Source organism: Hydra viridissima, unplaced genomic scaffold, assembly GCF_058129835.1.
Source record: "Hydra viridissima isolate aposymbiotic clone 2 unplaced genomic scaffold, HvirCarnegie_v1 scaffold_6, whole genome shotgun sequence".
Taxonomy (NCBI): Eukaryota; Metazoa; Cnidaria; class Hydrozoa; order Anthoathecata; family Hydridae; genus Hydra; species Hydra viridissima.
This window is the reverse complement of record NW_028324305.1, coordinates 6,908,120-7,196,477: the sequence shown is the minus strand read 5'-3', so window position 1 is coordinate 7,196,477 and position 288,358 is coordinate 6,908,120. Positions and strand designations below refer to the sequence as shown.

Sequence of the window (288,358 nt, the reverse complement as noted above, 5' to 3'; positions counted from 1 at the left end):
TTACATCGATGATGTTATTTATTTATTTGAAAATTTCATTGAAGATCCAAATTGTCGTGAGTTAGTGATAATCTTTGAATTGCTAGGAAGAAAAAAAGCCTACAAGATTTACAACTCCATTGTGGAGACAGTTTTTTCGAGTCATAGAGAACTTGCCTCGTAGTAATAGCGTAACTAAAGGATTGCACAACACATTCAATAATTTTATTGATTTTGCACGTTCAAACGAAAGTTACAGCGGGAACAACACAACTATATACTTCTTTAACATCAAGTGAAACTGGAACAACTTCATAACTCTTTTGAAAAATCTTCAACAATATAAAACTGCAATCTGAAAGTTCAAATAAAAGTTGTAATGAAAACCTAATGAGAAATACGTAAACGACGACATGGGGGGATATTAGCCCCATTGAGGTATTAGCCTCCAAGGACTTCATTTCTTAAAGATTGCACTTTTAAATTATAAACTAGATATCCAACAATTATGCAATCATAAACTATAAATATAAAAATACCTATTATTTTTTATTAACTAAGTAGTAGCATTTGTTTTTTTTTATTAACCCATTTTATTTCTGCGCTATTCTTATCTAGGATTAACAGTTATATAGATATCTGAAATTACCTATGGAAGGCTTCTAAATGATTTAATGACCAATAAGGCAAAGGCATAGGTGATTCCACAACTTCACGAAGATTCGAGTAGATAATAATTCGACTATTTATAACTTTTAATTCGATTTTTCTTATATAGGTTAAACACAATGAAACTCAGCGCCCTTTAATAGTTAATTACATAAAACTACTAAACAAATTTTTCTAATTTTTTTGCAGAAGGAAGTTAATGTTGTGGCTAATGTGTTGCTGTTTGATTGTATTGGTGTTATGTATTGGTTATCATTGTTATCGGGTAAAAATAAGTAAACAAATAAATACAAGTATATTCAAACAGAAAATTTTTCTCTTAAGTTCCTTGTATAACAAGCAATCTACCCTTGCGGTTTGAAAAGTGCAAAATACATTATTCGTAAGACTTTGAGAACAGATTTGTATATGGATAAATTGCTGAAGAAAATCCGCTTGCCATTCGTCAAAAAGCATGATATGCCCGCAATAATTTGGCCTGATATGGCTATAATCCACTATTCCAATAAGTCGCTAGAATCGTATGAACAAAATGGCATCGAATTAGTACCTAAGTACTATAATTGTACCTAATTGCTATAAATCGGACAAGTATTCTCGAGAAGTATGCCAAACAATAAATAGTTATCTGCTTGCAATAATAGTATCTGGGTGTAAAAATAACTTCCTGTATGTAAGAAAGAGAAGACTGCAAAGCTGCTTTCCATCTCCGCAGCATCAACAGCAAATGGGTGTTAACGTTATAGCGTATAATTAGCTTGAATAAAAAATGCCAAATCAACAGATTTTCTTGCCTAAGCTTGTTGATCCATCCTAAAATGTGCTGGCGTTGATTGAACCAATTAAACATTTTTACCTAAAATTTATGCTTAACGTCATTCTTAACCTCTTTTTCTTTCTTAGTGTATCTTATAATTTTTTATTTGTATATGTTCATGTAAATATGAAAATGCATTACATTTTTTATTTCACCTATATTTTATCTCTTTTAAAAGTATGATATATGGTTGTTACTATACAAACCTTGTGAAACTCTACATTCATTACATGAGTAACTTTTTTCTAATGTTATTTTTGTATTTTTTATTTTTTTTAAAGGTAATAGCGTTTTACTAGCTTTGCAATGATTTCAATTTTGCAACAATGTTGTTAACACGAAGTATATTAATATTGATTGATTGAAAAATAACATTAAAGTAAATATTTCTGTCGATATTTTTGATATAATTTAGCATTAATTAACTTTTTAGTGTCAAAAAGTTTAGTTGATCAAAAATGAACAAGAGTACTGACCCTCGTTCCCCAGCTCCGAGGGCGCTATCTTACCTAGTTATTTTTCTTAAAATAACCTATCCAATTGATTATAATCATTCTTAAACTAAAAAAATTGATAGAATTATTAAACAAATGTCCGAAATTATTTTTTCTATCTTATTCATTTTTAACCACCATCTCAAACAGCTTGTACTTTATTGAATATGGCACGGTACAATATTTATGAAAATGTCCATTGAAAAATTAAAAAGTATAAGTAAGAAAATGAAAAAGCAAGGAAAATAATAGAAGTTTGATTTGCAATCCTGTAAAGTAACGAACTTGCAAAGTTTAAATCATATCTTCAAATCTTGGCTTCCTTTTAAACATTTTCAGAGGTATAGAGAAAATTAATTAAAATAAAACTTCTACGACGAAGAGTGTGTCTTATGGACTGAAAACATTATAGACTAAAAGCTATCTCCGCATACCGTCTCCTGTTTTGGGCCTTATACTTATGGGTCAAAACGATGTTTACAGTTCAATTGTACATATTCAATGTGGTTTTTGATGGGTCCCTAAATAAAAAAACTGCTTTTGTAAAAAAAAAAAAAAAAAAAAAAAAAATAGGTTCAACAGACAAATGACGTGAAACTGTGGTATATAGTTTAATTGAAACCTGTAGAATAAAAAATTTTCCTCTTGCTTTTTCTACTACTGTTATTACACTATCTTCTTCCTCTACAGCATCCTGTTAATTTAATCTTTACTTCTCTTAGCCCGTTTGATAAATATGTCATCTTGTTTCAAACCACCAAAAGATTTGGTCAGTCCGAGTTCTGCAGCAAGTTGTAATGAGAACAAATTCTATACAGGTTTAAATTGTGTGTATTTTTGTAATTTTGTAGTATCTTAGGATGATCCTCAATATATATGTCAAAATAAAGGTAACAAATTTGGAGATTATACCCATCTCATGATTTAACAGAAATTATTGTTTGTGTTTCAGTTGTAGATTGTACAATGATTTGATAAGAAAAAGTTTGCTTATAGTTTATTCAAATTACTATTAAATGAGAATTGTTTATTTAAAAAAAAATTGTTCATCAGATAAATCCTCTAACAAAGTATTATGATAAAACTAAAGTTATTATAATTTTATTACAAGTTTTCTCGGGCAAAATATAGAAATAAATTATAAAACACAATATTTTCTTGGTTAACAAGACACAGCCCAACAAGAAATATTTTATACAAAATTGATCCAACTACAGAAAGCATCCAAATTTTCAGAACTTTTGACAATGATTTTGCCAGTGGCGTATCTAGGGTAGGGCAGGCAGGGCACGTGCCATGGGCGCCAGCCTAAAAGGGGCGCAAAAGAGGCTTGGTTACGATACAATAAGCGAGAATTATATAAAATAAATTAAGAAATAATATATCATATAAAATAAATATATAATATAAATTAAAGTTTGTGTCATCATTTATTAAAAAATTGTAATTAAGCACTTTATGTGGGGGAAGAGGGGCGCGAGATCGGTGTTTGCCCCAGGCTCTATTTACCCTAGGTACACCACTGGACTTTGCACAAATATTTATAAACATCTTAATCTAGCATTAAGAATGTAAATACTAATCTACACTTTTTAAACCTTTTTTATACAAAGACAAATTGTTTATTTTTTAGTAATGCAAATATTTAAATATTGACCTTAGTAGAAAGCCCAAAAACATTTAAACATTAAACATTCCTGAAGAAACAATAAATGCTACTTTAAATGAAGATCATCATCTCAATCAAAAGGTGATAAAAAAGATTCAAATTACTATTATGATACCAATGCCCCCATTTTGTCTGGAAAATTAGTGTAGTTTAAAAGATAGTTTAAGTATCATTTTTTTTACATGTCTTTAGATTGGTTTGAACATTAGCCAAGCAATTAAATTAGCAAAATTTTAAACATTGATTTTGACACAAATTACTCAAATTTTCAAGTTTTCATTATTATCATGTAAAAGTAAGTATTCTAAAACATAAGGGAGACAAACTGATTGTCAACTTTTACTATAAATGAGGCTTCCTTGTTTTTTTGTGTTTCTGATGTTCATTTGACAGATTTTTCTTTCTTCACCTAAACTGTGCAATTTTAAAAGAATTAGAAAAAAAATCTTTTGCTTCAATTTCAAGAAACATCCATGAAAAATGCAAAGGAAAAACAGGGAATGTCAGTTTTGGATATCTGTATCTAAAAATGACATTCTCTTGTTTTTAATCACTCATTTCAATTGACCCTCTTTGTTTCTATGCTTTATTTTAAATACAGAAGTTAGTATATAGTTGTATTTTATGTCAACAACAATATCGAAAAATCTTTAAAAAATGATATTTCCTCACACAAGAAATACTTTATCCCTTGCATGCATGCATATATACTTTATTTTCCAAACCATACATACATACATACATTTGTACATACATACATACATACATACATACATACATACATACATACATACATACATACATACATACATACATACATACATACATCCATCCATCCATCCATACATACATACATACATACATACATACATACATACATACATACATACATACATACATACATACATACATACATACATACATACATACATACATATTTTTTTAAGCACAATTTTTATGCTTTGATTTTATGTCTAGACTTACTTCCAAATATTGATGACAGTCAAATTACAGAATCTTATATTAATGAATTTGTATCAAAGCTTGTTTCATTCTTGACTATTTCCAACAGCCGTGATCAAAAAGTTATTAATTTTATCTCTCCAACAGATTTAATAAAGGTTATTGATTTTAATTTGCCTCATGAAAGGTCATCCTTGGGTGATGTTCTTCGAACAGCTGATGCAATTCTGAAGTTTGTTGTTAAGACAGGTTTGGAAAATAAAATATTTAAATATGTTCTTACATTTTATAACAAAAAATAATATTAAACTATAATCTTTTCACTTTGCTCCCCCTAAATTGTGATTTGTATTTTGTTAAGTTGTTAAGTATGTGAGTTTTAAGGCTAACTGCCTTTAAATGATAAATTTGTTGAGCTATTAATTAATTTTTAAGTTAATTCATTACTAAAAATGTTTTATCCAAACTGAATTTTATCTTAAATCTTATAAAGTATTAATATCGCACCATATTTAAAATGTAAAATTTAGCTCACCCTCGGTTTTTCAACCAACTTTGGGCTGGTGTTGATGTGAACTGTTTGATGGGAGAATGGATGGCATCAGTTACAAATACAACAATGTAAGAAATTAATAAAGACAAAAGTAATGAGGTTGATAAAAATTGATCTTTTTTTGTTAACGTTGTTTTTATACATAAATTATAATTTGTTGATACTTAATAATGTCTATAGACTTAGAAGATTAATGCATTCTTTTTTCAAGCAATTATCTTAAAATACATTACACAGCACCATAGCTTATCAGATTTTAACTTAATTTTATTGTTAATTTTCTAGGTACACATATGAAATGGCACCAGTGTATGTTCTTATGGAAAAGTTTATAATAGAAAAACTTTTGAGTATTGTAGGTTATGATAATGGTGAAGGCTACTTCTTTCCAGGTACTTAAATTGTACTATGATATTGTATATAAAGCTGGTGGTTCTTACCTAGTGATGGTAGCAGTAGTTATAACTATTTTAGTGTCCATAGTTGCAGTGAAGATCACTGCTGTGTCACTAAAGTAGTGACCATAATCATGAAGGAGATTATAGTTGTGGCTGCTGTAATTGTTCTGCAAGTTCATATTGATCATCTTTATAATTGGTGCTGTGTTTATAATGATAAGAATCTTTTGCTACTCTATTGTCACTGACCATAGCAGCATATTTGCTATTGTCATTATATTATCTGCTGTTGAAAAAAGTAATTGCAGTTATTATTGCAACTTAAAAAGTTACAGCAAATATTTTTTTCAAAAAGTATTGAATTTAGTTTAAATTATAACAATGTATATTTATTACAGGGGGCTCTCTTTGCAATATGGAAGCAATTGTCCTTGCTCGACACAGGTATGTTTTGTTTACTTTTAGAATTTTATAAAACTTTATCACAAACTCTCAACATTTTTTAGAGTTGACATCAGAGATGTTTTTTTTTTTATCTCTATTATCCCCAAAAATTTCTGTTTACACAATATTTTTTCTAACTGTTTACACAAGAGAGATTTGAATTTAAAAACTCTCAACTTCTTGCATTTATATCAGGCTTGTGATCAGTAAAAATGTACTGACCCTGACACCAGGTTTTAGTCATGCTTAGTGTTCATATTAATATTTGATTGCAGCAAGTTTCAGTCAAAATGAACAAATATTTTACAGTTTATCCAATCAGCTTGACAGCTACTAGCCAGCTATAGTAATAGTGTTACTGTATTATTACTGTAGTAGTATGATGATTTCATGGTTATTCAAGGCTTGTATTTTTAATAAAAGAAAAATAATAACTTTTTGATCTCAAGAATTGAGATAAATGATAATTATATGAAAATACTTTATATACTTATTCTATGAGTGTAATTTAAATTTTCTATATTACTAAAAAATATTAATGTTGCAAGAGTTATTCAATGTTATAGGTAGCTAGTAGCTGCTATTAATAGGCTGTATATAATATAGCTACAGCCTGCAGCTTAGTGTACTATTTGAAAATTTTAAGTTCTATATCCCATAAATTCTTATATAAAGAGAAGTCAGAGTCAGATGTGCAGAAAAGGGTAGAGTCAGAGTCAGAACTTTTGCTAGCCAACTCCACAGCCCTGGTTATGTAAATGAAAAAAAAGTTTTAGAGCTTGAAACTAATGAGAAAGGAATTGTAAGATTTTAATAATGTTTTACAGCATATTAAACTCTTGCAAATCAGTGTCAAATTTCTAGGGAGTTGGGTTTTTCATTTAGTAGGAAGAAATTCAAAGTTATTTTCCGAAATTAATATTTTCTCATATTTCTAGTGGAAATAATCTTTCGAATAATTAAATTAAAAAAAGTAGTTGTTAAAGTATTTTCTGAATATTCATTATCATCAATGTTTTTATTTTTGAATCTACTTTTATGTCATTAGATGTTGTCCTAATTTCAAACATACAGGGTGGAATGAAAAAAGACTGGTTATGTATGCATCAGAAGAGGTGAAGTAATAAGTAGTTTTTTTTTAATTTTTAAATTGGTTGACTTATCTCAGAACACTAACAGTAAAAAAAAAATGTTCTTTTTCATCACTGATTAAAACTTTCTCAGAATCTAAAAAACAAAAAAAAAAAAACCTTTTGAACTCTCATCACAAATTTATTCAATCATAAATTTTAAAAGTTGAGTTATTCTGCTTTTTATAAATATATAAATACTGCCGAATTTTGAGTTATTTGCTGTTTTCATTATTTTCAATAAAAAATTCAAATCCAAATCCTTATTACCTCATTGGTCTTTAACTTTATTTTTCTGTTTTTTATCTATGAAGCTACAACAAATATATACCACTATAAAACCAATTATAAAATACATTAATTACTGAAAGTTGAATAATTACTATATTACTAAATAATTAGCTTTAAAAAATGATACTCAGAACATTAATATATTGTCTGACTTTATATCAGAAAATCTTTTAACTCCCATAGCATATTTTTAAAGAGACAAAAATCTTATGCCCAAAATCATATCAAAGCAGTGTTGAGAGTTTTTCCTTTTTTGACTAAAAAAATATTTTCTTTTTATGAAAGTGCTGTATGCAAACATTCGAAACAACATATAGTTAATTGCATTTTAAATCAGTCAGCTTGTTAGATTTGAAAGGATTCAAAAAATCTCTTTTTATACCTTTTGAAGTGGTTAAGTAACCATGTATGAGTAAACGTTTTTTTCTGGTATGTAGTACGATCTAATAAATACTATATATATTACAAATACTATGTATATTACATATATTACAATTATTTGCTATGAAATGTTTTTACAATTAAAAAAAAAATATCTTTACTGTTATTGTTTGTTGTAATTTGTTAATAGAATGTCTTAAGTTTATACTCTATAAATACTTCTACATATTTTCAATCAAGTACATTACTTACAAATATTTCTAAACATTTTTTATTAGGCACATTACTCTATTATAAAGTCAGTTGCAATGATTGGTATTGGAATGGATAACATTAAGATAATTAAAACTGATCAACGGTAACTAAAAATCAAAAACAATTAAAAAATAAACCTTTATCTTAGTGTTACATAGAATGACACATGTTTAAATGTTGATGCAAATAAAGTTTGATATTTTTGAACAAAAAATAAAGTTTGATTTTTGTTTGAACAAAAAATAGTATAGACTTTTGGTTTGTTAAAAAGATATTTTATCAAACTGCACACAATTTTCCAAGGAATTATTGATTTTAAGTACTAATATGTAACTTTTTATTAATTTATGACTCATTTAAGTTTATTTTATAGGGGAAAGATGGTTGCATCAGATTTGGAAGAAGAAGTTCTAAAAACAATAAAAGAAGTATGATTTATTGCACAAACAATGTTTGGTCATCTTTATATTATGTTTTGTTTTTGAATGTCAATCAAGAATTTTTTTATTTAGGTTTAATTTTGAGCTATTTTTAGTGCATTATAATTCTCTATTTTTTATCTTTTAAATCTGATTCATATAAACAGTTGCTGTAGTTTTTAAATTTTACGTTTAAATTTCATACTTAGTCAAAATGTTCTTTGTTAATTCTTCTAATTTAAAGAATCTATTATTAAAATATTCTTTATGAGACTTTTAATTTAAGGGTGCTGAACCTTTTTTCGTGTGTGCAACAGCTGGTACAACTGTAGTTGGAGCATTTGATCCTCTTGATGAAATTGCAAACATTTGTGAAAAGTACAACATGTGGATGCATGTTGATGTATTTCTACTTATTGATCTTTGTTTCCATATTAAAGCTAATTTCAAAAACCATATCAAGTAGTTAACAGTATTTTATCTGTAATATGGTATTAAAAAATTAATTTTTAGGCTTGCTGGGGAGGGTCTTCTCTAATGTCAAGCAAGTACAAGCATCTCATGAATGGAGCACATAGGTTTGTTACTTTTTTTTTCATAGTTTTTTAACACTAGAAAACCCTTTTTTTGTAATTAGATTCTGCTAGGTGATTACCAATCAATCCTTTAAATAAAAACTTTTCGATGACAGTTAAACACTATTTGATGACAGTTGGTTCTAGTGAATGTTTTAATTTTTACTTTGGATTAAAACTGAGATATTAATACAAAATAAGGGCTTCACACATTGTACTCATAGTATTGTAAGATATTTGGCTATATCAATGGAAGGAAGATAATTTTGTTAACTTTTTATTAAGTATTCTAACATTCTTGCTGCCTGTAAAGTTTATGGCTTTATTTGTTGCTTAATGAAATTAACAGTGTTGCTTTTTACTTTAATTTTTTTTTACGCAATATTCTCAATTCATTTTTAGGTTTCTTTGATTCTTTTATTAATCTTATTTAACAACTGTTACCCTACAAGAAAACTTAAATTTATAAAATATAAAATAACAAAAATTTATAAAATGTAAAATAATAAAAATTTATAAAACATAAAAGAATAAAAATTTATAAATTGTAAAATGATAAAAATTTATAAAATAAAAATTATATTAAAAATTGCAAATTTATAAAAGTAACAATTTTATTTGAAATGTTTTATTAAGAGCTGATTCTGTATCCTGGAATCCTCATAAAATGATGAATGTGTTAATGCAATCTTCTGTCCTGTTGTTAAAAAAAAAAGTAAGCTCTAAATTTATCTGTATGTAACTTTTTTTTGTAAAAAAAAAAAGAGAGAGCACACCAAAAGCAATTGTTTACCCATTTATTTACATTAGAGAGTTTAAAAAGTATTAGATCTGAGTTACCTGATCCTATTTCATTTTAACTAAATTCAGGGTTTACTCAAAGAACAGAATAGTTTAAATGCTTCCTATCTCTTTCAAAAAGATAAGTTACTCTATGATGTATCCTGGGACTTAGGAGATTCTACATTTCAATGTGGAAGACATAATGACATCCTTAAGTTATGGCTCATGTGGAAAGCAAAGGTAAGATTTGATGTAAAGTAATTCTTTGCTAATTACAACAATGAAGAGTTTAGAATATTAGCAGGTAATTTTTAAATTGACTTTTAATTACTGTTTATCATAGGATCTTTTTTTTTCAGGGTACATCTGGAATTGAAGCACAGATAAATCATGCTTTTTCAAATGCTGAGTAAAATTTTTAAAAGTTTTGGTCAATTATTTATTTTGAAATTTATTAGAAAGAAACAGATTTTTTCTACATTGTTTATTTTTAAAAACAACTTAAAAACATGCAATGACATTATTGTTATTCATGCTATGTTTAGGTACTTAGCTAATGCAATTAAAGAGAGAGAAAATTTTGAGTTACTTTTTGAAGTAAGTTGTTTTAAAAAAATAATTAGTTAAATATATATCTTTTATTGTTTGATGCATTTGGTTGCATTAGTTTTTTTTTATTTAACATTTATTGTATTTTCATCTTTTTAATTCAAAAACAGCCTGAGAGTTGCAATGTTTGCTTTCGTTATATTCCACCCAGTCTTTCATCAATCTCAGATCTGGAAGAAAGAACTTCAAGGCTTTCTGAGGTTTGACATAAAAAAGAAAAGTTATTAGAAAGTTATAAAACAAAAAGATTGCAATTTTATCACAGTTTTGTATTACGAATTGATTCTTAAAAGTGATTCTTTAAAGCAAATTTCTTTTTCTTCTAAAAAAGTTTTCTGTGAAACCAAGTAAATAAGCATTTGTTATGCTAAAAAAGTTTTCTGTGAAACCAAGTAAATAAGCATTAGTTATGCTAAAAAAGTTTTCTGTGAAACCAAGTAAATAAGCTAAACTTAATTTGTTATGCTAAACATTTAATAGTAAACAATTTTTAATTATACTGAAGTTCAATTTTTTTTTATTGAAAAATATTGTGCTTTAGGTTTGTCCCATTATTAAAAAGCGCATGACACTTGCAGGTACTCTAATGGTCGGCTATCAACCTTTAAAAGAGCACTGCAACTTTTTTCGGATGATAACTGTTAATTATGCTGCCACTCGATCTGATATGGATTTTGTTCTTGATGAAATTGAAAGGCTTGGGAAGGACTTGTAATTTGTGCTTTTTTAAAATACTCACAGGATGTTATTTTTTATCATTATTATTATTATTATTATTTTTGCATAAGTTTCTTTTTTATGCATGTGTGTTCAGTATTTATATTTGGGTCAGTTTTAAACAACTCTGATTTTTTTATTTTTATTTGAAAATTGTGGTTGCTTTATTATAGTGCTTTGTGGTTGGTTGATCATTTGAATGTTTAAAGTTGCCTTTCATAGAGCTTTTTGATAAAATTGCAAAAGAGATTTATTAACTTATTACTCAATGTAAATTGTTTTTGATAGTTGCTGGCAAATGAGATTCATTAATTTATAACTGAATGTAAATTGTTTTTTATTGCTACTAGCATTTATAGTGCTTTTTTAATGCTCTAACTATTTTTAATCTGTGTGTGAGTGTTTATATATCTGATACATAGCAATATGTTTGTATTAACCTGTATTTAGGGGTTTTAAAGAAAAAATTTAAAGCTTAAAAGAAGTTTATTTTTCTTTTTGTTTAAAAATTTTGTTATGTAAATTTTTACCTAAAGCATATTGCAGCTTCACATAAGAGCCTCTCAGGTGTTCACAGATTTTCAAAGTTGTTGAAAATAATTTACTTCTATTTACCATACTAATTTACACTTCCAGCCAAATGTTTAGAATTCTAATTATGTTTTAGCTGCCTACATCACTGGATTTGAACCCCATTGAGTTAGTAAGTATGATTCTTTGTAAGATGTAAGAAGATCAAAAGATCATTGTAGTCGCAAACCATTGAAACTTTGTAATTAAAAAATAAATAAATTTTAGTTTTGATAAACTACAGTAGCTTATAAAAATTATTTAAAATTTGTTTACACTTTATCATTTATTTATTTATTTACAATATATAAAAGTATGAATAATTTATTTTCCAATATTGATTCATGAAGCAGTTGCAGGGTTAACGGTGCAATCATTTTTTTGAAAGTGGCTGTTTTAAATAAAGTTTACTTAGGTTATGATATTGTGTTTAATTTAGATTGTCATATTTTTAAATTAAAAATCTTTTTTTTTTTTTTTTTGTAATTATATTTAAATGATAATACATTTTTGATATACTTACATTATAAATACATAAAAAATACTCATATTTTTCTTAAGTATTTGTAATTTTTCTGTTTATTTTTATGCTTTTTTTAAAGTTAATCAACCCAAAGTCACACTGATTACTTAGAAATTATCAAAACTCAGCTCAATTAGAAATTTAGTGTTTAAAAACAGATTTAGATTTATTGATGCTTATATTATTAATATTTAGCTTTGTTATCAATCTTATTTATCAATATTTTTAGATTTGAATTTTTAGATTTAATTTTAGAATTTGATTAGTTTCTAAAATGATAAAAAATTATATACTATATAAATATTACATACTATAAAAAAATTACAATACAGTATATAATTAAGTGCAAATTATGGCAGCTAGCAATGGCTTAGTGCCAAATGAGGATGGGAAGAAAATAAACTGCAGCTTTTGTAACTGCTGGTTACCTTCTGTATCATGTACTAATTTTTTCAGTTTAATTATAGTTAATATTTAAAAATTATTTTGTCATAAGGATTAATTTAAAATTAATTTTTATTTTGTTTAATTAACTGTTTGTTTGATTTTGTTTTAGCAAAGTTTGTTGATGCACATATCAATGGAAGAAAGCACATCTATAATGTTCAAAATCAGCAAAAAAAAGATCTTAAATTCAAAAGAAGTGTCTATGTAAAAGGCTTTGATCCGCTCCTACCTCAATTAGAAGAAGAACTTAAAAACTATTTTCAAACACTAGAATGTCAAGTGAATGATATCTATGTTGATAAGAATGTGGTAATTTTTTTAAAAAAGTTTCATTCTGTCTTGACAGAAAAATAAAATTTCTGCTCCAGATAATTTGGTTTAACCATTTTTTAAAACATTTATGTTTTTCATTTTCATTTTTACAAAGAGATGAAGTCTAAATGAATCAACAACTAATTCTTCTAAAGTAAAAGTTAACTTCTACTTACATTTTTTTGTTACTACTGTTAAAAAAAAAATTATAAGTAATAATAAACACATTGTAGAAAATGGCACTGAACATTCACTAGAGTGTTAAAAATATTTTTATCAATGATTTTTAGTTTAAAATTTTTTTTTGAAGGATAAAAAAAAATTACAGTTTTATGAAATTAGAAAGGTGTAGTTTTTAAAATTAAGTCAGATGTGCAATAATCAGTTATAAAGTTTGCATTTCTAGCATTTTGCATATCTACCATTTTGGATATCTACCATATTTTGTTTTAACTTAAGGAATATTTAAACAGCAGAATTTGCAGAAAATAAAAAGAAGTAAGATATAAATGAAGTGGCATTTGATGCTATTTTCTTGCATAAAATGAAAAAAATGAGAAAATTATTAAGAATAGTAATAATCTTGAGGATAGTCTCTCAAATTATTATCATATCCTCAAGATTATTATTATTCTTAATAATTTTAACATATCAACATAAATATGCTGTTAAGAGAAACTTTTTTATACTTAACAAAATTTTTAAAAATATAATGAATAACAAAAAATACAAAATAATTGAAAAAATATTTTGTGAAAAAATATTCATTTGGTCATTTGCTAATTTAATTCTTATAATTTGTAAGTGCATAGATAAGTTATCAAACAAGTTATCCTATGACTGTTTTTCATTGAGACTGTTTCATTTGACTGTTTTTCATTGTGTGGAGCTTTTCAAAATTGTCACACAGGTGTTATTTTCAAGCTTTATAAACTAAAATATGTTATGTAGGTTTGTAAAGGGTTTGTAGAGGGTTTGTAGAGGTTCTGTAGAGACTTTGTAGAAGCTTTGTAGAGGTTTTGGAAAATCTGGAAAATTACAGATTATTAGATTTTAAACTATCAAAAATAAAATCAAGAATCTTCGATAGCAGTATTTTTTTTTAGATACTCTTTTTACAAACTTAAAATATTCAATTCAAGCCCTGTTGCATATTATTTTTACATATGGTGCTGATGCAATGTTTAATTTCAGGCAGCATACTCAATCATTGAGTTTCATGCAGAAGAATCTGTTGAAAAAGTTATGCAACTTAATGAGCATCTGTTCTATGGTAAACAGTTGATAGTTCGTAGGAGAGAAAAGATGCACTCTACAAACAAGCCATCTACAAAATGTGTTTCATCTTTGTGTTCAGAAGAATTTCTTGCGGATTTAGAGAAATGCAACAGTGTAAGAGTTTGTTTTTTAATTAAAAAAAAACTAAAAAAAAAAAAAAAAAAAAGCCTAAAATACAGTTGATATTTTATTAAGCAGTAGTTCATGTATTTATACAGAAGTTAGACTGCTGGTACAATACTTTTGATAAGATATCTAAAATTTTGAAAAGATTTTCTAGGTCATGTTTGTAGCTATAGAATTAAAATAAAATTTTAAAAGATCACCACACATACAAAAAGGGTGTATTTAATTATATAATTTTTTTTGTTCAGATTGATTCTCAAATGGAATTGCTTCAAACTCATTTTCAGTTGACCAAGAATGATCTTGCTCTGCGACAACTAGTTTGTGAACTTTTGCAAAGTGTTTTCGAAGAGGTTTTTCCAAAATGTAAAGTTGTTCAATTCGGTTCAAGTGCAAGTGGCCTTGGAATGAAAGGATGTGATATTGATTTGACTCTTCTAACAGATTCTGATGACAAAGACCAAAAGGATACTATGCATGAAGTCAGAGATGTGATACAGCGATTTGCACCAGGATGTAAAAGTGTCTCACTTGTCCAATCTGCAAAAAACTGTACTATTGTGAAGTTTTTCCATACGGATTCTTTACTGAGTGTTGATTTAAGTCTTAACAACAGGTAATGGGCTTATCATTGTTTTTATTGATTTATAAAAATGTGTTTTTTGTTTATTTGTTTCTTCATAAACAATATTAAATTTATTTAAAGTAAATTATTTTTTTATAAAAGTATTTTTTAAATAGTTTTAAAATTTAAGACTTGTTTATTATCATTAATTTGTTATATTTGATTGGTTGCAATTTCACTAATCATAATGAATATATAAATGTATCTTAATTCTTAGGTTAGCTGTAGCAAATACAGAACTTTTAACTGCATACATCAATGCTGACAAAAGAGTCTCATTGTTATTGTTCACAATTAGAGCTTGGGCTCGCTTCAACAACCTTACAGGTCGCAGTGGATTACAGCTATCAAACTACGCTCTCACTTTAATGGTGGTGCATTTCTTGCAACATACTTATCCTCCAGTATTGCTTTGCTTACAGGATTGTTGCACAATGCAAGAGAAAATGATAGATTGTTGGAATTGTTCGTTTTGCAAAGTATGCAGTACAATAACCAATGAAAACAAAAGAACCTCTGGTATAACTTTCAACTTTTACTTTACATTACATTTTATAACACTTATGTCTTTCCGAAATTTTATTAACATCTAGAAGAATATTAATGCCAAAGATTGCTTTAGCGTTTTAAAGTGTTTCCAATTTATATAAAGATACATTTTATAATAAACATATCATTCATATTAATCAAGGTGATAATTGATTATAGGTGAGTTATAGCTCACTTCATCTTCATTCATCACTTTCTTAGTCAAAACCAGTTTATTGGATTTGTTTTCCTCTTATGAGCTTGAAGATTGTTTAATATTTTTATACTTCAGTTTAGCAAACTTTCATAATTTTTATAGAACTGGTTGATCTTCTCTCTTTTAGTTTGATTTTTTTAGTGTCAATTTTAATATATTTTTTTTAGGGGAGCTATTGAAGGAGTTTTTTGAATACTACAGTATGTTTGATTTTGCTAAATACGCGGTTGTTGTTCATTTATCGAGCTTAATTTTAAAGAAAGAACTTCAGATACCTCACTGTTCTACCAGTAAGCTTGAAATAAATTCCCCAATACTTGTCCAAGATCCATTTAAAAGATCGCATAATGTTGCTCAAAATGTTTCCCTAGCAGGAAGAGAGTTGTTTTTGCGCATGTGTAAACTCGCTGTTACCAGTTTACCTTATTCTTTTAAAAAGTTGTTTCATGCTAATGAGTTCAAACATAAAAAGCGCAAGCAGGCTAAAATTCATCAATATACAATTTCCTTACCTAATTGTAAACATACAACAGAAGCAAGTTTGCTGTGCTGTGAAGATTTTGTGTTAAATTTGTTAAAAGAAGATTTTAAAATGCTCATTGAACCTAATAAAACTATCAAGACTCTAAAAAGTGACATTTCTGAAACGAGTGACAGTTGTGTTAGAAATGATATAAATCAAGATGAGTTAAAGAATAAAATGGTAAAACGAAAATTTTCCGCAGAATTTTCCACAGAACTTAACTGTAAAAAACGCGTTGTTCATGAAAATTACTTTACTATAATTGCTCAAAGTGATACATGGACAAACCGAAGGAAGAACCAAAGAATTCTGAAATACAAATCACCAAATGAATCAACAGTCAAGCCGCAAGATGGTGAGTCTCTGGGACAGTCTTCGGAAGTGTTTTCTTGCCTACTTCATATTGATAAAGGAGAACACCCCCTTGCCGTTTGCAAAGTTAACTTTGAACCCAGCGTTAGTGAAAGCAACTTATTGCAATTTCAGACGTTTTTTGCGCTCTTTAAAAAGTCACTTTTAACAGTATTTCATTAATATTGTGTTAAACACCAATATCACCTTGCTTATTGCAGCATAAAAACGCTGTTATGCCCTCCTTATGTATTTTAAAGTAAAAAGTAAACAAATTAATAACTTTCAGTTTCATTTCTTTAAATATATTCTTTTCTTTTTTCTCAACAGGACGAAAGAGTTTTACTTTTTCGGCTAATGTAAATGTTTAAGTAAATTAAGTCGGGGTAGCCATTTTAACTTTTTCATCCATTTTAACCAATTCTATGATAAACCCCCTAAAACAATAAACCTGTGCAGTGCTTCACTGTGGACTGTTTGTATTTACGGTGCAGATGTCACTTTGGTTTGTATTTAACAGGCGTTTCATTTTTTCACAACTAATTTTCTTCGAAATTCTCAGCACAAAGCGTTTTTGATGTTTTTCTCAGTAAGTCTTTTAGTCTTTAAGCAGCTTTTCAGTTGTCTTTTCACAATTAAGTGGACCCAAATTTAATTTCTTTGATGACTTGAGTACTAGCACTTTGCAAGTTAGATGACTCCTATACTGCTGACATTTGGATGACCTGATGACTCGTGTACTGGCTCTTGGATTGGCACAAACGAGGCAGGAATTTTATACTACTGTATCAGATTAAAACTTTTGTTGATACAATCCTGAATTTTTTGTTGACGTGTAATTGTTACTTTTCAGCATGATACTTTGTTGAACATCAACGTTTTAACTTGATCCAGATTTTTACGTTTATATACGTTAAAAAATTTAACAGCATTATCAATTAGGTATATTATGTTTTTTATTTTGGCAAAAAAAAAAAAAAAATTACTAAAAGAAATAAGTAAAATGAATTAACATTATTGTAAAAGTGATTTTGTAAAAACTATTTTCTTTTAAAATCATTTGTTTATTATTTTTTAATAGCTATAAATAGTTTTTAAAAAAGAATATAACTAGTTTTTATAAAAGAATATAAATAGTTTTTAAAAGAAGCTATAAATACTTTTTACGTCACTGAATTTTTTAACTAAAGCATGCTTTTAGATTTTACAATTATGTTTTTCCAGAAATAAATGTAATTATTGTTGCTTAAATATAAAACAAAGACATGAGCAACTCCATTGGGAAAAAACATTTTAAAAAAGGCTATGAAGATAACTTAAATACTTGAATTCAACTAAGTCTGTTTTTCATTGTAACCAACTATGTAATAAGTGTATTATTTATCTAACATTAAAGGAATGATTTGGAAGCTATTGAGTTTCTTTTCTTTTTTACTATCCGTTCATGGATTTTGGTGGCCTTTCTCTTCATTTACTGATTCGTCTGAATCTACCCTGGATCAAAATAAAAGTGAAAAATCTATAACAACTGCGGCAGCAATTTTTGCTCCATTTGAAATATCTTCTAATGAACAGAAATTTTTGAGCGAAGCTCAACATTATTTAGAAAATCTTTCAGCGTTAGATCAGTGCAATCTGCTGGCGAGTATATGTTCGTTGCTTTTTAGTCAATGAGTTCTGATAAAAGATATTTTTTTCTTTATCATACAGTTTTTCGTTTTTAACAGATAGTCAATCGATTGAAAAGCTCTTGTAACAAATTAAGCGAAGAAGATCTATCCAAACTTGGGGTAAACCTACTCAATTGTCAAAGTGCAGTTGAAGGAAGAAAAGTATTCATTTGCAACGACCATATGGTAGCTCTCACATAAATTCTCTTTCCATTAAGTGTTGAGTTGTCTTGATGTTGTTGAAGGTAAAAAAATTTTTAGAAACTTATTGAGTGCACAAAGGATATGGATGCTGATATGTGGAACTCGTATCATATCATAAGTAATCGTGCTCGTGCTATTTGTCACAGTATGCGTCAAGCAGAGTTTCGTATGAAGGCTGAGCAGACAGTAAACAATATGGCAGCTGCTGCATTAGAAAATGTCAATATGCTTCAAAACCTTGCCGTGAGTTTTTAGGTTTTACATACTGTATGTATGTATGTATGTATGTATGTATGTATGTATGTATGTATGTATGTATGTATGTATGTATGTATGTATGTATGTATGTATGTATGTATGTATGTATGTATGTATGTATGTATGTATGTATGTATGTATGTATGTATGTATGTATGTATGTATGTATGTATGTATGTATGTATGTATGTATGTATGTATGTATGTATGTATGTATGTATGTATGTATGTATTATGTTTTCTAGAATGGTCAGAAGAAGCTACAAATTACAACAGAGGAAGCAGTCAATCATATTTCAAAAAAGCATGATTTTCTTGTGCTTCAGCAAAATGAATTCAAGGATAAGCAAGATCAACTTGGGCATGAAATCAACTCGAACATTCTTGCACTAACTAAGGAAAAACAAATTATTGTGCATAGACATAAACAAATAGAAGAATATACAGAAAGAATCAATAAGCAACTTAGTAATCTTTAGATGAATCTTATTTAGTAAAATTAGATAACAACATTTACCTAAGTGGCTTATTTTGATTTTTTAGATGCACTTGTTGAAGAAATTAAGTCTCAGGACCTCGCTAAAAAAGAAAACGAGAAAGAAATTCTTAAGGATTTAGACTCTGTAAAGTCAAAAGCTGATGAGGTGCTTAAAAAACTAGGTGGAGCTATGAAGATCATTTTTAGCGTTTCAGTCATAAACACGATAAATTTTTTTTTTTTTTATGACAACTTGTTGCTCTTCCAATGATGTTCTTCGACACGAACGTTGATTGAATTTTTTTTTTTTGTTTCCAGAGAGTTTGTTTATAGACGTTGATCATTATCAAGAAAACATCGAAGCTAAACAAAATAAAACATTGGAGAATTTAGAAGAGATTCAAGCTGCTATCGGCTTTATTAATGATGTGACTACTCTTTTGTTCTCTGTTGATGCTTTTATATTCTGCCGTTGTTAAAATTTAAATATGGAGCATAGAATTTTTTACAGGTGTTAAACAAACTATCAACATCTTTCAACAATCAGATTCCCTGGCTGCACGCATTATTTGGTGATACTATTGACAAACTAAACGTGGTCACAGTTTTGCTTTCTCATTTTACGTTTTTTGTTGTTGCCTTGCTTGCTGCGTTGTTTATAGGAGTTCCTATGATCACAAAAACAGCATTGCTATTTATCATTCCACTCAACTGTGTTGTTGCCGCCCAGGAAAAGCGTCATCTTTCTTTCCTCCAAATGTCGTCGGTTTTGTTGTTTACTTTGCCATGTGAGTATGTTTTCCATAAACTCATAAAAATCGCCAAAAACAGATTATTATTATTATTTTTTTTTTTCTACAGAGTTTTGCTTAATTTAGTTAGTTATGTCATCAAGAAAATAAACTCCGGTTTTCATTCAAAATGCCTAGTAAATAAACGAGAAGAAAACGAACGTTTATTGAACGCACGTAAGTTTTAAATCTTCAGTCTGTTTTTTGTTATAAACTTTATTTTATAAAAGCACTTAATTTTTTAATAAACCATTTCATGAATTTTTCAAAAGCTGTTGCACGTATATTTGTAACTTAAAAGCTCCAATAATTTTTCAAACGTTTGAAGCGGTTTTAAAAGTTCGTCTCAAACAGCTCTTAAGGTTTAAGCGATTTTGAAATTTCAACTATACATTTTTTAGGCGTATTCGATAAATCGAAATACATAGATCAAACGAATGATAATTTTTGTGTTCCCACTTTCACTCCTGCCAAAGAGATTGTTAACGATTCGGTAAAAAACACTTTATGTCGTAAAGGTTCGAAAAAATCACTTGAAGACCCATTCGATTGTTCAAAAAATACATACTGTGAAGCTTTGATAAAACCACTTGACAGTACGTTGGAACTCTCAAAGAATGATTTATTCCGTGAAGCTTTAAGAAAACCATTGGATGATTCGTTCGATCTTTCCCCCTCGAGTACGTCCTCGCCACTGCGAATGAGAAATGCAGTTGAAAAAAATAATTCTTCATTGTTTTTAAATACCACTGCGGGAGGCTCACCTCGGTGCTGTGGTCTCACTAAATCTGGATTAAGATGTAAAAATCCTGCTGTTTTGAATGGAGCGAATTGCAGGTTCCATTCCAAATAAAGGAAAAACGTTTTTTCCCCTTAAGTTTGGTTTTATTTAAAGTCAGAAAAACATTTTTTAAATATTTTTGTAAATTAATAATGTGTAGTGTTTGTCAATATATTTTGTTAAAAACATAAAATATTTATTGTACAAAAAATTTACACCATGATTTTTATTATCGATTTTGCGTAAAATTAGGATAAAATTTTTAAATTCAGTTAATTTTTTTTTTTTTAAATTATTTTTATAGATTTTTTTATTTTTATTGTTGTTAACATGATACGGTCTATTTATCGTTCTTATATCGTCCTTACAGAGGTTTCTTAAGTTGCTCTTTAAAACTTGTGCTTCCTTTTTTTTAAAGTTATTTATTATTATTATTACTATTATTATCATTAATATTATTATTATTATTATTATTATTATTATTATCATTATTATTATTATTATTATTATTATTATTATTATTATTATTATTATTGTTATTATTAATCATTATTTTTATTATTACTATTATTATTTTACTTTTTCTTTATTTTAACGTTCATTCATTTTTTATGAAGTGATATGTAGTCAAATAATGCGTATTCACATAAGAATGGACTTCCATGAATGGTCTTACATGAACCCATTACTTGCTTAGTAGTTTTGTAACGAACCTCCAACCTCCCTCCCTCCCTCCAGCCTTTTCTGCTGTGCTACTATATAATTTCAAATGGGCGTTCAACAAAGTTAAATGCTTTCTTAAATTTGTAGATGGACGTTCCATCGAAACAATTATTTTGTTAAGAATTAAATTTGTACATAGAATTCGGAGCGTGAAATGGGTAGGCATGGGTGGCTGCATATTAGGGCGAAGAGGGAAACAATATTTAAAGACTAATTTTACTTTTTTACTTCAGGGTACTTATTCACCCATCAATCTTCTACGACTCGTTTTACTTTATTCTTGAATCAAAACATGTGATCAGTTTTATTCACGAATTAAAACATGTGATCAGTTTTATTCATGGATCAAAACATATGATCAGTTTTATGTGTAAATTTTGGGAAACAGAGGTAGGAAAATTTGCTTGAATTAAATGATGTTTAAAACTTTAATACAACATTTGTTAACAGACAATTTTATTTCTTTATATTAGTTAGAACTAAATAGTTCAACAGGTGTAAATGTTGGCACTTGAACGCACAATCTAAATGCAACAATTAAGAAAGAAAATTAAGCAGTTATAAATTGTGTACATATCAGTGTTTCCCAACGTTATTGTCAAATTTTTTAATAATTTTATGCTCTCGTTTTAGCATATAATTTTTTAGTATTCAGAAATCGAATTGTTCACTAGAGAAACTAAGTCACCATGAGATTAACTCAAACTCCCCTCCTCCCCCACCCTCACACACACTGTAGGACGTAGGTCCCACGTTAGGAAACACTGGTCTGCATTACCATCCGTAAATTCTATTACCATACTTACGTCATTTAGCACTTGCTTTATGCTACAATATAACCTTAATTAAAAATTCAAAAATAGTTCTTTAGAATAATGTGGAAAAATAATATTTTTTTGTTCTATTGCTCTGTATTTTGTTATTAAAACAGCCTAATAGTTGTTCTTTCAATTACAAATAACCACTCTCCAAATTTCAGAAAATATTGCCACTGAAAGAAAATAAAGAGAAAGTTGCTGTCTTTAAAGAAGGAAAAGTTAATAAAAAAAAGTTTCTTGAAAATATAAATTTAAGGAACAGTAAAAAACTTAAACTGTTGTCAAAAAAGGTTTGAAGCTTTAATAAGGTTTTTTTTAAGCACAAATAAGAATTTTTATTAATGAATTTTTAGCTGGCATCTTAAGTGCATTCAACATTAACTAACGTATGGGTGAAAGTGTTGCAACTATGATTTACTTAAATCAGAATCAAGCAAAATAGCCATAAACTAGTCATTAAAAAGCTAAATTTTTAATGACTAATTTATGGCATTTTCAAATATATAAAGAAAAGTTCATGACAAGAAATCTTACCTCATTTTGGTGGCATCAAATGTTTGATTTTCCTTTATTTTTACAGATGGCGATGATATTGCTTCCTAAAGAGAAATGCAAAACCAAAAAAACAAATATACTGCTATAGAAATAATCCCACAAATTTTATTTGGTATACTTCTTACTCAAGAAGAAAAGATAATAAGTTTCTACTTACAATTGACTGTCTGGCTTTTACCATTGCATTCTTGAGCATATCATACTCTCTATAATTAAAAAAATAAATAAATAAATAAAAAAAAAAAGAATAACGCAAACTGCTGGATCTAAATAATTTTCTCAAAAACTGGGTCGATAAGTTTGTCATAAAAAATAAAGTTTTTCTAAAAGAATAGTAAACTTTCTCGGTATTTTCTTCAACGAAATGCAAAGCCGTTTTATAATTGGTGTCAAAACGCATTACATCAGCATTGTTTAACAATAAGATCTTTATCAAGTCTTTTCTTTTTGTTTTTGCTGCAAGCATTAGAGGAGTTCTGCAAAAAAATATTCATACTTATGTAATGTGCTGTTAACGAGGATGATAAAGAATCTCAGTTTTCTACAAAATACTTTTGTAACTTAAGCTAGGCTATTTTTAGATCTGACATTTTTTAGATCTGAAAAATTAAGCTACCTGCCGAGTCCTTCGATTGCATTTACATCTTCTATATCCAGGAGCATTTCTACTACTTTATTCAGGGAGATATTTCTTTTAGCCAAACATAACTTATGCAAGTAAGATATAGTCCTTTCCTGGCAAATACTTTGCTTAACACCTTCGAACATGCTTTTTATCATATCTATCTCGTCGTCTCCATACTCTTGAAGAGAGAAATCAAACGGTGTTCGATCATCGTGCGCTTTGATATTAATGTCAGAACCATTCTCCATCAAAACTTTTACACATTGTTTTGATCGAATCTCAACAGCCTGAAGCAGATTTGTAAAATTTTAGTTAAGGAATTAGTATACACTTATTGTGCAGTTAAAATGTAGTTAACTACTAATTAACAGAGAGTTAAAAACTGCTATAAAAAATAGACGATTTAAATTTTCCACCTTATGTAAAGGAGTCTTGCCTTGACTGTCACGCATGTTGACTTTTGCTCCATTTTCTAACAGACACTGCATAACTTTCAAACAATCCCATGATGCAGCAAAATGCAATGGCGATCTGTCAAAATTTTAAAATGGTTACATAGTATACACTACCTATACAAGCGAACAGCAAAAGCTTAAACCTTAGTTTTTGACTTAAAATTTCTAACATTTTAAGAATAATTCAGGTTTTTTTTTAACCCTAAGTTAAAGTTGAATTAAATCTATAAAACGTAAAACGAAAAACGAATATGAAAAAAAGAGTACGATAAAAACGATTTGTGGCACACAATATTCTGTTCCAGAATCAAGCAATTAAAACTCTGAAGAATTTAAAAAAAAATTGTTTTACACGACAATTGATTTAACAAACCAAAGTACAAAAAAAAAGCATTCATTTTTGAGTTATTTCCGACACTTGTAAATCCTGTTTTATATAACGGATTTCCAGATGTCAACTGATGAAAATAGTTTACCTTCCTAAACTATCAACAGCGTTGATTTTTGCACGGTTGGTGGGGTTTGCTAAATACATTTTTACTTTCTTCAGTTTTCCTTTCCACACATATCTAAGGGAAAAAAAAAAAAAAAGGTTTAACAACTTAATGCTGGATATCAAATGGATATTTACTTACACGGTTTTAAAAGTTAAGTATTTAAGAACTATTAAGTTAATTACCTCAATAACTTAGGTAACTTTTTTTCGTTCACTGAACCGTTAGGATAGCTTCCTGATTCAATTTTTCTGCGCGTTCTTTTTTCATAACCGTTGTCAACTGGCATTTCTTGGTCTACATCTTCTTGATTGATTCTCAAAATCTTTTTCACAAACTCTTCTATTGTTTCCTTTTTTAAATGATTGCATTGATTTTTGAGTATTACTTCGGTTTGCGTACATTTATGGTTTTTCAAAATATCTGTTTGTTCGCTTTCTGAAAAACCATATTTAAAATCATGTAAATTGGTATTGGTTTGACAGCTCTTTTTCTCTGAAGTCATTTTTAAATGTGCTTCAGTTGCTTTTAAATTTGACATGACAAAATCATCCCTGGACTATGAATAGATTTTCGTTACCGGTTTTAAGTAAAATTTAGCAAAATACTTTTTTGATGTTTTTTGACGTATAATATTAATTTGACGTCAAATAAAGTAAAAAAAACTTTTCATAGAACTTCGTCTTTTGAAGTTCATGTCAGTAATTTTGAACTTGATTAGGATTTTGAACATTTAAAGTATTAACAAGCTTAACATCCTTTCTCTTCCTTCATCTTTTTCCTCTAACTTTTTCTTAAGGTACCATTATCAGAGGGTTTTTTAAAGTTTTTCTATTGAATTTAGAAAATCCAGCTGAGATGATAGTGGACAAAATGTAGAATATAAATAAATAATCAATAATGGTAATAATATTAACTAAACATTTTCTGAAATTAGACGAAAATCTTAGCAAAATTTATTACTAAGTTTTGATTTTTAAGTTATCCACATTTTCGCGTTTATGTTAAAAAAAACAACACATTAAGTTGCTTTTCAGTAATAAATATACACGAGCTTTTGTAAACACCAAACAAGTTATAAAATAATTAAAAAAAACTCAGCTAAAAGGAATGAAAAACATCGACACTTCGATAAATGTTAGCTGATCTAATTTTTAGACATTCAGTAAATAATAACTTTTTGTTTTCTACTTATAGACTTTATCAATCAAAGCATCCACCGACGAATAAAAACCTATCCCACCAATCAAAATGCCTAATATAACTGTAACGTAGCAGATAAATAATTTGATTTTCGAAAAAGAATGAGTTTTTAAATTAATATAAAACAATGGCGGCAACACAAGTGAAATCAGACTTCCACGAATACTCCCGATTATGCTGACTGCAATCCCAAAGTGAGGTATAAGCAGTGCAACTAGTAGAGAAGCCGTCATAACTATTAATCGTGATAACAGCGTCCACAATTGATCTTTTCCCGAAAAAATGGGGAAATGATATCTAAAATTAGAATCTATAAGTTCAAACACAACGTGGCTTTGTAAAGGAATAGTGAAATAGGTGAACAAGATCAGAGATCCTTTTATGCAATACTGAATAAGATTTGTTTCTTTTTGCGTTTGAGTTAAGTTATTTGCAATCTCGTCGGAGGTATTTTCTCCAAAAGCAAGAAAACCGAATAGACCAAACGCCATTTTAATAATAACGTTCATACTAAAACTTAAACTTGTTACACATACGTACGAAGAGGGTTTTTTCATACTTCCTTCCATGGAAGGTAGATTCATGTGAACAGCGTAAGAGTTAATTATTATTCCACTTGCAACACCAACTCTTTTAATATCCCAGTGTAAAAAATTGGGTTGAAAAATCCATTTACGAAAGGTTGACATGAATATTCCAAACATTGCCGCAACAGATAAAAGATATAGAATCATCCCGATAAACGTAAACCAAGCTAATTTTGAAACTTTTGAAATAAACAAAAGGGGGAGGACAGCCACAGTCCATAAAACAGGAAGCACTCTTTTATCGTATTGCGTTTTTTCTCCGATCAATTCTTCTGTTAGATCGGCAAGCAAAATTATAATAATGACGTTTCGAGCCAAGCTGAGATAAACAAGTGCTTCCATTACATATTTACCTCTGGTATGAAAACAAGCCGCGCACATGTCAACAAAAGTGGAATGAATGCGTTTTTTAGCAGATCTTCTCCTACTAATTTGATATTGACAATCTGAAAGAATATTTGCAGTAATCGTTGAAAAGACACCAATGACAAAAATCAAAATTAGCCCCCAAACTCCTGCAAGTTTTATAGAGTAAGGAATGCTTAGAAGACTAGTCCCAAGAATCATACTTTGTATACTTGTTCCTATAAGCACGTTGCTAGAAAGCCGATCATCAGAAGGAATATCTGGCAACGATTCAGTCGTTGTTTGAAGTTCAGATCGAATACCATATTCGGTGTGTGCCCAACCTTCTATAAACGAGCGACCTCTATTATCATAGGTTGCTGTCAAATAAATTTCTTCATTTTCTACCGGTTCCATGTAGATTAAACATGTATTTTTAGTCTTTGCTATAAAACAGAGTAAAAGTTTTAGTAAAATTTGTATTTTATAAACAACACAAAAACACTTTTCAACCAGTATTCAGAAATCTTTGTGCAATAAAGTTAAAATTCTTAAACCTTTGTTATAAACCATCTATATATAAAGCTTCAGGTAGATTTAAATATTAAAATTGTCCGCCATTTTAAGGGTTGAAACAAAGCTTTTAAATTCAAATTTATGGGAATGTTTATACGTTGGTGTTTACATTCTTTAAATAAAATGATGGCGTAGAACGCGTGTTTTAGTATAAAACATTAAGGAGGTAAATATTGTAAAGTTATATAAGAATTTTTCACTGAAGAGACTAAGTTATATAAATATCGTTTGTTTTCTTATAAAAACTCATAAAAACTTATTTAATAAAAACTCAATGATTATTGACCGGTTTGAAATGATTTTCTATATTCTACTTAAATAAAAATGGTTCCGTGAAATTTTTATTCATTATTTGGTTCTGCGAAATTACTTTTGTTTTGAAACTGTTGCTATATAACAACTAACAAAAGCAACTGATAAAAACTAAGACTAAGAAATAAGAAACTAACACTAAGAAAGAACAACAAGCAACTGATAGCTGACTGATAGAAAAATGATATCTCCACTCGGTTTATTAAGCATGTTGTGTAGTTATATCAACCCGACGCCTAAACCTCAAGTTAAAATAAAATTATGAAACTTTTCAATATAAGATTATTTTAAACTGCAATATTAGCAAACTTCTCAAAGCTGTTTGAGGCAAATGAAAGTATATAGACAAATGAAATATTTACAAATCTATGGAATTGATTACGATTACAATCCCATTCAAATATTGTTACATCAATTAAGATTCACAATTCTTGCCTGTTTAAAAAGCAAAAGCATCGTTTCATTGTCGCATCATCAACAATTGCATTTACGTTCCTACTGAATTAAAAAAAAAATTTAAAAACTGTTTTCCTATAGAAAAACATGTAAGCAACAGACTTGAATCAAATTACCAAATAAACAAGTAACAAACCAACAAAAATCAATTGATTGTTTTACTGAGTGCTTAACACAACTTGCATACTGAGAATAAATGGCGTAAGATTTGATATATTACCAAGATAAAAGCAAGTCAATCATAATAAACTTTTTGTTATGTTGTTCAAATTTTGTATCTTTTTAAAAAATTCTTTTCTTGATAGTTTCAACAACCCACGCATTTATTTATATATTTGGTAATGACTAGGAAGCACGAACTTTGGATTGGCGAGCTAACATCACGGTGAAGACTGGGGAATTCTAAACTTAGGAATCATAATTTTCTGGTTACTAAACCCCGACTTAGTGAATTATGACTCTTATTCATTTTCATTAAGCTGATTTGGAACTAGAGCAACCCTCCTACTCCGTAACCAGGGGACTTCACTAGCCAAGCGGGCTCCAAAATATTTTATTATATACATTTTTTGACAATCAAACAACGTAATTTACGTAACTACGCAACCTTGTATGCGCGTGACAAAACGATTTGGTTTTTTAAATCAATCAGCTAAGCAAGTTTTTACAAAGAAAACGGGTTATACTAACTGTCAATCTATTTTGTTCAAAGTGAAAAAAGATTTATGCAAAAAAATAGATAGCTTGATTCTGATGGTCGAAATTACAACTTAAGAATTTGCTGAGTCAAATATAATTGATCAGATAGTTTCAAATACCAGAACAAGAAGGTCTAGTAAATAGCATGATTACTTAGTTATTGATAAATCTGATCACCTTATGCCATAGCTATTAATGAATTTGACTATCTCAAACAAATAAAAGTTAACAAACTTATTTTGATTTTTTTACAATTTATTGAAGTTGATATTAGGCTAAAAAATTTTGGCTTCAAATCTCTTACAGCTTATTGCATCGTCAATAAACTACAAGAAATTTGAAGCAAACTCAAATGTTCATGTGATAGAAGCAACTCAATTGTTCATGCGTGTGCGGTTTCTTAATATTTTTAAAGACCATATATCATTAGAGAGTCACATGATGATCATTAGAGAGTCACATGATGATCATTAGAGAGTCACATGATGAGCAATCTCTTCTTAAATTACATCTTTGTGTTGCACCAAGAAAACAAAGTTTCAACACTTTGAAACTTTAAACAGTAGTTCAATAATGACAGATTATACCTTATCAACAATAACTGATGATAGTTTATTAAGTTTAGCTATGCTATCAATCGAGTCGGAAGTATGCTATCCATCGAGTCGGAGGTGGTAAGAGTTGACTCTAGAAAATCTCATCAGTTTGTTACCAATAAACGAAAAAATTTTCTAACGCACTATTAACAAAACTGTTCTTTAATTTCTAATTAATAATTACATTTGAAATTAAATTGTTAACTAAATTAGAAATTGAGTTAATAATCAAATTAGTATAGCTTATTATAGCTTAGAGCATAAAACTGAAAATTTAAAATAATACGTATTGCATAGAAGCATTAGGACCTATTTCCTGTTATTTGTTTTTTTGCCTCATATTTGTTTTGAGAGACGGGTGGGGGGAGAGGTTACAAAAAGTCTAGCTGGTTCTACTTGGACAGTCCGTTTTTTCAGCTTCTCTTTGCTTATAAGTTAGTTATAGCTATAAAAGTCTACTCACCGGGCATAGACACAGGAAACATCTTGCAGACTTTTTTACTTGAAACGTAAGTCCTGCTGAAAAAGGTTGAACTTACTTACCAAACTTACCAAAGAAATGTCTTCTTAATACTTTTTAACAACACAAAAACGAAAAACTTTTTCTGAATAGTAGATTTGAAAAAAGAAAAATTTATACGAGGAGATTTATTTCAAAGCTATAAATTTATTTCAAACAGTTTGATTTTAAAAGTTCCATATCTAATCTAAAAACACTTTACTAAATTATTTAACACTTTATTAAATTATACATAAGAACTGACTTTCACTGAAGATCTTCGTTCTTCTCTCAGAACCATTTTGTAAAGAAAGTTAAAATTTTTATATTTAGAATTTTCAATCCATTTTTGCATGCGTGTAACATATTGTCTCGTTTATCTTAAGGAAAATGATTGAAAGTAGCTTGCAAAACTTCGTTTCACTGAGCCGAACATTTCTAATATAGTAATGTTTGGTACAACTGAACTTATTTGTCTCGATTATCAGCTAATGTGTAAAGAGACGAGTAAATGCCGATTAAACCAACCAACAAACCAAAGCCGGCAGTAAAGTAGCAAAAATATAATTTGATCTTCGTTGTTGAGTGAGTTTTTAAACGAATGTAATACAGAGGAGGCAGCACAAGTGCAATTAGACTTCCACGAACACTCCCTATTAAACTGACTGTAATTCCAAAGTGTGGTATTAGCAGTGCGGCTAATAGAGATGCCGTTAATACTAACAAACGAGACAAAAGTGTCCACCATTGATCTTTTCCAGAAAAAAATGGAAAATGATGTCGAAGCTTTAAATCTATTAACTCAAAAACAACATGACTTTGTAGAGGTATTGTAAAATAAGCAAATACAATCTGAGATCCTTTTATTGCGTATGACAATCCAAATCCTTTAGTGTCAATGTTGCGTGTGATTTCGTCGCACGTAATATCATTGTAGGAGAAAAATCCGAAAATTCCAAAAGCCAACTTGATGAAAATATTTATTACAAAACTGACATTTGAAACGGACGTATACGAAGAGGGTTTTTTCATACTACCCTCTAGTGATGGTAGATTAATGTGAACAGCATAAGAGTTGATTATTATTCCGCTGGAAATACCTACACCTTTTAAATCCCAGTGCGTAGGTATAGAGCGATAACGCCATGAATGAGCTGTTGTCATAAATATCCCAATCATAGCTATAATTGATAAAAGATAAAAAATCGTTCCAATGAACGTAAACCAGGCCAATTTAGAAACCTTTGAAATGAATAAAAGGGGAAGAACAGCAACACTCCACAAAACGGGAAGAATGCTTTTATCATAGCTTAAGAAGGGAAATGTTCCAAGTAACTCTTCAGTAAGATCTGCTAATAAAATTATAACTACAACATTTCGGGCCAAACTTAAATAAACAACAATTTCCATCACATATTTTCCTTTTGTACTAAAACACGCCGCACACATGTCAACAAATGTTGAATGAATGCGCTTTTTTTTAAATCTTCTGCAGCTTACTTGATATTGACATTCTACAAGAATACTGGCAGTAATAGTTGTTAAAAGCCCGATGAAAAAAATTAAGATAAGTCCCCAGATTCCTGCCAATTTTACACAGTATGGTATGCTCAGAAGACTAGTACCTAGAATCATGCTCTGCAAACTTGTTCCAATTAGTGTATTGCTAGAAAGTCGATCGTCTGACGGAATATCTGGAAATGATTGAGTTGTAGTATACAGCTCTGATTGAATGCCGTATTCATTGTTTAACCAACCATCAATAAAGGAATATTTTCTGTCTTCGATGAATACAATTGAAAACTCGTTTTCAGTTTCATCATCAACCATTTTAGGTTTTTGCATTGTAGTCGAATGTTTTTATATTTTAGTTTAACCAAAATAACACTGAAAATTAATAATATATTTAAGGGTTTTATAGTTTTTTCTTTTTGCAAGTTTTATTTTACTTTCGTGTTCTCCAAGCTTACATGGTACCTAAAAGCCACTGGTGTTAATATCGAGAGTTTTCACGTTGAAAGTAAAACGTTGTTTTGTAACAACATCCTGCTTCAGCTCCCACAACAATATGCGTACTAATTTTACTGACGTAGTAGTGCATCATAAACAAAAATACTTTTTGTCTGCACTTCTAAAAATTTTTTTAAAAGTCCTTTTACTTAAATATTTAAGTAATCAACTTCTGACATAAGTATTTTCAGACATAAGACATTGAGGCAATTCAATCATACTGAATGTAACTCATTTTAAACAAAATTCTTAACAAAAGCATGAATTTAAAGAACGTAACGGTTAAAGATGTGGTTGGAAATAAGCTTAACGTTGGCTTTTATTGACATGTTGTCAACTATTCTAAATTCTTACGCTCAGTCAGAAAAACTCTTCGAATAAAAACTTCAGATACAAAAAGTTAAAACATTTTGACATTTTTGTGAATTCATCCTTTTTACTTTAGTATTTGTCTAAGTTTTTTACTTTAGTATTTGTCTAAGTTTTTTACTTTAGTATTTGTCTAAGTTTTTTACTTTAGTATTTGTCTAAGTTTTAAGGGCTTCAGGTCACAAGAACGTAACTACAAATTTCATATTTTTTCAATGCAACTTAGTTTAATGCTGATTGAAATTGTGTGTTGTTAAACATTTTTTTACAGTTTTACTGTCTTTTTTTTATAAATTTTATTTGGAGTGAACATATATATAACATATATACAATACGTTTTTTTGACACCAAGTTAGACTTCACCCAAAATACTGATACGTCAAATAACAACTTAAACAAAAAATGATAAGACAATAAAAATTCCTAATTTATGTAAATTTATGTAAAAAATTATTACATTAAAAAAAACATTTAGAAACTGTATGCTTTTTGAAACACATTTTTATCAAATTAGTTTGGAATTTACAATTTGAAACTAAATTATTGAGTATACAAATTTATTGGATAAATATATATAGTTCATGTAAACATCATTATAAAATATTTATATTCAATCTAATCAAGAGGTGTTAAGAAACAATTACGGTTTTTGCGGTAAAAACACAAATATTGCTAGTGATGAATTGAAGTCATTTTTTTCTTTTCTCTAACCACTAAAACGTCGTAGTTAATTTTTTTTTCATAGACGAGTTTGTTATCTCTGGAAGTTCAAGATCATTTAACGTGATTCTTATTAATAATAGAAATTATAAATAGGGAGCTGTAAGTAAGGTTCTTAAAATCTCTCTTAAAACAAGATGATACCAGTATAAAGCCCATAAAAATTAGGAAAAAAGTTATAAAAATTTAGGTTTTATACCATTCCAAATACCAATAAGATAAGGGAAATTCAAGAAAGAACGTAAAGATCTGAAAATTCAATAGTAAAAAGAATTTGACCACTAAATTTAATATTGTGTCCATAATCCTAAACTCATTATCTTAAAGTTTTACTTAGTGTTACCAGGTATCTGACATTGTTCAGTAAAAAGTATGATTGATTGTTTAAGTGAATGAAAAAGTAAGACTCGCTTTCGGTTTTGTTTATGAGATAAAAATGAGGATTAAATTTTAACTTTTTAACGAAAATACTTGGTCTTCCACAAATTTTCAATAGCGATGATTTTACTAATCGGTCCAGCACTGTGTTAGTTGTTATCTTATATATGATTATCAAAAAATACGGGAATTACCACTGCTAGATACATTTTTTGAAAGTGCTTTGGTGTGGAGCTGGCACTAAAAACTCTATCATTTTTATAAGAATCAACCAGAAAGTCCGAGTGCAATTTTTGTATGAAACCATTTTATTGTAAAAATCTTTTCATTTATCCCCGGATTGGCCAATTTCAAAAAATCAGATTTTTTTAATCTGTTAATAGAGATATAACCAATTTTACTCCTAGGCACAATTTTCTATTTAACAGAGCATCAACCAACTGGAACAATCTTCCTAGTGACAGTTAATTCAGTTAATCTAAATGGATTCAAAAAAAAAATTGTCTTCTGGCTAGAGAAGAATTAAACGTAGAATAGGCTGTTATAGCGTGGAAACATACTCGCTGCCTTTGCCTGTTACAGCTTCTGACATTACTGCAAACTAAACTAAAATGCCGCAAACTAAAATATAAATATATTAGGATATATAATAGCATGAAATAAATTTTACTTAAAAAAAAAAGGGGGAAAAAACTTTAAATTTTCCTTTTTTATGCTTTGATTTTAGAGAGAGGGAAGGTGGTATGTATAATTGTTAACAGTTTCTTAATGAAAGTTCATTTACCTTTGAATAGATAAAAACATGCCTTTAATATAATGATAATATTATTAGGAGCAGTATTTAAAAAATTTTGTTTGGGAAAGACGCAATAATCGGAAACGAAAATTCTTAGATCGGCTTTAAGCGCTTCATTCGGTTAATACAGAGTTAGCGATGATACCTTTTTGCAAAGAAGCGCTGTTTACACCTACAGTTTTCATAAAAGTTAAAAATCTTTAATCAGCTCATCTTTCACTTGTTCTTTAAAATTATCAGAGCAGAAAATTGGATATTTGTATTTTTCTTCCTATTATAAGCATTTTTTAATTTCTTCATTTTCATAAGGAACGAGAACTCGCTTTTCATAAGACAACCTCCTTCGAAAAAAACGCAACTTTTTTAGAAGCCTTAATGCTGAACGTTTATTTTCCTAATAATCGACAAAATGATTTTACATGCAGCAGCGTTCAAAAGTTTGGGAACAACTTTATTTAATCAATTTTTCTTTATATTAACTTTTTTTTGTGTTTACCCGACTGAACAAAAATTTTTACAGAGGTAGAACAAAACCAAAATTTTGCGTAGAGCTTTCAAATTGTTATTTATTTTAAAAACAACTTTGCATAAAATTGTAAATATTACCGTGGAAAAGTTTGGGAACGACTTGTAACCATAACACACGCCTGGTTTTTATGTAAACTTTACAAAAAAAGCCTCAATATAATGAACATATTACTTGGTAGGAGATCCTTTAGAATAAACGACATCAATGTGTTATGAAATCCACATGTTTGATTAGTGTCAGTGCTTCAATATTTTCTTAAGCTTCTGTAACTGTTGTAAAAAAATCTCATTAATTTATTAATTTTTAACCAGTTAACTGACGATCCAAATTTTTTCTTAGCAATTAATACTTTGGATCAATTCTTTGGCTTAGGGGACGACGAATATACTTTGTTTAGTCAGACCCTAATACCATAAATTTCGATTCATCGCACCTGAGAATTTTTACCCATTCTTCAGGTGTACAATTAAAACATGAGTTTCTTCTGTTAACAGCTTAAGTAAAAAATATGTAAGAAATGTTTCTTTATTGTTTCCCATTAAAATAATTTGAAAATTAATTCGCCCTCTCAAAGCAAAACTAACCTAACTGTTAAACATAAAATTGTTCAGGAGAGGGATTTTTGAGTTTAAATTTTTAATGTTCGACCTTACAACTTAGGTTAAAACGGCTTCAATAACACGTTGTCTTTTAAATATATCAGGTTTTAAATATATCAGGTTTTAAATATATCTTTGTTCTGACGGAGATAATTGAAAATTTAAAATTTTGTTGTACTTAAGCCATTTTGATAAAAAAAAAAAAAAAAAAAAAAAAAAAAAAGGATAGTAAAAGAAAATGCAAGCAAAAATTAACGGGAAATGGTTACTAATAAATAAAAAAAAATTTAGTGTACTCAAAGTCTTATCGAGCTTTTGCTCAACAATATTTAAAACTATTTTTGTAATAGATAAATAAATGAATGCTTTTCTGAAAGCAAAATATGGTTACAGTTCAATCGGACCAACAGAAAAAATGTTGTAAAAACTCAAAAAAAAATTTTTTTCCCAAGCTATTAGTAGACGCTTCTGTCTATTTGCATATAAAGAGGTACTGTGTTTTTGAGCTATAGTACACATAACATTTTCTATTATGTGTACTATAGCTCTCACCATATATTTTTGGAGTGAGTTAAAATTTGAAAATGAAGTCGTTTAAGTCTTTAAAGGGACTTTCGGTGAAATTTCATTTCGGTAACCTTTAAACCTCTGTCAGTTCTCCGTAAAGATCTGATTTTGAACATTCTTAAGGCCGTTTTTCTTTAGCTGAGAAAAGAAATAACAATTAATTCTTTAACACCATGCAGTTCCTTTTACAAATACATCTCACAGTTTAGAGGTTTTTGTGTAAATTTTTGAGAATTTAAAATAAAGCCATATGAAACAATATAATGATCAAAAATCAATGTAAATGATGAAAAATTATCAATTTAAAGTTATCTAATGTAATTTATTTTCTTTATAATAATTTATATTGTTAACGTCAGGCAATTGTAAATCGCTGTACATAAATGTGTTGATTAAAATCTTTCATTTTTGTTGAATTAAATTTTTTTATTTCAATTCCATACTGATAGAAAAAAAAAAAAAAATTAATCTGAAAGTTTTTAGAAAATGGATTACTTTTGTATCTTTATTTGTACTTTAGTTATATCAAGTTATAAAAGTAAATATATATTACAACTTTATATTTTGTTTAACTATATAAGTATATTTATATATATACATGTTTATATATATGTATGTATATATATGTATGTATATATATATATATATATATATATATATATATATATATATATATACATATACACTTATATATATATATATATATATATATATATATATATATATATATATATATATATATATAAGTGTATATGTATGTATGTATGTATGTATGTATGTATGTATGTATGTATGTATGTATGTATGTATGTATGTATGTATGTATGTATGTATGTATGTATGTATGTATGTATGTATGTATGTATTTATGTATGTATGTATGTATGTATGTATGTATGTATGTATGTATGTATGTATGTATGTATGTATGTATGCATGTGTATGTATTTATGTATTATGTATGTATAAAGGGCATATATATGTATAAAATACATATATCATATATGGGTCATGTAAAATATAATTGTTACAAGTTACATAAAAGTATACATATAAATTTCATAACTTGAATGCATCATTTATAATTTATAGTTTCTAATAAAAAATGTATATAATATTGCATATATACTATTCTACATATATATACATGTAAATATATATCAAGTGTGTGTAGTTATAAATCTTATAAATTTTATTTTATTTTTCAAAGAAGAAAAAAATCTTTTTGTATCTATTGGATGTTATTAACAGCATGTGGTGTGATGAGGATGACAGCATGTAATGTAAATAATTAATTTTTTTTTATTGATATTTAATGGTCAATGTGCTTAATTAATTTATAGTTTCTTCTTCTTTCTTGAATATGCATCATAAAACAATTTTATAATGGCTTCCAGGAAAATGCCTTACTTTTAAAATCAAATATATATATATATATATATATATATATATATATATATATATATATATATATATATATATATATATATATATATATATATATATATATATTGATCTTTAGCTTTCTTTGACATCTTAACCTAAATATATAATATGCCTGCCACAAGCTCACAATGCAGGAATGCTGATTATGCACTGAAGGAAGAATCACGTTTTAGCTCTTTTTACAAAAACTTGATATCTGTTCAAGAACTTTTGGATAATATTGAAAATATTTCATTGAGAACTCAGTTTCGAAATATCATAGCTGGCATTGAAGGTATTGTTTTTGATTAAACATAGGTATACTTATATCTTTTCAATATCTTGAATGTTAAAATCAAGATAAAAATAAGTGATGAACTTTTTGATATAAAAACTGTTGAAGTTCAGTAATGAAAAAAAAAAAAAATTATTTTTACAAGATAATATTAATACACCCTTTATTGTTAAACTGTTTTTTAGTTCTTTTAATAGTTATTTTTTTGGTATATTGCCTATTTGTTGTTGTTAAATGTTAAAAATATGGTATTAGTATAAAAACAGTTTTTTTTTTATAAAACAGTTAGGATTAATCATCAATGTTTGGTTTTTCTGTTAATAACAAACAATAACAAACAAAATGTAAATTTCTATATTATTCTTTTAAGATAAATTGATATAGGAGATTTATTTGTTGTTGTTCATTATTGATACTTAGTTAGGATAATGGATTTGGTTAATTAGCTTTTTCTCTATAGATGACTTTACACAAGATTCAGACTTTACAGTTCCAAAATCTTCTCTTTATAATACCATGAGACTTGTAAGTTTTATTAAGTTAATTTTTTCTTCACTTGATTCACTTAAAACTTAATTTAGTTATTTGTATTTTTTTCTACTTCTAAAATAATAGTTATCTTTTGCTTTTATTATAATAAAAGTTATTAGTTATTCTTTACATTGTTTTTATTTACAAATATTTATGGAGACTATTACTGTTCCTAAACTGTTATTAACAATTCTGTATTGTACCCTTGTTTATAATTTTAACTCTGATATTTTGTTCAGTCAACCTTAGGCTTTAAATTTTTTTTTTTTTTTTTTTAAATAATAAGAAAAGGGCTTATTTAAATTTAAAAAAATTATTATTAGTAATAGGAAAAAAAAAAAAAAGAGAGAGAGAGAGAGAGAGAATTAGTAAAAGTATATGCAAATCTAGTTTCTCAAATGAAACTAATATATATATATACACACTTGTAATAAATATTATTTTTTAAATAATTGTTGCTGATGCATGAGATATGGTTATTATTCTTATTCAATATATGAGGGTATTGTTGGTGGTGCACAATCACGAAAATCGTTTTTAGTACAGAGTTTCATGGCTGGTACTTATTCTAAAGAAGAATGTTATGCAACACGGTTTAAAAAAGCTATATTTCTGAATGATGTTTCATATCTTTTGCTATTACGAGATGAAACAGGTCCGCCTGATCTCAAGGTAATTTGAAAAAAATTATTATTATGGTGTCTTTTTGTTTTTTAGTTAAGTAAATGAACAACAAAGTTGGAGACTAATATCAAGGGATAAACACCAAATAGACTGATATCATGACCTTAAAAAATAATTTGGCAAAAAGATTTTATATTTTACAAATTAGCTTTATTAAAATTTTTTTTTTTTGTTTTAGAAATTTATTGCAAAAGTTTTAAAGCCTCTCTAAAACTGAATTGTGAATATCTTATTTTGGAGAGCGAGCTTTTTTTCTCTCTTTTTCTGATTAAAATGATGGATTTGAAATGATAAAAAATCTTTTAGATTCTTTATGAATTTTGAGTTTTTTCATACATTTTTTCTTTTTGTTATTTAGTTCAAAAATTTACTTTTCTCAGTTTTCAGAATGGTGTGATGGAGTTGTGCTTGTCTTCAGCCTTGATGATGAATTAAGTTTCAATGTTCTCTCAGGGTATTATGCAAAGATGTTACAACAAAGACTTGATCGATATTTGCCATGTTTGCTTGTGGCCATACAACCTGGTTAGTTTTGTACATCATTGGTGCTTTAAAATCCTTAGAAAATTATTATTTTTAATTTTTCTGAGCCTTTAAGAATTCCAAAACTTACTAAAAAAGTTCAGTGTCTTTTAATGAATAAAAATTTAAAAAGCATGTTAAGGTAAAGGAATGTTTTTTAAAAGTTTAAACATTTTAAACAATTGATTTAATTCAATCTCACATACACAATTTTGTATACATTTAAAATCCATCACAGTTATGATAAGATTGAATTGAGCTATGAACAATTTCTAAGTTATAAGCTATAAACTTTGTTAGAAAATAACTCTACAATTATGCTTTAAAATCAGAAATTAATTTTGTTTAATACTATGTTTAACTATTGTTTCTTTATCTCAGACTTGTGTGATAAAGAAAAAATGGTTAAAACTGGTATTAGATAAAAAATTATGTTCTTTTGAAAATAGATAAATAGGTGATAATTATAAATAAATGATAAAACTAATAATATAAATAATTTATTATTATCATGTTTGTATAATAATGTGATAAGAAATACAAATAAATAAATATGATAAATCTATCTAAATAATTTTACTCTAGAATTATTAGTTTATAGAAATCTAGGCATATTTATCTAATACAACTCTTTAGAGGAAGAAGATTTAGAAAATTGGTATGTGCCAGAAACTAGAATTAAAAAATTTCTATCTGATCATACAAAGTGTGAATTTTTTACGGTGTCTATGTCAACTGGCGAGAATATCTCAGCTGCTTTTGAAGCTGGTAATTCTTTTTACAATTTATTGTAACGAAGTTTCTTAATTTTCAAAACAAATTTATTCATAAGCAATAAACCTTTCTTGGTTTATTTTAAATTGTTTTAAACTTCTCCATGATTTTTTAGCTGTTCTCAAGATGGCAGCTGTTGACAGTCCTTCATCTACTGTAACCAGTACATATATTTCCACTTTTAATACATCAGTTGACGGTGTTAGATTTGGGTCAAATGCTTCAATTAAAAAAAAAAATCGGCGAAACATGTTTTCTCTGGTGAGTCTGATTCAATAAGTTATCACTTTTAGACTGTCAAAATTAAAGGTTTTAATGTTTCCATTCGCAAAAGAATTCTGTTGGATTCTATTTTTATAATTATTTTACACTCATATTTATAGAAGGCAGACAAGAAAGATGATGTTGTTTTGGATGATGTTGGAAGTGGAAGACATATTCCTATTAAACAAGTACCTTGTACTTGCAAGTTTTCTTTTTTTTTTTTTATGAAAATCTTTCTCTTTTTATCAAATAAAAAAATTGTAAATGTAATGAATATTAACTGGATTACTGTTGCAGGGTTACATATATAAAAAGAGCCAAGGGGGACTGAAAGGGAGTATTAAAGAATGGAAGAAGAAGTATGTGGTTATCACAACTGAGCAGATATTTTCATATTACCCGTCTATGAAGGTTCTTTTAGTTTTCATATTAACCATCTATGAGGGTTCTTTTTTATTTTTATAAGTGTTTAGCATAGATGCACTAAAGAAAAATCTTCTCTTTTTTTTTTAGTTATGCCTGACTCAATTAATTGACAGTAAATCTGAAAAAAGTCTTTTTAACTTTTAAAATGATCTAAAAATTGTTATTACTTGTTAGGCTAGTTGTTTGAAAATTGATCCTGTGATGATAAAATAATTGATTTTTGAATTTTTTTAGTTGTTTAAAAAAACTTATTTTAAGTGGTTAAAGTTTCATTCAAAACAGAATCAACAAAAAAAAAAAAAAAAAAAAAAAAAATACAAACACACTCTCTTTTGAAATGAAGAAAATATTGGGTAATTTAAAAAAAAGTTTAAGTTTTTTCGGAAATTTATCCTAAGCTGAGTTTTATAGTTGCAACAACTTTTCATAACATGCTGTTTTTTCTCTAACATTCAAACATTGATAAACACAAATAAAATTGTATAGAAATAAACTCTTTTTTTGTCCAATAATTTTATGTTTGGTTTGTAAATTAGTTTCTTTTCTTTATACTTTTGTTTGTTAAAGCAATAACTGCTGTTTTTCTCTTCTTTTTTTAATAATAGATTTTCAGCTCTATCATAATTTTAGAAAGTCTCATGTTACCTTACTTTTTAATCTCTAGGACTATATAGATGATAATGGAGCTAAATCCATTCACCTTATTCACTCATCTGTTAAAACACATGGCAAAAGAAATATTAGAGTTACAACTGGTTAGTATTTAGGTTACTTTTCTAACCCCTCTTAACCTGTTATTATAAAATTTATATTGAATCAAAATAGGTTAAGATTGAACTCATATCAGTTCCTTTTTTTCCATTTCTTGTAATTTAGAGGGTTTTAAAATATTTTTACATAAAAATTAAAAAATAATATTAAATATAGCCTGCTTTAATATCTCTAATTTTACTCTGCTCTAGCAATACATACAACTGGCCTACCCACCCTGTATCCATAATATTTTGAGGGTACAAATTAAAAATTGACTTTAGAATTACTTTAAACTTAATTTACTTAACATCTACATCAGTCTCTTTAGATAATGAAACTAAAAGCTTCTGCTTTTCTGAATCTCCTGAACATGTGTGAGATTACGACTATATTTTCAAAGTAGGAATATGCTCAATGTCTGTATTGCTAGTTCTTCTTCCTTTGTTGATTTTATACTGACAAGTATAGAAAAACATTAGGAAAATTAGAATATTCTATTTTTTTTCATGATCCAAAGCAATAATTGAAGTTAGACCATTAACTATAACTTTTTGTAGGTTAAAAAATTGTGTTTAAAATGTGAAGCAAAAAGATATTTTTCTTTTTTCTCTAGGTAACTTAAAGGCACCAGCTCCCTCCATACCTTATCATGCTGGAAATACTAGTCCAACAAAATCATCGCTGCCTATTGATTGTTTTTCTCTTGACAATAAAGATTCTGCAGAACCTGATGAGCATGAAATTGATGGATCACCTACCATCCATACATCAGTTCTTGTAGAAAGATCAAAAAGTGATGGCAGAGATTATACATCTGCGAGTATGCGAAGTGCTCAGAATTTTGATGTATTCCCAACTAAGCGAAAGAATCGTAAACCAGCAAACAGACACAAATCTTGTGAAATTGACTATAAAAGTGAACTGAATGAATCAGATGTTAATTTAGTTTCACCACGCAAACTTTCTAGTCATAAAAAAAAAAATCAGGTCGGAGTATTCAAAGAACATGCTGATGGAAAAGTTGGAATCGATGCAGGTTTAATTTCTTTAAAGATTCTCTTAAAATTAATCTTTATTTAAAAGTTTTAAAACTTAATCAGCCATAAAACAACTATTTTCGTGTTTAAAAATTTTCTGCTCTGTCAATTATTTAGAGGGAGAAGATAATGGATTCTCATTAATCAACTTTGATGGGAAAATATGGGAGTTTGAATGCAGCTCAACTGAGGTAACTATTCTTACTTTTGTAATGTATGAGTAGTTTAAATTTTGATTTACATAATTAGATTGCATCAAGTAAAATTTAAAAAAAAAACAACAAAAAAAACATTAAAGAGAAAACAAATTAATGTAATTTGTAAAATTTCATGAGAAATTTCACAAAATCAAGAAGATTAAAAAATGAATTGATATTAATAGTTTCCTATTAAATGACTTATTTATGTGTTTATGATTGTTTTTCAGTTCTTGTTTATTGCTTAATTTTTGTGTCCATATAGAGGGCAAAATTCTGTTTTTTCATTTAAGGATAGAGAACAGGAAAAATGATCCAAATAAGAAAAATAGCAATCTTAAGAACATTTTGGAAGTTTTTGATAAATCAAAAAGGATTTTAGAAAGTAATCCACAAGTAAGTTAGTGCAAGGGTTTTGCCATTGGGAATGAGATTAAAAATCTGAAAGGTCTCCATTATTTGAATGCTGCTATAAATACCTTAATTATTTCAATGGCTTAGTTTCCACAATTAATATTATTGTCTTTTTCAATGCTGCAAAGTTTATTTAAGACTTTGCATGGTTTATAATTTTTGACAAGAAATAAATGCTGTTGAAGCTACTAAAGCAATTTGTTCTGTTTATGGAATTAATGTTCAAGAAGTAAGAACTTGTCAAAGATGGTTTGCTAGGTTTAGTAGAAGATGCTATGACTTAGAAAACCAGCAGTGCTCTGGAAAACCACAAGAAGCTAAAATTGAAAATTTATCAGAGTTGCTTGATGAAAGCCCATGTCAATTGACAATAGGATTAGCTCAAAAGCTTTCAGTTCATCAATCAGCCATTTTTAGATGTTAGCATGAATTTAGAAAATTTCAAAAAAGTGTAAAATGGGTTCAGTATGAGTTTAGCAAAATAAACAATGATTCAATGATTGAACAATTGCATTTCTCATCTAGTAACTTTAAGAAACAGATTTTTTCTGAAAAATAGTTATTGGAGATGAGAAATTGATCTATTTTGAGAACCCTAAGAATAAAAAAGTAGTGGTTAAGTCATGTTCAAACAACAGCTTGGTGGGATATGAAAGTAAAATTGTATTTTGAGTTATTAGAACTTAAGTAAACTGTTAATGCTGTTAATTTCAACAATGAAGACATTTGAATGAAGTTATCTCAGCAAAAAGAATTGGACCATGGAAACTGTCATATTGCTATATGACAATATGTGTCCATGCGTTACTATAGCACCACAAAATACAATATTTGAACTAAGATCATTATAAAAGGATGCTATGTGAGTCTTACCTACAAGATCGCAAAAGTTAATTGATAATAATTGAAATTCTTTTAATTACAACTAATAAATTTTTTTAATTTTGAATAATTTATTATTATTAAATTTTTTTAACTATGACTAATATGTTAATAAACTTGCTTTTTGAAATAAAATTAAAACAAAAAAAACAACAAAACTTTTTCATACTCTTCAAACATTTATTGTAGGAGCGAGACAGTTGGGTTCACCATATTGAGAATGAAATTCTGAATGCTTTTCAAGAGAGAACATTTCAGAGTGAAAGATCGCAAAGTGTAAGTAGATATACACTTAACATTTAACTTTGACAGCAATGAATTTTGTTTGATAAGCATGGAATGATTATTCTCATGGTGCATAATATCCTTTAGAGTATTGATGAGGTTGATGTTATGCAAAAACGCCTTACATCTGTTATTGGAAACAATATCTGTGCTGACTGCGGTGCTCCAGGTTATTAACATGTATCTGTTTGTTGAGTCATTCCTTATTTTTAGCTAATTTTATTTTTTGCTCCTTATTGTTACTTATTGATATTTTCTTTTCCAGATCCTGTATGGGCATCAATGAATCTTGGAATTTTGATTTGCATAGAATGTTCAGGTGTTCATAGGAATCTAGGGTCTCACTTATCTCGCGTTAGATCTCTTCATTTAGATGAATGGCAGTAAGTGACTAAAGATTTTTAAATTCAGGACAAAAAATAATTTTGTACCCTTAAAAGGTTTTGTGAAATGATAAATTTCAGTTATGATTTGTTCTCTAAATACTAACAGGAACGAAACACTTTCAATCATATTAATGCTGGGTAACACCTACGCCAATAGCATATGGCAAGGACGGTTAAAAGGAAAACCGATTACTCCTCAAACAACTCGGTAGGGCTCTAACATTATCCTTAATAAACAATGCAGTTTTAAAAATAGAAGTTTTTGTAATAGTAGTATTTATAAAATATTGATGAAATCAAAGCAAAATGAAACTAATGAAATACCTTTTTTTATACAGAAATCGTTTCCTTTCCATTTAGCGATGAAAGAGAGAAATGGATAAGCGGAAAATACGAAAGAAAAGAACTTATAAAACCATTGTCGGTTGATGAAAATAAAATAGCCGAGGTCGAGTGGTGATTGATTTGTGTGCGCGTATTTGTGTGCGTGTATTTGTGTGCGTGTTTATTTATCTGTAAATGAAAGTTTATGTCAATTTTAACTTTTTCAGGTGATGATTGACTTTGTGCATAAAAGAATGCTTCGTGATTGCTACTTTATGCTGGTTCATAGTAATAGCAATCACGTAAACAAGCTTTGCAAAGTTGAAGGATATTCGCATAAAGTAGCAGCATTGCATCTATCTTGTGCTAACTCGGACGTAGCACTTACACAGCTACTTTTATGGGTAAGCTTTCTTTGGCTTTAATTGTTACTCTAAATAAATATTGCTCTCTTTAATTATTTCTGGCATTATTACTCTCTTTAATTATTACTCTTTCATTATTTCTGGCTTTATTACTTTAATTATTACTCTTTATTTCTGGCGTTAATTATCACTCTTTAATTATTACTCTATTTCTAGCGTTATTATTCTCTATTTATTAATAATTCTTTTGTAGCATTATGGCGTATACAATTATTTTTTAACTTATGCTTTTGATATTTAATATTAACTATTTAATATTAATACTAAGCTATTTATATTAGTATGGTGCTAATCCAAGAGTGTTAGATGAGGTTGGCTATAATCCTATATTTTATGCGCACAAATCAAATAGCAAATTATGTGCCGATCTGCTGTTTCAATACGGATGCCCTGAAGATACACCGTGCTAGAAGAGTAGAAATTGTTGGACGTTTTTTTAACTCGATGTTCAAATAAAGAGTATTGAACACAACATGAACCTCTAAGTTCGTGAAGTGTGATTTTCAAATTGAATTTGAAAAAAACCGTGCTTGAGAAGGCTGAGGCAAATTTTATTTTGCAATATCACTAGAAATCTCCTATCACATGATTAACATAGTGGAGTAGTGTGACGCAATAATCGTTTTGAAAACTGTTTATGAAGTTTATCAATCTACATGTTTTATGAATTCTGTTATTTATCTATCATAGAGAAGCGTCTTATATTTTATTGAAATATAAGAATTTTAACAAAATTTTATTTGTACAAAGGAATGCTTTACTCTGTTTTATATTTATACATATATATGACTTTTTGGCAAAAACATTATTTCGTTATATATGACTTTTAAGCAATAACATTACTTCGTTATGTATGGCATTTTGCAGAGAATATCACTAGAGTTTCGATGTGAATTAAGTTAGTGCAAAAAGATAAAACTCGGTCATTATAAATTATTTTCGTTGATAGGATAGGAAATCACAAAGGAAATTTTTTTTGTAAACTTTTTGTGCAGGTCATTGTACTTAGCCAATGAAATGAAAGAGAAAAAAAATGCGCACTAACAATACCGTAGTAATTGTCCCAGCAAATAAAGTTTGGTTTATCTGAAAGCTTGATAAGATAAACAAGTTTTGCGCAATCAAAGTATGAGCCCAACGTAATTGTAATTGAATTACTTGAAATTATAATAGTAATCAAATTATAATTACTTGTACTTGTAATTGAGTTACAAGTAATTATATTACATTTATAAAACACCTTATAAAATACAATACCAATTACAATTCATGAAAATGTATTTAATTACAATTAAATTACAATTACATTTGCAATTGACCCAAGTCTGATATATTTAAGTGTTAATAAATCATTAATTACTTAATAATTATTAATGGGTTTTATACTTTTCTAAAAAATGAGACAAACCTAGAATATTTGCAAAAAAAAAAAAAAGGACAATAAATACAAAAAAACAGGAATGCCCTGGCGAAAACGAGACATGGTTAGCCTATCTCTATGCTAATAGTATAGTGAGTTATAGCAGTGTTCTGTAAATCAATTAATGTTTTTGAAACAACTGTTTTTCCTGACATAGTAAATATTTTTATGTTGAAGAGAAAAACTTTGATGTTAAAATGTTTCATTAATTTTATTTGATTTAAATTTCTGTATTCAATCTTTTTTTTTTTTTTTTTGCAAATATTCTAGGTTTGTCTCATTTTTTAGAAAAGTATAAAACCCATTAATAATTATCAAGTAATTAATGATTTATTAATATTTAAATATATCAGACTTGGATCAATTACAATACAGCTAGATATTATAGCAAGTTGAAATAGAAAAATATTTGACATTTACGTCAAATCGGTTATCCAGTGCTATGAGCCACAGTGGTATATCAAGAGAAACAGCCAGCTTACCACAGGCAACATTGTCAGCCTGTTCACCATGCTATCACCCTTGAAAAAGATGAGAAGACTGCCGGGGGAATTTTAAATTGATGGTGAGGAATTTATTGGGGAACCACAGAGCTCATAATTACCAGGAAATTGAGAGCCTGTTGGACTCATATTAGACATTGGGCTTCAATATGTCATTGAAGCTACACTTTCTACACAGTCATCTGGACTTCTTCCCTTCCAACTATGCGGACGTGAGCGACGAACATGGTGAAGGTTTTCATCAGGTAACGGCTGAGATGGAAAAGCGGTACCAGGGTCGATGGAGCACCTTAATGATGGCAGATTACTGTTAGACAGTAGCAAGAGAATTTAAGATCTAATGTACACTCACAGATTCGGGGTGTTTTTAAACTGAGTGTCCACCATTAGCTCGCGTATTTGTGGATCTATAAATACACCTGCCTTGGTTTTCTCCAGTCTTAACTTAGGGAACTTGGAAATCAAATACTTAAATGCTGCATCATCTCGATTGAGGGCCTTTACACAATTTTTCATCAGGCCGAGTTTTACATGTAGAGGTGGCAGGAGAAAAATACGGTTCAAACTGATTGTGTCTGCTGCAAAATATACTTATTCTAAAATCATCTTGAAGTAGATTCCTTGTGGCAATATGGATCCCAAAAGCTCAGCCTTGCTCTTAGATAGTCCTAAATCTCGAACCAGATCATTAAGTTTATTTTGGGAGATTTGATGAGGATCATCGTCAACTGCAGTAGGTAGAAATTTTACATCTTCCAAAGTTAATGGCTCTGATGCTTCTACGTTATCATTGGCATCATCACCATCATCATCATCATCATCATCATCATCATCATCATCATCATCATCATCATCATCATCATCATCATCATCATCATCATCATCATCATCATCATCATCATCATCATCATCATCATCATCATCATCACTAAGTTCAGTCGGTATGTTCGTAGGTGAGTCTGGCACAGGAAGACCTTCATCGTGGGGCACTGGTCTCAAGGCACTAGGAATATTTGGATATTTTATTGATTGTGTCTTCTTCTTTGTGATGCCATGATCTATGGAGGGTACTATGCAAAAATAACAATTGGTAACATGATCAGTTGGTTCCCTCTAAATCATGGGTACAGCAAATGGCATGGTTGGTCTTTTGCCATGTAACCAGTTAGAAAGCCCTGCACTACAAGAAGTACAACAAATTTGAGGAACCCAGGGTTGTTCTTGATCTCCCAACTTACAACCAAAGTACTAATGGTAAGCTTTCTTGATCACTGGTGTAATAGTACGTTTCTGTGAAACCAATTTCACTTTGCCACAGATATAACAGAACTAATCCGGATTATTGACACACTTTCCTGGCATGTTTGATTAAAATTAATTAAATGATATCACTATATTTTGTAATAAAATCTGAAATAAACAGATGAACAATTAAATTGCTTGAGAAACATGAAACAAAGAACACGATTAAAGAAGTCAACACATTCAATGAAAAACCATGAAGTCAATAAACAAGAACTGTAGCGATAACTTTGAAACTAGAGCTAAACAAAATTTTTCAATATCATATTAGTATTCAGCACCCTTGAATTAGTATATTTCAGCTATTTTTGTTTTCGTTATAATTTCTCTATTGACCAATGTTATCGGACCGGAAAATTAAAAAAACTACCGGACTATTGATTTCGGATTAGGAACTTGAGCTACCGGGCTATCGCAAATCAGACCAAAAAAAAAAGTAGCAGTTGCGCAACTCTGATCTTACTATATAATTCATGAGACGGTTTGTTACTATCAAATGTAAATTATCTTTTTTTTAAACTAGGTCAAATGGTATCTTTATTTAACTGGAATTGTTCTTATTTCAATGATTCTGATAAAAACTGGCATTATGGAAAGCTCTTTCTATACCCAGAAGGTTTGATTTTCATTGAACCAAAATCAAATCATAGTATGCAATTACCATTTAACTTAATTCGTGGTATCAAGAAAGGAATGTCAAGCTATATATACAGCTGTTTATTGATTGAGTTAAAGCTCAGTTGTCTATACTTTTCATCATTCAATAACAGGGATAATGTTTTCAACATAATTATGCATTTTTGGAATTATCTTCTCGAAACTGATGACTCAAAGTTGCAGCATATTTTGTAAGAACATTAGTTATTTAAAATGTTGATATTTTACTTGAGATGTTGATATATATATATATATATATATATATATATATATATATATATATATATATATATATATATATATATATATATATATATATATATATATATATATATATATATATATATATATATATGTATATATATGGATTATTCCATATGAAATCACCTAGTTTTTCAAAAGTGCCCCAGGGTACCACCTCCAATTTACTTCAAATTTTGACCACCCACAGCTTTTGTGGAAAAAACATGATCATGAAAATTTCAGCTTGATTCACCTGACCTTTCAAAAGTTATAATTGAATCAATATAGATCGAAACCGGCAAAATTTAAGTATCTGGAGCTTACCGTAGATTTTTTTGATTTTTGACAGATTATAACTTTTTAAATAAAACAGATGATTACTTGAAAGTTTCTATGGTAATAGTTTATTACCCAAATTATCTATTTTTGCAGGTGTTTTGGACTGGTTTTAAACAATTTTTGAGTTCTTGTACCTCAAAGTTGCTAATTAACTCAATATTAGACAAAGTTTTGGAAACTTTAATGCGCTACAGTTCAATACCAACAGACAAGCTGTGCCAATTTTTAGTCACTTTTGTGTACTTAGAGTAACCACTTGCAGAAAAATTTAAAATTATTTAGCACTTGCAGCAGCCTGTTAAAATATCACTTTTTTCAAAAAATACAATAAATTACATTCACTTCGTAGGCATAGAAAGTAGTGTAGACAGTTAAAATAAGTTATGAAACTTTTTAATGGCAAGGTTCCATATATAGACAATCACCAAAAAAAATTTAAAGACCTATACTCTATCTTATGACATAATTTTAGCATGCTTTTTTAGTTTAAAAGGATACCCAATAGCACAAGTTATATTATGTTTCAAAAAAAAAAAAAATCAAAATCAAAAATGCTGAAAGTAGAAGTGTATATACACATGAAACACAAGTACACTAATTTCTTTATCTCTGATTTATAATACTCATGATACTGTCATAATCATTATTAGCAAGTTTTTAGTTATGAGCACTTCTACCCTTAATGGCTGGAGCAATTATTTGACATATTACTTTGTTAAATGGAACCCAACACTGACTTGATCGTGCATCATTAGTCCATTTTAAATTTAATTTGTTTATATGCATAAATTTTACATTAATATCTTGGTTTTCATTACAAATCTCAAGCACAAGCCCTATGTATCATTCATCATCGTAAAAACATGCAATGTATTTACCAGGTTGAAAGTTTGAAGGTTTTTTTTTTGCAAAGTTAATATTCAGCAAATGTGTATCAAAAAAAGTATTGGTAGAGATTCTCCGTAAAAATAATTTGTCTCCACCTGGAACAAAACTGTGATAGCTTCTTGTGCCTGGGATTGTGCTCATCTCTTCATATCGTTTCTTTAGGTTAAAATAAGTTTCATGGTTATTGATATCATCACTTGAAATGTAAAATATGTTAACACCTTTAATGTTTTTTTCAGCCCATATAAACAGTTCATTTGGTGTAAGAATCTGGTTTGCATTTGGTGCTTAGACTTGCTTTTGCTGCTTCTCTTATTATAGTTCCTCCTATTCCATCACATGGACTTTTGCCATGGGATGTAGCAAAGAAGTGATGCTCAGCATTTATATTGTGATCTTCAAGATGGTACATTAAGTTTAACAGACATTTGTAATTTTTATACTGTGATACAGCACCATCACTGAAGTATTTTACTTTATTGATTGTGGGTAGTTTGATTTTGATCATTGGTAGTAACTTTGTGAGAAAACAATGAACTGTTGTTTGGTCATGGCGAAGATGGTCAGATATTGTACAATAGCATTTGCATTTGATTTGATTTTTTTCATCTTTGTAATAAACAGCAAATGGATGTAAGGTAGCTTAATCGGCTTGCCAGTAAAACCCTTGTACAACATCTTTCACAAGAAAACTATAGTTCTCTGCAAAATCCATAAGAATAAGACAAGTGTGTTGATCTAATGTTTTTTTTGCCTCTGATAAGTAGGCGGATTGTGCTTCTTTGATAAAGTGGTGATGAGAAAGGTCATACAAAGTTTCACTTAGAGTTTCAATAAACTCAATAATGCTTGTTTGGACTGTGACAAATGCAGTTTAATCAGTTGACACCCATTGTTTGTATGTGATCTGATTGTCAAAATCAAAATCATTATTTTCAAACACATTTTCCAAGTAAGTCTTCAAATTTACTTTAACGGGGCAGTTAGAACATAGATGAAACATGCAGCTTCGACTATCTATATTACAAACACATACTTTCATCAAATCTTTGTAATATGTTAAATGGCCCTTAGGTAAAGCAGCTCACATCAATTTAACATTTTGATGATAAGAACATACGCAAACTGAGTAACTTCCTCTACTATCAACTGTGATGCACCACTTCGGCCTTAGTTCGCAGAACTTGCTGAATCCAACTTTGTGTGTAGGGTATAGCTTTTTAAACTCAAGATAAAGTTCTTTTAATCGAACTAATATTAAGCGTTTTTGTTTATGATTTTTGCATTATTTATACGCACTGAAACAAAGTCTTTTTTTCCTGGACATTGTCTTGTAAACTCTTCAGATTCATAAATTTCAATAACTTTTTGTTTAACAATATCTTCCAATGGCTGTCCTATTTTAGCCTCAGGTTTAGCAAGTATTCCTTTTTCATTTTTCAACTTTCGAGCTTTCTTAGCAAGATGTTCTGAAACTGAAAATGTTTTGCAAGTTTTTTCAATTGACCAACTATCAGGAGTTAGTGTTAGTAGTTGAACCTTTTCTTCCTTCAAATTTATTTTCATTTTGTTTTTATTGCATCTAACAGTTTGTCTAAATCATTACATTTTATACATTTTAGCTCTTTTTCCGATTCTATATCTTTTGGGTCTATATTAAATGCTGACGCTACTAGGTTTGTCATACTTGTTGCAATTTTTTTAACCTTTTGTCTTCCATATCCTAATTTGTCGCGCCTACTTACATTTTTGAGTGGAGATGTTTCCAATAAAGACACACTTATTAAGAACTGTCTTATCAAGGTCTGAACAACTAAAATCTTCTTCAGCAGCTTTATCTTGACTAACTTCTGTAAATTTTTCAAGTTTGAATTCATTCAAACAGTTAGTACAAACTTTTTGACCAGGTTTGATCCTAAGCTGATTTGCTATTGATATGTTGACTTGACACAATCCCTTGATAATTTTTTTCTTGTGGACTTTAAATGGATCACAACAGTATTTTTAAAGTGCTTCATATCTAGAAATATAGGCTTTTTCATGATGAAAACATATCTCCTCATTTGGTTCAAAAGTGTATCCTATCCTTTGAATTAAAACTTCAATATCAGTATCTTTTAGTACTATTCTTCCTACTATTCTACAATATGACATTTTATCACAATCTTCATTTAAAACTCTTCCCACACAACATTTCTCTGACATTTTTAACTAATCTAAAAGTATTAAAATTGAGGGTTAATAATAACCTTGTTATATTTTTCCAGTAATAAAATCAGTAAAAATGAACTCTCAAGTACAAATGTGATTAAAACTGTCTAAAATGCAACCAATAAACTATTTATGCATATAACTATTTCTGCGTACACAAAACTTTTTAGTTTTTGGTTCTTGCAGTAATAAAAACTAAAATAATAAAATCCAAAAAATACTGTGCAGATTTAGATTTTACTACAAACTCTTGAAGTAAATTATATCATTATAATTATATTACATGTATAAAATTAAACAAATATATATCAAAAAATCATATCAAATAATTTAAGACACTGATAACGTTATTTTACAGAAAACTGATTGTATTTATTCAGGGAAAAATCAAAATTATACACCTAAGTCATAGGGCTACAATCATGTCATAAGATAGAGTATAGGTCTTTAAATTTTTTTTGGTGACTGTCTATATACGGAACCTTGCCATTAAAAAGTTTCATAATTTGTTTTAACTGTCCACACTACTTTCTATGCCTACGAAGTGAATGTAATTTATTGTATTTTTTGAAAAAAGTGATATTTTAACAGGCTGCTGCAAGTGCTAAAACAAATTTCAATACATAATTTTAAATTTTTCTGCAAGTGGTTACTCTAAGTACACAAAAGTGACTAAAAATTGGCACAGCTTGTCTGTTGGTATTGAACTGTAGCGCATTAAAGTTTTCAAAACTTTGTCTAATATTGAGTTAATTAGCAACTTTGAGGTACAAGAACTCAAAAATTGTTTAAAACCAGTCCAAAACACCTGGAAAATAGATAATTTGGGTGATAAACTATTACCATAGAAACTTTCAAGTGATCATCTGTTTTATTTAAAAAGTTATAATCTGTCAAAAATCAAAAAAATCTACGGTAAGCTCCAGATACTTAAATTTTGCCGGTTTCGGTCTATATTGATTCAATTATAACTTTTGAACGGTGAATCAAGCTGAAATTTTGAGGTTTGTATTTTTTTCATAAATACTGTGGGTTTTCAAAATTTGAAGCAAATTTGAGGTGGTACCTGGGGACCATTAGGTGATTTGATATGGAATGACCCATATATATATATATATATATATATATATATATATATATATATATATATATATATATATATATATATATATATATATATATAAACACACACATAATATTTAGGGGTGGCCCTTTGGTATTGCACAATATTATTGTTTTTGGTTTGATTGTGTGCTCATATGTAAAAGTTAGCATTTAATTTATTTATACCTAAGCATTGTATTACAATATATGTTTATTGAAATACTAATGCAATCAAAGTAGTTGGCAGTGGTTTTGCAGCAGATAACAATCAACAGATAACAAAGCACTTACGATGATACCAAATAACAAAGCACTCAAAATGATACCAGATGACAAAGCACTCTCAATTATATCAGATGATAGAACATTTCTTCTCTCTCAGAGGCAGAAATGTTAATCAGGTTCTATTGAGGTATTGGACAAGGTGGAAAAAAAAAAAAAGCAGCAGTAGGAAGCAAAAGTAAGAATAAATTGCATGAAGATTTAGAAACCTGTTTGAGCCAACTTATTCCTCATCTGTTTTTTCATCAAGTGATGCAAAAGAAACAGATGATATAGATGAAGAGAAGAAAATTTCCAGCAAAAAGTAGCTGCACCAAAAAAGACCCAAGTTAATGTACTTTCTCCCAGACTAACATCTGCTTAAAGCAGGATAATGACCTTAAGAAATGTAACTTATGTTCTTAATAAGGTGATATCCAGCCTAGGATATAATGAGAGTACATTGAATATCAATCAGAACTCACCATAGCCACCAGGTTTGGTAATCTATGATAAGAATTAGTTAACAACTGTGTCATTAGCTGTCCATAAGGATGGTAAACTGATGAAATGTTTAACAACTCATGAAGACTGTTTCCCAGTCTTTACATAAGGTTTGGAGTCTGGCAGTTGTTGGGTGTTTCAAAATTTTGATCAGAACCAGCACCAGGTGAAGCATAACTATCTGTTTTGATACAAAAGCTTCTAATACTGGTCATTGCTCTGGTACATGTTCATTGATTGAACTAAAACTGAATAAAAAACTTCTTTATCTGGTATGTTGCCACAGACTATGGAACTAGTCATTGGGGCTGCATTTAAAAAGCTTGAGTTTAATTTAAAGGTAAACAGCTAAGAGCAGTGAGTATTTTGAGCTTTCAGTTGTTTCTTGAAGATGTTCCTACTTCTGGAATTAGTCTTTAAGCCTTCATTGCCATACATCAGACACAAAGTTAGTTATGCAATTGAGATATGGCACATAATCTGTATTCAGTTCAAGATAACTGCTTTGGAAGAAAAAGATGTTTGTGATCTTGCCACTTTTTTTGTTATCATACATCTAAGTACTTTGATTACTGCATCACTTGCTTTTAAGGTCCTGATATATCCACATAAAGTGATTTTAGCTACTTCAAGCAATAAGCTTGAGCTTCACTTATATATTAGAGGAACTAGCTTTGTTAACCCTGTTTGGTACTAGATTCCACATGATTCCAAAAGACTTCCTAAAGCTTAACTTATGGGCCTTGTAGTTGTGAAAAATGGCACTGCTGAGTCTCAAGGTAAAGCAATCAAGGAAACTTTACAAGAGTTGGAGCTTTTTAATTGCTGATAACCTGGCTTTTGGAACCACAGTCACATGTACTGATTGGCTAAAAGGAGTTTGTATCTTAATTGAATGCTGGGTTTTGATCTGGATGACTTGTTGTTATCATATCTATGAATTACATAAAAGATAATACTAAAAAAATTAAAACGCGGTAGAGACAAAATATAGGTAAATATAAATAAATTTTGTAAACTGGTTTTGTACTTATCATATTTTTGAAAAGTTTTTTGAAATGTATTTCAATCAATTAAAGATCCACCACAATGAAAATTAATGTGAATAAGGAAACTTTTTTACACTTTTAAGCATTTTTTAAATATTCTTACTAGTGCTACAAAAGAATTAAATTACTACAAGAGAATTAAATGAAGAATTACAAAAGATACAAAGATTAAATGGTGAATTATTGCAATTGGAAACATATTCTTTAAAGGATGTTGTGTTATAATAACCTGAAAAGATTTGACTAGGAAAGAAGCAATTCTTTCCTGGAAAAGTAGGTAAATTTTGGTTAGTTTGATTAAACTAGTAAATGTATATAATTCTAATTTCTAATGATAAACTTTTTGATAAAAATTTAGGCTTCTGAATTATTAACATTCCTACAAGTATTTCACACAGTCAGCAATATTATGGTTGGATGGTGAAATAAAAGACTTTTGGTTTAGAGTTCTCATGACTTCAAATCAAATCAGATTTATGGCACAGAAACATACTATTAACATACAAATTTCTTAATCCATAATTCAGTAGTATATGTCCTAATATCATATCATTGTGCGAGGGAAAACTGATTTATGAAATAGTTTCATTTACTTTGTGGTTTATTAAAGCTTCTAGCCTTGTAATAGCACCTTAGTAATCTGAATTTTTTCTAAAACCTGCAAGGTTGTGCTAAAATCACTTAGAAAACACATATAATATTTAAATGAAAGATTTGTTGTTATGTGGTTTGCTGGTAACTGTCTACCTGTAGATGAATTACATCAATTAGTTCTTAAATTGGCTCAAACACTGATGCCAAACAGTTATAAAATAGAAAAAGTAAATTCTGGAATTGTTATCGCACTAAAATAAAATAAAGAAATCTCATTTTGCTTATATTTTTGGACTGCTGGGACCAATCATTGGATTTTTTTTGTTTGCTTTTTGTAATTGTTATATAATATGATTAAGTTATTTTTTTTTAGTATATATCAAGTAAAATAAGTTAAATATGAAAAAATTGTTATTTTAACTAAAAGTCTTTCTTTACTTTTGTTGCACAGGTTATACAGGGCAACCTTCTAAAAAACCCCTTCATTTTCGCTTCGATTTCCCTTCCTTTTCCCTTCCTCTTCCCTTCCTCTTCCCTTTCTCTTCCCTTTCTCTTCCCTTCCTCTTCCCTTCCTCTTCCCTTCCTCTTCCCTTCCTCTTCCCTTCCTCTTCCCTTCCTCTTCCCTTCCTCTTCCCTTCCTCTTCCCTTCCTCTTCCCTTCCTCTTCCCTTCCTCTTCCCTTCCTTTTCCCTTCCTCTTCCCTTTTTCTTCTCTTCCTCTTCCCTTCCTGTTCCCTTCCTTTTTCTTTCCCTATTCTCTTTGTAGGTGTTTCTGAATAGGAATTAGTCTTGTCTCTTCTCCATCTCGTAGGCTTAGTATGTATTTAAAAACCGCAATATTTATACCTCCATTTTAGGCAAAAGCCTGGTGATGAGTTATTGAAAATTGCACTTAACATGCAGTCTACTCTTAGCAATGCTGCTGTTTCTCTTCACAATCAAGGGAAACAACTAAATCAAACAACTGAACGACTAAATCATATGCATAATGATCTTGCAGTATCAACGCGTGTAACTAATGATCTTGAATCTTGGTTTGGTGCTTTGAGATTTAAAGAAAGCTTTGTTGAAAAAAAAATTATTTCTCCAAGAAACGATGGTTTAGTGTGTTATGCTGAGAAACATGTATTCAAAGTTCTTATAGGCAAGAATCCTCAAGAAAGTCACTTTCCTGGGTGTCTGGTGTTTGTTGATAAAAATCTTGAGGTCAAAAACGAAAAATCTGATATATTATTTTCCAGCTCAGTTAGTTCTATATCTCAAATAAATATTCACTCTCCGTATGACGCCACATTTGTTAAGCATTTGCTTGGTAAACCTGACCAAAAAGTTCATTTAGTTTCATCGTCATTTCCGGGCATTATTTGTATGCTAGAAAAAAGTTATCTTTATCCTACAAAATATGATGACCCTAAACCTGCTGATTCTTCTGGTCCTAATGAAGAAGATATCAGGGAACTGTTATTGCAGTTTTCTAGTTTAAAGAGTGAGTAACTTTTTTTTTTTTCTGGTACTGGGAGTAATTTTTGAAGTGTTTGTTAAAGTGATGTTAAGGTGTTGCATGCTAGTTTTACGCATTGTTTATATAATTGGAATGTTAAATGATAAAGTATGAAATAATGTCGTAAATCACCATCTCTGACCAGTTTGATGATTATGTATATGGTCATCAATTGATCGGTACTGAAAAATCATATTGTCCTTGGAGAAAAACGTGGAAGAATTACTTTTGTTCAAAGTTGTTTTTTGAAAAGCATTTTAGTTTTATTAAATTATTTCACTGTAGTGTTATGTCACATTAAAAAATAACATTTTTTTTGCATAAAAATTATATTGCTTTTCATTTTTTCTTTAGAGGATCAATACAAAGTTGAACGTGAAAATATAGATGATACTGGCCTGCAACTATCTTCTATTTTAACCAGTGTTAAATCAATGGCAGTGGAAATTTCATTAGAACAGGATGCTCAACTAAAACAAGTTGATGCAATTGCAGCGTCTGTTGATAAAGCTAGTTGCATTGTTAAAAATAATGAGTGGAAAGTTAAAAAAATGACTTAGAGCTTCTGAAAAAGTTCTAAGACCTTCTTAAAAACAATTTTTATAGCAAATTGTACAAGAGTTTAAAATAATTGTTTAAAAGTAATTTTTAAGAAATTAAATCTGTAATATAAACATTTTTTTCTAAATCATGACAGAAATTATGATGCATAGTTTGTTTGCTATGACGGAATAAATACTTTTTTTTAATCAGGTTTTTGTTTTTAATTCACGCTAACAAAAAAACGAGCATTACATAAAAGTCTCGTCATTGGGTTGGTAAAAAAGTATCAATAAATTAGTTTTGCTTTGTCATTAGGTGCAAAAGTTGCTACTGATAGAGTTGAATAAGTGGCTAAAATTTCATTTATATAAAATTATGTTTATGGGTCCCAATTTTGGTTTTAGAAATAGTGTATTTTGAAACAAATTAGGCAAAAGTTTCTGATCGTTATGCGTCATATAACGCTATGTTGCCGAAAATTTACGAAATCCTGTCAAAAAAAGTTATCAACTTTTGTCCTCTTTGTTCATCTCTGTTCAGCAGTCACTGCCTCCTTTTAACCTAATGCTGTTGTGCAATTTTTAGTACCAAGTTTAGGTCTCTTCATCCGTGATACTGTAGTTGATACAAGCATTCGGTGGTGAAAACCTTTGCTGAAATCTTAGTTACATCCTTGATAGCTAGTTCGACCGCTTGAGTATGACACGGTAAAGTTGGCACGTTTACAGGTCCAAGTTCAACGGTTTCTGTTAGTGTATTGTTTGACATGAAAAAAAGAGTTAGGGGAGTTTTTATTTAACAACGTGTCCAGTCAATGAGAAACCAACCTTAATATAGGTACCAGCTGTAAAATTCAGTTTAATGCTTGCTTTTTTTGTGGAGAGCAAGCTTTTGCAGTTCAGATGATGTCTGTTGTGTTCTCATGCCAAGTCGCAGTATGCAATTTGTACGTGTCAGCCACCTTGTATTACAAAGAGTTCCTGGGCAAGCAGTCTGTAGAAATTCCATGTTTGAGTTTGCTGATGTTTGACCGGTCTGTACAGCAAGAAAAGCTTTCAGTAGGTATTTCTGATCTTAGCTCAAATCGTTCTTAATCTTATCATCAATATTCCTGACACTACGCGAAATGCTCTTGAATAAAAACTATTGGTAACGTGCACGGATCAAAATCAAGCTGCCTTCCAACAAGTTCCTTTAATGCTCGGGACTAATAAATCTTTTTGGAAATTCTAGGAATCAAATTTCGAATTTTTGAAGAACACATCTCTCAAAAGATTATTTAGAAACAGGCAGCAAAAACGTTTAAATGTAAATTAATTTATGCAGATTGTATCCTTCTATTTTAAATTAATAATTTATGCAGATTGTATCTGTCTATTTTAAATTTTGGTCACTTGTTGCTTATAGCAAAGCCATTTAAAACCATTCTAAACTTTCTTACACTTATCAAGAAATGTTAAAAGAGGTTGAAATTACTTAAATATCATCATGTGTTAAAATTCCTTTTTGGTAAATTTGGCTTTCCATATTTTGCACTAGTTTTAATGTAAAAAAAAAATGTTTCTATAATGATTTCATGTTTTAAATTAAGCTTTGATTTATTCAAGTAACATCCTTCATACTGGTCATTGTCCATGGTTGTGTGGCTGCAAAATAATTCAATTTACTAATATCATATAATCATTTAGATAATATGATAAAATTAGAAGAGAGGTCGATGCCAACTTCTAAAAGTTTAAAACAACATTTGAGCATCAATATGTCACTTTCTTAATGTTTCACGATCTTAATTTTCAATCATCTTAATTCCCTTTCTTAATGCTTCACTTGTAACAATGATAATATTGGATCATAGAATCGACTAATCCCTGCACATATTTGAAATGGAATTAACAATACAACAAAATGTTTAATTAGTTCAAACACACCTGACTTGGCATTTTCTAACGGGTGATGCGGAAGTTATCGGACAAAATTAAAACGTCAACAACTTATTTATAAATAAAAAAACAAACTACTATTATTTTTTTTTAAATAAAGCATTTATCTTTTAATAAAAATATTTTATTTTTTATATGAAAAAACACCACCATCTGCAATTTTTCTCTCAATTTTGCTCTGACGTCTTTCATATACGACTGTAAAAAGTTTAAATCAATTTCTTGTAGTTTTAGTTTAATGCGATCAATCAAAACTTGCTCTGTTGAAGCTTGCCAATCTCCCTCGTAAACCTTCTGTGCCAAATGTCCCCAAAAATTTTCAATTGGTCGTGCTTGAGGCACATTTGGAGGATTGGATTCTTTATCAACGTGATAGACATATTGGTCCATCCAATTTAGAGAATCTTTAGAATAATGAGAACTTGCTAAATCTGGCCAAAATAAATAGTTAAAGTCTCCATGATACTTGTGAATAAATGGAAGAAGTCGTTTTTCTAAACATTCATTAATATAGATTGATGAATTGATCGCTACAGCCTTGGAAGTGCGAAACAATGGCTTGGACATACCACGGTCAGATTTGGCTATCCACATTAAAAATTTTTTTGGAAATTTCTCTTTTCCTATAAAACGAACTTTTTCTGGGCATGTCTTTTTGTTATTTGTGTAGTATCCAGAATTTCCAGGCATGTTGTCCCCTGCAAAACAAAAGTATTTTTCGTCATCGATGACTAGAAGCGATTTTGTGTTATAGAGTTGGTTAACTAGTTTCCTGCTTCTTTTCTTTGCCTTTATTTGTTGTTCTATAGTGTATTTTGGAGTCTTTTCACGTTTTCTATATTTAATATTCATTTTTTTAAACTGACGACCAATAGTTGATTGATTTACACCAAATTTAATACCTATTTTTCTCTGACTGACCCCTTTTCGATTGTTGACAAGTCTCGTTAATTCGGCTTTCTTTTCTCTACTCCAGGATGTCGGACGACCAGGGTGCTTTCTATCAGAAAATGATTGAACAGTTTCAAGTCTTTTTAGGTTATCATATATTGTACTTCGAGCAAATCCTTCCTTTTCAAAATGATTTACGATTATTTTTTTTTTATATTAGGTTTATTTACAAAAAACATTTTTAGTCGCTTTCGAAAAGATTCTCGTTCAGCTGCATTTAACCTCATTTTAAATAATTTTGTTTCAAATAATAAAGTTTATATTTTATAGAACGTTTATGCCTACGCATAATTATTATGCTCAAATAATGAAATTAGGATTTGTCCGATAACTTCCGCATCACCCGTTACATATTGAATTTCATAAGCTTGAATGTTTAAAACAAGGAAAAAAATTTATTTTTTTTAGAAATTTTTTTCAGAAAAGTAATTCAATTGAACAAAAGTTACAGTTTTTATTATAGATAGAAGATTAATTTAAAAGCACATTGATTCCCGAGGGATAGGAGGAATTATTTTTGTATTCAGTATTTTTCTAGAAACAACCTAAAAACAATAAAGTTTATTTCGATTCCTAGAATAAACAAAATATTTTCTTTTAAAAATGATTTGATTGGATGATATTTAAAGCCACCCCAGACGTAGCGATTAATAAGGGTTAAGTCTGAGGGTGCTAGTCTTTTGGGGCGTTTGGAGAGCAGGGCCGGGTTATCCGACAGAAATAGAAAGCACTGTGCCTAAGCCAGCTAACAATTAAGGGCCAACAAAAATATTAAACTAGATTTTTGATGAAATTGTTTTTCTTAGGTTATACATATTAAACAGACTTATAGACCAAATTACATAAATTTTTCACCATTTGCATGAGCAAAATCTCAAATGGCAAGTTTAAACCTTTCCCATTCAATCGTTTAAAAGAAGTGTAAGAGAAGACAATCGCTCGTATCTCATCGTCGACCGCAGATCATTTTTGATAAATTTTAATTTTGAGAAAGATCTTGTCTTCACAATTTATTCCAAAAATTGAATGATAAATTTGAAAAGCAGTATTTACACTAGGAAAAACTGTCACAAGCTTGTCCTCTATTTTGACCATTTCAACAGCAGATTTTTTTATAGCGAATATTCCGGAAAAATTAGAAGAAGCACATCAGCATTGCAATTCGATGAATATATCTTAATTAATTCGTTTGCTTTAGAAATTTTTTCAGCGCTAGACAATGTCAAGAAGAAAGCTGAACTTGTAATGTAACGCTGTTCGCTGTTTTTTTATACGTAATTTAATTCAATAGTTACAAACATTCTTTAAGACATTTCCTTAAAATACTTATTAACACTAGGCAATCATAAGAAGAGCTTGAAAAAATTATCTTTTGAACCTATGAACAACTTAAATTGTCCCTGCGTGAGAAAATAGTCCGAACTTTTTTTGCAAATTGTACGAAACACTCTTGGAAAACGAAGAAGAATATTATAGTTCAAAAATTTATTAATAACATTTTTATTACTTAAATCAAAAACATTTCAAAGGTGTAAAATAGCTAATTGAAAATAAAAATGTTATGATTCTTTAGACAAATCTTTCAGGAGGCAATTAAAGTAACACAGTATAAAAAAAAACAGAAATAACAATGGGTTCTGAAAGATTGAAACGCGCGCTTCAGCTTTTTATTGACTTTCGCGTTTACTTTCAGATTTTTATTTGTATTAGATGTCATTTTTTTTTTTTTTCTTAAAGTACTATAAATTGTGCGTTGTCATTATTTTCTTCAGTCGATCTATATCTTGAAAAAACACTACTTGGGTAGAATATACTTTGTTTGTTAAAATGACAAGACTTTTTTTAACATTTTTGGTGCTAAATGTAGGAAGTGTAGTTAGCAGGTCTCAGTGGAACCCTTCTCAAGTGGATTCTTTTCGACCAAATGAAAATATCAAAATATCAAAGTCTTACACATTTCAAGATCGGTCAACTCTTGGTGGTTCTGTTGGTTACGATAGAAGAGATGGCTTAGGTGCAGGCGTGTTTGGAACAAAAAACATGGCAGACACATCGCTAAGCGCATCGTTTTATAAAACCCAAAGGGCAGGAACAAACATTGGTTTAGGTGTTAGCCAAAAAATTGGAGAGAGGGCTTCAGTGTTCGGTAATCATGAAAGAAATGATAAGTTTGGATATAGATCCAACACAATTGGAGCATCTTACCAATTTAAAAATGGATTGGAAATATTTGGTTCTAAACAAACAGATAACTTCGGTGGTCGAACAAATAGTTTTGGATTGGCGAAACAAATTGGAAATAACGGTGCACTTAGCATTAATGGCGGCCAACAAAATGGAAAGTCTTTCGGTAGTATTGGATATAAACATACTTTTGGAAAGAAATAGTGTCTTTGTAATTCCACTTTTTAAATTATTTTATTTATAACGAGTATTTTATTTGTTATGAAAAAATGAATTAACAAAAGTTTAATTCAGTTTTTTTCAAAATTGTTTCAAAATTTTTTTACAGTTATCACCAAGATTACCATTTAGCAAAAATGTTGTTTCAGTAAACAAGAAATTTTATTTACTTTAGATGATAGTGATGGTTATTATCTTCAAACATAATTTCGATAAACTAACTTATGGCTCTCGCGCAACTTCTAAACAATATTTTTCTAAACAATATTTTTCTATAAAGCTTTGCCAATCGTTGTTTTACATCAAATAGAAACATTTTTGAAGGTCAGACTTATAAAAAAAAAATACTTTAAATTCTCCATATAGATAAGAACCACCTTATTATACAAAAAAATTAGAAAATCTGAACAAAAACAAAGGTGATATGTCATCTTTGTTTTTGTTCAGATTTTTTAATTTTTGTATGAATGTTTTAGTTATATTATGAAGAGGCTTGCGATAAAAGCTATTAGCCCACGGGCTTTTAGTAACTTAGGAAAGGCTTGATGATATTAGCCGTTATAAATTTTATGCAAAAATATGTTTGCCAATTTATTTTATGGGCATTCAGAACGGGGCCATTCAAACACTTCGTGCGCTCAGTCAATCTTTCCCCTCCTCCTCTCCTCCCCCACCTTCCCTTTTTTTCACTCTTGTTCGTTTTTACAATTGCACTTAAATAAAATTGCTAGTGAAAAATTTAAAAATTTCCAGAAAAAAAATAAAAAGCTTTTGTACTGCAAAATAAAAACAATTGGTCTTTCGGTTGTAAAATCTCGAGGATTGAAAATAACCTACTTTTTTTGGAGAGACTCTACATTTAACCGATTCAAAATAGGAAGAGAGAGCACGCTGTTCTACAAACAAAATATATAATAAAAAAGAAGTCTGTGGAGAGCAACTCACCAATAAACTAAATCATTAGCAATAATTAAAATATAAGTGTCACTTTTAACATCAGTAATTAACGAATTAAATAATGAATAATATCCAACTTCTATATCTTTAATACAACTTCTATATCTATAATTTTCTGAACTTTTTTAAAATAGAACTGTTTATGTGTTTAAAACAGCAATGTTTTGAGTGTTGAATACAAAACTTTGTCATTTAAAATCTATTATAAAAATAAGTTTAACAATTTCAATCGAATAACAATTCCGCGCATGCGTCTTGAAGAAATAAAGAAAATATGATATGGTGAAATATTGTAATTTTTTTTTCTACTTTATATGTCTTTACATATGTAATTCAAAAACTGTTTTTGAATTCGATTTTTTTTCAAATGATTGATATGGAACTTTGTAGTTTGTTCTTTACTATTCGTTAAAAACCGAAAAACCAAAGCTTAATAAAAACGCACAAATATGACTTTAATGATATTTAATCAAAAAAGATTTTACAAAAAAAAAAAACTAATATAGAATAAAAGAAAATTTTTTTTTTTAATGAACAATATTTCTTTGTTGAATCTGCCATAAAAATGTTTATATAGTGTTACGGATAGGTAAGTTAGCTCTAACAATGAAATCAACTTAAAACATTGACAATGGCGGCCTGAAACGCGCGCTTCAGCTTTTTATTGACTTTCGCGTTTACTTTCAGATTTTTATTTGTTTTCGATGTCATTTTTTTTTTTTTCTTAAAGTACTATAAATTGTGCGTTGTCATTATTTTCTTCAGTCGATCTATATCTTGAAAAAACACTACTTGGGTAGAATATACTTTGTTTGTTAAAATGACAAGACTTTTTTTAACATTTTTGGTACTAAATGTAGGAAGTGTAGTTAGCAGGTCTCAGTGGAACCCTTCTCAAGTGGATTCTTTTCGACCAAATGAAAATATCAAAAAAAGCTCGACTTATGGTTCTGTTGGTTACGATCGAAGAAATGGTATTGATGTTTTTGTTACGAAAAACATGGCAGACACTACACCGAGCGGACCGCTTTTTAAATTCCGAATAGCAGAAACAAATGTTGGTTTGGTAAATACCCAAAATGTTAGCGAGAAAACTTCAGTGTTTGGTACTCACGAAAAAAATGAAAAGCATGGATACAGGTCCCAAACGTTTGGAGCACCTCACATAATCTACGGAGCTTCTCACAAAGATAAAGGTTCACATAGCAACAGTGATGGCCGACAAAAAAATTTTGAAAAGTTTTTTGAAAATCTTGCAATCAGAAGTTTTTTTGGGAAGAAATAGTGTTTCTGCAACTTCTTTTTAAAACTTATTTTTAATAATTTTTGTTGTTGTTAATGAGCTTTGTTTATGAACAAATTAAAAGTTAAAAGTTTATTTCTATTTTTTTCTAAATTGATTGAAAAACTTCTGAAAGCCATTTCTGTTTTTTAACTGTTGTTTTTGTTAACGAATCAGCTAATTAATCAGCAGTTTAAATTCCTCCAAATACTTAAGCAGTTTTTTAAAATCATGTTAAATACTCATACGTGAAAAGTATTTTTATACAATATAAAAATGTCATTTAAATCTAAAGATCCAGAATCAGCTGTCAAAATTTGCATAGAAAGTTAAAAAATAAAAAAGCTGAAATAGTTGTAAAGAACGAAGGAGAAAATTGAAGGATAACTTCTCTAAAGGAAACTCTAAAATGGCTTGTGAATAACTTTAAATCTAAATGACATCCTATACCAGATACTTAGAAATTCGACAATTATTAACGCCAATATTTAAAAATTACAAGAAATATTTGATGCCAAACGCAGTGCTACCCAAAAATATGAAGATTAATGAAGCGTCTCAAGTTTTTTTACTTCAAATCTTGTTAGATCACATTCTCTCAAAAATTGCAATCCTTTCAGAATGCAAAGAAATCCTAAATGAGATACTGCAGGATAGTTTTCAAACAAGCTCCCAACCAATGTCTGTATAATCAAAAAAAAAATAAATGAGGGTTTAGAGACATCGTCGTTGTTGTCATCGTTGTCATCATAATCATCATCATCATCATCATCATCATCATCATCATCATCATCATCATCATCATCATCATCATCATCATCATCATCATCATCATCATCATCATCATCATCATCATCATCATCATCATCATCATCACCATCATCATCATCATCATCATCATCATCATCATCATCATCATCATCATCATCATCATCATCACCATCATCATCATCATCATCATCGTTTCTTTATATTATAAAGGCGCCGGAAATTTTATTCCGCTAAAATCAACTCTAATAGTATCTGAGAAAATTGAGAAATAAGCAGTATTAATGCAAAACTTTTTAACAACAATAAATATACGTATAGAAAAATAAACATACCGGATCACGTTGTTCCATGCTTTACATAACCTCACTCGTAGCGGCATCTTTTGACTTTCAAAAGCTCCACAAAATTTTTCTGAAAAAACAAAACAAGAAAAAATACAACAAACAATTTAAAAGCTTGATAAATGAAAATCTGATCCTAAGATTTTATAAATTGACCATTTATAACAAAAAATGATTAGCGAATTAATATTTAAATGTAATATTTTCATACATCATAATCAAACAATCTTCTTAATCTTCTGAATCTCCTTTTTATATCTTTGTAGGTTTTAAAGAGTGATTTTTTATTCTTTCCTTTGAGAAACAAGGTTTGTCAGTATTAATCAAGCAGCTGTTATTTTGTATACAATCTAACCTCGTTTCCGTATGAATAAGTATTGGAAAGGAATTTAAGGAAAAACTTTATTAAATTTTCTCTTTTTATAATTTTGGAAAATATTTTCAATTTATATTTAAACCAATTCCGTGAGTAAAATTTGCATACATACATACATTACATACATACATACATACATACATACATACATACATACATACATACATACATACATACATACATACATACATACATACATACATACATACATACATACATACATACATACATACATACATACATACATACATACATACATACATACATACATACATACATACATACATACATACATACATACATACATACATACATACATACATACATACATACATGCGTACATATATTAAAACTTGTGTTAGTATGCTTGTTCGTGTGCGAGCGTACGTGCGGCGTGTATATGATAAATATTTGTGTAGTTTATGCCAGCCAAACAAAGAATTGCGTTCGATTTATTTATTATGTAGCAATTCTGAACCACTATGTAAAGGTGGAAAAAAATACCTTAACACTGGCACTAAATTATACCTAACAATTGGAAATATCCTTAACAAATATAGCTAACAATGGGGAAATTTTTACCTCAGTGGTAGGGTATTTGATATTCTCTTTAAGCTGAGAAATTTTAATATTTTTGATTAGTTTGCACAACTGTCATGTCTTATTATCTCAGACGTCTTTTTTTTTTATTTGTAGAAAAATCAAAGAAAGCAAAGAAAAGATTCAAAAACAAAACTTAAAACAAACAAAATCAGTAGACCAAAACTAAATACACCACAAATTTGATTAAAAATTTCAACAAATTAGACTTATATCAAAACGAAACTAAAGCAATAAGTTTTAAATTATCCTACACTGCAATATCAACCGGTGATACAGAGGATGAGAAACAAAATATAACAAAAAAAAAGTCTGAAACTTGTTACTTTACATTTATGACGGAAACTAGATGGGGTAACTGAGTCTTAAATTGTGTTATCTATGATGTTCAAATATTTGAAGGCTTTTTTTTAAGCTTTAGTGATATCGAGTATAACTGTAAACCTACTACAGTGGTGTGACCTAATAAAATCCTATGCTTTAAGAAAGTCTAGTTAAAATATTTAAAACAAATATTTTAACATCTAGTTAAAATAACTAAGTTATTTTCCTCAAAATATTTATTTTATATATACGAAATTTGTCATTTCTTAAATTAGGACTTTCTTAAAGCATACGACTTTGTTAAGTCACACCACGGTTGTAGGTTTATAGTTATACTCGATATCACTAAAGCTTAAAAAAAAAGCCTTCAAATATTTGAACATCATAGATATCACTAAAGCTTAAAAAAAAGCCTTCAAATATTTGAACATCATAGATATTCAAAATTAGTTTGAAGGATAAGAGTAAATTATTTCGAATACCAGTGGAAAATTTCTTCAATCAGCAAAAAACCAAACTTTTATGTTAGTTGCTAAATTTTATCAAAGTTCTCTTTTCAAAGAGAGTTTTGAATTTAAAAAAAAATATAAAGTTTTTTCTCATTCCTTGTAATAAATTAGAAAAAAAGGGTCAAACTACTTTGTAGAAACCTCAGACAGATTATATACAAAACACATCCCAGCAAGCACACAACGTTGAAACAACGTTGAAATAACGTTGATCGACGTTGATCAACGTTATTTCAACGTTGTTTCAACGTTGTGTGCTTGCTGGGATGATATTTAAAAAATATTTAATAACTTTTTAATTAACTTTTTAGCGATTCACTTTTTACTTTTTTAAACGTTTGAAAATCTTAGATTATTTTTTTAATTTATAACGTCCACTAGTTATACTTGAGACAGCTGGGGTAACTAAGTCTTAAATTGTATTATCTATGATGACAACTACAAACTCGCCAACTTCAATCAAAGGGCTGACAAGCTTGCTAAAATTAAATGATCGTCTTTGTCTCAAGTTTTCCCTGCTATCCTAAGCCGACGATTTGTCAAATTAAAAACCAAAAACTTTACCTATAATCAGATTAAGCCTAAATTTAAAAAATGGATTAAAATATAGTACTGAAGAAAAGATTGGCCAAACATAAGGAACTTTTTCTGCTGTGTTCTACATGCAAATATAGGAATAGATGTCTGATGACTTTTCTCATTTCAAGAAATGAAACACTTGATATAGATAACACTAGTTTCTATTTTTCTTCTGCATTTCATCAAATTTTAAGAAACTTCTATTTAACGATGATACGCAATAAAGGAGTAAGAGATTGAAGGCACTACTAGGAAAAAGTAAAAATAAAATAAAAAACAAGATATCTCAAAACAAGTTTCAAATTTCAACAACGTGGGACAAAAAACAAGCGTGACGTCAAACTTTTTCCTCCCAAAACTGTGTTCCAAAATGTTTTCAGTGCATAAGAAGTAATCTTAATAATAAGAAAAATAACCACATTCTTTGTCTCCTAAAAAATAGAATTAATTTTCTCCTTATAGCTTGGTAACAGTTAAGGAAATTGGTCGAGTTTTAGAGGTTTTGCGCGTTTTATGGAACGGCAAATTTCCGGATTAAATTAATAGATATGTCAGTTAGCACCACGATTTGTCCGAATAAAGTTGACAAAAGATCAGCCGCTTTCTACGAACAAAATATTTTTTTTATGTAAACAGACTAGCAAATTTTTTTTTTCACCACTTCATTGTGAGTTTGAAGCTATTTGTTAAAAAAATGTGTCATAAGTTTAATTTAGGCTATTAAAATGAGTTGAAAAACGCTTTTTGACGTAATTTACTTCACAACTTTCTTTCATAATCGTCACATCACAATTGCCATCATATTTTGAGAAAATTTAATGACATCAAGTATTACTTCTATTACGTCACTTTTGTAACTTTTATCATAAAAAAAAAACTGTTTTCAAATTGGCTTATAATGGTGTTTGTTCCATGAAACCGAAGAATGTGTAAACTATGCATTTAAATTATTGCTAATTCAAAGAAACCCTTATTCAACTTGGGTAATAAATCAACTTTTTTAGAAAAGCATTTATGCACTTTACTAAAGAGAAAACAGCAAAGGGTTAACTTTTTTTTTTAGCTAAGGAGAGCCTCATTATGCATAACTTATGACCTAAGTACCAATGATAAACTCCTTTAGATTTTTAGTCCTTATCAAACGTTTTTATTATTATACTAAAAAGGAAGATAAATTCAACTCACCATAAAATATAGGGGATGGCGGAGGGGGATACAATTCATTAGAGTGAGCGTAAAATGTTTAAAGAGAAAACTAGGCATCCCAAAGAGATACTACTATCACAGCAAAATTTTATACAAATGCTACTTTCCAACTTATTGTTCCAACTTAGTTTTTTATTTTGATGATTATTTGTTTTGATTATAGGTTATAAACTTGTTCCACTCTAGAAACAATTAGTTTTATAGAATTTATTTAGTATGAGAAGTAAAAAAAAAAAAAAAAAAGCAATAAAGCTATCAAACAAGGGTTATAATCAAGATATTATTCAGGTTATACTTATTTCCTGAGATAACAGATTTATGATATAACTATAATTTAAGAGACAACCGTTGTTCAATTTGGTGCAACTTTTTAAATGCATGCTCGACCGGCGAATTCGCTTTGAAACAATATCTTAAGTAGTCTGAAGTGGAGATCAATACTTGCAATACCTAACTAATTTAGCATACAATACCAAAGTAGTTGATGGCTCGGACTGGTTTTGGATTGGAAGTACAATTACTATTGTAACGGTACGCTTAATTGGAATGTGTAACTATGTATGTAGTTCTTTCGTATGCTTTATTTATCAATGAAATACAAAGTGAAGTGTTATCTATCAAAGAAAAAAATCAAATAAAAAAAAAAAAAAAAAAAATACTGAGCTTACAACTAAAATAAATATCTACATGTATTTATCCTATCTTATTGCAAATAAAACAATCAAATGTCAATAAAAGTATAATTCAAATCAGTTAGATATTTTATAATTGCATAACAGAAAGAGAAAGTCAATTTAAAAACATTTAAATGTTGAAGTTTTGTAATTTTCAAAAAGACCAAAAAATATTATCTGGCAGCATTAATTTTTAAGATATATTTTTTTCTTTTAGTGTATTAAAAAAAAAAAGAAAAGAAAAGAAAAAAAAAAACTGAAAAATAATACTTTGGTGTTAATCTAAAGTTTGAACATTAAAAAATTAAAAAATAACTTATATAAATTAGATAATGTATATTTAGCTAATATGTAACCATACTTGAATTCTAATTGTTAATATGATAAATTTATTAGTTGGTATTTTATTAAAATTTAACTTTCTACATTAAATCAGCTAACTTTTGTATCAGTTTTAGCCAGAGATGACATCAAAGGAGAATAATACAAAAGAAAACTATAATTTTGATTATGAAGAAAAAAAAGAAGAAGAGGAAGAAGAAGAGCTTGACCCAAGAATAAAGGTTTATTAGTTTAAAAGTATTTGTATATTATAATTCTATATTTTTTTAAAAAAATATTATTTTGTAAACTTTGCAATAAACAAAAAGGGAACTCTTTTCAGTGTGAACTTGAAAAATTAAATGCTGCTACTGATGGAATAAATCATGTAGAAACAGAATTTGGAGTAAGTTTGTTTATTCAATTTGTAGTAGTAAACGTTATCTTTTAAACTAAGAATATGTATTCTACATTACTTTAAATTTAAAAAAGTTTAAAAAGTAACAGCAATTAAAAAAAATAAATAAATTTATATTTGAGAAAATTAAATAATAATGCTTTAAATAATTTATAAATAAAATATCATTATAATCAATATATTAAGTTTTGTACTAATTTGAAAATTTAACTTATTAGTTGTATCCTGATGCTATCAATCTTAATGCTATCGATCTTAATGCTATTCTCCATAAGATTTAAAAATTCCTTACTTCTAAAGTGTGACTCTGAAGATTGCTAAAATTGTTTAAAGAAAACCTTTTAGGGCTCATTCACAATTTCCGTGAGTACATCTGTACTCAAGTACAAATGCACACAATATTTAAACAGCATTCTAAAATATTGAACTATTCTTTGTGATTAAGTCAAAGTTTTAACTTTTTTATTTCTCTCCCTATTTACAGTGTTAAGTATATGCAACAATTGTGATTTTTCTTAAAGCATATGGTTAATCCAGGGCTGAAAATATGCATCAGTCATCAATCAAAATCTGACTGAAAGAGAAAAATGGATGTTTAAAGAAGCTCTTTTTAAAATAATTAGCTTTTTGCAAATATGAAAGGCAAATGTAAAAGCTGCTTTTGCATAATCAAGTATAATTATTTACAATGCTTAAAAATTTACTCTTAGCTCTTCTGAAACGAACTCTTAGCAACTAAAAAGCAGCTGCCATCTAAACTGGTTAGAATACAAGAAAGCTGGAAAGTATGCTATTAAATTTGAGTACTCAATCTTTGTGTTAACTTTGTAAATAAATGGGTTGAAGGCTACACTAATAATTATTCATTGAATGCCATTGATATAGCTTGAGTAAATAGCACAAAACTTGTATATGAAAGAGGAAATGTTTAAGCTTAGCAGAACAGAAGTATTGGGAAAAAAAAATATGGGAAAGGCCAAAATTTTATTGTAAATAGTCAATTAAAGGACTATCAACTATTACAATAGAGCGTTGGGCTTTTCCTAACCTTTAATGTGAAGTGTTGTCATTTGATGGTATAATAAATGTCAATAAAAGAAAAAGAGATATATTTGGCTGCTTATAATTTAGATATAATTTAATCAGCAGCACATGTCTTTCATTTTCTACCAATACTACCTAATTACAGGTTTTACATTTTTCTGTGAAAAATCTGGTATATTTTGCTTTAATTTCTCTCAGGAAGCTCAAGCACTATTTCAACAAACAATGCAAGATGCTTCTTCTCAATTAAAAGCTATGCACCAGAAACTTGGAAAGTCTGTTGACAAGTCAAGACCCTACTATGAAGCATTAAAATGTGCACAATTTGTAAGTAATGTGAAAGCTCTAGAGAGTTCAAAATTTTTCTGAATTTTGGAGTTTTTATATTTTAAAAAATGAATAATAAACCTAAATAAAAGTTTAACATCAACAGTTAAACTTAAAAAAATAGTATTATCTAAATAGATTGTATTATTAGCTAGGTTTAACTGTTTATAAAATTTTAAAGAAATAACTTTTGCAAATAAAATTAGATTTTAAATTTTACTAGAAAAAATGTTAACATTTCTAGTTTTGATTTTTAACCAAGAGTCATAGTGAACTTCATGAAGCTGCTTTAAAATTTGAGCAAGCACAGACACGCCATTTTAATGCCAAGAAACTTGTTTCAGACACAGAAAAAATTGTATTTTCTTCCACAGATCGAAAATTAGATCCTGCTCTTCAAGAAATGCTCAATCAAGCAACAGTGGAGGTGAGAATTTTCTACATTTAAAAAGTTAAATTTTTTTTGACATGATTTCGTTAAAAAAATCATTAAAATCAATATGCATTGTACTTAGGTCATTAGGAAAGTTTGTAGAACTCCCCTATAAAGAAAAAAAAAGAAGAATTTTTTAAAATTTTATTTTATTAAATGTTCAAAATAATGTCCATCATTATCTATACAAAGTTGCATCCTTTCAAGCCATTTGTCAAACGTTTTTTTATACTCTTCTTTGGGTATACTTTGAAGTAGCTTTGTTATGCTAGTTTTTTGACTTTCGACATAAGTATCGTCATCAAGATTTTTTTTATCAAGTTGAATAGCCAATAATCAGATTGAGCTAAGTCTGGTGAGTATGGTGGGTGGCGAATTATTGTAATTCCAGCTTGGTTTAGACAATTTGTGACGGTTTGAGTCACATGGGGTCAAGCGTTATCATAGAGAAATTTGAAATATCGAGTGCCTGTTTTAGGTCTTTGCTTATTTATTTTGCATATAAAAGGTTTCAAACAATTTCTTATATAATATTTGCTAGTAATGGTGTCTCTCTTTTCAGCATAACCCAAATGAACAACACTTGTTGTTTTGAAGAAGATGTAGAACATGTTTTTTGGCTGGAACCTGCGGCATCTTACTATAGTTCTTGGACTTTCACCTTCATCGACCCAACTAGCGTTAGCCAACTTGTACCCAACTTGTCTCAAATAAAACCATGACTCATCCCCTGTAATAATATTACAGTCTCCATGGGCTGTTTCTGAAAAGGGCTAAATTTTCCTTACATGCCTCAACTCTATTCTTGCGATTTTGATCGGTTAACTCGATTTGTATCCAAAGTGATGTTAATTTTCTTTTTTTTTAAGTGCGTTGTGAATGATTTTGTTGATTGTAAAACGATAAATCTATGTTAACACTTCAATTATATCATGTGTTGCATGCGGATTTTCTTCAATAATAGCTCGCATACGTTCATTATTCTAAGCTGTATAGGTAGTTTGAGGCTGCCCTGAGCGAGGATCATCTTTGAGACTCTCTCGACCATCTTTAAATAAAGTAGCCCACTTGGCAACTGTACTATATTTCGGAGCTTGGTCACCATGAACTAAAACCAATTCATCAGTTATGGCTTGTGCCGAAACTCCAAGTAGAGCACAGGTTTTATTATATGCTCAATATTCAAATTTTTCCATTTTTAAATTTTTTCTTTTAAACGTATATAATAAAATTCAAATAACTTTTTAAATAAACATCTAAAATATTTCAACAAGTACTTAAAATGTTCATAATTAAACACATTTTAAAATGATATAAAAATATTTAATTATTTCCTGTCTCATTGTATCCTTATAGATGAAGTTCTATGAACTTCTCTAATGACCTAAGTATTAGAAATTCAGAAATATATTTTTTCCATTTTGTTATATTTTTGTTAGGGCTTAATTCAGAAATATTTCCCATTATGTTAGTTTAAAAGGTGATTTCAAATGGTCAATTTTTTTCACATACATTGAAGTTTTCATTTATATAAAACAACCATTTTTAGAATGTAACAGGTATATTAAAATTCCCCCCCCCCCCCCACCCCATTTTTTGTGTTAATTGTAAAGACTCAAAACTAAAAAAAGATACTTTAAAAGTTTTTAAAATATCTTTTATAAAGCTTCTTTCAGTGTTAATGAGGTAATTTTTGTAGTTCATGTAAACTGTTTAATTCATATTTTTTTATTTAACAAATGAGTTCTGTAAAATGTTTGCTGACATTTTAGGTAATGGAGGCTGCTACTCAAGCTCAAAAAGCTTGGGAGATCCATCGCAATGCAAGTGTTGAGTTTGAGAAAAAGAACAAGGTGGCTCTTGATCTTTATTCTTCTTTAAAGAAGCACATTGTTAAATCTGGGTTGGTTTTTTTAATTTTTTTTTTTTTTCTTTAATAACAAAAAAAAAATATTGTAAAACAATAATTATTGAGTAATTATTTTCAAAATTTTATTTATGATTTTTGATTTTATTTATGATTTAGACCTTATTTTGAATTAAAAAGAAATTTTAATCAACAGTTAGAGGTATGTTTGTAGTTTAAGTTAGTTATCTTTGATTTTGAATCATTTATGAAAAATTATGAATCATTTGGTATTTTGGAAATCAGTTTTAAGAAAAAAATTAAAATAGATATTATTCTATTTACTCAATTAATTTAGCTTCAGAAATCTCGTCTTGAAAAAGTAAAAGAGGGTATTCAGCACTCCAAAAATGAGTATGCAAAAATTCTTCACAATCTTGAACTTATTAGTGATAATATTCATCATTCTCGAGAAATGAGACAAAAAAATTTTTCAGAAACACGTGGAGAAGGTGTTGGATCTGAATCAAAAGTTGAGAAAAATTCTACTGATCTTGTTAATGAAAGTGTTAAACCTGAATATGGGGGGAAATCCAGTTCTGAAACTAGTTCAGTTTGTAATGGCAGCTGTGACTTTTCTGTAAATAATGACAAATCAATTGATGATGCTTCTCTTATTAACAGCCCCAATGAATTGTTAAAAGTTAGGATGCAAGTCAAGTCTTTGTTGGAAACCTCAGCTGAACAAAAATCTAAAAATCGTCTATCTCAAATAGAGCTTCGAATCGATGTTAACAAAACTATAAGCGAGAATTGTTTTGATAAATCTTATGATGTAATTACTTCTCATAGCATTCCATTTGCTCCTCCACATAATGAATATGTAGACAGTTCATTGCAAGAATCTCATAATATTTCAGACCATTCAAAAAGTTCTATTGGTTACTCTGAGCATGAAACTGTTTCACGGCGTCACACATTTTCTGGGGAGATAATAGATTCTTTTTCTATCGTGAATGGTATAAAGAAGCTCCATTATAAATCACAATCATCTTTGCTATGAAAACTATTTTTTAAAGTATATCGAATAGTTATTTTTATTTTTGGCACCTATCCAAATTTTAAAACATATTTTTAAAGTTTATTTTAGAAATTAAAGAGTTTTATTATTGTCACACCATCATATATATTAAACTTGTATAAAATTAGATTTATTATTTATTTATTTTTGCTTATTTCAGTTTTCAGATTATATTCCGACTTTGCAAACATTTTTAAATGGATTTCTAAAAAAAAAAGGCTTTTTTTATGACTTGATATATAAATGGTTTCAGTTAATCTGAATTTGAGTCTCACATTTTTCTATTAATACAATGAAGAATACAATTTATATTTTCATATACAGTTCACATATGCAAGATTCAAAGCATTTTCAAGATTAAAGTTAAAAATTGTTTTTGAGATGAAATCTTGTTTTTAATTTAGAATTTTTTTTGATTACACAGCAAGTAAAAGTCTTATCCTTAAACTGGGAGAAAAATTTTAGAAGAAAAATTTTTCATGAAATTTTCATGTTTTTTTTCTTCTTTTAACTTTTTCTAATTGCAATAGTTTTTTTTAAATTGAAGATTGCATTTTAGAAATACCCTTAATGTTTTATATAACCTGCATCCTTATTATTTCTTGATTTAAAGAGACTTATTTATTTTGCTGTTTATCAAATTCTAGATGATTATTTTTGAAAAATTACTTGAGCATTATATTATAATAATATTATCTTATTCATAAAATGCTTTGTGCGTTTTATGTGCATTATTTTTGTGTTATTATTTGAAAAATAGAAAATATTTTCATAAATTTTTGTGTTTTATTTTAAACATTTTGTTAGAATGTTTTTAAGTTTGGATGCATGAAGTTAAAATAGGCAAATTCATCTTTGAGTTTTTTTTCCAAGATTGAAAACTTTATTAATTTTTGGAATTAAGTTGTTTAAAGATCTGTTAATTGGAATTTGTGGAACAAGTATTTCAGTGTAATCATAGCCAATAAACCTGTTTATCACCAATTAACATAATTTAACGTAATTATTTATCATGTTCAAGAGTTTTAAAAAGATAACAAGCATAAAAAAAAGCAAAGTAACAAATATAAAACAAATGATAAAAAAGCAAAATGTAATAAAAATTTTAGAGAGATTTTAAAAACTTAATTTTTTTCTGGTGGCATTTTAGTTAATAGTATTCTCTTTATCTCATAGTTTATCATAAACCTTGAGATGAAGAGTTGCACATTTATAAACTTTTGTTCAATCAGTTTTAAACGTTTGTATTTTCTAAAGCTGCGTTTCATATTGAAATAAAAGTCTTTCACTGTTAAATAGTTTTTAAAACCTTTGGATAGAAAAAGGAGAAAGTTTTTTAAAAGCATGCCAAAATATCTTGCAAAGGATTACTTAAATGAGGTAGTGTACATGCATTCTTCTTTTTAAAAACAATCTTTGCAGTTTAACTTTTTTTACAAGCCAATGCTGGCTAAAAAAAGTGAATATTATTTTTTGCTTATAATAAGTTTGAACACTTTGTTGTTATATTTTTTCTCCAATCTTTTCTTTATAAATATCAAACTATAGCTTAAGATATTTTTCATTCCAGCATGTGCAACAAGCTGCTGAGGTTTTGAGGTGTATGCTAATGACCGTTCCAAAAGAACTCACTTTGAACTATTTTGACAATTGTTTTTATCTTGATGCTTGTCATCATATAAAAAGTCCATTAATAGGTATAAAAAGTTAAACTAAATGTCCTAAATTATTTTTTATAAATTAACTTTCATTTAGATTTCTTTCAGGTTCCTTCAAGAATGTTAACAATTAACAAATATCCACCTTTAATTTTTGTCTGTTTCTTGATGTTTTTCAGATTTTTTTGTTTCTTGTAGATTTTGCTATAGATCAAGATGAGTTAAAAAAGAAGTTAAATGGCGCTAACAACAAACAGTGCATAGAATTTTGTGTAGAAAATTATGTTGAACATTTTGAAAAAGTTCATGAAAATATTATTCAGATTGATTCAGATTTGGATTGTGGAATTAGCAGTAGTTTTGGAAGTTCTCTCAGTGAAGGCAGTAGCAGTACCAAAAATGAAATTGTTAAATGTGTTTTTGTACCATCTCTATGTTCAAGAGAATTACCGGAAATATCAAGTAATGTTTTAAAGAAAAAAGTCTTCATAGACTTTTTTTTAGTTTCTCAAAATAAATTCATTTAACCATGTTATTAGATAGTAAATGATTTGGGGAAAAATTAAGTCAAACCATAGGAAAAATAATGTTGTTGACAGCAAAAGATGTCCCACAAACTTATGACTAAGCTTGATTGTAATGAAACTCATGTCAACAAAATCTGTTAAATACAATCTCATGAGAATATCTAGATGATAGGCTGACCAAAAAAAAACAAGATAAAACAAGTATATCTAGGTAATTTGTCTTAGATTTGTCACATGAAAATTTAATAAATTTACGTCTTTTGTAAATTTTGTGAATCCCTATTTTCCCTGATCAAACATGCCTATTTTCCCTGATCAAACATGCCTATTTTCCCTGATCAAACATGCCTATTTTCCCTGATCAAACATGCCTATTTTCCCTGATCAAACATCCTATTTCCCCTGATCAAACATCCTATTTCCCCTGATCATGGCATTTTAAAATTGTTGGTTGTTAAAAATTAATACTTCTTGCATTTTATTTGGATTTTTAAATTTAGAACTCCTTCTTGAAGAGATTGAAGATGATTTTGAAATTCCATCATCATCTCTGTCATCTCTGGTAACATGTCTGCGACCTGTTAAAGTATCTGATCCATTTGCTATGCAATATTTTATTGGGTATGTGTTGGAATATGTTTTAAAAGTTCAATATATTTTTTGGAAGGAAACATGCATCACAGGAGAAGAAAATTTAATTTCTTTAGGGTTCAGGATTTTAAGATTTTTTTCTATTTCCTTAAACACTCAGATCAATCTCATCAACAAATATTAATAACAGTTATTAGTAATTTTTTTTATTTCTAAAAGAATAGCTTTCAGTATTTATTTCTAGATTATCTAAGTTAGTATTAGAATTTGTTCCCAAGCCAGAAAAGCTTGATAGGATTTCAGAAGTCTTGGAGTTTGAAAAAGAGGTTCAATCAGAGGTACAATTCATTCCACTTTACTAGTTTTAGAGGTATTGTCAAGTTAGTATTGTGGAATGTAGCTTTGTTACTGTGAAGATTTTATTAGCAGTTTTGAATGTCTTTTTTGTAGATAAGATTTAAAAAAAACAACATAACTACACACTCTAACATTTAAGACATATTACAGACATAAAAAATAGGTTAGAGTTGTCTAATCAAAAATTGTTAGAATAATGTAGAATAAAATTTCAGACATACAGATTAACACCTTCAAGACATAGTACACTCATTCAGCACTCAGGGTCTTAACACATTAACACTTTTAAGGTCTAAAACAAACTAACTTAGCCACAGTTAGATTTAGATTTTGTTTCAGTATAGCAATGGTATTTCATAGTGATTATTACAATTGAATGTTATCTAGTGATTGTTTGAATGACATGCTGTGTAGTGGTTGTTCCAATGACATTCTGTGTAGTGATTGCTACAATGAAACTTTATTTAGTTGCTGCATTTTAATTAATTTTATTTAATTTTTAATTAATTACTTTAAGTTTTATAGTGACATGTTATTAAAGTAAAAAAGTGTTAGTTTGTACTTTTGAATTTTTAGAATGAGTTGTTTATTGAAAATTGCATTAATGGAAACACGAATGAAAATTCTTTAATGGATGTAAAAAGTACCTTAAACCAGTTTCCTAAAATTACAGAAACAGTTTCCGGTATTAAAAGTTTCAGATGATATAAATTATATTTCAAATACTTGGTTTAAGTGAAAACCTCTTTCCATCATCTTTTTTAATTGCTCTATATTTCTTCCATGGAAGTAAGAATTTTTTAATTGTTTTAGATGCTAAGATTTCTTCTTATTAAACATTTTTTAAAATGTTGCTTGAACTCAATATTAAAATAGTGTTTAATTAGCATTTTTTAGAAATTTTTATTCAATAACAAAAACGTTATGGATGTTTTAAATAATGCTAGTTAATTATTTATGTTTTAGAACTTAACTTAAAATGGTTTACATGTGGTTCATCCACATACCCAGTTGAATTTTTTATTGGTGAAAATCAACTTGTTTCAGGTATAATTTCTTATTTTTTTTTTAAATAGATCATTTTTATAAAAAAGTACATTTTATAAAAAAAATGATTTTAATGTTTTTTAGGGTGTTGCTCTCCCTCCCCCCCCCCTACCTGAAAAGAAAAAAAAACTTTACCTTTCAAATCTTATAATTTGATACCTGATGAAAAAATACCTTAATGTTATTGTCTTTACTGGGTACTAGTGTTGAGACTTCTTCACAACTTGAAATTTCCACACACGTGAATAATTCCAGTAAATTCATTACATAACATTTTGAGCAAAGCCTACCGTTTGGTTCTTGATACTGAATTATATGTAATTATGTCAATATCTTTGATATAGAAGTTCTTCTAATTATTTGATAGTATAAAATGTATTCTTTTGTTTCTTCATATATCTTTTAATGTATTTTTATCAATACCAGTCTAAGTGTAATAAGTTAATGAATTGATTTTGAACTTATACTAAATGTAAAAAATAAAAACCTTTCTGATAAGAAGTTTATTTTAGTTGTATTTTGTTTCATTCTTTATTTGATGTTTTTAACTATAATCATAACTAAACCAATTAAAAATTCATTTGCTTCAGTTACTTCAGTTATTTAATGATGCTTTGCTGACTTTTTACCAAATGATTTTTGAGGCTTATATCATCTATATTGCTTACATTTCTGTTTTTTATGCAATTTACACAAAACAATGTGTACAAAAAATCAGAACTTGAATTTTCAATAGATTTTTTCATTTTTGATTTGTTTACTTAACATAAAAATCTTATTACTCAAAATGTAGAATTTAAATCTTTTATGAAAGTTTTGAGAATAATTGTGAGATTGTTTTTTAATATTTTTTTCTGTTATCAACTGACACAAAAAAGTTATTTGTAACAGCCTCAGTACAGAACAAAGAGTCTTCTACTAGACTATGGAACCAACCAAAGTACTGAAAATAATTCATATGCTTTTAGAATTTCCTGTACCTGAAGAATTTTAAAAAGGGTATCCTTTATGTAATATACATGTTATATGGTTTCAAGTTTTTTTCTTTCTTAAAAATCAATCTACTACAAATGAATACATTGAATCAATTTTATAACTTAATAAATATATAATAATAAGTTGATAAATAGATAATAAAAGCTGATAAATTTATACAAATCTGTCACCAAAAAAACAAAAATGCTAAAACATTAAATTTTACGCTACTCAGAGTTACAGTACACAAAATGATTTATTTAAGAAATGAGATCAAGTAGAAAATGGTTGGAAAATAGAACCTTGATTTGATGATTTTTTGGGACACCCTAATGTGTATCCTTACACCAATAAAAAAAGGAAAAATCAAATTCATTGTATTTAAAATTTTTCAAATGTTTAAATTATTTTGATGTTTGAGTTTTTTTGTATATAAATAGATAATGTGGAACCAATGGAAGTTGATACTCCAAACAACAAAAGGCTGGAATCTCCCATTTCAGATGTCGACAGCATGTTCTGTAGTTTTCTGGAACTTCCTGACATGTGTCTACAATTAGAAGAATTGACTAACGATAATTTGTATGTTTCTTTTTTTTTTATCAATATTGAATAAATTTTATGTCCATCATAATTTAAAATTGTAAGTGTAACTCTCTTTTTTAGAAATATTTTTTTATTTTTAATTTTTTCAGAAAAAGTGTGAGTTTAGTATTAATCAATTTTTGTGCATAATGATTTTATTCTAGTAATCAAAGTATGCAAACATAGTTTATCTGCTGATTCAAAATTGCAGAGGAAGTTAATTTTAAAGAATTTATTGTTAAACAAAGATTTTGCTTAAAAATGTTTTAGAACCATTCTAACACCCAGCTTAAGAATGAAAGTTGAGCAGAGTTTAAGGGAGGCTGATAAAAGATATGATGAAATATTATTACTATTACTTCCTGGTATATTTGTCTATTTTTTAAAAAGATAATATTTCCTTACCTAAATTCTTAATTTCCCTCAGTATAAATGTATAAATAATGTAACCTATTAAAATCCAATTATTTTATAGTAAAAAGTACTTTCTACTAAAATCTTAAATTAGTATTGATAAATGAAATGATAAATCATTGTGTTTTAGTAATTGATGAGCCTGTTGTAATTTGTGACAACTTTCCATTGTTTCCAAACATACTTAAAGAAAGGTACCTAAACTTAAGTGAGAATGAGTTTACTCTTGATTGGGATCCAATGTCTTCTTTTAATAAAGAGATGAAACTAGCAGAGGAATCAGTTATCACTGTTGCACACAGGGAAGATGCATCCTTTTCTTTCCATTTCACTTTTAACAAAGACATTTTTTCTAAAGAAGGTATGTTTACCTATTTTAAGATCTTTTATGAATATCTTTTAAAAAAGTGGTTTAGTTAATCCTTTATAAATATCCTGGTATTTTTTAAAATAAAGACTTTGTATTAAAAACTAATGAGTAAAACAAATTTAATAATTTTCAAAATTTTTCTTTCAAAAGTGATCTTCAAATAAACAGTCTACTATAGTTGAGAAACCTGTACAGTTTTTATAAAAAATCAAGGAATTTAAACATAAAGTTCCTTAGGATTTGGGCTTTTTTTTTTTTGAAAATGATTAGCTCATCTAAAAGTTGACTCCTTTATAAATCTCTTTTATAAATCAGATAAAACTCAAATCTTGTTAGAAGAAATCAAAAAGTTTCTGAGTAAATCCTTTTAGTAATAGAGTTTTCTTACTTTTTAAAAGCATTGCTTTTTTTAGCAATGGTGAAGTACAATGTTAAAGCTGTTCTTTAGGTGATGACAAAGTGATGAACTGGAAATTTAAAGGAAAAATATTTCCATCCTTACAATATTTAACATCGTACAAAAATGAAGATGCAAAATCCACTAATAACCAGCCATTTATTTCAAATAAAGATAAAGCACCCATTGATTTGAACCATCTAAAAAAGCAAATAGAAACAACTTTCTCAAAAGATTCTGTTAAAATGATGTGCAGTACTCCTAAGGTCTACCAGTCCCCTTTAGATTCATTTATGATGTTACGAACAGGGCGTTTTGACCCTTTACCTTCAACTAAGAAAGTAAAAGCATTTGTAAAACCGGGTAAACTTTTTTGCTTTTTTTTAAAAAAAGAATAGGAAACTTTAATCTCTCCATTCATATTTCTCACTGATTGTTTTACTATTTGATTGTTTTTATATGGTATTTTTATGGATATATAATATTAACCTATTTGAATTTTTTTTAGTTATTACTACAGTTAGTGCAGCAAAAGTTCAACCTATGTGCAGGGGAAATGAAAAAAATGATTTGTTGCAAACAAATAAATCATCTCACAATTCAACCAATTACCAAGAAATGAAAAAAAATCATAATTTTGAGCAAACTAAAAACTCCTCCTTCAATATTTCTAAATCAGTTGACTTGGAGAAAGCTTATTTTGTAAAACACCAGATAAAAAACAAAAGTGGTTCAAGTGATTTTTGTCTAAAAGATTCATTTTGTGAACAAACTACTATGATTGAGTCTAAATGCAAAACAAGAGTTTTAGATGTTCACTTGTCAGCAGAATATATTTTAATTCTAAATGCTTTAGAGCATGACTCATGGTCAGTTTTACAAGTTTTAAAGAACTTTCATCTTATTGACAAATCCATTTACTTTTTCAATATTACACCTGACTTTTCTCGGTTTCTTTTAAAACAGGAAGAACAAAATGTTGAAAAAGGTTAATAATTCAATTATAATGTAGATCATCAATATTCATTTTAATAGTATGCAAATGACAATAGTATGCAAGAGTAGTTACTTAGTTGATTTTTTAAAAATTGTCGTAATGGTATTATGTCTTCTTGAAAAAAAGAGTTGTACTGTAGTTTAAGTTTGTACATTTAGATGCAGATATCTTTTGTAGCATTTGTATTTTGCATGGATTAGTTCAAGCTGCAAATCTGGTTGCTAATTGCAGTATTGAAGTTGCCTGTAGTAGGTTTTTAAATATAAATTAACTAAGCTTTAAATGTATATGCATTGTTATTGTTTCAGTCAATTTTAGTTTTCTATCAAATTAAGTTTGAGGACTACAATTGTGGAAAAGTCTGCACATGTTTCATTTTTGCTTTCTATTCTAGACTGCTCAGGAAATTTTTTAAAAATTAGGCAGATCATTTTTGTTCTTTTTTACAAGTTTATGGTATATTTTAGATTAATACAAAAACTTTTTTCTATTATCACTTTTAGGTGTTCTGAAAGGTTTTGGAGTGGAAAAGAAAACCATCCTAGGGAACATTTTAGTACCAATACAGCAAAAGCTGGCTAAATTTCACTGCCAATATGAAGAAGCTAATATTTTCCATCCTAAGTTTATTGCTATTTATAAACTTGTTATCAATTGGTTGAAGTGTGATTTCCGTAGCAAAATTCTTATTCTTGTTCATCGTTGTTATGGTAACCTTTCTCATAGACTGAAGGCTTTCCTTGATACTGACAAATCTCTAAGTGTTGACTTTTACCCACAAAAAAATGTATGTGAGGTAGAATACATGAGTAGATTCACAGATGCAAATATTATTTTAGCTGCTGAGAATGAGGAAATGCTGTCATGTCCTTGGGAATATTTCCAGTATGTCATACAATTTGAGCATCGATTAGAATCTCATTGGCATGAAATAATCATTGAAAGTAATCCAGAACTTCGACAATTTGTTTCATTGAATGTCTTAGTTAGTTCTTCACAAGAAAATGTTGTGAATGCTGAAATATTTCCTTTTAGCAATGATGCAATTCATGTCAACAAAAGTAAAGATAAAAGTGTTGTCAATAAATTAGGTTTGATAATCTGTTTAATAATCATTCTGTTCGCTTTTTTTAAGTTACTTTTTACTTTTTATTTTTATAATAATTGGGTCTTTTTTTAAATTCATAGTTAGTTTAAAATAATTCTATTGCTTTTGAAATGGCAAGTACAAATTTGAAAGTTACATTTATATTGAATTTGTTAAAAATGACAATGAAAATTGAGTGTTTGTTAAATATAAATTTAAAATGACAATAAGAAATTTAGTATGGTATGGACATTTTTGTAACCTATGTCCCATATTATTTTCTAATGAAACTTAATAATTACTTAAAAGCTCATCTGCTTTAATATTTCAAAATAGTCACCCATCAAAACAAAATATAAAAAATTCACAAAAACAATCCAAGTATTTGTATTTGGAGTTCTAAATTTATTTGCAGTTTATTTACATTTTAGTGTTAGACAAAGTAAAGTTGAATTCAAATTTCTCAATGTTTATACATATAAAGTTTGAGAAATTTGAATATATACATCTAGATATGTATATACATCTAGACAAATCTTGAGAACTTTTTACTGCTCTTTCAGCACATATTTCTGTACTGGATGTTATTTATAAGTGATGATTCTTTAGCCAAATCTGCATCTTCAAATCTGCATCTTAAGCAAGTAAAAGCTTTCTTAAAACTACCAACTTTTTGATGTCTTTTTCCTCTAAAATCATTCTCATTGTAAATACCCATCCAACAATAAAAAGTGTCATAAAAATTACAAGTCAACACTCTCGTGTATCAGAAATATAAGCTAAAGATAATAATGAGAAATGAGTGTTTATTAATTATATATTAAATGTACTAATAATAATAAGAAGAAAAGAGTTTTTATTAAAGATAAATTTAAAATTACAATAAAAATGAGCAATAAGTTTGTTAAATATATATTGAAAGAAGTAATGAGAAGTGATATAATTTATTAAATATAATTTAAGTATAATAGTTATAATAAGAAATGAGTGCATAATAAATATAAATTTAAGATATTTAAAGTATGAGAAAATAGCCTTCAATGAGTTTAATTTTTAAAATTTACTCATTTTTTTAAAAATGGTTACTAATGACAAAGGATCTTTTATGTGTTAATATATCTTTATTTCTGTAATTTTTTTTATTTTGAAAGCTTGCTAATTTTTGTTTAGTTATTTAAAGAATCAGTGTTTTAAAATATCTGAAATATCTTTTAAATATTGTCCATATAATTTGTAGACGTTCCTGTTCCTACAAATCCAATCTCAATATATACACAACACTATGTGCTGTGTTGTAAAGATGCAGTGAAAGACAAAGATCTTCTCATAACATTAGAGAGCAAGGAAAATGTTATTGTTGTCACAAAAGACTATGCCAAACTAAAGAATTTCACAGATTTTTACTTTCATCCTGACATTTTATTAGATGAACGAACTGGGGTTCTTATTTTGGATGCTAATAATTCAGTATGTGTTATGGAACTTGAAGTGAAAGTGCTATCATTAGTACTAAAGTGTTCATCTTCTCATATTATTCTAACTAACTATTCAAAGTAAGTATTTTAACAAGTCAATTTAACTAGAAATAGTTTTCTTGCATAATTTTACTTAAGCAAGTCAAATTAGTGTTAAAACAAATAAATGTTAAAGCTAATCATGTTAAAAACAAAAATATCTTTATTTTTGCTGTAAAAAATTCAATGTGCTAAAACTTTTGGGGAAACCTAGACTTGTTTTTTTTAAAAAAAGGGGAAACCTAGACTTGTTCTTCTAAGTCAACCTGCTTGCAGAATTCTGCAGATCAAGTAGAAAACATCTAAAATCTAAAAACATTTTAAAGTGAGTCACATAAATCAAAGGAACTTTTTAAACTTACTATGTTTGTGTAACCCGGGGTTTTCCTATAGGCAGAAGAAAATTGAGCAAATAAAACTTCTAACAAAAAATTATAAAGTTCAATTTGTTTTTGTTTTAATAACTTTTTTGATGGAAATTCTTCTAAAACTTTTATTACAGTGGATTGGGTTCTACCATCATTTTCTCACAGACTATCTCGATAATTACAAGAATTACACAGATGTTCAAGGTTTCAGTAAAGCTTCATCATGTATTTTCTGTCCAGCAATTAGCCTCACTTATACGTCTTTTATGTGATAGCGCAAAACAAGCATCTACAGTTTGGGATAATGACCAATGGATATCAAGGCAATGGATAAAAGAAGATTTTTCTAAGGTTTATAAATTTTAGATGTTATTAGATTTAAAAAAATTTTAAAAAGAGGGGTTTTTTAAAAATACTTTTTCTTATGTTTTAGGAAGAAGAATTCTTACTTTCTTATCCATTCATAAATTCATTTTGGTAAAAATTGTTGTCTGAGTAAAGTATAAAATTCTTATTGAAAATTTAAGGGTTTTTTTTTTTTAAATTATTTTCATACTTGCAATGAGTGTTTAAAGTAAATACTGAAAAGAAACTAAATATTCAAAAATTAGAGATATGTATTCTTTAATTTCATATTTTGTGCTCTCCATAAAAATTAGTGATATGTATTCTTTAATTTCATATTTTGTGCTCTCCATAAAAATTAGAGATATGTATTCTTTAATTTCATATTTTGTGCTCTCCATAAAAAATAGCAAAACCCCCCTTTTTTTACATTCTATTGTATCAACATTTACTAGACATTCAAATCCACTTTTTGCTACTCTCTTGTTTAGTGCACAACTAATACTAAAAGTTGTTGATTCGCTTTCAACTTTACTTCAATATTCTCTTCTTGACTTAAAAGAGTTGCTAAAGTGGATTCCACAACATATAATAGTGGTGAACTTTTACTAGCTTAGTTATAGTTTGAAGTCTATTATTTTTTTTATTTTAATGTTTATATTTAAACTATGCTAAATATATTTTATAACATTTTATTTTTAATTTCTGTTGTCAGGCATTTTACAATGCAAGTCACAATGCTGAGACATTCAATCATCAAACAAGATCTGATTACAAGTTGGATGGTATTCAAAAACATGACATAACACTTGATTATCCAATAGATAATGGTCCAATAATTAATACAATATCTAATAACCTGTTAGATAATGTTCCAATAAATGATCTAAGGTCTAAATACTACTTACCAGGTAGCAGTTCAAATCCTGGTTATTCTTTACTAAATGATACTCCAATAAAAAATAAAATGAGCAGAAATTATGATCAAGCTTTACCTATAATGCCACAGCATAAAAATGTGAAGTTAAAAACAAATTTTTCAGAAAAGATTCTTGAACCATGTTGTCTTTTAAATCTTAATTCTGATTATCATTCAAATGCAACAACTCCAATCACATTTAGAACCAACCAAACTTCAAAGAAAATACATGAATCAGCCACAAAAACAAGTTTTCCCAACTTTGATGATAGTCATTTAAATGACTCTAAAAGGTTTTGTTCTAACACACAAAAGTGGACTGCTGGTCAGATTGATGTTGATAAATTACAAACATTTCCATTAAAATGTTTTACAGAGAAAGAGTTTGATAGTAATCAAAAAATGCATGAGAATTTCAACACTGATCAGGAAGAATATTTTTCAAACAGCACTATGAAACACAGTTCAAAGCTTTTCAACCAATCTATTGATTTATGTTCAAATTCTGACAGTAACTATTTAAATGAGGACATACAAATACACTCACCAAATTTTCCCTTTATTAATTCAACTTCAAATAAATATCAATCATATTGCTATCAAGGTGGGAGTTTTAATAGAAATACAAAAGATAGTTTTTTAGTTAAAAACTGTAATATCAAGTTCAATAAACCATTATGGAGTCAGCCAAGCAATATTAGTAAACTCCCCAGGTATTAAATAAACATTTAAATTTTAGTGACTCTAGTGGTTATGTGCAGTGATTTTAGTGAATTTATGTTGCATGAATAAATATAAAGTTTCTTTAGGATAAACATGATCATGTAATATCCTTTTTTTTCTAATTTCTATATATTCTGTCTCAGTTGTAACATTTTTCATCTCTGTGAGTTATATCTACCCATTCTGTCTCTTAAAGTTTCTTTTTGTTTTGGTCTAATATTTTAGAGCATATTATTTAACTTTAAGTTTTTATTTCGTTAAAACTAGTTATAAATTTTAATAGCTTCTTTTTTTCATCTTATTTTGTTCATCATTTTATTATTGTTATTTTTTTTTTTTTTTTGTAACTCTTTCCTTTAACTCTTTAAGCCTTATCTTTGATATTTTATCTTTCTTTTTCAATTTTCTTAATTTCTAGACAAGCAGTAAAGGCAATCCAAGTTCAAGATAAGAAAAACAACAATGACCCACAGGAAATATCTTTACATCTACCTCCTACTTCAAAAGAGCTTTTAAAAAACAAACAAACTGAATTTCAGTCATTTAAAAAGGTAATCAGAGTTACACTCAGAGTATAGTAACAGTACAACATTTAAAAGTTCAATCCAATACATTTTTACATTAGTTTTACTTGATTTTAAATCAAAGGAATTTGGTGAATAGATGATGTGAATATTTTTGTTGTATTTGTTTGTAACATTATGATTTAAATAAAATATGTAATGTACATAAAACTTGTATAGAAAATATTATCAATCATAATTACTTTAGTAAGACACATAAAATATATTTTTAAATTTATGTGTCATAAATCATTACAAAAAAAATTAATTTTACATTCTACAGCTTTAAAATATGCTTTCAAACATGCTTTCAAACTTTTTATTATTCCAGTGTTGAAATATTCAGTATAAAAACAAGAATGTCTATCAAAAGTAAGTTTTTCACATTTTATTTGTTTTGATTCAATACTTAGGTGTCAAAAGAAAATTCATCCAATTTTCACTTTCTTCACAACGGTAAAATTGTTTGTTGATTTAATCTGTCTGTATTTTATAAATCTTTCTTGTAAGAAAATATTTCTTTATTATTCAATATTTTTCTTAAAAGAAATTTCTTTAAGGTTCTTTCTTTTTTTTGTTTAGAAGAATTTCCAAGTTCTCAGGTTAAAAAGAAGAAATGCAAGTTATCATATGAAAGAGTTCCTGGTGCAAAAAATGGTCAAACTAGACTTAAATTTCTATAAGCATGATTCTCTCAACTTTTAAAGATGTTCAGATAAATTCTTACTATATAAGCTATGATTCTCTCAACTTGTAAAGATGTTCAGACAATAATTCTGGCTATGTTTAAGAGAAGGATTTGTTTTAATTTTTTTTCACTTTTTTAAGAAAGAAAAAAAAAAGGCGATTCAAAAAAAACATGATGTAATGTTTAAAAATGTTTAAACATGATGTAATGTTACTGAAACAAATATTGTGTTAAATGTTTTTTGATGTTTTAGTTTAAAAAAATATTTGTTGGAAATTTTGTTATAAAATTAAAGTTATAAATTTCCTTTTGTCTTCCTATTTGGGGGATTATTACCATTTCATATGCATAGACATTTCTCAGTATTTTATATGCATAGACATCTCTTAGTATTACACCTAAGACACCTTTTTTCTTAAAGGCTTACAATTCCTCATGTTTGACAGGAACAAATCATAATTTTATTTTCTCCATTTTCTTTTCCAATATAAATTGCAAGGTTCATTTTTTAAGACTTATTTTTAAGTAAATTTTTAGTTATTAAAAATAAGAGTAAAAGCTGTAAGATTATTTTAGGTATTTTTATGTTTTCCATAGTTGCCAAGATCACAAGAAGTTAATGCAGTAGTTTTTACATTTAAGGTGAGAACATTTTTAAAAAATGAACGGCTCAAGTGTTCTTGCAAAATCTTTACATATGCAAGGAGTTGAGTATATGTTTGGAATTGTTGGCATACCTGTAATAGAGGTTGCTGTTGCTGCTCAACAGGAAGGTATTAAATACATTGGGATGCGGAATGAACAGGCTGTATGATGTTTTTTTTTTCTGTTTATATCATGGTAGTAAATATAAATAAAAGTAATGCAGTATAAATAAGAATAGCAGTATAAATAAGAATAGCAGTTTTAGTGCAATTTAAAAAATAAATGTTATGTAATTTTAGTGCTCATGGAAAAATTTTTATTTTTTATCTTTATGTTTTAAGGCAAGCTATGCTGCCTCAGTTGTTGGATATCTTACTCAGAGGTAAGTTATAAGTTTTATTGGTTATTCTCAAAAAGTTTAGCTTCTATTTAGTTATAGTTATGATTATATATTATTTAAATAGTTTATTTAACTATATATGTTATAATAGTTATATAACTAAATAGAAATTAAACTTTTTAACTGTGTGTACATATATATATATATATATATATATATATATATATATATATATATATATATATATATATATATATATATATATATATATATATGTATATATATATATATAATAAACACATAGTTAAATATTTCATTTTCTTTAAAATTAATTATGTTTAAAATTTTTTTTAGACCAGCAGTTTGCTTGGTTGTTTCAGGTCCTGGTTTGATTCATGCACTTGCAGGGATGTCTAATTCTAAAGAAAATTGTTGGTATGCTCATTTCATTTTTTGTTTGATGTAAAAGAAGAGTTATCTAATGCAAAAAATCCATTTAATATTTGTGTTATAGTTGCATTAGCATGTTTCTGCCCCAAAAAACTAAATAAAATACAAATATATCTGTTTAAAAATATGCAATCATGCATATACATAAAATCATGCATTTACATACAATCATGCATGTATATACAATCATGCATATACATAAAATTATGCATGTACATGCAGTTTTATCATACTTTTATAGCATTTTTTTTTAAATTTAAAAATGTTAATGATAATCAGAAAATCTTACAATGGTTAGAAATTCTGTTAAAACTAAAAGGTGTCAGCAATATCTATTGATTGACAAACTATGTGCAAATTTCTTTTACCACAATAGAAAAACTCTAGTTCACACTAACTGAAAAAAATTTTTTTAGATTTAAATTCTTTTGCTGCCCTTTTTTTTTTCCTTTGTATATGGAATAAATTTCCATCAGCAAAAACTACCTTAAACAAGAAATGCTAGAAATAACTACACAAACACAACCTTTTTTGGCACCCTTCAGTTATAATGCAACCTTCAGCATTCTAACCTTCTACAAAAATTTGTGGATAGTACTTTTTCATTTATTTTAAAATTTTATTTGGAACTTTTCAATGGCAGCCTTCAACATTCTTTTCTGACAATGTTAGTTTTTGTCTTAGTGTCAATTCTTTATGTCTTTGGAAGCCTGAGACAATGGATGATCATGGTGACCAAAGAAATTAAATTTGTTGTGTTACAATACATTTCTGTCCATAGGCTGTTATTTTTTTAAACTTTGTAACAAGGTTTGTTCTACAAAACTAATTTATTTACTTGTAGAGCAAACTTTTTTTTACAAGTGAATTACTTTTTTTTAAATATAGTTACTTGCAAATACTATACTTTTTATCCAGCATCTCACTTTTTTACACTCTTTAAAACAACATGCATTTTGTAAAATATTTTAATCATTATCATAATGTTAATGCTGCAGTTTTAAATATACCAGTAGTGGCAGCACAGTTGAAGTTTATACCAATTCATGTAGAATAAATCTAATTACAACTTTGTTGACAATGTGGTGTATGTTGTAATCAGGTTTTCACTTTTTCTCTACATTTACATTAAGGAGCTTATAGTTAAATAAAATTTTGTTTTTTGCTGGTAAATCCAATTATAATATATAATTTGGTTGTAGGCCTTTGATAGTGATAGGAGGTTCAGTGGATTCTAATCAAGAGCAAAAAGGAGGATTCCAAGAGCTTCCCCAGGTTTTAAAAACAAAATGGTTTATAATTTTCATTTTATTATTGGAGCTACATTTAGTTTTCTGTGTGATATCTTCCCCTTGTTGAAATGGGTGACTAAAATAGCACTATATTTTTAACAGATGAGTATTATTGTAGAACCTAAAAATTGAAAAATGTTAGCAAAAAATGAAGCAATTCATTTAACATCATTTATTATTTTCATTTTCAACATTTTTTGTTTCATTTTTCTACTTAATTGAGTTTTTTATTTTTTTTAATTATCATACTGTGTTTAATCAAAAACCAAAAGTGAATTATAAAATCAATTTTTCTATCTGGTAGTTCAAATAATGTATTGTGTTTAAAATATATTAATGTATTGTTTATTTTTCATTTGTTTAGCTTGAATTTAGATAATAAAAAATTATTTAACTAAAAAAAAAATTCTACTTATCTTTTTGAATTTTGTTCCATTTAAGGGTTATAAAACTTAAAAGTTTATTTGTCAAAAGTTCCCAATATCCCTTGATTTATAGGCAACTCTGTATAGTTAATCATATTGCCCTATGTTTTTTAACTTGCTTTTTAGGTTGAATTAGCTCGACCATATTGCAAGTTCAGTGCACGCCCAAATTCTGTTGAAGATATTCCTTTTTTTGTTGAAAAGTTACTAATAAAATTATTTCAAAATTTTACTTTTCTTTTTTAGCCTTTTTATTTTCTTATTTAAAAGATTATGTTTTCATACCATTTTAACTTTTTTTTTCATTTGCATTTAATCTTTTTTCTGCGTTAAATTGTTTTTTTTTTTTTGTATGTGTTTTAATATATTTTTCTGAATATTTTTTAAAATTATTTAGGCTGTTCGAACTTGTTTACAAGGAAGACCTGGTGTTTCTTATATTGATATGCCTGGAAATATGATTAGCAAAAATGTTTTAGATGATGAGATTTTGTAAGAGTTCTGAAAGATCTTCAGATAATTAAAGTACTTTTAAATTCAAACCTCTTATTTCTTTTATTTATTTAGATGGTGCAAAAGATCTCCTTTGAGATTTATTAGCTGTTCTCCCCAAGTTAAAATTCAAAGTGCATTGAGTTTATTGTTAACAGCACAGCGTCCTTTGATCATTATAGGGAAAGGTGAAGATGTTATGTTACTGTGTTATTATATTTCTAAATATTTTTATTTATTCTTTAAATTTGATCTTTGGTTTTTGAAATAGGAAAATGGTTCCTTGACAAAAAAACACCAAAATAAATCAATTTTTTTAAATAAAAAATATAGGTGCTGCATATGCAGATGCAAGCAGCAAGCTGACAGAATTTGTCAACAAAACTTCCTTACCATTTCTTCCAACGCCTATGGGAAAAGGAGTAGTATCTGATCTTCACCCTCAGTGTGTAAGTGCAGCAAGATCAAGGTCTGAACATTTTACAGAAACAACTTTTTTTTTTACTAAAATATTTACCTTGTTATAGTTCAAAAAAAAAATCCTGTTTGCATCTAAAGTTGAAATCCAATTTTTTTAATATTTAGAGCTTTACAGAGAGCTGATGTAGTTTTTCTGGTTTGTGCTCGACTTAATTGGATGTTGCATTTTGGCTATCCACCTCGGTTTAATAAAGATGTTCAAATCATTCAAGTATTTAACATAAATCATATTTAATAATTTTGTAAACCTTTTATTTGCCATAAATACCACCTGTTTTAAAACTTTTAATATTTTATTTTGCAAAATTAAAATGTTTTGTATTTTTTTTTTTTTTTTTAATTTTGATTTTCTGCATTTTACAACTAGTTAGATATTGCTCCTGAAGAAATAGGTAATAATGTTCAAGCAAGCGTTGCTCTCTATGGTGATGTTGTTACAATAACACAACAGGTATTGTTATTTACATTATTTCATTTCAATTTAATCAGGCCCCTCATTTGAGGAAGAATATTTTTGATATATTTATCAATAAAATTTTTTACCAAATGCATATGTAATTTCATAATACATATTAAAAACCGTTTAATGTTTTTAGTATTTAGTATTAGGCATCAGATATTTTGTCAGTATAAATTTGTCAGTATGAGGAAGTATAAGGTTTCACAAGTTTCTATTAGTTTACTTGTTTACTTAATTAGTTTACTACACTTAAGTTAATTTTAATTTGCTTTGGTTTTTTACCAGCAATATTTAAAATTAAAATATAAATTGCTGTTTGCTTGAAAATTTTAAAAAGTTTTTTTTATGCAATTTTTTGTTACCTTAATCTTCTATGGGGTTTTTTCCCAATTTAAATCTTTTTACTCAACTAAAAAAATGTAACAAATAGAAGATATAAAAATTTTGTTTAAAAAAGTCGTTATTACTATTTTGATAAGTAAGTATATAATATTTAGTTAATAGATGAATTTGATAAGTCAGCTATCAAAAGTTTTGGGTTAAAGAACATGTGGTGGGATGAACTTAACGATAAGATAGAAGAAAATTTTCTTAAAACAAAGGCAAGTGATGTTTTATATTTTACATGTTCATCTTTTTACATGTTCTCTTTTAAAATTTAGGTTTGTAAAGATTTTTTCTGAAAGGATGTTTAAACAAAAAATCTCTTTTTTTTCATTTTTTTTTATTTACAATTTTTTATATTTATATTTCTTTATATTTGTATTTGTTTATAATTATTTATAGCTGTTTTTCTCTTTTTTTTATTACTGTATTTTTTAATTTGGTTTTATTGTGACTGTTTTATCAATATATAATTGTATGCAAATAAGTGATGATGAAATTCCTTTTTTTATTTCTATAAGTAGGTTTCTGTTTCCCATTATATTTTTTCAAAATTTTTTTTTGTTGTTCTTTATTTAAATGTTGTATTTGTTTAATTCTTACGCTATAATTCTTTATTATTAATTCTTTATTGCATTGTGTAAGAAAATCACAAACTGTTAAAAAAATAACAACATTTGTTATTGATTTTAAACAGAAGATTAAAAAATTTGAATTAATCAAATAATAATCAGCAAACAATTAAAATGGCACCTTTGAAAATGTAAGTAGAGTTATTTTTTTTTTCTTTTATTGTAAAAGCCTCATTTTAATATCCTTAAGTGTATAGTGAATGTTATGCAAGTGATAAATTATGGTAAAAATTTGTAAGTATTTCATTAAATACCTGTATAAATGAAGATTTGTTAATAAAAATATCTTGAATAGATATATCAGCTTATTACCTAAGCTGCAAATATGCAACTCAATAATACAATATCTTAAAAGTGAGTGTGATATTAGTTTTCAAACATCTCAGAAGTGTGTGACCTTAAATTTCAAACAATATTTCAGGAGTGTATGGCCTTAGTTTTCATTTGAATTTTCTTTTTACTGCTATTTGTGTTTTTTTATTTATGCTTTTTAAAGTTTTTTTTTTTATTTATTGTTATTGATTTATTTATTAGATTAGTTTGTGGAAGTGTTAATGGCAACTTTTCAAAGTTTTTTAAACGTATAGGGAGTGTTAACAAAAAAAATGGTCCATTTGAGGTATGCTGCTATTTTCCCTTTCATTTTTATAACAACTATTTATGTATTTTTATCATTAATTACCATCAAGCTTGCTAAGTTCTAAAGTCCATTAAAATTTTTATAATTTTTTGCCGAAAGTGTAATAAAGTTATAAATAGTAATCTTATGTGAATGAAGAACTAATGGTTTTTTCTTAGTAGCATAGTAGTGATGGTAATACAAAAGAAGCAATCATAAAACAATTGACACAATCACAACAGTAGAAACATTTTTAAGGAGTTTTAGAAAACTTAGAGTTTCTATTCAAAAAGCACATTTTTTTTTTATTACTTTAGATGGTTTTATGCACTGGAAATTTTTTCTCTGCCAATCCTCAATCCATAGAAAATTGGAAACAGTTTCTTTTAAGCAAATCAAAAGGTGAAGAATACCATTAAAAAATTGCTTTTACATTTAAGAAATTAGAGTGATAAACTTTATATGTATATATATATATATATATATATATATATATATATATATATATATATATATATATATATATATATATATATATATATAATTTGTTGTAGTTGAAGTTCCAGTATATATACTGGGACCAACATCAAAGCAGCTTGAAGTTTTCTATTCCAAGGAGAAGTTAAAAGATGGGGAGGAGCTTTATGAAAATGTCTTATATCTTGGTAAAGTTACATCTGTTTCTAATTTCAGGAAATTTTTTGCAGTATTTTGTTGAAAATAATAGCAATATTATATGTTAATGCTGTCATTATCACTTTTAACATTGTAACTTTAAAACAGATTTTTTGGAATTTTTTGGACTCTCAGCCTTTGTTTAATTTTGTTTTATTACAAATTTTTAGGTAAAAAAGGAGTTTTCACAACAGCTGCTGGTCTAATGGTTGCTTATTTGAGTGGCCTTGAAGAATCTAATGTGAGCTCAGTTAGTTATTTTACTTTTCTAGTACCTAATGTTACTCCTACTCAATTTTTTTGTTACAGGCTTTTGATAGTAAAACAAAAAAAATCTAATTTTTAATAATTATCTTATAAGATTTTTATCATGCAAGTTCATCATATATGTTTAGGTGAAAACATATTATTGAAATAGTAAGTTTAAAGATTAAATAGGATTGGAAAAAAATAGCATATATCAGTGGGCCCTCTTCACTTGTGTGTACCATGGAATTTTTATGTAAAAATATTGGCAACTTTTTTTTTACTGTTAAGGATCTAGTGACACAAGTACACAATATTTTAGTAGTTCTGGATTTTATTTTATTCATGTTATTTATACTACTTATTTATATTATCGTCTTTTAAAATAAATAAAAAATAGGTTTCAAAGTAAAAAACTTTTACAAACTTTTACAAACTCTCATATTTTAACAAACTTTTACAGAATCAAAAAGCATTTGAAATTTCCACTTTGCATATGAATTTATGTTTTTTTTTTCTACATGAAGAATTCTTTGCATGCAGATGTTTCTGCTTTAAATGAGCAACTTCTTAGAGATGATAAATTTATCGGAGTTGACATTCTGTTAACATCAGCTTGGCCAAAAGATGTTAATAAATACACAAAATCAACGGTAAGGTTTGTTTTTCTTTTACCTTTTTGTTATCATATCACAATAGTTTTAAAAAAGTTATAATTTTTAATTTTACTTGCAGCTATCATCAGGGAATGAATCTCCTTCTGTATCGTTTCTGGCTGCATCACTGAAACCAAGATATCACTTCAGTTCTCATAACGAAAAATTTTATGAAAGGCAACCATATAGGTATGCAGCTCTAAATTAGTATTTTGCATTTGAGCTTCTTTTTTTTAAACTGAGTTTAAGTTGCAACTGTTTTTTAAAGATTATTATGAGGTTTACTTCAGGTAATATATTGTGGTTTCTTTGTTATTTAGAAATCACAAGGTCTTGAGAGGTAGTTTACAACATGTTTCACGTTTCATTGCTCTTGCTCCATCATTTAACGAAACCAATGAAAAGGTTTCAATAATTTAGATTATGTGTTAATGTTGCTATTGAGTGAAAGTTTTTCAAGTATTGTAAAGATGACTTTTTGCCTTCAGTCAATATATGCTTTTTCGATTGAGCCATTGTGCTACATGGTACGTGATGATCTTATCAAACAACCTCCTGATACAACTGAGTTCCCATACGATGATGTTAAATTGAATCCCATAGAAATTCAGGTAAGTTTACTTCTAGATGAAATAATATAAGTTTACTTCTAGGTGAAATGTTAATCTTCTAATTTTTTTTTTTTTTTTTTTTTTTTTTTTACCCTTAAATTGGCTCAGTTAACCAAGAAAAGAGTATATACCAAAAACCATCAATTTATAATATAAAAAGAGAGAAAAAAATTACCTTATTTTTTACCTGGTTATTCATAGAAAACAGAGCAGTTTTTCTTCAGAGAAGATCTTAAGAGAAAAGGAGGTTTGAGTGTGTTAAAGTTCTTTGTTTTTTTTTGTAATCCTTTTTTTTTTTTTTTTTTTTTCTTTAACATTATAAGCATAAATATTGTAAATAGCTGTTTTTAGTTTTTAAAAAATTCATTTTTAGATGCCGGGGGGCAGAAGCAACATAAAGTCCCTAAAGGACCACGTAAGACCTGATAAATTACTTTTCATTTCATCTTTAACCAAAATGATAGGTTTTAAAATATGAAATGATGCTAATTGTGAAAATACAAAAATATTATCTGAAAAAATATATATAACAAAAAAATATGCAAAACATTTTTTTCTTTTTTGTCATTAACAAGTGTTCATTAAGTTTTGAGACTAAACTTAAAAAGCATTACTTCTTTATTTTTATTGAAAAATTTGTAAACACCTGTTATTAGATTTTCTTTTCTTTTTTTATCTTAAGTCTATAAAATCTTTTATTTGTATAAAATTTATTTTATATTTAAAAAGCAACCCTAACAAGTGATTGTTGGTTTTGTTTGGGCAGCAAAGACGTTGAGAAGCATTTGGTTGTGAGTGTTGGAGAAACAGTCAGTTTGTTTTCTATAATTTCCAACTTTCGATTCTAAGTTAGTAAAAATTATTAAGTTGCATTTCAATGTGATTACAAAATTTCTTTTACCTAGACTTACTTAGCAGTAGCGAAAGGCGCTATTAACAACGATCATCTCCTTGTATTACCGATATCTCATCATAACTCTACTGTAGTTCTCCCTGATGTACGTATAAAATTTTTGCGTCTTTATTTTTGTTTACAAATATAAGTTACGCGTTTGCATTTAAATTGTATTAATTTGTTTCTCATTTTAAGGATGTTCGATTGGAGTTGGAGAAGTATCTTTTTTTTTTCTTAAATGTAGATTAATACTTTCGAAATTTAATATATAGCAACGTGCGTACTTATGGTTGCTATATGATGATGATGATAGACATAAATTCATAGTTTTTTTTGTTTAACAAAAAAAAAAAAACGGTATAAAGAGGGGCTACGTAAAATGTTTAACAGTGAACAGAAATCTATAATCTCCTTTGAACGGAATTTCTATACTCAACATTTACAATTGCAGGTAACAATTAGCATTCGTGCTATTACATAACACACACATTAGTTGTTTAAATCAAAGTCTTTTTTTTTTTTCAAGATCTCTTTAATTTATTTTAATTTAATTTATTAGGTTGTTTCAAGATCTCTTTAATTTATTTTAATTTAATTTATTAGGTTGTTGGAATACCTTTTGATCTTTGTGGGGAAATAAAAGATACATTTTTAGATCTTGGTCAATCAAGTGGGATGGATTTTATTGAGATTCCGACAGAAAAAGATCTTCGTGAGGTTTTTAACATACACATCATGCTTTGTTTCTTTTGAACACTATTAAAAATTGTTTAAGTGTTGTTTTTTTTTGCTTATAGATGGTGGCGGTGACAACTCCGTATTTCTTAGTCGAACTGCCCTCTGGGGAACGGCTGCTGCATAAAGTAAAAGGAAGAATGCCACTTCATTTCGGAAGGTAAGTTACTCCTTCCTGTTGAATTGGTTTTCTTCTTTTTCTTTACAATTTACTTTAAATTTTAATTTTTATAAATATAGAGAGGCGTTGACCAGTCCTTCGCTGTTAAATCTTCCGGATCGTGTTGACTGGAAAGAATGTAAACTTTCTAAGGAAGAAGAGTCTACGTGCGCGAACAATCTGCGAAAAAGATTTCAACTTTACGACTTCAATTTTGAATAGCGATATTTTTATATTTAGTATAATATCAAGTTATTTATTTTTTAGATGTTATTATTTCATCGAAATAAACATTTAGCCAATAATATTGTGCTTATTTTTTATCTTTTTTATTTTTTGAAAAGTAAAAAAAAAAAACTTCATTAACTTTTGTTTTGTTATTGTTTGTTATGCCTGATGTTATTGTTGTTGATGTTATTGTTGATGTTGTTGTTGTTAATATTGATGAACTTAACGTCTAATAAATTGTCTATATTTTGTAACGCATTTTTAGATATTAAAATCTTCTTTAAGTTTTTAAAAGCTGTTTGTTTCTCCATTTTTTATATAACTCTTTTTGCATCTAGATGATGGTTGATGCAAGTGGAATTCCGATGAATTTCTATAAAATGTATGACGAGGTATGAAGCTCCTGTTGGTATCCCAGTTAAATTTTGTTGTTTTTAATTTTGCAGAAAGAATTTTTTAAAGAAAATATTAAAAAAGAAATTAGCTTTAAGAAATCTTTAGTTCTTAGGCTTTTATATATTTATGACAAATATTGGTTTTAAGAAAAGTTTTTAAAAATGGGTCTAATGTTGTTTCAGATCAAAAAAGTTCTACCGGATAACTGCATTATTGTGAATGAGGGTGCAAACACAATGGATATAGGTCGAACTATGTTGCAAAATCAAAAACCACGACTCAGGTATATTTTATTCGCTAATTCATATTTTTGCTGTATTTTCATAAAGAACTTAAAGAACTCATTTTTAAATTAAAACTTCTCGTCTTAGTAATAAATTTCTTACAGATATTTCCACATTTAGACTGGATGCAGGTTCTTTTGGAACAATGGGAGTTGGCGCTGGATTTGCTGTTGCTGCTGCTCTTGTTGAGCAAACTCAAGCCGTTTGCGAAGGTCGTCAACCCAAGAAAGTTATTTGTATACAAGGTGATAGTGCATTTGGATTTGGAGCAATGGAAATAGAAACTGCTGCAAGGTATCGCTTACCTATTATTTTTGTTGTTGCTAACAACAACGGTATTTATAATGGTATGGATTTATCAACTTGGAATGAAATGTTAAACGAAGCTACTCAAGAGACTTTGCCTTTGGTAATTCCTCCCGTCTTACTTGACCCAGCCAATCGCTACGAAAGGATCATGCATGCATTTAACTGTGAAGGCTACGATGTTGTTACAACTGATGATTTAATTCATAGTTTTGAGAAGAGTTTAAAGGAAACAAAAAAACCATCATTGATACATATTCATATAGAGGCTTCTTCACAACGCAAAACGCAGGTATAAAAAGATTAAAAAATTTTTTTAGAAAGTAATATTTAACTCCCAATTTAAAAATGATCGCAGGGGAAAAAGGGTTTTAAAATAGTCACAAGCTCAAAAGGGCAACAAAATCTTAAAAAACTGGTTATTGTTATCAATCTCTAGCATACCTCTTTAGTTCTATAAGAAGTTTTTTTCCGTGATTTCATTTTTTTTCTTTAATTTTTAGGAGTTTGAATGGCTCACCACGTCTAAACTGTAATTGCGCTGACAAGATTCTATTTTGTGTTTTTGTTTGGTGTCCATATCTATTATTAATGTTTGGTGTTCATATCTAAATTACTCTCTTCTTGTTAATTGTGATGTTTTTTGCGTGATTTTTTTTTTTTTTAAGTCTGTTAAAGAATTTTTTCGAAATTTCACAAATTTTGCTAAAGAGTGTGTTTCACAAAACGCCTAATGATAAGAATATTTAACTACATCCGTTGTTAATTCATTTCTGCTTCTTTGAGGTTTTACTGTCAAATCGGAATAATTATACAAGTTTATTGGATGATGGTGTGTGTGGCTGTTAAACTTGTCGGATTCTTTTTTGCGCTGTTCATTAAAAGTTAAGTTTTCTGTTTTTTAACAGCATGTTTTGTAATAATAATGCATTCATGTTTTTTTCGCAGAAAAAAAACGTTTTTCTATGTTGTTTTGAGACTCTTTTTTACATTTTTGCTTATTAGTTTCTTCCTCGTTGAGGGGAGTGGTAATTGAAAATTGTAAACAGTTCAATTTTGTTTATAAAAAAAAAGTTTCTTTTTTAAAATTTCTTGCTATCTTAATTGAAGCTAAATAAAATTTAAAAAGTGGTTCAATAAGATATCGTTTAAGTTGAATTAAAAACTAACCGTCCACAAGAACTACAGATTTTATCATTCATCTATAAATTTATTTGCATTATGATGTATAAACAATAACATTTCTCCGAGTTAAGGTAGCCTTGGTCGCTTTTTCTCATAAATATTTCCATATTCAGAAAACAATCTCTCTGAAAATATAGGAGATCCTGGTGGTGTTAATAATTTAAGGGCTGAATCTTTTAGCAGTGGAAACTTTTCTTTATGTTTCTAATAATTTAAAGCATTTTTAATTATCATAAAGTGATTAAATAAAACATCAAATTCGTGAGCAACTTGTACAAGGGAGACTTGATCTGAATTTATGTGACCATCATTTTCTGAAAAATGATAGCAAACGAAGTTACAAAATACGAATTTTATTAATATTCTACTAAATGTTATAAAATAAAATTCGCAAAACAATTTTCATAAACTATTTACAAAAGTTTTACAAGAATTAAACAGATATAACACTTAAATCAGTTATCTATAATATACAGTAATGTCATAGTAAAATAATAATTGAATGAATTTTGACTATGATAAAAATTGATAATCTTATTTAGTTTTGAAAAAGTACTATTTAAAGACAGGTTTGCTGTAAATTTTCTTATAAACAGATTCTTATCTCCGTCTCCTTCATATTCTTACCTCCTTCATATTCTCCGTAGGTTCTAAAAAGCAAGAATTAAAGTCATTCTCTATCAAATCAACTTTCTTTTTTTTGGTTTTTAGTATTAAATGATTGGAACTAGCACAATATTAATAGCCTCTGGTGAAAGTTCATTTTTATTTCTTTGATTTTTCACTATAGCCTCTAATGGAATTGGTCTTGCTTGCTCTCTTTTATCAGTAAGAAGAAATATGCTTGTAACGAGAATCAGTAATGGTGGATAAAAATCTCTCATCACTTGTAATATCTAGATTATCTTTAGAAAAGAATCTCTTATTTAAAGATTCAAAAAGCTGTTTTGTTATTTAAACTGTGTCATTTTTTTTTTTATCAACTTCTTATCATATATTTGGAACATCTGTTGACAAACTACAAACCTCAAAACTCATAAACTTAGCATGTTCATAAAATGGTTTCAAAATATGCAATAGATTTTCAATGAATTTCCAATCATTTGATGTGAATGTTGGCAGCTCATTATGATTAGCTCAATATTTTGATTTGCTCTTTTAAGCTTCAAAAGTTGTTCTAACATTTTTTTTATGTTCCAACGAGTTTAATCTTGCATTAAAAAAAAGAGGTGTTTCATTTTGTTGTTGTTGCAATAACTTAAGTTCTGTACATGCCTTCGATGAATGATTAAAATGGCCTGCTATCCTTTGTGCTTTAGCTAATAAATCTATCACTAAACTTTGGGATAAAACTGCATCCTTAATTACAAGCTGCAATAAATGAATTGTGCACTGGACTGATATTATTTGAGAAAATTTTCTTCCTAGAAACATATAGCTGTACCATCTTTAACTAAAATATATCTTCTTTTTGAATTAATTTCCCAGCTTTCTAACGTATTGACTTCCCAGCTATATTTGTTCCTGTGTGAGATTCTGGAAAATGTGAAGCATATAGTACAGCATATTTGCGTTCAAAAGTTTTTTTTTATCTAATGTCCTGATAAAGAAATAAATGTTTCATTAGATGAGGGACAAGTCAAAATATCTATCTGAAGTGAAACTTATAGACTGTGATTTTTTAATTTCATTAAATTTTTTTTCTTTATATCGTCATACAATACAGGAAGCGCTTTCTCTGAAAAAAAAAAGTCTGCTTGGGATTAGATACCTAGGCTGTAAATGAGCCATTAAACCCATCATCTTCAGTAATACTAAATGGTTGGTTATCTAAAGTGATCATCATAGTTATTTTTTTATGTGTTTGCTTTGACTTTTCATCATTAATATCTCATTTCTTTTTTGGTGAAATACTATCTTCAATAGACATTTGTTTTTTCAAATTAGCTTGCTACCTTTTGAACTTTCTTGTGGAGTTGAAGATGTTGAAGGTTCAATATTATTTTCTCTTTCCTCTTCATACAGTTTTAAATGAAACTTTTTGGCGTGATTGTGCAGTGGAGTTGTTGAAAACGATTTTTGACCAGAATTATTAGATCCCCTTCTTATCTGCTTTCCACATGGAATGCAAGTTGCCATCGATTTAGAAGGATTTAATTTATAATAGGACCGTTAGAAGACTCTACGTTGGTTTAGTTTTGGCTTTTTTTTTCTTGTGTTCAAATATTTACAAGTTATATTAGACTATAGTAACTACACCAGCTAAGACATGAAATATTTTCTGTGGCTGTGGTCTACATTTTTCTGTACGCGTTTTTACAATTCACTTGTTAAAAACTTTAATAATAAAAATTTGCGAACTTTAAATTTGTGCAGAATTTACACATTACAATTTATTGGAATCAATATTATTAATCAACATTATTAGATCAATAATAATATTCTCGTTGCAAGGAGCCCATTTTCAATCAAATAAGACGAAAAGGTTTATCTTTGAAACCCATCATAACCTTACGATCAACATTTCAAACTGTCCTGAAATCAGAAACTTTAATCAAATAACATAAAAGAGTTGCCGAAACCCGGGATTGAACCAGGGACCTTCAGATCTTCAGTCTGACGCTCTCCCAACTGAGCTATTTCGGCATACCACTAAGAATAATAGTTATTAAGTATAATAAACCTATGGTCTTTTTTTTTTTTTTTCAATTTTCTTCAACAGTCAAAGTGTAGCCTTCTAGAGATAATCAGGTTATCTCTAGTAAGTTGTATCTAGTAGGTTAAAAATTCAATATCACCCAAAATGTTACATACTAAAGTATGACTTGCAATGAATTACATTCTTTACTCAGTTTTTTGGGAAAGTCTTTAGTTTAGCTCCAAAGTAGAAAAATAGAAAATTGATTCAAAGTTCATTGCAATTCAAATACAGTAACAAAGTTTTTTGATAAACTTGCTTCCGATGAATGATGATGATACAATTTGACTATATTATTCTGATTCTCTGAATAATACAGAGTCAAATTGTACCATAACGATGAAAGTAAAGACCTGATATCAGAAGTAAGATCGTTACGTCGTGAATTTATAAATGAACTTCAGTTGCAGATGTATTGAAACTTGCTGCTAGTGCAAAAATGCGATCATCATTTCTAGAATTGGAAACTATTTGTGTACATTTTAGAACTTTACCTGTAACCGTGGCTAGTGTAGAACGCTCATTTTCGAATTTAAAAATAATTAAACTTTACCACTGGTCAAAAATCTCTCAGGACAGATAGGATGGATTGGCATTATTGTCTACTGAAAGTGGTTAAAGTCAAAAAAATGGCCTCCAAAAACCCCATAACTAATATTGCCAATGCTATGCTTGCAGTGTTGTAAAGTATAGAATATCAGTTTTGTTTTATTTAATTATGTGGCATTAGTTCCATAGGAAAGAGCATTTGAAATTATTACAAATAATTAAGTAATTATTTAGTTGAGAATAAATTAACAAAATTATTACTTGAAATTATAACTAAATTATTCAATTTAGCTGTTTTTGTAAATTGATGAAAAAAAGATTTCAAGCAAAAATTTGTAAGTCTTTTGTTAATAAGTTTTTAAATAAAAATAGAGTATTGAAACATTGAATTATAACTTAACAAGTAATAAAAACTTATTATAATATTTTATGCTCGATAACGTAAGTATGATTTTCAGACAAGAGTTTCAAAAGGGTCAGGTGAGGATTTTTAAATAAAATTCAAAATGCATGCTACTATTATTTGAAAACTATTAAAGAATATATTTGTATTAAACATTTGGAATATTCATTGAGAATTTTGAAAGAGGAGGAAAACCAGCATTAAGTATACATTTTGTATATCGACTGTATAGAGCACAAACGTAGTATGTCCACATTTTTATGAAAGCAATGTTTTACTATATTGTTTTTGGCAGTAACATAAGCTTGTAGAGGACATTTGTAATATGTCCACAAGTGATATCCATCATTAGATATAAAACAAAACACAAGTGTAATATCTTGATTTTAGCAAAATCAACAGAGCACAAATGTAGTATTGGACATACAACATTTGTTCCCTGGCAACTATTTGGTTTGTTTCGTTTTTGCCGGACATATTACAAAACAAGATGGCCACCAAAAAAAACATTAAACTTTTTCGCAATGCTCAAGAAATATTAAAGCTCCTTGATGAAGAGGATGATTTTGAAGAAGGTATGTTGAAAAATATTATTATATTAACTTGATTAATAATTATCACAATATTAAATTATATGCCCTACAACATAATCTAGTCGTTCTAGTTCCCTAGACCTAGTCTAGTGAGGAGGCTAGATAGTACTTTAGTAGAGTCAGAGTAGACTAGAGGAGTAGAGTCTAGTTCTATTATTACAATTATAACTGTTCACTAACAGTTGTAGTTCACGTACTAGATCTAGTAGACTTAGTAGTAAGTAGACTACTACTTATTAATAGTATACTGGCACATCATTACTAGACTAGTAGTACCAAACTGCAATAATCATACTCATACTTGACTCATAGGCGTCATACTCATAGCCTCTATATGATTGATTATTATCAGGCCATGATTGAAATTAAAAGTATTAAAAGGCAGGTGCTGAATTAGACCCTTAGTCTAAAGTTTATATAGCATGTACTTTAGCCACTTTGGACTTGGAGGCATTATTTAACTAAATCTAGAATGTCTATATAATAATAATAATAATAATAATAATAATAATAATAATAATAATAATAATAATAATAATAATAATAATAATAATAATAATAATAATAATAATAATAATAATAATAATAATAATAATAATAATAATAATAATAATAATAATAATAATAATAATAATAATAATAATAATAATAATAATAATAATAATAATAATAATAATAATAATAATAATAATAATAATAAATCTAGATGTTAAACTGTGAAATATAAATTACATCTTTAGAAAGTAAAACCAACTAACCATTTTTATAGATAACTATATTATTATTCCTTTTTGACAACTTTATATTATGATTTTATTATTTAAATATTTAAGCCAAAATTATTAACTGTCACATTATTGTTTGTGTTTTAGGTAGCTCTGATCAACTCATCCAAACAGTTAGTCCACATCAATTCAATGAAACATTTACTTTGGATCAACTCATTGATAGGTATTCTCTTCACCAATCTTGGACCAACATGTGCATATTCCTGATCTTGAAAAAGACAAACAAGGGAGAAAAAGAAAAAGAGAACCTGAAAAATGGATACGGAGTATTAGGCAAAAGGCACGCAATAATGGTTTGTTGTATGTCACCAGAAAAGGCAAAACAGTTCCTGCTAAAAATCCCAAACCAGTTGATTGTAACAAATGCAGATTTACATGCAACTCTGTAATATCGGAGGAAGATCGAGTCAACAATTGCCAGGAATATTATAGTCTTCAAGATTATAATGTTAAAAAACAGTTTTTGTGCAGCCTTGTTAATGAAGAGCTTATCAATCGACAGCGTTCCAGGTGTGCAGCGTCAGATCCTAAGAAAAAGAAAACAAAAAGTCGTGCATATTATTTATTCTCATATGATGGTTTAAAGAAAAGAGTTTGTCAGGATTTTTTCTGCAAAACCTTTTCATTTTCTTTCAGATTTGTTGATTTGGCATTAGCGGGAAAAGGTGATTCTGGGGCATTTTTAGGATCTGATAAAAGAAAAGGAGGAGCAGCACACAACAAAATTTCGCAGGACATTGTTAAACACGTCCACAATCATATACACACTTTTCCAAAAGTTCTCCCACATTATTGTAGAAAAAATTCTAACAAACAGTACTTGTCACCTGACCTGAACATAAAACAAATGTACAGACTTTACAGAGATGACTACTGCGTGCGCCTGAACTTACCACCGGTAAAAGAACACAAATATAGACAGATCTTTACCAATGTTTTCAATCTCAGATGTTTCAAGCCAAAAAAAGATCAGTGCTCTGTTTGCAATGCTTACAGTGATGCAGATGAAGCAAGGATGTTGACATTGAAAGTTGCATGGGATCATCATAAACAAAGAGAAAAGGAATCAATGGAAGAAAAATACATTGATAAACAACGTGCTCATGATGACAAATCTTTTCTTGCAGTTACCTTTGACCTGGAAGCTGTTTTGGTGACACCGCATGCGGGGGATGCTCAGATATACTACAAAAGAAAGCTGGCTGTGTACAATTTTACATTGTTTGAGACAGCATCACACCAAGGGTACTGCTACTTGTGGGATGAAACCGAAGGTGAAAGAGGCGCCAATGAAATAGGATCTGCTCTTCTAGATTATTTAGGGAATCTTACTTCTACTGTGAAACACGTTACTACATTTTCAGATACCTGTAGCGGTCAAAACAGGAATCTCTGTGTTGCATCAGCAATGCTGTATGCTGTCCAGAACTTAAAAAATATTGAAGTTTATGGAATCAGGTCATAGTTATCTGGAGGCAGACTCCATGAAGTTTATGGAATCAGGTCATAGTTATCTGGAGGCATGCGACTATTGAGAAAGCATTCCGGCACAAAAAAGTCTACACAACCCGAGAGTGAGAGCTCATAATTGGTTTTGCTAGAAAGCAGAATCCACTCTTTATTGTCAAAAGAAGGTACCATAATGATGTACATGATCTGAAAGCCTTATCAAGATTCGTCAAAAATTGATCAAAAATTGCTCTTAATGAAGCAGTGCAGTGGATGAAAATAAAATGGATGCGATTTGAAAAGAGTTCCCCATACATTATTCAATACAAATACTCCATAAAAAGTGACTCATTTATGGAACTTTGCTTGCAAATCTGTCATTGGCGCCTGCCTACAATCGCCGCCTGTCAATCTCGGTGCCAAAAAAGAATGATCTGATGTCACTTATAGAATCAGGCATCATCCCTCAGGAACATGCACCCTTCTACCATGATCTGCCAAGCAATGCAAAATGCAGAGACCGCCTTCCACAACCAGATGCCACTGAAGAGACTGATGATGACGTTTAAAAGTTAAAATTAAATTATTTTGTTTAATTAGGGTTAGGGTTACAGTAATCATGAAGTATTGTGCTAAAGTATTCATACATTTTAATGTTATATGTTCTATGATTATTTCATGATAAATTCAAGATTATCAATTTTATTTCATTTAATTCAATTATATTTTTTTAAATTATTTATAATCAGTATTCATAATTTTCCCTGTTCCATGATTATTAAATTTATTACTATGATAATTTAAGGATTATCAGATGTATTTTTATTAAGGATTAAATTACATTGATCAACAATTGTGTTCGAATTATTTATATTGCACAAATGTAATAAGACTTTTCTTTACTTTTTTATAGAGCACAAATGTTGCATGTCCATTTTTGTTCATCCTCTTAACAAATTTCAACATTTAAAGTCATTTGGAATCAACAACACCACTTAAGATGTTCACTATCCTACATTAGATACATGGTAGTATGTAATCATTGATAAAATGCCCCCACATAATACTTTGCTATATTTTACAAATGGTTTTGAAAATTGAAATCCGTTTTTCTCCATATTTTGTTTTTTGGACATACTACGTTTTTGCTCTATAAAGTCGATATATTTAGAGCCATCTTGTTACTATTGCACTGAAATCTTTTTTTTAAGACACATCAAAGCGATCCACAGAAACAATCAAATAAATACTCTTGTTAAACAAACGTTCATTTAAAGTAGATTTATTTAATAATTATTCTTCTGCATTAAACAAATCACTGATTTGTTTGATGCAGAAATCTGTTTTGAATTGTTGTAAATAATCGAGCAGAAGTCGAAGAAAAATTATTAAATAAATCTAAATCTGTTTCTCGAACATGTTATTCAGTTTAAAAAATAAAATCGTAAAAAAAGCAACAACATGTCTCATTCTCGATAGTTCATTTAGGACTCGGTTATAATGACTTTTTTTTGTGCTAATAATTCGCATGATTTTCAAAAGTTGTGAATGCAAACCTTGTTTACATTCCCAGTTTTTTTTAAGAGAAATTAAATCTTTACAACACTCTTTAACAAAATGTTATTTAGATTGGTCAAATCTGCCAAAACATAAATCCTTGCTCTGCTTCATTGTTGCTTCTAATCAGTGTGTCAAATTTTTAACAAAAAACTTAACATCGAAATGTAGGAATCGAACAGCAACAGCCTTTATTCACTTTTTTCTTGCAATTTATTTAAGTTTTTAGGTTTCTTAACTTTTTTTTATTCTTTTTAACGTCGCTCCAAATATTTTTAATACGATTGATATTGAAAAATGCAGCAAGCTTCAATTTAAAATATGCTTCTGGTTGTTAATTTGCATAAACGTCCGCTTTGGCAGTGTATTTTCATTTTCAAAATATTTAATAAAAGAGGTGAAAAGATGCTCTTCTATAAGCTCTTTGTTTTGAAATGTTTGCATTATTTGATCACTTTATACACCAAGCAATAGACACTTGTTTTCATCGTCATACACTCTAGTCTTTAACCATACCAAATCAACCTTGGCAGCAATCAAAGCGGTTGTAAACAATAACGCTTTTTGCCCTATATACATAGCTTAAGTCAGTTTTTGAAGCCAAAGTCAAATTTTAGCCAGTTTTTGAAGCCAATATTCGTGTGCATAAAGTTGTTATTATTTCCATCAATTGCATTTTGAACATTTTGAACATTAAAAATGTAAGTAACTCACCATCAAGAACAAATCTAATCTATCTCAAAAAATCTGTGAAGTTAAAGAGGATTTTAATTTTTACATAGTGAATAATATGTTTGAGACAACACTGGTTTGAATAATGCAAAATCTAAATCTGCGTTGACTCGCTGTAAATGATCGAGTAGAATCCTCAGGATAACGATATAATAATAGTTTGTTTGACAAGAGTATTTATTTGACTGTTTCTGTGGATCAGTTTGGTGTGTCAGTCATTAACTATGTCTTCGTGGATGGTTTGTTTATTGGTTAAAAAAAAATAAAGTAACAAATAGTTACAATATGACTCTAAATGTATGCAAAATTATACTTACTGCTGGTTTTTCTATTCCTTCAAAATGCTTAATAAATGTTTCAATTGTTTCATACAAATATATTCATTAATACTTTACAAATAACACTAGTACGTAGTTTGAAACTCTTGCCTTAATGGATTTCAAAACGAAATTTTAATCTTACATAAAAGTTATACATCTACTGCAGTTGTTTATTGTTACAAAAATCATCGAATCTACTTTTATCGGCATTTTGTTGACCTCAATGATGTGAAATGTTTGTATTGTTTACAAATAACTAAACACCTTATAGAACAATAAACGATCTTTTTAATCACCTAATCATTCATGAGTTTTCCTCTCAACTTTAAATGGCAACTGATGATTTTCTAGTGACAACAGAACTTTAACTAACAACAAGTTCTTTCAACGAGGATCTCACAAAACTAAAAACTTTTAAACAGACGACAAAAATTAAATTATTTACAGAGCTGCCTAAATTATTAAATTTCTTTAAAAAAGTAATTGAGGCTGTCAAATTTCTATTTTTTTATTCAAAATCATATTTTTCTTTGTCCACATTAATTATAAAAAAATGAGTATTTACTTTCTTTTTTTAGTTGTCTTTCTGTTTCATAATTGCTACCAAACTGTGTATTGAAATTTCAACTAAAGTTTAGAGCAGAAATAAAGGAATTGAGTATCAGCCTTACGCCACAATTTTCTACAATTCATTCTAAATTTTGGTTTAGATGCTTTTCAACGTTCCAAATGTTTTTGACAGGACTGGTATTGAAACGCTAAACAAGCAAAACTTCAAAAAAAACTAAAACTGAAAATATGCTTCGGGTTGCTATCGTGTATAAACGTCCATTTTAATAGCACATTTTCGTCTTCAAAAGATTTCATGAAGCTTTTAAAGATATCCTGTAAGATATGGTGATTTGTTCACTTTTCGATATTTGTAATTGGTTAAACACCAGACCAGGATATTGTCCTAACCCCCCCCCCCCCTCTTCTCTCTCTCCCCGAAACCATAATGGTTTCACCTTTATGCTTTACACTAAATAAGTTATGTTAATATTAATTTATATGTTAATAATAATGTTCGTATTAATAATGTTAATTTAATATATCGATCGAGTTAATTTAATTAAATAAATGAACAGACGACAGAATCCAAACCTAATATAGTACTCAATGAACTCGATTTAATAGATTTTAAAAAGCGACTAAACATTCCATTTGCGCATTTAAGCTGTGTTCAGAGCTCTCTCAAATCTATATATTCAATACATTTTGATAAGTAATAATCATCCTTCAGCGATGAAAAGTCTAGAGCTTTTTTTTTACTTAAAGCCGTTAGAAGAGCAGCACTAAAGGTGCCATTTACCACCGCTGGTAACCAAATACACCTAAGTTTACTGTATGTTTTTAGTATGTCAAAATGTCCAGATATTAAATTAAATTTTTTTTTTCTCATATTCACATATGAAAAAAATGGAGAAAATTGGTCATTTGACTTTTTTATTATTGTTTTCGAAATCGGCGCATCCAAAAACATAAGAATCTGGGGAAATCTTTAAAGTAGGTTTTTGTAAGGCCTGTGTAATCTAACATCTTGTTTTACCAGTTTATCACCCCAACTCACTTAATTTAATAGTAAAAAGACTTTCATGTTCCGTTTCAAACACATGCGTGTTTCAAACACACATATGTGTGTTTTAAGAATGCAAAATTAATGGGTAAAAAGAAAAGCAACGTGGGTGAAAATAAAATAGAACAAACTATTTTAAGAAAATAAGAAAAAACTTTTTTCCCATCAAAATTTTTGAAAGAAATTTCTACAAAAATAAAATTAAGTATATTTAAAACAAATTCCATCAACACAGCCGATTATTTGATATGTTCACTCAATTTCTATAAATATACTATTTATCACTTTAGAGTGGATGTAACACTATTAAGGTGCTTGACATACTCAACTTCAATACTTTGCAAGTATTTTAGATCAACTCAATACTTTGCAAGTATTTTAGTATAAGATTTTCTTTAGTTTTCTTGTATGCATTTAGATTAGTATAATTGATTTCCACAATTTTTTGGCTTTATGCTACAAAATTGGTTCGATAAACTAAAGTGGCTCGATAAACTAAAGTGGCTCAATAAACTCTCTGCTTTTTGCAGGAAATTCAATCCTAAAATGAAATTATACATAAACTTCCAGTTCGAAAAATTTGAAGTTCAGGATTTCTTGGAGTTTTTGAGATAAATAACGAACCTGATGATGAAGATGAACCTGATGATGAAGATGAACCTGATGATGAAGATGAACCTGATGATGAAGATGAACCTGATGATGAAGATGAACCTGATGATGAAGATGAACCTAACGAACTCTGCGTTTTGAAAAGTTTGCAACAATTGATCGCTTAATATGCCAAGTAATTGACACTTGTTCTGGGCAGCAACTAACTCGATTATAAATAGTAGCATTTTTTGCTTGTGGTTCAAAATGCAATTTCCATCAACTGCATTTTGAACCACAAAAGAACCGTAAGTTGACGATGTTGTGACATTTCCTTTTCGTGCAGCATTATTTGTCCCTTAAAAATAGAAGTAACTCACCTTCAAGAACAAATCTAAGTACATATAGCTTGATTAAGAAATTTTCTACCATTGCCGTTGCAACATGCTTCAGTTATTCAGAAAAATGTCTTGAATTATGTAGCGACAAATACATTAATTTAAACTGAGCAATTTACATGCTTTAACATTAAGATTCTAAACCTCATAAAAGTTTTAAACTGCATAAATTTGAAGTGACTGCATAAATTTCACTGTAAGCTTATTAACAATTGAGCCCATGAGATGCATAGTGGTATAAGTCACTTTTTTCAATATTTTGAGTTATTGCCACCAATGGTTAGTATTTTGTTTATTCTATTACATGGCAGAGTGGTATAAGTCTAATGATATCGATAATGATGCTGGAACAATTAGCCAGAGAAACTTCCTCTAAAACAGTTTGATGATTTATGATATGTCTACTAAATGCCTCTGTATCTCAAAACTAGATATGAGTGACTTATACCACTATGCATCTCAAGGGCTCAATTATAATGGAATGAAAAATATTACCGAAGCAAACGTATGTATGGATATTGTTATCTTCACAAACATCTCTGTAGTACACCGTTATAGAAAAACTTCCTAACCAAATAATTGAATTACAATGAGAAAATAGATTTAAAGTTTTTTGAAAATGATGTGGTGGCCTAAATAAAGTATGAGCTCAAATCAAAATGTAAAAAGTTGACAACCGCAACTACTTTTTGTTTGTAAAGGGATTTCTATGTAGTATTTAAATTCACAACGGAAAATTCACACACAGAAGAGTTATGCAACAACGGTAAAAATTTTATAAAAATATCATTAAATCAATTACTTAAGTGTGCTAATTCCTTGACCACCACAGCATGTAGAAGTTAGTTCCACTTGTTCACAGTATTCAATTCTCTTAAAAAAGATGAAAAAATAGACATATTTATAGATCTTAGCGTCTTTTCAAAAAAGTAATTTTATAAAGGTGTAAAGAATCGGCTATTCTTGACTCTATTTGTATTCTTTAAAATATCAATATTGTCAAGAGATGTAGAAGCAACATTTAGCCTACACTACTATAGTTGAATCTACTGAGTCTTATGATCTTACACCATACATCCTCCCAATTTAGTTTTAACAATCTGATCAGCATGTTTTCAGGTCAAATAGGTTTATCTGTAAAAATATTAGAACGGAATGGATGATGTACCCTTCCCGCACTCGTCGACTGTAGATCAATATGTGTAGAGAGCAACCTTTAAACGTTGATATCTTTGTACAGGTTTCTCGAAGGTGACCTGTATTTATGTAAGTAGTATCAAAGAAACCTTGCTGTTGTCTGAGACAAAAAAGTTAAATGCATTTTTAATTCCTCAAATCGTACTTTACCAGCTCTTCACTGAGTCTTATTTAATCACCAATTTTAAATCCGTAAAAGTAAACAATTATATGCTTATATGTCGCCGCTACCATTTACCTGTCGTCGTTATCTTAGTAGAAACATTTGCTCTGATACTTACAGCAGTCGTTTAATGTTTTCAGCAATTCAGCGAACAGAGATTTTAAATGGTATTATTATACCATTATTACATTAAGCCAGAAATTGAATTAACAGATCATTAGTTCTTTTACAATTCTAAATATTAAAACGCTTAGTATTTAAAAATGAACAAATTGCGAATATTGAACTGCGGATAAAATACAGAACCAAAAATATCTTGTAATACAAACGAAAATACCAACTACTAGAAATTAAGAAATGTTAATCAACACCAGTTTTTTAAAGTTAAGATAACTTTTTGTTGTTCGTCAGTTTAAAAGAAACTTTGTTTAAAAAAAAAAAAGGAATCAATTAACTAATAAAAGCTAAGCCTAATCAACCAATAACTAAAGAAATAAAAAATTTATTGTGACCGTTTTACAGAGTCTTAGATTAACATGGATCAACCTTAATTTTATTGATTCTATGACAAATGGTAGGTATATGTAAAAAAGTTATCGAAAAAGAATCAGCTCGTTATGTTGGATTGGAAGCTCAGGTTGGATAGGAAGTGTTTTTAAAAACTGTTTTTACGGAAAACTTGCCTAAGGTCTTTCACCATATCGTTTCTAGCAGGTAGATACTTCCCAGTGAGAAAGGTAGTAAAGGTCCGTTTGCGGCGCGCCGACGTAGGTTAAATATAGATGGGCCAATAGCGGGCCTTGCACGGCGCATGGCGACGTTGTTGCACCATGCAAAGCCCGCCATTGGCTCATCTATATTTAACCTGCGTCAGCGCGCCGCTAACGGACCTTTACTACTTTTCTCACTGGGTTACTAAACTAGTGTTTTTCTTTTTGCCTTCCACAAACGTGAAAATCTGTCTTAAAGAAACATTTTAACATGTGTAAAAATCAAAATAATCAAAATTCAGTTTTCTTTTCTCCCCACGAAGATGTAACAAAAGATGTAGCAAAATTGTTAGGGTTAAATGCCGATTGTTTGCTTAAATGAATAATTTTATTAAGATAAATGAATCAGTTTGAATAATTAAAATTATTCCGCAGCTTCGTAAATAATTTAACGTCTTTTTCATCTTCTAATTAAAAGTTACACTCTGGTCAATAAGATCCTCAAATAAATTTTTTTTTGTTGTTTTCTAAAGTCTATTTGTTGTTATTTGAAGTTCAGATTAAATGGAGGAAAACCCATGCATGATTAGGTGATTAAAATGATCATTTATTGTTGTGTTTGGTGTTTAGTTATAAATAATACAAGTATTTCACTTCATCATCACTTCATAGTCGACAAAATACCGTTAAAAGTAGATTTGATGAAATTTGTAATAGAAAACAACTGCAGCAGATTCATAACTTTTAGATTAGACTAAAACTTCGTTTTGAAAGCCATAAATAAGATTTTCATTTGTGAATTAAAATGAAAAATTTTTGTTCAAATGTTTGGTTTTAGTCTTCTTTTTTTTATTTTCTTTGCTCTGCACGTAAAAAATTACCAAACAGTTATGGGTCAATTATATATTTATGTAATTATGTTACAAATATTTTTTACTGTTTATGAACATTAAAAAAATTAACTACATTTATCTTTTTAATCAATGTTAATATAGGAAGTTACATTGGTTTTTCATACTTACTGTTACCATAAATGGCTTTATCATTCGTCTACCATGCAATATGTACGCCAAATTCAATATCATGTCGGCTTATTACATTAATGGAAATGTAAACATGTCATTATCAATGTTAGCTCGAAAAGATTGCATCGTTTCCTGCATTACCAACCCTTCGTGCATTCTTACCAACTACAAGAAAGATGGAACCGTTTGCGAGTTAATATCTTCCGTTGGATTAAGAAAGGTAAATAATGAATGGGACACGTATAGCACTGATACCACGAGTGATCAAAGAGTAAGATTTTTCTTTTTTCACAAAACATATATAAAAAAGAAATAAATTCTTCTTTTGTCATAAATTATATATATATATATATATATATATATATATATATATATATATATATATATATATATATATATATATATATATATATAAAATTCATAGGGTAAATGTGTTTATTTTGGTAGATTTTAATCTCTAAAAGGCCCATGACATGTTAAATATCTAGAACTTTTTTTACACTTTATTATACTATTAGTATGTTATCATATTAAGGTTGGTCAAATCTGCGAAAATGTAAACCCTTGCAATAATACAGAATACTGCAGAGATGTTTGCGGAGATGACAATAACCATACGTACGTTTGCTTAGGTAATAGATTTCATTTGATTTAAATATATTGTTAAATTAAAGTTGTTTTATTTTTCGCTGTATAATGCAGTTCACTTTTTTATTGCGAAAAAGTATATTTGATTAATTGGCCAATAAAAATCTGCTTTAATTTTATTTAAAATGCAGAATGAAATGTAAAAATGCAGAATAAAATGTTAGAATGAGTTAAAAATGTTTAACAAGATCACTTGTAAAATTAGATGCTATAAAAAATTCTGGAAGATATCTTAAATAAATGTACTCTTTATAGTTCTTTATGTTACTTCCATTTTTAAGAGACAAGGAATGCTGCAAGAAGTGGAAAAGTCACTTTATCGTCAATTCTTAATACTTTTGTGGGCCAAAATGCAATTGATGGAAATTATAACAACTTTATGCACACAAACTATGGCGACAAAAACTGGCTTAAATTGGACTTAAACTATGTGTATAGAGCAAAAAGTGTTATTGTTTATAACCGAGTTGGTTGCTGTCAGGAGCGACTGAATGGATATGCGTTAAAAGCTGGAGTATATGATGACGAAGACAAGTGTCAACTACTTGGCATATTAACCAATAAAACGGTGCAAACTTTTCAATACGCAGAGCTCGTCAAATATGTATTTATCTCAAAAACTCCAGGAAATCCGCAACTTCATATTGCCGAGCTAGAAGTTCAGGTATAATCTCATTTTTAATGAAGTTTTACATCACAAGCCGAGAGCTTATCGTGTTTTACATCACAAGCCGAGAGCTTATCGTGTTTTACACCACAAGCCGAGAGCTTTTCGAAAAACGATTAATTTACAGTTGTTAATCCTCTAATCTGAACAGAAAAATTAAAAAGAAAATATCTTGCGCTAAAACAACTACATAACATTGAGTTAATCTGAAGTTAAATAGTGCATTATTGAACATAAGACTAACTCAATATTTTTGATCGTTTGGCATTTTGATACTGAAATAACATAGATGTTTTATGTTCATTTTGGCGTTTGTTTAGCTCCCTCAACTTTTACAAATTTTGCATAATGTTTTTATTGGATTTAAATCTGGAGACCGATCGATGGATGATCGATCGACCGATGGATGGCCGATCCGATTGTCTTATATCAACGTCTCTTTGATTTTGTAAGCGTATGCTTAGGACAGTTATCCTGTTGAATTGTCATAAACAGCGGCATGTTAACCTTATATATAAGGTCAAAATAAATATCAAATGCCCGATGGCCGATGTTTGTGAATAGGACCAACACTAGATGATAAGAAATAACCCCACATCACAAGGCCTAAATGAATTATTTTATTGAGATAAATGAATCAGTTTAAATAATTAAAATTATTCCGCAACTTCGTTAATAATTTAACTTCTTTTACATTGTCTAATTAAAGTTTACTCTCTGATCAATAAGATCCTCAAATAAAAAACTTTGTTGTTTTCTAAAGTCTATCTGTTGTTTTTTGAAGTTCAGATTAAATGGAGGAAAACCCATGCATGATTAGGTGATTAAAATGATCATTTATTGTTGTGTTTAGTGTTTAGTTATAAATAATACAAGAGCTTCACTTCATCATCACTTCATGGTCGACAAAATGCCGTTAAAAGTAGATTTGACAATCTGATTTACTTGTAGTATTCTGAATGTGGAGGGCAGCTAGCTACTTAATAGCTCCTATTATTAACAGCTTTTATTCTTATTATTTTTATTATTCTATTCTTCCGAGTAGTTTTAAGAATCTTGAAAAGATGATTGATAACTCCTAAGAGGAGGATACAATTCGATTGGTGGGATGATTTCCAAAATCAGAATATTGTCAGGCCCACTGATGATTGGCCTTCAAATGACATTGCCGAACAACTTTGCATTTGCAAAAACTCCGGCTGACTACTGAAAAGACTCGAGTCTGAATTTGATTGAGCCCACTGTTTGTAAGTTTCCAGATTTGGCAAAACACTTTGATTTGACGTCACCTCATATGCAAAGGTGCATACTTGAATGGGTTTGAAGATCATAAATTATATTTGCAACTTTCACAAGTCAAAGTTAGTTTAAGTCCATTTGCATTAATTAGTGACCAGATTTGTTCAATATTGGAGTGAGTTTTTGGCGAATCTTCTGATACCGCAACAAGAGTTTTTCTCTTGACAGTGTTTTTGCCAGTCTTTTGAGTAAAAGGCTATTTTTTTGGCGGTAAGCTGGTTTCATCCCTTAGCGCATTATCGAGAATGCTTAGACAAAAATTGAGAAAACCTTTGCCATCATCAATTCCGAGCTAAATAAATAGCCACCAGAAACTTTGCAAGATTGAATAACATAATTCACTAGACTTGACAAATCATTGCAGTGAGCAACAACCCGAACTGTACCAGAATCTCCTTTTCCGTCTGTGATTTTTTAGTCACTGCAGGTGAAGAAATTACAAGTGTTGACCTGTTCTTAGGAAATTCATGTAAAATTTTGGCTACCATTATGCTGATGGATGTTTGGTTTATACTTTTGACCAGTTCTTTTAATCCGTTGTTTGACAGGCTCGTATTTTTTTGTACATTTACAAGAGCTGGAGGGGTCAATTTTGAAGCGCTTGATGGTGACAAGGCACTATCTTAATATGAAACCAAAACATGTATATGGATGCCGGATGCGTTTGTAAGTCGAATAATTCCTTCCAGGGATGGTTCTCTATTGGAAATAACTCAAGATGCAATTTCTTTGGCTGCTTTGCTATCTTTTGCTAATAAAGATTGGAGGTTTTCCCTGTACTTTATTTGAGAGCAGTTGTGTGACAAACTTTTTCCTACAGGGCCAAGGCATTATCTGCAACGCACACTTGGTTCTTTCTCAATGGTGGTTTGGTCTTCAAGAGGATGTTTTCCTTGCATTAACTAATTGAACAACTAATTTGGCAGATTAAGCAATGGCTCATCCTGCCTCTTTTTTCAAGTCTCACTTGTATTGACTTGAAATCAAACAAAGGGGGAAGTGCAACTTCTTTCCCTCATGTTTCCTGCGCAAAGTAATTCTGCCTTTTAGAAAACGTAACCTAAATTTATATTGGATAACAATCCACTCAACATACTTACAATTTACAACATACTTATAACTATTTAAATTAATGATACTTGTTAAAGATTAAAATTTTGAACATACTTATAATTACTTAATTAAATGATACTTGTCACACTTAATGACAATTTAGAAGATACTTATTTGAAGAGACGATCTTTACCGCTCTTCAAAGGACTTTTCTGCCCTCCATAACATTTCTCTTTTCAAAAATTATTACTTTTTTAGAAAACTTTTAAAAGAGATTTTCTCTTTTTGTGCCTCTGGAATTATTTTTATAAAATATTTACAAATTTTGTATCAAAACAAACCTTTTCTGTTAAAATTGATTTTCCTCAGACTGGCCCTCCGATCTTTTTAGTGGTCAGTTATCTTAGTTAACTTATCTAAAGTCAATTATCTTACTCAATATAACATATATTTTGTTTTCTCACAGTTTTTCTGTTTTAATAGAAATAAATATTTTTTATTTTCCATGTAGGTCTCTTTAGAAAAGCTTTTCAATCATTTTTTAGCATTTTTTATGCATTTTGGAAGTAGTTTATACCTTAGGTAATGCTGAAATTTTCAGGCTAAATAGCAAATCAATATTTTGGTCTATAAAATGAAAACGGTTCATGTAGCAATTAAACAATTATAATAAAAATTGTTGGTATTACATAGTAGAACACTTATATAACGATTATTTTGAAAAAAGTGACCGAATATCAAAGTAATCGGTAACGTTTTGAGGTATATGTAGCAAAAAACTAACAAAGTTTAAAACAAAACTGCCATAAATCTTTAACCGACTGAAACTTTATCCAGAGTTTGGCATGGCGACAGGCTACTTTTGTACCAATTTTTATAAAGTTATATAAAGTGGTTCTCATTCTACAGGTGTTTTTATTGGCGCACTGTGAAGTCAAAATTTCACTCAATTTGGATATTCAAATAAAATTACTTTCCGCGGAGAAAATAAAAAGATTTCAAAATTTGCATCATAGAATACCTTGACGTGTTCGCTATCACCCCATCCAAGTGGCATTCTTCGGTCAGCTAGGTCGGCATTACCTTGATCCGTGATAACCGCAGCAGTTTTGAGTTGATTTATACTCCTCGGTAATATACATCTAAGTAATTGCAAACCCGGCTTCAAAACTTCTCTTTGTATCGGAGAAAACGTATTTTTTTTAAGCAACTCCTCTTCAAAATTGTTAAACCATTTTTTGCATAGTTGACTAAATACACTGAATTAGAAAACAGGCTTCTAGTGGAATAAAGCTACGCTAAGATAATATTTTTTGACCCCTATGCACGCTTTTCCCATAAATTGGGTATGCTTTGGCCAATAACCATTCTGACGCAGTCAGATTATTGAGTCTGTCTCCTTAACTAAAACCAGTTTAAAAACGCTAACAAGTTTTCTGTTAAGATTAAACTAATGAAGTATGTTATATACTTATTTATATGTGGTTTATTATAAAGATGAAGACACCTAACTAAACTATCGATCAAAACACTTGAACACATTTTTCTTGCATTTTTACACCAGGAAAAGTTTGTAAAAGAACAAAAATTAAATATAATAAAGTTAGAGACATTTACCTAAAGAAAAAATGCCTAAAGGTGCCTGCAGGTGACCAAAAGTTTTAAAACACCCAATCCTTTCATCTTTTTTTTTTTCACCTTTAAAATGAGATTTTAATGGTGAGTTAGAGTGAAAGTAGCGTTAAGACTAGGATTGGAGAGCAGGTGAGATTTAGATTCATCTTATTTAGAATAAACAAGATTCTCAATTTATTTAGTTTGTTTATTGATAGTAAGTTGTTTAAGTGTGTCAATGATGAATACACTAAAGGTAATAATTTTAGATTAGATTTAGCTCAGTTGGTATTTCAAAGGCAGTAACACCACAAGTATTTATCAAATTATTAGTGAACCCTCGTCTAGTTGTTTCGAATCAGAATAGACAAAGACATGGTGCGCAACTGTTAATGTATGCCTAGTATAGCAATTGATAATGTATGCCAAACTGTTAATGAGCAATTCCACGACCGTCTCACAAAAAATGATAAAATCAAACCAACCCAATATAGATAATACTATATATCAGTAGAACGCTCTACTTCTCCTCTTTCAGAAAATATATAGCATACTATAGTATGCCGCTATTATAAAAAATAATATGGCCTGAAACAGAAGGTAAAAGTAGGCGTTTTTGCAATAATTTAATTCATTTTTAATCGTTAAAATTCAATTGAATCTATAAAAAATTTAAAAAACTGTCTTGCTCATTGCAATTAGGTTCTTAGCTGCACTAATCATTCCTACTTATGATAAAAACATAATTATTGCCAGACGAATTCAGAATACCATTTGTTTTAATCAAATGCTATTACCACTATTGTCACGCTGTGACAATTAGAGTACCAATCGTTTGTTTCAAAAATCCAGCGCAATGAGAACTCAATCTAGTACATCTAAAAAAATACTGTGTTAAAAAAAATAATTAGCTCAAGTTATTTTTAGAATCTTTTTATGTCACGTCGTGATGTCACGGCATGACAATTTTTTAACAACATTTAAAACAAAATTTAAAACTGCTAAACTGAAACCACAATTGAGTTTTCATCAACTTTAAGGACCCAGATTATTGAGCGGCCAACTTTCTTTTACATTTTCTACAAAAACTACAAATTATAGGTATGTTTTGTATAGGCAATATTTGGAGGATGAATACTCAGCTATCCTTGAGGCTCTCTTTTGAAATACATAGAGCCTCTCTGTGGGATAACTGTAACTCCATTGAGCCTTAGATGTAATACGTGCATCTCTATAACTAATGTGTTGCCTTGTTTTTTTAATCTTTCAAGGTTTAACATGCCTCTTACTCATGCTAAGCGTCAAAAGAAATATCGTGAAAAGCAGTAAGAAAAATTTGGCCTAAAAGTAGTTAAAGAAAAAGAATCAAAAAAAAGAAAAGAAAGAAGACTCGCTAATTTGGAGGCTGAACGAGAAAAAGAAAGGCAGCGAAAGAGAAAGAGCAGACAAAAAATAGCAGAATCGCGTAGCTGTTACATCACCCCCTTACAAATCTGCAAGCACTCTTAGAAAAGCTATTAATAGAGCCGAGTCAGCACTACCAAAAACACCCAGAAATAGGGCTAAAGTTGTACAAAAACTTTTAACAAAAATGAATGAAATCCCAAGCCCAGAAAAAATACTTAGTAAAAATGCATTAGATGCTTTAACTGTAAAATTGGTTCTTGATTTTTACCAGCGTGATAATATATCCCGTCAAGCACCCGGTAAAAGAGACAACATTGTGGTGAGATTAAAGAACAAGAAAGAAACTGTGCAAAAGCGTCATTTGTATGTTGAATGCTGTTGAAGCTTATGCTGTTTTTAAAAGTGATTATCCTGGAGAATCAGTCGGAAAATCAAAGTTTGCTAGTTAACGCCCACCACATGTGCTTTTGTCTAGTTCAATGTCAAGAAACGTTTGTTGTTGTCAACAGCATCAAAATATAATTCTTATCCTTGAAGCCTCGCACAAGTTTGATTCAAATTTTTCATTGTATTCACATAAGTTTCCTCTTAGCATTGTATGTGATAGTGAAAAAGACATTTGTTATAATAATATGTGTACAACATGTAAAGATGCTGCAAAGCTTCATAATGTATTTGTTTTGAATGAAATTGACAAGAATAAATGCATTACATGGTACCAATGGGAAAAAGTTGCAGAAGGTAATGGAAAGGAATATATTAAAAAAATTGAAAAAAAGGGAAGAATTGATGATCTTTACAGCACCTTTTCAAAATCTTTACCTTCATTTCTTTGGCATTATTTTATTAAACAGAAACAATCAATTACATATCTTGATCATAAGATCCAACTTCAAAGTAATCCAGACACAGCCGTTCTTCAATTGGATTTTGCTGAAATTTTTTTAACTTTGTGGCAAGATGAAGTGCAGTCAGCACATTGGCACAAGAAGCAAGTTACTGTTTTTACTGCTGCATTTTGGTACCAAAATTTATGCTCATCAGCTGTCATAGTTTCAGATGATTTAAGCCATTCAAAAGAATCTATTCTTGTATTTGTTCATAATTTGTTATCTAAGCATATTGAATCAAGTGTTAAAATACTGAAGGTTTGGACAGACGGGCCAAGTAATCAATTTAAAAATTGTTTTATTGCATCAGCAATATCCTGGTTGGAAGAACAGCATGATTTAAAGTTATTATGGAACTTTTTTGCTGCTTCACATGGGAAAGGACCAGTAGATGCTATTGGTGGGACTGTTAAAAGAATAGCAACACAAAAAAAATTCCAGAAATAATTTATAATAACTGATGCCATAACTTTTCATGAATTTCTATGGAAGATATTACAAATACAGTAAAAAAATTTAAAATTGATGAGTTATTTACAAAAGCACCAGCAAAACCAGGAATATTAAAGCTCATCATTTTTACAGGATAAAAATCCTCATATTATAAAGCGAAGCTTATTCTTTATCTAAAAAAGGTAAAAGAATACGCTTCTAATTTTCTTGACAATACAAATTTCTTTTTTCGTTTCATTTAAAAAAAGAATCTAAAAAAAGTTACAAATTTATTTTAACATGCTGTTCTTCCAAGCAACAGCTTTCAAACTTAAAACAATTGAATCGAATTGAATATTCGTAAGTTATTGATAGCCTAGCCGCTCAAGTGAAAAATTCAGCGAAGATTCATGGGATAATCGCAGAACATTCGGAAGTCAAATGTTTTGAGAGCATACTTAAAAAATGCTTTAAGAAGCTGTTCTTACAAAAATATCCCGACCAAAAATCCTTGTGAGGATTGTTAAGGACATGTTTGAGTGATACATAATTATATAAAAAAGTATGTTGAGCTCCATATTATCAACTTGGAGGGTTAACTACTCCTAGCAGGTTGGAAATAGGGTTGGGAATCCAGGGATTCCGCGGTTTTTAACAATCCCGAAATCCCAGAACAAAGCATTTAATCCCGGGTTTTTTTTAAAAATCGTTTTCGGTTGAGCATTTTTAAATTAAAATTTCTTCGCTTAAGATTTGACTATCTTCGTATTGAAAATTCCTGAATTATTTTTTTCGTTCGATTGCAATCAAATTCGAACTTTAGAAATTCGAAATTCTTGCAATTATGTTTTTGAATAATTGGATTAATTTTATTATATTAATTGAAATTGGATTGCAGTTACATTCTTAAAAATTTTTGGTGCTTAGTCGCATTTATTCAAGTTTCTTACAACTTTTATCTCGAATAGACACTATCTGTTTGTAACTATTTTATAGTACAAGTTTTAATAAAAAATAAAATTGCTGGTTATTTGAACAGTAAATTTTCTAAAATTGTAATGGTTGTGGATTACAGCAAAAAAATAAGGAGTTTTTTAATTACTGAAATAACTAGCAAAAAGAAACCTAAATTCGGTGTAGGAGAAAGATTTTCTTTATCTTTTGATGAATGGACATCACTGCATAACTGTTGCTACATGAATATTAATTTACATGGACGAAATTGTCAGTTCTGGAGCTTAGGCTGAATTCGTATAGCGGGATCAATATCTGCAGATAAGTGTATTGAGCTATCAGAACAAAAGCTTGCATAAATAAATTCTATAAATTGGTTGATCTCGATGCTAGTCATAATTGGCATCGAGGAAATGCCGTCGGGATGCTAATTTGTTTACAGCCGATGTTGCCATAACTTTTATGTTAAAAAAACTTAAAGATGCTAACAACGTTTTAAGTTAAAAGTTGCATTCATCTCTCGTTCTTCAAATGCAACAAAGGTGTACCAATGTAAGTGAGATCCTTCAGTATCTACACAATGGTAGAAACAACATTCAGTCCGAATCTGAAATAGAGCTAGTAACAGTTCCGAATTCAATAAAATATCGCAAATTAGTAGTTGAGTTACTTGAAAGACTAGACGCTACAAATCCCGCTACATCATTAACAGCTTATGAGTCTCTTAAAAAGAGCAAAAGAATAACAGACAAACTTAATAAAGCTATAAAAAAAGCACATTTGCCCAACATGCCAACTCGTTGTGAGACTTTATCGATGAAAATTAAAAAGGAAATGATGTTGTTTGAAAATAGAGGATAAGTGGTGATTTTTTGCAAAGAGCGTATATTTTTTTAATGACTATTAAGCCTACCAGTGTGAAATCAGAACGTGCTTTTTCTGCGGTCTGACTTTTTGCAACAAAAATAAGAAATCTTCTGGGCGATGAAAATTTGGATAAGCTTTGCTTCCTTAAAACGTATTTTAAAAATAATCAAAAATAATTGCATGTGTATATTATATCTACAAAAACAGCTAACTCTTTATAATTTAATAATTAAGTATCTATAATATTAAAAAACTAAAGAATTTCCTTGTAATTTGATAAACAGTTTTTTCTAAACATACTTTAAATGTGTTATTAATTTCTCTAAAATTTTTCTAAAACTATATGTTAAAATCTTTTAAGAACAGGTATTTCAAAATCCCGAGATTAATCCTGGGATTCCGGGAATAGGTAAATGTAACCCCGAAATCCTGGGATTTTAAATATAGCACAGGATTACAAACCCTAGTAGGAAACGTCGGCACATAGATCGTGGTAGACATCAGAGATAATGTGTAAAAACCTCATAAAAAGTAATTAAGTGAAAAATTAAAAATCATTTGTTAATTAGAAAAAAAAAGCATAAAGATTCAATCATGTCAAATCGTTGCCCAAGTTCGTCAGTGTAGCGCATCAATAAAAGTTGTTAAAATAATGATACCTTATTTTCTGTGGCTTTTAAGATGTTGTAGAAATAATATTTTTCTCCTTTAAAGTTGGTCGTTGCTAAAACATTTTGTTTTTAAATTTTTAAAAGATACGTCATTAACAGGAAGTAAAAAGATTTCCTTAAAAATATCATCTAAAAAATTAAAGTTCAACAATCAAAATTAGTGATAAAAAAAAATATTGCAGATTAAGAAATAAAGATAATAATGATGATAATAACGAACAATTATAAATGTATTAGGTGACTACAAACATTACACTTTATCTACAAAATGTTGATAGGAAAAGAAACAAAGATCTTTGTAGCTGGAAAGTAGTTTTTAGTTTTTGTAGCTTTTTTTGTAGTTTTTTTTGTAGCTGCATACCTTTTGAGTTTTTAATTTTTATTTTTTTAGAATTAAGGATTTAAGATTCTTTTTTGAAAACCGCAGGTGATACTTTCATTTGTAATTAAAATGATAAAGTTTCGTTAAAATATATATTTTAATTTTTCCACCATTTTCCTTTTTCTTCAAATCTGTTGTGAATGCCAATCGCAGAGCGTTTCTTTTTTTTTTTTTTTTTTTAGCGATAACATAACTATCAAGGAAACTAAAATTATCCTAAAGAGTTTATTTTTGATCTATCAAAACCACTTGCTTATATAAATAAATAATATTATTAAGATAAACGAATGAGTTAGAATAACTAAGATTATGAATATTGCAGCTCCATAAAATATTTAATCATCATTTTTTTTAAAAAAAAAATCCATAAGTTGTCATATAACTTGTGATCACTAAAATTCCGCACAAAATTTAATTTAATTGTGCATCGTTTCAAAATAACTAATCGTAACGTTCTATAAAATATATTTAATCGTGCCTCGTTTCAAAATGACTCTACGTAACTTTTCAGCGTTCTATTTATTTTATGTTTGACCAAAGTCGACCCGAATGTCATCGGTAGGACGCACTATAAGTTAAAACGGTAGGACGCACTATAAGCTTAATTGGAGTGATAAAGTTGAATTGAATATTGCATTAAACAAAATAAACAATTCTCTATGAAATAGTTTTTTTTCTTTTAAAAAATGTAAAAAAATAAGTTATGATCCTTTAATTTTTGTGCGGACTTTTAGTGATCACCAATCAAGTCTTTATTTGCTGTTATTTATAGTTCATCTGCTCTTATTCGAAGTAGAGAATAAATTTAGGAAAACTCATTTTTAAATGGAGGAAAACCCATAATTAATTGTTGTAATAGGTGTTTATTTCTGGTTTGAAAGTGCAGCTCTGTTGTGTTTCATAGTCATGAGATCATTGTCGTTACTTTACATTTTTGCAAATTTTTTCGCCAACCTTTTGATTTTGTAAAAATAGTATGTTTTCAGTTGAGTTGAACAATACTCCTCACTGACATGTATCTGGCAGACGCAAATTCGGCTAAGTGGTTTCTCTTTTTTTTTAGCGATTCCTACCCAAAATTGCAAAAACATTTGTTGTACAGTCAACTAAATACACCAAGGTAGAAATAGGCTTCTAGTGGAACAAAGTCAACCTAAGATATTTTTTGATTCATGTGCATGCTTTTCCCATTAATCCTGTGCATATTTTGGTCAATAGCAACTCTGATATAGTCAGATAATTGAGTCTGTTACTATAACTAAAGCCAACATAATCTGACTTAACAGATAGATATCTTTGTTTGACTTAGTTTAGCATACGTACCTCAAAATTGTTTAAATAAAAAGTTGAATAAAAAAAAAAACTACTAATAAAGAGAATAAAATGAAAAAAAAGAAAACATATTTCTTTACATGCTTATGACATAGAGTCATGAGCTTTGTAAGTCTTTATAAAGTTCATGACTCAAAGTCTCTTCGATCTCCTAACAAATTTAGACCTTCTTTTTTGAAAAGAGATTGAAAAAAAAAAAGAAATTCAAAAGCAAAAAAAATCTTTCTCTGTTGCTTTTATTTTGGATTCAAACGTCTCTTTAAACTACTTATAAGACACTACGAAGACATCAACTTTTAGCTGATTAAAGCAATAAGATAAAAGGTAGATCTAAAGCTTCTGTATTGAGAAACTTTTTCAGCATCAAATCTCACTTTCCATCCTTTTATATTGGTCAAAGTTGTCGGCAAAAAAATCTCTGTGATAGCCATGAATTCTGCAGAGAAAACTTATGAAGGCTAAACAGCACGAATGCGCACACTTGTTTAAGTAATGCTGAATACAAATTACAGAATTGTTTTCAGCGAATAAATTAATAAAACTGAACACATAGGCTGCATTATTTTACAAGGTTCTCATAAAGCAATTTAATAATTGCCCGAGTTCAACAGTGTAACGCATCAATAACAGTTTTTTTGAAGCATGCTTTTGAGGAAAAAAACCAAGTTCAACAGTGTGATGTATTGAAAAACGTTTAAACGTATTTTTTGGGTTTTTTAACTTCAAAGTCATTTTTTCTCAAAACGTTTGATTTTTAGATGCTGCACTGTTGAACTGGGGCTGCAATATTATCTGCTACGGCCATGTTTGTTTTGTAAAAAAATTACAATTTTTGCACTGAAGGAGTTCAAATTTCAGCATTAGAAAAATTAGAAGTAGCTTAGCCTTTTTAAAACTGAAATTTCATCGAGTAATTTACTGTTTTTTTTCATGAACACCAGCTGCTCAATATATATATATATATATATATATATATATATATATATATATATATATATATATATATATATATATATATATATATATATATTCAAGCTCTTTGAATTAAAAATGTACTCTTTAGCTCATTTTTGTGCCATACTAGTATTTTTGTCTCCATCACCTTTCTTTATCTATACCAAAGTAAATTATGTTGAATATTTTAAAATTTTTTCGGTTTGACAGATTCTTGTGAATACAATGTTGAATCAATAAAAGATCTAGAAAAATGTTTTTGCAAAATGCTCCTGCTCGCAATCAGAAAAAAAAAGACTTTACAGGTAAATTGGTGATACATAATTGTTAAAATCAATAAAATTATATTTTCAAATTAACTATTATTATTATTATATATTACATCTTCTTCAGATAATTGAAGATGAAGAGGTTAATAAATAGAAAAAAACAGCTTAATAAGGTTACTTTGTACCAGAAAGACGTGTTATATCTCATATCTTTGATGTTTTTATGAAATTTGGCAACAAGTTGAGTGAAAGTTTATATATGCTTCATGTAAACAGATTTTTTTAATCATTCTACATGTCTTTTAAAGCATTAGTGCATTTATTTACATGCTATTATATTATATTTTAGATACCGATGCCGAGGAACAGCGAGTTGGCGGACTCAGAAAAGAATTATAGTTTTCTTATTCTAAACATTTGTTTTATAATCTTGGTAAATAAATTTCAACAACTTGAACCTAATTGTTTCTTTACTTGTGTAATTTTTTAAAGACTTTTTAATCTTAACTCAGTCGGCAAAAGATATCTAAACTGCATCTAATATGCATCTGAAAACTAGTCTAAAAGATGTCTGAAATCACTTCGTGAATGAACGCTAAACAGATGTCTATCTTATAGATGTCTTTTAGATGCATTTTATTTGATAAAAGTGCATCTTTTAGATGCATAAAAGATGTGCAATATACGTCTACTTGATTAATTTTTTTATCGAATAAAATGCATCTAAAAGATGTCTATAAGATAGACGTCTATTTAGCGTTCATTCACGACGTGATTTCAAGACATCTTTTAGACCAGTTCTCAGATGCATATTAGATGCATTTTAGACATCTTTTTGCCTGCTGGGTATGATCCGAAAGCATGATGATCTTCCGGTCTTCTAGCCTGATCTTGCATCTTACTATTACTCAAGAAGTGTAATCGATTGGTATCGACAAAATGGCGTCGATATTGTCCAAAAAAGCATAAATCCAGCCCAACTTGCCACAACTTCGTTTAATTGGAAAACTGCATAAAATTTGATTTGTGTAACATAGGCAAATGTGTGGTAAACATTATTTTTGCTGAATTTTAGTGGTGTATCACAAATCTGAAATCACTAAATTGAAAAGGTATTGTGATCAGCTCGATCAACAGTATTTGGAGATAAAAATTTCTTTAAAAATATTGGAACTATATTTTTGTTAAATAAAAGTCATCATTTTTTTGTTAAATAAAAGTCATCTAAGTTTAAATTACCACAAAACTATATATAGGTTACCATCAGTTGTTATGTTTAAAAAAACTACAAAATTAAAACTTAAAATCTTTTTTTAAACTATCAAAACAACTCGTTAACATAAATGAATAATTTTGTTAACATAAATGAATTTGAATAATTAAGAATATGAAAATCGTAGCTCCATAAATTTTTAAAACATTTTTTTTTATATAAAATATTTACATAAAATGTTGTTAAAAGTCATAATTTAATGTTGTTTAAAGTTCATCTTCTGTTGCTTGAAGTTAAGAAAAAATGGAAGAAAATCCTTGTATGATTAGGTGATTGAAATGCCTTTTTTTTTGTTGTATTAGATATTTGATAGTTGTATTATATTAGGCGTCATTTTGTAGCTATAATCGCTGCAGCAGATTTGTAAGAATTTCAATTAGAAGATTTAAGATTTCGTTCTGAAAACCTTCAAGATATTTTTGCTTGTGCATTAAAATTATTCAATTCAGCACATTGTACCACTCAAGCCGCTTTAACATAGTAAACCACAAAAAATATTTATCAATATTTTTGTAGGATTTCATATTGGTTCATCATGCTTACAGTTTCCATAAATGGTTTTATTATTCGTCTACCTTGTAATATGCACGCTAAATTCAATATCATGCCTGGTCATTACATGAATGGAAATGTAAACTTGTTATTACCAATGTTATCTCGAAAAGATTGCCTGCTTTATTGCATAACCAATCCTTCTTGTATTCTTACTAACTACAAGAAAGATGGAACCGTTTGCGAGTTAATATCTTCCGTTGAATTGGGAGAGGTTAACAATGAGTGGGACACTTATAGCACCGACACTACCAGTAATCAAAGAGTAAGATACTTTATTTTGTCACAAAGTAAAATCTTTTAGGTTTAGCACATAAAAATCTGCTATCTTCATCACATGCTAAGAAGACCTCAAAACTAAAACATAAAGGCTTCATTACGTAGCCCACTCTTTGACTTATTTAACAGGAAAAATCTACTTAATGAAAGTTAGAAACGATTGAATCGACATTCTTTCGGTATTCTTCGACATTCTTTCGACAAAACACTTTTTGTAATTTTTATTAATGAGTTGAGACCAGAATCAAAAATTTAAATAAATATAATTGATAAAACCTGTACCATGGCGCAAAGTTTGAAGTTAAAACCTTTAACCAATATGCACAATAAAAATTATTGAGTTTTTTAAAGGACGAGAAAAACTAGCATTAAGTATAATTTTGTATATACTTCGAGTGATATTGTTATTTGCGTTGAAAATGTTTATTAAGCTATTAAACGAACCATCCACGAAGACATAGTTTATGATTGACGCACCAAATTAATCCACAGAAACAATTAAATAAATACTCTTGTCAAATAAACGCTCATTAAAAGTAAATTTATTAAATAATTGTCCTTAGGTTCTACTCGATCATTTACAATAAGTCAAGACAGATTAAGATTCTGCATTATTCAAATCAGTGTTGATTCAAACAAGTATTCAGTATAAAAATTAAACCTTATTTGCATTCATAGTTCATTCATGATCAATTAAATCACCTTTTAACACGTTGTTTCTCAGATTGGTCAAATCTGCCAAAGCATAAATCCTTGCTCTGGAATCGAATATTGCAGAGATGTTTGCGGAGATAACAATATCCATACGTACGTTTGCTTAGGTAATATTTTTCATTTCATTGCAATTGTAGATTAGCTCACAGAGGCTTTCCACAGTGGCTACTCACAGTAGCTGTCTAAATATATGAAGTTAAAACAAATAATGTTCAATTTAAGTTGTTGTGTTTGTTGCTATATAATACAACTTTTCTCTCGTAAAAGTATATTTAGTTAATTAGCCATGAAAAATCTAAAGCTTAGATGTTACAGTGAAACGGTAGAAAATATCATATTCAAAGTAAATGTACTTAGCTTTATTCTTGACAGTAAGGCACTTATTTTTTTAAGAGACAAGTAATGCTGCACGAAGTGGAAAAGTAACTCAATCGACATATACCTCGTTTGACCCACACAATGCAATCGACGGATATTATAACAACTTTATGCACACGCTTATTGACGTCAAAAACTGGCTTAAATTGGACTTAAGCTATGTGTATAGAGCAAAAAGTGTTATTGTTTATAATCGAGATAGTTGTTGTCAAGGGCGACTGATTGGGTATGCGTTAAAAGCTGGAGTGTATGACAACGAAGACAAGTGTCAACTACTTGGCATATTAAGCAGTGATATGAAGCAAACTTTTCAAAACGCAGAATTTGTCAGATATGTATTTATCTCAAAAACTCCAGGAAATCCTGAACTTCATATTGCCGAACTGGAAGTTTGGGTATAATCTCATTTTAGTTGATACTTTTTGGTTGAAGTTTATGTATAATTTTAGGATTGAGTTTCCTGTAACAAACAAAGAATTTATTAAATATTACTGAACCAATTTTGTTGTGTAAACTAGATGTTACATTTTTTAATTATACTTATCTGAGCGCATTGAAAAACCTCATAAAGTTTTTATACTAAAGTAATTACACAAATATTTAAGTTGAGTCAAGACTAAAAAAAGCACTATAAAAGTTTAACATCCTCTCTAAAGTGATAAATATTTACAGCATTTGAGTTAATCTAAAATCATTTAATCGGCTGTGTTGATGGAATATGTTTTAAATGTATTTAGTTCTATCTCATATGAAACGTGAGAAGGGGGTGCTGGTGGGGGAATTGCATACTTCCGGAAGTTTTAGTGATCTTTTTTTTTTATTCCAAGAGGTAACTCTTTCATTTCGTCCACCAATTAACCCAGCCATGGTACAACAGTGCACTTAGTCAATGTAGGGAAATTTCTTTTAAAAAACTTGTTGGGAAAATGGTTTTTTGAAGCTTTTTTACCGAATGTTCTTCCTTTTTATTTTCACCCGTGTATTTTTGTATTCACCCGTGTATTTTGCATTCTAAACACAGATAAATGTTTGTAACGGAATATGTAAGTCATTTTCATAATACTTTAATGGTGAGAAACATGTAAAATATTTAGCGCACGTGTTAGCGAACATGTTTGATAACACAGATCCGCCATAAAATTTTTGTTGACTTTTTGCCCAAATTTTTATTTTTGCGCGCCCCGAATTCGAAGAGAGTAGCAAAAGAAAGTGGTAGATGGCACCTTCTTCTTACACTTCTCTTCTTACGTGAAAAAAACTTATTTCTAGACTTAACTTCTAAATGTTAAAGGGGAATTATCATTTATCAAAATGTATTTAATATAAAGATTAGAGAGAGTTCTAAATGCAGATAAATGCGCGATTTCACTGAATACTAAGCACATTCTAAAACCAAGTTTACTAAGTACTATATTTGGTTTTGATTCCATGATCCGCTCATTTATTTAAAATAAATTTAACTAAATCAATTGATTAAAATAATTTTATTGTCACAATTAATTTAACTGATTTTGTTAAAATAGTTTACTTAATTTGAAGCATGTAGGTGAAAGCATCATGCTTTCAGATGGTAGGGGGCGTTAGGGGTGCTATTTCTTTATATTGTGTTTGACCAAATACAAATATCGAAAAGTGAATACTTCTAACAGGATATTTTTAAAAGTCTCTTGGAAATATAAAGGACGTTTATGCACGTTAACAATCCGAAGCATATTTTAAATTGAGTAAAAAAAGTAACTTGAAAGTTGTTTCTTTGAAGCTGATTGGTTAATGTTTCCATATGAGTTCTATGAATAATATTTGAAATGACGTTGAAAAGAATCTTTAAGAAGTAAGAAACTAAAAAACGTCGATGAGTTGTGGGAAGTTGTGAAGTCTGCATTCGATTGCAATATTTCTGTGCTAACCTTTAGCTGAAAATTCAACAAACCGTTCAGAAACATATAAATCAGAAAAACTACACAACCAAATATTTAGATAAAAAAAAGAAAATAGAAACTCTGTAGTGTGAAAATAATGTGGTGGCTAAAGTAAAATATGTAGAAAGTTTGCAACCACAACTCTCAAAGTCTATCTTATCATCCGCACTTTCAAAGTCTTTCTTGTCATCTGTATCGAGTTTAATTCCTCTTTGTTTAATTTTACGTATAGTTTTAATATCTTGCTCTAACATTTTCACAAACTTTTGTGCAACATCTTCATCGTCAGTTGTTGCAGTGTAAGTGCAACATCTTCATCGTCAGTTGTTGCAGTGTAATCATATTACACCAATCATATTTGCACAGAAAGATTGGAACTCAAGAAAGATGGCTATCGTCTAATTGATATGAGCAAGTTATCATCGCAAAAAAGAATTGTTAACAGTTTTTCTATCTCAGATGTTTAAATCCATTTCATCCACGAGAATAATTGAATAGACATAAAGAGTATTATAGCACTAATGAAGCTGTTAGAATAGAAATGCCTAAATAAAGGAACAATGTTATACTTTGTATAACATTGTTCCTTTTTTTACTCCATTGTTATAAATTTTAAAAAGATGGCTAGAGTACCTTTAATTTAATATGGCGACTTTTAATCCATCATTGCGTTGCTGATTTGGACAATTATTTCATAATTTTTCTATTTCATGTATGAAAAATGACGATAGTCAAAAAAATCCACCTTAGATAAAAACTTTGCGGATACGTTACTGGTCAAATAATGGGCTGACATTTATTATTGCTGCAGGTTAGCATAATAATTGTGCAAAAGTGGATAAAAGCATAAAACTTTTTTTAGATGTATAAAATAAGTATACAATGCATTTAAGACATGGTGGAACATCCAGTTTTACCAAAAAGGTATGGTAAATGAGCTGGAGAAAGATAAAGAATAATTACGTCACTTTTCACGGAATATTTTTTTTAGTAACAAAATTTTTAATAAATTATCGCATAATTACCGCATAGTCTAAATTTATCCAATCATATTACACCTTTAAAAAAACGATTAAAAAAAAGGTCGTTGCTACTTGAAGCGCAATGCGCTCTATGCAACTATATGCTACTCGCAAACTATACGCATGCGCTAAATTTTCTTTCTTTTTTTTTTTTTTTTTTTTTAAAAATCTTTTTGATGTTAACCCTATCGCTATCCCTATCCCTATCCCTATCCCTATCCCTGTCCCTGTCCCTGTCCCTGTCCCTGTCCCTGTCCCTGTCCCTGTCCCTGTCCCTGTCCCTGTCCCTGTCCCTGTCCCTGTCCCTGTCCCTGTCCCTGTCCCTGTCCCTGTCCCTGTCCCTGTCCCTGTTTCTATCCCTATCCCTATCCTTATCCCTATCCCTATCCCTATCCCTATCCCTATCCCTATCCCTATCCCTATCCCTATCCCTATCCCTATCCCTATCTCTATCCCTAACCCTAACCCTAACCCTAACCCTAACCCTAACCCTAACCCTTATCCTAACCGCATATCTAACCAGCTTTATTGTGAAATATAAATCGCACTGTTATAATAAAATAATTGCGCATGCGTGTACAATATTGCGCTCTGAGCAGCTTATGGCTATGTAGAACATATTGCGCTCTACGAAGACAGTTCGTAAAAAAAAACGATTAAAAAACAAATCACATCACAAATAAAATACAATTGTTTTGAAAAATAGGTAAACAATATTTATCAATTAAAAGTAAGTTTATAGTTATTTTTTAAAATGTGTTGATATTTATATATATATATATATATATATATCAACACATTTTAAAAAATAACTATAAACTTAGCCAAGCGATATATTGTTGCACATCCTATTTCTACGGAGAATGAGGTTTTCGACAGCCCTAATTCGATTGACTGGGCAAAGTGCATTTTCTGCCAAAGTACCTCTGCAAACAAGTTGACATGCCTCGCTAATTCTAAGCGTTCTGATTGTTTGACAAGTTACAAATCACTTACCGAAATCTTACCACAATTTGTGCAGGCAGATTTGCTACCGCCTGGATTTTGTATTCAGCGATTAGATGATAGCAGTGGCTTTGAAAGTACTTTGATTGCGAACAAAGCTAAGTGGCATAAACCCTGCAGAATGTTTTACTATTCCACTGAACTTAATCGAGCAGCTAAACGTCTTCGTTACGCATCCCTAGCTGCAGAGTGTGAATCCTTATTAAACGAAGCCCAGGCACTTAATGTTGAGCACAGTTCATTCAGGCGATCAATCTCAAGTGGTATGAGAAAATCAAATTTGATTTACGCACAAACGGTTTGTTTTATTTGTGGTACCAGTGAGTCAAAAGACTTATTGCACAGCATCTGTACCACGGATCTGGATATTAAAGCCCGCGTGTGTGCTATTACCTTGGGTGATTCTACATTATTGACCAAGTTGAGCGACACATATTTAATTGCTCAAGAGGCTAGTATCACACTAAGTGTATTAATGACCTGTACAACATAAAACGTGCTTTTGATAGACGCATGCGTGCTGAAATGCAGCAAGTAGAAGATGAAGTTGACTGTGTACATGGTATTGTTTTTGCTCAGTTGATCGCTAGCATTGAAGAAACAAGGTCAGAGAATTGTATCACACCCATTTTAAAACTAGGTGATCTAGCTAGACAGTATGTTAATCGCTTGTCCCAACTAACTGAAAATAGGCTACATACACCAACTCAGCGTATGCATAGCACACGTTTGAAAAAAAAGACTACAAGCCCATTTTCCTGACATGCATGCACAACAGGAAGGTCGAGATGTTTTATTTGTTTTTAATTGTGACATTGGTCCAGCACTTCTTAAAGTCTGTCAATAAGACTGTGATCTTGATGCAGTGCTGCGCAGACTATACGCCAAACTATATTTGACATTGCTGAACCTTTTACAGGTGCATTTTAGCCAGAGTGTCAGGAAAGGTCAGTATCAAAAAACCTCCTTGCACTCGTTAACATGATGTGGAGAACTATTTAGACTTTCCCTGAGACACTAAAGAGTCACTTTTTGAACTTGATAATACTTTTTACATCTGACTGCGAATTAATCCATTTTACAAAATACACTCTCTTTTTATACATTTTTACAATCGCATTTAATGCAATAACAATTACATACATTAACACCTACATACATTAGCACCTACATACATTAGCACCTACATACATTAGCACCTATAAACATTAACATCTACGTACACGCTAATTACATCCTGAAGACTTTATTCACGACACCCTCCCCCGATTAAAGCTGAGACTTCGGCTTTAATCTTCCATCTCGTCTTCCATGATGTAGTTGATCTTTTGTCTTGCATCCAGGTTTTCCATTCTTCTGAAATTTTAATTGGAATTTGTTGATCCCATCCGAGTTTTAACAAGCATAGTCGACTGTATAGTATTTATCCAGTGATTAAAACAGGTGCACTAAATCCCAATACGTGAAAAACACTGTTGATAGCGGATAGCATTTTCCTTTTTGTTATCACTTCTTTATTTCCGATAGTGATGCAAGCAGTAAAGTCAATCGATAGTTGATCCGTTTCTTTGTTCCAAGGAATCCTAAGTATTTTTGTTAATTTAGCCTCAGCGTCGCTTGCCAATTTGTTTACGTTGCTATGCCATTTGTGTAGCTGGAAACCAGCTTCCATTAAGATTTGCGTTGATTCATTTTTAAACCTGATAAGTTCTTCTTCCGTTTCACCACCTGATTGTATATCATCGACATAAGTATCTTCTTCCAAAGCAAGCACAGTTTTTGGATAAATGTCCTTGTATTTTGATATATGCTTTTTAATCGTGGCGCCGAGAATCTGAGGACTTGAACTTCAACCAAAAATCACCCTTGTAAATCGTAACTCCGTTAATTCCATTTTCTTTAAGTCCTTATACCAAATTAAGCGTTGTACGTCTCTATCCATTTCGTGTATTCTAATTTGTAGAAACTCCTTCTTTACATCAGCTAAAACGCAGAGTTTATTCATCCGATTTCGTATGAGTATGTCAAATATCAAAGGTTGCAGCGATGGTCCCACTTCTAGACAGTCGCTAAATGAAGGTGATTGAGCGTCTTTTCTAGCTGAACAATCATAAACAATTCTCATTTTCGTTGACTCAGCATTTTCTTTAATTACCGCTTGATGAGGAACGTAGTTAATAATTTCTCCAGTGGTACATAAATGAGGGTTCTAACGCTTAGGGGTTTTTCCATACTTAAGGGTGATGACTTTGATGCGTTTTTTTGTTGACTTACCTTTTTTTTTTCAAAAAAAATCTGCGCTGAAGTAATAAAATGTTTCTTGTTATAATATTTGTTTTCTTCCCGTGATGAAGTAATAAAATGTTTCTTGTTGTAATATTTTCTTTTCTTGTTATTTGTTTTCTTTCCGCTATATTTCTTGTCGTAATAAAAATTTCTTACCGCAATATTTCTTACGACAATGATCTTCTTAAATTTCTTCAGGACCGAAAAACTTATCATAATCGATCAAGTTAAAACAAGGTTTATCGATCGGTCTGTTTTTGTAATGACCTATTGCCAACGTGCTAATACCGTCATCCAAAATGATTCTTTTAGCATCGTTGGCGCTGAGTGCAACTTTGTTAATTTCTTCCGTGTAAATTTCGCGAAGATTAAGATCGTATGACGTTCATGGTTGCAAGCTTTTCTTTTTTATCTATTAAGCATTTTTTGTAATGTTTATGTTTGATTTTTTTATCAACGACAATTTTCTTGACACCTTTGCATTTTTTGTGTTCATCTTTTTCTTTGTAGATCTTGTAGGAGTAGAGTTTCGGTCGAAGCCCGACAAATTCTTCAATCTGTTTTCGATTGCTTTCGTCTTTGAACATTCCGATGACTTTTTTGTTTGCACCAATATTGAACTCAACGTTTTTAATGGCAGGATGTTCTTTGTCAAATTCGCTCGTGTCGTATCTGCTTTCAACGTCACCAGCAATGTCTTTGTAAAAATCTTCAGTTTCGATTTCGTAAATGAGCGAGTCTGTATCAGTCATTAACAATTTTGCACGGTCGTTGTATTTTGGTTTGATGTAGTCGTAATGTTGTTCAAACATTAAAATTTTGCTTATGCCCAGGATGCACATTCCTACATAAATGGGTTTGTCGTAAACCAACTTTGTTTTCTTCATGTGCATAGCGATTAAGTTTTCATCGAAAATAGTGCGACTTTCGAAATAGGATCTTTTAGATAATTTTAAGGCTTCTTTTTCTGTAGTGACCAGTCTGACGTCTATATAATTTTCAAAGTTTTCCATGGTTTTTCCAAAGACGAAGTTGTTCATGAGTTTGAAGAATTCTTTTTCAAAAGGGTTTTCAGCTTTTGCTCTTAAATTGGTGTTGAAGTCGATGTATGGTTTCATCCAAGGTTTTTCTTTAAATGTGAAGCCTCGATGAATTTTTGTAATGGTCAATCCCATTCGTTCATACAGTTTTAGGTTTTCATGATAGAAAACGTATTCCTTTTTAGGGTTTAAATTCGGAACGAGTTTTTCTACTTTCCCAATGAGCATTCTTTCAGGAGACAAAGGATAATCGTTGTGATCGTCGTGAAGGTGATCAGGGTAATCCAAATCGACTTCAAGAATGCATGGCATGGATTACCAATGGGAGAGTTAGTCTTCAGTCATCCATCTAAATCCTCCAACGGGAAGATTTTTGCTCATCGCCCATCCGTACAAGTTGTTGGCGTCCAAGTACTGAATGAATTTAGATGGTTTGGTGGAATCATAAGAATCACCCATCTATTTGTTGTTTGAGGCTCCATGTCGGTTTGAAATCATGCTGATTCCACGGCGTACTCTCTTTTGAATCATGCGAAGCATATCAGGATTGATTAGAGCGTCTAATTCAACTCCAGTCATTTTTAACATCACATCCAAAGTCAATCCTGGAGAGGTGTAATACCAAGGAGGGTCAAGACCGTAGTATTCACGGCACACGCTTCTGAAATTTTTAAAGACATCTGCAAGCATCAGCACATCAGAGACGTTGTATAGCTCGTGGTAGTCTTTAAACGTTATGCATCCAAATTCGTTATAAACGTTTTGATCATGTGCATATCCTTCAACTTCTATTTTAGCGTCGTTAAGTTTGGAGGAAAACGCTTCGATGGGAGGCAATTTTGTTTCTGAGAATTTTTCAATCGAGTCCACCCATGCGTAAAGGTAAACTCCTTTTTTTCTTAATAAATGAGACTGCTTTCCAGAGAAATATTCAGCGACGTTTTTGCATTGGTCATTGGTTAGGTTTTTAGCCAAACTGTCTAAACTGCCAGACATGAATTTGAAGCTGTCAGTCACGCAAACAGAATTCCCAAACGCAAGAGCCTCGAGCTGCCTTTTCTTGTTGACGTCAGATTCTTTTTTACTGCACTCCAGAAAAAACGGATGAAACGACATTTTTATTTCAGAATTTCTATTTTAAATCCATTTTCGTCCACTTTGCCGTTTCGTTTCTCCAAATAATTGTTGCCATGCCCGTCTCTTTCATCGCTTTGTAAAGAGACAACGTGTTTCTTAACATATGTGTTTCTGTAAATGATCATTTTTTAATAAGCAAAAATTTTTTTCATCCATCGATGGTTTTCATCATCGATTTATACTGCTCTTTCTTAATCACTTTTTGTCTCAACAGTTCATCGCAAATGCTCACGGCCTCATTTCTCGACCCTGTATTTCCCGCACGACAAGCAGCCACGCTCAATTCAAGCTTTTGCACGAGCGTATTCGGATCGCTGGGAAGAATGTTGACTCATGAACCTTTTTTACCTTTAAGATCGTTTTCAATAGGTAAGATGAATTGTTTGTATTTTTCAATCTCTGCAGCTTTGGGTTTGTTTGATCTTCCATCTGCTTTTACGGCTCCACTCTCTGATAAAATTTTTGAGTAATTAGCTACATCCTCTTCCGTCACGTCAAAATTGTTTGAAATGTTCGGATTGGTCATGAGCTCCCAAAGACCTTTTGTTCCTTCATACTTTTCACCTCCGACAATCATGTCATTTCCATCAAACAAAACACCCATTTTTCCAATGGAATATCGCCCGTCGTTTTTACTCAATTCAAACTTGTTTTTATAATTTCTTTTTCCATTATTTTTTGCACTTTGCTTGTTTAAAAAGTAAAGCGACATTTCACTCATAGGCATAAACGATTCATCCATCGGTTCTTCCATTTTCGTTGACTCTAAACTTTTAGCTTCGCTTTTCACTTCATCTATTCTTTTTATCAGCTTTTCATTGCTTTCGATGAGCGGCTTGTACAGCTTGCTCAAATCAGTCTGAGAATTGACATCCGAAATGTTGTCATTGATGCTGTTCTTATAAATTCTCTTTCTTCTATCATTAATTTCTTTCACAATTTCATCCCTTTTATTGTATTTTAAAAAAAGACATGGTTTTTAAAATTGGCAAGAAATTCATTTTTTAGATCGCTTGCGAATCCCTGAAAAAATCTTTAATTTTTTTAAAACAAATAGTTAAACGCTTGAATGGCGTCTTCTCGACCTTTTTGAATCAGCGACTCTTTAGCCAATTCGTCTATTCCGCTTTTAGTTTTTGTTCTCATCTCCTCCGTCAAGGCTTAAAATTTTTGAAGCTCACCAAGAATCAATTGAAACTCTGAATCGCTTATTTTACCGTCCATCAACGCTTTGGAATTGTGCTCGCTGATGGTGTTCAATTTCGACTCTGCTAACACTTTTATCTTTTCATGCTTTTCCGCTTTCAATGCCATCTTTTTGTTCACTTGACCTCCGACAATGGATAAAAAACCCATTCCAATAGCCACGCCTTCACACGCAATCGCTGCTGGACTGGCAATAATGGTTGATAAAAGACCAATTCCAGTCGCACCCAGAACAACGCACAACGCCTGCATCGTATTATCCACATTGGATATGATTCTAAAAACACGATGATCCTTTTTGCCAAGATGAACTCTCTTTTTCCTCTCGTTATCCATCTCTTTTTGGATTTCGCTTATTTTTTGAAGACGATAAACGTGCCCATCATCTGCTGGAGCTGTTGGAAGAGTCGGATATATTTCTTTACAACTATTATACTCCATTTTGTTAATGAAAAAATAAAAAAAATTTTTCATGGTGATTTAAAAGAAATTTACGAGGCATAGACTTTCTCCTTTTTTAATCAAGACGTCCTTGTCTCTTTTGTTATAAATATCCATAAAGATTTGGACTACAGACTCTGAAAAAAGCAGGCTGTGATTGAAATAATTCAGCTTTAAATTAAGACCATGTCTCAAATTCACCAACACCATTCCATCATCAAGCTTAATTCCAAACATAAAAAAAATCGTTTGTTTAGAAAGTCGATTTAGTTTAATATCGCTTTGAGCAAATATTTAACATTTAGAACGCACCAATCTAGGAGGATGATTTAAATTTTCGACAAAATACTCTGTCGCTTTTAACTCTTTTTATCATAATAAACTATTCTTCTCATCTTTTTAACAAGAAAGGAAACTTTTTTTCCAATCTTTCTCTTCTCTCTTCGTATTCTTTTCTCTTTTCTCCGGCTTCTTTTTTCTTTTCAAGAAACCAGCTATACATCATTCTTTCTCTAGGTCTCAGTCGTTGTAAAAAAATCTCAGGAGATTTTTCACAGATTCTTAAAGAATCTAAAGTTTTGCTTTCTTTTCTAGGGTCTTCAATGCACATTTTTCATTTGAGTTGAAATTAACTGGCATTTAAAATAAATGACATTTTTCATTATACTTTTCATGCTTCAGCTAAACCACTTTTCACAGAGAGTATAATTTTTATGCTTAATAATACGCTTGTCCGAGAAGAAGGTAATAGCTTCCGGATTGACCTGTTTGCGCGTCGCCAGAGTTGAGCGTGACGACGAGCCTTTTGCCAGCTGCGACGCTAGACATGGAATCTGTCACTGCAAAATTTCTGTAAAAGGAAATGGTGGTGGTGGATGTGATGGAGGCGGTGGATTGGTACAGCAGGCCCGTCGATTTGTTGTTGAACGAGGGTTAAGTTTGATCCATTCCACGAAGAAAAGTAAAAATCTTCCAGTCCAGATGAGGAAAAGAAGCATTGGCTGTCAGCGTCATACGTCATAAAGCGTCATAAAGAGCAAGTCGCAAGCAAGGCCAGTGTTGTCCACTCCTATTCCTTCCGTGGTTACTGCATAATTCCCCACTCTAATTACTCCGTCTGCCAATATCCGAATAAACACATTTCCAGGAACGCTTAATCCTCCTGTGACAGTTCATAAAAAGCAAGCCATAACCTTCTCAGAACTCCAGAACCGTCTACGTAGCTAAAGACTGGTGCAGTGGTTAATCCTGCTACAGTTTGTTGTTTTAACCCCAAGGATGAAAAGTTTGAATTGGGAACAAGTCCTAAAAAGTTGGATTTCTGTGACAAAACGTCTGCGTAACTTTTTGTGACTGCGTCTTGCGCGTTTGACGGATCAAGCACATTGATAATAAATTTTATTTTTTAATTAAAAATGGAAGTCATTGATTTGTCATGGAATATCGGCAAAACCAAAAGAAACAACAACGCGCTTTTGCCAAGAAGTATATGAGGAATCATTGTTGGAAAGTCTGGATGCGGAAAAACAACGTTGCTGCTCAATTTGCAGCTTAGAACTGGATGGCTGGATTATAACCGCTTGCAAGCCTTTGGAAAATCTCTTTTTCAACCTGAATACAAAATACTCAAAAGCACCTTTGAAAAGAAACTGCCGAAAGAAATTATTCTAGAATTGATCAACATTCAAAACAAAATCGAACAAAAAAACGCCAATCCTGAAGCCGTCATTGAAGAAATTTCAAAAAAATGGAACGGAGAAACAGACATGGAGTGTCAACTTTTCGAAACTGCTAAGGACGTGCCAGAGCCCGAATCCTTAGACTCGTCCAAAAACAGTTTAATGATCTATGACGATTTGCAACTGACCAAACAAAACAAATGCGAAAAATATTACATCCGAGGAAGACACTCCAACGTCGACTGCTTTTATCTCGCTCAAAATTATTTCATGCTCCCCAGACAAACTATCAGAGAAAATGTCAACTTTATTTGCCTCTTTCCACAAGACCAAAAAAACGTTGATCACATTTATCAAGATCACGTTTCAAGCGGCATGAATAAAGAAGAATTTAAAAAGTTTTGCAGATATTGCTGGTCTCAGCCTCACTAATTAGCCGTCATTGATTTATCCTCTAAAAAGGACCATGAAAAATACAGAAGCGGATTTGACGATTTTTATTTTCCAAGTTTATAAAAAACGTGTCGGGATTCTATTTAATTGCAAAATCGAAAAACGGTACACCCACAGTTTGAGACAGCTGCATTAAAACATACTTTGAAAGACCTATCGAGCTGGATTTAAACAAACAGTACGAAATGGCGCTTGTGGGGCTCGAGACGTATCGCAGTTACCCAAACATCACCTCTAAATATAACGTTTTCAGATACAGTCCAAACGCTGGAACAAACAGCTACACCATTTACATTAAAGAAGGAGGTTATGATATCAATCAGATCAACGAGTACCTTCAAACTGAAATGCAAAAACAAACAAAAAGTTTATACAGAGTCGACGGAGTCACTCTAACAGCAAACGAGGCTATATTGAAATCCGTATTGACATTTGGAAAGCCAGGAGCAACGACAAAATATTGGGTAGATTTTAACGTGAATAACAGCATAGGACCGCTCCTTGGATTCGACAAAAATGAATACACCTACGTAGAGAAAAGAGAAGACCCCACAGATCTTAATAAAGTGACGAGTGTGATCGACACATAAGAGTCTGAAAATATTGTGAAAATTGAAGAAACATCTGTCATACGTTTAACCAACGACATTATCGGCTCGTCTTATTTAGACGGAAAAACCATAAACGACATTTACTCTTTTTATCAACAGGTTGAACCTGGCTACAAAATTGTTGAAAAACTTTTTCACTTGGTATACCTCCAATTCGTTGTAAGCAAAATTTCAAGAATGGAAACGCAAATTGTGGATCAAAATGGAAATTTGATCAATTTTAGAGGAGAAGACATCATCGTCAGATATCACATCAGAGAAAGAATATACTCAGTTCTAACCGAACCTTACTCAAGCATCGTGAACCTTACATTTCGATCGGTGAAAATTTTTTTTCCTTTGCTAAAAAAATGAGCAGTTATCAAAAGATTAGATTAAACATTTCGCAAGGACAAGCTGACAAAATTAAAAAAGCCATTCAAGATAAAACCGACGTCAGCATAAAACTCACTCATCAAGTTTTACAAGGAAACCACATTCTAGCAGTCACAAACTCGCAATTGAACAAAATTAGAAAAGCCTACAGCAATGGAACCGGTGTCACACTTAAACTTAGCAAAAAGCAACTCATGCACAACTCTAAAATTGAAGGAGGATTTATCGGTGCACAACTCCCTTTGCTCGGTATGCCGGAAGCACTCTAGCCACAAGATGTCCCTGCTCTTGCCACTCGACTCCTTGCCGGTGTTGGCTCTTCTGCCGGTTCTACCATGGTCGATAATATCGCTGGACGTGGTGTGGTTTACATGAACAAAAATGGAAAAGGAATAAAATTAACCGCAGCTAGCTCTGGCTTATACTTAAGACCTTGGTCTAAAAGTGTCAACGGAGACGGATTCTTCTTAAAAACGGGTAAAGGATGCGAATCTGTTGGATCTAGTTTATTGCTCGGACCCAATTCACCCTTTTCATGCATACCCTTTTTAGGCGCCATTCTATAAACTTCAATAAAGCGTTTTTAATGTTTTCAAAGAAAATACACTTTTACCGTTCCAATCTCTCCTATGGATGAAATCATCAACGGTTTGCCCTCTCCTACAAACACATCCAACACGCTTGAAAAATAAACTATTTTTGAAACTCGATACAGCTGCTCAGACCGATGCACTGAATAAACCTTCATTTCTTCCTCAGTTTCTTCTCCAAATTTAAAGCTTTCTGAAAAAATACCGCTTGTCTCGATTGAAAATATCAACACTCCTTTCTCTAAAGCCACTCTAAATTCCGATGTTGGCTTTATCATCTTACACATATCGCTAAACCTCGAAACCGAAATTCTTCTCTTTGACTGAAAAGAATAGCGCTCACTCGAATTCACGTTTTGAACGCTTTCCGTCGCCACCTTAATATTATACGCAAACTGGTCTAAAGATCTCACGGCGATTTCCAAACTTCCCGCATTCAAAATCGACTAAGTCAACTCGCTATTACTTTTCATTGTTTTAAAAACCTTGCTAATATAACTCTCAACACCCACATGTAATGGCTCTTCAAAATCAAACACATACTCATCAAACTGATATGCAAAAAGATCCACTTCAAACATTAAATTTATCGTTGTTTTTGTTTTCACATGAATTCCTTCTTTACTAATGTTCAAACACACCATCTTCATATTATTGAACAAAAGATCAAACAACGCTTTCATTTCACCTGCATGCTTTGTTCTCGCTAGAAACATTTTTTTAAGAAGAAAATAAATTTATATCATTGCGGTAAGAAATTTTTATTATGACAAGAAATATAGCGGAAAGAAAACAAATAACAAGAAAAGAAAATATTACAACAAGAAACATTTTATTACTTCATCACGGAAGAAAACAAATATTATAACAAGAAACATTTTATTACTTCAGCGCAGATTTTTTTTGAAAAAAAAAGGTAAGTCAACAAAAAAACGCATCAAAGTCATCACCCTTAAGTATGGAAAAACCCCTAAGCGTTAGAACCCTCATTTATGTACTACTTTCTCCAATAGGTTTTTCTGGTGCCATTTCTAATATTCCCTCAATGATCTGTTCCATTATTATATAATTATACTGATCTAGTTTTTTAAGTTTTTTCAATTGAGTTGTTACACTTCCCAATCTTTTAAGAGCCAGATTTCTGTTGTTTGGTAGTTGAACAACACCCTTTTACCACGGCATTCTAGTTTCATAGTAACCTTCGTCGGTTTGATGCAGTTTTTCGCTGAAGTCTTGGTGGAACATTGGCTCGCTGTTTGTGTCTGATAATCCAAATACTTCTAAACCACACATTTGCTCGAACTCATCACGACCAGTTTTCAATAAGAAACTTTTCTCAATACTAGAACTCAATTGTGTTTGTCTCCCAGAAAGAGTCCATCCCAACATAGTTAATTCGGCTCCTGGATCTTTATCCGGATTTTTTCCGAGATCTACCGGCTCCGTGGTTTTTATACGTTGATAATCAGCAGCACCGAGTATAATGTGAACAGGTTGAAGTTCGTCACTCCCTTCATCATCGCTAAATTTCAGTCTCCTCAGTTTTGCAAAATGCTTCTTAACATCCTTGATCATCGGATTGGGTAAAAAGGTAGTGTATCTTTTTCCGCGTTGGTGCATTCGACTTTATTTCGAAATTCCGGTATCGTTGTTGATTCTATCGTAACGTTATATATTTCCACACACTTGTCCACCGTTCCATGGAGCTGTTTAATGCTTTTATATTCCTTTCGTGTAGGTTTCAGCTTTAGTTTTGTTATCAAGTTCGTACATATATAGGAACTTCCAGCACCCGTATCCAACATTATCCTTGCTTTTTCACCATTTACTTTTGCAATCACTGTTGGGTGAATAATAAGTGAATAAAAAAGAAGCCATGGGAGCCGTGCTTAATGCAAGTACAACACTTGCATTAAGCACGGCTCCCATGGCTTCCTTTTTATTTTCCATTTTACCATCTATTGTTGCGTTCCCATCTTCACAAATGGACGTGTGATGTTTTTTGTTGCACTTTCTGCATCCTCTTGATTTACAATTTGCCGCCGAGTGTCCGTAACCAATGCAGTTGTAACATAATCTTTTGCTTGTTAAAATCTCCCTGCGTCTTGCTACAGTTAGCACTTTTGTACAATCCTCGCTTTTGTGATTTTATAACCCACAGTAGATACATCCATGCTTGCCACTACTTACCATGATTTCTTTGTCATAAAGTCCACCATTGTATTGTTTAAATGTAGTGCTTCGATGCTCATAGGACCTTGACTGCACGTTTGCGTTCTTTTTATCGCCCTTTGTTTGTTCGTCGCTTGAGTTAAAAGTTGAGTTTAACGGATTCCTTTTAATGTACTTTTTAACTTTTCGACAAGTTGCTCCAGTCCCCATTCTTCCCATCCATCATCATTTTGTGTGAGTATTTCACGAACTGGTCCAAGTTTATCCATCAATAAATACACGAATGATTGAGCCGTTTGTAGTTTCTGCAGAGTTTTCAATGTTCGTACAGTTCTCGCATGCTTGTTGTGTGCGGGCTGTGTATAGCCGTTAATCCTTCAAAATCTTTAATCAATGCTTGGTGAACCCAAATAACTTTTCCGTAAGTTTCTTGTAGTATGCGTTTAGCTTCATCGTATCCCTCCAACGAATGTGGTAAACCAAGTATGTCCTCTCTGGGCTTTCCTTCGACGAGTGTCTGTAAGTAGTTGAATTTGCTAATAATTGATATGTTTGAGTTGTTAACTTCTACAGTGAATTGATTCCAAAATCGTAACCAGTCTTTATAATCCCCATTAAATTTTGTGATTGTGTACTTTTGAAGCTTGAAGGATTGCTGAGTAGCTTCGTTTTCGTTTCCAAGTGATTTACGTAATGTTTCTTTCATTTTTAGTTTCTTTAGATACCATTCTTCTTCGCTTTGAAGTTTTCTCAATGAGGCTTGTTCTGCTTCTGTTTGAATCGTTAACTGTTGTTCCATGATTTGTTTTTCATACTCGAATTTTCTGATGCATTCGTTTTTGTTTATCGAACCCAACTTTTCCACCATTTTGTTTTTGATTTCAATTGCTGCTTCTACTTCCGTTACCGGTTTCGAAAGCCATTTTTCTACCGAATTGATGTTTTCGCCGTCGTCAAGCATTTTTCTGGTCAGCTCATCCTTTGCCATTTCAAATCTTCCAATAAGTTTGTTATTTTTTCCAGCGCCGAGATTATGCTTGATTTGTCGCCATTAATTGTGCTGCGTTCTATGCTTTTAATGTTTATTCTTATCATGTTGATTTCTCTCTGGTAAGTTCGTTCTCGGTCCATTCTTCGCTAACTCGTAGGTTTCGTTGGTCCTGGCAGTAGTCGCCACCAAATAGTGTGGGGAATTATTAAGACTTGGTTGATCTGGCTGCGAATCAATCCATTTTACAAAATATACTCTCTTTTTATACATTTTTACAATCGCGTCATTTTCACACATTCAATACAATAGTTACATACATTAACACCTACATACATTAGCACCAATAAACATTAACACCTTTGTACACGCTAATTACATCCTGAAGACTTTATTCACGACAATGATACTAGAAGGTCCATTGACATACAAACCAAGCCAGTTATTGCTCCTGCTGCACTTATTATAAGCCAGCTACTTACTTTTAATAGTGTAAAGTATAAGCGATAAGAGAAATCTAATTCTTCTGCTGTTAAAAGTAGACGAATTCAATCACAAGAAATTCCATTAACACGGTATATTAGTTTGCTTGTGCATGAAACTTCAAGAAAACGATCACTTATTGATGAGTTATTTCATCTTTGTTTAAGTGTATCATACGAATGAGTACTTGCACAGACAACTGAACTAGGAAATGAAGTGTGTGATCAGTATAACAGTGATTAAGTTGTGTGTCGTCTGAAACTGAGAAAACAACTGTTTACTGTTGCAGCTGTTGATAATATTGACCACAACCCCACAGCAGCAACAGCTCGCGGAGCATTCCATGGCATAGCTAATTCATTAGCTCAGCAACCTGATAATTACAGTACTGGAGTTCCACGCAATGTTATGTTACTTCTTAACTCGCGTGGTAGTAAGAAAATAAAAGCTCTATCATACTCAGATGTTGCCCCAGTTAAGCTTAAAAATGATCAACCTGCTATACCCATCTGCAGTGGTCCATTTACAGGTGGTGGTGCTCTGTGGGAACAACTATTCAATAAAGAAGATTTGTGGCTTGAAACTGTTAGACAAGTTCATGATGCCGATGGATCAAATGACACAATGCAATCAGTTGAATGGCTTTCATAAGCGGCATACCATGCCAATAACATTATCAATCCAGATATAAATTTATCAATAGTTTCATTGTTACCACTATTTCAAGATTCTTCCGATAGTGTTACCATGATCCGACACACAATGGATGTAATAAAAAATTCTATCCAACATCTTCATTCTGAACAGATCCCTGTTATTAGGTTTGATCAACCGCTGTATGCTATTGCTAAAACTATTCAATGGAATTGGCCTGATTTGTACGGAAAAGATAAATTTGTAGTTACGATGGGTGGCCTGCACATAGAAATGACTTGTCTTAAAGCGCTTGGTAGCTTATTAAAGGGAAGCGGCTGGGTCGAGGCTCTTACTGCAGCAGGAATTGTAACATCAGGCACCGCTTAAGCTCTTTTGTCTGCATCCCATGTAAAACGTTGTCGGTATGTACATGAAATTTCTATTTCTGCAATTCATATACTACAGTATCAAGCATACGAGTCCTATTGTAGTTTGCTTGACAATGGCGTTCAACCGTTGCCTTTTACTAGCTGGAGCGTAAAGCAAATAGTTCACCCAAAGTTTGCTTATTGGAGTACAGTCAAAGAAATCCAGCTTTTTTTGTTTACGTTTATTAGGTCTCTGCGTACTTCAAATTTTGATCTATACTTAGCTTAACAAAACCGGTACCATGGTTTTAACGTTAACAACTTGTCCTCATTCACAACTCGGCAATCAGCAATCGTATCTAATATGAGCAAACGGTTAAAATCCACGCAAAGTGACTGTGACTTATTTTATAGATTATACATTGGCTGCCAAACTAGAGACAGCAGTTTGGAAACATTTTTTGAGCATGAAAATTAGTCATATCCCCCTTCAATCTCTGAGCTTGGCACTCTACAATTTGGAGCCAAGTCTGATTTGGTTCCATGCTTAGAAAAAATCACCCAAATCATTGACATTGATCCTTCCACGCCTTCATTTGATATGATGGCTCTTGACGGGGCTGTTATTGTTCAGTTATTGAAGCCTGGAAGGCTAAGACGTTTGCATCTTATGCATCAGACGTATTCCTTCCTTACCTCCGTTTACAAATTGCTATAACGCAACGGCTAGATGTTGTCTGGGACACTTATAAAGCTAAAGCTTAAAATCTCCTACACGTGCAACGCGAGGAACTGGAGCTAGAGTACGTATTGGACCTCAAGTACCTGTCCCACATAAATGGCAGGAATTCCTAAGAGATGACAACAACAAAAATAGAGTTTTTTCAATTTTTATCTGAAAAAGCAGTTTCAATTCAATTACCCGAGTCAAAAGTTATAATAGCCACCGCCGGGCAACATGTTCTGTCTTCAAGCTCTTGTACCTTTGATAATCTTGAACTATGCTCTCATGAAGAGGCTGATACTCGCCTCATTTTACATATATATCATGCAGCAAGGGCTGATTACAAGAACATTGCAATACGCACAGTAGATACAGATGTTCTTATCATAGCAATATCCTTTTGGCACAAAGTTTTATGCAATCAGCTGTGGATTGCATTTGGAAAGCATTTCCGTTACATCGCAGTACATGAAATAGCTAACAGTTCTAGATCATTAAAATCGAAAGCTTTGCCGACTTTCCATGCTTTTACTGGTAGCGATACAACCTCAGCTTTTTGTGGCAAAGGTAAAAAAACACCATGGTTTACTTGGTCTTCTTTTAATGATGTAACTGATGCATTTTTGGCACTTTCTGCAGCTCACGATCCAATGGCCGATGAAACTTTGTTGTTATTTGAATGATTTGTCATTTTATTGTATGACCGAACTACTGAGCAAAAAAATGAAAATTCTGCAAGGCAGTATTTCTTTACTCAAAAGCACTGGCAGATTGACAACATTCTACTAAAGCGTGACGCAATAATGCAGTATGTGATAGTATCGCCAACTTTACATAGCCCAAGTGAATGGGGTTGGAAGCTAGAAGGAAGTGATTGGCATCCAATATGGGTGACGCTTCCTGTTGCTCTTCTTTAGAATATAAATATTGCAGAGCTAGCTTTTATCCTTGACTGCTAAAGTTGAATCTGGTGAGCCTTATCATTTTACACTGTATATTCTCTCAATTTACTTTTAGCAATCTGATCAGAATGTTTCCAGGTCAAACAGCTTTATCTGCAACGATGTAATAACAGAGATGAATGATTTGCCTTTTCCGCACATGTTAACTGTAGATGTGCATAGAGTGACCTTTAAACTTTGACATTTTTTATACAGGTCTTTCTAAGATAACCTGTATCAATTAAAGTGGTACCAAAGAACCCAAGCTGCTTTAATGTCTGAGACAAAAAAGTTAAAAATATCTCACCAGTCCTTCACTGAGTCTAATTTAATCACCTATTTTTAAACCGTAAAAAAAACAATTACATGTTTATCTCCCACCGTTATCCGTTTATCTGTCGCCGTTATCTGAGTAGAAACATTTGCTCTGATAATTACAGCAGTCGTCTAATGTTATCAGCAATTCAGCGAACAGAGATTTTGAATAATGTTATATCTAATACATCACGTGATAAGTTTATGCAACAGATTGAAGAAATAGGATTACTATTCGCTCTTTAATAACTTTAAAATTCAAATGTCTTCTAAAAATTGAACAGGTTTACAGAAATATCCTTTAAAGATTAAAACGCATAGTACTTACTCAATTAACTAATAAAAGTGAAGCTTAATCAACCAAAATCTAAAGAAATAACAAATAACAAATTTAATATTAACATTTTACAAAGTTTTAGATCAACTAGGATTAATCTTAATTTATTGAATCTTACAACTGATAGGTATATTTAATCAAGTTCTCAAAAAAGAATCAGCTGGAGTTGGATTGTTTATAAAAAATATTTTTACGGAAAACAATTCCCAACATACCTTCACCAGATCGTGTATTGCAGGTCAACTCATGTTTAAATCTTAAAGACACATTTAAACGTGTGTAACAATCGAGTTAATGAAAATTCGAAGTGTGAAAACAATCGAGTTAATAAAAATTTAGTTTTCTTTCCTCTCCATAGTGGGTGAAAGTGTAGCAAAATTGTTAGGGTTAAATACCGATTGTTTGCATAAATGAATCATTTTAATTAAGAAAAATGAATGAGTTGGAATAATTATGATTGAGGAAATCGCAGCTCCGTAAATAATTTAATTTCTTTTTCATCGTTCAATTAAAAGTTACAATCTGGTCAATGAGATCCTCAAACAAAAATTTTGTTGTTTCTTAAAGTTCTTCTGTTGTCATTTGAAAGTCATCTGTTGTTATTTGAAGTTAAGATTAAATGGAGGACACGCCATGTATGATTAGGTGATTAAAAAGATCTTTTGTTGTTGTATTAGATGTTTAGTTGTAAAAAATGCAAACATTTCACTTCATTTATTTCACATCGTTAAAAAAATGTTGAAAATTTAGATTTCAACAAAATTTCTATAAAAAAAGGTTCGATGAACGATATTTTCATTTGAGAATTAAAACAATTAAGTTTTGTTCAAGCATTTGTTTTGGGTCCTTCTATTTCCACCATTTTCCGTTTTCTCACGTTAAAATTTATCAAACCGTTATGCGTCAATATACATAACTATGTTACAAATATTTTTTACTGTTTGTGAACATTAAAAAAGTTAAGTATATTTTTTTTTTAATCAATATTTTTACAGGACTTTTCATTGGTTCTTCATACTTACTGTCACCATAAATGGCTTTATCATTCGTCTGCCTTGCAATATGCATGCCAAATTTAATATCATGCAACTTGTTACATGAATGGAAATTTAAACTTGTCAATACCAATGTCAGCTCAAAAAGATTGTATTGTTTCCGGCATTACCAGCTCTTCGTGCATTCTTAAAAAGTACAAGAAAGATGGAACCGTATGCAAGTTAATATCTTCCGTTGGAAGATATTAAAGATCATGAGGTCATGAGAGAGGTTATCAATGAGTTAGACATTTATAGCACTGATTACAAGCGTGATCAAAGAAAAAGAAGCTTTTTTTTATTACAAGATCTTTTAAGTATAGCACATAGAAATGAAAATAAAATCAAAATGCCTCGCGCAAAAAGAAATCAAAATAAATTCATAAAGCCTCGCGCAAAAAGAGTTCATTTTTGTAGATTTTCACTTCAAACTGAATAGAAAAAGGTTTCATTACGTAACCATACTTTCACTTATATGCGAGTGCTCGACTTCCAAATTAGTGCAGGCTACTAAAAAATTAGTTCCAACTTGATTAAAGCTAATAAGTCTAGTTTGATATACCAACTTTAAACTCTAAAGTTGTTCAAGCCACTTGTTAATTTGTAAAAATTCGGAAAACCTTTAAGGTTTTAGAAAATGAGAAATTTAAGAATATGAACCTTTGATTATTTTTTGATAATAAATATTTTACATTACAACTTTTTTACATTCGTAGCTTTTTGCAGATGAGTTAAATATTTATATTTTTTTGCACCTTATTATATTTAGGTTGGTCAAATCTGTGAAAATGTAAACCCTTGCACTGAAACTGAATATTGTAGAGATGTTTACGGAGATGACAATAACAATACGTACGTTTGCGTAGGTAATAGATTTCATTTGGTTAAAGATATATTGGTAAGTTAAATTTGTTTTATTTTTCGCTGTACTTCACTTTTTTATTGCGAAAAAGTATATTTAAATAACTAGCCAATAAAAAGCCGCTTTATTTTTTAATAAAAACGCAGAAAGTATCACAGTTTCTTGAGATGGTTTGAAGAATGAGATCACTTGTGGATATTTGATGTTACAGAAAATTAGAGAAGAGACTGACGATTTCGATTAACCGAAGTAGAGTCAGTGTAATCGCGAACGAGGAAAATAATGATCTTCCGAAAATCAATTAAATTAGTTGTATTTTCGTAATAAACGTAATTATTTGATGAGTAACTTGCGTTCAAACGGAATTAATTGAAATTCAATCGTAATAATATGAATCTTTACGTCACACAGTATTTCACTTGCAAAAGTTGAACAAAATTATGTTTATGTTTCGATGTGATGTGTAGTAAAAAGAAGTTTAGGGTCATTATATTGTATTAACCAAAGTTACCCAAATTATCATCTTGCCCCGTATGCGGGGCAAGATGGCGATTTTATAAAAAGTAAATTCCATTATACCATTACCTTCTCAAATAACACAATATCATAAATTCTAGTTAATAAGATCTGTAATACAAACGGTTATGTAATTTTTTAAACAATTAAACTATATATTTATATAGAGCTATGCAAAAAAAAGTCTACTAATCAGTTCATAGCAAATTCCAACACAACAAAATAAAGCAAATGTCAAACAAAACATTTTAATGCATATTAAAGCAATGTAATAATGACTCAGCTACACAAAATTTATTACTGTACAGGTTTATGGTAAAACATGTATTTAGGCGAAACGACAAACGAGTCATCTTGCCCCGTTCATCTTGCCCCTGGGCTACTTAATCTTCAAAATGACTCAGAACTCTACATAAATAGGTTATCATAGCTTAATACTACTTTTATGGCTTCCAAATTGAACAAACTGAATGAGAAAATCTTGCTTACCTTTGGTTGGTGATGTAATGATTAAATAAATCAAATACAAGAGGATAAATTTTTTTTTTTCCTTAATATAGGAAAAACCTTTTTACTATTTATCTTTTATTCCGAAAATAATATTTATAAAGAAAGTATAAATAAATCTAGTAGATGTAATCTACTTCCCTCTCAGCTACAGTCAGATTTTATATTTAGTTGAGTTTTGAAGATAACAATATGTTTTCATCTTGTCCCATTCGTCATCTTACCCCATGTTCCCCTACTTTACAAATATCTACAACTTTACAACTATTTAACATAATGAAAAATAACTAAATTTATAATACTAAAAAGGATAATCATACTTGAAAGATGCATCTAAACCTATACTGGGTTTCTTAATCAATGAACTTAATCCTTAGGTTATATATGTTGTCATGAATTATTTTTCGTTAAAGGATTAAATCCTATGGTTAATCCGCTACAAGGGGCTAATGAGTTGACAACCAAACAATTTGAAATTAACAATTTAAATTTATTATTATAGCCCTATATTTAATCCAAAATAAAATATTTATGTCAATGCAATCATTTTCAATCAGAATCAATATCTGATATGTCTTCAATCGTCATCGCTTGTGAGTCTTCTAATGTTTCCGGCATCAAATGTCCTATCGTCTCACTGGAGAACGGTTTTCTTTTTTTCTGGGGTCTTTTTCTCATACTGCTTAGCAAAGGATCCGAATTAGCAAAAGTCTGTTTAAAATATCTCTATTACAGTTTTCTCGCGAAGACTTTCTCGCATAATTCTGCCGATAAAGACGGAAATGTTTGTTTCTGGCTACGGCTGCTTCTTCGGATAGCTGGCCAATAGGCAGTATAGCCTTTTCAATTTTTGTGGTGCAATGTCTTAAAACTTCATGCATAGTCAGTGTCATTGGGTGCCATCCATATAAATCAGCATTAATTTTGGCCGTCTCATTTGTAAAATTTTAAAATTTTTTTACATTAATTTGATGCCCACTCGAAATCGCTTCCAAAATGACATTACATTTTTTTATAAGAGTTATATCAACCCCTGTGATGCGGGAAGCGGCTAGGGGATTGGCGAAAAATTTCCTTGATGTATTCCCATCATTACTGTTCCCAAATCCAGCCTTAGGAATATCAACCAACAGCCCTAATTCATCTTTAAAGGCATTTTGAATTTTTTTTTTGTTTCCGCAACTACTTTTTTTATCTTCTTCTGTTCTTGCTTGCCATTTTTTTATTGGTAATTTATACAATAAATGCAGCAAGGATTCAAAAAATCTGCTTCTTACGTTCAGTATTGATAGCCCAAATTTCAGAGTTTCACGGCTTTCTGTCGTTTTTTTATTCAAGTCATTAAATTCTTTTGAAGTTTGCCCACATATATAACATCTCATTGTTAATGTCGTATTTGTAGCAGAATTGCAAATTTTCTATGAATCATAGTTAAAAGAAATACATGCTTTATTTGGAAATTACCACCAAAAGCGTTTATTATTTCAATTTTTCTTAAGCCTTTTATTTGGTTCTCTACGCATTCGATTTCATCATTCGTTACGTCTTTGCTCTCCCGAATAAAACGTATTCTTATTGGTTGACAATGCCTTGTAGATAATGGTGCTGGGCTTTGCCAAAGCACCTCCTTTTGGTTACCAATATAGCATATGAGCCGTAGGGGCGCAAAAGAACTTTGAAATATGTAAGCATCGCTATCGTCGCTGTTTTGAAATTTTTGTTTAAACGTTTGTTGCTGAGAGCCATCACAACCCCATTTCGAAATCAATTCTAAATTATTTCTTTCTTTTTTATTTAAAGTTTCAATAGCTTCGTTCAAATAACAACATAATAGCCTAGAAGTGTGATCCAGAAGATCTTGTAATTTAATTTCTGAACAAGATTCTGAACTGTTATCGATTCTTCTGGTGGATAACATTCCACTTTGGCTTTTTTTTTATAAGTGAATAACATGGATAGATATTCTTGTTGGCTGCATGAATAATTTCATATTGTTTTTTAGTCATATCAGCTTCCACAAATATAGACCACGATTCTGATGGTGTGTGCTTTTTAATGATATCTTCAGCAGATGTATCACTTTTTCTATATTGTTTGGCTTTCGTGGGTGTAAATAAAATTTCCTTTATAACGTTAGACGCGTTACTGTTCCCTGCAGCACTTTGACTCATTTGAGCAGCATACATCAACTGCTCACAAGGTATATGTTCCCTTAAAACCCTTGTTTTTCGCCTTCTCGTTGGTGAACTCGATTCACAAAATTCTTTTGACGGTCGGCCGGGTTTTGCTACCGTCCAAGTTGGTAGAGCTGTGGTGGTATTGAGCAATTTTCATTATTTTTTAAAAAACGCTCTCTTTTACGGCCAGCGTCTTCCCATTTTTGTTTAAATTGAAATTTAAAAGGTGAAAAAATGGTTTTTAGAGCACTATCTTCATTTACAGGGCATTTGGTTATGTTTTTAAGGTGTTCTAATAAAAACACGAATTTGTCGTCAATGTTTTTGTTGGAACTTTGCTCCATGACTTTATAAAGTGATCGTCTAGTCACCTCTAGCTTGAGATTCTACAATAAAAGTATGAATAAAATAAAAGTTTTAATCACAAAAAAAATGTTTTTGCCATATTGACTAAAAAAATTTAAAAAATCTTAGGGCGCGTATATGCGCAATTTTTTTTTTTTTAAAATGGTAAAGAGAATATCTAAGCTTTACGTGAAGCACAAGCTCGTAGCTTAATAAGGCTTAATTGTTATTCAAAAACACTTTTTAATAAAGTGTGTATAAAAAAAAAAGTTAAACTTTTTGCATCAAATATAATTGATGAGAAATGTGACAGTAACATATAAAATAGAGAAAATAAGTGTACCAAAAGTATGAGCTAACCTTCTTTTTCAATATCCATTATGATTTTTAAAATTTGTCACTAACCACAAACTCAAAAAAACGATTTGTAATAATGCTCGTCAACAGGAACGTTGAAAAACAATTGAATTCATTACCACAATTATTCGATTTTTAAAGCTGCCCCAATAAGGTGGGGGCAAGATGGGTAACCGAAATGACCATTTAGGGATGTTACCTTTATTAAGCTTTAACAATGCACCAATAAAAACAGATTTTAACAAAATTTTGAAAATCGACTTTTGATAAACTTTTTCGTATAAATACTCCCACTGTGCGTCAGTTACGAAATTTCCATTAATAATTTGCGTTAATGTTCGTAAACTACGATATGGGTTTTTTTTATAAATGGTGTTATTTATATCATTTTATTTGTTTACAAAATAGTGCTCCACATACCAAATGAGTTCTCATTTTAAAGAAAGAGTTTATAAAGTCTTATTTTTACAAGTATTTTTATTAGTATTTTTGAGTTTACTGAATTTATTGAGAATTGATAATGAGATTTATCTTTTGTTATTTGTGATCAGAAGAAATTTACGTCAAAATTATTTTGTTGTTATTTTGCATATGAAGGGACATGCCGATCCTATATTTATGCGTGGTTGTGGTGTCTGGGTGTTTTACGTGCCAAATTACCATAAGTGAGCCATATATAGCACATTTAAGGCGACTATTAAAAACTAATTTATCTATTTTTAACGGCTTTAACTTGTATAAATAGAGCAAATATTTTATTAGTAACATGTTGATTTAAAAGTAATAAATGTAAACGGTGTTGATCTTCAAATTATAATTTATAATACACAATTGCTATTAGGCCGGGTGAATAAAAATGAGCAATTGCTTTTACTCAGTAAATGGTCAGCTTTGCGTAAATAAAAACTTCAACAACTTTTCTTAAGTTTTTATTCACGTAAAATTGAGCAATTACTGAGTAAATTGCTTACCTTTACGTGAATAAAAATATGAGGAAAACTGCTGAAGTTTTTATTCACGTAAAGCTGACCAATTACTGAGTAAAAGCAATTGCTCGTTTTTATTCACCCGGCCCATCATTCGTGATCACCTTCAGTTCAATTTGTATTTTAATCGATATTTACGATTCGTAAACGTAAATATTCGTCAGTAACGAAATTTAACTGCATTTTTTTTTTCAACTAAATTTCTAAAGTCCAAGTGTCATCAGCATGTCAAGATCACCCATATGGCCATGGTTTTGTAAAGTAAACGAGAGTGATCAGGTCAAGCCCAAGTGCAAGGCATGTGAGTCTGAGGGCATGCAAACCACCCTTGGAATGGCAAAGGTCACCACTTCAAGCATCAGATATCATTTTCAGTACAAGCACCCGGAAGAATGGAAGCAATTCCAGAGAGAAGAAAGAGCAGAAAAAGCAAAGAAAGTCTTACGAAATTCCAACAACAAAGTCAAAGATACTGACCGTTGTGAGAAGAGGAAGCATGCTGGAGCTACAAACAAGTGGCTTCCTTTTTCAGATAATCAGCTTACAAGAGATATGGCAATCATGGAATGGTTGGCAAGTGATAACCTGCCCTTTAACCTTGTCAACACACCTGCTTTTTCCAAGATGATGGGCATCATGTGCAAGAAGTACAACGTGAAACACTCTTCTACCTTTGCAAAGTAGTATTAACAATCGTCATTGAAATATGATTTGAAACCATTTAACTCAATTACTGACGATAAATAATAATAATTTCTATCACTGACGGAAAAATAACGGTCAGGATTCGTCATTTGACACTGATGATCAATGTTTTTAGTTTTAAGTTAACCTAAACGATTTTTTTATTCTATTTTAGGTACAAACTACCATTGCTGTACCAAGCCATGAAAGTTCGCCTTGGTGAAATCTTGGATTAAGAACTACCCAACTGCAAGCAGGTGGCCCTAACGTTGGATCAATAGAGCCAATTGAACACGATTCTCTGCAACTCCATTGAAAGGGCTGATGTCTTGAAGTCTGCTATTGATGCTGGGACGAAAGTGACAACCAGGATGCATCACTCTACTCTTCCACAACTGCAGCTTCTTGCAGAGTGTCAAGCTATCCGTTGTGAGTTAGTTAAGGCTTAGAAAATTATTTAAAGTTGTTACGAAACAAATTGAAATAGTTTACTTATTTTAACAAAAAAATAACAATACGAAATTGATTGAAATAAGTACTTTTCTTTAAGGCAAATACATGGTTATCCCTGCCCCAATTGCTACCCGTTGGAACAGTCATCAGATGATGATCTCTGGACTTACACAGCTGCAGGAACCACTGGAGCAGTTGAAACAAAACAGTCCTGGATAGGAGAATCTACCAACTGCTGATGAATTCAACCTTCTGAAAAAAGTACTCATGGTCCTGTCATGTTTAAGGGAGACGTCAGAGAGTCTTTCAATGAACAAAAAAGTTTGCATTCACAAAATGCTACTCTACATCAGCTTCCATAGGCAAAAGATTGAACAGGCAAAGATTGGTGAGGATCCTGACGGTCCGGTGGTGCAATAGTGCAGTGCTCTCAAAGAGGAACTTGACAAGAGATTCCCTGAGGGAGGCATCAAAACAGAAGCGTACACCATGGGAAACTTGTTTGACCCCCTGTTTAAAGGTTCATTTTTAAAAAAGGCAAACTTCCAGAAACGATATGAGGACGGAGATTTGATCATCAGCAATGAAAGGGATGCACTGGTGAAAAAGATTATTGAAGAACACACTTCAACAAAAGCTTACCATGATTGCCTTGACAACTAGAACAACGATGTTAATGCTGAGCTACAAAGCCAAGAAAAGGACATTGATGAAATCTTAAGAATGCGTTTGGATGAAATGGCTTTCCCAATTGGACCTGGAAATGAGGATCAGAAATTTTTCCTCTGGACTGGTGGAGATCAAATGATAAGCATCCACCGTTGCTTCCTAGTCTGGCACGTGCATTCTTGTGTACTCCGCCCATATCATCAAGCTCAGAGAGGGCTTTTTCACAAGCTGGAATGATAATCACCCGTAACAATTAATCGATGGTTTTCGTAATTTTTAACAGAAATTTCGAGCAAATAAATTGATTTAAGTAAGTTTTGACGAACTTTCGAGCAAATTACTTGAAGTTGCGAATTAATTGAATCAGTTACTCGTCGGAATTTCAAAATTATAACTTAGTTGATACCGTTAATCGTTGCGTTTGGTTAATATTACGAACGTACGTAACTTTATTCTTTAATCGTTACGCTCGGAAAAACTTCGTAAGTCTTTCCTCTAAAAAAAATGGAAATGAAGATGGAACAAATAGATTATATCTACTTGTAACTGTTTACTGTTTTTAATGGTAAGCTACATCCATTTTTAAGAAACAAAGAATGCTGCACGAAGTGGAGAAGTCACTTTATTTTCAACTTACGGTTCTTTTTTGGGTAAAAACGCAATTTACGGAAATTATAGCAACTTCATGCACACGAATACTGGCGACAAAAGCTAGCTGTATCCTCAGCATATAAAACCATTATTTTTTAAGGTTTGTTGATATAAATGCCAGTTGTCAAGATGTCTTTTGTAATGTGAATAGAAAAACAACTCTTCACCACAATGCTTGCTACTTCATAATACTAATTGTACGTGGTGCTACTTTGGTTTTGAATGGCTTTTAATGATGCTGCTGGAGGTAAACTGATTTACTTTAGTTTAACGAATAATACAGATATCTTCTCAAGAAGTCATTCTCTTTTCCTGCACTTTCTATTATAGGAAGGAGAGCCCCTTTAGAAGTCTCTTAATTACGATTTAAATAACAAAATTATTGTAAAGTATACTTTCTGGAGTTATGGCTGCACTCGCAATGTGCCTAAATTACAAATGCCAAAAGATTCTGTGAGTTTAAAGACATATAATATACATAAACTTACGTTTAGATACAAAGTTGGAAACAATAACTAATGGTAATCTGTTTCTTTTTTTCCCTGCAAAACAGTGATACATAGATGCATAAACTACAAAGAGCAATCAACAGTAAATAAGTTTTAACTTTAAAATTGTAATGTTCTATGTTAGGTATAAAAAAACATTCGTTTAAAAAAAATTAGTTAATGGTTCTACATTTAAAACATAAAAAGTTTGTTTTCAAAAGTGAATTACAAACATGATCTATGACTTCAAAAGTGAATTACAAACATGATCTATGACTTCAAAAGTGAATTACAAACATGATCTATGACTTCAAAAGTGAATTACAAACATGATCTATGACTTCAAAAGTGAATTACAAACATGATCTATGACTTCAAAAGTGAATTACAAACATGATCTATGACTTCAAAAGTGAATTACAAACATGATCTATGACTTCAAAAGTGAATTACAAACATGATCTATGACTTCAAAAGTGAATTACAAACATGATCTATGACTTCTATATTGCAATGAGAGTAATGATAGCTGCACAATGCTGCATAAATTCAAAAGTGAATTACAAACATGATCTATGACTTCTATAGTTGCAATGAGAGTAATGATAGCTGCACAATGCTGCATAAATTCGGGTTTTCACTTATCAATCAGTTTGTTTTTTTATTTATGTTTCAAATTACTATTTATAGGAACCTATTTTGCATACTGATCTGGATTCTGGAATTATTTGACAATATGCAGAGGCCCCTAAATCATTCCCTAATGCTGCAAATTGTTCAAGGAAGATAAAGAGAGATGGGCGCGGTGGGAATTTAATAAAGAAAGACACTTTAAGCTAAAATATGTTTTAAATAGAAAGAAGTGGATAATAAAAGATATTTCAAAAGAAAATGTTATTACTAAGCGATAAAGGTTGTCACCAGATCAACTTTGACATTTTTATACAGGTTTCTCGAAGGTAATCTGTATTTATAGAAGTATTGTAAAGGAATTTATGCCGCCATAATGTCTGAGAAATATCTTTCATTCCTTTTTTAAAAATATCTTTCATTACTCAAATTGTTCCTCACCAGTCCTTTACTGCGTCTAACTTAATCAACAATAGTTTAACCTTACAGTAAACAACTATGTGTTTATCTGTCAACGTTACTTCAGTAGAAACATTTGCTCTGTCAGTATTTTGGTATGCATTATAATATACCTTAATAATATAGATTGGTACGTATTATAATATATAAAAAGATATCATAATGCATACCAAAATATCAACAACTTGAAATTAAGGAATGTTAACCCACACCAGTTTTTTTAACTTCGTTGTTTCTCAGTTTAAAAGCTTTTAAAAAAAAAAGAATTAACAAATAAACGCCTAATCAACCAATAACTGAAGTAATAACATATTTATTATGAACATTTTACAGAGTCTTAGATCAACTAGGATCAACCTTAATTTTATTAATCCTTTCAAATGGTTGGCATATGTAGTGAAGTTCTGAAAAAAGAATCAACTGGTCGTGTTGTTGTTGTGTTGGATTAGAAGTTTTTTTAAAGAATGTTTTTACAGAAATAATAGCCAACATACATCACTTTGACATCTACTTGCAAGTAGATACCAAAGTGATGCTTTTGTTCATCAAATCATGTTTAAATCTATCTTTTGTTCATCAAATCATGTTTAAATCTATCTTTTGTTCATCAAATCATGTTTAAATCTATCTTTTGTTTATCAAATCATGTTTAAATCTTAAAGGCACATTTAAACGTGTGTAACGATCGAGAAGACAGAAAACTAAATTTTTAACGAAAATTTAGTTTTCTGTCTTCTTCACAGTGAGCAAAGGTGTGGCAAAATTGTAAGTGTTAAATACCAAATATTTGCATAATTGAATCATATTACCATGATAAATGAATGAGTTTGAATAATTAAAATTAATCCGCTGCTCCGTAAATAATTTATTTTCATTTTCATCGTCTGATTAAAGATTTTTACAAAGTTTATGAGATCCTCGTTGAAAGAACTTTTTGTTACTAAAAGCTCTTCTGTTGTCACTAGAAAATCTTCTGATGCTATTTAAAGTTAAAAAGAAATGGAGGAAAACCCATGTATGATTAGGTGATTAAAATGATCGCTTATTATTGCATTAAATGTTTAGTTACTTGTAAACAATACAAGCATTTTACTTCATTGAGAAAATGTTAAAAATTTATATTTCTACAAAATTTTGATAAAAGTAGATTTGATGAATTTTGTAATGATAAACAACTGCAGCAGATTCATAACTTTTAGATAAGGTTAAAACTTTGTTTTGAAAGCCATAAATGAGATTTTCATTTGTGAATTAAAATGAACAGTTTTTGTTCAAATGTTTGGTTTGAGTCTTCTATTTTTTATTTTCCTTGCTCTACACGTAAAAAAATTATCAAACAATTATGGGTCAATTTATATAATTATGCTACAAATATTTTTTACTGTTTATGAACATTAAAAAAATTAACTATATTTATCTTTTTAATCAATGTTAATATAGGAAGTTATATTGGTTTTTCATACTAACTGCTACCATAAATGGCTTTATCATTCGTCTACCATGCAATATGTACGCCAAATTCAATATCATGTCGGCTTATTACATTAATGGAAATGTAAACATGTCATTACCAATGTTAGCTCGAAAAGATTGCATCGTTTCCTGCATTACCAACCCTTCGTGCATTCTTACCAACTACAAGAAAGATGGAACCGTTTGCGAGTTAATATCTTCTGTTGGATTGGGAGAGGTTAATATAGAGTGGGACACTTATAGTACTAATACCACGAGTGATCAAAGAGTAAGATGCTTTCTTTTATCACAAAATTATTATTAGTTTTATTTTTACTATCATTAAAACTATTCTTACTATTCTTTTTCTTATTATTATTATTATAATTATTGTTATAATTATTATTATAATTATTGTTATTGTTATTATTATTATTATTATTACTATTATTATTATTATTATTATTATTATTATTAGTATTATTATTATTAGTAGTATTATTATTATTATTATTATTATTATTATTATTATTATTATTATTATTATTATTATTATTATTATTATTATTATTATTATTATTATTATTATTATTATTATTATTATTATTATTATTATTATTATTATTATTATTAGTAGTAGTAGTATTATTATTATTATTATTATTATTATTATTATTATTATTATTATTATTATTATTATTATTATTATTATTATTATTATTATTATTATTATTATTATTATTATTATTACTATTATTATTACTACTACTATTATTATTATTTTATTTAGGTTGGTCAAATCTGCGAAAATGTAAACCCTTGCACTGAAACTGAATACTGCAGAGATGTTTGCGGTGATGACAATAACCATACGTACGTTTGCTTAGGTAATAGATTTCATTTGGTTTAAGAGATATTGTTAAATTAAAGTTGTTTTGTTTTTCACTGTATAATGCACTTCACTTTTTTATAGCGTTTAAGTAACTAGCCAATAAAAAGCCGCATTATTTTTAATAAAAACGCAGAAAAATGTTTAAGGAGATCACTCGTAGTTATATTTTTTTAAAAAAAGCCAATTCTTGAAGATCTTTTAAATAAATTATATATAGGGGAGAGGGGGAGAATTGGTGTGTTTCGACAAGAAATTAAAAAACAAAAAGAATTTCATAAAAAATCAGAAGTAATTTTTGCTATTTTTCAAATGTATTAGCAACATTTTAAAATAATTTAGGTTTAGAAATATTAATGGTTAAGTATAATCCTTTTGAATTTTCTAAACATAGTTTTTTGTACCAATGCTCCCTTACATGGGGAGCATTGGTACACAACGTGTTTACATTATTATAATAAGAAATTTCATCAAAAAAAAAAGTTCAATTTGAATGAAAAATAAAGCAGATTTTAAAACAAACTAAATATTTTATAACAAATAGATAATTTATTTAAATAACTAGTATTTAAACAATTACATTAAAATTGCATAGGTGCATAGTACATAATGTATGGAAGCATTAGCAAAGCGTTTGAGAATAAAAACCACATTGTAAAAAGTTTATTTTACCACAATGTACTAAATATATATGTAATCAATAAAACAAATGTTAAAAATTCTGTACCAATTCTTCCCAACTTCAATGTACCAATCCTCACCCTTTACGAGTGAGTGGTTCAAAGTGAAATATTTTTTTCTGTACTGAAAAATTTTTAATTTTTGAATTTTTCTTTTTTTTGAGTTTTAGGTTCAAACTTAAGTTTGAACAAATAAAAAACACTCTAAAAAGTATCGTATTCACCATACACAGTTAAACGTGAAAAAAATCAACATGGCGGCAAAATAAACAAAAGGTAAATATACAGGTAACAAATGCTTAAAACCGAACTATATTTTCTGTGGAAGAAGTGATTATAAACAACATTTGGTATCTGCGTTCAAAGGCTGAAATTGAATTTAAACGGCTGAATATTTGCCTGTGTACCAATGCTCCCCTATCTCCCCTACCAATAACTGTTATTAATGTTACTTCCATTTTTAAGAGACAAGGAATGCTGCACGAAGTGGAAATGTCACTTTATCGTCAACCTACTCATCTTATGTGGCTAAATATGCAGTTGACGGAAATTATAACAACTTTATGCACACGAACTATGGCGACAAAAACTGGCTCAAAGTGGACATACGCTATGTTTATAGTGCAAAAAGTGTTATTGTTTATAACCGCGTTAGTTGCTGTCAAGAGCGACTGATAGGTTATGCGTTAAAAGCTGGAGTATATGACAACGAAGACAAGTGTCAATTACTTGGCATATTAAGCAATAGAACGGTGCAAACTTTTCAATACGCAGAGCTCGTCAGATATGTATTTATCTCAAAAACTCCAGGAAATCCGTACCTTCATATTGCCGAGCTAGAAGTTCGGGTATAATCTCATCTTTGATGGAGTTTTACATCACAAACCGAGAGCTTATCGTGTTTTACATCACAAACCGAGAGCTCATCGAGAAACGATTATAAATTTACAGTTGCAGATGTTAATCTTCTAAACTGAACACAAAAAATGTCTTGCGCTAAAAGAACTTTTTTGCTCATTTTGGCATTTATTTAGCTCCCTCAACATTTACAATTTTACATAATGTTTTTATTGGATTTAAATCTGGAGACCGATTGATGGATGATCGATCGACTGATGGATGGCCGATCCGATTGTCTTACATCATTGTATTGGAAACATCTCTTTGATTTTGAAAGCGTATGCTTTGAACCGTTATTCCATAGTGCCATAATGCTTGTTGCTTGTAATACTAATTTTACGTGATGTTACTTTTAACTTTGAATTGTTTTTAATGATGCTACTGGAGATAAACAGATTTGTTTTAGTTTCACAAATAAAAAAACCTCTGTCATCTCGATGAGTCGTTTTTCTACCCTTGGCTTTAACACTTTTTGTAACTAGAATGACGAAATGAAAATCTTTTTATGACAAACATAAGCTGGTGGCATTATTAAAAAATCTTTTTGTTTATGGAATTCAAATGTACTATAAAAACTGATGCAACAAGAAAAAATGGTTGCTTAAACTTCGTATTTATGAAAGGTTGATTGCAAAACAGAAAAACAGCCAGCTTTTTTCAATCATGTTAAAATTAACTGAAGCTTTAGAAAACCTTAGAGACTGTCAGTTTAAATTTATTAGAGAACTGAAAAATCCGAGATTCAGGTAAAAAAATATCTTTTTTAATTAAATTTAATACTGATTAACAGGAAAATGAGCAGTTTTAATAAAAACATTATTTATTTTCAAAATACGCTTTGTAAATAGAAACGAACAGTAAACTAATGCACAAGGGCTTTTAGATTTCTTTTAGGCTTGAATAATTTGATCTATTGATCAAAATCGCAATGATTTAGTGCATTTTGATTTACTTGTTGCAGCTGTGTTGCATTTCATAATCATGAGATGCCGTTACTTTATACTTTTTGCACATTTTTTTGCCCACCTTTTGAATTTGTACAAACAGCATGTTTTGAGTTAAGCTGATTAATACTCTTCTCCAAAATTACTAAACCATTTGTTGTATAGTTAAATACACCAAGGTAGAAATAGGCTTCTAGTAGAACAAATACACCAAGGTAGAAATAGGCTTCTAGTAGAACAAATACACCAAGGTAGAAATAGGCTTCTAGTAGAACAAATACACCAAGGTAGAAATAGGCTTCTAGTAGAACAAATACACCAAGGTAGAAATAGGCTTCTAGTAGAACAAATACACCAAGGTAGAAATAGGCTTCTAGTAGAACAAATACACCAAGGTAGAAATAGGCTTCTAGTAGAACAAATACACCAAGGTAGAAATAGGCTTCTAGTAGAACAAATACACCAAGGTAGAAATAGGCTTCTAGTAGAACAAATACACCAAGGTAGAAATAGGCTTCTAGTAGAACAAACCTAAGATATTTTTTGATCCATGTGCATGTTTTTCCTCATTAATCCTGTGCTTCGACTAATAACCATTCTCACATAACTATACAGCCCTTCCCTCAATATTTTATCGCAGACCCTTAGCCTCAACCCCAACGTCCATATTGTTCCCATCTCTCAAAGCCATACCTCCTTAATCCTCTATTACTCTCAATCATACAACACCCATTCACATAATATCTGACAAATTTAACATTCTCATAATGATGATATAACATATATATATAAAAATAATGTTAGTACGCATCGTACCAGATTTCAAATAGTTGATCAGCCGTAATATTCGATGTATGGTTTTATGATGAATTTGACTATCATCACCTTATCAAAACATCTCAAATCCCAATAATCTTCCGATATTTGGCTTTCACAAAACAACATTAAAAAGAAATCTTTTTAAAGGGCTATAGTCAGATAATTAAGTCTGTCTCCATAACTAAAGTCAGCAGCTTATTTAACAGATTTAACAGATAATCTTATTTAACAGATTTAACAGATAATTTTATTTGTTTAACTTAGTTAAGCATACTCAAAATAAAAAGTTGAATAAAAAAAAAACTACTAATAAAAGTAACAAAAATGAACACAAAGAAAACAGTACAGCTCATGACTCGAAGTATCTTCGATCTCTTAATACTTTTAGTTCTTCTCTTTTTGAAAAGAGATCGAAAGAAAAAAAGGGAAATTCAAATGCAAACAAATTCTTTCTCTGTTGTTTTTATTTCGGATTCAAACGTCTCTTTAAACTACTTATAAGACAATACGAAGAAATGAACCTTTAGCTGATTAAAGCAATAAGATAAAAGGTAGATAAGGTAGCTTCTGTATTGAGAAACTTTTTCAGCATCAAATCTCACTTTCCGTCCTTTTAGATTGGTCAAAGTTGTTAGCGAAAATGTCTTTACAATAGCCATGAACTCTGCAGAGATGTATGCGGGCTAAACAGCACGAATGCGCACACTTGTTTAAGTAATGCTGAATACAAATTACAGAATTGTTTTCAGCAAATAAATTAATAAAACTGAACACATTGGTTGCATTATTTAACAAGGTTTTCATAAAGCAATTTGTTAATTGCTCGAGTTCTACAGTGTAAAGCATCAATGACAGTTTTTTTGAAGCATGCTTTTGAGGAAAGAAGCCAAGTTCAACCAGGTGATGTATTGAAAAACGTTTAAACGTATTTTTTGGGTTTTTTAACTTCAAAGTCATTTTTTCTCAAAACGTTTGATTTTTAGATGCTGCACTGTTGAACTGGGGCTGCGATATAATCTGCTATGGCTATGTTTTGCATTGTAAAAAACGTTTTTTATAATCTGATAGCACAGGCCTACAATGGTTTTCCCACTCAATTTGATGACTGACTTTGATAGATTTTACGATTATTAAAAAAAAATTTGAAAAATTTAAGCACGCCCAGATTTATTGCTATTAAGTATTAAAACTTTAGGCAATAGTCGGCTTACGCAAGAAAAACTATTATGGCGTAGGCCGACTATTGCCAAACCAAAAACAGATAATTCATTATATACTACTTTCTAACCGAAAAAAGTCATTATATTATTGTAATTAGCTTCTGTGAACAACTTATTATAAATGGTTTGCTAGAATTTCTCTCAAATTAACTGATATACTTTTATTGTGTATATTTTATTACAATGATTTAAAATGGCCAGGCTACTTCTAATTTTGCTAATGCTGAAATTTAAACTCCTTCAGTGCAAATATTCATATTTCATATAATTTCAAATGACAAAAAAAATTGAAATATGAATATTTGCACTGAAGGAGGGCAAATTTCAGCATTCGCAAAATTTGAAGTACCCTGGCCATTTTAAAGCCGGAATTTCATCCAGTAATTTACTATGGTCTTTATACATATACATATATACACACACACACACACACACACACACACACACACACACACATACACACACACACACACACACACACACACACACACATACACACTCACACACACACTATATATATATATATATATATACATTATATATATATATATATATATATATATATATATATATATATATATATATATATATATATATATATATATATATATATACATTATATATATACACAATTATACATTATATTTACATATAAATTATATATATTTATTAAGGTAAAAAAAACTGATGCGAATTGAGCATTAGTTCCACCTACTCCATATAAGTATTGATTTTTAACTAGTTAAAAATTAATATCAAATTAAAAATTTATTTTATGCCTTAAAATAGGGATAAAATAAATAGAAATATTGAAATGAAATTTATATACATACATACCTACATATATACCTACTTACATTCAAGACCTTAAAAAAGTCATAAAAAAATTAAAGATTGAAAATAAAACTATTTTACATATTTTAAAGAAATATTATGGAAAGTGCACTAGATACCCGATTTTATATCCCGACTAGCGAGTAGTTCCGAAATACGGGTAGTTCCAACGATCGGTTCCGAAATACGGGTAGTTCCAACGATCGATTCCGAAATACGGGTAGTTCCAACGTAACCAAAGCGGATTAAATAAAAAAATTGATTAATTAAAAAAAATTTTTTTTACTTACTTTTATATTTAAGAGGCGATGGCTCAAAAAAAAAAAAGACTGATGCGAATTGAGTATTAATTCCACCTACTCCATGTGTAAGTATTAACTTTTAACTAATTAATACTTATATACGGAGCAGGTCGAATTATACTTACATGAAGTATTAGTTCCACCTAATCCATGTAAGTAATAATTTTTAATTAATTAAAAATTAATACAAACATGGAGTTGGTGGAACTATTAAATAGAAATAAAAGTGATATTAAAAGAATTGAAATAAAATTAAGTTTAAAAAAATGAAATAAAAAAAAAGATTAACGAAAATACCTGATCGCACGAAGTTTTGGTCCAATAATCGGGTAATTTTATTACCCGACTTTCGTGTAAATAAATTGAGTAATTTTATTACCGGATTTTCGGGTACTTCTACGGGTAATACTTCGGGTAGTTTATATCGGGTAATACCCGACCCGAAGGCTAGGCCATCGAGTACCTAAACTTTTCGAAATTGTCAGTCCAAGGGTACTCTCGGGTATTTGAGTCGAGTTTTCGCTCCCTACTTCAAAGATGTTATCGCGCAAACGTTTCACTTCAAAGATGTTATCGCGCAAACGTTAAAACTTACAGAACACTTTTTGCGGTGTAAAGCGAGCTGTATATTGCGCTTTTAAAAACTGGTCTAGTTATCAACCGATCAAGGTGGAGCACAGATGTAAAACAATAGCAATAAAGCGAGCCTGTTTTTCAACAGTTTAATGTCTCAGCAGAAGTAATGAACACTCCTTGTATCATTAAATGACTTTATCTTATGCCACACATCATGTGGATATCAAATACTATAATTATAATAAAATTGTTTACATCAGCGTTCAGTATCCAATTAGCTTTGTTTGATACAGTAGGCTAACTAGCCGTATTTTCATTTTTTAAAAAGATTTCATTGTTTTAACACGCCACCAACTATTCCACTCCCCTTCCCCCTCACATTATTTTAACACTTGTGGCTTTGCATTCTAATTTGATACCCTTTCCACTAAACATATAAATAAAATATTTTCTGAGATCTCGGAAAATCTTAACACAGCTCATTAAATCTCTTCGCTGCAGATCGAAAAAGTGACTCAAAAACAGCTTCTTTATGTAATCAATCAAAACAACAACAAATACCGCGTCTCTCCTTAAAACATTTTTAATGTAACAGTTTACTTCAGATTTCGTCAAACCTCTCAGTCGAATAGTTTATTCTTATTTGAAATTCATCTGTTTTGTTGGAAAAGGATAAAGTATTCATGATGGGATGGTAATGAACCATTTTGAATGTATTATGAATGTATTAGGTGTGTATTTAAAAAGACTGCAAGCATCACACTTCATCTACAAAGTGTCGAAAGAAATGAATATAATAAATTTGACAGCTAAAAAATGCAGCAGATTTATAACTTTTGCGTTTTTAATGTTTTAATTTTTAGAATAAAAGATTTAGAACTTTATTTTGAAAACCACAAACTGTATTTTCATTCGTGAATTGAAATGAACAAGTTTCATTCAAATATTTGTTTTAAATTTTCAAAAAATTTCCCTATATCTGCTCGTTAAAAAAGATTCTTACAAACGAATTCTTACAAACTACAAGAAAGATGGAACCGTATGAACGTAATCGTTTGCGAGTTATTATCTTCTGTTGGATTGAGAGAGATGAATAATGAGAGGGACGCTCCGAATGTTACGCGAAAGAGCGTTTAAAAATGCGACTTGTGCATATGATCCGAAAGCATGATGATCTTCTAGCCTGATCTTGCATCTTACCATTACTCAAGAAGTGTAATCGATTGGTATCAACAAAATGGCGTCGATATTGTCCAAAAAAGCATGAATCCAGGCCAACGTGCCACAACTTCGTTTACTTGGAAAACTGCATAAATTTGATTTGTGTAAGACGGGCAAATGTATAATAAACATCAATTCATTTCGCTGAACTTTAGAGGTGGTATCACAAAACTGAAATCACGAAATTGAGAAGGTATTGTGATCAGCTCAATCAACTATATTTTGAGATAAAATTTTCTTTAAAAAATGATCGAAACTATGAATTGCGATTTCCCGGACTTTTTCCATTCCCGGGATAGCGGGAATTACTTACATTGTTCCCGGAATGCCAGGAAAATCCCGGGAAAATCTTCATCTGAGAAAATATAAATAGCTAATTACACTTTTCTATTTTTCTATTTATTTTTTGTAACTGTTTACGATTTTAAAGTAACTTCTGAGAAAAATCAATGCAAAAAGATGGCTGTCTGTCAAAAAAAAAAATCCAGTTGAACTAAACACCCTTTCAGCCTCTAAACTGGAAGGACGAATTGTTAAAAGCGCATTATAAGGCATATCTAAGTTATGCGATCTTTTATTAGTAGTTTCAAGCTGATTGAATTCTTAACGTATAATTGATTTAATGCACTTGTCTGCAAAAACTTTTTTTTTTTTTAAATTTTCTAATCTGGCAGCCATAAATTCAGATAATTGATTTATATTAATAATACTGTTGTTAAGTTTTCTATCACTATCTTCTTCTTTTGCTATATTTTCATTTTGCTATGTTTTCTATGATTATGGGAAAAAGTCGACCAGCTATTTCAATCGCTAAATTTATCATAACTGCTTTAGATGGCATGCTAAATAAGTCATCATGCATATCACTTTTTAAAGATTGTGGATTATCTAAAAATCTTAGTAAACCAACAAGATCTTTTTTTCTTCTTTGACATATTCTTTTAATTAAAGCATTTTTAAGATCTTTTGCTAGGTAGCAATCTTGAACATCAAGTTCTTTAACCATAAATTTTAATGTGTCATCAGTTGTTAATAAAGTTGCTTCCCTTCTGCAAATCATTTAAGAACATAAGATAATGGGGTTCCAGACTTTTTGCGAAATTTTCAATTACTGTAAGTTCATCATCAAACAACATTAGGTTTTAAAAACCGTATTTTTAACTTTAATAAATCTTTAAATCAAAATCCTGGGATTCCGGGAAATTGGAGTAAGATTTTTCCCGGGAAGAATCCCTCATCGAAACGGCTTAATTAGTCCTCGAAGTAATTAAAAAGTATTGGAGCTATAAATATTGGAATATATTTTACGTTTTTTATTAAAAATTATTTAAAGTCTAAAGCATTCTAGAACTTTTTACCTTAGGTATATAGATGAAAAATGAGGCCTCATAACATCTTACTAAAATTAGATTAATTTAAAAAGTTAGAATAATTAAATAATTAATTAAATATCTTAACTGTGGATCGAAGAATAACTTAAACAACGATGCTACACTACTTCAAATCAAATTCCAAATGCAAATCTATTGCATCAAGCATAATAGTCATAGAAACTAAAATTATGTTCAAAATCTTTTTTTTAACTTTGTGAGGAGGGAAGATGAATAAAGTTGTAAACATTATCTTTAAGTTTTACACGACTCAAACGCGCTACATTCGAACGAAGAAAAGAGTGAGTCAACCAAAAACACCAGGTGGACACACATGTTTAATGACATGAAAAAATGAATAAGTCCCACCATTAATGATTAAGACTGTTTTTGCAAACACCACTTGAAACACAATGATATGATTTTAATTACTAAAGTTCTAGAAAGTTCTGAAGCCACTCTGGTGTAAAGATTAATAAAAAGAAAACTAGTAAAACTTGTTTTAAAGAATACCATGACTCAGAAATTGAAACAAAAGTACTGAACGAACTTGAAGAAAAAAAATCCATTTGTCCGACGGAGAATTCAAAATAACACCTGCGGACAGATTGAAAAGGAACGGTTGAGAAAATCTTTTAGATTTTTTTTTGGGGCTCCTTTCTTGGGGAGATTTATTTTTGGGCCCTCTCTTTGGAGAGATGCTTGTGGGAAGATTTTGATGGAGTGTTTTATTCTAAAGAGATTTAAAGAGAAATTCAAGAGAAAAGAGTTTTAAGAGATTTTAAAAAGGATTTTAAGAGAAAGAAAAAGTTTTTTGAGATTTTAAAGAGATTATATAAGAAAAGAATTTTAAAGAACTTTATTAAGAGATTTTAAAGAGATTTTAATGAAGAGAATTTATGGAAAATTTTTAGAGAAAATTATGAGAAGAGTTGGTAAGGAAATATATTTGAGTAACTTTCAATATGCGTTATTATATGCATTAATGTATTGTTATTTGTATGAGCTAAAATGAAGAGAATTTATTGAAGAGAAATAATTGAGGAAATTTATTAAGAAAAGTAATTAAGAGAAGAAAAACCAGTCGTAAGTTTTTTTTTATTTTTATTTACATTTTGATTAAGGCAATATCATTATTAATATTCTTATTATTGCGTTATGCGTTAACAATTGTTGTTAAAAAGTCTGATCCTTCTACCGTGCTTCTACCATATCTGCGTTGCACACTGACAGTCCTACCTCATATTCTAGCACATTCTATACTATCGCTATTCCCACACTCACATCACAGTAGCCATCACACTAACCTGCGTCTAACTACTTGCATCACTTAACTAATTACATAAAATAAAAAAAACTTAACAAACCCCGCCCTCACACTATCAAAACAACTCGTTAACATAAATGAATAATTTTGTTAACATAAATGAATCTGAATAATTAAGGATATGAAAATCGTAGCTCCATAAATTTTTAAAACATCTTTTTTTTGTATTAAAAGTTTGCATAAAATATCGTTAAAAGTCATAATTTAATGTTGTTTAAAGTTCATCTTCTGTTTCATGAAGTTAAGAAAAAATGGAGGAAAACCATGTATGATTAAGTGATTAAAATATTCATTTATTGTTGTATTAGATACTTGATTGTTGTATTATGTTAGATGTTATTTTGTAGCTATAATCGCTGCAACAGATTTGTAAGAATTTCAATTAGAAGATTTAAGATTTCGTTCTGAAAACCTTCAAGATATTTTTGTTTGTGCATTAAAATTATTCAATTCAGCACATTGTACCACTCAAGCCGCTTTAACATAGTAAACCACAAAAAATATGTATCAATATTTTTGTAGGATTTCATATTGGTTCATCATACTTACAGTTTCCATAAATGGTTTTATTATTCGTCTACCTTGTAATATGCACGCTAAATTCAATATCATGCCTGGTCATTACATGAATGGAAATGTAAACTTATCATTACCAATGTTATCTCGAAACGATTGCCTGCTTTATTGCATAACCAATCCTTCGTGTATTCTTACTAACTACAAGAAAGATGGAACCGTTTGCGAGTTAGTATCTTCCGTTGAATTGGGAGAGGTTAACAATGAGTGGGACACTTATAGCACCGACACTACCAATAATCAAAGAGTAAGATACTTTACTTTGTCACAAAATAACGTCTTTTAAGTTTAGCACAAAAAATTCTGCCATCTTCATCACGTGCTAAGAAGAATCCGCTCGTTAAAAGTAAATTTATTCCATAACTATCTTTAGTTTCTACTCAATCATTTACAATAAGTCAAAACAGATTAAGATGCATTATTCAAATCAGTGTTGACTCAAACAAGTTATTCAGTATGAAAATTAAACCTTGTTTACATTCATAGTTCATTCATGATCAATTAAATCACCTTTTAACACGTTGTTTCTCAGATTGGTCAAATCTGCCAAAGCATAAATCCTTGCTCTGATATCGAATACTGCAGAGATGTTTGCGGAGATAACAATATCCATACGTACGTTTGCTTAGGTAATAATTCTCATTCAGTTGCAATTATAGATTAGCTCACAGTATCTAAATTTATGAAGTTTAAAACTTGTATAAGCTTTAGAATTTATAACATGATAAAACATGCACTGTTTGATTTAAGTTGTTGTGTTTGTCGCTACATAATACAAGACAACTTTTCTCTCGTAAAAGTATATTTAGTTAATTGGCCATAAAAAACCTGAAGCTTAGATGTTACAGTGAAACAGTAGAAAATAATCATAACTAAAGTAAATGTACTTAGATTTATTCTTGACAGTGAAGTACTTCTTTTTTTAAGAGACAAGTAATGCTGCACGAAGTGGAAAAGTAACTCAATCGACGTCATTTAACACGTTTGACCCACACAATGCAATTGACGGAAATTATGACACCCTTTTGCACACGCTTATTGAAGACAAAAACTGGCTTAAATTGGACTTAAGCTATGTGTATAAAGCAAAAAGTGTTATTGTTTATAATCGACCTGGGTGCTGTGAAGAGCGACTGGTTGGGTATGTGTTAAAAGCTGGAGTGTATGACAACGAAGACAAGTGTCAATTACTTGGCATATTAAGCAGTGATATGAAGCAAACTTTTCAAAACGCAGAATTTGTCAGATATGTATTTATCTCAAAAACTCCTGCAACTGATTACCTTCATATTGCCGAGCTAGAAGTTTGGGTATAATCTCATTTTAGGTTTGAATTTCCTGCAATAAACAAAGAACATATCGAGCCACTTTTGTCGAATAAATTTACTGTTGCATTTTTATTTATATTTATCTGAGCACATTGAAAAATCTCATAAAGTTTTTACACTAAAGTAATTACACAAATATTTAAGTTGAGTCAAGACTGAAAAAAGCGCTATAAAAGTGTAACATCCTCTCTAAAGTGATAAATATTTACAGCATTTGAGTTAATCTAAAATCATTTAATCGATTGTGCTGATGGAATATGTTTTAAATGTATTTAGTTTTATCTCATATGAAGCGTGAGAAGGGGGTGCAGGTAGGAGAATTACATACTTCCGGAAGTTTAAGCGATCTTTTTTTTTATTCCAAGAGGTAACCCAGTAAACATCGAACAGTTGGTAAGTAGTTGGCCCGATCCTAATAACCAACTATTAGCTACAGTTGGGCCAACAGTCGGCTATTTAGTTGGTACCGTGAAAAAAACGTAACGCTTTTACCAACACTTAGCCAACTGTTTTTAAACAATTGTTTGCCATTAACGGCCCAACAGTAATAAAACAGTTGGCTAACAATTGGTACCATTACCGGCCCAACTATATGATTTTTTTTCGCGATTTCTTAAATTCACTTTTGCGCTTAAATTGAAAGTGCAAAAGTTATAAATCATGTTTTGAATATTGCTTAATAACAAAGTATAACTTTGCTTTTTCATATTTAATTTTCTATCTAATAGTGATTGTTTGTATATCAGACTTTACCAAACAGTACTACTGTCGGCACAAAATATTGTATTATTTATAGATAACTTAGTTGAATACAAAAAAAAGAACAAATTTTTTATCATTACACTTTTATTTCCAGACCATTAAAGAAAAATATTTACAAATAAAGAACTAAAAATATTCTATTATTGTAGTTAATATTATTAAAGGTTTGAAACTAATATTGGCAACTTTAATTAAAAACAATATTGTAAAACGCTAATATTTAAAAACGTGGCGATTTATTAGATAATTATTAACAATAATTAAGAAAAATTAGATTTATAAATAAAATCAAGAAAAATAAGCTTTTATAAATTTTCAAAAGAAAATAATAACTAAATATTCTTTTCATTGATTAACTGCAACTGATTTTTTATAACCTTGCTTTTCGCCTGTCTATTTATTCGCCCATCTCCTTGATCATTTGCGCCCTGAAACCATCTTGAAACCATCGGGTAAATATCTTTATCCTTGGAATTAAGATACTGAATTCTTACTGCTGCTAAAAGAATAAAATGAAAATAAATTTAAAAACTCAATTTATTTTTTATTTAAATATAAATTATTTTTAAGTTATTTTTAAGCTCTTATACGTATACTTTGCAAATCAAGAATTACATTAACTGGTTAGCAGTTTTAAAAATATGTGCATATGATAATAAGTTCAAGTCACCAAGGGAGAATATATTATCTTACAAATTTACAACTAATGACAACACTGGTAATTGTCATAAGTACTAACATATTATATTCTTTCTTAGTGTTGTAAACATATTTTTGTAAATATAAAAATTCAGTTGACTTTAATAGACTAAAAATTTACATAACTAGTAATACTTACATAGTAAGCACTTTAACACAAAATGATAACATCGCAACTTAACCTTGCCCATTCCAGTAGCTATCATCTTACTTGAAGATCCGTTTAGATTACATAAAGCGCTAAACTTTTTGGAAAACATGGCTCCCAACACACATCATATGTATTTTGGACGTTCAACTTTACCGCCAATAGAACGCAGATATTTGACCTAAAAACAAATAATGCTACATATTACAACTTTTTTATTTAAACTATTTTTTCAAAGGTAAATGAAAATGTAATGCGGTATAATATAACTAAGGTATTATTAAATTACCTTTGATAAATTACAATTATAAGACTTATAAAAAAACTTATCTTTGATCTTATAAAATAATAGTTACTAGTTTAAACGCAACCTGAAGACTGCTAGAAACATTATAATACAAAAAATAATTTCAAACTTTATAGAGAGCCATCTCAGATTTCATCTGTTTCATAAGGTTAAACCTCTCCAAATCTTCCTTACTTTCCATTGGATGGCCAGGGGGAACAACAATATCTTCATTATCCAAAAAACTTTGAACTTCTAAAAACTTAATTTTTTTGCTCCAGTTCTGTTAATCTTAACTCCAAAGCTGCTAACTTCTCTATAAACATACATAAATAATTAAATAATATTTGATTGCATTTGAATCTTATTGGAAAACTGGTTTCAAAAACACAATCTAGTTTTTAAATTGAAGACATACATGGATAAAGGTGTTATGGAACTCAAATATTTGGAGTTAAAATTTTAAACATTCATGTTATTTATCCCTGTAGGTGAATTGATTGCTGTAAAAATGGTATTCTAGCACATTTTTGTGCTGTGTTATTAAGGCCATGGAAAAGAGCGTTATTTAAAACCTTTATCTGCATAAAAAAGTAGAAATGTGTATTTTTGTAACATGAAATATGTATTTTTTTAAAGCCTTCATCCATTTATGACTTTAATTAAAACACAAATTAATTTTTTTTACAAAAAATATAAATAGTTTTCCTTTGTCAATATGTCAGCATCTTAATCAATGTATGTATGCTTAACACATATACAATGTATAACAAGTAGTAAAACAAAAAAAAACAACAAAAAAACAAATAGTTTATCCAAAACCTTACTTTCCTGATCCCCAAAATTTTGAACAGTTTTCTCATAGTTTTCAGAAGTTGAAGTCCCTTTTAATAAAATGCTATAATTATATGCATTATATGAATATATATATATATATATATATATATATATATATATATATATATATATATATATATATATATATATATATATATATATATATATATATATATATATATATATATATATATATATATATATATATATTAGACATGTCCAAAAAACAACTTTTTTTAAAAATGTCTGAGCACAGCCGCTAAATGTGTTCTTTGTAATAAATTAATACTAAATTTAAAAAATTTTTGAATAAAAAAAATTTTTAGGGGTTGCTCAAGACCCTTAAACATCAGACAAGTCCCTAATATTTTGAAAAAAAAAGTTTTTTAAAACCATATCATGTTGGGTGTCAAAAGAAGTGAAATTTTATAAAAATTTCAAAAATATTAACTATTTTATATAAAAATTACCAGTTCAAATTTTATGAATTAAAAACTATCGTTTTTTAACAAAAAATAAAAAAGTGCATATTTTTAAAGTTTTTTTTAATAAACTTTTTAATTTGTGTTTTTTATAAACTTTTTTTATTATTTTTGAAATTTTTATAAAATTTCACTTCTTTTGAGACCCAACATGATATGGTTTTAAAAAACTTTTTTTTTCAAAATATTAGGGACTCGTCTGATGTTTAAGGGTCTTGAGCGACCCCTAAAAATTTTTTTTATTCAAAAATTTTTTAAATTTAGTATTAATTTATTACATAGAACACATTTAGCAGCTGTGCTCAGACATTTTTTAAAAAAGTTGTTTTTTGGACATGTCTAATATATATATATATATATATATATATATATATATATATATATATATATATATATATATATATATATATATATATATATATATATATATATATAATATAATATAAATGTTATATATGCTTAATATGAAATGTATATGTCATATTGTATATGCAATTGGAAATACCATTTATTTATATACTGCATATATTATGTAAATATTGTATATGACATATATTATATGCAATATATACAAAATACATAGGGATGTCTGCCAATATTTTTAGGTGGATTTCTCTAACATTTCCCTGATATTTTCCTGATCTTCTACCTGTTTTCCTTGATTTAATTTAAAGTTACCCAAATTCAACTTCACAAAAATTGACCTAGATTCGTTTAGAAAAATGCTCTTCAACTGCAAAAATGTAAACAATAATACAACCCACACTAAATGTATCAAGTATTGATACATTTAATATGGGTTGTATAATTGTTTACATTTTTGCAAGTGAAGATTCAAGATTCGCTTGATGCAAGTGAAGTTCATAAAACTATCTGCCAAATAAACTTTTATATTACATGTACTATGTACAACTTATTTAAGTTATGTAAGTTTGATGAAGAGCCATTTTCCCTGATTTCTCCCTGATTTTTTTAAAATTCAACCTAATTTCCTTGATTATCCTAGATTTTTTGCAGATATCTGATTTCCCTGACTTTTCCCTGAATTCCCCTGATCTGGCAGACACTCTGTGTGTGTGTATATATATATATATATATATATATATATATATATATATATATATATATATATATATATATATATATATATATATATATATATATATATATATATATATATATATATATATATATATATATATATATATAGATACATACAAACATACATACATATACATACAGAAATACACACATAAACATACGGCGCTACTGCACTTTCGCACCCCCCTTTTTTTATTGCAGATAATGATAGAGAATTTTATGCTGATTCAGAAAAATATAAAAACATGGGCCTAAAAATCAACGGAAAGTGCTCTAATTCGAAGTCAAAGTTGTAAAAAATCCCACTAAAAATCCCTAATATTCGCCATTTTGAGAATAATAAGTCAATGATCTTTTAGCTTACAAAAGCAATACTTTAATAGCATGGTTTTTACGTTAAAAAAGTCGTTAAAGTATGTTTTTCCGAAGTGTCTTCGTAGAGCGCAATGCGCTCTACATAGCCATAAGCTTCTCAGAGCGCAATATTGTACACGCATGCGCAATTATTTTATTATAACTACGATTTATATTTCACAATAAAGCTGGTTTGGATAGGCGGTTAGGGTTAGGGTTAGGGATGGGATAGGGATAGGGATAGGGATAGGGATAGGGATAGGGATAGGGATAGGGATAGGGATAGGGATAGGGATAGGGATAGGGATAGGGATAGGGATAGGGATAGGGATAGGGATAGGGATAGGGATAGGGATAGGGATAGGGATAGGGATAGGGATAGGGATAGGGATAGGGATAGGGATAGGGATAGGGATAGGGATAGGGCAATGCAACAATAATTATTCATCAATTTGTCTACATTCTCACATTCTACGTTCAACCTATGTTTGAAATCTTCCATTTATTTCATTTCGTTATAACACTTTCGTTAAAATACTTTAAAATAATAATGTTAAGGCTAATTGAAACCAGGTCTGCTTATTGCGCAATGTAACAGTAATTAATTTTCGTTAAAACTGAAAGCGTTTTAAAAAAGATTTTTAAAAAATGGCGAATATTAGGGATTTTTTACAACTTTGACTTCGAATTAGAGCACTTTCCGTTAATTTTCAGGTCCATGTTTTTATATTTTTCTGAATCAGCATGAAATTTTCTATCATAATCTGCAATAAAAAAAGGGGGGTGCGAAAGTGCAGTAGCGCCTAAACATACTACTATACACGCACATATACATTTTAGCTGTATTTAAACTTTTGATAATAGTTAAAATAGAGCTAAAATGTCTTATACAAATACAACAATGGTGTCATCATAAAAATAAATTAAAAACTCAACCAATGTCAAAAATTATATCTGAATGTGTCACTAATGGATAAATGTAAAATATTTCTACTTACCAGCGTAACGGTTATATTAAGAGGTGTACGAGAGTTTGAGTTTAAAAGTTTAATTAAAGGGTAGAAAAAGCGTTTGAAAGAAAAAAAAATGATAAAAAGCTTCAAACTAAACTAACTCTATTGAATAGTTTTAATCATTGAGTGAATCTATTTGAATAATTTTAATAATTAGTCGCATGGTCTAAGTGAATATAATATTTATAATATTCATTTACAAACTTACGGGAAACTTTTACGATTCAAAAACACGCGGTATACAGTCGGTTAATGGTTGGCAAGAGATGCCAACAGTTAGCCAACTGTAGCCAATACTGGCCCGTCAGTTGGACCAACTAAAGCGTGTTTACTGGGAACTCTTTTATTTCGTCCACCAATTAACTCAGCCATGGTACAATAGTGCACTTAGTCAATGAAGAGAATTTTCTTTTAAAAAACTTATTGGTAAAATATTTTTTGAAGTTTTTTTACCTGATGTTTTTCCTTTTTATTTTCACCCGTATATTTTTGTTTTCACCCGTGTATTTTGCATTCTAAACACAGATATATGTTTGTAACGGAATATGTAAGTCACTTTTATAATACTTTAATGGTGAGAAACATGTAAAATATTTAGCGCACGTGTTAGCGAACATGTTTGATAACACAGATCCGCCATAAAATTTTTGTTGACTTTATGCCCAGATTTTTTTATTTTTGCGGGCGCCGAATTCAAAAGCAGTAGCAAAAAAAAGTCGCATCACCCATTTTAATCATTTTTTATACTTTTGAATATAAGAAAAAAAAGTTTTTTATCTAATATCTGTGCATTTTAATAAAACATACAGGAAAATATAAAAAATATAAAAAGTTATTTAGAAAAAAGAAGCCATTAACAGCTCTAGCAAGAGTAACACAAAGGCTTTGTGCAAATATATCGTCTCTTGTTATAACAACTTCGTTATCAGTTTTATAACTATCCGCAATAGGAAGGAGAGCCCCTTTAGAAGTCTCTTAATTACGATTTAAATAACAAAATTATTGTAAAGTATACTTTCTGGAGTTATGGCTGCACTCGCAATGTGCCTAAATTACAAATGCCAAAAGATTCTGTGAGTTTAAAGACATATAATACATAAACTTACGTTTAGATACAAAGTTGGAAACAATAACTAATGGTAATCTGTTTCTTTTTTTCCCTGCAAAACAGTGATGCATAGATGCATAAACTACAAAGAGCAATCAACAGTAAATAAGTTTTAACTTTAAAATTGTAATGTTCTATGTTAGGTATAAAAAAACATTCGTTTAAAAAAAATTAGTTAATGGTTCTACATTTAAAACATAAAAAGTTTGTTTTCAAAAGTGAATTACAAACATGATCTATGACTTCTATAGTTGCAATGAGAGTAATGATAGCTGCACAATGCTGCATAAATTCGGGTTTTCACTTATCAATCAGTTTGTTTTTTTATTTATGTTTCAAATTACTATTTATAGGAACCTATTTTGCATACTGATCTGGATTCTGGAATTATTTGACAATATGCAGAGGCCCCTAAATCATTCCCTAATGCTGCAAATTGTTCAAGGAAGATAAAGAGAGATGGGCGCGGTGGGAATTTAATAAAGAAAGACACTTTAAGCTAAAATATGTTTTAAATAGAAAGAAGTGGATAATAAAAGATATCTCCAAAGAAAATGTTATTATTAAGCAATCAATAGCGAAAGATAGCGGAAAAACTCCCAGAAAAAAGAAAGCTTTGAGTTATATTATTTTCCAGCCCATTTTTGTAGGAATGATACAATAAGGGAATATTTGCTTCTTTAATATTCGCAAAGTATTTTCCCTATTAAGTTTGAGGTATACTGACACATTTTTTTTTTACTACTTTATTTTACAATTTCACACATCTAAAAAAAATAAGTATGATTTTTTGTGAAGAAGTCGATGCAGGTGAAAGGGAAGGTCATAGATTTGAATATTATTTAGCTTACATTAGCTGATCTCTTAAGAAAATATATTCTATTAGTTCTTATATTTTACTTAAGTTAATTTTTTCAAAATTGTAAGCAAAAGATTTTGATTCAAAAATCCTTAATACATTACAAAATAACTAGAAAGGTTGTTCTCTGTCATATTCTTTATTATAATCTGTCACAATCTCTGTCATTATCTTGGTAATATCCTCTGTTTATAATGTCTTTTTAAGTTTAAAAATGTATTTTACTCAAAGTTTAATGATTTGGAAATTTGAAAAACTCGTCACGAAAAACCAGTGAGAACTAAAGCCTGAAGATGTCATTTCATTTTGTCTGCACAGGAAAAGTAACAACTCAAAAGTTCTAATTAAAGTTTTTAAAAAACCAGCCAATCCTTAAACAAAGTATAGGTGAAAAACTAAAAACTAAATGTAAGTGTAGCGATTTCTTCCTATATAATAGGTCCATGCCTCGACTTCTATGAATATATCTTTCAGTTATATAATATAGTTACTATTAAGTCCTTATACCCCTTGTAATACTTGCCAAGGAAGTATTTTATGGGAAGAGGGACATAATTGAAATTATGTAACTAAGTTTACTAAGAACAACTAAGAATCTATAATATATAAGTGTTTTGCAATATAGATGAATAATGTCTAACTTCTATTTCAGCCGACTATGACTTTCCCATATCTTATGAACGATAACTTATGTAAACTTATGAGCTTATATTAAATTGTGAACGATAACTTACTAATTGAGGTTTTCGCTCAGTAATATTGTTTAAAAGAATTTAATGTTAACTAAAAGAAAACTTAATATTTTTATATAGGAAATGTTTAAACTTTTTAATGTAAATGTATTTAAATTAATTTAATACTGTTAATATATGAAATACGTAATATATTCCTTTTTTAATATATTTTTTTATAAGTTAAATTAATTATAGTACAAGGCCGAAATAGCTCAGTTGGGAGAGCGTCAGACTGAAGATCTGAAGGTCCCTGGTTCAATCCCGGGTTTCGGCATATTTTAGTTTCGGTTCTGGGTTTGAGAATGTATGCGGAGATAATGGCAGAAGCAGGGATGGCACTTTTACTTACTCCCTTTTACTTATTCAAGTAAGTAAGCCTTTATGAAAAAGTAAATTGCGTATATAATTGTAAATGTTCGAAAAAAATTTAAATTTACTTTTATAAAACAAGGTTTAATTTTGTAAAGAAAGGTGATTTTACTTTCAAATGTAAGTTATATAAAAGTAGATTATATAAAAAATATATTGAATATTTATGAAAAAGTAATTTACATTAACATGTAAAAGTTAATTACTTTTTTAAAATTGCATTACATAATATAATTTTACCTCAAAACTTAGTTGTAAATTTATTTTTAAATGTAAAAGTAAGTTACATTTAAATGTAACTTACTTTTACATTTTAAAAGAATTTATTTTTAAAAAAATTATTATTACCGTAATTGTAAAAAAAAATGCATTTTAAAATAAATTATAAAAAAGTTACATGCTACCTAATGTAAATAAAATTTACTTGTATAACTTGTTTTCCTAAGTAGACATGTGTTATTTTATAACAAAAATGAAATGGCTATTAAAAGTAAATTATATAAAATTACTTTTGATTACTTAAGTTACATTTTAAATAACTTTTTGATACAATTAAAAGTAATCTATACTTAAAAAGTAAGTAAATTTACTTTTGGTCAACATTTTCTTTGAAAGGATAGTATTGAAATTTTTGATAGGATTTGAAAGAATTGTATGAGAGTGAAATGCAGTGAAACAAAACTTGCAGTAAAGCATAGTTAATTTAATTTGGGGCAACAACTGGTCTGAAGGGATTTAGATATATTTTCCCTGTCCACCTTTAAAATATCAATAACGACTCCGATCCATGATTATATTGGCGATTAAAATCATTCCTAGCGCCGCAACAATTTCAAAACCATTTGAAACCAATCTTTGACCCTGGTTAAAAAAAAAAGTGCAATTCCTGGCCGAACATGGAAATATTTTACTTGCCTTAAGCTGGAACAGTTATCTTTTTGAAAATTTTCAATGAGGGAACGTATGAAACTCAGGCGGTGTCAAGAAAAAGATCCTCCTTAAAAAAAACCTCCTATGAAAAATGCCTAATTAGTTTTTTTTATATATACTTAGAGACGCTTTACTGTCATTTTATCATTGTATCAGCTTTTTTCCTGATTCCGCTTTTAATGTGTAAATTTTTAAATTTATTTGTTGCTTTTTTATTTTTGTTTTATCGACTAATTTTTTTGGAATTAGTGCACAGAGTGTACATATATGTGACCCATCTTACCAAAACCAGTCACATATATAAAATTTTAAGTTTTGAGTGTGATACATATTTGAAAAGGTATAATATTCTGCTTTAAAATGATGCAAAAATTAATTGCTCTAGCTTGACCCTAGCCAAAGTTATGAGCAAAAATGTAACATCTGTATTAAAATTTTAAAACAAGTTTGTTTACACATGGTGGCAATTTTAAGACAATAGCCTCACATAAATCACCAAATTAACCATCAAAAAATTATTTTTTATTAAAAGTTTAGTTTGAATAGCAAAGAAAAGTTAATTATGTAAACAATTATGCAAAAAAATAAATAATGATAAAAATTGAATTTTTGAGATGTTTTGATGGTTTTCTCAATATAACATAACGCGACATCCGGACTGGTTTTGGTCAGATGCGTCACATATATCGATTGATTATTAGGGAGAACATGCGGAAAATAGTACACACAACAAGTGACGGTTAGGACTTGGGGAGGCAATCTTTTAATTTAAACAAAAGTTTTTTGTTTTTTTTGGGGGGAGGGGGATTTTTTCGTGGAGAATTTTTTGTCAGATATTTGGGTGCGGTTCTCGGGTTTCTTTCTGAAACCAATTTAGAAATAGCCTAAACATAGTAGTAAGGAGAAGACGTGTTTACCCTGGGAGACACCCATTTCGGAAGAAGAGATTCTTTGAAAGGCAAATTTATAAGTAGTTTTTTTTAAGGTTTTATGTATACACGTTTTTATTATTTAAAAACTAAGAAGTGACACTAAATATAATAAGGGAATATAAAAACAGATTATAATAAGGGCATTAAAACTGGCCAGCATTTTAGGTTTCTCGCAACAAACATATAGGGGAGAGTGGGGTATTGGCGAACAGCTAAGCGGGAATGCGAATTAAAGACAACTATAACTATATATTGATGATATTTATTGCTTATCATTTAGTCTAACTATTCAGTTAAAAACACTCAAAAGCAATTTTCATACATCTTATAAAAAAAAAGAAAATTCGATCAAAAACAAAACCATTGGTGTTCGGAATTACCCTACGTACGTGGGGTAATTCCGAACATACCGTGGGGTAGTAACAAACACTTTTGGAGTGGATAAAATGATGATCAAAGCAAATCAAACTTAATTGAAGCGCTAAAATATTATTGAATAAAATTTTAAACAAATCAAATGTTAAGAAAGAAATATCAACAAATTTTATTCAAACAAAATAAAATGTTACATCAATGAAATGTCAAATATCTATCAATGTTATTCTAACATATTGTTACTTCCATTTATTAAGTGCAAAAATCACAGAGAAAACCTCTAGATGTGCTTGCACAACTTGTGCACTTCTCGTGGGACCACGACTTACATTTGTAACACATAATCCAGTCTTCCGTTGGTGGATCATGATACTTTTCTTCACAAATTAAACAATAACAATCATTTTCTTTATCATCTCTGGTTATTATTTTCTTCTTTGGTTCATTATTAGCCTCAAACTTATTAAAGTTGCTTCCTACCTTCTTTTTTTTAACAGAAATCTTTTTTACTTCTTGTTCCTTCATACTTTTCTTTTGCTCCTTGTCCTTTAAAAAATCTCTCATTGGAGAACTAGTGATAATAGTCGAATGTTTCTTTCTTAGACTTTCTCTGGTTTTCCTTTTTGGCAAATTAGGTACAGAGACAATATTCAAAAGAGGTATTGACTGATTTGATCTATTTGGTAGCAGTTCAGGGGAGACATTCACATCAGGTGACAGACTTACACTAGAAGGATTCAATGACAGATTAACTAACACTTCAGATGATTTGGCTTGAGTATCTGATTGATTCATTGCATTTACCTGGGATTCTGAACTCATAATGTTATCAAGTAATGACGCTTCAGGTGTAACGATACTTCTTGGAAATAAATCATTGAATTTTGTGGGATCTAACGGATAAATACCAGCTCCTCGAAATCCATTGACTGCTTTTTCAATATTGCTGAGACGATTAAAAGCTTTTGTAAATAGTTCAACAATTTCATATTGAGTAATTCTTCGGCCTACGTTTGCTGCCATAAAAATTTCACATTCCCTGTTATATGCAGATTTGAGTGGACCAAAGTATGTTAAATCTAATGGTTGCATTCTATGGGAAGTGTGTGGTGGAAGGGATAACAATACAATTCCATTTCCACGACAAAGTAGAAAGCAATCAAGACTAATATGGCTCTCATGGTTATCTAGAATTAATAACACAGGTTCGTCTTTGGTTGGTTTAGCAAATGACATAAAGTGATTAAGCCAGTCCACAAATAAATTTTCATTGATCCAACCTGAGTCACTGACCGTGGCAAGCATATCGACATTGCCTCCCTGCAACAACTGATCATTCATGCGTTTTCTTTTAAATACAAAAAATGGAGGAATATACTTTCCTGAAGCACTGAATGCACAAACAACTGTAGTTGTTGAACCCCTTTCCCCACTGGTTGCCATCCCAACTTGTTTCTGGCCCTTAGGGGCTAATATTTTGGAGTTTCGTTGAATATTAGAAATACCGGTCTCGTCAACATTATATATATGATTAGTGTCGAAGTTATAAGTTCTTTGTAAAGTTTCCAGATTTTCAAAAAACATTTTTACTTCTGTTGCATTAAATCCATTTATTCTGTTTAACGAAGTGGGCTCAGGTTTTCTCAATGAAATATTTGAATTTCTTTTTATGAAAGAATAATACCAGTCTTTACCTGCCAATTGGGTTGTCCTATTAAATTTATGGTTCAGGTTATTTTGTTCAGCAAATTTGAAAGCAATTTGTCGCACCATTTTAATTGTTAACCCATAAAAAACCTGGCTACATTTGACAATATATTCCTTTAACTCTTTTTCTTGTGCATCTGAGAATATACATTTTCTTCCACCTCTTGGTTGTGTTATGAATTCTCTCTTGCAGTGGTCAAATAAAGTGGTTTTAGGCACCGAATAAGCTAAAGAGGCTTGACTTAATGACAAAGTTTTATTGTTCACATCTTTTATGGCCCTTTTTAAATCCTCTAGTCTATATTTTATTTCAGTTTTTCTATTATAATTTCGTGGCATCTAAAATGAAAAAGAAATTTAAATAACATATAAATACATATATATATATATATATATATATATATATATATATATATATATATATATATATATATATATATATATACATATATAAATATATATATATAATGTATATATATATATATAAATATATATATATATATAAATATATATATACATATATATATATATATAAATATATATATATAAATATATATATATATATATATATATATATAAATATATATATATATATATATGTATATATATATATATATATATATTTATATATATATATATAAATATATATATATATATATAAATATATATATACATATATATATATATATATACATATATATATATATATATATATATATATATATATATATATATATATATATATATATATATATATATATATATATATATGTATGTATGTATGTATGTATGTATATATGTATATATATATGTATATTGTAAATGTTTAACTTGCTTCAAAATGTAATTTTAACTTTGAATAATAATAAACTAAATAAATAATTTATAATAACTTTATTTAAGAAACGTCCGTGTGTACACTAGAATACTTCGATGTTTTCTCAAAGTATTTGAAAAGAATATAGCGTATCCAATGAGATATATTAAGTTAATATATATCATTGAGCATTTCTGATATCACACGGACGTAGGCGGTGACATAAGCGTTCGTTATTACCCGACTAAGATCGTTCGTTATTTCCCAGCGACCCAACCAAATGAAATTAAATGAATATATTGAGGTTGTATTAATATACCCTAAATATAATACGTGTTAAAAAAACTCCATGATTATGATACTTTGCAACTACATAAAAAAAAGTTTAGGTTTTATATACTTAGTATAGCCAATACATAAATGTTTCGCAAGTAAAAATTACATGAAACAAAGAGAAAAACTTAGAATAGATCTATCGTGAACAACATGCGCATCTATACTACACTACTGTACGTCTGGAACTGATCATGGAACACACTCTCGCCAGGGGGAAAAAAATTTGTCAAGTTTCCTAATCGAACATGCCGTAATGACCTTGTTCGGATTTACCCCGCGGTCGCCAATACCCCACTCTCCCCTAGATAAAATGACAATAGCTATCTCTCCAAAAAACCTCTCTTTACAAATTTTCTTGTTCATTTGTATAGTTTTATAAATATAGTTTATAAAACGGATAGTTTTCCAAAAACATCCCTCAAATATCGCCATAAAAAAACCGCTAACACATTTTTATCAAATTCACAGGTAAAAAATATTGAAATTGTTAAATCTGTAACGCCGTTGAACGTTCGTGCTCTTTCCGTAGCGGAATTACAATTATAAAGTTGAAGACTTTTTATGCTAAGGTATATATATATATATATATATATATATATATATATATATATATATATATATATATATATATATATATATAATACTTTGTTGGTGCGTAGAAAGAAATTTTCTTTTTGACAACCAATTTAGTGAACGAAAAATTTCTGCTTCGACAAACTTTTACTGATTCTGTTTCGGCCGAAATTTCTGTTCAAACCACAACCGAAATGAGCCGAAACCTTTGTGAGATTTTTTTAAAGTTTAGATAACTTGTTCTTAATTCAGTGTGATCATGATGATTTGCTAATTGTAATTGTTTGTGGGTAAATCAATTTTTAATTACAACAGTTGTAGCAATTTTAATTGAAATTACGTTACATAACTGATTCAACTAAATATTCCCAAATCATTCCTTCAGCGAACTTCAAATATCAAAATTTTTTTAACATGTTCCAATTTCTTTTTAATTATGTTACAAACTGATGGTTTAATTACCTTATGTTCCATAAATCCAACTATTTTGTGTGGGACATCAAAACCATAAAAATGATTAAGGAAACTAATTTAATTAAATTACTATCAGGGTCTTTATTTATGAATTGAATCTTGAGACTTCTCGTATACAAGGCGAGCACCATATTCATTTTGTCTAACTTTTTTGACAACAATGACTAGAAAGAAAGATAAAAAAAGAAAATTATCTAAAAGACTTTTATTTGGAACACAAGACTTTATCAACATACATCGCCAGAAATGTTTGTCTTTATCTGAAACAAACACGCCAACTGTTGAAGCAAGACGTCTACCTGGTGACGATAATACATAGTCAGGTAAATTTTACTTAAATATTAAGATGAACTTGCGAATGAAAACAGAAAGGTCAAAGAAAGTAAATGATCCAGAATAAATACTTGCTGTACAGTCATGTATTTGTATCAGTTTTTAATTTGCGTTGATATTTGAAATATATTTTTATAAACTATTGTTTGTACTGTTGGTTCGAACTTTGATACCGACGATGATCAAGTTATAAAACCAGTCCGTAAAATAAAAGTATTGCCTATAAGACTTCATTTTCATTTGTTGCCAACACTAATAGGTCTGTTTGATGTGCCCGGAGAATGGAAACCTTGTATGTGGGTTTAACCAAATCTGCAAAAACATATTTTTCATGTTCATAAAAAATCTGAGTACCTTAACGATTCTCAAAAAAAAAATACTTGTTCAAGATAAATTAGTTGGGATGCAGAAAAAAGATGAAATAGATGAAGCCGTAATAAATTGCATTATTCAAGACGGCCGTCCTTTTCACGATTTTCATAAACCTGGTATGCAACGCCTTCTAAACATTCTTGCTCCACTTTACAGGCCGCCTAAGACAAAAGCGAAGCGATTGAGAAAGTAATACTATCAATATAAGAACGATTTTAGAGCTAAATTTAAGTCAGTTACCCATATTGCCCAAGCAACCGATTTGTGGAAGAATAGGGTTGGATTTGTGGAAGAATAGGGTTGGATTTGTGGAAGAATAGGGTTGGATTGGCTTTGTAAAACAGCGCATTATTTAACAAAAGAAGTTTAAATACAAATCAAATGTAGTTTGCTTTCGTAGATTTTACGGTAGACATTTACATAGTAAACTTACAGCATTCGTGCAAAAAGAAATTACTAAACTTGAAATTGATACAAAAGCAATAAATTGCATTCAGTGTTGCTCACTTTATTCATCGAAGAGAACGATGTAAAATGAGCTCAATAAACTTACGTCACTAAATGCTACTTAAAGAGAAGATATGATTAAACTTACTTTAAAACTTGATATTTAATGTAACTCAGAATGGAAGTGATTCGCTTCTATAGTTTGTATTTTATATTTTTCATATTTTTTATATTTCACTTATGTAGTTTGTATTTTATATTTTTATATCATGATGATCTGGAAGAAATTTTATACATTTTATTATGAAATATGTCTTTTAAAAATGCCAATACGGGGTTCGGCGATTTGACAAACCAAAAAAATTATGTGATTACTTTAACACAATACAGCGTTTGTTTTAACTATTAGTTGTTTGCTTTTTTTTAATTATTGTTTATGTAGTTCCTAAACATTTTAGTATTTGCGAACAGGGTCATGATTAGGCTCCCCCACACCCCAGCGATTTATGGGGCTGTTTTTTAAATATATGGAGCTTTTTTTTAAGTTGTAACTAATAAGAGATATTTTTTGAAGATTTAATTGGCCATAATACTACGGGGTTATAAAGTATGTTTCAAATGAGACTCAGTGATAGGGTTAATTGATGCCTTTTTCTTGTTCCATCGATTAATTTTGTTTAAATAACTGTTGGGTGAGGTTGCCGATATTGTACCCCCTAAGACCAAATTAAAAAATGTAGGCAATCTACTGAGTAGAAACATGGATTTTCAATTGGATTTCATAATTTAGGGTTTGTTTGTTGTAAAGATGTTTAAATAACTCAAAATTTAAAAAGCGTTAAGTCACGAAGAATCAAATTAAAAAAATAGCGCTAAGAGTACAATAATTGTACCATTGTAATCCAATATTGTACCACTTTCTTGATTTCAATTACTTACCACTTTCTTGATTTCAATTTTTATTTAAATTGTATGTTTACCAATGGGTTAGCTAGGATTAGAATAGAGGAGGAAGGCAGGTATCACAGATAATTATACTAAATAACGTAAAACAATATATAATATATCTGTTTTAAAAACGATTATACTAAATAATGTAAAATAAAATACATAAAAACTTTATTTTTGGCAAAAGTTGAAGATATTTTGTTTCAGTTTTTGATTCACACCTGCACAGTCAACATGACACCAGCCTTGACAAGCAAGACATTTCATCATATTCTTTTCTATATTTTCTTTACCAAGGTAATAAAACAAGCTTTCACTATGAAGAGATGTATTTACATGCTTAAGCCTTTTTACACCATTCCTGCCCTGTTCTATCTTTTTGGTTGATATTGGTAAAACTGAACTTGAGAGTGCATCTTTGTAAGGACTACTTGTCAATACAAGAGTAATGCTGGAATTTTTCTTTTTTTTTTTGTTTAAGCGGTGAAGTTCTTATTGGAAGTATGGATATTTCTTTAATTGGAATTTCAAAAGGGATTTGTTAAACTTTACACGCGTTTTTTAGCGGTCAGAATGGTAGCGTCGGTACAATTTAGGATCTGCCTTGAGGTACAATTTACGCAACTTATCTGACATTCAGTTAACTAAAAAATTTGTTAACTAATAATAAGGTAAATTCAAGGTAGTTATTTCAAATTTATTTAAATTATGTTTTAACATAAATACGCTGAACAAATCATATCTTCTACTCTCTTTAGTGAAATACGCTTAGCCATAAATCCCTAAAATAAAAAATCTACAATAACAAACCAACAAGAGCTTACTCTGGCCTTAATGCAGTTGGGTGACAAAAAAAAACAGTTGACTCCTTAATGTAAAACACCAATGCGGTAGTAATTTACACCGTTTTGGTGTTAAATTTAAAATTTATGCATGAAATACACCAAAAGGTGTAATTTTTTAGTGTAATTTAACACCTTTGTCATTTAACAACTGAAAAAAAATGTCGGATGATCTTTGACACTTCAAAAATCATCTGACATTTTTTTTCAGTTAGAAAAACCATAAAAAATATTAATTTTCCTTAACATAGTCTGTGCCAGCCCTGGATATTATTTTTCAGTTTCAGTATTATTGCCAACCCCACGCTCAATGTAGTGGTTGGAAATGTCAAAGCATTTGATATTTTCAAGTGAAATACCCAGTATTATGGAATTTCACGTAATATATCAAATATGTAAAATTTTACAGCAAAATTTTAAAGGCAAATTAGACAAATTTTAGATGGCAGTAGGAGAAACGGGGAATGAGAAACGGTAAAAATGATATGAAAATTTCTTAATATTGTACTGTTTCTTTTTACATAAACTAAGTTATTTTCCCTTAACTCTGAATACATTTACTAGACAACGGGTGTCTTATGCGAATACTCTAATGTAGCTTTTTCCTTGCATACTATGTTAGTTCCATAGATTATGGGAGTTACAAAGTAATTCAAAGATAATACAATTGTTATGTAAATGTTATGTAAATGGCCTGGAGTGTTTTTGAGTATCAGACTTAAACTTTTCTTTCAATTTCTTTTCGATTATATGCTATTGAAAAACTCTTTATAAATTTCGCCTTCAATCCATTCCTTACTTTATTGGTGAGTTGCCTTTCACAAGTTTTAAAGTTTTGCTTCTGATTTTAATCAGATTTTGGAGAAAATATTAAAGTAAATTTTTGAAGCGAAATTAAAAATCCATTGAGTACCATGGAACAAGATACAATCTGTCATTCCTTTTTTTTTTTTTTTTTTTTTTTTTCGCACTATAAATTTAATCTGTTCGAGAAATGAAAATAAGACGTGTGGTTTGGCTTATTTAATATTGGTATTTTTACTTATTCATTTATTTTTCAGTTTTCTTCAAAACAGGTTTTTGCGCCACTATAAAAACATAGTATATTACGTAAGCCAAATACAAGATTTTAAATACGGTTAAAATAAATAATTTAAACATTTGATAAAAATCTCAAGTGGATCCTTTCTGTAACACAAGTATTATTTGGCTTCACTTCCGTGACTGGCTTCGAAGATTTCAGGTAGCGTTTTCCCAAGAATCTTATTAGTTGAACAATTGCGTGTTGCTAGCAGCTTATAATGCGAATTCGTTTTTACTTTGTATACAAATTATCGATATTCCACGTTGGTTCACATCAGAAAGAGTTTCAATATCTTCTAAATTATATTCATAAAATGACATCTACCTTCGTCTTTTGTAACTCGTCTAAAGCCTCGGACACTGCACGTTCAAAGTCGTTTAAATGTTTCTTATTATTTCTAAGAGAAAAAAAAGGAACTTCATTATTGAAAATCAATTTTTTCTTCAATTATATGCGATAACTTTTTCTTAGATTATTTTGATCAATATGAGATACCTTTTTCTTAGATTATTTTGATCAATATTGAACTCCTCAATGATGGCATCTAAACCATCTTTAAATGAAGTCAGTCGGCTGTGGTGAACAAGGTGTATTTGGTTAGTTCCAAACCAATTGACGTAGAGCATCTACCAGTTACATTTTAAAAATTTAACGATATAGTAATAACACAGTTTTTAGTATAAATTAGCATAACTTAAACGAAGTATAATATTGTTAAGCATATGGTCTAGACATGCAAAAATTACCCACTTTTTCTTGAAACCAAGAAAATCAATTTAAAAAAAAATCCAATGCGTGCAAACTTTTTCTTTAATGAGCATTTCATGCTGGAAAAAAATTCCATGCTGGAAAAAAATTGGAAATAAATTTTGTTTAAGTTTATAATAGGGAAATTTTTAAAAAGAGTGAACTTATGTTTTTTCCAAATTAGATTTTTTTCATGACTGCTGCTATTTTACTGGTTTTTATTTCTTTTAGCCTTTTTAGTTATGTAGGTAAATGAATCAAAGAATTGTATGAACCCTAACAAACCACACCTTTTTTTTCTGTTACTTTTATATAAGCTTCAATTAAATTTTTGAGAGGCTTCAGCTATTTTTATAATGCATTTAACTTATTACCAGGCTTTTCACCAGCTCGTATCAAGTTTGATGAAACTTGAACTGGTCAACAGCTTTAAATTTGGAAGTATTGTTCCTTTCAAACAAACACATTTGCCAAACTTATTCTATCATATATGCAAAGTTCCCATTCTTCATTGGGTTATTTGATCCTTTTTAAATAACCACTAATTAAGTAGTGATTCCTATTCTCTTTAAAGGAATAAAATAATTAAAACCAAGAGAACGTAATTATCAGTTATACGAGGAGGCAATTTCACGATTGAAATGTTTTCTTCTAAGGCTTTTTAAAATAAATCAACTGAGATTCAATATTCGAATCTAAAAAAAAATAAACCAATTGAGATTCAATATTCGAATGTAAAAAAAATAAACCAATTGAGATTCAATATTCAAATGTTAAATCATAAGTAAAAGGTTCTCTTTAATTTCATTGCAAAACTATTAAACCATTCAGCAAATAATTCTGCAGTCATTTATTCAATCAATGACTCTTTAAAGAGATTTTAAACTTTTTCCTAAAAAAGACAAGAGTATTTCCAGTAGCATTGTAAATAGCTTGCATCATTTTTTTCTTGACCAGGTCTGCTTGTGACTTTTTATACTTTGTGACCCTCTCACCAACAGCATCACATTTTTGTGGGACTGTGAAAAACACACATCAAAGTTCCTTTTCACATATCTACTTCTCTATTGTGTTAAAAATATCTTTGATAACAATAGGGCTATCTGTGGCAAATTTCTTGGAAGTACTAACTATATTGGCTTTTTTAAGATAAGCCATTTAGTTTCATAAAACCAAATAACTAAAATATCCCTGGTTTCACAACTTTAAAAGGAGCTGATAAAAAAAAGTGACCCAAGTACTTTTTACAAAACTTACCATGCCATTTAATCTTTTTACAAGATTAATATGTCATTTTTTAAAAGATTTTGCATGTCTTAACCATATTTTTTTCATTATCTAATTAACTTAAACTGTGTATCCAAATTATTTGGCACATAACTTTATTATTGTATGAAGTTTAGATGTTGTAAATAATCTTCACATTGAATGGTAAAAAACCATTAAAACAAAGCACTCAACATGAAAATTGTTAACAAACCATAATGTAAAAGTCATGCGCTAACTATCATGGATTTATGTTCATTTACAGATCAGTAAATATTAATTTGACAATTGTTTTGCTGAGATCAAAATATTGAACCTAAGACTAACTTAGAAGACTCTAGATTTATTGTAAAAATCAGCAGTTTGATGAAAAATTTTAATGATTTAAAACATTTTTTAAGACAAAAGCTTAACGATAACTAAAACTCTCACATTTTTTGTTTCAATAAGGGAAGCAGGAATAAGAATTTTTCTGATTTTTTTAAAATAATTTTTAAGGAACAGAATGAAAAGACTGTTTTTTTGCATTGTAATAGGAAACAGAAAAGATTTAAAAAAGAAAAAAGTCTTCCTAATGCAAACCTTGTTGTCTTCAGGATTTCCTTTATTAATTGAATGTGCACTTATTACTTTTCCTGGCCATTTCGGATAGTCAGGTAAATGAGTCCAGACTATGTCGCCAACTCGATGAACAATATGCTTGTTTATTATTTCACCATGGGAAAAAATCGGAACTTTAATGTTTGAAGATACTGGCTTACCTAGTGAAGCAGCTTCATGAGATCTTTCATTCATCTGCATTTGAAATAATGATTTCTCTGACTGCATACTTGCTGTTTATAAAAAAAAGATATTACAGAATTATCACTATCATTATTACTATCATCATCAGCCTCATCCCCATTGCTATTATCATCTTCAAGATCATCATATTAATATAACCTGAATAATTTCTGAATAACTCTTTTTGATTTAGACAAATTTATACTTGCAACCCTATGCTACTATCTTCCTATTTTTTGTATCAATGTTTACAACACAACTGTTTGTAATATAAAAAAGAAAAATTTAAATTATTTTTTACCTTGCTTCAATAAAAGATTATTACTAGCAGATCCTAAGCTATTGCTTTGAAAGGATATTTTGATAGATGCATGAGCTTCTCCATTATGACATACTGGTGTAATTGCTGAACTATTTTGTTGAACAATACTCTGCATAGTGTAACCAGAACATAATGGCATTGACGTTTCAGATGATGGATTTGACTTAATAGAAGAATTTGTAGGGGATTTTTTTTCAATGCTGCTTTCACGCAAGATATTAGATACAAATGTTGATGCAGCTGATAATATGGATGTTGGAACACTAACACTAGGTTTAAATTGCAGTTTTTCAAAAAATTCTTCATTTGTTACATTTGTTATTTCTTGCTCTGTGACTTTTTCTTTTTCTATTGAATTATTTGTTGGAACTGTTATTGACTGGGTTGCAGGTGCAATTCGAACATAATTGCTACTGGATCCCATAGAACGAATATTTCCTGATTTAAAGGTTGGATATAAATATGAGACAGGACTGGTTTGTGTTTTTGGTAGATATTGCATAACTGGATAGGAAATAGCTCCAGCATAAGATAAGTTTTGTCCATTTACTGTAGTAACATAGTGAACAGGTAATGTGTGTGGCATGGCAATTTGAGAAGAAGTAAACTGCATTTGTGAAGGTTGTAACAGTCCTTGAATTTGTAAAGTTCTATTAGCTACAGAGGTGTTTGCTATTGCATCATTTATTACTGAAGTTGTTATAGACTGTGATTGTAATGACTGTGAATTACTTTGACTGTTCATTAAAAAAAACTGTCCTTGTGTTGACACATAAGATTGATGAGGACTTGATGAATGAAATGCTCTCACCAAAGTGGTATCAGTTTGTGAAGAATCAACAGGTTTACTATTTTGAGAAACTAAGTGAACTAAATACATCTGCTGATTCCCCTGAGTCACAAGTGTGTTAAGAGGAGGGGAACTACTTGATGTTGGTAAAGGTTTATTTACAGGTTGTTTTGTTGAATCTAATGGTAAATTTTTAAATTCAGAATTTAGTTTTACCATTACTGAGTTTTTATCAACAAAATTTGAACTTACAATTGTTGACTCATGACAACTTAAATTACTTGAAAGTTTTGTCAATAAGCTATTTCCATTTCCATTTGAAGTAGCTGAACTTGGAAAGGAAACAGGTATATCAGGTTGAACTGATAAACTTCTTGATACACTTAATGACTTTGATTCACACTGATCTTGTCTCACTAAAAAAGATTGATGTTCAACTGTGCCAATTTGATTATAGACATGCTGTAGCTTTTGAGCTAGAGAAGAACTTTCAGGAGCTAAAGATTGTGAAACAAGTAGTTGTTGAAGAGCTTGAGTATTATGAATGCTACCGATAGCTCGAAGTGATGGGATTACCTCAGTTGATTTATTCTGAGTTTTCACTTGATTTAAAGAAGATTTTAACTGTAAGTCACTAGCTCTTTGAATTGCTGCATTTGGAAGAACTTTTTTTAAAGCCTTTTTTTTCAATGGAAAACTTGAGTTGATTACAACCTCACCTTTATTTTGTTTTTTAACACGCTTTCTGGTACCCATCAAAGAAGAAGGAAAAGGCATTTCAACTCCTGACGATAAAACATTTGAACAAATATTAGAACTACTTTGTTGATTCACCAGTGTTTGAGGTGAACTAATTGTCCTTTCAACCTTTAAAAAATCATTAGAAGTATTAATTTCATAGCCTGAAGATATGCTTTGTTTAGGATTTTCTGGTAATGCACTTTTTCCTTCAGAGAAGGTTTGAGTAACAAACTCTTGAATAGGTTTTATAGGTTGAACAACACTAAATGAAGAAGAAATTTTCATAGCATCAATTCCAGTTTGAAACATTGATAATGGGGATGCACTGGTGAGAAGTATCTTTTTTTTCTCATCTACTTTCTTTTCAGTAAAAACTGTCTTAGTTTTACCTGAATGAAAATTAAAAAAAAAATTCTTTCTTTAGTATTTCATACAAATTATAGTCAGGAGTTTTTAGCGAATTTTTAATTTCAGCACAGGAAGTTATGCAACATAACAACAAATTTTAATGCCAACAATAAAAATAAAAATAAAATTGATTACACTGTTGATAAGTACTCATGTTCAGTTATATCAGAACATGAATACTTATCAACATGCCATATGATCTTAATGTATCATTTAAAATAACATTCGGACTCTAAACATTCTTAGCTACATCAACAAAAGCTAATTATCTATTAATTAGTAATAAGTAATAGTAAATTGCACTTAGTAATAATATGGTCAAAAAATACCTGGCTTGCGCCCTCTTCCTTCATTCCTCATCTTACATGCAGGAGGATAAAGCTCTTCAAACTTCTTGCAAACTGCACAATCACGCTCTGCACTATATTCTTCATCATCATCACTGAATCTACTTGCAATGTTTGGATCAAAACTGAATGCTTTTTCTGGCTGCAGTGGGCACTTTAAACCACATTTACATGTGCCTTCATATTGTAAATAAAATAGCATATCCTCAAGACATGTTATGCGACTTTTATTTGGACTAAATAAATGTAAAATTTACATACAACTTTTACATACAAAATTTACATAAATACTTATAACTGGAACATGAAATAAAACAAAGTTAGAAATAAAAAAAAATAAAAAAATAACCTGATGTAGTTTATAAGTCCTTTCTCTCTAATTCTATTCCAGCCTCTTGGAACATGAATAGTACCCTGTTCAGTAAATGTGATAGTGGTAGAATCAATGACATTATTGGGTGATGATACTGCATTTGTTTTTATTGGTATTGATTCTTTCTTAGAAGACTTACAACTTATCGTATTTAGAGTAGTTTCTGTCATAATAGAGGAACTATTTGTATAAATATTTGGAGAGTCACATTCATTATTTTTATGTGTTGTATTGAGTTTATCTGTTTTGTATATCATAGTATCTGGATGGTCTATTAAACACTGAGAATTACCAGTTAAAATAGCAGACTTTGGCAAAACTCTTGAATAGTTAGTCAATGAAATAGATTTGTATAACAAATCATTGTCTGCAACAGTCGGTATTGATAAAGTTGATGAAATTTGTGCTTCCACTACTGAAGATGGTGGAGCTGAGACTTTACCAACACTATTAGATGATATCAAAGAGACAACAGATACTTTTTGTTTTCTTGGTACTAAAGACATGATGCACTTCTTACTTTCTTCAAAACAAAAAATTGTTAAAAATTACTTAGAATTAAATACTTGATAATTTAAAGTAATTTTTTTATTTTTTCATTATTCATGGTAAATTATTCAATTTAAAGTAAAGAAGTTATTTGCTATCAAATTATAAATAATTTTATTAATCAAATTTATTTATGAATTTTTCTTGCTAAATGAATATTACAAAGTACAGATCATTTCAAATATGCATACTAATAAAATGCAATCACTTTAAAAATCATTTTTAAAGTCATTGGAATTTTTTAGTATGGTTAAACACGGCTACTTAAAAAATGAATGATTTAGAAATCTTAGGGTAATCAAAACTTCCACTTTATTTTAGTGTTAAATGTTGGTAGTAAATTGACTTTAGAAAGTTAAATTTTACTTAAATTTTTTATTACTAAATTAAAAGACTTAATAAATATTTATCCCAAGCTTTCCAACTTTTTATTGCTATGCATAATTATAAAGTTTCATGATAAACTAGCTTAAGTTAACTAAGTACAATTACGATTGTTTCCTACATTCATATATAATATGTAACAGTAAAAATAAGTATAACATACAGCTTAACCTGGAAAAGATACATAGATAGCTGTATTTAGGCTCCCGGATTATATTTTAGGTAGAATACTAAATTTATTGCATAGCTAAAAAACCTACCCAGCTATAATCAGTATGCTATAGTCAGTTTACCCCAGCCATTGTCATTGCCACTTTTTATTAGTCTCATTGCACTAATAACCTATATATCAGACAATATCCATAAAATTTTACAGTATTTTTAAAAATGATATTAGTTGGATTAAGAAAAACCCGCATTATTCATAGTGTTTTTTTCAATAATAAATACGGAAAGGAATTAATTTTCTTAAATCCACCATATTTAGTGTTTAAACTAAAAACCAAGATATTTTCCGTAGCGGTTCGTATTTAACATGAACCGTATTAAAATTTTGTGTAAAATTTTTTTACATGCTTTTAGAACATTTACATTCGTCTATTATATATATAATGTAAGGCTAGATATATATTTCAGTTTAGAGATATATTTTAAAAGTTAATTTTATAAAGATTTTGATTATTTTTAAGTCAATCAAAGTATTTTTTAACTCATACATGTACATTCTTACTTTGGTTCCTTCATTACTAAAGTTACTTTACCCGAGGTATTTCCTACGCAGTATATCCTTACCTATCTTAATTAGATAGGTAGTAGTTCAAACTCTTTTAAGGGTTATTTTGACTACCTATTAAACCCTTAATCAAAATCAGCATTTATGAAAGATTAAATCTCTATTTATTTTTATTTTCTATCAAAGCTTTTAAATGTATTTTTTCTCGTAATTGATTTGCAGTAGCAATCATGTTTATTCAATTTTAGTGATTCTTTGTATTTTTAGCTATAATTATTTCATTTTATTATCGTAAACAATTTAGTAGATGTAAGAATATTACTAGTTGTATTTACAAAAGAAGTGTTTTACTGCATTTTTGACTGTTTCATAAAGAATTTGATGTAATAGCATCTGTATTATGAAGTTATACTTCGTAATTTAATGGCTATTCTTTAAAAATTTGTAGTTTAAATTTTATTTATTTGCTTTTTAACTCTTTTTTTTAGATGGTATCTTGAATCCCATCGATTTCATGCTCAACACAAGTAGAATTTTACATCCTTTTTCTTTTCATCATTTTGCTGAAAATCAGTATTCATTTTTCTTTTTGTACATATTTTTCTACACATCCCAGTTTTATTTGTAATGAATAAATGTATTATGGCTCTTTTTTTTTTTTAATTTTTATTTACATTAAGTCTGTTGAAGTTTTAGAGTTTTTCGAACTTATGTAAATTAAAATATTTGATTGTTTCTAAAATATGCCGATAAAAGATGAAATAAGGGATACTGAAATAGGGATTAAATGGGACATGGTGTAAGAAGGGATAGTTATATATCTTCATTATTACATGATTTAGGCAGTCTTTTTTAATGTTTGCATAAATTTGTCGAATTTTGTTTACTTTTCAGATGCTTGTTACTTTTCAGTTGTCTGTAAAGTGTAATCTAGTTGTTGCATGACTATATTAAGAATCAAACTAACATAAATAGACACACAAAAATAATTTTATGGCTTTTAGTAGCCGAATGAAAAGTGACACCACCAAATCAACTGCCCCATTTCACCACACATCAATTTGTGTTAAGCATTAACCTAGATGAAATTAAAGGCAGTTATTGGTTTTAGTTTTTGATTTGTAATATAAAAGTTACATTATAAATAATGTTATGTGCTATATATACTATATACAAATCCGTATATATAATGTAATAGAGAAATGTGCAATACAAATTGTGGTTAATAGTGGATTTGCTTCGATACAGTTATTGTTACAAACAATTTTTGATTTTCAGTGAAAAAATGTCATAAGTGTGCTGTAGTAAGTTGTAATAAGTTTTCCCTTATGATGATATTGGAGATAATACATTCTCCCATATAAGCCTTGAGTTAAAAGATTTTCGAATGATCCTGGATATTTTGATAATTTTCTCTTAACACCGGAAATCTGTTTGCCACTCAAAAAAAGCAATAGTTTTAAGGCAAAGGCTTCAATTATAGAACTTTTTTTTTTTTTTTGAAAGCTATGGGAAACTATTTAAAACGAAATAGGTAATCTCCTTTTTTTCTGGATATTGGCGTCTCATTTCCACTTTTAATTGGATCTTTTTGATGCTAATTTGGTATACTACCTGGGTTTGCATTTTCATCACTAATGTTGTAATTTACTATTTGTGTTTTTTAAAACCAAAAGACAATTTTAAAAAAAAGTACAGCAAAAAGTACACCCCATTTATTCATGTGTTGTGATATACGATGCATTACTCTATTTGGTAAACATCAGGAAAAAATTTCTTTTGTTTAAACTATTTTTGTAATCCACTTCCGCATATTTGTCTTTCCCGCATATTTGTGTTGTTAATAAACGCAGTTTGCATTCTCCAATAATTAGCTTGCTCTATTATCAAAGGTTTAAAATGGGTTCAGTTAGAAGAGCTTATAGAAAGAAGTTGCATATGTTTTGTAAAATGTTTGATGAACCCTTTGTGTTCTAGATAAAAATTGTATAAAACGTTCTGACCATTCTACTTTTGGTAATAAGTTTGGGCACCTCACGTGGTATGCAATATCAAAGGAAAGTGAGGTCTCTGAAATTTAGAAATTCTATGGTTTAGAGGGATCCGTCAAACCATGCAGCTGACTACTACTTCTATGCCATAAATGTAAGTGGAGTTAACAGGAAAAAAGTAACTGCTATATTATATTGATCTCAGATCAGTAAGTCATCCTCCACTCACCCATGAGATTTCAGTAGTCATCTTTCAAGATCTTCCTAATATTAGTAACAAAGAACCCTCCTTTAAAAATTCTTTCAAAAAAAGATTAGAGACTATTAATTGGCAACAGTAAGTGACTACTGAAATAAATTCTGTTATAAGATAACAACAAGTTTTCCTTTGTGTCAAGCACTCACTTATTTATAAAAAAATGCTTCTGATGCAAGTTTGGATTAAGCACCGAGATGATTCTTTTATCTATTTGACCTGAAAAATTTGTTATCAATAATCTTTTTCTCAATTGATACCCGTTTTGATGAAAAAAATTTTTTTAAACAAAAATTTTTCATAATAGGATTTTTATCAGCTGAAAACCTCAACCAAAGCTTTGGAAATTTTTAAAAATTCTTTTATCATTTTTTATTTGTTTTCTCTAACTTACTTTTTTTTGTTTTTAGAATTTTTCTTTTTAATTTTTATTATAGATTTGATGTATTTATTAAATATGAGTTTTGATTAAATTTTCCTTAAATTTGTTTTGTTAACTTAATCTAACAGTTATTCAATATTTTTAAACAAATATTTTTGCAATTGGTTTTCGTTTAAAAGATTGGTTTCTATAGTAAGTAAATTTTCTTTTTTTATAGGAAAAAAAAAAATTTTTTTAAAGTTTTTTTTTTGTCTTCAATAGAAAAGTTGGACTTCGTTTCCGGTACTCTTTTTACTTTTTAATTACTATTACTGTTATCATAGTAAATGATAATATCATTTTTTTTGATTATTATTATTATTATTATTATTATTATTATTATTATTATTATTATTATTATTATTATTATTATTATTATTATCATTATTATTACTATTATTATTATTATTATAATTATTATAATTATTATTATTATTATTATTATTATTATCATTATTATTATTATTATTATTATTATTATTATTATTATTATTATAATAATTATTATTATTATTATTATTATCATTATTATTGTTATTATTATTATTATTATTATTATTATTATTATTATTATTATTATTATTATTATTATTATTATTATTATTATTATTATTATTATTATTATTATTATTATTATTATTATTATTATTATTATTATTATTATTATTATTATTATTATTATTATTATTATTATTATTATTATTATTATTATTATTATTATTATTATTATTATTATTATTATTATTATTATTATTATTATTATTATTATTATTATTATTATTATTATTATTATTATTATTATTATTATTATTATTATTATTATCATTATAGTATAGTAATAGTAATATTTCATGCTGTGCTGGACAAAGCCAGTGAGTGTGTTATCACGCACACTATGACAGCAGTTATGCTTGATTGCTGCTCAACCAGCAATCAAGAGCTCCTTTAAAACAATTAACCGATTTCGCTGTAACAATTTTAGTCGGAAGTAAATTCCATGCATTTGCAGTTCTATTAAAAAAGAAATGTTCTCTTGAAGGGTGTTTAGCAAATTCTTTATGGTATTTAAAACAATTTCCTCGCAAACAGTTATTAACAAGTGGAAAACATTTTCTACTGTTTATCTTTTCAATACCATGCATAAGTTTGTATAGTTGAATTAAATCTCCCCTTTTTCTTCTTTCAGTTAGCGTTTTCAAGCCTAAGGCAATGAGTCGATCTTCATATTTGAGGTAACTAATTGATGAAACAAGTTTAGTTACTCTACGTTGTATTTTTTCAACTGCATTACAGTCTCCTTTCATATAAGGAGACCATACTGGAACAGCAAATTCAAGAAGTGGGCGAATAAACGTTAAATAGAGAGATTTCATAAGTTGACAGTCGAATCTTGCAAACGATTTCTTTATCCGTCCCAGCATTTGATTTGCTTTACTGATTGTCATGATTACTTGATTCTTCCATTTTAGATTTGTTGAAAAAATAACTCCAAGATCTCATTCAGACTCAGAATCTTGAACAATAAGAACCATCCATTAATGAAAAATGGATGGCTCTTACTGTTGGAGCCATAATGCATTACAACGCACTTTTTTATGTTGAATTTTGGCAACCAGTCTTGAGTCCATTCAAATAACTTATTTAAGTCATCCTGTATTTCTTTAACACACAAATCTGAATTTACTATTGATAAAACTTTGGTATCATCTGCGTATAACTTTGAAACGTTTTTGATTGTATCTGGCAAATCATTAATGTAGATAACAAAAAGAAATGGTCCAATAACCGAACCCTGCGGCACTCCACTAAAAACATCAACCCAATCAGAGACAATGTCACCGCTAACCACTCTCTGTCTCCTATTTCTTAGAAAGGATGAAATCCATTTTAGTACTAATCCATCAATACCATAAGCTTTAAGTTTTAGCAACAATCTGTTATGAGCAACTGTATCAAATGCCTTTGCAAAATCCAGTAGAAAAACATCAACTGGATTATGATTTTCAAAGTTAGGGAAACTGGTCTGTAGTTAGCTGCCACTGCTTTGTCACCTTTTTTAAAGAAGGCGTTATATTTGCAGATCTAAATTGAATTTGGAGCTGGCTTGAAACTAATGATTCTCTGAAAATTAAAGTTAAAGGAAGAGCAAACGCCTCTGCAGAATTCTTCAGTGTAGAAGGGTGAAGTTTATCAGGGCCAAAGGTTTTATTTTCATTAAGACTCTGAAGCCTGTTCAAAACATCATTATAACTAATGTCATTAGGAGTAAGATCAGAAAAATTTTTAGCACAATAATTTACTCTTGACTCAAAATTAGGAAGAGAACCATTGGCTTCAATAACAAACACATCTTGAAAACACTTTTTTTAAATATTTACAATTTCAACTTGATCTTGTGAAATACATCCATCATCTTTTCGTAAAACTTTCATTGAATCTTTTACAACTAATTGATTGTTTATATATTTATATAGCAATTTTGGATTTTGCTTTGCTTTTTTCACTAAGTCTTGTTCATAATTAATTCTGGAAATCTTAATTTCAGATTTTAAAACCCGACATAGTTTTTTATATTCTTTACTTAAATTACTATCATTAATATCTTTCCATTTTCGAGCACAATTTCTATATCTCAAATTTCTCTTTTTTCTAATCAGAGATTTAAGTTCTTTATTTATCCAAGGATATTTCATATTTATAATTTGTGATACATCAACAGTGGGAATAAATAAATTGCTTGCAATGCTTGAGTAGTAAATCAATTCATAATACATATCCTGAACTGGTTTATTATTGAACAGTTGTACCCAGTTAACATTCGAAATAAATTGATAAATTTTATCATAATTTGCTTTTTTGTAAACAAATTTATAACAGTTTACAGGAGGAGTTATTACTTTATCTGTAAGAAAGTAATTAAAAAATATAACTAAATGGTCTCTAGTGGTATTACCAAGAACAAACTGTGTATCTATTGCACATACATTTCCGGGTTCAGTTGTAAAAATTAAATCTAATATATTAACTGCCACTTCATTTGAGATTTGGAAAGTTGGAACATTTACATGTTGATATAAAAAAGTGTCATTTAATGTATTACTAAAGATATGCTCAATCCCTGAATTGTTGTTAATAGAAGATACATTTCCATTCGACCAATTTATTGAAGGAAAATTAAAATCTACCATAATTAAAACATCTTTAAAGCCTTTTTTATCGACAAAAACTCTAGCTTTTTAAATACTAAATCAAAAGCAGCCATATCAACAAAATCATTTTGCCTATAGAGGCAACCAACTAAATATTTATCTTTACCAAAAAACAATACAACCCAGACTTGCTCAATTTTCCTCTGACTAAACTGAATATTGATAAACTCATATGAATCAATTGAACTTTTTACATAAAGGCATACACCACCTCCTCTGCGTCTATCGCATCTATCTCTTCTATAAAAATTATATCCTTGAATATTGACTATCGAGTTGCTATTGAACCAAGTTTCACTAACACCAATTAGATGTGGGCAATTAGTATCGACAACAACCTTAAATTCATTGAATTTATTTTCCAAAGATGTTGCATTTAAGTACATACACCTCAAAAAAGTATTGTGTTTAATGTTTTGATACAACTCTTTATCTAGATTATACTATTATTATTATTATTATTATTATCATTATTATTATTATTATTATTATTATTATTATTATTATCATTATTATTATTATTATTATTATTATTATTATTATTATTATTATTATTATTATTATTATTATTATTATTATTGTTTTTATAATTATTATTATTATTATTATTATTATTATTATTATTATTATTATTATTATTATTGTTTTTATAATTATTATTATTATTATTATTATTATTATTATTATTATTATTATTATTATTATTATTATTATTGTTTTTATAATTATTATTATTATTATTATTATTATTATTATTATTATTATTATTATTATTATTATTATTATTATTATCATTATTATTGTTTTTATAATTATTATTATTATTATTATTATTATTATTATTATTATTATTATTATTATTATTATTATTGTTTTTATAATTATTATTATTATTATTATTATTATTATTATTATTATTATTATTATTATTATTATTATTATTATTATTATTATTATTATTATTATTATTATTATTATTATTATTATTATTATTATTATTATTATTATTATTACTATTATTATTATTATTATTATTATTATTATTATTATTATTATTATTATTATTATTATTATTATTATTATTCAAAACGCCAATTCATATCTTATTTGATTATTTACCTTGTACTTTCCTTGCAAGTACAAGGTGTAAGATAGTATAAAAGAAGAAATAGTTTGAATACAGGCGCCACAATAATGGCGTCTTTAAGGAGCTTTTAAAATAACGTCTTAATTAAAGACTTTTTTGTTAAGTAAATAATTAGCACAATCTTTGCTAATCACTTATCTTCAAACCAATTTAATGTTTTATAAAATATATGATGTTATTACAAAAAGTGAAAAATAGTAAAACTAATCAAAAAGAAACATAGTTTGATGATGGATTTGATAATAGCGGCATGGCCTACTTTGTTACACAGCCGTGTATGTTACATTTTAGAGGTCGATTGTAAGAGACCTATTTGTAAAAAAAGATGGCAAAACATATTATATCTCATCCGAACTAAATATAATATTACGAGTACAAATAAAAAAATATTCACAGAAAACTAGCATTGTGTTTGTTTTTTTTAGTGATTTATGATTTTATAAACATATATATATCTATGTATATTATATGTATTTGTATCTAATATTTATTTTATATTTGTACAGTATACAAAATCAGAGATTAAGATTTATGTACTTTTTATACTTTTATCTATTTTTATGTTATTATCTATCTATAATGTTTTTTTTTTTAAATTTATTTTCCTTTCTGTTTACTTTTAACACATCTTTCGTACAGTAGTCTTGATTAGGTTCTGCTTATTGTTAAAAAAGATATGGTTTTAGAAGCAAAGTTAAAACCCCATTCTTTGTGTAAATCACAAGTAAAACAGATTCTTGGGAAGTATTTTGACAAAACAAGCTTGATGCGTCTTTGACATTAGCACCCTGTTTAGTTATTAAATTTGAAAGGTTATCTAAGACTGCAAAACATCCATATGTGAAATCTTTTTTTATTAATTGGGTTATTATAGTCCTTTTTTAGATCCTTTCTCCAAAAATGTACATTCTCCTTAATTAAAGACCGACTTGCTAAAGTAATTTCTGAATATTGAACTTCAAGTAAGCTTACTAGAAATCTCCCATCACTTATCTGTCTATATTGCGCAAATCTACACTCTATTGGGTCACTTTGAAGTCGTGAAGTGAGCACATATAAATATCTTCCTTAAATAAGCTCATCTATAAGCAAAGCTTGAGAATCAGAGTTTTGATGAGAGCAGATGATGTTTGTTTTGACAGCGTAAAATATAGAGGTTTCTGCCAAAGTTCAATCCAATCGGCAAATTGCCCCAAAAAAGTTGTTTTACTATCATCAAAAATAATTGCAGTACCAAGTTTATTTGGACTAAAATGATGTTTAGAATTTGAAACAGTCTGCCATTTCTGAAAAATAGTAAGAAAATCCGAAACTTCTTTACGTTCTCAAAAATAACTTTTAAACTTGCAGTTGTTGTTTTGTCGAAAATGTACAAAACAACAACTTGCAAGAGAAACATTTAGCTTTCTATTGCCAGGGTGAAGTTTTTGATATGTGATTTTTGAAGATTTCTTAAATTGTTTTGAAGTTTCTCATCTTCAGAATGTGGATGATGAAAATCTCCCCAAGTAATTATAACCAGCAGGACAACTATTAGAATCATCTTTTACATTGTATGTAAACGATAGAAAGACTAATTTTTTACAGTGTAATAAATTATTTCTGATATTTTTAATTGTGTGAACACTATCATAACCCGACACCACATACATTTTTTTCCTAATGGTTTAAAAAAAAATTTTTATAAGATATTATCAAAAATAAAGTTGATAATTCGAAAAAATTAGAATATTTATAAATTTTTTTTAATGGGAGTCTTTTAGGCTTTGTTTCTTTAAAGCAACAATATGCAATCGAGTTTTAAAAAAGACAAGATTTAAGGCTATAATTGTGCCTAGAAACCTAGCAAATACTCCACAACAAAGTCAAATTTAGTAGCTTCCACTTTCTGTTTCTTTTTTTACTAAAATAGTAACATACAGTCATTGATTTTCTATAACATAAAAAAGACCTATACTTGGCCTATTTTACAAAATATTTCCAAAAAAATTTTGAAAAAAGGGATTTGGTACAAATTTCCATAAAAAATCAAATACAAAACAAAAAATTTGTTATTTTCTTTGTTAATAAAATTTAATAAAAAATATTAAACATTTTTTAAAAATAAAATTCACCAGTTTCAATCAGTGTGAAAATATTTGAAGCAGTTTGATTTTGCAGTAAAGCACAAGTTCACTTTGTATCTTTCACAGTAAACTCTTGTGATGCACTGACATTCAGGATTCTTGCATCTTCCCTTTTGTATGTCATCCATGAATACAGGCCAATGATGATATCCATTTAAACAAATAGCTTTTGGTGGTAGAGGGGCTGTAGGACCACGTTTTTTTTTCTCCACAAATTTTTTTTTCAATATTTGAAGAATTGAATCTTCCTCTTTTGTTAATTGTTGCCTTACCTTTTCTAATTAAACAATTAGCAATATTCATTTTGAACTACAACAGCTCATTTTCCATAAAATTAGCGAAGGCCAACTTTTGGTAAAGCTACAAGTTAAGCGGCCTAAAATAAATTTAAATTTTCGCTTTTAAAAATATGGTGGAGAGTTTAAATGCATTTAATTAGAACAATAGCAGCTTAACTGTAGCTTTACCCAACTTTTTTACGGTTAAAATTATTTTTTATCCTTGCTTTTGTAAATAAACTTCAGAAACAAATAAAGAGCTTTATTAGAACAAAACATTTTGATTAAATTTCGGAAGCAAATATTGTAGAAACTTTTTTTACGTTTGTAAATAAGTTAATTACAATAAAAATTTAAAGAGTTTAGCTAAAAATGACTAAATCTCATTTTTATAACTATGTTTATTTTAGCTGTTTAACACTTGTAATACAAATAATATTTTTTTTGATAAAAACAAACAAATATGTTAACTTTATTTTATTAAAATTATTTTGACTTTTTTTAACTCAAAGTATTTTATTTTGAAGTTGAAAGTTTTGCTTGTTTTATTAAACATTCCTTCCCAAAATCTTCAGAGTGTTTTTTACAATAATTGTTTAAAGAAATGTTTGCTAAAATGCAGCAAACTTTTTTAAAACTTCGAACAAGCAATTGAAATTTACTATTGCAGTAATAAAAATGTCAATTAATCCTCTCTTGCACAGCAATGGTGAAACTTTATTCATAAGTGTCACTTCAATTATAAAAAAACAATAAATAACAAAGTAGACTAAATTGTCAGAAGATTCTCTTAGTCTTCCCCTGTTCAAAGAACTAATCAAAGTTCCATTTTCTTGAAACATATCAAAGGTGTCTGTTTCTTCTAAAATTGAATGTAATTCCTGAAGTTTGTAAGCAAAAAACCTGCAATATATAAAAGCCCTTTTTTTGCATTTATTTGGCAACTGAACCTCACAATTTTCACATATTGACATATCAAACTACACATCAAGTTCACAGTTATCACAGTGGTGGTGCTCGTCTATCAAATTACAAGTTTTGTCGATTCTAAATTTTCGAATAACATTTTTGCACAGTTATCAGATATGTGCCACCTGACCCTTGCTGATATTTCCTAAACTGTTTTTCTAGCGCATCTGATTGCATTTGTCCTAACAATACGTAAGATACACCACAATTCAACAAATACTTGGCACAGCTTGCTAATCTTTTAAAAGTTTTTTGCAAAGCACTCACAGTATCCATTGTTAACTTTTTCTCTATTAATTTTGAATTTATGCATTTCAAATTTTCAGCAAAATAAGAAATATAGTTCTCTAAGAAATCTATTTGCTAATCATTGACTGAAGTAATAGGCTTTCTTCGAATATCATTTAATCTAAAATATAGACCTTTTGCTTTACTGTTTTCAATAAAAAGTGCAGTATCTTTAGCTTCAGGAATTTTTACACGTAATGCTGCAACTGTTTCATCACAAAAAACTTTGAGAACTAATCCATAATTTTGTCGTTCAATTGGTTTTGGTGACTTGATGTCTAATATAACTTGCTCGCTTAGAATCTGTTTCATTATTAATAACATAGCTAACAGCATTCTCCAGTTGAGAATAATATTTAACAATTCCTTTGTTTAAAAAAGAAAATAAATATCTCCAGAATAAAGTTATATATATTGAAAACTTAGGTACTGGTCCACAGTAAAAACACCAAGTTTTTTATAACGAAACAAAATACAGAAAGAAATTATTTATTTATTTGAACAAAATACAGACACGCAATTATTTCTTTAAAGTTAAATAATTTTGCAGACCTGGAATCTCGTGACGCATTCAATTAAAAGTTCTAAAAAAAGACTGATTTTTTAAATAGTAAATTCTACATAACAAAAATAACAAACCTTTCTCTTTCTACTTTTCTTAATAAAACAGGTCTTATTTTTCCAAATTGTCAAAAAAAAAATCAAAGTTCCTTTGTTCCTTTGTGTGTATTTTTAAATGCCCCCGAACGTCGGTAATCTGCCCTCGAACGTCGATAATCTTAAAAGTGAATTTTATTTGCATGGTTTCGTCAAAACAACATTTTTTTTTTTTGAAAACAAAAGAACAACGTTCTGACCACTGATCTCTATAATAACTGGATAGCGCAACTCCGAGCAAAACTTCTTATTTTTTGACGCCAAAATCGCCATATTGGAAAGCCCCAAAAATTTTAATCCCGTAAGCTTTAAGTTCTGTTATTCGGCTTATCGCTTTATCGCTTTATCACACATATCAGATTTGATTGTTCTGGGGCTTTCCAATATGGCGATTTTGGCGTGAATTTTGATATTAGAGATGCGCTATCCAGTTATTATAGAGATCAGTGGTTCTGACTGTATAACGCACAAGTTTTTGTTTACAAAGTTAGGTGAATTAGCATTGTATAAAACATTTTAAATAGGTTGCATGGAGTTGTTTCACTATTTGGTAATTTCCAGATCCACGGATATTAGGAAAATCTATTAACGAAAGTTCGCCGTGTCAATATGCTTTAATTGTTTAAAAAATTAAAAATATCAGAAATAATTTATTGCTCTGTAAAAAAAGAGTCTTTCTATCGTTCACATACAATAAAGATTAAAAATATTTAAAATAATTTTATATATATTGGAATATATATATATTAGAATATATATATATTCTAATATATATAAAATTATATATATATATATATATATATATATATATATATATATATATATATATATATATATATATATATATATATATATATTTAATTTTATATATATTTAATTTTATATATATTTAATTTTATATATATTTAATTTTATATATATTAGAATATATATATATTTTGCAATTTTTAGTACTCGAGTTAGATTTTTACACAAAAAACAACTGTTATCATTAACGTTTTAATTATGAATTCTGCAATGAACCCGGTCTGTTGCATCTAGCCTAGGTCTACCACGCATTTTCTATATAGCATAAAGTTATTGCAGTTCCATTACTGTTTTGTAATGCAATATTGTTAGCAGTTAAAGTTTAATATTTTCAAATGTCTTCACTTCAAAAGTGTTTATATAAATTTCTTATGTTTATACACTCTCTTTCCCAGGGTTTGTTAATCTTTAAAGTAATTGACAATCGAATTTTGAAATTAAGGATGATTACATTTTGAACTACTTGCTAATTTGTTTCTATGCTTTTCCGATTGTAAGTAATGCTCTGAATAGTACATTGGATATAATAAGTCTAAATCAGTTTTAAAAAAAAAAACAACCATTTTCGCGCCATTTTAGCTTTCTGTTAATTTAAATCTTAAATGTGATGGTAATCTGAAATGAATGACATTCTTGACGAAACGCTTAGAAAAATACACTTGTAGAGAAACACGACACGCTTTGTAAAAGCAAATAATTAATAGAAAATCTAGTTTTGTATTTCATTAATAAGATATTGAGCGTCTATTAAATGCTTCATCGATTCTTAGCGCGGTTAATTTATCTATGGAATTAATTTATCATTCAGATACTATGCGTTTCGTGGCATAAAAATGTAATAGGTTCATATTTACAAAATAGATTAACAGCGATGAGGATAACGTTGAGAAAATTAACAACATGTGGAGCTTTAATAGTTTATATTATCTTGATGTGTAGCATTTTCAGAAAATCGAATTTATTTATGTTAAGAATTATTAAAAATGGCGTAAACACTGCTGAAAGTTTAAACGATGACTTTAAGAAATTATACATTGAAAAAAACGACAAAATTCCAATAAAATCCTTTTATTCGAACGACACCAACAAACTCCGAAGTTCAATCAAAGCCTTTCTCAACCTCATGAAGGCCGATCAAAGTTTTTCTCAACCTAGAGAAGATCATAGAGATTTTACAGACATGATTATAATTCATCAAAAAATATATAATAAGTTGACTTATAGAGAACTTAGCAACTATTTCGCACAAGAACGAGCGTCGGATCAGTTGTTTAAAAACCCTTTAGATATAAATAATGATCAGGAACTTCTTAAAACACTGTTCCCGAATCCGATTGAGTATCGAGATCGAGTGACTGATCAGTTAAGACTAAAATTGAAAACTAATACAACTAAAATAATACTCGCTTACCAAAATAATGAAGACATAATTAGTAACTCTAAATTGAAAGGCTGTAACGTAAATAACTGTGAAATAAAAACGTATGCTAGCAACCTATCAGCGGTTGATGTTGTTTTTTTTGCCGGCGATATTTCGTTGCACAGCCGGCAAGATATTCCAAAAGAACAAATTTGGGTTTACTATCAGCTTGAATCTCCGTTAAACGCTCCTATTTCATCATGCTATGATTTAGTAAACTGGACATCTACTTTCCGTCAAGACAGCGTTATTAACACGCCCTACGAGCGATTTACCCCCTACTTACATGTTAGTGAACTTCCAAAAAAACCAATTAAAAACTATGCGTTACGAAAAAAAAAATCTGTTGCATGGTTCGTCTCAAATTGCGCTGCAGAAAATGGCCGTTTAATTTTAGCAAATCAGTTAGCTAATTACATTAAAGTCGATATTTATGGAGCGTGCGGTACATTTGAATGCCCAAGGAGTGATGCTATTTGTTTTAAAAAGTTAAAAAGAGAATATAAATTTTATTTATCATTTGAAAATTCGAACTGTAAAGACTACATAACAGAGAAGTTTTTTTGGAACGCACTTGAGTAAGTCATTGAAGTTGGTGTGTTAAGCGTTAGCTACCTTTTTGTCGGCACAATAGATTAAAAATTCGAGTTTCTATCAAATCTCCAATAGAATTCGAGTTTCTATCAAATTTCCAATAGAATTCGAGTTTCTATCAATTTCCAATAGAATCGGCAAAACTTAATTCAGTTTTCGTTATAGGCAAAAAATGCAGCTTAAGGAAAAAAGATTATTTTGAAAAAAATCCTTCGAAAATTATGTTTAGAGCACCTAGAAAAGTGTTTCTTGTGCATGTCTGCGTATGTGTTCGTGTGGGCCTGCGTGCATGCCTGCGTGCGTGCGTGCGTGCGTGCGTGCGTGCGTGTGTGAGTGCGTGTCGTTTATACGTATATTTTAATTTTACTTAGGAATGATATTGTACCTATTGTAATGGGGGCCCATCCTAACGATTACAAAAGGATTGCTCCGCCGCACAGCTATATACATGTTGACGATTTTGCATCGATGAAGGATCTTGCAAATTATTTGATTTTTTTAGATCAAAACGACTCATACTATAACCAATACTTTTTATGGAAAACAACTGGTAGGTTTATTGATACTAAATTTACATGCCGATTGTGTGCAATGGCTCATTTGGCACCCATATTTCCAATGTGGTACTCGGATCTCAAAAGTTGGTGGAGTGAAGATATAACTTGCTTCAAGAGTTTAAAACCAAGATCTTGGAAGGAGAAGGAAGAAGATCTTTCTTATGCACGACATGTAAAATACGGATACCAACGTCTTTAAACATGATTACACTTAAATCTTGATTAAGGAGAGTAAAACGTAAAAAATTAAATACAGTTTGAACTGCCTAAAAATCAATTAAACTAAAGACAAAATTCGAATATATTTTACATTACTTTGTTTAAAGTTTGTGTGGAAAAAGCTAAATTTTAAGTGTAAATAAAATCAACTTTAAGAGTTATCTAAGGACTATTAATTTTACATATATGTATGTATGTATGTATGTATGTATGTATGTATGTATGTATGTATGTATGTATGTATGTATGTATGTATGTATGTATGTATGTATGTATGTATGTATGTATGTATGTATGTATGTATGTATGTATGTATGTATGTATGTATGTATGTATGTATGTATGTATGTATGTATGTATGTATGTATGTATGTATGTATGTATGTATGTATGTATGTACACTTAACTGCAAAATTAACGCACCACATACAATTCGTTTTATTTTAACTATCGTCAATATTATTATATATTTTGGATATAAAATATAGAATAAAATTGACGGATACAAAATATAGAATAATATTGAGGGATATCTTCCTACACGCGGATAAGAATTTGTCGCAGCTTGTCTAAGCTGTTAGGTGGTAAATGTTAGTTTCTAACACCAAAGATCTCTATTGGGTTCATATCTGGACTACAAGCTGGGCAATCCAAAACTTGAATATTACCATTATTTAAGTATTCAGTAACAATATGTGTCGTGTTTGGTCTAACATTATCCTGCATAGGATGGAATCAATCTCCAATGCACGGTGTAAATCTCCAATGTACGGTGTCTGCTCTGTATCGTTGAGAAGTTAGACGTCCACCATCAACCGTAAACAGCTCTGTGCGAGCTGTTAAAGATATTTCGCCTCCATACCATCAATGAGCCGCCTCCATGTAAAGTGGTTTCTCAAATGTTACAAGCAAAATATCTTTCAATTGGTCTTCTGTACACTCTTGGGTGGCGATCAGAACTTATAAGGCAAAACCATGATTCATCTGTAAATAAAACCTGTCCCCAAACATGATTTCCAAATTCATATGCCCCCTTGCAAAAGCCAGTCTGTTTTTTCAGTGGTCTATAGACAATCAAGTACCAGTAGCTGCTGCTCGAGGTCGTAAATTTAAAGCATGAAATCTTTTTCGTATGGTATCTTGACTAACAGAAGTTCCATGAACCTCAGCAAGTTGTATTTGGAGACTTTGTGAACCACGGCATTAGTAGCTCGTTGTCTTCATTGGCCAAGTCGTCTAGCTTGATCATTGGTACAAACGTTTGTAGAACCCTACCGACTGTTGAATGAGACACTCCAAATCTTCTACCAAGTTCGCGATTTGTTAATCCTTGATTAGACAAAGTAACAGTTGCATCACATTCTTCATGACTTAAATTTCGTCTAGAACTCTGCATTGCGAACAGATGTGTTACTCAAATGACAGTTATCTTTTCAACTGTTAAAACAATTTAAAAGCAATACATACTTTTCTTTTAGAAGTGAGGTTAAATTACAGCAAAACATGCTATTTATGAAAAGCTGCTATAATTTCGAAATTAAATATGGGAAACGGAATAAGACCTACTTTGTAATTGATAAAATCCGGGAAATACATAATATTTTTTACATAAGTTGGAATTGAAATGGTGCGTTAATTTTTCGGTGTATATATATATATATATATATATATATATATATATATATATATATATATATATATATATATATATATATATATATACTTATTTACATACATATACATATATGTAAACTGTGGTTCAAAATAAATTGGAAAGGTTTTTGATAAAATTGTTATTTATTAGTAAAGTACTAATAAAGATGAATCTAAACTTGCACATCATGGCTGGATTCACCCCTGTGTAATTAATTTAGAAATGCAGGGACAGCTAATTATATTTTCCATTACCCTGCACTAAAACTACTCAAAAGAAATCTTTTAAAAACTTATTTTTCAGAATGTGAAAAAAGGATTTACTTAACTTTTTAAAGATATCATCATTTCTTTTGAGACTTTTGAACGATAAATATGATATAGATAATAAAAACACAAATAATAAAAATACTCAAAATACGAATAATATGAAATAATCATAATACGAGTAATAAAAATAATAATAGCACGAATGATTAAAACGATAATAGTTTGAATAATAAAAATGAAATAATACGAATAACAAAAATGATAATAATGTAAGTAATAATAGCAGTCTAAGCAGCAACATTAGCACAAATAGTAAAAACAGAAATTTTATCAATTAACAAAAATATTGATTCCATTGCTAACTACACAAATTAAATAGAAATCATTTTGTTTAACATCGGGGAGGGGGTTTCTGTAAACATAAAAAGGAAATTTGATTTCCACTTTTTCTATTTCAATATTTTAAAGGAAAAACATCTGTGTTTAACTGTAGACGAAAAACAACACACGGTACAATTTTATTATTATTTTTTTTAATTTTTACTTTAGATTTTTTTTTTTTTTTTATTCGTTCATTAGTAACTTTTTTATCTCAATTTTGATTTTAAATTTTTCTTACAGTTTAAATATACAACAATATACACCAATATATGAATTTTTTAATTCAGTTAAAAACAGTACAACAGCCTAAGAGAATTTTTAAAGCAGAAGCACGTGAGCGCAATTAAAATATCAGAGAAGATCTTTCTTAAGTATATTCAATTACCAAAACTGCTTTTGAAAGAGTTAAAAGAAAAATGATCTGTTTTATGCATAGAAAAGTATCCAAAAAAATACAGAGTTTGATTTATAAACAGTTTTCTGGGAAACAGAGACACTTGTTAAAGACTTTTTTAATCTGAAAAACAACACGTTTAGATCGAAATAAAGTGCCAAGTTTTTACGAACCAACAAAAAGCTTAAATCATGAGAAAATCTATCAAAGAAGTTTTAATCTTTCGTTATCATGAATTTATTTCTCCAGAGTTTTTTCGCTAATTTTTATATTTTTTATGGAAAACAATATTTTGCTTTGTCGCTTGCAAGACAAATCAAAATATTGTTTTCAATAAAAATATTTTCAATAGACATAACAACATCTAGCAAACGATCTCTTAAACCAGATTTTAAAATTCTTTGTTATCTTAGAATGTTTCATCTTTAAAAAAGCTAAAAAAACTTTCATCTTTTATAAAAACTTTTTGGGTGCTCAAAGATTATTCACTGTGTTTTAAACCGACAGGCAGCCAACCCAGGATTTCCAAACTATTTCAATCGTTTTTTTATCAAACAAGATGAAGGAGAATAGGGAAATTATTCTTCATATAAACCTTAAAGAATTAAGCTGGCTCAAACAATTTGAAAGATATAAAAATGAAGAAGAGAAATAGAGCACCAAGTGTAAAAAATAGTACATTTGTTGAAAGCTGTTAAAATGGGAACATATTTTTTCATTTTGATAAACTTATCTAGATTAACTTCACTTATTTTCTAGATTTACTTATCTTTATTATTATTATTATTTTCTTTTTTTTTGTTTAAAGTTTATTTAAAGTATCATAAAATAAAAACTGAAAAAAGATATTACTTTTATTTTCTATAAAATTTTTTTTTAATAAATCTTGCGTTAAGGTGTAAAAAAATTTTTATTTTAAAATTTTATCGAACCCAATAACAAAATAAATCGATAAAAAAAAAAAAAAGTACGATAATTCAAAACTTGCGCAGCAGCGCTAAACGTCAAAACTAGTATTTAAAATACAGATGTCCCCCCCCCCCATCTCCCCAAGTGCTATTTATCCCCAACGTGTAATTTATATGCATCTCTTTTATGTCATTTTAACTAGGTCGTTGCTAATTTTCGTTGGAAATCTCTAAACTAAGTTTTTGTTTTAGTCTACTTACGAAATTAAGTCTTTGTCCCTTAAAAGGTAAATATATTCGTTTGGGTTAATATAAGGAAATGGGTTCAAAACCTAGTTTCTCGACTAGGAAGAAATAGACCAAAAAGTGGGGTGAGATTGACATTTATTTGTATAACTTGAAACTTATTAAAGTTATATTTAATAATTTATCAAAACATTATTAGGGGGGGGGGGGGGGGAGGATTGATACATAGGCAAATATTCAGCCGTTTTAAATCAATTTCAACTTTTGAATGCAGATACCAAATGTTGCTTATAATCACTTCTTCCACAGAAAATATTGTTAGGTTTTGAGCATTTGTTACCTGTAAATTTGCCTTTTGTTTATTTTGCCGCTACATTGATTTTTTTCACGTTTAACTGTGTATGGTGAATACGCTACTTTTTTGAGTGTTTTTTTAATGTTTTAATTTGTTCAAACTTAAGTTCAAACCTAAAATTAAAAAAAAAAAATTAAAAAGGTTAAAGTTTTTTTAAGTACATAAAAAAATACTTAATTTTGAAGAACTCACTCGTAATGGGTGAGGATTGGTACATAGAAATCGGGAAGCATTGGTACAGAATTTTTAATATCTGTTCTGTAGATTACATATATACTTGGAACAGTGTGTTAAAATATATTTTTTACAATATGGTTCTTATTCTCAAATGCTTTGCTAATTCTTTCATACACTATGCACTAATGCACCTATGCAATTTAAATACAATTGTTTAAATACTAGTTACTTAAATCATTTTTCTGAGTACTGCAATGTTTTTTAATTCAAAACTATTTTTTTTATACAAATATTTTACCCGTGAATAATTTAAACGACCCAGTATCCATTTCTAGTCATTCTTCCTATTATTAAGTAAACTAGTTATGTATACTTCTTCAAACGGCAAACGAATACAGTATTTTTAAGTATATTGAAAAACAATAAATGCGCCCATATATTTCAAGCGTCGAACCAATTGATTAAACTCAAAATATTATTGTTATGCAAATCACTAGAATTCTAATATAACAGCTTCTGAAAAACTCTGAAACTTAGCTTGAATAAACAGTGTTGGGAAACATCACTAATTCATTTTTATGATTTTTATTCTTGTAAGTATTTAATTTCTTTATTTGCCAATTTTATTTTTTTTATCTAATTAATGTTAAATGACGCATAGTAAGTTAGAGATCTGCAAGGGTCAAAGTTTGGTGTTTAGCCCGGCCCGGCCCGGCCCTGCCCTGCCCTGCCCTCCTCGGCCCGTTTGAGTTTTTGATTTTTACGGTCATTTTTGCTTCATTAACTATTTGAGCTGGGTTAATCTTTATTTTTTTATGCTACAATAAATTTCTATTTGTTGATTCAAGCAAATAGAGCCATGTCTTCATGTTTTTATTTGCCTAGAATAACATCTTGAAAAATTTTATTTAGCAATATATTAACTTTTAACAGCAGGAGACATTACTTTTTGAATTATTATGGTCAATATGATTATAGTTTGATTAATAACCCTTCAATGGCCATGTCATTTTCTTCACCGTTTTTATTAACGTTTTTCAGTAACCGTGACTATTTAAAAAACGGCATATATATTGTCGAAAAAAAAAAAAAATGTTTTTTTAACACTAAAAAAAAATAACTTAAATGTATGATTTCAAATAAAAAGTCAAAATATTTTTAACGTTCCACAATTTCTTTTGACTAAATTGAGAATAAGAAAAATATTCCTTAGGCTTAATTCCTACATCATTTTTTAATCGTCTTGTATTTTTTTTGAGCACATAATATTTTAAATGCAATTTTTATCAAAGTTGTTTTTTGGTCCTACACTACAACTTTTTATATACTCCAAACATTTTTAAATGTTAAGTTTCTTCAGACTGACATTAAGGAAAAATACTTTCAACGCTGACGTAGCCTACGTAACAGTCGATAAAAAGTCAGATCACCAAATACTTCCTTACTTGACCATTAAAAATACGTTCTTACTTGACCATTGAAAAATACATTCTTACTTGACCATTGAAAATACATTCTTACTTGACTATTGAAAAATACATTCTTACTTGACCATTGAAAATACATTCTTACTTTGACCATTGAAAAATACACCTTTACTTTAGCAAAAAAATTTTAAAGCCTATCGAGTTTACAAAAATATTTTATAACTAAAAATGGTTTCAATTCAACAAAAACTCTGTTTTTAAGGAAAACTCCCAAAATAAATTGTTAAAGTTGTTAAAGTCAAGTACAAAGTACAAAGATAAATTTAGTCTTTTTTTGTTAAACCCACCAATTGCAATTAATTTGTTAAAATTTCAGCTATTAATTATAAAGTCAGCATATATTTAAAGACCAAATAACGCATAAATTTAGGGTGGCTAAAAAGTCACCACACCATTTTAAAATGGAATAACTATCATTTCTTAATAAATCGCATTTATTCTTTTATAAACACAAAACTCAAAAATATTAGTTGATGGGTAAGTAATTTCAGAATTTCGCAAAATAATTCTCCCAAAGGTTTGCTTGGAGAGTTCAATAGTAAGGCGAGCTGCACGGACAGCAGCACCATCATGGCGCCACGATACCTCTGGTGTGTCTGATTAAAAAAAAAAATTTAAATGGTGTTGCGACTCTTAGACCACCTTGTATGAGTTTGTTATTTGTTTTTTCTAAAAAAAATTTTTTTTAAATATATTATTAAAAAACAAAGAGAAAGAAATTCTTGGGATTTTCATTAATTGATTGTTTTCGAACATGCGTTACTCTAATGGGAAAAATTTCTATAATTATCTCAAAGTCGATAAAGTTTGAGATAATTGAAGAAACCGTCGATAAAGTTTGAGATAATTGCAAGCGGTATCGAAAAAAGGCTTTCTTATCAGGAATTTAAATTTTGGTTTGAGAATCTTCTAAAACTGTTTATTCAAATATTTAAATTAAACTAATCAATCTGTTTTTTTAGTTTCTGAACAAAATTCTTTACATTTCCCTCGTTTTTATAAACTGTAAACAACTTCAATATGACTATTTTGGTTCCATTGTGCGTGAAAAGATTATGCAGTGAAAATAAGTGATATACATTTATATTCTTTACCAGGTATAACATACTATAGACTAAGAAAGCTTGATAAACAAACAGATATTTTAAAATACATGATTACATATTTATATGGTTTGTTTTTACTCTTAGTTGGTTGAGTAAGAGATGCATTATTTTCAAAATGGCATTAGTAAAAGATTGCAAGTATGCTTTTTTAGATTTATTAAAAAGTATAAATATTTGAAAAATGCATTATATATATTACAGCTTTATGTACATAAAATATTTTTTATACATTATTATAGCTTGAAATATTTATTTTCTTTTTTTTGACAATCTTTTCATCTCTCAATTATGCAACAAACCTAAATGAAACTTGGTTCTACATCAAGTTTTTCTGCTAATTCATAAGTAATTTTTTTTAAAAAAAGTATCATTCTAACTTTTTATGCTCATATTATGATAATAACTTCCCCTTCTGAATCACAGTATGCATATTCTTTTTTTGTAAACATTTCCTGCAGTTTTAGCATGATTGATTTTGTTTGGAGATAAGTGTAATTAACATTTGCTGTTAGTTTGACATACATTAAGTAGAATCATTTGAATTTATAACTATCTGTTGTATCTTAATAAAAAATTATGGCTATCTGTTACATTTGTATAAAAGTGGCTTCTTGCATATCCTTGTCCTATTTCATTTTATTGATTAATTATTATGATGTATAATTAAAAATTTATAAGTGTTATTATTAATATTTAATCAATGCATTCAATTTTTTGGATGCTTTTTTTTTTTGCATGATATATGAACAAACTAGATATATTTGTACATTTACTTTTGAAAGTTTTAATTTTAAACTTTTAACTTAAAGTAATGGAGCATACAGAGTGTATGAAAAGATTCTATATATATATTGTAAAAAAATTACAATCCATTAAAGCACTGTAAATATAAACTTAAAGTATATTTCAGTGAGTTTTTTTTTTCTGAACAAGTTTATGTGTATGTATCTTTTAAACATTGTATGTGTTTTAACTATTCTTGTTATTTATAATTATACTATTCCAGGTTGCAAAGAGTTTTTATTTTGAGATTATTTCTGCAGTAGTATTAAAATAATTTTTAGGACATATGCAAAATAAAGAAAAATGACATGGTTATTGTAAATAAATGATGTAACTAAAGCAAAATTATAATAACTCACAAACATTTTTGGTAAACTTGAATTAAATTTGCAAAGTTTTTACTAAATTACTGATTAAGTAAAATTTTTAAATCCATTTTTTCTAATGTAAAATTAATTGAATGCTATTTAAAAAAGCTTAACCTTGCTATGGTGTCTAGCTATGACAATTTTATGTTTTGATATCTGTTATATTAAAAAAATGTAATAAATTGTATTTCTTTTTGATACATATATATATACATGTATGTATCCATACATTTATTGTAGATTTTTTTACAAGGATGATAGTTAATGAATTTTAATTAAATCACTTGTAAAAGAATTTATTTTCATTGTTTACTTAATACATAATAAACCCTTTATAGACTACTTACAGACAATGTGGGATAGTAACTTAATTCTTTTGGATTATGCTTGCTAATTAGATTTAAAAAAAAAGTCATGCAGATGTACAGTGATGTAGTTTTTTATTTAAGTTAATATTGTTTTACACAAACTGAATTAAGGTATTTTAAAAAGTTTAATGATAGATATTGCATGTGTACTGCCTCTAGAATGTTATAAAGAAATGTTCCCAGAGGAAATGTTTAATCAACTAAATTGAAATCATAATATTAAATTTGGCATCATGTTAATATAAATACTCTAGACAATCAGAGTTGCACATGCACTTCTATTATGTCAATATTTGAATTGATAAATGTTTTTAATGTAAGATTATTATAATTATTATTATTATTATTATTATTATTATTATTATTATTATTATTATTATTATTATTATTATTATTATTATTAAATCATTTGTTTTATACAAAACCTTACAGAATGCAACAAATATGTGTATTGTTGTTATATAGCAATCCATGTTAATAAAATTTGAAAGTGATTCTTCTATTTCATGAAGATTTTATTCTCAAGTTAAAAAATTATGAGAAATCAGAATTTACATTTTTAAATTTTTTAAAATTCTTAGATACTTCTTTTTTTTTTTTTTTTTTTTTTTTTACAAAAAGAGCGAAAAATACTATAAATATTTGTCATTTCTCATTCCATAAATCATTAACTGTTAATTGAGATTAGTTTCTTGATTAATTTTTCTACTTAAGTATTTTAAAATTCTTATGGCTTGTATTATATAAATATTGATTAAATATATACTTTACATTTATTTTCTCTACTATATCAAGATCTTAGTGCCAAACATAACATTCTTCATAGCCTAAAGTTCTTTGGTATTTATGCAGAAACAAATTTTTATAGTTTTGCAATTACGTTTAATGTTACCAACTCCTTCACTTTTTATCTCAAAATATGAATTTTTGTTTGGTAGTGTTGTTTCATGCTAAGTCCTCCATATGTAAAATCAAATTTACAAAGTAGATCATTTTTTAGTATCATTTAATTTGTTAGCACATCTGGTTTTTAGTAAATTCATTATGTTTTTGATTTCCTCAATTTATGAGCTATATAATTTAATTACATTGTTGTAATGTGTATAAATTCACTATCTTTTAAATCTTTTAAATTAAAATTAATGCAGAGATAACTTCTATAGAGATAAAATCTATTTTAAGTAAATATTTTATGCTTATTTTTTGAGATTATCAATGAAGAGTTCAGCTCCCTTGCCTCCTGTTTCACATAAAAAAGGTTCTAAAGAGAGTATTCCAAGCTTAATGGATGGCAAAACTATAGTTTTTAACCATGATGCACTTGTGTATGTTTTGAAAGAAAGGAATTGGTCTCCAGTAATAGAGAGCTATGTCAAATTGTTTTTGGTATTGACTGAGCCTAAGATGTACAGAGTTATGGTCTGGGATGCACAAAATTTGGTACATATTTAATTGCGAACTCTTAAGCTTTACTTGTTTTTTTGTTTTGTTTTGTTTTGAAATTGTTCTTTCTGATCTTTCGTATTACATTTATATATACTTTTAGGTAATACAATGTGTTGTGGATGCTTCAGCTAAAGTTAAAACTAAAGATACGTTTGTTAAATGGAAAAGTGAGAGTACTACTATGGGTGCTCGTTTTACTAGCAAAGACACAGCAAATACAGCAAGTGCTTTTTTAAAAAAAATTTTTGTTAATACAACTAATTCACATTTGATAAGCTGTATTTATTTACAAGAACAACAAGTAACAAAAAATAAATAGGAAGCATAAATAGCAAATATTTGAAAACTGATGACACTTAAGCCTGTAAAATATTTCAAAACCCTAGTATTTGGCAACACTATAGCTAAACATATTAATGGTAAAAAAAAAAAACTTTACAATTAATTTACTATTTCAGTTTAATTAATTTTAATGTCTTAAAGTTATATAATTGATTATTAAAGTATTCTCAATTAGTTTTGACTTTGTAATTTATGTAGTAATTATTTGGTACCATAATAATAACCATGATGATAGTATAAATGACAACCATATTATTAATTTTAAATCAAGTTTAATTCAAATCATTAAAAAACCATTTTTAATTACTTTTAAGGTAACAAGTTTTTTTTGCTTATCAGTGTTATTATTAATTTTACTATGATAACCATAGATATATTTATGATTTCATGGTTATCCTGGTTATCATTTGTTTTTGAACCATTAAATTGGTTTTGAAAAGTTAAGTTAAATTTTGTACCTATAATTTTGTACCTATAACACCATATTGTAATATTACTGTTTTAATTTATAATGCAAAGCATCTCATTAGCTTACAGTAATCTATACTTTACAACCAAAAATTTAAACCAAGCTTTTTTTTGTGACTATTCCTTAACTTGAAAGTTTATTAATACAAATAAACTTCCAAGTTATCATATTTGTTACCTGTATAAGTCATTTGTTACCTGTATAAGTCATTTGTTACCTGTATAAGTCATTTGTTACCTGTATAAGTCATTTGTTACCTGTATAAGTCATTTGTTACCTGTATAAGTCATTTGTTACCTGTATAAGTCATTTGTTACCTGAATAAGTCATTTGTTACCTGTATAAGTTATATAATTTGTTAGTTAAAAAATGTGTTACATTAGTAATGATAGGTGTTGCATTCATCAAGTGAATGGTATTGAATGGTATTGTGCATTTTTTGTGACATTAGAACTTAACATTTTGCCCTATAATTCAGTTGATACTAAATTTTCATTAGGTAATAACTAATATCAGTTATAGAAAATTAGTGTATGAAATTATGATATTGCCAAATATTTTTTATTTATGGCTAAGTAACTTATGAGTTGCTACATAAATATCACTCTTGGCTGTTGAGTTATGGGTATCTGAATTAACATTACAGAATAATTTTTAATTTTGAGATTTAAAACCTAATTATTAAAACTTTTGATTTATTTGTTTATGTCATCTTAAGTGAAAATGCAGTAATTTTTAATATTGACATATTTGTTATTATAACAACAACAGTTTGTTCTGCAATATTTTGCTAATTACTTCACCACAAATCTTATATATAAACAGCAGCAGTATTATGTAACAATAATCATTCATCAGTTATTTAAGTTTTAAAAGAACTAAGTTTAATGTAAAAAGTTTAGTTATCATTTAACTTGCTGAGCAACTTGGATATCTATAAACTAAAGCACTTGGGTATCTATAAATTAGCTAAAAGGGTTAATAAAGAACAACTATTTAATTTTAAAAAAGTTTGTCTTAACAAAAATTTTAATTAATTTTGATTTAAAGTATCTTTATTTATATTAATAAATAATTATGAATAATAAAGACAATTTTTAGACTGTTTTAGAAGAAGCATATTTACAAACTTTAGTTTTTATGTCATGTCAAGAGAAACAAATCAATCCTATGGCAACAGTTTTGCCTAGAATTTTTTTAAAGTTCAAACTTTCAAAAACTTTTTTCTTCTAGTTTTATCAACACTTGGAAGAGATTGTTGGCATGCTATCCATAAATGAAAAGGTATTTTTTTAAATTTTCAACATACATTCAAGGCTTTTGGTGTCTTCTCAAGTTTTTAGCTTAAAGTGCTAGAAAGAAACACTGTAAATTAGCAAAAATTTTCTTTAGAAAAGTTTTAACTTGAATGTGGAATTACCATCAGGAAAAACCAGCCAAATTAAAGTTTTTTCAGGCATGAAATTAAGTACATTACAAAAAGATATATGCACATCTGCTGGTCTTGATCCTGATAAATATAGGCTGGTTGATTCGCATGAACTAATGACTCCACAGCAGGTTTTTGTTACTGAAGAGTTCTCTAAAAAAAGCTTGAAGATTGTAGAAGCAAAGAGTTCACTTCAAAGAAGAAGAAGTGTTGAATCACATAGCAGCAATAACAGTACATCAGAGGTTGATGTTTAACAAGATTAAAAACTTTTTACCTAATTATAAATTAAAGAACATGTGTAGTTTTGTTGAAGTTGTCTAAATGTATTGTGTTTTAACTTTTAGGGATATCCAGGAGATTTGTTTATAAATGTAAGTAATAGTTTCTTGATTTTGCTCTATTTACTTTAAATCTAATTCTTTGTCCAAATGATGGTTAAGCTGATATCTCAATATTAAGGTTAAAGTAATATGTAATCGGAGGTTAAGTATCTATTTGGTTAGACTTTTAAGTGTCCTAAGTTTCTTTTTTTTTTTTTTTTTTTTTTTAATAGCTCAGAATACTTAACTATGCATTCTATTTTAGTTAGAAGATTCTAATTGGCGTGGTTTCTTTAACATTGCTAATATTCAAAAGGTGAAATTTTTTCTCCCTTCTTTTTTTTTTTTTCTTTTTTTTTTCTCTTTTTTATTATGTTAAATGCTAGATTAGTTACTTTTTCTAAAACTATTTATTTTAGACTGAATTAAACAACTCTGAAGCTCAGGCTTTTGTTCTGTCATTTGTTAAAGACAGAGGTGGTTACTCTTTCTTGAGAAAAGTTAATGGTAAATCTTTTTGCTTATAAATATTGCATTTTTAAATTTAAAAGCTTATATTTGTTGATCTTCCTTTTATGGACATATTTTGTTGGTTCCTAATTTTTTGAAAGTTTATTGATGAATACATGAAAATTAAAAAAGAGTTTCATGGAAAGGCAGGAACTTTTAGTTTTTGTTTTTTTTAATACATTTTTCTTTTTTTTTTTTTTTTTTTTTTTTTTTTTTTGATACTGTAGATGCTTTGATTAAAAAAATTCTTGTTAACAAAATTTTGTACAATTAGTTATTAGTTGAAATCAAAAAGTATTAACTATAAATCATACTTACAACTATAATAATTGTTAGCTGTAAATTGTCAAGAGCTTTATTACACAAAAGAATAAGTTAAAAACAAAAGACTTGAAAATTTAATTATTGAATTTGTTATAGATCATAAAATATCCCACAATGTGTTAGATGATTTGAATGATCTTGCTGGACAAGTGCATGCAATTAATGATCGCTCAGAAGTTGTTGATGGAATACCTAAATCTGTTTCAATAAACACGATAGGTTCACTATCAAATGATGATGGAAAAAAGAACATCAAAAGACGAGCACCTCCTCCCCCTCCAGAAAATAAAGCTGTACAAAAATCAAAAGTGCTAGTTGAGTCCACATCTAATTGCACAAGTCCAAAGTTGCATAGTACACATAAACGTCAAGCGCCATCAATTCCATCTAGCCCCACTACATCCATTTCTTCTATGAACTCTACTAAAGTTGTTAATTTTGAGCAGGTAAAAACTACTGATACTGCCATACAATCTCCTAAAGCTTCTCAATCACATAAGATTTCTAAGAAATCAACACAAGAAGGAGATAAACCTCCTCCCATGTTTGTTCCTCCTCCTCCACCACATGAGCCACCACCAGATGATGCATCCTCTCCTGGAGATGAGAGTCATTTACTTAGTAAGTTTTCTTTGAATGAATTGAATTAATTTCTCATAACAATTATGAAATCTCAACTTTTCAAAGAGATATTTATTCAGTAGAAAGCAGTACCACGCATAAAGTTGAAGCAAATAATGCATGCATGGATTTCCATGATGATCAAATATCTGATGATGTTTCAAACTCTGATATAAATGATACTGAAAAAGATGTGTCAGCAATTTCTGATGAAATATTTGATTTTGCTCCAGCACTTGACTCCATAGATTATGGTGTTGAGCCAGGTTTATTTTTTTAAATGAATTTTAAAATGACATTTCAAATTTAAAGTGAAATCATTAACTTTTTACATTTTTGCATTTATTTTTATAGTTGCATATGACTTTAATTCAATTCTAGTCTTGATATTTAATGTGTATTTTTAGTTAAGAACGAAGAGGTTCTTTCTAAGATAGTTGAAGTTAGTGAAATAAGTGATGCAGAAGTTAGTGAACTAAGCAATGCTAATGTTGAAGAAAAAAGTGATGATACAGCTGCTCAAGTTGATATTGAAATGAAAATGGATTGCAATGTTAACTCAGTTGAGCAACAGAGTAATAATATATCAGAAATTAACAAGGAGTTGTCTGGTATCTTATTAAAAGAAGAAGAAATTAAAAGTGTTTCAATAATGGATGAGACAAAAAAACAGGATGATTCTTTTAAAGGTGTGCTACAAACTTCAGGTTCAAATGATTCATCTAGTAAGTTTCAATGGTTTAAAAAATTAACCAAAAATTTGCAGTTTGATGTTGTATCAGTAAGAAGTGACCAATTTTCAAGAAAATCTTGAAGGATGATAATGATGATGATGATGATGATGATGATGATGATGATGATGATGATGATGATGATGATGATGATGATGATGATGATGATGATGATGATGATGATGATGATGATGATGATGATGATGATGATGATGATGATGATGATGATGATGATGATGATGATGATGATGATGATGATGATGATGATGATGATGATGATGATGATGATGATGATGATGATGATGATGATGATGATGATGATGATGATGATGATGATGATGATGATGATGATGATGATGATGATGATGATGATGATGATGATGATGATGATGATGATGATGATGATGATGATGATGATGATGATGATGATGACATCATCATCGTCATCATCATTTTTAAAAAAATTATTTTTATTAAAAGATGATTCAAAATGATTTGTTCTTTTAAAACATTCTTTTATAGAATATATACTTTTTCAGGTGGAAGCATAGAAAATTTTGAGGGCAATTTAAATTCAAAGCAAATCAAAGAAACAAGGTTTAGCGGTAAGAATATTCCTCCACCACCAGTTCCAAAAAAACCCCCTAATGGTTTGTACTCTTTGCTGAAAATAAAAGCCACAAGTATTTCTGACACTGAAAAACCTCTATTTGATGATCATAATTTAACTCTGAGTAAGTATTCCCATGAAAATAGAGAGATTACAGAGAAATCAGCTGAAGAAGAAATTACTGCTCAAAAAGTAGCAATTTTAAAAAGAGAAGTTGACTCATCTTTTGAGTATGAGTTAGCACCAAGACATTACAATGCTGTTAGATTAGATAAAGAGCATATAAACCAAAACCATACAAGTAATGGGATAATACTCCAAGAGAAAGAGTCTTCTAAATCATTAGTGTCATCAAAATTGGGAGAAGGCTCAAATATTGAAAATATCAATGAGACCAGAGATACTATTGGCAAAAAAATAAATTATACAGATCCTAGTTGCAGTATTTCAAAAACTGTTAGTCAAATTGAAAATAATTTGCTTGTGTTAAATAATTCATCACAATCCTTTAGTTCTACATCACAAAATGATTCTGCTCCTGATATGGTTGAAAGCAATTTCCATTTTACTAAAGATGTGAAACCACCCAACTTGCTCAATTCTAATGACATGGTAAAGAAAAATAATGAATTTCCTTTTGGTAAAAATTCACAATGTTCAGCACATGATCCTAGCATGGTATCTGAACAGAAACTAATTCATCTTAATTCCAACATTAGCTCTTTAGATAGCTCTATCCCAATATTACATCAATTATCATTTGATACACCTTTACCGAGTCAAAATGTTAGTTCTGTAAATAAGTTGGAGGGTCATTTGACATCAGAAAATGTTTTAATTGATGATGAAACAGCTGCTAAAGCTGTCCAATATAGTAGATTTGTAAATGGTTCAGAAGTATTTGCAGAGCAGAAAAACAATCTTAAATTTTCCGAAACTACTTTGTACAAAGATGATTTACCATCAGTTCATCTTGATCAGAAATATACAAAGGACTTAAAGAATAAATCGTACGACCCCGACAGTTTAGTAGTTTTTCCCGATGAGATAAATAATAAATCAAGTAGCAGTGCAGAAAAGACTATTTTTGACCCTGTTAATAAAATTATCTTTACAGACCTTATGCCAAAGTATTCTGAATCGCCTAAAACTTCTAATCCATGGCGTGGCCGTGTTTCATCCTTACACAAAAGTTCATTGGTCACACCATCATCTGTGTCTAAAGATTCTCCTAGTAACAATTTTATTGAAGCTGTAAACTCAGAAACTTTAAGATCAGTTGGTGCGCACATCATCGCACTTGACGAAGTGGGTAATACACCAACTAAAACTAACTACTTTAAAAAAAATCTGTTAATTGAAAAAGATTTATCTTCCGAAACGAATGAACAACAGCCACCGATTCATTACTCCGGTTTTTATCCTGCAAAGCAAAATAATACTTTGTTCTCTAATAATAACAATGACACTCTACCTTCTCATGGATTATCCTCTTTAACTTTAAATTCAACGTCTGGTGAAGTTGCTGTACCACCTTTGAAATTTAAAGATTGTTCTGAAAATTCAACTTTGATTACAAATAATATGCAGCAATCGAAAAGTTTTTCGTCAAGCAATCATCAGACGATTGACTTAAGATCAAAAGATCAAGAAATTGTTGTTAAAAAAGTTCCACCCAAAACACTTCCAAAACGACAAATATCAACAGACAATAACGTTAGGCCTTCAGAATTAGCGAGAATTTCGCAGATGTTGTCAACAAAAAACTAAAGCTGCGAATATTTTTTAATGATGTCTGTGTTTGTATAAATATATAATATATTATGACGTTGAATATTTATATATTTTTAGAAAAGTAGTTATAATATTTGAGTATTTTGACTTTTATTAATTTATTTTGATTGGTTACCGAAATATTGCTGTTAAAGCAATGTCTCCTCCGTTCTCTCTCTTTAATATCTCTCTTTAATTAATGACAATTGAAACCTTTTTTCTGAAATTGCGTGATATACGTATAAATTGTGTGATATACGTGCACGTTTTTATTTCAATATTTTAGAAATAAATAAGTGATGCAGCGGATATTGCTTTTTCAATGTAAATAGACAAAACCGGATAATAAATAGAAAAACCCATATCTGGTACATCACTAACAAATTATATGCTATGAAATTTCATAAAACGTTGTTGTTTGTTTTGTTAATGGATAAAGTTGTGGTTATAATTTCTTTGCAACAATTTATCACCTATTTGCTACGATTATATTTTGAGCAGGCTACTAAAGCGCTCGTTATTTTTATAGTATGTGCAGAAAGGAATTTTTTACTTTTAATTGTCTTTCAATATTTGTATAAAAGCTCGTCACTGGAGTGTGTGTATGTGTGTGTGCATGTGTATATAATTTATTGTTTACAAACATTTTAAGTTTTGGTTTCGCGTTAAAAATTCTCGCTATTTTTTTTTTTTTCTTTTTTTAATTTTTATGGACTCATTGTCTTCTGCAAAATTTATCAGTAGCGTCGTGGTCTTGTTATGATAAAAGTTTTCTAAATTAAAGACTTTTTCTTCCAAATTAAAAGTTTTGGAGTTTTTATTCTTTTTAAAAATTTTCAACAATTATCTTGTAATAATTAAATCAAATATCTTGTATATTGTTTGTATATAGTTTGTATTTAGTTTGAATTAGTCAAAATATGGCTGCAATGTTTTTAATTCTTTCATGCTTATAAGATATCAAGTCTTGCATGATTTTGAGGAACACAGCGTATATTAGGTTTATGACATTTTTTAAACCCTATATATAGCCATGGCCTTATAATCTGAGAAATAGTGAATTATTAATGAAAAATCGTTTTATTGATAATCAATTTTTGCAATTTTTAATAAACCAGTTTTTAATTGCCTTTTGAATAAAAGGTATTTTTTTTATGATTGTTACTGTTAAAAATTCCCTTGGCTCGTTTTCCTAACATCACCTCGTTTATCTGCTAGAATATATAAAACTCGGTGATGCTTTGAAACATTTAATGTAAAAAGATATTAGAAAACAACGTTGAATGAACAAAAATTTCATTACCAATTTTCTATTTTAAATTTCCTTTAAAATAATCTTACAGAAGTTGCTGATGAAACTTTTTACAATTTTAGTTCACCAAAAGGGAGCGTTTTATCCATTTACATCTATACAAAAAATTAGAAGTGACTAAAAAAGAGATGTTTCAGATTTTCTTTACTAGAATTTATGAGGGAACTGGTAGAATATCATTCACATAAGAATATCAATTTATGATAATAGCTAAATAATTTATTTCCAGGAGTGACTCCACAAACTTTCATAAACTGAACCTTTTTAATTTGACGTTATTTTAACTGTTCAAGAAAAGAAAATAGTTTCTTTGTCATTTGTTTTTTGGTATTTAAAAATAACTTTTAATCAAAAACTCTTATTAAAACCAGAAGAGACTTACAATTGCAATTAAACGAAACTGCGTCAGTTTAATCACGAATGAGGAAAATTTTGATCTTCCGAAAATCAATTAAATTAATTGTATTTTTCGTAAAAAACGTCATTATTTAATTCCAAATTTAAGATCATATTCTAACTAACGGAATTTATTTTAAGATTCAATCGTAATAATTTGTATCTTACGTCAGTTACGAAACTTCCGTAAATAATTTACGTTAAAGTTCGTAAACAACGATATGGGTCTTTTTATTGAGATTTTAATAATGAAATTTATTTTTTCTTGTATGTATTTTAGTCGTTATTTACGACTCGTAAACGTAATTATTCGTTAGTTACGAAACTTACCTACATTTTTTTCAACTAAATTTCTACAGTTCTGGTATCATTAACATGTCAAAACATGTCTTCTTCATATGGTGATGTTTTGGTAAGGTCAACGAGGTCAGGTTCAATAGTTATAATCGTAAGAATAGTCAGTTTCGAAATTTTATGACAATTTAACAGGAAAGGATCGTAATAAATTAATCGATGGTTCTCGTAATTTTTAACGGAAATTTCGAGGAAATTAAATGATTTACGTAAGTTAAAACGAACCTATCTAGCAAATTACTCGAAGTAACGAATCAATTGAATCAATTACTCGTCGGAATTTCAATATTGCATTTTAATTGATATCGTTAATCGTTACGTTCGGTTAATTTTACGAACGCACGTAATTTTAATCTTTAATCCGTTACATTCGCAAAAACTTCATCTTTCCTTTAATTCAGTGATTCCCAACGTGAGGCGTAGGAAACTTTCAGGGGGCAATTATAAAATTGAAAACAAAAACCGATATTGAAAATAAAAATCATTTTAATTGTCATTGAAAATACCTCAGTTAAAATCAGATTTGAGAAAAATTCCACTTTAAATAAATATTTAGAATATTACTTCATAGAAGATCTTATCGTAATTATAATTGGATAAATAAGAATCAAAGTTTGATTTGACTTTGAATGAAATGTCAAATTCAAATGCAAAGTTTTTTTTTCTTTGTTTGATTGTTCAAGTTATATTTATTTAGAAAGCCTTAACAATTTATTAGAATATGTACATACATATGTATATGTAGTTGTTTTTATTTTATAACCATTTGTTATGTCCTAATATTTTCACATTTTTTAACGGCAAAAATATGAAAATTTGCCCGTTTTTGCAATTTTTTAATTCATATGTGAGCAATTAGTAAGCTAGGTTAGCATGAAAAACTTTGTGTGTGAAAATTTTAAAAGTTCATAATAAATCATTAGTTTTCTTTCAGCAGTGCATTAATTTGAAGGTTTTTATATAAAAAAAAAAAGTAATTTGTGTATCTAAAAAAAAAGACGAGTCAAAGTTTAACACAATTATAAGGTAAAATAGAAAATGAGTGGTAATTTTTTAATATATATTATTTAGCCTTCTTCTGTCACTAAATTTTGTAGGAAAAAATGGCTAATAGAGCTTTTTCTGAAAAAAGGCCGTCTTGAAGCACATTTAAAGGCAAAACATGGAACTTATGTAAGTTATAATTTGGACCAATTTAAATCTTTAAAGGAGAAATTTGATGAAAGATCGACCATAAATTCAATATTTTCTGCATAAACTGCTATTCAAACTCGTACTCTTGAAGTGAATTATAAAATTTCTCTATTAATATCAAAATTAGTAAAAAATCGTAAAGTTAGGGAAGATTTAATTAAGGTGGATAACCACAAAAAAAAAAATTCTTTTTACGAAAAAATCAATTTTTTGATATTTAAGTGATATAATGCTTCGGTGATCCATTTTAATTATGATAGACTTAGTTTTATCTAACTCATTCTAAAAATTATTGTATTTTGGATAGTTTGTAGGTAAGTATAAAAAAGCGTCATTAGCAACGTCCATAGCAACTGCATTTTTTTGTGTTTAGTCATTTTCAACAACCCTATAAATGCTTCTCTTTTTGACCAACTGCCTAAAAATTTAAACACTGTATGGTTTATTATGCCAGCTTGGTTTGCAATTGATTACTGTAAGTCCTCATACTAAAATATTTATAGTTTAACAATTAGTACAAGGAGCTTTGTTTGCATTTATAGCGATTCGGACAACAAATTTTATTTACATTTCAACCAAAGATAGTATTTATATACATATACACATTTTATAGTAATGGGTAATAAAAAAAGTAATGAACGAAAAAGAAAAAGAAAATTTAATGGGTTTTCAAAAAATTGTACTGAAAACAAGAGTCAAATACCATTTCAATCAACTTGTGTCAGTTCTAAAAAGCTCAGGTTTAACAATAATACGGACACTGAAAACAACTACTACATTCTTTTCAACTTTCAAATTCTTAAAGATATTATTGAGAAATTTTGTATATGTCCAAATTGTGAAAGTAACATGTTAATTAATGATGATTCAGCACTTAGAATGGGGTTTTCATACAAATTAATTATAAGTTGCAATGAATGTAAATATGAGTTCAATAGATACACTTTAAATCAAATTTATAAAAGTGATTCAAAGCAAGGAAGAAATTTATTTGACGTGAATTTAAAAACAATAATAGCTTTTCGTGAAATAGGTAAAGGGCATAAAGCTATAAAAGATTTCTCTCGTATAATGAGTATGTCATGCATGCAGAAAAATGCGTTTAATAATTTAATGAGAAAGTTATCAAAGGCTTACCATTCAGCTACATTACAGTCTATGAAAAATGCCGCAAACAAAGTAAAAAATATTTCACCAAATAAAACAACTACTGGAGAAGCTTTGATTAAAGTTTCTATTGATGGGACGTGGCAAAAATATCTTAAGGTTGGGTCGAGCAATTTACTTCAAATTTTCAGGAGTTGTTTAAAATACCTAAATGAAAGGAATAAATATTAAATTTTTTGAAACATACATTTATTTTTTGCTTTTTTAGTGTTTTAATATAGCTCTACCCCCTGAAAATATCGCAAAAACCACAAAATATCAAATAAAAATGCTAAAAATAGTTTGTTTTCATGGATTTTAACTCATTCCCTTTGCAAAGTTTCAAAGCTCAAAATTTACTATAACTTGAAAAATCGTGTTGCAAGTGTAGGTATTAAATGCTTCATTTTTACGTGATTTTGACAATTTTCTGCCTTTTTATGAAAGATCTACGTATTTAGCAATATTTACGTTTCAAAATTTATATACATTAATTTGAATCAAATAGTGGTTATCAAAATTTAATTATAGTTATGAAATTTTTTTTTTTTTTTGTGGTTATCCATCTTAAACCAGCGATATCAAGTTTTCTCAAAACAGTTCTGGGCAAAGACGACCAAGATGTTAAATTAATGCCACTAAGCAATAACACTGTTAATAGAAGAATAGATGAGATGGCTGAAAATGTTAAACCCAACTTGTTGAAAAGTTAGGATCAAGAAAACTCTCAATACAGATGGATGAGTCAACTATAAGAGACAGTCAGGCTGTATTGATGGCTTACATAAGATATATTGTAAACGGTGAATTCACTAAAGAAATGTTGTTCTGTGAATCATTTGAAACTACTACTACTGCCGTTGATATATACAACTCACTAAAAAAATATTTATTTGAAGCACAAATTAAAAATATTATATGTTGTGCTGCAGACGGAGCTCCTGTTATGATGGGCAAGAAAAATAGGTGTTTAAAATAATGAAGGATGACAATCCCGAAATGTTACTTGTGCATTGTGTTATTCATAGAAAAACGTAATCATCACGTTAATTTATCTTTTTTATAATTTTTTCAGTTCCGATTGTGATCTCGTTTTTATTTGTTCTTATTGGTTGTTTCATCTCTCTGAAATTGTTTGAATTGTGAATTGATTGGTTTTGAAAGTTAATGTAATTGATTTGAATTTGAAAATTGTTTTAATTTTATAAAATAATTCGAACTCTTATTTTTTGAATAAATTTTATTAATTATTTGAAGTATTTTTTTGGGATCGTTTTTAATTTTTGTCTTTTTTTGTAAATTGAATTGAACAGTTTGATTAATATTTTGCATACATTTTTTTTGCATACATTTTTTTTTATATATAGGGATCTAGGTATATTTAGTATTATATTTTTTCAGAATAAGGGGGGTATTCAAAATCTTTGAGGTGGTTTAGTGGGGCCTGAATGAAATAAGGTTGGGAAACACTGCTCTAATTACAACCAACAATGGTTAATGTTTTATACTTTCGTGTTCAAAATCCCTTACTACCCTCCCTTAGCCATTGATACTTTAAATGACTTAATGAGCTATAAAATTTATATCAGATATTGTACATAACGATAAATAAATATTCGGATTTTTTCGAAATGAAAGCGAAAGTGTATAGGCAACGGCTGGAACTGTATCATGAAACTAGCTAACCAGGAAATTAGCTACATAAGTTTTACAAAAGGAAATTAGCTACATAAGTTTTCTTCGTTAACTCTAAATAAAGTTATTCTTTGAAGTGTATACCATAGGTATAAGTTTCAAGTTTAGTGCGAAATGCTGTGCATCTATAAAATTTTTACTTTCTCCAAAAAGAAAAAAAAAAAGTTTTAACGAAACAACAGAAAAAAATTAGAATTTAAAAAATACTCGGGTGGTATTAAGTACTATTTAAGAATTGTGTTTTTAAAACTTTTCATAGTAAATTAAATTAATATTACTTTTGATCTTTAAAGTATTTAACATGATATTTTTAATAGATTGGATGGAGTATTTCAGTTTTAATCCCTAATCTAAGGTAATATTCACAGTTAGTCACTATTCATTCACTTTTACCAATCACTTTTGTACATTTATTTTATGTTTTAGGTGTTAACTGTATAGTTTCTATTATTAGAATTTCACACAGTTTGATAAAGTAGATAGCTTCAAATGGAATAAAATATTTCTATGGCTCGTAACCAAGATAAGTTAGGTAAAAATATGTGTTAAGAAAACATCTGCATATAAGTATGTGTGTCTGTCAAGCAATCATAAAAATTGCAAGTATTTCAAATATATTAGTCTTTTTCAGGTCTTCAGCCTCTTAATGCTGTTACCTTTCAACAAACCTTGTCATGTTCAGCAAAAGCCATATGTAAAAATAAAGAAGGAACGCAGTGCGCTGTTGGTGGCAGTAACTGTAGGTTTAGATTTAGATTAGTCAAGATTTATGATGTTTGAGAGCATCATCTATTTTTGGCTGCTCCTTTTCTTTAAATTTAAAATTAAAGTGATTGTTGAGAAAAAAATGCGCAATCAATATGTAAAGCAATACACATTAAAGAGAACAACTTAAAAAACCCGTAGACTTTTTACTTTTTATGTCATTGCAAAGGTAGCAGTCATTATCATAAAAGTAAACATTCTTTGCAATATGTATATTTTAGTGTTGAAAATTTTCATACAGAAACTTTAGTGCTAAAGATTTTCATATGTAAACTTTAGTGTTAAAAATTTTCATACATTTTAGTGTTAAAGATTTTCAGTATTGAAGAAAAGAGGTTTGTGGAAAAATTGAATCTTGTAGCAGGTCCACGCAAGTTGAATTACAGCATATCTGATTTGCAATGGCACCCAACTGAAGGTATATAACATTGTTATTATTACAAATAATGAGGCATGTGTTTCTGTCTTTATTGGACTAAAAGTTTTTTAGCACCAATCTTAAAATGTTATTACTGGTATGCATTAGCCATTATGTGTGAGCTGGATTTATGGCTGAATTAGCCATTATATTTTTAAAAACAAGCAAAAGATGTTTAATTCTATTAATATCTTTTACTTGATTTTGTAAGTAGGAATGCTAGTTCAGCCATAAGTATAACAATAAAGCTTTACTGCAGTAGCAAGTAATATATATTCCAAGAATTATGAAGTTTCTGCATGCTAAGTGCATTCTGTGAGGGATAATTTAATTTAAAAGAATGAAAGTGATAGCTTTATTTCTATGATTAGAATGTTAGATTTTGAATTGATATTTAATTATCAAATCATCAATCAAATTAATAAACATTTGACAGCTTCTCAGATTATATCTGAAGAGCTGTCAAATGCCTATGTCACAGAGAATTAAGTTTTGTCTAAATTATCTGTTCTGGATCTTACTGAAGGCCTCCTAGATCTTAGTAGGTCACTTAAGATACCATAATAAAAAAATTCTCTTTGTTGTACCTTGAACCCTTTGTAGGATATTTTCAAGTTTTTTGCAATTTCTCAAATGGAATAACATTCCTTATGCAAAGTAATTATTGTACTTCTGTCTGCAAAGCTTATCTCCTTTGATTTTGTCATGCATCTAAAAATATATATGATAATTTGTTCAATCATTTGAAAATTTGAAATTTTTTCAGAGATATAAATACTAAATAAATTAAAAGACAAAAAAAGGAAATATAATTGTGAAAAGTTAACACTAGTGTAGATAAAATACGATTTGTTATTTACACTATTATTTAATATAATTACATATCTTTTTCTTAGCTTATATATATATATATATATATATATATATTAGACATGTCCAAAAAACAACTTTTTTAAAAAATGTCTGAGCACAGCTGCTAAATGTGTTCTATGTAATAAATTAATACTAAATTTAAAAAATTTTTGAATAAAAAAAATTTTTAGGGGTCGCTCAAGACCCTTAAACATCAGACGAGTCCCTAATATTTTGAAAAAAAAAGTTTTTTAAAACCATATCATGTTGGGTCTCAAAAGAAGTGAAATTTTATAAAAATTTCAAAAATAATAAAAAAAGTTTGTAAAAAACACAAATTAAAAAGTTTATTAAAAAAAACTTTAAAAATATGCACTTTTTTATTTTTTGTTAAAAAACAATAGTTTTTAATTCATAAAATTTGAACTGGTAATTTTTATATAAAATAGTTAATATTTTTGAAATTTTTATAAAATTTCACTTCTTTTGAGACCCAACATGATATGGTTTTAAAAAACTTTTTTTTTCAAAATATTAGGGACTTGTCTGATGTTTAAGGGTCTTGAGCAACCCCTAAAAATTTTTTTTATTCAAAAATTTTTTAAATTTAGTATTAATTTATTACAAAGAACACATTTAGCGGCTGTGCTCAGACATTTTTAAAAAAAGTTGTTTTTTGGACATGTCTAATATATATATATAAATATATATATATATATATATATATAAGGATTAACTTTAGCATTATAAATCTTGAAAGAAAGAAAAAGTAACAATTACTCTGCAAATACCTCTATAAGACAGTAGTATCCTTGATGTAACTTAATAGCCCTGAAAACCAATGACCACACAGCCAGTGACCATCATGATGATTCCTGTGAAATTATTTCAACACATTAATCTAGATATCTATTGGATCACCATTCTCATCTAAGCTGATTTTCTTCTAAATGTTGGTAACAATTTTTTCTAATGAAGTTGCACCAATCTATAATGGTTTTTCTAGAGAGGATAAACTCTCTAGTTATTTGTATGTGTGTAAAATCAAAATACCACATGTACAACTGTAAAATTAAAGTGTTCAGAGGCAGATAACTTCTTTCAAAAAATGTACGATGACACACAGCTTGATTAAAATTGTCTGCAATTAATTGCCACCTCCATCTTGGTTTTGATAATATTTTTTCAATGAAGGTGTTGAACAATTTATACTGATTGCCACTAATCAGTGCCTAGCTACATATTGCAAAACAGAGAAATCATTCAACTCTACAAATAATGTTATGTTGTGGTATTTAAAAAAGAATTTTTGTAGCAGGTAAAACCTTATCAAAAATTGTAATACTCCTAGTCTACCAGCCATTTTTCAAAGCAAAGTAAATAGCTTAAAATTAAAAACATAATTTAAAAGATGTTTTGACATGTATAATAAAGTAGAATGGATAACAACAACATAAAATAAAAAAAAAAAAGAGCAACATTCAGTTCAAAATAATTGAATTATTTAGCTTTCATTTTAACTAATAACTTGGTTTAATATTTGTATTATCAATGTAACATTTCTTACCTACATTTTTTTCCGGATATTAATGCCTATGTTAGGAAGGCATTAGCATTATAATTGTTACTTTGCTGTTTTTACTTTCTCCAGATTTATAACGCTTAAGTTAACCCTCGCTATACATACATACATACATACATACATACATACATACATACATACATACATACATACATACATACATACATACATACATACATACATACATACATACATACATACATACATACATACATACATACATACATATTCATACATAGTTTTATTGCTTACTAATAAAATTGTAATTTAAAAAATTAGATAACATCATAGCATCTGCTGCTGGTAATGGTGTTGTCATTCTTTGGGACTTGAACAAGGAGCAAAAGCAAGGTTTCATTTAACATTTGAAATATTATGGTATATGTATTACAGTAATTCTTGTGTAATTATTTTTTTTTCTAGAAATAACCTTGTAAGAGTTATATATATTTATATCATAATTTTTTGGGTTGGTTAACTGATACTTTGTTGGTTTTACAGATCATATATTCCAACAGCACTTCCGCTTTGTCAATAAAATTTGTTTTCATCCAACTGATCCAACTCTACTTATGAGCTGCTCACAAGATGGGAACATGAACTGCTTTGTAATTTTTGTTATATTTGCGTTCTCTTTCTCTCTCCCTATCTTTATATATATATATATATATATATATATATATATATATATATATATATATATATATATATATATATATATATATATATGTGTAGATAGATAGATAGATAGATAGGTAGATATATAAACAGACAGACAGACAGACAGACAGACAGACAGATATATAGATTATACATATGCTCATACAATAATAGTTAAGTAACATATCAGTTACTTATTCTTGTATGAACCAATTTAATAGGATATACGGCGTAAAGATGTTTCTATAGCATTTTGTGGTAAAGCTGATAGTATCAGGGATGTTCAGGTTAGAGATTGTTTTAAAATAATTTAATTGCAAATGTTGTTGTATACTTTTTCTAATCTAGAAAAATGCTGTAATTTTTTTTGTTTCTATTTTTAGTTTCATCGAGTAGACAAGTTTATATTTTGTGCAGCTGGTGAAAGTGGAAATATCCAGGTGTTTGTTTTATTTTCCAAACAATTTTGGTAGATATCTTTTCATGGTTGTTAAGATTTATTTGACATTCCATTAATCCCAGTATACAAGTTGATTTAAATGTCAACTTCTTATTTTAAATGTCTTTTTCTTCAATAAAACAAGATTTATGTTATATCAATTGTATAAGTGAAGATCAGATTTAAAATATGCACTTACCTTTAAATATAAAATTAATTCAATGTTAAAAATTTCAATTATCTTAATGTTTGCTTAAACAAACTAAAACTTTAATTTTCACTGATGTCAGAGTTTACATTTACCATTCTTGATTACATGAATCTTCATTCATAATGACATAAATCTTTATTTATCAAAAACTGTTTATTTTTACTTTTTAACCTGATTTTTGGGTTTGGTATAGCTATATTTACAAAATTACTGTAAAATAGAGTGGTTCACACTCTATTTCACAGTAGTGTTGATGATATTATCTTTTAGAACATTTTAGTTTAATACTAAATAAAACTAAATTTAAATTTAAAATAAATCTAAGTTAATATAGTTTTGTAAGCAATAAATTTTGACTAGAAAGTAAAAATTTTCTTCTTCTTTATAGCTTTGGGATATGCGAAAGCCTGAGCATCATTATACACAGTTCACTGGTCATGCAGGGCCAGTTTTTGCATTAGATTGGCATTTGGAAGAAAGATATTGGCTTGCAACTGGTGGAAGAGACAGTTTAATAAAGATCTGGGACACACAATATAATAATTCTCCAATCAATACAATTGAAACTATTGCATCAGTTGCAAGAATTAAATGGAGACCAAACTATAAACATCATATTGCAAGGTAATTTTAAGTTTTTTTTAATTTTTAAAGTGTGTGTCATGTTGACTTTTATGTTGTTAAAAACAATAGTATGTGAATATTTAGTTGTGCTCTAATATTGGATAACAGTGTAAATATTTGGGATATTCGAAGACCGTATGTTCCTTTTGCAGCTTTTCAGGAACACAAAGATGTTGCAACTGGTATGTAATTTTTGTGCTATCTTTTTGTGTTTATGCAGCTTAAATGTTTATAAAGTTAAACTTTATTAATTTTGATATTTTAAATTGTTTCATTCTGCTGCATAAAAACTTAAAATGTTGAGTTTTATGCATAAATTTATAGCTTCTTTTTTGCATACATTTACAGCTTCTTTGGCACTGGAAAAATATCTTTAAGTTTTAAAATAAAACTTATTTTTATCTCACGAAATAAAAGTGCAGCACCAAAGTATTTAAAATACAGTTATCAATCCATTGAAATTTAATATTTTTGCCAATACAGGAAGGCTCTATTATTCCATTCTTATATTCCAAATTTAAATTTCTACAAGTAAATATTCCACAAATTAAATATTCCACAGCTTAAATATTCCACAACTAAGTGTAAGTTAATGTTTAACAATTCCACTATATGTTGTTGACTTCTTAATTGCAAAAATACTTCTTTAATTGTTTAGGTTTTGTTTGGCAGCGTGACCCTGATATTATGCTATCATGTTCAAAAGATAAAACTATAATTCATCATACCATTCGTGATGCTGAAAGACCTGCCACAAAAGCTCCTTCGATTGCACTTGGATTATCTCCACATGGTCTTATTGGTCATGCTTTTCCTAATACAGACATTAAGCAAGACACGCCAAAGCCAAGGTAAATTATACTCTTAATTAGTTAATAGAAAGAAGTAAGAAGTATTTCTTACATCTTTTCTAGTTAACTTAAGTACAGTTATTATGTAAGAAATAAGTCTTTTTCATTGCACCAAACTTTATTTAACTGTTTAACAGTTTACAAGCTAACCAAATATAATTTTTAATAGGTAGGTTAGGATAGGTAATAGATTTTTGTTTGAATCGCAAAGTATTGATAAAGTATTATTGGAAGATAACCGGTCTATTTCTTTCTGACTTTCTTAAACATTTTAAATTGTTTTAAATGCTTATAGTTAGGAATATGTTTAAATAAATACATAGTATAAAAAATATACTTTTCAGTCAATATCCAGTTAAAAAGCAAGCAAAGACTGGTATTGAAAATCAGGAATTTCGTCAAGAGAGTAGTGCAGTCAACATATATAAAGTTGATTCTTTATTTGTAAGTAAGTTATATTAGCCTTTTATAAAATTTCAATATAAGAAACTATTCTTTATTTCATTACTAATCTAATTTGAAAAATTATCTTTTAACATTCTGAAGCATTGAGAAGAACATCTTATTCATCATTAAAACTTTCTAGCAGGGTTTGACCAGGGTTTAGTCCTTCATCTAAATTCAATAATTAGGTAACCTTGTTCACTCTTGTCTTTTAAAAATAAACCTTTTATATTTTGTAAATAATTTTAGGTTTAAAATGCCTACCAGTTTTAACTAATATAAACTAATAAATTAAAACTTCATTTTCAACTGGAATCTGTGATACCAACTTAAAAGTAAATTGTAAACCTACTTCTGTTTCTTTATAACTCTGTCTGATTCAAGTTCCTTAAAAACATCAACTGATTCCAATTAAGTTTTGATAAAAAAGAAAATACTGAAAATTATTTTTACAAGCAAAAATCAAGTACAGTTTTTTTAAAATGAGAGTATTAATTCTTCACAGGATATTGTTTTACTAAATACTTGAGTGAAAGTTTTTAATTTTATAACAGGAAGAGACATGGATTGCTTCTCTTGCAAAAGAATACATTTTTTTTGGCAAATCAATTACCTCAATGTGTGAGCACAATGCAGAGGTATTTTTGTCTAATTACCAGGCAAATAGCTGTTTTCATCAATAATTGAATTAGCAGATTTTTTTTAACATTCCTGTTTTGCTGTTCTAGATCTCCTGTTTTGCAATTACTTGGTCATATCATTTTATTTGTATTTTTTTGTCTATATTTTTGTATTTTAAATTGTTTACTTCTATTACTTTGCTTACATGTTATCAGGCAGCCAAAAAGTTAAGTTTTTTTGATAAAGCACAAACTTGGGCCATTCTTGGTCAATTATACTATACAAGCTCTAAAAGTGAACAAACAGATAAAGCACCAAGTAGTCCACCAATCTTAATTACTTCATATGTTAATCAAATGGTTGGAAGAGATAATCTTTCGAGGTTGTTAGAAACTCCTGGTGCGTAATATATATAGTATTGCTCTAAATCATTGCTATAAATTATTGCTATAAATAATTGATGTAAATTATTACTATAAATGATTGCTTTTCATGTGTGAATTAATTAGTGTGAAATTTCGTTTGTTGTAAATTTAATTTGATAAATATTGCAAACCAATTGCAAGTACTATTGCTTGGTATAAGGGTTTATAGAATGAAATTAAATATTTTAACTTACAAACAAAAGTTATATACAATTTTTTAATTAGTAGTTACTGTTCTCTTTCTAAATAATTTTTTAAAGATTTTAAAATTTTTTACTTTTTCATATTCATTCCCTTGTTAAAATTTTAGAAGGCATTGTTGATTCAAGAAGTATTAACCAATCAGCATTAAGCTCTGAGAATGAGACAGATCCAGGCCTTCAAACACCCAGTGGGATTGTGTCAAATACCTATAATGATATGACTTTAGTAGGACCAGAGCTAGATGCAGTATTTGGAGATGAAGACTGTAATGAGCAACTTTTTTCTGCTGATGTTGATGTTGATGTAGAAGATATTGAAAATCTACCCAGGGTAACAGCTTGCTTTTTATTTAACAGCTTCTTTAAATTTGTTAAATGGTGTTTCATATTATTTAATTTTGACATTTTTATCTGGTATTGTATTTGTAACCTATATTTTTTTCGTATTGTATCTGGATATATAAAAAATATTTATGTAAAAAAAAATAATTGCTTTTATTACACCATAAAGTTTTGTTATTTAGGAAGGATTTGAACTTCGTCGATCTTTTAGCAGTAGGTAAGTTGTAGAACAGATTTTGTTGTTGTTGTTACAAATAGTAAGAAAAACTGTTTTTAGGATCCTTTATCTTTATTTATGTAAGACCATTCCAGCAAATTGAAGATATGGAGGATGAGGAAGAGCAAAAAGATGAACTCCAACAACTGCAACCAATTTCTTTGGTATCATCCAACTTTTTTTAGACATTTTTTTTTAACTTTGTATATTTTTTTTTAGACTTTATATATATATGTATATATATATATATATATATATATATATATATATATATATATATATATATATATATATATATATATATATATATATATATATATATTTGCATTCTTTAAGTAACAAAAATCTTTTACATAAAAGCAGTTATCCTCATTTTGTTTTAGGAGTTACCTCCATGGAATTTCAGTAATCTTGTAAAAGAAGTGCTATTATTTTATGCAGAGCAGGTTTTTTTTTTTTTTTTTTTTTTTTTGAGTAAAGTTTCATAAAACTTTTTTGAAGTTTAGTTTAAATATTTAGTTTTTGTTTCTTTTATATCAAGTCATCATAATCAAAGAAATTTGTTTGTTTGTTAATCTTGATATGATTAAGGTGATCTGTAACATTCGTACTTCATCTTTTTATAAGTTGTTTTGTGTTGTGTAAGTTGATCATCCAAAGTCATGAAGCATTTTTCTTTTCTGGAAAATGCAAAAAAATGAACAAAATACTTTTTAACCTGCAATAGTATTTTATATATACTTGTTGTATAGATACATGCATGCATACATATACATACATCCATCCAATCCAATCCCATCCAAACCTATCCAATCCCATCCAATCCCATCCAATCCCATCCAATTCCATCCAATTCCATCCAATCCCATCCAATTCCATCCAATTCCATCCAATCCCATCCAATCCCATCCAATCCAATTCCGAACTATCCTATCCAATCCAATCCAATCCAATTTATTGAAACCATCTATCTATGCATGCGTACAATCATCAACAAAGATCTTTTTAAATTGTATGTAATTAAAATTTATATTCAACTAATGTAGGGTGACATACAGATGTGTGTTACTGTGCTGTTAGTGTTGGACAGTTTTGCAAAAGAGCTAATCGAAAAGAGTGTGCAAGAAGATTGGTTCAATGGTTATATAGGTATTAAGGTTATAAGATTTTCTTTTTTTTATTTTAAATTGGCTATACTCCTTTCTGATGAGAAATAGTGCAAATATATGATATATGGTGCTCTTGCTTTGCCTTGACAAAAAGCACGCTCAGGACACAGATAGAAATATTTCAATAAAAGTGCTCTTAAAGAAATGTATAAAATTTAAATTGTATGCTCAAAGTAAATTTTTTTTTGGGGTAAATTATCTGCTTTGATAATTAATATAATTTAACATATTGGTTACAACCTCTTATTTTCAAAGTATAAAAATACTAAAAAAGACATTTATTGATGATATTTTGTCAAAAAAATACCCAAGGAAATATAAATTATATGTTAAAAATTTTGCAATATAGTATTAGTGGATAAGATTATACTTATGAGAAAATCATAACATATATAACACAGTTCAATCCTAGTAAATGAATAATCTAATGTAATACAATCACTTGTTTGATAAAATGAACATCAAATTGCTTTTTCCAATACTTTTACACTGTATATCTTGCATGACTTTAATTGCTCGTTCAGCACAAATGTTACTTCTTTGTGTTTGCTATATTGTATTTATTCCAATGTTTCCTAAAAGCTGGATATTCTTTTTTGTGTTTTTTTAAACTGTTATCCAATTTTTCATAATCATCCTTATAAAAATGGTCACTAAACCAAATGTCAAACCAAACTCACCAAATCAATTCACAAATTTGCTTAAGAAGTTCATGTTTGTCTGTGAGTAGCACAAAAGCAAGTTAGGCATATATTGCTCTAGAGTTCTACCTTGCATTACTTATATTGTTCTAGAGTTCCACCTTGCATTACTTATATTAGGTAATGTTTTAAAATTAATTAAAGGGAAATATAGCATGTTCTTGATCAGTATGGATTTCCCAATTGCTATAAAAATTGCACATCATCACACCGTTTTATGTTTATAACTTTTATTTTTACATCACTTTATTGAAAGTTGTTAAATCTTTTGCACACAATCATGATATATTAGGAGATGTTGTCTTTCCACTAAAAATTTAGTCCATTGAATGCCTTAACACTAAATCCAACACGTGATGCTGACATCCTATATATACTGAGGTATAGGAATACCGTTCTCTTTAAACTTTTGTTGGATCATTATAACAACTCCATTTTTTACTCCAGTATTGAAACTTGTGGAATCAGGTTATAACTTTAATGCTTTCCAATAATTGATATTGGTCTAATACCTCACTTATTCCATTAAACAGTGTTAATACCTCAGTTATTCCATTAAATACCTCAGTTATTCAATTAAATGGTTTTGATGCTTTCCTATCACTGAGAGTTAGTGCAGCTAAGCGAACTTTGTGGTTTTGATTTTTTAACATTATTGTTAATAATGTTAAAAAATCAAAACAAAGCTTGCTAATTTTCTTACCATCAAAGTGCAAAGCCCATTTTTCATTTTAAAGAGTTTCTTCAAAGTTCTGCTGCATTTTTTGTGATTCTCTAACAAATGCCTTTTATATTGCAGGTTGAGTTGGTGTAGGGATGTCAGTGCCATGGTATGATAATTGCTTGCAAACTCTTGCTGATTTAGAGTAATTTAAATTAGTCTGTTTTACAAATTAAAGTGTAATTTTTGTGGTTGAATATTGTTTTGAGTCAAAGTTGAACTTTCTTTTTCAAATGATACTCCTGAGTCTCCATCTGAATCTCTTTTCAATGAACTTTTAAGTATTTCAGACAAGCTTAACAATGCTGTAAAAAAAATTAAGGATGACAATTCGATGTGAGACACTGTTGGCAAAAATGTAATGAAACTGTTTGAAAATGGAAGAACTCTTGCTGATTTAAAGTAACTTAAATTAGTCTGTTTTGCAAGTTGAAGTGGATTTTTTGAAGTGCACTTTAGAAGGAGGGTCAACACTGTCAACAGTATAATCACATTTACTAGTAGTACTTTTTCAAAAGTTTCTGAAGATGTTGATATATTGGATGCAATTGGAGATATTACATTTTTGCTCAATGAACTATTGCATGGTGTATTTTTTGTAATAACTTTTGATGGATGCACTCTTACTTTTACTGTTGTTACATACTGTTGTTACTTCTCCTTGTGATTTAATTTGCATTTCATAAAATTTTTTATCTTAATTTTCGGTATCTTTTTCGGTAATATCAAACACTTTTGCAAATTTAATTTGAGTACATTCTTTATGATATTTCAAAGAGTTATCATACTTAATAATTAATGCTTCAATCTTCCTCACTATTGAATTTTCTTTTATGAATGGAAAATTTAACTTTTCCCACAGTTTTTTCAATTCATCATCTCTTTAAATCTGCCTCATCTAGATTTTTCATTTTGAGCTAGAAATTAAAACTTTCCAATAATTGTCATTTCTTTGGGCATTCTAGTTAATCCATTCAGTGTCAATTGATATACAGTATGTGACATTATATATGAATATATATCAGTGCCAATTGATATACACTATGTGACAATATATATGAATATATATCAGTGCCAATTGATATACACTATGTGACAATATGAATTTGTATGTGATTTTTTTTTGTTTTACTATGTAAAAACAAAAAAAAATTAATTTGAAATAAACAAAATAAGTCATTACTTATTTTGTTTATGTTAAATTATGTTAATGATAAAAGTAATTAATTTACTCCAAAAATAATTTTCTTTGAGTATACAATTAAAATTTATGTTTCTTTAAAAGTGCTTCTGTCGAAATATTTCTGTGTCCTGGGAGTGCTTTTTGTCAAAGCAAAGCAAACGAGTGCTATATATCATTTATTCGCACTATTTCTTACTAGGCAGGAGTATGGCCATGTTAAGATTTAAAAAAATTGAAACTCTAATAGATTATGAGTGATGAAGCATATAAATGATTTTTTTAATCTTTAGATGGATTTTCTTGAAAAATTTGACTGCTTTTTATTTGTGTTGAAAGTAATTTTTTTGTTTAGAAATTTTATCTTGACTGCAGTTATTTAATATTTCTATTTAGAAATCTTATCTCGACTGCAGTTGTTTAATATTGCGAGTGAGGTGATAAACCATGCTCCAGTTCCTGTTAACTCTTTAAACCAGGTTGGCTATCAGCTTAAAACCCATGTAGTTTATTTTTTTGTTCTTTTTTTGTTTTCAATTTACTTTCTTTTCTTTTAAGAATTCAACTGTCATACATATGCAGTGCGGTATTTGCTATAAGGTTTTAAGCAGCACATCGCACGGCTGGTATTGTAGAAATTGTAAAAAAAGTGCTCAGATTTGTGCAATATGGTGAGCAAAAATTCTTGTAATGCTTGTTTTGTATTTTTTAGTTGGTTTTACTTCTTCTAAGGGTTGTCTGTGTATAAATATATATATATATATATATATATATATATATATATATATATATATATATATATATATATATATATATATATATATATATATATATATATATATATATATATATATTTATTTATTTATTTATAGTCACATCCCCGTGAAGGGGCTATACGCATGGTGTCAAGGGTGTGGACATGGTGGACATTTGAGTCATATTAAAACTTGGTTTAGTGAACAAAAATTCTGTCCCATTGGTTGCGGTCACAAGTGTGAGTATTCGTAAAACCGTCTTTAAAAGGTATAAATGGTAATGACAGGCCAACGTTGTTGAGCCAAATGCACCTAAGCTTTTGGCAAACATTAGATTGAGATGTTTTACGACTCGAAGTCTTGAGTGAGTTCATTGATGGTTTTTATAAAAACGCTTCGCCCGATGTTTTTCTTCGATCACAATGATTAGTGATTTTAGATTGTAAACTATTTTTTCGATGTTTGTGTTTTAGTTATACTCTTTTTAACCTTCGTAAAAATTTTACATTCCTTACGTTTTCAACGAGCTTTTTCATTTCTCATAGAATTAGAAAATTGTAAAAACTCCTTTTTGTCACGTAATTGTCTTGACGATAAATGAAAAAAGTTTTGTTTCTCTTGCCTGTTAAATACAAAAAAAAAACATCGAATATATATTACGGCTCTTTTAAGTTATTTTTTGTGATTTTTGGATTTAAATGATGCCATCATTTTTGAATGATTATGTTCCATTTTATGTCAAAAACAGCGAATAGAATTATATCTCTTAATACACTCCACAATCGACCGGGGAATAGAGAAATTACCAAAACAGTAAACAAAATATAGATGCTTTTCTATTTTTGCCAATAATGTTTTTAGTGACATGAATATCTTATTAAATTTATTAACAAGTAAATAATATAATCAATAATAATATAACAAAAGAATAAACATTAAAAACAGTATTATATATATATATATATATAGTACCTTTAATGATTTTTAATTTTTACCTTCAATAATTTTTTATTTATCGGCTGCTTCTGTGATCTTCACGGAGTAAATGCCGAAGAAATGAAATCGTAACAAAAACAATTTAGTACCCTGGAGGTGTACAAAACCAAGTTCAGTTTTCTAAATTTTGATTTTTTTAACGATCCTCGCATAACTTTTTGTGCTTTTGCCAGTGGTGCATGGCATAATCTGTCTTTTCCGCCATAGTTTCCTTATAATTCAAAGTTATTTGTCGCAAAGCTTTCTGGGATATTCTGTCGTACCACTGAAAGTTTTTAATGCTATGTAGCAAACATATTTCTTGGCCATCATTTTTTGCTGTTCTAAACTGTGGAAAAAAGCTGTAAAGATATTTAATACTAGTAACAAGATATAAATATTTTATTCAATTATATAGTGAAGTAAATACTTTGATTTTTCACAAATCCCTGAAGTGGCTTTCGTGTAAAGTAAAATGTCCTCATTCTAACAATTACGAAGATATCGATTTTGAAGATGAATTTATACCATTAAACTGCGAAGATTAAACGAAGATATCGATTTTGAAGATGAATCTATACTAGAGTGCGCCAAGTTCCCGTATTTACGGGAACTACGGGAGCGGGATCCTGTTCCTGCTTTTGGTATTTAAAATACGGGAACGGGATCCTGTTCCCGTAATAAATAAAATACGGGAACAGGAAATTCCCGTTCTTGTTCCCGTACGTCATTCGATGTTACGGGGTTTTCCCGTAATTATTATATTATAATATATAATATGTATATATATTTATATATTATAATATAATATATATATATTATATATATATAATATATATATTTATATACTATATATATATATTTATATATTATAATACATATATTTATATATTATAATATAATATAAGAAATACGGGAAAAGCCGTATTTTTACAAGTTTCCCGCATTTTACCAAGTTTCCCGCTTTTTTACGGGGTTCCCGCTATTTTATGATTCGCGCGCATATATTCCGTTTATTTTAAGATTTTAAGATTTATGTTATAAATTTGGTACTAATACTAGGAACAAACTACTATAACTATAAGGTAAATATATATAAATATTATAATAATTTAAAATTATAATTAGGTTTAAGACCTAATTATAATTTTTTTAAGTAGTTTACTGTCTTCGTTTCTTTGCTAACTTTCTTCTTTTCTTTGCTAACTTTCTTCTTTTCTTTACTAAATTTTTCTTTTCTTTACTAACTTCTTCTTTTCTTTACTAACTTTCTTCTTTTCTTTATTAACTTTTTCTTTTCTTTACTAACTTCTTCTTTTCTTTACTAACTTCTTCTTTTCTTTATTAACTTTTTCTTTTCTTTACTAACTTCTTCTTTTCTTTACTAACTTTCGTCTTTTCTTTACTAACTTTCTTCTTTTCTTTATTAACTTTTTCTTTTCTTTACTAACTTCTTCTTTTCTTTACTAACTTTCTTCTTTTCTTTACTAACTTTCTTCTTTTCTTTATTAACTTTTTCTTTTCTTTACTAACTTCTTCTTTTCTTTACTAACTTTCTTCTTTTCTTTACTAACTTTCTTCTTTTCTTTATTAACTTTTTCTTTCCTTTACTAATTTCTTCTTTTCTTTACTAACTTTCGTCTTTTCTTTACTAACTTTCGTCTTTTCTTTACTAACTTTCTTCTTTTCTTTATTAACTTTTTCTTTTCTTTACTAACTTCTTCTTTTCTTTACTAACTTTCGTCTTTTCTTGACTAACTTTCGTCTTTTCTTTACTAACTTTCTTCTTTTCTTTATTAACTTTTTCTTTTCTTTACTAACTTCTTCTTTTCTTTACTAACTTTCGTCTTTTCTTTACTAACTTTCGTCTTTTCTTTGCTAACTTGCGTCTTTTCTTTACTAACTTTCTTCGTATCTTTGATATCTTTCTTGTTAATTACCTTATTTTCCTTTGAATATAAATTATTAGTTAGAATTAACCTTTTTTCCTTTTTTTTTTTTAGGTACATAGCTTTTATTAAAGCTCCCCTGTGTGTCTTCTATGCTGTAAAAATCTTCTATGTTGTTAAGTTAATAAATTTAAAAAATAAAAAAATAAAAATAAAAAAGAATCCAAAAAAAAACAAACACCTAAACCAAAATAAACCACAAAAAAAAAACAAATTATATAACCAGGAAAAAAAAAGAAAAAAAAAAAGCAGGAAAAAAAACCAGGAAAAATACCAGGAAAAATAATACAGGAAATATTAGACGTTCCAGGTGAAAAACGGGAACAGGAACGGGATTTTCCCGTTCCCGCTTTTTAAAATACGGGAACGGGAATTCCCGTTCCCGTTTTTTTCCAAGTCCGGGAAATGAATCCCGTTCCCGGAAATTCCCGCTTTCGTTTCCCGGAAAACGGGAATTGTCACAGCCTAATCTATACCATTACAAGATAGTCAAACTATAGTTTAGTTTATAAATTCAGTACCCCGCCGGGGTACTGAATTTATAAACTAAACTATAGTTTGACTATCTTTTGCTAATAAAAAAAAAAAAAGAATGTTAATAAAAACAAAAATGCGTCTATCTTGTTTAAAATTCCTGACAAAAACCATAGATAAACTTGTATTTATGTTTTTGAAGACGTAACAAGAAGTCAAATATTTTGAAATCACTGATAAAATGGGGAAATGAAAATTGTGCGTGTCTGTTCAAAAGCAGCCAGAACTAAATCAAAAAAGTATGAGCAATCAGTTAAAGTTCATCTCAAAGTTACTTTTTTCCTAACCTGGTGTGACTAGAAGGTTATTTATCATGATGTAATTTGCCAAAAGTATAATTGAAAACCGGAGTTGCGTCGAGAGAAAAACCACTTGCGTTTCTCTTGCTATTTGGTTAAAAAAAGGGTTGTTTTTTTTTGACAAATTTAAAGATCAATCTTGAAGGGAAAAAAAAAAACTCCATAGATAAAATATTTGTGAAGTCCTATACAGATACATTTCGGAAAGTTTATATTGGTAATGTGCAGATTGCAATTTGAAACGAAAAATAGTTAAAAATGAAAGCGTGCGAATTTTTTCAAAGGACCTTTTTGGGAAAAAACCTTTCTAGCGGAAATTATTCTTTAAATTTTCGAAAACAAAATTTTAAGTGAAATGCACTTTTATCTTTTTTTTGAATAGGTATCTACTTATGGTAATTTTATACGGACTGTGAGGGAGAGGTTTATAACGGAAGTTTTTTTTTAATAAACCTTTTAGTTCCGTGCATAAACTTTAAACTACAGATTTTGAATTCGCTGACCCGAAAACCCATATATGTACTACAATTTTATACCAAAATTACTTCTAGTCTTGTTAGAAGATTCTTTAACAAAAAAAAAAAAAAAAAAAAAAAAAAAAGGAAAATACTTATCTCATAGTGTTGTTTAAATGGTCAGTGAAACAAAATAAAAATCAATAGTCTTTAAGACGGAATTTTTAATTGGAAAAATTTTTCCAAATTTATTGAACGTTTTTTTTTTTTTATTAAGGCTTATTTCTTTATTATCATTATTATTTTTACCGAACTGCTTTTTAATACCATGTATTTCTCTTTACAATGTTTACAACAACTTGACGTTTTCGTTTCAGATTTTTTTAAAAAAACTTTGGCTCAAGTAACTTACAACATTGCAGCTTATATCGCCGACTAACAAGTCTCAAATTGCTCTGAACGATGTTGAACAATTTCACAAAAAACAAAAATAGTAAAGTTTTAGCAAGACAAAGCCATGGACGACATAAAAAGGACGATGCGACATTCGCGATCAATCAAACAACGAATATTACACAAAGATTGTTTCTTCTCTGCGTTTCTTGGTCAATACCGTACCTGGCTTATGCTGAGCGTCTGGATGATTCATTAATTCGCTTGGGCAACTGCTAGCCTGTATGAATATAGAAGATAATAGCTTTAATCGTCCTTTAAATACTGGTAATAATCTTTACGACCCATCGAAAACAAAGCGTCGTAAAGAAATTTACTTTGCGCAATTTAAGCCAAAAATCTGATTGAGAGGCTAATTCTCTCAAAAAATAATGTACAACGGAAGACATTGTTTAAATGACGAAAACAAAATGTAAACAACTCATACGTACCGAGCTGCTAAGTAATAGCTGCTTGAGGTCGTAAAATACTTCAGAATCCTCTTGTGTTAAAAACGTGACTGCAATACCGCTTTTTCCAGCACGACCCGTGCGACCAATACGATGCGTATAACCTAATAATCAAGACAAAACTACGTAAAAGTTTGAAACACGACGTTATTATTTTTTGCGTCATTTTTAAAACATTTCACAAGGGCGCGTTAAAAAAAAATCTATTTACTTTCGATATTTTTTGCCATATCATAATTGATAACCATTGATACGTCCCTATTAAAAAAAAAACAGAAAAAGGCAACTTTAACACACACGCAAAAACAATAGCTTAAGTAATTTTAAAATAACTTGTGACCACGTGAGAAAGCTTGTTAGGAAAAGAACCATACTTGATATCAATACCACGACCGGCTACATCTGTAGCAACCAAAATATCTTTATTGCCTTCTTTTAACGAATTCAAAGCGAACTCTCTTTAAAAAAAAACAAATCAATTTTAACAATATCGTAATATCGTAGCAACAGGAAATTTATAAGATCAATAAAATAGTTATAAAACGCTTAATAAAGAGAAAGTATATATTCATATGTACGTTTTTGAACTTTGCGAGCAATATTAATCCAAACGACGCAATAAAAAGAAAATGTTAAAAAACCTTTGCTCTTGACCTTTGCCGCCGTGTAATGTTGTTGCCGAAAACTAAGAAAATCAAACATTTTAAAATTTGATTTTTAATGCCTTTAAATTTGAGAAATTTCTTTCACAATGAATATATTTTATCAAAACGAAGTTTTATGCAACTTCTAATATAATAATGATAATAAATAATGATAATAATAATAATGAGAAAAATAATAATAATGATAATGGTAATAATAATAATAGTAATAATGATAATAATAATAATAATAATAATAATAATAATAATAATAATAATAATAATAATAATAATAATAATAATAATAATAATAATAATAATAGCAACAACAAAAATAATAATAAATAAATAATATTAATATTAATAATAGTAAATAATAATACAGCGATGCAGTAATCCTGAATGAGTTTAATAAAATCTCTAAATAAAACAATATAAATTATTTTGATTAAATGGCTTTTATGGAACGCTTCTATAAAAACTATTTTAATCAACATTTTTCAGATTTTAATTGGTCCTTATTAAATGAAAAAACCATCATCTGATCATTTATTGATTCTAAATGAATGAAAAGAAAGAAATAATATTTTATATTTTCTAACAATTACATATATGTTTATATATGTGATTATAAGAAAATAATAAATATAAAATTTCATTTAAATAGTTTTATATCACAATAAAATTTTAGAAGTTTTACTAAATTTCAATTTTTTTTTTAATATCAATCATAAAATGCATACTCCTTGTTTCTCCAAAGACTTGGCCAGTACATCAGCACCCTAATGAAAATTTAATCAGGGAAAATAAGTTATTCAGACAATTTACTTGCAATAAAATCAAAAAAACATGCGTGTTAATAATAAAACGTACTTTCTTCTGGTTGACGAAAACAAGGACTGGAGGATCAAGTTTACTGCTGAGTATTTCCAATAGTTTTTTCCTTAAAAAAAGTTATAAATTTAACACCCTGATAAAATACAACTCAATTTTATGATTTAATTATCTTTATAAAATTTATAACAATAAAAAAATACTTTTTTTGTGCAGCAGACAACATAAAGACTTTTTGCTCGACACGGTCCACAGGTTTACCTGCTGAACCAATTGTAACGATAGCTGGTCGTCTAATAATAAAGTAATAGAACAGAAAAATATTAATCAATAGAAAAACCATAATCAACCGAAAGTGATGATAGGTGACTGTTATCGTGTTTCTAGAAACTAAAAAAAGCATTATCTAAACTTCTTATTTTTTTTAAAAATAAAAAAAACACAAAAAATACTTTGTATTGAAGATTTATTTTTTATAACAGTGCTACTTTTGAAATCCTACCTAAGATATGTGCGAGCTAATCTTTCCACAACTGGAGGCATAGTAGCTGTAAACATCACAGTCTAAATTACAATGATATTTATAGAAATGACAATAGGATAGCGGTTCCCTCTCTTAAGTATCATATATGTTCAGCAATGTGCAATTCATACTTGTCTATATTTATCTTTTGAGGAATAGTTTTTAGCAATTATGTTAACATCTTCTGCCTCCTCAGTATCAGGTTTTACATTGGTGACAGGTAAATGTTCTAGAATCTTTTGAACATCAGGTTCAAAGCCCATATCAATCATACGATCTGCTTCATCCATTACAACATATGAACATTGACTCAGAACCAAATAACGATTTTCTAATATTTAAAACAACAATCATTTGCTAAATAAAATATTATTTTAAAAAATATGCCATTTAAATGTTCTTTCTAAAATATTAATGAAGTGGACAAAGTTTGATCTTAAATTCTAGGACAATAACAACCTGCAAATTTCTTACCTAAAACATCAATAAGACGACCAGGGGTTGCAATAACAATCTAATAAATATGCAATAGTATCCAAAATATAAAGAAAATAGTACAATTGTAAAAATTAAGAAAACACTAAATAAATGTTAACAGCAAAAAATTTTTTTACTAACCTCACAACCAAGACGCAGCTGGAAACCTTGGTCTTCTCGTGAAAGCTTAAAAAAGAAAGGCAATTTTTTCTTAATATAACAATAACAAAGAGAAGCTTTTACACAATCAAAGAAACCTATACACAATCAAAAGATAAAGGTCACCTTGTTTGAAATCCAAATCAGAAAAAAAAAATTAATACACACAAATTTTAATTTTAAGTTTCTACAAATCAAATAAATCAGAATAAACTATAATAGCAAACCAACAAAGCAAAACAACTTTTTAAACAACTTTAGTAACTTTCTGTTGAAGAATTCTCTGCATCATGCTAAAATATTTACAGTTACTAGCACTGACTCTTAATAACAGAAAACTATTAATTGGTGTTAAGTTGAACCCTTTATTTTATCAATTTAACTTAGTCTGACAAGAAAGAAGTAAAGCTCTGATAAATGTCAACATACCCCACCAATTACAGCAACTGTTCGTATACCAAGTTTCTTTGCAAATTTTATAGTTTCTTCTTCAATCTAAATATTACAAATTTAAAGCATTTGTGTTATTGAAAAAACAATTATAACAACAAACCAAGCCATTTTTGGTGCACATTAAAAATCTGTATAATTTTGAACTTTATTTTAAAACCTGACCTTATATTTACAAAATTTTAAAGTTATCAATATAATGAAACATTAAAATTAAATATAAAAAATCATTACCCTGCTTGCTCGCTAATTCACAAATTTTTAATGAACTTATGAAGCATTGTTGTTCAACTTTTTTGTTTTTTATTAAATTTAATGTAACTTGTCATTTTTTAGATTTTTAAAATTGTAAAGTATAAATATACCTGCTGAGCAAGCTCTCTTGTTGGGGCGAGTATGATGGCAAAGGGACCATTGTCTGATACTGATTGCCTAGAGCAAAAAAGATTTCAGAAGAAAATATTTTTTGTTTCTTCATTTCTTCTTTTGTTTCCCAAAAATTTTCAATTAATAAAAATAACTATATAAGATGAGACTCAAATCTTTCCATATTTCCAAAACCTTAAACAAAATTAAGTTAATATTTCATATTCATAATATAATGTAATTAAAATAATATCACAAGAATTCAAAAAACAAACAAACAAACAAAAACAAAAAAAAGCAGAACATAAAATGAGTTTTTTTGCAAGCAAATGTTTTGGTTACTAGCATTTATTTTATCATTGTGTTGTAATAAAATACTGCAAACCTATCAGCCTCTGGTAATCCAGTAATCCACACCAATAAAGGAATCACAAAGGCAGCAGTTTTTCCACTACCTATGATTCAGAAAACAAACAAATTTGAATTTTTTTTAGTGAATTTCATAAGGATAACTAAAAACCAGTTTTTTTTAAATTTAAATATTCTGGCAGCAGTACAAAAGAAAATTACAAGCAAAGTTTCAGTCAGGCTATATTTGATATAAATCAGATGTGTTTCAGCCAAATTATATTTCATGCTGCTGTCAGACAATTGAAACTTAGATGAATTTGTTATAACTGCAGTATTTCCACTTCACCCAAATGTGCAAGTTATCATTTAATAGTTGTTGCTATGGTGACAATCATAAATTTACAACTTTGGTGTTTTCATATTTGTAAGCATTCACTTAAAGTAGAACACAAGTTTTGAGAAAATCTCTTCTGATCAATATTGCTAGCTAGTTTCATTTCAGCCCAGAAAATATTTTGCAGACTTAATCATTAGGTGGGCTGTTGATAAAACATTCGATTTGCTCTATCTTTTTTGTTTTTTCTGTGTTTTTGGCAAAATACAAGAATGCATCAAACTACCTCATGGGTTAAATTCATTATAGATCTGTATTGGTGTTAAGTAGTTACTGTGTGAAATATTATGAAAGTATAACTATAACTAATGGATCTAGATGAAAAGCTAAATAGAGTTTACTGCTGCATTATTATGTTGTTGTGAAATTGCAAATTCTTCTAATTTATTCTTTATTTCTTAAATTTCAAACACAGCCACACTGTTACCACTTATATGGGGTGATAGTGTACACATCCCAGGGTCACCTGATGCAAATTTTGAAATCTTTTAGGTACGTCTGCGGGAAAAAAAGTGACCTTGAAGTTAAAAAAATGGAAAAAAATTTACCTTCTTTTTTGACATAGCAAAACTGCTATAAAATCCATACCATTAATCATAGACCAATAAAATTTGGTGGCAATGTAGCCTATGCCAATGCCAAGATTTGGGTAAAATTTTATCCCAATCCCTGCAGTATAACAAAAGTTATGGAAGTTTTAGTGTTGATTTTTTCACTTCCAGTGCAAAACTTTTCTGATTACTGCCTATTACTAGCCCCTAGGCCATAATGTGGGTAACATATGTGCTCTAGTTGAATATACTAACAACATTGTAAAATAAGGATTTTCATGTTCTTACCAAAGTTTTTGGTTTCAGGGGTCAAAACTCTTGTTCTTGAGTGAGCCCTATTTACAGCATATGTAACTTTTTCTATATAAAACCTTATACGTCAGTATTATTAGTGCCCCATAAGCATTCTTTTAACTAAACTACTACTTTAGAAGTTAGTTGAGACATTTTAACAGATTTTTTGATGAAAATTATAAAAAATCTTAACATTTTTTACTCTAGCAAATTTGCACTTATTCATGGATTTAGCCCTGAGGATTTGTGAGCAAAGCAAAGAAATGTGTTGGAAACCTTTTGCATGTGATTTTTAACTGGTCAACATTTATTGTTTGTTGAAAAACCCATTTCATACATAAAATCAGTTAAAAATGCGTAGAATTTCCGTAGTCCTTTGTTTTCAAAATCTTTATCAAATGTACGAATTGTAAAGTTCAATAAATTTATACTAACAGTGAATTAATTTCTAAAATTTATTCAATTCTATTCTTTTCTTTTGATATCTTCACACTCTTTAACTTATTTGACATAACATTTAAAGCACTGGTCAGCTTACTATTCTTAAAATATTTTTTCTACTCTATCATAAAATATGCTTAAATTTAATTTCAATGTTTTAAATGTTTTAATTTTAGTCTTTCTCCATTTTTGTTTTGACAATGATTAGAAAAAAAAAAAAGGATTTTGCATAAGAGGAATTAACAATGTTAACCCATCATCACGTAAATAAGAGCGTACATGATTAATTTGGATTTTACTTTGATTTTGTACGTTGTGACGTACATATCATAAAAAGTTTAAATCTTAACAAAACTTTGCTTTTCCCAGCAAGCACATCGATGTTGATCAACGTTGATCGATGTTGATCAAGGTTATTTCAAGATTGTTTCAATGTTTGTGCTTGCTGGGTTGTAGCACTGAACTGAAATGTTTGCAGAAATATCCAAAATTATTAAATCTTTCACTTGAAAATCGTTGTATGAGGTAAAAATTTTTGTTTTTCATTTTTTATAATATACAAATTGTTAGGCTGAAGTAATTGGATTGATTTAGCTAAATATGTAGCTATACTTGTAGCAATATATTACTTATTTGAAATACACCTAACTGAGTCAATGTGACATTTATGTTAGTGTATTAAATTCACATTATCAAAGATGGCAGGATTCTAAAGCTAATCATAATCTTGAAATCCAATCAAGATAAATCTAGGCATCTCTAATGATGACATTACAGAGAGTCCGCTAGTAATGTTAATAATGAAATTACATTGCCAGAAATCTTAATGTTTGTCAATCATATTCTTCAATTTCATATTATAGCTCAATTTGTTTAGGTACACAGCTACAATCCACTGACTCCTTATGCCACTCCTTAACCATGTGCAGAACAGAAAGTGTGTCTTCATGCTCTGCCTCCAAAAATGTGGCCAACAGATGACTGCTTTCAAACCAGAACAGACGTATCTTTGCAATGAACAACAACCCATGTTGTTGTTCATTGCAAAGATATGTCTGTTCTGGTTTGTCAAGTCATTCAATCTAGAGAAACTTCAAGTGGCTACTTTGTCAAATTAGGTATTGATGGAGGCAAAAGTTTCCTCAAGTTTTGTGTCAGTGTTATTGAGAGCTCCACAGAATGAGATAAGTCCAACTCACCACCTCAAAAGCGACTTTTGAGTTCCAGAGCAGCAAAAGCGCTAAGTGTGAAAAGATGAGTTCTTTTAGCAGTCTCTGAGGATTTGCCAAAAACTCATTCTAATATTCAAAAGGTCTGATCACTCATCAATGCAGATGCTCTGAAGTTGATTATTACATGTGACATGAAAGTTGCCAACATTATTTGTGGACTTCAAACACACTCAAGCATGCACGCTTGTTGGTGTGATATTGACTCAAAGAACCTTGCTTGGAGAGGCAGTTTAAGAACACTTGGTTCAGTCAAAAGAAATTTCAAGTCTTTTGAACAATCAGGTAGAGTGTTGGCTAAGGCCAAAATGTTTGCAAATCTTGTTCACAAATCAATTATCAACGGACCTAAGGATATACTGATTCTAGACATCATTCCACCAATGGAGTTACATCTTCTTTTGGGCACAGTCAATCAGCTCTTCAAAATTCTCAAAACTGTGTGGTCTGATGCTGAAAAGTGGCCAGCCATGCTTCACATTCACCAAAGCCTATATCATGGCGAACACTTTGAAGGCAGTGAATGCAGGAAATTAATGAAAAATATTGATGTTTTACAATGTCTTGCTGAAGAAACTTCCAACACCTTCTTGCTGTCATTGAAACTTTCAAAAAGTTTAATTTGGTTGTGAATTCATGCTTTGGAAATGTACTAAAAAAGCTTTTTGTTCAAGATTGATCAATTTAAAGCTTCATATTTGGCAATCTAACTTGGAAGCATCACACCCAAAATCCACACAGTATTCCACCACATCAAGGATTTGTAAGCATAACAACTGCCCTTAGGACAATTCAGTGAACAGGTTGTTGAAACTGCACATCAAGATTTTCACCAGCATTGGCCACAATACAAAGAGATATGGATTTGAATAGCAAACACCTTTAGAAAATAATCAAGAATTTTCATCCATTCAGCTTCATTTTAATGGGTTAATATTACTTGTTAAAAGAGAATTTAAGCTCACAAGAACCCATTATAACGAATTATAGTCAATTTCAAAAAAAATATTTAATACTTGTGCCAATCTTATGTCAAAGTTTAGTGCCATTTGAGAATAGTAAGCTGACCAGTGCTTTAAATGTTATGTCAAATAAGTTAAAGAGTGTGAAGATATCAAAAGAAAAGAATAGAATTGAATAAATTTTAGAAATTAATTCACTGTTAGTATAAATTTATTGAACTTTACAATTCGTACATTTGATAAAGATTTTGAAAACAAAGGACTACGGAAATTCTACGCATTTTTAACTGATTTTATGTATGAAATGGGTTTTTCAACAAACAATAAATGTTGACCAGTTAAAAATCACATGCAAAAGGTTTCCAACACATTTCTTTGCTTTGCTCACAAATCCTCAGGGCTAAATCCATGAATAAGTGCAAATTTGCTAGAGTAAAAAATGTTAAGATTTTTTATAATTTTCATCAAAAAATCTGTTAAAATGTCTCAACTAACTTCTAAAGTAGTAGTTTAGTTAAAAGAATGCTTATGGGGCACTAATAATACTGACGTATAAGGTTTTATATAGAAAAAGTTACATATGCTGTAAATAGGGCTCACTCAAGAACAAGAGTTTTGACCCCTGAAACCAAAAACTTTGGTAAGAACATGAAAATCCTTATTTTACAATGTTGTTAGTATATTCAACTAGAGCACATATGTTACCCACATTATGGCCTAGGGGCTAGTAATAGGCAGTAATCAGAAAAGTTTTGCACTGGAAGTGAAAAAATCAACACTAAAACTTCCATAACTTTTGTTATACTGCAGGGATTGGGATAAAATTTTACCCAAATCTTGGCATTGGCATAGGCTACATTGCCACCAAATTTTATTGGTCTATGATTAATGGTATGGATTTTATAGCAGTTTTGCTATGTCAAAAAAGAAGGTAAATTTTTTTCCATTTTTGTAACTTCAAGGTCACTTTTTTTCCCGCAGACGTACCTAAAAGATTTCAAAATTTGCATCAGGTGACCCTGGGATGTGTACACTATCACCCCATATAAGTGGCATTCTTGGGTCAGCTAGATTGCCAATATTGGATTTCATAATAACAGTGGCCAATTAATAGTAGTTCTTGTTTAATTAAATTTCAATTTTCATTAAACTTCAAAATTCAAGTTTGTTTGAACTTTAGTAAATTGAATTGTTAATTGACACTTTTAATTGCAAGCAGTGAAAAAATTACAGATACAGAATTGCAGATTCTTTATTAACTGTGCTGTTAGAGTACATGTTTTTATTTTATTATATGTTTGTTTTGTTATGTTTTTTTTTTGTTATGTTTGTTTTGTTTTATGTTTGTTTTGTTTTATGTTTGCTGTTTTATGTTTGTGTTGTTTTATATTTGTGTTGTTTTATGTTTGTGTTGTTTTATGTTTGTGTTGTTTTATGTTTGTGTAGTTTTATGTTTGTTTTATGTTTATGTTAGAGAACATGTTTATCTTTATGTTTTTAAATGCAAAAAAAATTACAAGTAAAAAATATTAATTTTTTTTTAATTACAGTAATAGTACCACACTCTGCTGTCAATCTACATCTAAAATGACTCATCTCAAAAACACAGTTTTTGGAATTGGAGCTGGTATTACAGACCAGCAACCTGTTGTCTTAACAGATGCTATGACGACAGGTTGCTGGTTACCAACAAAACTTTGTGATACTATATATTCCATCAACAAGCTGGCTTGTCTACAAAACAATTGAAACTACTGCTACAGCATCTGCTATTTGCACAGTTCAGCTCTCTAGCAACAACAGTAAGGAATGTACTGATGATAATGAATGTGATATTATTAGTCCTTTTAAGATTTCTGAAAGGAAGCTTACAAAACATCTTAATAATACTTGTTGTAGAGTAGCAACTCATAAACCCTCATTACATTCTTAAAGACCCAAGAATTGTGTCTTTGACAAACAGAATGAGAATTTCTCCTGCACAACAATCTGCACACATTAAGGCTATTGTTAAAGAATCAGGTAGTGCTGGCTGAGTTACTCTATTATATGTGAATATGATACAGCAATTTAGCCAGCACCACCTCCTGATTTTTAGATGGTGAATGCAAATACCTCTTTAGAAAACATGGTGAATGCAAACATTGCTTCTAAAGTACAGAATTCATGGGTTCCACCAAAGTATGTTTCCCTGCATTGGGATTCTAAACTGATGAAGAGCCAGGGAACACATTCTTAGCATACCTACTTACAAACCTGGGACAGATCAACAAACTGATGAGATTACCAATGGGAAAACTACAAAGAGTTCAGAGAATTATGTTTGGTGTACTTTCCTCCAGAAAACAGACCATTTCATTTTTGCTGACTGGTTGCAGTCCACAAAAATCATTGGATGCTTAAAATTTTGTCCTCCAACAAAATGGTCCTTCTTGAAGAGCAGATTTGTTTGTTGTCACCAGAAACAAATAGTACTGCTGCACAGCAGAAACAAGTAGCACTGCTGCACAGCAGACAAAGCTGCATATTTTTGTCAACTTTGCACTGTCTGATATACAGTGCTTAGTCAACAACTTGTAGGTCAGCAGTTGATGCTCTCTGCCTTTATCAGAACATTCTGAAGAACGCAGTCAATTCTACAATTTATAAAAATGCTATAAAAAGCACTGAAGTGTCATCAGTAGTACTTATGTTCTGAAATAGTTCCCCTTGATTTATTCAGTCACATTGCTTCAAAGCCTGAATTTCAGTACTTATTTGAGAAACTTCTGGCACTGAGCCTAGATTTCTGGGTGCAACTAAAACTGAGGAGAATTATTAGAACATTTTGCAGGTTGTTGAGGTTCAAGGAAAGATTACCAGCCTATCCTAACAAAAAATTACCTATTGTACAGTGCATTGTGTGATAATAGAGGTGCTATAAGTTTTGTCAAACTGTATTTTACAGTCTTTGTTGCAATTCATTAAACTTAAAAAAAATATTTATTAAACATTTATATTAAAAAATACATTACCTATAACTATTTTCCATAGTTAGATTGTTAAATGTTTTAGTTTTTACATTCTTTAAGTAATTTAAAAAAAGAGAAAAAGATTACCAGTCTCTGCTATTCCGATGATATCTCTATTCATAAGACCAATAGGAATGGCTTGGCGTTGAATTGGAGTTGGGTCCTTTTAAATAGATAGTTTGATAAGTGTAAAAACAGATAGAGATTGATTTCAGCTTTTTTAAATAACAAAAATTTCTCATAACTTTTACTTTTATAAAGGACATTCACCCTGAGGTCTCATTAAGATAAATTTGAAATTTTTTTCTTAACAATAAAGCTTTTACCGTATATCCCAAACTCAGAATAACATCAAGAATATCATTAGGTAGAGATGAATCATGCCAATATCTTATAGGGTTAGGAATTTTTCCACCTAAATATATAAAAATTACTAAGTAGTATCTAAAAAGATCAATAAAGAAAAACTACAATGCATGCACATTCAAGTTTAAAAACATAAAGTTGTGATATGCTTTTAAACTGTTTTTTATTTTAGAAAAAAAACTGACATTCAAACTTATAAACCTAAATTAAACTTAAGTTTAAATTTTCCTATAAATGTGAGCAATACAAAAACGAGATAGGAAACCCAGTCAGACTTTAGCACAAAATTTTGATTTTTACGAAAAAGGATTTCATAAACAAAATTAGTTTACCTTTTGCAGATATACTGAAATCCTCTTTAAATATGCGCCAGTCACGATCAGTCATTTCATGTAGCTCTTTCATCTTCCAATGACGTTCCTTATGACTAAGTTTGTCTTCTTTTGCTATTATACGATTTGAATTTTTTCTAAAGAAATTATCATTCAACAGGATAAAAAAGAGTGATCAAAACAGGATTTTTAAACTTCAATAAATTTGCATTTCTTGATGGCTCTCAGCAAAAAAATTTTACATTTCTTGAAGTTTCTCAGACTCTGTTCTCCTCTTTTCCATCAGTTGTTCATAAAATTTACTTTCCTTTTTTTGAACCTAAAAAAAAAAAGAGAAAAATTTTCACTTTAAAATAAACAAACTTACTTATGTAACATAAGAAAACGTGCAGGTTTTGTTTTCAAGATATGGGAAAGAAAACATGGGATGTTCTTTGAACATTGACAAGATTTAAAGATTTATAGAAGTCTTATTTTCAAACTTAACTTGAACTAAACAATCATATCTGACATTAAAACACAACAGTAATAAAAACTAATTTGGATCTAATTATTTGGTAAAATAGAAAAAAAACAACTTTACTTTGAACTAAACATCTTTTTTATATTAACAACCAAAAGGTTATAAACTTTGTATGAAAATTTACTTAGGTACAAGAACCAATTTTAAGCATATCCAAATTTAAAAATATATTTCAAAAACAATAGTATAACCTTACATATATATATATATATTTTTGTTAATTATATTTAATGGTATTGATTTAAACATTTCATACATTATATTGATTTTAGAATTTATTTTGAAAAAGAAAAAAAACATTTTTAAAGCTGACCTTAATATCAATTCCAGCTTTGTTTCCTCTCCCAAACAGTAAAGCTTCATGACGTTCTCGATACCTTTAAATAAAATCAGAGGTTAAATATTTTAAATTTAGTAATAAATGCAGTTCAGTAAAATATTTTTAAAGATAAAAAAAAACAAATGTGAGTCGAAATTTCCAGTAATCTAAAAATTCATTACAGAATTAAAATAAACTTACAATGCATTGTAATCTTGTGAAGTATCTTCTGATGTATCCCAGTCAAAAACAAACTTTTTATCATTTAATCTACGTATCTTTTTCTTTTTCTTGACTACCCCCAGATAACGATTCTAAAAAAAATAAGTCAATTAGCCTGAATAAGATTTTTTTCTTTGAAAACTCATTTAAAATTAACTATCCTGTTAGACACACTGAATAAATCAATATTAATATTTTTTTAACAAAAAAGTTAAATATTTTCCTAAATTTCACAACCAAAAACAAATAGTAATTACACTGAAACTTATTGAGAAATGATCAATATAACCTTACAAATAATAAAGAAAGACAGAACTAACTTTGATGGCTTCAAGTTCTTTTTCTCTATCTCGGCCCTAATATAAGAAATGAAAATGTATCATTAACTAGCTTTGCTGGTATACTTTTCTCTTGCATTAAAATCTTGGACTAAAATTCAACAAAAGAAATATTATCAGCATTTACATCTTGGACAAATTTTAAAAAAATTAACTTTTTTATTTAAACAAGTTTTTTGTGTGTGCATAATTAGTTTTTTTTTTTTTTTGGGGGAGGGGGGTCATCAAATGTAAAACTTTGATAATCTTAATAATTAAAATTAGGAAAAAAAAGAATTTTTCTTTTAATTTGATGATATTCATCATGTTCTTTGAATAAAATTTTAACAAAATAATGAAATAAAAAATAATGAAACAGAAAAAACACAAAAACAAGATAGAACCTTCAACATCACATCTTTTGAACCATCAATATCAGTGTTCTGTACAAAAATGAACATTATAAGATTTTTAAAGACTCATTTTAAAAATGAACATTATTAGACTTTTAAAGACTCATTTTATGAATTATATTTATTGAAAACCAAATACAACTAAATTATGAAAATTGAAAAGAATTTAAACTGGGATAAAATAAATGGATCATGGAATCACAAATCACAAACTTAATGTTGGTTTTTCTGTTACTTAAACTTATTGTATTTCTTTAAAAGTCACACTTCAGTAATATTTTCTTTTGGTGGAACAATCTGAATGTCAAAATATTTTCTTAGGAGAAATCTAACTCAAGTTTATTTTATACATTATCCTAAAATATTTAATATTAAATTATTTACAGTATCATTAATCTTATCGATTAATGATACTGTAAATAATATTGAGTGTAAATTTAATTTTATTCAACTTAAGTGAAGAAAAAAAAAAATCATTTACAACAAATAAGATTCTTATTTTAAACTGTATTAAATTATTTTCTAAAACTATTAGATTATTTAAAAGTAAAACTTTTTAATTTTTTATTGGTAAAGTTTCAAAAGAAAAAGATAAATTCTCTTAAAAATGGTACTATAAATTTTTAAAATTGAATAACATTTATCTACTCTGCCCATTTCTACATTTTTATGATTATTTACTTAGAAGTGAAAAGACAAATTACTAGCTTAAAATGAAAACTATGCTTTGAAACATTTATCTTTTGAAAAATGCAAGCAATAAAAAATTCAAGATACCTCTGTTCGATCTGCTTTTTCTTTTTCACGTTCCCGCTCTCTTTCTCTTCTATACTTATCTCTGCTATATCTATCTCCCCTATCAAACTCATCTATGATACAAAAAGTGTGAATACTCAGTCTTACACATAAACACATAAAAAGTAAATATAAGTGCAAAAAAATCTGTACTTTTTAAAATTAAATTATAAAACAAAATATAAATTTATATAAGAGTGGTCCATTATTTCAGACTTCAAAATGTTGAGTTTACCCTCCTACTTTGTTTCAATCAATAAAAAATAAACTGTACATATTTTAACTCATTTAGACAATTACATATAATATATTCCATTTGTAAGGTTAGATTGGTACATTCTATCAGGTATAACATTGATGAAGATTATATATATATATATATATATATGATTAAAAGAAAATGAAAAGTATACCTCTGCTTCTTTCAGCTTCTTTTGCAAACTGTACTCTTGATAAACGCTCTTCCTAAGGAAATAAGCCTTTCTTATAAGTTTAATAAGTTTTCTTTTGTTTTCTGTTTTTTTTTTTTTTTAAAAGTTTAGATAATACAGCAAATTTGATTAACCTCTAATTTCTTTCGCTGTTCTTCTGCAAGCTGTTGACGCCTTTTTAATGCCTCTGCTGCACGCTCTTCTTTTGTTAAAAACTTTGGCTAAAAAGAAAAACAAATGTTATTATTAAGCATCTTGGAACAACCCAACTAATGTAATTTTGATATGAAGTAAAAGATAAAAAGAAAAGTGTAAACATCAGATTTGACTCCAATCAGTTAAAACAAAAACTAAGGCTGATCTCTCTAAAGTCCTAAAACGTTAAGTTTTAGTACATTGTTAAGACAAAAAATACTATAAACCTGTTTCTAAATTCTTCATATGAATTTTTACAGAAACTTTTAAGTGTGAAATTATGAACATTTTAAGAACTGTAAAAGAAGGAACTTTACAAGTATTTTTTACAGGTAAAATTGATCTATAATGTAAACAGCCCATTGCATAATGTTGCAGCAGTTGGAGGTAGTTGAAATGAAATAACTCAAAAAATTTCAGCGATTTTCGATGAAATATGGTTTGTGGATTTAATTTTAAAGATTATTGTGAAAAACGCCATAAAAAGCGCGATAAGCGGAAATTAAAATTTTCAATTGTGAGAATGTTAAAAAGTTTTCTAAAAACCTTTTTTATAATTTATGATTCTAAATTTATAAAAAGTTGTTTACCTAATTTAGTAACTTTTTGAATTTATTCAAAAATATCATCATATGAATGGGAATAACATCCTTTTCACATATATGCTAAACGCATCTTTCTGCCAAGCAATTTTGTCAAGATGCAGCTGTGTCGATTCTCAAACTGGTAAACGTAATGGGATGCTTCCGATACTAGTTTAACAGTTCGCTCTACACTCAGGGAGTGAGATAGGAAGTCTGGAATATCTGGCTTAACAAAATTGTCTGTAAAGTATTGAATTTTTTGAATTGTAAAATGTTGCGTAGAAGGAGGTTCCGTAACATCTGGAGCAGTGAGGTCTATCAACTCATACCAGTGATTGGTATTAAAGTTTACTACAGGAATTTTTTTCAATTCATTTTGAAAACTGGTCAAGTTCATTCTATAAATATGAAATTGTGATCAATACTGCGTTATGATTGTGCTTAAAAGGATAATAAGAGATTTCTTAATTTCTTTTAGTTATTAAGCCAATTAAATAACTTAAAAAGATACCTTTGTCTAAGAGTCAGTATTGATTGAAAACCTTGATTTCGGATCTTGTTATCATCATCTCTAATCATGGCATAGAGAATGTTTTCAGGTCTTAGGCAGAATGCGTTATTTTTAATGTTCTGCTTCAAAATATGTATCATCATTAAATGGGAGAATATTTAGCCGAAAGATAGCAGAAAAAAGGAGACGAGGAGAGTCATGCAACTTGAATGATGTCCTTATTTCAAACCATGCTGGAGCATAAACTTGAACAATAAAGTAGATTAGTTTTTTTAAAGACTGGGTTGGCTGATTGTCTCTTGTATATAAACAGAGAATGCGAATAGCTAGAGTTAACCATCTTGTATAGTTAAGTGGACCAATTTTGTAAGCAGCCCATTTATCAGCAACTTTACCAGACCCCACTCCTTTGAAATACTCAAATAAAAGTCTTTGATCACTACTAAGGTCTTTCACTACTTCTTTTGGAATATACCCATCAACTATAGGATTTGTGACAGGTTCAAACAAAACTTGATGTGAATCCTGAATATTTTCAGCACATCTTTTGCCAAGAAGGCCACTAAAGCTTCCTGGTCCAGTTGTTACACCATCTAGTTTTTTAAAAAGAGCTCTTAAAGGAAGTTCGTTTTGATGTAGTAAAGCATTTGCAAGAGCTGCACCTAAGTTTGATGAACATTTTTGACTAATTCCATAGCAAACCTGGGAAGTTTAATTAAGTTGTAGTCTCCAGGAAATTTCTTTATTGGTTGCCATTCAGTTTATTCCTGAAAGAAATTGCAGCATACAAAATTTGCATATACTTAAAATATATCAATAAAAATACAATAAGTTTACCTCAGTTTCAGTTGAACAGCTAGCTTCTTCAGATGACATTGTTTGTTGTATGAGAGATTCTGTTTTATCAAATACGTTTTGAGATAGTTGTTTTCACTCATTATCAGTCCTCTTGTTTTTTTAAATTTGCAAATTTGCATCAAGATTTCATTTTACCTTTCTAGCAATAGATTTGTCAGTTATTAGAGGTAGATTAGGATTCACTGCAGCCCAAATTGATTTTAAATTATTTTTAATTTGCTCAGTAACTTCTGTGATATCTGCAGTTGGCTTTACATGAATAAGATAGTAGTAGTATTGAATAACCTGTCTGTAAGTACTTGGCTCTGCCATTAATTATTTACATGGACCACCACCATACTTCTTTCCACTTGTTTTTCGTGTTATAGGTGTAACTATAATTTTCGGCATTTTTTATTGTTAATAATATATGTAATTCTTGTTGAAGTTTTTGTTTACTATTTTATATTTATCTGTTTATTCATTTAACAATCGCCACATGCAATAAATTTGATTGGCTGCTGTAACTTAACAAACATTTTTATTGGTTGCATTATATATTCAAAACAAGATATTTTGAAACGAGATACTTGTTTGGAATTTAAAATTTCAAAGATTGAAATTCCAATTATTTTAGAAACTTACAAATTTAGGGCATAATTGAAAACTTTAAATACAAATCTGCAAGCCATTTTTAATACAGTATTCCTGAAATTTGGTGGAGTTGTTATTATACCCTAGTTAAAGAAACTGCAACATTACTCAATTTGATATTCGAAAAAAATGGTAAAATCGACCTACCCTAATATATATATATATATATATATATATATATATATATATATATATATATATATATATATATATATATATATCTGTGTGTGTGTGTGTGTGTGTGTGTGTGTGTGTGTGTGTGTGTGTGTGTGTGTGTGTGTGTGTGTGTGTGTGTGTGTGTGTGTGTGTGTGTGTGTGTGTGTGTGGCCAATTCCATAGTTCAGTGACACATCATGTGGAGAGATTTTTTTTAATAAAAATTTTCCTATAACTCAAAAATAAATTTTTATTACTCTAAATCAATCTTGAATCAAAATTTTATAATATAAATCAAACAGAATTGTATTAACATAACACTATCACATAGCAAAAATTAAAAAATTAGTTCAGTGATGCAGCGCGGAAAAAACTGTTTTTTTATCAGCATACTTTTAAATGCTGATAAAAAAACTTTTAAATGGAGTTTTTGCTGAAATTTTAATTCTTGTTAGTCTAATTAGATTTTTTTGTTGTAAGTTATTTGGCAATAAGGCATTCATAAAAAAAGCCACAAACAAAAAAGTTTTTATATAGTTTTATTTTACAGAAAAAAAACTATCAGTTCAGTAACGCAACATTCAGTGACAAAAAAAAAAAAGATGGAATTAAAATCATTTTAAAATGTTTTGTTATTTTGTAATATATCTTACATATAGTCAGGTGTAAATAGCATCGGAACATTGTTATCATTCTGAAAATAATGTGAATTTGATTTATCTTTGATTTATCTTGAATAACTTAAAATTGAACTAAATCCAAGTTTAGTTTTTTTGTGTCATTTTCTGACATGAATTACAGATATTTGCAAATCTTGTAATGCTAACGCAAAATCTGGTAATGACCTGATCTTGCATTAACTAGATTTAACTCTCAGGGCTGTGATTCGCTTAACAGTAGCTCCTATTCGGTCAACCACTCCTTTCCTGTGCATTGCTGCAAAGAAATGCTAGAAGAATTTTTAATAAAAATGTTTTTCAAACACAACAATTGTAGCCATAATGCTTTTGTTTTTGAACTGAGAAGTAGCATAATTGCTGAACATGTGTACTTCTTTGACTTGATCAGGAATAAAGTAAAGGATTTTGTCAATATACAATGTAATAGAAGACTTTGTATGATCAGTTGAATCAGAAACTATGGCAAATGTTTTTAACTTAATGTTCCAGACTGCAAGGGTCATGATAGAAACTTGATTTTGACCAAAATGAGCTGCTTGCGATTCATTTTCATAAACACCTAGCATTTTCAGCCCAGTCAACTTGGATTAACGCAATTTCAGAATTAATGCTCATCAAAACTTCCTTCAGTTTCTTAAAAATTGGTGATTGGTTTTTCTTTACAAATGCGTGTTTAACGAACTTATCATGCATCGCTTATATGTGTTGGATGAGTTCTTTTACAGTAGACTTTTTTGAAATCTTTTCAATCTTTTCATATGTTTTAGTTTCAGGCTTTCTTCACTCGTCCCAGGATACTTCGAAACCAAATGTATTAACAGTTTGCAAGTGTTTATTGAACTGTTTAATGCCTTTGCATGCAACACATTTGTCATAGGTGCAATTGTATGTGTACAGTTCATAAACAAAATTATTTATCATTTCAGATCCAACTTTGATTGAAGACACTTGAATTGATTTGTTAATACATCTAAGAAAATCGCATACTTTCATGCAAACTACAAGTACAAACATTATGCGGAAATTTTTTAACTGATTTCACATTGCATGAACACAGTTCGGAAAATTTGCTTGGTCCAACTTTTATGTGCTAATGCTTTTCCTTGAATAACTAAAAAGCTTCTTTTAGCATATAATATAAATGACGTATTTGAATATTGTTTGCTTTTCAGGCAGATAATTGAATTCGAGTGACATTTTTTTTGTGTGATATTTGGGAAACTTCAACTTCATTATAAAAGTTTACAACTGCTAAAACATTGCTTTCAGAAAGACCATACAGCTTTGAACATGCTGGAAGTAGACCTGAATTATCTTTACAAGCAGAGCTATTTAAAAGAATAGAAAGAATTTCAGATTGTTCCTTCTTTGAAGTTGGTAGTGCTTTCAAAACTTTTATTCAATGCTTTTCCTCTTTGTTGAACATTTTTAAAAGATGAGCTTGGTCTTTGAGATTGATTTAAAAATTTTCTTTTTAGAGCGCAATTTTTTAAAACTCTTAATTTTGCTTTAGCAGCATAAGCTGCTTTTTTACTAAGAACAGCTTTCAATTTTTCTCGATATCTCTTAGATCTTACTCTGGGCATTTCTTTCTTTTTATCAGCATTCTGAGAAACATAATTAGCTTGGTATTCTGCATAACATTTTTTTTTTTTACTTCTAATTTTGATTCCATTTCTTTAAAATTTACAACTTTATAAGAAAATATTAACATAAATCCAATAGTTTACTAATATTTACAAATAGCCCTTCACAATACTATGCAAAATTTATTTGAATAAAACCTACAACAAAATTTGAACATTTGGATATTTTGATTTCCTTATCATGCTATTTTACAAAATGCTATTTATCCCATTGATAGATTCAGTGACGCAACAACTCTTAAACTATAACTATAAGTTAATTTAATGCTTTTTGACCAATTTTTTTTTGAATAGTGATGAAATGTTTACATTAAAATATATAATTTCTAAAAAAACCTTGCCTTAAAGCCTAATTTTATTATGATAATTAAACTTTTTTAGCTTTTAGTTCAGTGACGCAATCTAATTTTTGCAGATGTGTATGTGACAAAAAAACACTTGAATTATTTTTAAAGAGCAAAAGTTTTTTTTCTCAATACATATATATAATCTCAAAGATTCTTTCTAAAAAAAAATACGGATATGTTTTGTTTAAAATATTGCAATAACTTGCCCTCAAATTTTACTCACTTTTTCAAATAACAAAAATAAAAAATAGTTCCTAACATTCATCAAATTTATCTGCTTGGTTCAAATATTTTCTACTCAAAATTTATTTTAACAATAATTTTAAGGTGTTTAAGCTACAATTAAAGAAAAAAAATTTTTTGAAAAAAGATATTTTTTAACACTAAATTTATCTCTTCCATTGTAGAATATATATATATATATATATATATATATATATATATATATATATATATATATATATATATATATATATATATATATATATATATATATAGCTATTTCAAGTTGTATTATTTTCAAATACAATATCTCTTGTTCGTATAAGAGTGCTCAATATTTTGTATAAATAGAGCAATATATATATATATAAAATGAAGAAACAACAACTATGTATGGTACTTAAAGTTTCATGCCTAGCGGCAATCATCAGCCATGAAATACAAATCAAAAATCTATAAAAACCATTACAAATTTCAAAAATTACTGTTAACAACAAAAGTCGTAAGCGAAGAATTATCTGGTTCAATCCTCCTTACAGCAAAAATGTTTGCACAAATATAGGAAAGCGGTTTTTAAACCTGGTCGACAAACATTTCCCAGTAACCCACAAACTCCATAAGATTTTCAATAGAAATTACATTAAAGTGAGCTACAGCTGCATGCCGAACATAAAAGACATCATAAATTCCCACAACCAAAGCATTCTGCAAAAAAACCAGCAGCAAAAAAACCAGCAGCAAAAAAACCCCAACATTACAGAAAAAACCTGTAATTGCATCAATAAAACTAAGTGTCCTTTACATCAAAATTGTCTTACAAAAAACATAGTCTACCAAGCCACCATCTCTTCCAGCAACCCAGTAATAAAAGAAAAAATATATTACGGCATCAGCGAAACACCTTTCAAACTAAGGTATGCAAACCACCAAAAATCCTTTAACATTGAAAAATATAAGAACGACACAGAACTATTGAAAGAAATATGGAAAATGAAAGAAGAAAATTTCACACCTATCGTTAAGTGGAAGATAATCAAACATTGCAAATCGTACAACCCGGCCACAAAATGTTGCATGCTATGCCTGCATGAGAAGTACATGATTATTATGTTTAATGAAGGTACCTTATTGAATAAGAAGAACGAATTGGTTTCAAAATGCAGGCATAGAAATAAATTTCTTCTTTCGAAATTTGATACTGGTGACTAGGCCTATATTATTTCTTTTCTTTTCTTTCTTTTTCTTTATTTCTCTATTGCTTTCTTTCATTTCTTTACTTCTTTATTGCTTTCTTTCTTTCTTTCTTTTCCTAATATGACGTCAGAGCACACGATACAGTAATTTTTGCAATTTGTAACGGTTTTTATAGATTTTTGATTTGTATTTCATGGCTGATGATTGCCGCTAGGCATGAAACTTTAAGTACCATACATAGTTGTTGTTTCTTCGTTATATATATATATATATATATATATATATATATATATATATATATATATATATATATATATATATATATATATATATATATATATATATATATATATATATATATATGCAAAGTTGATTTTTCAAAATGAAAACCAGTACAAATTTTTATACTTTATTTAAAGTCTTTCTACAAAAAGTTTGATAAGTAAATCAAAATTATCAGTTCTAACCTTTTCTAAAGCTTTCTTTTCAGCATCTCTCTTTGCTATCATTTCCTCTAATGACAATGGCTAAAATTAAATAGAATAAACAGTTTGGTTAATCGTTTTAAAAGATAATTAAATGTCAAGAGTTTTACTGTAAGTAACTCAATAATGTGTATTATAACATTCTACCTCTCTTTTCGGAGGAGCAGTCCATTCCCCTTCTTCCAAATCCTCTGTGGCTAATTCTTTGTTCAACAGACTAACAAAAATAAGAGACATTTTAGAAGTTTCTAATGAAATTTAAAATACCATTTTATTGATTCTCAAATGACAATTTTAAAAAAAGAGCAAACATTTTTGTTCAATATATTCTACAATGATTTACAATTTTTTTTAAACATATTTTTAGCACCTAAAAGTCTTAATTTCTCTCACACATAGACAAAAACTTAGAAGCTGCTATCAAACCCACCCAAAAAGATTTTTACAACTTTAAAAAAATAACTTAACTTTCTTTTAAGAGCCAAATCAAATATCATTTTGAGAATAAGATAAATTACACTAAACTTTTTATTCAATAAAAAAACAATCAAACTTTAAGAGAAAAATAGCAAAATTAATTTTGCTAACTTAATACTTTTTCTTTTTTGTCATTCTTGTTGATGAATCATCTTTATCTTTAGAAGTTGATCGATGCCTCTTTCTATCAGGTGATCGTGATCTAGATCTTGAACGATGACGATGCTTCTTTTTTTCTTTTTTATCTTTATGTTTGTGCTTATAATTACGATCATCACGACTTTTGTCATAATCAACATCCCTACTTTTATAATCCCTGCTACCATTTTCTTCTTTTCTTTCTGACATGTTTATGCACTAACCAGCAATAAAAATAGATATTTAAAATAAATAAAAAAGAAATATATGTGTGTGTATATATATATATATATATATATATATATATATATATATATATATATATATATATATATATATATATATATATATATATATAATATAAACACACACACACTTGTTTTTTAAAAGAAATTTTTTGTACACACATTTTTTAAAAATAAGATTTTTGAAAGATACTAGGACTAGAAGTCCTACTACTACGTTACTTTTTGATAAGAAACTTATTTTGTTAAGAGTTTGAGGAATATTTCCTAATTTGTGTTCTGTTCAGGGACAAATCTGAGGATTATATTACATTGAATGATATAAATGAAATTCAATACATACATACATACATACATACATACATACATACATACATACATACATACATACACACACACACATGTGTGTGTGTGTGTGTGTTTGTGTGTGTGTGTGTGTGTGTGTGTGTGTGTGTGTGTGTGTGTGTGTGTGTGTGTGCGTGTGTGTGTATGTATGTATGTATTGAATTTCATTTATATCATTCAATGTAATATAATCCTCAGATTTGTCCCTGAACAGAACACAAATTAAGAAATATTCCTCAAACTCTTAATAAAATAAGTTTCTTATCAAAAAGTAACGTAGTAGTAGGACTTCTAGTCCTAGTATCTTTCAAAAATCTTATATATATATGTATATATGTGTGTATATATATATATATATATATATATATATATATATATATATATATATATATATATATATATATATATATATATATATATATATATATATATATATATATATATATATATATAAATAAGGTGTAAAGAGAGTATATCATAGCTATAATGATTTCAGAACTTATTTTGTCTGACATTAATACTTTTAAGATAATCTAATTGTTTTTGATTTGTATAACGCACTATTCGTGCAAAGTACATCGAGTTGTAACAAGTTGGGTATCGAGAGTTGGCCCACCGAGAGGACGAAGGGGGGGGGGGGGGGGACGATTTAGCCCTGAGTTTTATGTTTGGTGAGGGCCCAACATAATAAATTAGTAATGAAAAAAAAACTTTTTACAAAATTTTTTTTTCTAACGGCTTTTGTTGATTACTATGCATTTTTTGTAAATAGATAAGCTAGTATAATATTTTTGTAAGTAGATAAACTTTTATAAACTTTTTCTTTGCCACAAACAAAAACAAAAAATGAAAACTAACCAAAGAAAAATTTTCTAGAGAGATCGTGACCAAAAAGTAATTGCCTTTTGAAGCAGCCCCTGGCTCCAGATGTTTACTAGAGTAAGTTGGCACTCATCCTCTTGACGAGCCTGGTTGTTAGTTAACTTGGATGATATAGTTTTGCGTGGATTTGTTTTCGTGACTATTTATTTTCATGGATTTTTTATATGAATTTAGTTGTTCAAATACAGAATGATTCTAAATTTTTTTTTAATGGTTTGATTAAACGAATCATAATATCGCTTTAATGAACCAGAGTCGTAGGAACTACCCTCTTTCCCAAACCTATTTTTGGAAGGTAGACTTGGGCAATTAGTGAGCATAAAATAAAAAAATTTTTTTGGTAGCGAAGAGGTAACATTTAAAAGTTAAAATATTCCCAATAATCACAGAAAATGGATTTTTTTTTTAAATAATTTTTCCTTAGTGGTATTTTTAGAAAATCAAGTCTACATTACAGATCAATTTCACCTGTAAAAAAAAGCTTGTAAAACTCCTTTTTTTTACAGTCCTTAAAATGTTCATAACTTCAAACTTAAAAGTTTCTGTAAAAATTTCATATGAAGAACTTAAAAACAGGTTTATAGTATTTTTTTGTC

The 288,358-nt window shown here is 29.0% G+C and overlaps 22 protein-coding genes, 2 long non-coding RNA genes, 2 other non-coding genes and 2 pseudogenes across 69 annotated transcripts; 17 read left to right on the top strand and 11 right to left on the bottom strand.

Annotated features, from left to right (window-relative positions):
* The first annotated feature begins 2,126 nt into the window (after positions 1–2,126).
* LOC145190314 (glutamate decarboxylase 2-like) lies at positions 2,127–11,627 on the top strand. 3 transcript variants are annotated; one of them, XM_090090651.1, is made up of 17 exons: positions 2,127–2,300; positions 2,682–2,777; positions 4,607–4,840; positions 5,122–5,212; positions 5,430–5,536; positions 5,941–5,986; positions 7,035–7,101; positions 8,067–8,146; positions 8,417–8,471; positions 8,749–8,865; positions 8,976–9,040; positions 9,674–9,752; positions 9,908–10,060; positions 10,180–10,229; positions 10,366–10,417; positions 10,540–10,629; positions 10,971–11,627. In XM_090090651.1, exons 2-17 carry the CDS (start codon positions 2,696–2,698, stop codon positions 11,142–11,144), a joined length of 1,542 nt encoding a protein of 513 aa, XP_089946777.1. In that variant the 5' UTR covers positions 2,127–2,300; positions 2,682–2,695; the 3' UTR covers positions 11,145–11,627. The 3 variants fall into 3 exon arrangements, with proteins under 3 accessions (XP_089946777.1, XP_089946779.1, XP_089946778.1); XM_090090652.1 differs by lacking the exon at positions 2,127–2,300 and adding an exon at positions 2,388–2,561; XM_090090653.1 differs by lacking the exon at positions 8,067–8,146 and having other exon boundaries at positions 7,035–7,106.
* An 848-nt stretch (positions 11,628–12,475) lies between these two features.
* Positions 12,476–16,925, top strand: LOC145190520 (speckle targeted PIP5K1A-regulated poly(A) polymerase-like). The gene is made up of 6 exons (XM_080067403.2): positions 12,476–12,679; positions 12,796–12,995; positions 14,193–14,390; positions 14,651–15,018; positions 15,245–15,546; positions 15,940–16,925. The coding sequence occupies exons 1-6, from the start codon at positions 12,592–12,594 to the stop codon at positions 16,827–16,829; spliced, it is 2,046 nt and encodes a 681-aa protein (XP_079923529.2). The 5' UTR covers positions 12,476–12,591; the 3' UTR covers positions 16,830–16,925.
* Positions 16,926–17,806: 881 nt separating this feature from the next.
* Positions 17,807–20,431, bottom strand: LOC149886815 (uncharacterized). The gene is made up of 2 exons (XR_016453771.1): positions 19,296–20,431; positions 17,807–19,171 (listed from the first exon to the last, which is right to left on the bottom strand). It is a non-coding gene; the product is annotated as an uncharacterized LOC149886815 (long non-coding RNA).
* LOC145190615 (protein brambleberry-like) lies at positions 18,045–20,910 on the top strand. Its single transcript, XM_090091820.1, has 9 exons — positions 18,045–18,287; positions 18,374–18,502; positions 18,578–18,763; positions 19,024–19,246; positions 19,322–19,438; positions 19,575–19,684; positions 19,768–20,044; positions 20,135–20,224; positions 20,449–20,910. The coding sequence occupies exons 1-9, from the start codon at positions 18,045–18,047 to the stop codon at positions 20,898–20,900; spliced, it is 1,827 nt and encodes a 608-aa protein (XP_089947946.1). The 3' UTR covers positions 20,901–20,910.
* Positions 20,911–21,990: 1,080 nt separating this feature from the next.
* On the bottom strand, positions 21,991–25,293 carry LOC145190285 (uncharacterized). 2 transcript variants are annotated; one of them, XR_016453534.1, is made up of 8 exons: positions 24,684–25,293; positions 24,481–24,573; positions 23,966–24,080; positions 23,541–23,836; positions 23,265–23,400; positions 23,082–23,130; positions 22,904–22,968; positions 21,991–22,075 (listed from the first exon to the last, which is right to left on the bottom strand). XR_016453534.1 is itself a non-coding variant. In XM_090091121.1 (7 exons), exons 1-7 carry the CDS (start codon positions 25,037–25,039, stop codon positions 22,021–22,023), a joined length of 1,029 nt encoding a protein of 342 aa, XP_089947247.1. In that variant the 5' UTR covers positions 25,040–25,167; the 3' UTR covers positions 21,991–22,020. The 2 variants fall into 2 exon arrangements, 1 of the variants encoding a protein (XP_089947247.1); XM_090091121.1 differs by lacking the exon at positions 23,265–23,400 and having other exon boundaries at positions 24,684–25,167.
* Positions 25,287–28,044, bottom strand: LOC145190347 (vesicular inhibitory amino acid transporter-like). The gene is made up of 2 exons (XM_090091120.1): positions 27,957–28,044; positions 25,287–27,079 (listed from the first exon to the last, which is right to left on the bottom strand). The coding sequence occupies exon 2, from the start codon at positions 27,048–27,050 to the stop codon at positions 25,686–25,688; it is 1,365 nt and encodes a 454-aa protein (XP_089947246.1). The 5' UTR covers positions 27,051–27,079; positions 27,957–28,044; the 3' UTR covers positions 25,287–25,685.
* A 2,195-nt stretch (positions 28,045–30,239) lies between these two features.
* Positions 30,240–31,601, bottom strand: LOC145190616 (vesicular inhibitory amino acid transporter-like). Its single transcript, XM_080067500.2, has one exon. The coding sequence runs from the start codon at positions 31,599–31,601 to the stop codon at positions 30,240–30,242; it is 1,362 nt and encodes a 453-aa protein (XP_079923626.2).
* A 5,344-nt stretch (positions 31,602–36,945) lies between these two features.
* Positions 36,946–46,166, top strand: LOC145190167 (arf-GAP with GTPase, ANK repeat and PH domain-containing protein 1-like). Of its 2 annotated transcripts, none has more exons than XM_090090097.1 (19): positions 36,946–37,022; positions 37,262–37,459; positions 37,920–37,984; positions 38,492–38,662; positions 39,055–39,199; positions 39,833–39,964; positions 40,086–40,231; positions 40,354–40,422; positions 40,532–40,645; positions 41,325–41,415; positions 42,027–42,449; positions 42,568–42,641; positions 44,133–44,219; positions 44,316–44,397; positions 44,494–44,611; positions 44,721–44,822; positions 44,975–45,062; positions 45,166–45,342; positions 45,645–46,166. In XM_090090097.1, exons 2-19 carry the CDS (start codon positions 37,294–37,296, stop codon positions 45,771–45,773), a joined length of 2,379 nt encoding a protein of 792 aa, XP_089946223.1. In that variant the 5' UTR covers positions 36,946–37,022; positions 37,262–37,293; the 3' UTR covers positions 45,774–46,166. The 2 variants fall into 2 exon arrangements, with proteins under 2 accessions (XP_089946223.1, XP_089946224.1); XM_090090098.1 differs by having other exon boundaries at positions 36,947–37,022; positions 40,354–40,429.
* A 2,844-nt stretch (positions 46,167–49,010) lies between these two features.
* On the top strand, positions 49,011–58,689 carry LOC145190225 (synaptosomal-associated protein 47-like). Of its 3 annotated transcripts, none has more exons than XM_090090547.1 (4): positions 54,204–55,789; positions 55,951–56,019; positions 57,294–57,922; positions 58,292–58,689. In XM_090090547.1, the coding sequence occupies exons 3-4, from the start codon at positions 57,334–57,336 to the stop codon at positions 58,495–58,497; spliced, it is 795 nt and encodes a 264-aa protein (XP_089946673.1). In that variant the 5' UTR covers positions 54,204–55,789; positions 55,951–56,019; positions 57,294–57,333; the 3' UTR covers positions 58,498–58,689. The 3 variants fall into 3 exon arrangements, with proteins under 3 accessions (XP_089946672.1, XP_089946673.1, XP_089946675.1); XM_090090549.1 differs by having other exon boundaries at positions 55,951–56,117; XM_090090546.1 differs by lacking the exons at positions 54,204–55,789; positions 55,951–56,019 and adding an exon at positions 49,011–49,436.
* Positions 51,973–53,040, bottom strand: LOC149886814 (uncharacterized; annotated as a pseudogene).
* LOC149886813 (uncharacterized) lies at positions 56,017–57,287 on the top strand (annotated as a pseudogene). Its single transcript, XR_016453359.1, has 2 exons — positions 56,017–56,121; positions 56,203–57,287. The product of XR_016453359.1 is annotated as an uncharacterized LOC149886813 (transcript).
* Positions 58,690–60,138: 1,449 nt separating the features above from the next.
* On the bottom strand, positions 60,139–68,182 carry LOC149886812 (uncharacterized). The gene is made up of 5 exons (XM_090091436.1): positions 68,084–68,182; positions 67,337–67,981; positions 67,117–67,195; positions 60,568–61,420; positions 60,139–60,207 (listed from the first exon to the last, which is right to left on the bottom strand). Exons 3-5 carry the CDS (start codon positions 67,161–67,163, stop codon positions 60,139–60,141), a joined length of 969 nt encoding a protein of 322 aa, XP_089947562.1. The 5' UTR covers positions 67,164–67,195; positions 67,337–67,981; positions 68,084–68,182.
* Positions 68,183–71,012: 2,830 nt separating this feature from the next.
* LOC145190428 (SH3 domain-binding protein 5-like) lies at positions 71,013–77,076 on the top strand. Of its 6 annotated transcripts, none has more exons than XM_090091579.1 (9): positions 71,017–71,250; positions 71,846–71,956; positions 72,058–72,120; positions 72,843–72,917; positions 73,375–73,503; positions 73,766–73,930; positions 75,709–75,839; positions 75,963–76,005; positions 76,141–77,075. In XM_090091579.1, the coding sequence occupies exons 5-9, from the start codon at positions 73,402–73,404 to the stop codon at positions 76,843–76,845; spliced, it is 1,146 nt and encodes a 381-aa protein (XP_089947705.1). In that variant the 5' UTR covers positions 71,017–71,250; positions 71,846–71,956; positions 72,058–72,120; positions 72,843–72,917; positions 73,375–73,401; the 3' UTR covers positions 76,846–77,075. The 6 variants fall into 6 exon arrangements, with proteins under 6 accessions (XP_089947703.1, XP_089947702.1, XP_089947701.1 ...); XM_090091580.1 differs by lacking the exon at positions 72,843–72,917 and having other exon boundaries at positions 71,022–71,250; positions 76,141–76,196; positions 76,280–76,470; XM_090091575.1 differs by lacking the exon at positions 72,843–72,917 and having other exon boundaries at positions 71,016–71,277.
* A 961-nt stretch (positions 77,077–78,037) lies between these two features.
* On the top strand, positions 78,038–91,223 carry LOC145190341 (uncharacterized). Of its 4 annotated transcripts, XM_090091566.1 has the most exons (22): positions 78,083–78,243; positions 78,434–78,560; positions 78,720–78,983; positions 79,549–79,669; positions 79,884–79,977; positions 80,573–80,681; positions 80,963–81,043; positions 82,459–82,600; positions 82,874–82,968; positions 83,148–83,378; positions 83,836–84,147; positions 84,293–84,772; positions 84,940–85,029; positions 85,285–85,872; positions 87,106–87,421; positions 87,885–88,101; positions 88,184–88,227; positions 88,587–88,692; positions 88,811–89,727; positions 90,156–90,288; positions 90,714–90,756; positions 90,883–91,223. In XM_090091566.1, the coding sequence occupies exons 1-22, from the start codon at positions 78,208–78,210 to the stop codon at positions 90,981–90,983; spliced, it is 4,647 nt and encodes a 1,548-aa protein (XP_089947692.1). In that variant the 5' UTR covers positions 78,083–78,207; the 3' UTR covers positions 90,984–91,223. The 4 variants fall into 4 exon arrangements, 3 of the variants coding, with proteins under 3 accessions (XP_089947693.1, XP_089947692.1, XP_089947694.1); XM_090091567.1 differs by lacking the exon at positions 79,884–79,977 and having other exon boundaries at positions 78,038–78,243; XM_090091568.1 differs by lacking the exon at positions 79,884–79,977 and having other exon boundaries at positions 78,118–78,243; positions 80,573–80,785.
* A 55-nt stretch (positions 91,224–91,278) lies between these two features.
* LOC145189800 (2-hydroxyacyl-CoA lyase 1-like) lies at positions 91,279–103,483 on the top strand. 6 transcript variants are annotated; one of them, XR_016453704.1, is made up of 20 exons: positions 96,575–96,719; positions 97,123–97,207; positions 97,525–97,609; positions 97,762–97,872; positions 98,053–98,132; positions 98,656–98,781; positions 98,864–98,973; positions 99,105–99,189; positions 99,273–99,395; positions 99,597–99,648; positions 99,769–99,810; positions 100,125–100,204; positions 100,301–100,393; positions 100,486–100,512; positions 100,652–100,741; positions 100,894–101,007; positions 101,088–101,185; positions 101,266–101,424; positions 101,752–101,805; positions 101,992–102,067. XR_016453704.1 is itself a non-coding variant. In XM_090091572.1 (18 exons), exons 1-18 carry the CDS (start codon positions 96,703–96,705, stop codon positions 101,405–101,407), a joined length of 1,545 nt encoding a protein of 514 aa, XP_089947698.1. In that variant the 5' UTR covers positions 96,575–96,702; the 3' UTR covers positions 101,408–101,490. The 6 variants fall into 6 exon arrangements, 5 of the variants coding, with proteins under 5 accessions (XP_089947695.1, XP_089947698.1, XP_089947697.1 ...); XM_090091572.1 differs by lacking the exons at positions 101,752–101,805; positions 101,992–102,067 and having other exon boundaries at positions 98,053–98,123; positions 99,597–99,642; positions 101,266–101,490; XM_090091571.1 differs by lacking the exons at positions 101,752–101,805; positions 101,992–102,067 and having other exon boundaries at positions 98,053–98,123; positions 101,266–101,490.
* Positions 103,484–106,157: 2,674 nt separating this feature from the next.
* On the bottom strand, positions 106,158–106,230 carry Trnaf-gaa (transfer RNA phenylalanine (anticodon GAA)). The gene has a single exon. It is a non-coding gene; the product is annotated as a tRNA-Phe (tRNA).
* An 11,568-nt stretch (positions 106,231–117,798) lies between these two features.
* On the top strand, positions 117,799–120,355 carry LOC149886810 (uncharacterized). Its single transcript, XM_090090845.1, has 4 exons — positions 117,799–117,937; positions 118,343–118,643; positions 118,908–119,004; positions 119,302–120,355. Exons 1-4 carry the CDS (start codon positions 117,912–117,914, stop codon positions 119,688–119,690), a joined length of 813 nt encoding a protein of 270 aa, XP_089946971.1. The 5' UTR covers positions 117,799–117,911; the 3' UTR covers positions 119,691–120,355.
* Positions 120,356–133,231: 12,876 nt separating this feature from the next.
* LOC149886807 (uncharacterized) lies at positions 133,232–181,357 on the top strand. Of its 4 annotated transcripts, none has more exons than XM_090091741.1 (4): positions 133,232–133,353; positions 133,601–133,901; positions 134,640–134,736; positions 135,023–135,507. In XM_090091741.1, the coding sequence occupies exons 1-4, from the start codon at positions 133,328–133,330 to the stop codon at positions 135,406–135,408; spliced, it is 810 nt and encodes a 269-aa protein (XP_089947867.1). In that variant the 5' UTR covers positions 133,232–133,327; the 3' UTR covers positions 135,409–135,507. The 4 variants fall into 4 exon arrangements, with proteins under 4 accessions (XP_089947867.1, XP_089947866.1, XP_089947865.1 ...); XM_090091740.1 differs by lacking the exons at positions 133,601–133,901; positions 134,640–134,736; positions 135,023–135,507 and adding exons at positions 179,610–179,910; positions 180,196–180,292; positions 180,591–181,357 and having other exon boundaries at positions 133,234–133,353; XM_090091739.1 differs by lacking the exons at positions 133,232–133,353; positions 133,601–133,901; positions 134,640–134,736; positions 135,023–135,507 and adding exons at positions 179,241–179,353; positions 179,610–179,910; positions 180,196–180,292; positions 180,591–181,357.
* LOC149886809 (uncharacterized) lies at positions 151,756–161,445 on the top strand. Of its 4 annotated transcripts, none has more exons than XR_016453616.1 (4): positions 156,260–156,380; positions 156,731–157,001; positions 157,539–157,635; positions 157,778–158,006. XR_016453616.1 is itself a non-coding variant. In XM_090091326.1 (4 exons), the coding sequence occupies exons 2-4, from the start codon at positions 156,993–156,995 to the stop codon at positions 157,805–157,807; spliced, it is 168 nt and encodes a 55-aa protein (XP_089947452.1). In that variant the 5' UTR covers positions 156,260–156,380; positions 156,731–156,992; the 3' UTR covers positions 157,808–158,006. The 4 variants fall into 4 exon arrangements, 3 of the variants coding, with proteins under 3 accessions (XP_089947451.1, XP_089947450.1, XP_089947452.1); XM_090091326.1 differs by having other exon boundaries at positions 157,539–157,667; XM_090091325.1 differs by lacking the exons at positions 156,260–156,380; positions 156,731–157,001 and adding an exon at positions 151,756–155,112 and having other exon boundaries at positions 157,539–157,667; positions 157,778–161,445.
* Positions 167,215–171,288, top strand: LOC149886808 (fucolectin-3-like). 5 transcript variants are annotated; one of them, XM_090091331.1, is made up of 5 exons: positions 167,215–167,318; positions 167,519–167,578; positions 167,994–168,294; positions 168,796–168,892; positions 170,040–170,906. In XM_090091331.1, the coding sequence occupies exons 2-5, from the start codon at positions 167,553–167,555 to the stop codon at positions 170,426–170,428; spliced, it is 813 nt and encodes a 270-aa protein (XP_089947457.1). In that variant the 5' UTR covers positions 167,215–167,318; positions 167,519–167,552; the 3' UTR covers positions 170,429–170,906. The 5 variants fall into 5 exon arrangements, 4 of the variants coding, with proteins under 4 accessions (XP_089947457.1, XP_089947458.1, XP_089947455.1 ...); XR_016453617.1 differs by lacking the exon at positions 167,215–167,318 and adding an exon at positions 169,745–169,850 and having other exon boundaries at positions 167,444–167,578; positions 170,040–171,288; XM_090091332.1 differs by lacking the exon at positions 167,519–167,578 and having other exon boundaries at positions 167,218–167,318.
* A 686-nt stretch (positions 181,358–182,043) lies between the features above and the next one.
* On the bottom strand, positions 182,044–183,811 carry LOC149886806 (uncharacterized). 2 transcript variants are annotated; one of them, XR_016453465.1, is made up of 3 exons: positions 183,714–183,811; positions 182,592–183,202; positions 182,044–182,252 (listed from the first exon to the last, which is right to left on the bottom strand). It is a non-coding gene; the product is annotated as an uncharacterized LOC149886806 (long non-coding RNA). The 2 variants fall into 2 exon arrangements; XR_016453464.1 differs by lacking the exon at positions 183,714–183,811 and having other exon boundaries at positions 182,056–182,252; positions 182,592–182,781; positions 183,017–183,031.
* A 5,764-nt stretch (positions 183,812–189,575) lies between these two features.
* Trnaf-gaa (transfer RNA phenylalanine (anticodon GAA)) lies at positions 189,576–189,648 on the top strand. Its single transcript has one exon. It is a non-coding gene; the product is annotated as a tRNA-Phe (tRNA).
* A 2,477-nt stretch (positions 189,649–192,125) lies between these two features.
* Positions 192,126–194,069, bottom strand: LOC149886805 (uncharacterized). The gene has a single exon (XM_090091703.1). It carries the CDS (start codon positions 194,024–194,026, stop codon positions 192,233–192,235), a length of 1,794 nt encoding a protein of 597 aa, XP_089947829.1. The 5' UTR covers positions 194,027–194,069; the 3' UTR covers positions 192,126–192,232.
* A 5,773-nt stretch (positions 194,070–199,842) lies between these two features.
* Positions 199,843–207,115, bottom strand: LOC145189908 (uncharacterized). Of its 2 annotated transcripts, none has more exons than XM_090090336.1 (7): positions 206,884–207,115; positions 205,667–206,213; positions 205,300–205,553; positions 203,011–204,951; positions 202,509–202,759; positions 200,409–200,539; positions 199,843–200,310 (listed from the first exon to the last, which is right to left on the bottom strand). In XM_090090336.1, exons 2-7 carry the CDS (start codon positions 206,194–206,196, stop codon positions 200,220–200,222), a joined length of 3,198 nt encoding a protein of 1,065 aa, XP_089946462.1. In that variant the 5' UTR covers positions 206,197–206,213; positions 206,884–207,115; the 3' UTR covers positions 199,843–200,219. The 2 variants fall into 2 exon arrangements, with proteins under 2 accessions (XP_089946462.1, XP_089946463.1); XM_090090337.1 differs by having other exon boundaries at positions 205,667–206,186; positions 206,884–206,991.
* A 13,115-nt stretch (positions 207,116–220,230) lies between these two features.
* LOC149886804 (core alpha-(1,3)-fucosyltransferase-like) lies at positions 220,231–222,725 on the top strand. The gene is made up of 2 exons (XM_090091151.1): positions 220,231–221,503; positions 221,891–222,725. The coding sequence occupies exons 1-2, from the start codon at positions 220,377–220,379 to the stop codon at positions 222,273–222,275; spliced, it is 1,512 nt and encodes a 503-aa protein (XP_089947277.1). The 5' UTR covers positions 220,231–220,376; the 3' UTR covers positions 222,276–222,725.
* Positions 222,726–224,689: 1,964 nt separating this feature from the next.
* Positions 224,690–239,581, top strand: LOC145189866 (uncharacterized). Of its 6 annotated transcripts, XM_090090604.1 has the most exons (14): positions 228,700–228,811; positions 229,129–229,263; positions 229,357–229,410; positions 232,000–232,231; positions 232,338–232,457; positions 234,282–234,332; positions 234,441–234,722; positions 234,825–234,851; positions 235,066–235,116; positions 235,220–235,307; positions 235,731–236,255; positions 236,336–236,521; positions 236,663–236,980; positions 237,526–239,581. In XM_090090604.1, the coding sequence occupies exons 3-14, from the start codon at positions 229,388–229,390 to the stop codon at positions 239,364–239,366; spliced, it is 3,744 nt and encodes a 1,247-aa protein (XP_089946730.1). In that variant the 5' UTR covers positions 228,700–228,811; positions 229,129–229,263; positions 229,357–229,387; the 3' UTR covers positions 239,367–239,581. The 6 variants fall into 6 exon arrangements, with proteins under 6 accessions (XP_089946732.1, XP_089946731.1, XP_089946730.1 ...); XM_090090606.1 differs by lacking the exons at positions 228,700–228,811; positions 229,129–229,263 and adding an exon at positions 224,690–224,728; XM_090090605.1 differs by lacking the exon at positions 229,129–229,263 and having other exon boundaries at positions 228,692–228,811.
* A 5,826-nt stretch (positions 239,582–245,407) lies between these two features.
* LOC145190131 (GATOR2 complex protein WDR24-like) lies at positions 245,408–259,138 on the top strand. Of its 5 annotated transcripts, none has more exons than XR_016453447.1 (23): positions 245,408–245,555; positions 245,784–245,821; positions 245,921–245,998; positions 246,098–246,205; positions 246,536–246,649; positions 249,363–249,434; positions 249,585–249,691; positions 249,965–250,030; positions 250,127–250,183; positions 250,782–251,017; positions 251,102–251,199; positions 251,676–251,868; positions 252,213–252,312; positions 252,867–252,950; positions 253,149–253,332; positions 253,669–253,892; positions 254,086–254,120; positions 254,206–254,284; positions 254,504–254,566; positions 255,167–255,277; positions 258,288–258,370; positions 258,450–258,562; positions 258,764–259,138. XR_016453447.1 is itself a non-coding variant. In XM_090090777.1 (23 exons), exons 3-23 carry the CDS (start codon positions 245,974–245,976, stop codon positions 258,897–258,899), a joined length of 2,280 nt encoding a protein of 759 aa, XP_089946903.1. In that variant the 5' UTR covers positions 245,408–245,555; positions 245,784–245,821; positions 245,921–245,973; the 3' UTR covers positions 258,900–259,138. The 5 variants fall into 5 exon arrangements, 3 of the variants coding, with proteins under 3 accessions (XP_089946903.1, XP_089946902.1, XP_089946904.1); XM_090090777.1 differs by having other exon boundaries at positions 255,167–255,269; XM_090090778.1 differs by lacking the exon at positions 245,408–245,555 and adding an exon at positions 245,566–245,680 and having other exon boundaries at positions 255,167–255,269.
* Positions 259,139–263,172: 4,034 nt separating this feature from the next.
* LOC145190130 (putative ATP-dependent RNA helicase DDX23) lies at positions 263,173–287,882 on the bottom strand. Of its 3 annotated transcripts, XM_090090686.1 has the most exons (30): positions 287,739–287,882; positions 286,271–286,509; positions 285,823–285,892; positions 285,658–285,717; positions 278,299–278,385; positions 278,147–278,198; positions 277,716–277,807; positions 276,930–276,968; positions 276,529–276,564; positions 276,188–276,300; positions 275,981–276,044; positions 275,387–275,463; positions 275,145–275,281; positions 274,773–274,861; positions 274,534–274,609; positions 267,599–267,668; positions 267,213–267,279; positions 266,827–266,892; positions 266,380–266,424; positions 266,236–266,275; positions 265,893–266,092; positions 265,741–265,802; positions 265,442–265,531; positions 265,278–265,347; positions 265,148–265,186; positions 264,402–264,445; positions 264,135–264,218; positions 263,972–264,018; positions 263,743–263,864; positions 263,173–263,531 (listed from the first exon to the last, which is right to left on the bottom strand). In XM_090090686.1, the coding sequence occupies exons 2-30, from the start codon at positions 286,498–286,500 to the stop codon at positions 263,430–263,432; spliced, it is 2,370 nt and encodes a 789-aa protein (XP_089946812.1). In that variant the 5' UTR covers positions 286,501–286,509; positions 287,739–287,882; the 3' UTR covers positions 263,173–263,429. The 3 variants fall into 3 exon arrangements, 2 of the variants coding, with proteins under 2 accessions (XP_089946812.1, XP_089946811.1); XM_090090685.1 differs by lacking the exon at positions 287,739–287,882 and having other exon boundaries at positions 286,271–286,521; XR_016453417.1 differs by lacking the exons at positions 263,173–263,531; positions 263,743–263,864; positions 263,972–264,018; ... (11 more) ...; positions 267,599–267,668; positions 287,739–287,882 and adding an exon at positions 272,733–273,080 and having other exon boundaries at positions 273,127–274,609; positions 286,271–286,521.
* Positions 287,883–288,358: the final 476 nt, after the last annotated feature.

Bases quoted from the DNA above. Each gene is read 5' to 3' on its own strand.
- LOC149886808 (XM_090091329.1), top strand. From the start codon at position 167,553: ATGGAGGAAAACCCATGTATGATTAG. The intron at 167,579-167,993 runs GTGATTAAAATG...ATGTTAATATAG, and splicing joins GAAAACCCATGTATGATTAG to GAAGTTATATTGGTTTTTCA. The intron at 168,295-168,795 runs GTAAGATGCTTT...TATTTTATTTAG, and splicing joins ATACCACGAGTGATCAAAGA to GTTGGTCAAATCTGCGAAAA.
- LOC149886805 (XM_090091703.1), bottom strand. From the start codon at position 194,026: ATGCCACGAAATTATAATAGAAAAACTGAAATAAAATATAGACTAGAG.
- LOC149886812 (XM_090091436.1), bottom strand. From the start codon at position 67,163: ATGCCGCTACGAGTGAGGTTATGTAAAGCATGGAACAACGTGATCCG. The intron at 61,421-67,116 runs GTATGTTTATTT...ATTTTCTGATAG, and splicing joins GCATGGAACAACGTGATCCG to AAAGCACCCTGGTCGTCCGA. The intron at 60,208-60,567 runs GTGTTTTTTCAT...TTAAACTTTTAG, and splicing joins GAGAAAAATTGCAGATGGTG to AAGTTGGCATCGACCTCTCT.
- LOC145190347 (XM_090091120.1), bottom strand. From the start codon at position 27,050: ATGGAACCGGTAGAAAATGAAGAAATTTATTTGACAGCAACCTATGAT.
- LOC145190615 (XM_090091820.1), top strand. From the start codon at position 18,045: ATGATTTGGAAGCTATTGAGTTTCTTTTCTTTTTTACTATCCGTTCAT. The intron at 19,247-19,321 runs GTAATCTTTAGA...TTGATTTTTTAG, and splicing joins AAGAATCAATAAGCAACTTA to ATGCACTTGTTGAAGAAATT. The intron at 19,439-19,574 runs GTGGAGCTATGA...TTTTGTTTCCAG, and splicing joins TGAGGTGCTTAAAAAACTAG to AGAGTTTGTTTATAGACGTT.
- LOC149886810 (XM_090090845.1), top strand. From the start codon at position 117,912: ATGGAGGAAAACCCATGCATGATTAG. The intron at 117,938-118,342 runs GTGATTAAAATG...ATGTTAATATAG, and splicing joins GAAAACCCATGCATGATTAG to GAAGTTACATTGGTTTTTCA. The intron at 119,005-119,301 runs GTAATAGATTTC...TCCATTTTTAAG, and splicing joins CCATACGTACGTTTGCTTAG to AGACAAGGAATGCTGCAAGA.
- LOC149886804 (XM_090091151.1), top strand. From the start codon at position 220,377: ATGAGGATAACGTTGAGAAAATTAACAACATGTGGAGCTTTAATAGTT. The intron at 221,504-221,890 runs GTAAGTCATTGA...AATTTTACTTAG, and splicing joins TTTTTTTGGAACGCACTTGA to GAATGATATTGTACCTATTG.
- LOC145190314 (XM_090090651.1), top strand. From the start codon at position 2,696: ATGTCATCTTGTTTCAAACCACCAAAAGATTTGGTCAGTCCGAGTTCT. The intron at 7,102-8,066 runs GTGAAGTAATAA...ATTTTTTATTAG, and splicing joins TTATGTATGCATCAGAAGAG to GCACATTACTCTATTATAAA. The intron at 9,753-9,907 runs GTAAGCTCTAAA...AACTAAATTCAG, and splicing joins TCCTGTTGTTAAAAAAAAAA to GGTTTACTCAAAGAACAGAA.
- LOC149886809 (XM_090091325.1), top strand. From the start codon at position 154,277: ATGACAACAACAAAAATAGAGTTTTTTCAATTTTTATCTGAAAAAGCA.
- LOC145190167 (XM_090090097.1), top strand. From the start codon at position 37,294: ATGCCTGCCACAAGCTCACAATGCAGGAATGCTGATTATGCACTGAAG. The intron at 40,423-40,531 runs GTACCTTGTACT...TTACTGTTGCAG, and splicing joins GACATATTCCTATTAAACAA to GGTTACATATATAAAAAGAG. The intron at 44,823-44,974 runs GTAGGGCTCTAA...CTTTCCATTTAG, and splicing joins ATTACTCCTCAAACAACTCG to CGATGAAAGAGAGAAATGGA.
- LOC145190130 (XM_090090686.1), bottom strand. From the start codon at position 286,500: ATGTCAGAAAGAAAAGAAGAAAATGGTAGCAGGGATTATAAAAGTAGG. The intron at 276,045-276,187 runs GTAAGTTTATTT...TTTTATTTAAAG, and splicing joins TCACAAGATTACAATGCATT to GTATCGAGAACGTCATGAAG. The intron at 275,282-275,386 runs GTAAAATTTTTT...TAATTTCTTTAG, and splicing joins TCTGAGAAACTTCAAGAAAT to AAAAAATTCAAATCGTATAA.
- LOC145190616 (XM_080067500.2), bottom strand. From the start codon at position 31,601: ATGGTTGATGATGAAACTGAAAACGAGTTTTCAATTGTATTCATCGAA.
- LOC145189866 (XM_090090606.1), top strand. From the start codon at position 229,388: ATGGCATTAGTAAAAGATTGCAA. The intron at 234,852-235,065 runs GTAAGTAATAGT...ATTCTATTTTAG, and splicing joins CAGGAGATTTGTTTATAAAT to TTAGAAGATTCTAATTGGCG. The intron at 236,981-237,525 runs GTAAGTTTCAAT...ATACTTTTTCAG, and splicing joins AGGTTCAAATGATTCATCTA to GTGGAAGCATAGAAAATTTT.
- LOC145189800 (XM_090091569.1), top strand. From the start codon at position 91,650: ATGAACGGCTCAAGTGTTCTTGCAAAATCTTTACATATGCAAGGAGTT. The intron at 95,102-95,217 runs GTCTGAACATTT...TTTAATATTTAG, and splicing joins GTAAGTGCAGCAAGATCAAG to AGCTTTACAGAGAGCTGATG. The intron at 102,692-102,902 runs GTATAAAAAGAT...TTTAATTTTTAG, and splicing joins CTTCACAACGCAAAACGCAG to GAGTTTGAATGGCTCACCAC.
- LOC145190285 (XM_090091121.1), bottom strand. From the start codon at position 25,039: ATGTCAAATTTAAAAGCAACTGAAGCACATTTAAAAATGACTTCAGAG. The intron at 23,131-23,540 runs GTAGCTTAATTT...TTTTAATTATAG, and splicing joins GCAATCGAAGGACTCGGCAG to AGAGTATGATATGCTCAAGA. The intron at 22,076-22,903 runs GTAAGATTTCTT...TGTTGCATTTAG, and splicing joins TTTGATGCCACCAAAATGAG to ATTGTGCGTTCAAGTGCCAA.
- LOC149886807 (XM_090091739.1), top strand. From the start codon at position 179,295: ATGTTGTTTAAAGTTCATCTTCTGTTTCATGAAGTTAAGAAAAAATGG. The intron at 179,354-179,609 runs GTATGATTAAGT...ATATTTTTGTAG, and splicing joins AAAAAATGGAGGAAAACCAT to GATTTCATATTGGTTCATCA. The intron at 179,911-180,195 runs GTAAGATACTTT...GTTGTTTCTCAG, and splicing joins ACACTACCAATAATCAAAGA to ATTGGTCAAATCTGCCAAAG.
- LOC145190428 (XM_090091575.1), top strand. From the start codon at position 71,858: ATGACATCAAAGGAGAATAATACAAAAGAAAACTATAATTTTGATTAT. The intron at 72,121-73,374 runs GTAAGTTTGTTT...AATTTCTCTCAG, and splicing joins ATGTAGAAACAGAATTTGGA to GAAGCTCAAGCACTATTTCA. The intron at 76,006-76,140 runs GTATGTTTGTAG...CAATTAATTTAG, and splicing joins ATTTTAATCAACAGTTAGAG to CTTCAGAAATCTCGTCTTGA.
- LOC145190131 (XM_090090777.1), top strand. From the start codon at position 245,974: ATGGCTCGTAACCAAGATAAGTTAG. The intron at 245,999-246,097 runs GTAAAAATATGT...AGTCTTTTTCAG, and splicing joins TCGTAACCAAGATAAGTTAG to GTCTTCAGCCTCTTAATGCT. The intron at 249,435-249,584 runs GTTTCATTTAAC...TTGGTTTTACAG, and splicing joins GAACAAGGAGCAAAAGCAAG to ATCATATATTCCAACAGCAC.
- LOC145189908 (XM_090090336.1), bottom strand. From the start codon at position 206,196: ATGTCTTTAGTACCAAGAAAACAAAAAGTATCTGTTGTCTCTTTGATA. The intron at 205,554-205,666 runs GTTATTTTTTTA...ACATTTATTTAG, and splicing joins GGACTTATAAACTACATCAG to TCCAAATAAAAGTCGCATAA. The intron at 202,760-203,010 runs GTAAAAAATAAT...TTTTATAAACAG, and splicing joins TAATCTTTTATTGAAGCAAG to CAAGTATGCAGTCAGAGAAA.
- LOC145190225 (XM_090090546.1), top strand. From the start codon at position 49,117: ATGGTATCTTTATTTAACTGGAATTGTTCTTATTTCAATGATTCTGAT. The intron at 49,437-57,293 runs GTAAGAACATTA...CCTCCATTTTAG, and splicing joins TCAAAGTTGCAGCATATTTT to GCAAAAGCCTGGTGATGAGT. The intron at 57,923-58,291 runs GTGAGTAACTTT...TTTTTTCTTTAG, and splicing joins GCAGTTTTCTAGTTTAAAGA to AGGATCAATACAAAGTTGAA.
- LOC145190341 (XM_090091566.1), top strand. From the start codon at position 78,208: ATGCCAAAATATCTTGCAAAGGATTACTTAAATGAG. The intron at 85,873-87,105 runs GTTTGATAATCT...TATAATTTGTAG, and splicing joins AAGTGTTGTCAATAAATTAG to ACGTTCCTGTTCCTACAAAT. The intron at 88,228-88,586 runs GTAAAAATTGTT...TCTCTTGTTTAG, and splicing joins CCATTCATAAATTCATTTTG to TGCACAACTAATACTAAAAG.
- LOC145190520 (XM_080067403.2), top strand. From the start codon at position 12,592: ATGGCAGCTAGCAATGGCTTAGTGCCAAATGAGGATGGGAAGAAAATA. The intron at 12,680-12,795 runs GTACTAATTTTT...ATTTTGTTTTAG, and splicing joins CTGGTTACCTTCTGTATCAT to CAAAGTTTGTTGATGCACAT. The intron at 15,547-15,939 runs GTATAACTTTCA...TATTTTTTTTAG, and splicing joins TGAAAACAAAAGAACCTCTG to GGGAGCTATTGAAGGAGTTT.